The sequence below is a fragment of the Schistocerca gregaria genome, chromosome 6, assembly GCF_023897955.1.
Source record: "Schistocerca gregaria isolate iqSchGreg1 chromosome 6, iqSchGreg1.2, whole genome shotgun sequence".
NCBI classification, from domain to species: domain Eukaryota; kingdom Metazoa; phylum Arthropoda; class Insecta; order Orthoptera; family Acrididae; genus Schistocerca; species Schistocerca gregaria.
Window position 1 is genome coordinate 275,890,202 of NC_064925.1, and position 268,527 is coordinate 276,158,728.

At 41.7% G+C, this 268,527-nt stretch overlaps 2 protein-coding genes across 3 annotated transcripts; both read right to left on the reverse strand.

The window, feature by feature from the left end:
- Positions 1–2,177: 2,177 nt before the first annotated feature.
- Positions 2,178–134,867, reverse strand: LOC126278123 (partitioning defective protein 6). Its single transcript, XM_049978008.1, has 6 exons — positions 134,392–134,867; positions 120,325–120,550; positions 15,886–16,013; positions 14,335–14,601; positions 11,259–11,564; positions 2,178–5,547 (listed from the first exon to the last, which is right to left on the reverse strand). The coding sequence occupies exons 1-5, from the start codon at positions 134,452–134,454 to the stop codon at positions 11,274–11,276; spliced, it is 975 nt and encodes a 324-aa protein (XP_049833965.1). The 5' UTR covers positions 134,455–134,867; the 3' UTR covers positions 2,178–5,547; positions 11,259–11,273.
- A 28,757-nt stretch (positions 134,868–163,624) lies between these two features.
- LOC126278036 (vacuolar protein sorting-associated protein 35) lies at positions 163,625–268,151 on the reverse strand. Of its 2 annotated transcripts, XM_049977778.1 has the most exons (16): positions 267,609–267,954; positions 267,465–267,501; positions 263,769–263,970; positions 261,192–261,315; positions 241,064–241,262; positions 240,661–240,855; positions 236,374–236,457; positions 227,304–227,516; positions 219,708–219,856; positions 200,773–200,980; positions 190,038–190,147; positions 188,546–188,714; positions 181,888–182,067; positions 181,117–181,356; positions 172,666–172,809; positions 163,625–166,552 (listed from the first exon to the last, which is right to left on the reverse strand). In XM_049977778.1, exons 2-16 carry the CDS (start codon positions 267,471–267,473, stop codon positions 166,373–166,375), a joined length of 2,406 nt encoding a protein of 801 aa, XP_049833735.1. In that variant the 5' UTR covers positions 267,474–267,501; positions 267,609–267,954; the 3' UTR covers positions 163,625–166,372. The 2 variants fall into 2 exon arrangements, with proteins under 2 accessions (XP_049833735.1, XP_049833734.1); XM_049977777.1 differs by lacking the exon at positions 267,465–267,501 and having other exon boundaries at positions 267,946–268,151.
- Between the last annotated feature and the right edge of the window lie 376 nt (positions 268,152–268,527).

A 268,527-nucleotide genomic window follows, 5' to 3' on the forward strand; every position in this document is an offset into this window, starting at 1 on the left:
TTTTAAATAATTTTCTTGAAAGGAAAACACCCAACTGCACTTTATTTTCCCTTTGCCTCCTTGTATCAGATATTGGCTTTCTTCTTGTTCCATTCACCTATGGAGCTCAGGAAGAATTACTGTTTAAATGCATCTGTGATTCTGTAATTAGTCTCATCTTGTCTCCACAATTTCTATGAGAACAATACATAGAGGGTTGTAGTATATTCATCATGCCATCATTTAAAGCCTGTTCTTGAACCTTAGCACGTAGGCTTTCTCGAGACAGTTTACATCTACGTACCAGAGTCTGCCTGAGCAGTATTCTAGAATGGGTTGCAGTAGTTATTTGTAAGGAATCTCATTTGCAGACTGATTGCATTTTCTCTGTATTCTACTGATAAACTAAATTCTAGCACTTTCTTTACCCCTACTGAACCTATGTGATCATTCCTTTCACATTCTTACAAAGTGTTACATTGAGGTATTTGTATGAGTTGGCCAATTCAGACAGTGCCTTGTGAAATGCTTATGTGATTTGACCAAATAAAAATAAAATAAAAGCAACCAAATTACATTCTGCACCATTGATTCTCACAGGATCTCCTGGAGTCTGGGGTAGACTTTTTACTAATTTCAGACTTCTCACTTATTTCTAGTTGTTGTGATGGCAGTTTTGGCTTTGGTTTGTAAGCTTGGTGGATGTTAACTTTTATAGAGCACTGCTTAAATAAGACTACCCCATGTTTATTTTGTCACTAAGTTATAGCCCTTAATGTGCTACAGAAAGTTCTGTAGTTCAGCTACGCAATATTGTGTGAAACCAGGAAGTTGAGGACCATTTTTGATTCAGTCCTTAGCTTTTACAACTTGGCTGAACTGAGCCATATTACTAACATGAAGAGATTTCCTTTGGATATAGTAATGAAATATGCTTACCTTCAAGACACGACTAACCTACCATCAAGAAATATTGACTGGATAACTATTTTTTGGGGCCAGCATGTTTGCACATTGAACTAATCAGCTATATAAAAAAAATGGCAAATATGGAATCTTGCCTCTTCTTCAATAAATTTCTGCCGATTCCTCCCATGTCGATGCTGCTGGAATTCTTATTGATTTCACCAGGCGAGTTGTAAATCACCCAAATTTCGTGTCAAAACTTCTGAATTAAGTTACATTCCAATGCAGTCAAATAAACTGGAGATTATTGAGACATTAATGCAACTTTAAGTCTTGACTGCTTGGTTTCAAGCTGTAATTACATAGTAACTTATTGTTTGAAACTAGTGCATTTTTTCAGTTATTTGACCTATTGGTTCCCAATAATTCATTGTTTCTGCCTGGTGGAATTCTCTCTGAAACCGTTCATTTAAAAATACTTTAAGTGTATGATTATTAGTATCACTGAATTTCAAGTCATACCACATGAAGTAAGGACTCTTTGCTCCTCTACCTACAACATGCTGCTTTGTCTCTTCCTATGAAGTGAAACAAATAACACTCTGATAATTAAATCCAAATTTTCTTTTCTTTTTTTCCCCTTTAGTAAGATTTAATCATTTATCTCTGCACATCATTAGATTATACAGTTTATCATCTTAGCTTAGCCATATTATGCAAATGCCAGACTTCATGTGAATATTACAAAGAGTGAGAAGGCAGATATTATTTCCATAGTTACCCAAAGAATGTATGGATTAAAGCACAATGTTTAACTATCTGATACCACAATTTCTTCTCTGTGGACTAAGCAAAGGCAGTAGTAGGGAAGACAAGGAATGAGGGTTGTCTATACGAACTACTAGAAATGTGATTACAGAAAACTGTTCCTTTTACCAGTTATCAACAGTGTTGTTGCAAAATAGGTAGAACTGTCTTACAAACATCCAACATGTAATTCTCATTTAGTGCCAGTTATTTCATCCTGTGAAAATTGAGTCTACACAGAGCTATTCACAATGAAGCTGGTTTTTCTGGTTCAAAAAGTGTGTAACAAATTGTGCTCAATGTCCATAACTAGTATGACCTCATATTTATTTTCCACTCGTCATTTACATAAAAGTATGCCCATCCCAATTCATAAATGCATTTTGAACTTCAAAACTGCAATTACAACTCCAAAATTAATCTCTCTCAATATGGAAAGTAAAATAGCATCTATATTTGATTCATTAAATAAATAAACATGTCCATAGAGTACAGAAATTCATGTAAATTTTATTGACAAGTAAAAATGTACATTTCTGTATCTTCATTTTGATTTGGAATAGCAAAGGCATATACATTGTAAATAGACACATTCAACAGTTCATAGATGAACTTATAAATTTTACACTTTTTAATGTTGGTTGGTTGCTTCTTTACACACACATGCACACACGCGCACACACACATATACAAGAACATCAGTACACAAATGCCAGCTGCCTTTTAAATGTTATATTCCAAAATAATAAAAACATTACATTCACCACAGTTATTGACTACTTTTGGAATGTCATAAAAAATACTTAAGTACATCTGTATTGTTTGTTGTGAAGGAACAACTCTGCAAAACAAACAATTAATCTGAAGCTCTCAGATAAATGTTGCTGAATCACTGAGGTGACAGCATTTTCAATGAACAACACATGCAAACATAAGTAAGAATTATTGTACCATCAAATTTGGAGTGCTTCAGATTGACAATGCTAAAAAATCGCCTTTTATTTTTTGTTTGGATTTTCCTTTCTGCACTAAAAAGAAAGAAATAGCTCCCCAAACTGCATGTTTCTCCATTAACAGCCACTGTTATCACACTGGTCACACTTTCATTCTGCAAGCTGGCAGAGTAGGTCTTCGACATGCTAACAAACGCTACTCAGTATTCTGCCACCAATTTATTTTGAATGGTGCATCAGTTCATCGTAACTGTACTTAAATATAGTCTATAACTTTCATAGGAGACAACAGTTTGATGAGACTGATTATTTCAAACAAATTAGTAATAAAACAAATGTTTCAGATGAAGCTTCTCTACTGATCGTCATAGTTTATTGATACATTAAGAAAATTTTGCTAGAAGATTTAAGGCAATGGGTAACAGTGACATTCAGTACAATTACTGACAACAGAGAAGCTACCACCTGCTTTTGTTTTATGTAATGGATGTGCACCTTTCTCATATAAATGTGTAATATTATTAAATGTATTGAACTGCCACAGTGTCAGATGGTTAGACAAACACCAGGCCGCTTTTCATCTCTCATAGTTTCCTTAATACTGCAATAAAAATGCCTACAACAAAAGATAATACCTGCAATTCTTTCAAGCCTGAATCTGTATACATAATAACTTAACACATTATGTAATTATTTTTGAGATAGCAACAAATTCTTCTGAAATTATGGATGCAAAGCCTGCCATTTTCTGTAACCACAGTAAATATTGTTGCTGTAAAACAAGATGTGATAATGTCTTCAAAAACACACAGAATATCTATAAGAACCAGTGATATAAACCATTGCTGTTTTAGCTGTTGTACAAATGAAAATGTGTGACTTACCAGGGATAACATTGGAATGGCACATGTACAATCTTCGTGCCCTTAGTGAACCTTATATGTGCAGCCAAATACAACCACAGAACAGTGTCAAGTACCTCCAAAACTACATCAACTCACATTACAGATGAGGCAGTTTCTTTAAGACTGATGGAACATACAGTATTGCAGCTCCTAGCAGGACTAGATGTGATGTAAAAACACCATGTAAAAGGAAAGATCAAAATGTCTGTACAAACAATCAGAATTGAGGAAGACAACATCACACTTCTAAAAATTCTGCCGCAGCATCCTCCAGGCTTATTTCAAAGGTACAGTGTTTCACAACAAAGAAGAAAGGCAGGGAAACTTACTACACAGCATTTGCTTTTCCATTTATTCTGTATTGTTCCAGTAAATTTAATCTTTAAATGCACACTAGAGTTCCATTGTTGTTTGAGCTTAGGGAACAGCAGTTGTTCAGATGTATATTCACTATTATCACACAATACACATTTATCTAAAGCATCAGAATATTTCATGATGATAGTACAGTAAAGCCAAATATAAGTAGTGCCACCTTTAAGTCTGCATGTAGTACATACACTATTTAAAATCGATGGGACGGATGACTATTGGTAATTCTGGATGGATACAGATCAGTCAGTGTGCATTTTGCACTGTAGGCCTCTAGTAAGGCAGTAACCCGCAGTGGGTTGATGTATTAACTTGTGATTCAATTTGCAAGTACAAGAACAACAAATTTCTTAATGGTTAGTTCAGATTCGCTTTGCCAGTTTAATAATTTATATCATTGTAGCAAATAATACTAACTGTTTGCTTATGATGAAGTGGTTTTGATAACATTACATTCTAAAGCCAATATTAACCTCTATATTTGTATATTTCAGTAATTTGGTTAGAATAAAACCTCTTTAGATTAAAAAATAACAGTTCTTACTGAACTTTGCACAAGAACTCAACAATTAATGCACACACACTGAAACAAACTGCTGTACTTACAATGAGTGAACTGTTAAGTTCATAAATAACATCATCTGTTTAAATTTATCATATTTAAAGACACTACATATTGCAACAATAATACTCTGAAATATTAACATACTGCTTGCAATAGACTACTACATACAAAAATATTATAGATATACTTTAGAAATGTTTCATTTTTTAACAAGTAAATGATCTTCTATGAGAAAATAACATCTTACACACACAAGTTCATTAAAAGTCTTTTTATAAAATCTATTTTAATTTCATAGGATGGAATTATTCAATAGACACACCAGTCAGGTGCCTGGAAGGATAATATTGACACTAAATACCTTTTCAAAAAGACTATTATGTCAGATAATCTCAGCAATTATGGAATTAGAAATGCCAGCATCAAAAATGAATCCATGTCTCTCATTTGCCCTAATCAATCAATCAGAGGCTGCCAGCAATATTTCAAACTTCTTATGTTTCTTTCTTAAGCAACAGGAAATTGCCAAAGAAATATTTTATGAACCATTTATATCTTCCTAGGTATGATGAAGGTCAGAGATTTTAAAAAAAGAAAAAAATCGCTAGCTTAACGACAACCAGGAAGATGCTGAGTGTTGTGGTGGTGTTATTGTTGCTGAGATGTTCCAACTTCACAGAAGGGAACAGGACACAAATGAAGTATTTAGAAACAATACCTGCAGGATATTTGATAGTGACTGCCAGTCATGTACATAACCATCATGAGTACTTACTTTTGTTTTACTTAATAAGATACACAAAAATAAAATACGCAATAGATATCTAAAAATACTAGATAAAACGGAATGCAAGGCGATAAATAAAGGACAGCAGTAAAAAAGTTGTGCCCAAAGCCATATTTGGCTGTGGGTCAGCTATGTACACGCTGAGAGCAAACCTTGTTTCTGGTATGCTTGTAAAGGCTGGTGACATGTTCATTTCAATTCACATCGAGCACTTATACATTGCACAGCCATCAGAAGCAGTCAGTCACCTGCAGTCACCTTTCTGGCAATCACCTACAAAGATAAAAATACAACTGCTATACACTAACAAATATTATATAGATTATTATTATTATTTCTTTCTTATTTCAGATGTTATGTCTGGTCTAAAGTAGAAAGTGACTTCCTTTTAACTGTACAGTATATGTTATATCGCATTTAAGAACTTCCAGGTAATTGAACATGTATCAATAATTATGGATTTCTGTAGTTGTATATATAAGTTTGGATGTAGCTGTATTGCATTGATGTACTGGTGGATATTGTGTGGTATAATGTCAACTTTATCCTGATGCCACATATCCTTGACTTCCTCAGCCAGTTGGATGTATTTTTCAATTTTTTCTCCTGTTTTCTTTTGTATATTTGTTGTATTGGGTATGGATATTTCAATTAGTTGTGTTAATTTCTTCTTTTTATTGGTGAGTATGATGTCAGGTTTGTTATGTGGTGTTGTTTTATCTGTTATAATGGTTCTGTTCCAGTATAATTTCTATTCATCATTCTCCAGTACATTTTGTGGTGCATACTTGTTTGTGGGAACATGTTGTTTTATAAGTTTATGTTGTAAGGCAAGCTGTTGATGTATTATTTTTGCTACATTGTCATGTCTTCTGGGGTATTCTGTATTTGCTAGTATTGTACATCCACTTGTGATGTGATCTACTGTTTCTATTTGTTGTTGGCAAAGTCTGCATTTATCTGTTGTGGTATTGGGATCTTTAATAATATGCTTGTTGTAATATTTGGTGTTTATTGTTTGATCCTGTATTGCAATCATGAATCCTTCCGTCTCACTGTATATATTGCCTTTTCTTAGCCATGTGTTAGATGCGTCTTGATCGATGTGTGGCTGTGTTAGATGATACGGGTGCTTGCCATGTAGTGTTTTTGTTTTCCAATTTACTTTCTTCGTATCTGTTGATGTTGTGTGATCTAAAGGGTTGTAGAAGTGGTTATGAAATTGCAGTGGTGTAGCCAATGTATTTATATGAGTGATTGCTTTGTGTATTTTGCTAGTTTCTGCTCGTTCTAGAAAGAATTTTCTTAAATTGTCTACCTGTCCATAATGTAGGTTTTTTATGTCGATAAACCCCCTTCCACCTTCCTTTCTGCTTAATGTGAATCTTTCTGTTGCTGAATGTATGTAATGTATTCTATATTTGTGGCATTCTGATCGTGTAAGTGTATTGAGTGCTTCTAGGTCTGTGTTACTCCATTTCACTACTCCAAATGAGTAGGTCAATATTGGTATAGCATAAGTATTTATAGCTTTTGTTTTGTTTCTTGCTGTCAATTCTGTTTTCAGTATTTTTGTTAGTCTTTGTCTATATTTTTCTTTTAGTTCTTCTTTAATATTTGTATTATCTATTCCTATTTTTGTCTGTATCCTAGATATTTATAGGCATCAGTTCTTTCCATCGCTTCTATGCAGTCGCTGTGGTTATCCAATATGTAATCTTCTTGTTTAGTGTGTTTTCCCTTGACTATGCTATTTTTCTTACATTTGTCTGTTCCAAAAGCCATATTTATATCATTGCTGAATACTTCTGTTATCTTTAGTAATTGGTTGAGTTGTTGATTTGTTGCTGCCAGTAGTTTTAGATCATCCATGTATAGCAAATGTGTGATTTTGTGTGGGTATGTTCCAGTAATATTGTATCCATAATTTGTATTATTTAGCATGTTGGATAGTGGGTTCAGAGCAAGGCAAAACCAGAAAGGACTTAATGAGTCTCCTTGGTATATTGCACGCTTAATCTGTATTGGCTGTGATGTGATATTATTTGAATTTGTTTGGATATTAAGTGTGGTTTTCCAATTTTTCATTACTATGTTTAAGAACTGTATCAATTTAGGATCTACTTTGTATATTTCCAATATTTGTAGTAACCATGAGTGGGTACACTATCAAAAGCTTTTCGGTAATCAATGTATGCGTAGTGTAGCGACCTTTGTTTAGTTTTAGCTTGATATGTTACCTCTGCATCTATTATCAGTTGCTCTTTACATCCTCGTGCTCCTTTGCAACAGCCTTTTTGTTCTTCATTTATAATTTTGTTCTGTGTTGTATGTGTCATTAATTTCTGTGTAATGACTGAAGTTAATATTTTGTATATTGTTGGTAGGCATGTTATGGGAGGGTATTTAGCTAGGTTTGCTGTGTGTGCGCTTGATCTTTAGGTTTCATAAAAGTTATTCCATGTGTAAGTGTATCAGGGAATGTGTATGAGTCTGCAATGTAACTGTTAAATCATTTAGTTAGATGTGAATGTGTTGAGGTGAACTTCTTTAGCCAATATTATTATTATTATTATTATAACAACAACAACAACAACTGTGTGTGCGCCCGTGCATGCGTGCACAAGCGTGCACGTATGAGTGGGCGCACGCATGGACGACATTATGTCTTTATTTTAACTAACACGGTAGTAAGGTAACAGCAATCTGTTCTTTATGTCCAATTAGTAAAAAAAAAAAAAAAAAAAAAAAAAAAAAAAAAAAAAAAAAGATCGCAAAATCATTTATTAAAATGTCATGCTTCAGGACATTTAAACAGCCATATTCAGATTATGAGTATAATTTGGCTGGAGAGGGCAGCTTTGTAAACAGCTGTGTGGGGTTACAACATTAATGGTAACAGCTATGACCACACATAATTGTTCACCATGCAGCCAGCTCCAGTCAAGTAGTGCTCATAATCTAAAGATGGCCCTTTAAACATGCCAAAATCAGTCATTTTAATAAATGATTCTGTGATCCTTTATGTTTTTTCTAATTGAAAATTATGTTAATAATATACTGTCTCAGTGATCACTGGAAAAATAGCAATCAAAATGAAAGAAGACATAACTGTTGGTGGGGTTACAATGAGTGCACTGCAGACTTTCAAACAACACACCATTAGGTACAATAATGATGCAAGTGCCTACAATATTTGGTGATAGCTGATGCTTGTTAATGACAAGTCAAAGCAAGTATTCCTTGTGACTGTGGCAGGTCTTAAATGAGCCTTACACGCCACTGTGTTTCTCAGTATTGGAATGACACAAATGCAACACTGACTTTGGTATAGGGAAAATATGCACTCCTGGAATGTAACTAAATGAGGAACTATATCTTTGAGAAAACAGACTTTGCCTATTGTGCTGGTGGTTGTTGATAGTCTATAATCAAGTACAAAATATATTATTGTAAAAAGTACCCTAAAAACTTGGTATTCACATTTGGTTTAGAAGAAGCCAGTAGAAATGTTGAAAAATTACACTAGAAGTCCAATTTTTAAACCCATATTGACTTTGGCTCTATGGAACACAGCAATGATCAGCACCAATTTTCAAAAAGCAGCAAATATTTTTCTATAATTCTAAATTTTCTTGCCCGAAAAGATGACATCATGCCACTCCTGTGTACAGTGTTGCCACTGGGTGCAGCTCTGTCTATGCACATCAAGGGAAACCCCAACGTGGCCACTGCACTGACAGTCTATGGTGCTCCATACATCACACTGTCTATGTCAATACAATCCTGGCTCAAGGTATGTGATGTGGCTGTATATTGTGCACAGCTGAAAGTCCAAATAATCGCCTGGGCAAACAGCACAGACCCACTGTGATCTGTGTGACACTGAGTATGGCCCCTCTGCACCCACCAATATCATATCTGCATTTAGGTATGGGTCACGAAACAAGCAGCAATATTATTAAACAATAAACTACAGTTCTGATAGTCTGAGATCCTGCCACTGACATTGTCCGTCCTCTTTTGGAGTACTGCAGCACAGTGTGGGATCCTTACCAGATAGGGTTGATGGAGTACACCGAGAAAGCACGAGGAAGAGCAGCACATTTTGTATCATCAAGATGTAGATGAATTCAGACACATGCTGGTAGTACGTAGGCTTTCACATCTAGCCCCTGATTCAGGTAAAACTTACTGTCTGAGAAGCCCTGGTCAATGCAGTCATGATTAAAAGTAATTGATGTCATTCTATCAGCACAAAGTCAACAACAATATTTTACCTAACTTCAGACATTCTTCACTACTAAAATTATTATGGTGTTTATGAATTTCTATTGCTTCTCTATAGACGCATGCACGATAATGCGATATCCTTGCTAAAACATTCGTCTCAGTGAATTTTATTTTGTGGTTACCATCTCAAAAATATGTGTTCTTCTATAGGTTATTTTTCAGTATGTCCTACACAATAGTTCCTTTTGTGTTCAACTATGAACGTGTTGATGCTTCTTTTTATGGTTCCAATATATATACTTGTCTGCAACTGCACAGGGTTTTATACATCCCATGTGTTGCAAGGGGGGGAGAGGTGCTGTGCAACTTTTTCAGTTCTTAAATATTCATTAGTCTTCTTGGTGGGTTCAAAATCATTGTCTCCAGATTTGACCAAAAACATTCCTGATGCCATCCATAATTTTATTAATGGAAGGGAGAAAAATTGTTTCCAGATGACAACCACTGTCGCTCAGTTCTTCCAACTTCTTTTCTTTGATGGAGTGCTCAATCAATCTCATTACTAGCATATCCATTTCTCTTGAAAGCTGATGCTAAGTAATTTAATTCATCCTGCAAATCCATTGGCTCACAAAATTTTGTTGCCTGTTTTAATGACACTTTTCTTTGTCTAGGACGATGGTTTGATTCCTTGTGGAGATATTGTGTGTGCGCGCGTGTGTGTGTGTGTGTCGTATCTGTATACCTTGTGGCCCAGAATCCCACCACACATTTAATTACACATACATTCAGAAAAATTAAGTAGATGATTGCTCTCTTTCTCAATCAGAAACTGTATCTTTGGGTTAATACCACTGGGATGTACCAAGAAGATGTTCAGCCCTTCTTCACTGTTAAGTCCATACTACAAAGATATGATCCACATAGCAGTGCCACTTACCTGGTCTTTTACTGGTCACCTTTAGCGCCCAATGTTCAAAGAACTCCATAAATAAATTGGCAGCAGCTGGATGGAACTGCACTCAAGCATTATTCTCTTCAGTATCAGGTTTCTGCTATCTGATTAAAACTGAGCACACTGTCTTTGTTTCCAAATGAATCCTGTCAGGTTTCTTACTTATTACAATATGCTCAGGTTGTACCACAAAATTTCATGGGTAACACTGACACTGGGTGAAGAGTTGTCACATGAACACTATATCTACATTTGTAGGATTTGTTCAATGCATCATTTATTTTGATGATAAAATAATCATTTTAATTTCCTCAATTGCAACTTGTAAAGGGAAATTGTATCTTTCTCTGACTTCAGGGTGATTGGTGATAACGCCGTCACATCACTGAATTGACAGGCTGTCACAGATGCATAATAATTTCAGTGCTACAATAATGCAGTAGGATGCTCCTTGGATTCAGAAAACCCTGTCATAATCAAGATCGATATTTCTATACTGTACTGTAAATCACCAATATCAGCATTTGTGTGTCTGAACAAGGTCTACTGCACAACTTCAACTGCTCCTAACATCTGTTATTTGTTTTTTGAAGTAGAAGAATTCCATTTACAACCAGACCCAAAAAAATTGCTCAAATAAGGGCAAAGACTTATATCCCTAAATTTATTCTGGTAACACAATAATACCTTTTTGTGATTTTGCTCAGCAGTGTCACAGATGCAAAACTATTACACACATTCCTATCAAAAGGATAAAGTGAGTAATTGCTTAGTCTAAAATTGAACATATTCTTACCTTACAGGCAGAAAGTCAAAGGTGAAGAACACCATCATCTGGACGTAATCCCTGAGAATGTGTTTGGTGATGGGTTCCATCTATATCATCGCCTTCTAGTGACATGCCACCCGTCATATCCACAATCTCATCCTGGTCATATCGATCATCATCTGACCCAGTTGTAGCTGTTGACTGTTGGCTGCCTGATGATAACTGAGAATTTCTCGAAAAAGAACCACGCCGAGGAGCTGCCACTGTACGCTGATTTGCAGGTTTTACTGTGATTATCAGATTTGAGCTGTTCGCTACCATCATATCTGTGACCTGAAAGACAAGCATTACAGTTCTGTTACACAAACCTTTAACAGCACTAATGAGACTAAGTTACATGCAGTAAGACATAACACCTTCATGGGGACAAGAAAGGGGGAGAATAAAAAATATATACAGCACAAATAAAACAGCAGGCTAGGGAAGAACACTGAGATGATTTGACATAGGAGTTGTATACTATCTGTTTACTAGGGTTGTCCAAGAACTGAAGGCCATTTGTTATTTGCGCCAGTATGGATGAAATTTTTCACTAGTTGGCAACACTAGCTTGTAGTGCGGGCTTCCCTATCCACAACAGGTGATCATGTGGCTTGGTAGTTTATTCAGTCTGGCTGTGGCCGCTGTTAGAGATGGGCAGTCTGCTGCCATCTCGCACAAAATGTCAGATGCATGTAGTTATTTGCTTTCTTAATGCGGAGAAGCTCCATCTAGTAGAAACTCATCATTCTCTGGCTGCCATTTGTGGTACTATGATTAAACTGTGTAATGTTAGCAAGCAGTGTACTGAGTTCTCGAGCAGTAGAACCAGTGTGCGCGATACAGATGAAAGGGGAAGAAGGTCTTCAATTGATGATATGTTGTTTGAGAAAAATGAGGCTAAACTTCATTAACACTACCGTCTGATAGTCCAGTACCTCACAATTTTGATTCCAGAAGTCAGAAAATCAATGATCCAAACCTTTTAAATAAAAAAACTGGGATACATGGAGGTGTGCACTTGTTGGTTGCTGAAAATGGTTCATAAGGAAAATCATATGGAGACTGCTCAGAAATTTTTGGACAGTTTTGAAAGGGAAGGAGACAAATTTTTGAACTCAATCATTACACGTGATGAAACAGTCCAGAAAACTCTTCTCAGCCAATGAGGAGGCCCAGGTAGAGCTGTCAAGTTGATTGCAGACCAAGGTAGGAGATCTTTTGACAAAGGGGTCAAGAACCTCATTTCTGAGCTCAAGAAGTGCATTGAACTTGCTAGGGATTACACAGAAAAAGAGAGTAGCCATGTATGAATAATGTGAGGTACAAATCTTGCACAAGTAAAATTATCTTGATTTTTAAAAAGAAAACAGTTTTTAATTTGTTGACAACCCTTATAGTTGAAGAATGTATGCTGGAGGAAATAATTCAGATTACTTCCCCACTTTCATATACCATTTTAACAATGGTTCCAGGATACTTTCCTTAGAGATAAGGTATCAAAGCAAAATTCAATTGAGAATATTAATAAAGTATGAGGCACAGCTGCTGACCAGTACTTACCTGTATATGGCAAAATGTTTAGTACTGCCGATAGACATATATAAAAGTAACGACGACACTATCCTAGCTTTTCAGAACGTCAGTTCCTTCCTCGAGCAGGAGAAATGGATAGGTTGGATAATGTGAAAAAGGAGGACTGATCATGCAGTCTCCAGAATATTAATAAAGTATGAGGCACAGCTGCTGACCAGTACTTACCTGTATATGGCAAAATGTTTAGTACTGCCGATAGACATATATAAAAGTAAAGACGACACTATCCTAGCTTTTCAGAACGTCAGTTCCTTCCTCGAGCAGGAGAAATGGATAGGTTGGATAATGTGAAAAAGGAGGACTGATCATGCAGTCTCCAGAATGAGAGGGACCTACTGAACAATCTGAAAGCTAGGATGGTGTCATCACTTATTTTTATACTAGCTGTTACCCGCAGCTGCGCTCACATTGGTAGTTTTGTTGTGATGACTGATAGTCATTAAGTAAGCTACTGTATGTGCAATAACATCAGCTGTTCTCACCTGTCTGCCCGTTTGGGTAAGTGTAGCTTAAGATATGTGCCCCACTCTCCCCCCTCAGTGCACAATGCATCAGTGTGTGCAGAGTTACTGCCAAGCAGTATGTACAGAAGAGCAAGGGCAGAAGTGCTCATCCAACATCATGCTACTGAAGTAGTTAAATGTTATACAACATGTTCAGTATGCGAAAAACAGTGTCCAGGGATGGATTAAACACACTGAAGATTGTATAAGCATTGTATTCATTACTTTGAATCCTATCACGTAGCATGTGTCAACCAATAAAAGCATTTTCACAAATATGATAAACATAAAACGTTAAAGAGTAAATAGTTTCCTGAAAGAGTAATTCATATAAGAACCTTCAATCAATAAGGATATTGAACTACACTTTCTTGTAGTGCTCTTCCCCAGGGTTGAAGCTACGTCCTTACCAAATACAATCAAAATCTGTTCCGCAGATTAATCATGAAAACATGACAGAGCTATTTTACCATTTATGACATTAGTATGGACAAAACTTGCAAATTTTTTTTTTCCTTGGTTCAATTTTTGATGAAATAAAATGCATACGGTGCCACAAACTATGCTCTAGTTACCTATGAAAACCCAATGAAAATTATCTAGTAGTTTTGGACACATGAGTGTAGACAAGCAGACATGACAGTTTTACAGATTTATTGTCAGCACAGATGTGGCTATCAACAGAACAAAACACTAATGCCTGCATGAATGTACTAGCCAAACGTTTTATGTCACATTTTTGCACAGGTAAAATAGCTTTTTCTCAAATAATAAATAATCACATGGACAAAATAAGGTACTGGACACAAACTGTGCTGTAATGAAACTAGTCTTTGCCATGACTCAACAGAGAGTAGCACATGAAAACAAAGCACAGACGAAGAGGCAAAACTGTTATAATTCATGGCTTTAGAAAGGATTAACACTGAAGAAACTTAATGATCAGAAAATTTAAGTACACACACCTGGTCTAAAGTCTTCCCATTGACTTCAATACCATTGACCTCAAGCACCTCATCATTGACAGCAAGAAGTCCTGTACTCTCAGCAAGGCCACCTGGTACAAGGCGTGAAATGAATATTCCAGGTACTTTCTCAAGCCCTTGGGGAGTTACTCGCACAGATGTGCCGTCACGAATGTAAAAACCAAGTGGCTTATCAGAGCCATGCTTCAGCAGCCGGACTCTGCGATATGTTGCTGGGACTACATCCACATCAATGATTGCAGACACCTGTAACATATTTCGTCACCATTTTCAAAAAAACATTAAAACATAGACATGAGACTCTGACATATATTGTCTAAATCTTGTGTTACTGTAATGCTGTGTTATTTTGGCAAGACATTACGTATTTTCATGATTCAGTTCTTCAGTGCCTAATTGCACTAAATACAAAGGTTATAGATTCGCTGAAATTTTTTTTATTTCCAGTACCCTTAACCATAAACTTATCTATACACAAAATAAATTCGTCATCTCAGATAACTATTATCTGTAATTAAAAGCTGAACATATACATAAATCTTGGAATTTTACAGAAGGTGTGTATAGCACAAATTATACACGCAGGTTATATAACAAAAATGTATGATCAGTAGCAAAAAAACTGAAACTGAACTTAGAGTTATAGCATTTTATATAGCTTTCAAATTCAGTATTGAGAGAGACATGCATCACTAATAGTCAAATATTATATACCTAGCAAAAGGTAAAAAGTAAAGTCTTTGATAAATGCCCATGACTGGACTATTGTCCTGTCTGCAGGTAGAGTCCATCCTTCCTATTTTCCATGGCACTAGGATGGGGAGGGGTGGCATGTCCCTCGCCCCAGCCATCTTTTACCCCAGGAAAAACACCCATGTACTCATTTGGTAGGGGGCTGAGTGAACCAGCAACTGTTCTGGACAGATGGAGCAAGAAAAATTCTAAATTCTCACCCCTGCCTAGGTTAAAATCTAGGACCTCCACGAGTGGAGTCTAGAGCTCTACCCATTACACAGTCACTTTTGTATCGAGTATTAAAATATAATACATGTTGAATATGTAGTACAAGTGTTATAATGTGACTATGACTCTAAATTTTGTTTTTGACACAAGTAAATGCTTAGTAGTTATATCATGAATGGTAACTGACAATCAAGATTTATTCATTACATTATACTGCATGTTATCATTTAACAAGCTGGAAAACCATAATAAATAGACTAGTGCTGGAAGATTCAAAACATAAAGAAAAAAAGCTTGATCTTCAGTGCCTGGAAAACTATTAAGACTTCTTGATCAAAAGTTAGGGGGAAAAAAACAGGAAAAAGGGTATGTACAAACAGTGAAGGGAAGGGATAGTTACTTCAAAGATTCTGAGATACATTACAAGCAGAAAAGGAATATGAAGTGAATCTCCAAAAGTAGCTTTTAATAAGTACACATTCTAAAATCTCCCAAATATTGTTAACTTTGATTTCTAATAATTTATTTATCTATTTTTAATTAGAAATCTCTGCAACTGTTACACACCTGCCTGAAATCATGTGGATTAGAGATGGCAAGATGAGTCTTGGGTTTGCTGGGAGTACCAAGAATGGTGGAAATCAGGTTTCTTGGTTTGTATGTCCCATAACCATTTAATTCTTCCAGACTTTCTCCTGTAACAGTTCAAAGATTGTACAAGAAATGTTAAACATGTAACAGTCCTCCCCAATTTTTCTTTTTCTGTTTCTACTACTATGCTTATTACTGACATCATCTGCATCAGAGAGCGTAAATTTAACCGAAAACAATTACAACATTTTATGGCTGTACAATTGATGAATTTCTATATTCAATTTCTATAGAAATGGACTACTGGGTATTTGACACAGAACACATGATAACATGTACAAATTTATTCAAAGAAAACAAAATGCAGCAATAACACACAAAACTTTGAAAGTCGAAGCATTTATTCACCTCCAAACTATGAAAACAAACCTGCATGTCTAGCAAAGCTGGAAGGGCACCAAAAAAACTGAAACCCTTTTTCAGTGGGGAAAATGATAACCATTTTGGACTCTTAGTCAACAGTGATAACATGGGAAAGGTAAAAGTGTTCTTGAAACATGTGGATAGAGACTTTATCTACAAAAGACCACAATTAATATGCAGTTAAATGTTAGTGATCCAGGGCAATGCGTCTGATCATATACATGGGTTAAGCAGCAAGTTTACAAGAATTTTTATTCAATATTGTTGTCTAACCCACACTACTTCGCATGGGCCTTTTTTTATTGCTTCCTAACCCATAAAAAACAGTTTATTTGATAGTGGAGGGAAGTGCCAGTGGGGGCAGGTAGTGGTGGTGGTGGTGGTGGTGGTGGTGAGGGGGGGGGACAGGGTTTAACACTTTCAGGACAACATATAGCAAGTTCATATCGTCTTAGGCTGTAATAGCTACGCAGATATTAAGAGATGTTGCACAGGTTACCAAGTGCGGAGAACTGCATCAACCCAATCTTAGGACCAGTGCAAAATTTTACCAGTGTGCTACAGTGTGGTGGCCTATAGCCTTTCACTTGCAAGGGTAGTAAGCTTAACTAACATGAATATATTAATTTTACATGTATACACTGAACTGTTTAAACAATTTAAATTTTATAATTACTGTTTAACATTGCAAAGAAAAGGGTGAGTGGGCAGAAAAAAATAAACAACAAATAGTAATACTGTGATTTGAACCCGAGTCGACAAATTGTCAGTCCAGCACGTAACCAGTAAGCTGTGCGACTTAAGTGTAGCACTGCTTGAAAATCCCTCGTACTCTATGCTTAGAGAACTTAAAAAGCTGTTGGCACATTTATGCGTCCTGCGTCCTGTTCAACCGACCCTCTCACTGCCGCAGACAAATTATTTCCATACCTTGGCGAATAAAAGAAATTCGAGTATTTATCATAAAATACACTTGCCTCTTTGTGTGCTATCATTTGCAAAATACCTTGCTTCGATACCCAGAATCATTTATAAAATATGACAATTTCTGCGGCCACAGGATTCCCAATGCAGGGACAGATATGTGCACATCATGCGCGACCATTTGATGGCTATAACAACCAGTATCTTGATAACGAAATGAGATATTGTTCTGCTCTTTTAAATAAATTTTCAATGTTTTATCTACATTTCACACTCATAAATATTTGGGCTAAAATCAACCAGCCGCAAAGTTTACACTAAGCATTTTTACCTCTGCAAACTTTTTAATTTCTGTGCAATGCTTTATTTCATTTGATGTACCATAGTACAGTGTCATTTATCGAGCAAAGATGTCCGACAGTAAGATATACAAAAATCCAATCTCTCCACTTAATAGTATTCTTAAAATCAAATGATAAGTACTTCATAGAGCAACGTCATCTCTCAGCACAGGTAGTGGATTTAGGCGAGCAGTACAGGCACAACAAAGCAGCTCTCAGCACAGAATGTAGAGGGTACGTCTGTAGCAGTAAAAGGGTTAAGATTTGGAATTAATATTCTATCAATGAGAGGAATTAAAATGTTGGTACCGTATACACTAAACCACTCAGGCACAGGACTGGTATGACAATGGTTATTCTAAAATCCCTCTTACTTTACACCTTCACAATACTTTACTTGCAGTGATCAAAGAAAAACACATGCTTGGTACTGTTTTGTTTTAGGGCACAAAAAACAATTAAGGCCATATGCGCCCATGTCAGAATCATAGAACACAAAGACGAATAAAGAGTTCAAAACGACTACACGTTACGCCCTATCAACAGACGGAAAGTCAGCTAAAAACAGGGACATTGAGAAACCTCCATAAAATACACGATAGACACAACGGAGGTCCTGAACTAAAGATTAAATGTTCTATGCCACACTGCTAACATGGACAAAAAGTGAAACACGGTCGACAGCCCCAGCCCGTGCATCGTTTGCTAAAACAGCTGATAACTCACACGGCAAACATAAATGAGAACATAATTGTTTAAAAGAAGGGCATTCCGTCAAGAAATGGCAAACCATCAAATGTTGGGGGCAATGAGCACAAAGTGGTGAGGGATCACCACTTAACAAATGGCGATGGCAAAAAAGACAGTGCGCAATACACAACGTAGCTACAATGATCTCCTCGCAGCGAGAGTGCCGAGAGGAGGTCGTCCAAGGTGCTGGGAGAGGTTTAACTCCTCCAAGCCTTTTCCCATAAAGGGACGACCAGTGGGGACACAAAAGTGATACCACTTGCTGACAGCTGGCAACACAGAGATCATCGGAGGGAATGGAAGAACAAGCGGGCCAAAATACAAGGACTGCAGCCTGGCATTATCGTCAGTGTCCTCGTTTCATGTCAGACCGACATAACCAGGGACCCACAGACCCATCACAGTGGCTCCATCAAGAGTGAGCAGGTGAAAGCTTTCCTGAACACATTGCACTCAAGGATGGAAGGTGTACAGGACACAGAGGCTTTGAAGGGCATTGAGAGAGTCGGAGCAGATGACGCAATTGAAAAACCTGTGTCGCCGAATATACTATGTGGCCTGATACAGGGCAAAGGGCTCTGCTGTAAATAGCGAGCAGTGTTCTGGAAGCCGATACTGAAAGTCGTCGGTGCCAATAATGAAGGCACATCCGACACCACGGTCAATCCAGGAGCCATCAGTGTACACAGGTACTATCACGAAGTTCTGTGCAACGGTCGAGAAACTTACGGTGATAGAGTGAGGCTGGAGTAATGTTCTTAGGAAACAAAAAAAATCCAAGGTGTACATGGGATGCCGCACGAAGCAAAGATGGTGAAGGATTCACATCTGTTGGGAAAGTGGCAGGTAGCGTGGAGTTAAGCTGCCGAAGCAATAGCCAAAAGCGAAACTCCAGGTGGTAACAAAGCAAAGGGATGCGCACCATACTGGTAATCAAAGGAGTCATTGAGGGAGGAAGCATAGGATGGGTGGCCATGCTTGGCAGACAAATAACATGTGTATCTGATGAGGAGAAAATCGCGGCTGTATGACAGCGGCAGTTCAGCAACTTCTGAATACAGAAGCTCATCTGGGTTAGAGTAAATGGTGTATGTGGCCAAACGGAGGTCACGATGGTGGACAGACATAGGACCGCTACAAGCGGAGGAGGGCAGGCCGATCCCCAACCCAGGAAGTACCTCTGAAGAGACACAGGACAATGAGGGACCGTGTACAGCGGGCGGCCAGGTAAGACACGTGGAAGGACCAAGAAAGTTTCCTACCGAACATGAGCCACACGAATTTCGTAGTTTCAATGAACGGAAGAGTAACAGGTCCGAGATGTAAAGAATGTGGAAGAAACCAATTGCGCCGCCATAAATTCGTACAATCGGTTTTGTCGATGGAAAATCGAAAGCCATTGTCAATGCTCCAATAGTGAAGACGATAGAGACAATGCTGAAGACGCTGCTCAAGGAGACAAGTCTGTGGAGAACTGCAATAGATGGTAAAATCGTCAACGAAAAGGCAGCTGGAGATGCCCAGCAGGAGACAGACCATAACAGGGTTAGCGGGGACAACAAAGAGGACAACGCTCAGGACGAAACCCTGGGGCACACCAGTTTTCTGGATAAACATGCCCGACAAGGCAAAGCCCACACATACTTTGAAAATTCTTTTTAAGAATTCCTGAAGCAAACAGGGCATGTGGCCTTGGAAACCCCACATGTAGAAAATATGGAGGATACAAGTCCTCCAGCAGGTGTCTTACGCTTTTTCCAAATCGAAAAAAAAAGAGGCCACAGTTTGGTATTTCTGCAGATAACCAGCCGTGACATGGGTTGACAAAGTGACAATGTGCCCAAAATCATTGGTTAGTAAATTGCGAAACTCGAGCCACCATACCATCTGGGCATGAATCATACGTTCCATCACATTGCAAACACAGCTGGTGAGAGAAATGGGGCGGTAGCTACAAGGAAGGTGGTTGTCCTTACCAGGCTTAGGCACGTGTATGACAGTGGCTTCACACCAGCATCTAGCAAACGTACCCTCTGCCCAGATGCGATTGTACGTATTAAGGAGAAAGTGCTTGCACACAAGAGAAAGGTGCTGCAACTTCTGAATGTGATCATCATCTGGCCCTGGGGTGGAGGAGCATCGGGATGAAGTGAGAGGATGATCTAGCTCCCTCATAGTAAAGGTAGCATTGCAGCACTCAAGATTCTGAGAAGAGTATGGTATCGCTCAAGCCTTCTCCATTCGTTTCCAATGGAGGAAGTCAGGATGATATTGGGTGGAGCTCGAAATCTCCGAAAAATAGCGGGCGAAGGTTTTTGATATAGCAATAGGGTCCACTATGACATCATCTGCTACAGTCAGGCCGGAAATTGGGGAATGGACCTTGGTCCAAGAGACCCGTCGGAAGTTAGGCCATACGACAGAAGAGGGAGTGGAACTGTTAAGAGACCTAATGAATGAAATACAGCTAGCTTTTATGGTACCCTGAAGAACGCTACGCCACTGTGCACGCAACTGTTTATGCAGTTTCCCATCGTAGTTTGATGGTTAAAAACGCGGTGAGCACACCTTCGGGCGCGAATTGCATCGCGGCACGTCTCAGTCCACCAAGGGACTGGGTCACGTCGCGGTAAATAGAGAGTGCCGGGAATGGAACATTCTGCGGCGGTAAGGACAACGTTTGTAAGGTATTCTACCTGGTCATCAGAAGTGCGGAAATGTTTGTCGAAGGTCGCCAGGGAGGAGTAAAGCCTCCAATTGGCCTTACAAAGCTGTCATTTGGATGTGAAATAGTCAGTAAACGGATAGCACATGGGAAATGGTCGCTTGAGTACCTGTGGGAGAGACGGACCAATCGAGATGACACACAGGCTGGGCAGTGCAGAAGGACAGGTTCAAATGCGAATAGGAGTGCTTGGAGTTTGAAAGTAACGTGGGTGCTCCCGTGTTAAGACAAATGAGGTTAAGTTGACAGAGTGTCAGCCAGGAGTGCACCTCTCTGACAGGTTCTGGGAGAGCTCCAAAGGGGATTGTCAACGAGCAGCAGAAAAGGGGTGAGCAAGTTGCCCAATCAGCTGGAGGAAGTCTAAAAGAGGGGGGTGGGGGTGAGAAGGGACCAAACTGCTAGGTCATCAGTCCCTTGTTCCAAATAAAACAATGCCACAAGGGTGAGATTAAACAAGTGAAACTGACAATACAAAACTGAGAGAAAGGAAAAACCCCAAGCACTTCGGAAGGGTAACAAACACTTAAATGGACAAAAGGGGAGAAGAAAACCACAGAAACGCAAGAAACACGTAGAAGAGATTAAAACGACAAAACAGATTACTATGGTTGGCTGACCACGAGAATAAAAAGGAGAAGCTAGCCACTCTGCAACACATTAAAACCTCCATCCTAAAAGCACTAGGGTGGAGGACACAGAGGGACAAAGGTCATGCGCTGAAACTTAGATCAAATGATAAAACCCACACTCATAAATAAAACGTAAAAACTAAATTAGCCTATGAGGCGTTGTCAGATAAAATTTGCGGCGACGACTCCGATAACCGAAGATTTCGTCACAGGGCAGTCAAAGTGGGACAGAGCACCAGTATATAGTTTTAAGATTTCACAACAAATGCCTCCGAGTGCACTTAATGTTAGCCAACATCCAACACATGTTCTGACTTCCTTGAAAGAGATACTGAATTTGTGTGTGTGTGTGTGGTGGGGGGGGCAAGCTGCGAGTTTGGTCAGCAAAGGTTATTTTGTTTCCTCTGCCCTCCTATGTTCCTCGTAGGCACGCACTTGCTGGCACAAACTGTTATGGCACACCTTGTGCCACCGTATGTCACAGCTGCAATTTACGGATTTGCGGATAATCTCAAGCAATCGTCAAGAAATTGAAGCCTAAACAACGCCCATGTCACAATAGATTTTCATACCCGATGACACAAGCGCATATGAAGGCCGAATCCCTAAATGTGTTTACATTTATTTCTTTTAAAGTTATTCCGAACTTGGGACACTTTTCAGATTATGCAGGCAGTAAATTTTTACTTACGACGCCGAAATTCTAATATGTTTGACGTTTACAGTTATTAAATAAGAAAACAATAATGAAAATAAAAATGTGTGGAACGACCAAATATGAAGCGCCGTACAATGCGACTGCCAGTGATATAAGTTTCCATGACTGAAAACTGCAACGCATAATAACGAATGCGACAGTTTCAGTATTAAGCTAGTTCTAGAAGAGGGAACACTTGTGCCGACATCAGGATAAACTTGTTGCGATGTCATTTGATATTGGCATCAATTAGCGTAGCGCAAATCAAGAGTAAATTAAAAACAACTCTTGTCGCGGTACGGTCGAGCACCTTCGAGGTCGGTTCAGTAAACATCACAGCTGCGCGCCAAGTCCGCCTATCATCTTTCGGACGCACTGGCTCAGCTTTCCCCTGCGTGCCTTCAGACAAATCGACAAATGTACCCAGAAGACAGTATGGCGCCGATCATGTATGGCATCCACTGGAAACCACAAAGACGAGGAAAGGAAGTGTCACTGTGCTGCGTTCCGCATCACTTGAGTCCGCTCGCTCTATCACAATTTCATTCCTGAATAACACATGCAAAGAAACTACGCGTCAGAATTTCTCTAATTTTGGTTTCATGGTCATTAGGCGAGATACATGATAAACGGCACAGTATGTTTGTTGATACGTTCAGGAACTTTACCCCTTGGAGTTTTGTGAGTAAGGCTACCTGCAACGCCCAACACCTTTTCCTTTAACATCTCTCTCTCTCTCTCTCTCTCTCTCTCTCTCTCACACACACACACCACCACCACCACCACCACCACCACCACCACTGCCGCCGCCGCCGCTAACATGATTTTCGCAATCAACTGTTAAGCAAGGTGGCCCAACATATTCTGTATTTACACCGATATAACTTCTAGATAATCGTTCTACACAATTTACTATTACTGAAAGGCCAAACACAATTCGATCTCTTAAACAGTAAATTAAACATACGGCTTCCATCACTGACGATGCATTGGCGAAGTCGTCCGCAGAAGCTCCTGATCACTTTTTCAATCTTTTCTTGAGAAAGGGTCCATATCTCTCCCCCGATCGCGGCTTTCAGCTCATCCGTTTTGTGCTGTCGTAGTTAAAGAACTTCGTTCGTGAGACGACCACACAGAATGGAGGCTGAAAGATTGGTGATCTTCCCGGCCATGGAGTATCACCACATCCTGAGAGTAATCTATCTGGAAAGTGGCGCTTCAGTTTGGTCACCGAACTAGGACTGTGTGTTTTTTCTTGCTTTTGCTTTGCTTCTCGCTGATGGCATATCGCCTTTAGATGGCGATGTCCCTGCAGCTGTGGAATGAAGAAGTTGCTAACCATGGCCACATAGCGCTTGGAGTTAACACTCACTAGCCGTCTGTAGGGCCGTTGTCTGTTTCAAAAAAAAACTGCTGCCCAAGTTTCCAACAGCAAAGCAGACACGACCTTTGGGCTGCCCTAGTTCTTTTCCATAAACGAGCTGTTTACCGACAACCCCATTCCGATGGAAGCTTGTCTCGTCGACCGTAACAAGATATGCCAGAAATGCGTTATCCTGGCCAATTATTTTCAGGAATGTTATGTAGAAACTAGGCCGTCTCGCCTTATCTCCCGGCCGTAACTGTTCGGTCACTTACAGTTCGTAAGGATGACATTTTAAATCCTGTTTGGCACTCCTTTGCAAAGACGTGCAAGGGGGCTTGCAATGTTTTGGAATGACGGACAGGCAGATCGTTATGGGTTTTACTGCAGAGCTGCACGAACACAGACATTTCCCGACGTTTGAACAATCATTTCTGGTACCTTATGCTTCGCATTACTGGGTGGCCAAATGGAAATGTCCAGTGAGCCATGCTGTATTTCAGTTACGTCGAATTAGTGTGGCAAGCAATACGGCTCTCTTTCTGTAATGAGGCAGCCCGTTCCCAATCGACGCTGGTAACAACTATTTCGTTCAGCGCATATTGGCGGCAAAGAAAACTGCACTGGTTGTCATAAAAGTACACTAAAGGAGTTTGTCTTGTGAAGATGTTCAGGTCTTTGCGTTCTACGCATTAAGATGCAACTGAAGCATCAGCGGTAGCGTCGGTTGTGTATCATCCGTGGAAATGAACAAGAGTTCTTCACGGAGGATTTGTGTAGTCTTACAAGGGGGAAGCTTACTCGACATCACAGATGTCGTCCAAATTTATTGTACAGGCAGGGCTACTCAATCACTCTCGATAAATGTGTTCTCCGATAAACATGCAGCACATAGTTACTAATATTAAAGTAAAAAAAAGACTCTCCATGCTCTCTTTCTTGGACATGTCGAAAACTTTCAACAGTATTACTGAAGAAGAAACTAATTCGGTCGAGACCAATAATTACAGTATCTCTTGTTTACGGTTCCACGCAAACCAAGAGACGGCAGTTCTTCCTCCGGCATGGAAATGAAAGAATCTCGTCACGAAGCGTCCAGCAGTGGTAAAGTGAAGAGGCACGCACTCTGCGCCAACAACCTTTCGTCCTCTTCGGCGAAATATCACTGCGTGGGTGAAAGTAAGGAGGATGCTACCTACCAGTGGCCGCCGCGGGTGCTTCTGCCGGCTGTCGCCTTGCCACTTGGCTGCAGACTTTCCCGTGACGCTCGCTTCGCAGGGCGTGTAGCCACCAAGCCACATTCCCCGAGTCTAACAGGTGTCCACTGACGAGAAAGGGTACCACTGAGCGAGCTGCCTACAGACTGGAGCAGGACCTTCAAATTCAGAAAAGTTTACTGTTCTCCGTTATCGTCACTCTGTAGTGCCGAGTATTGCACGCACTAATTGAAGTGAAAGCGAACGGTACTCGCCTAGCAGAGAGAGAGAGAGAGAGAGAGAGAGAGAGAGAGAGAGAGAGAGAGAGAGAGAGATTCACTACGACGAGTAGAAGTAAACGTTTCATAATATTCTGCCAAAAATCGGGTATGATGGAACGTCGTACAAGAGGTGTCTGTAAACTTTTGGATATCTTCGAGCTACTATTGAATCAAAAATTCGGGGCAAGACGAACCACTATTCATTTTTGACCATCTTCAAGAGCACCATCAGTATATACAGTTTAAAGTTGGCAGACAGCATTGAAGATTGCGTTTAAAGTTGGCTGACAGCTCTAAAAATTAAAACTGGCTTCACAGTAGTACATAAAATACGTTTAAACTATAGTAGTAAAGGTATCATTTACTATTGTACTTTAAACGTAAATTTAAGTATTTTAGTACAGCCAGTTTAATCTTTAGAGTTGTCAATCAATGTTCAATGTAGTCAGTCAACGTTAAACTGTACATTCTGACGATGCTCTTTTCTTATCAATGTTCAATGTAGTCAGTCAACGTTAAACTGTACATTCTGACGATGCTCTTTTCTTTTGTATGGCGAAACAGGCAAATAAAAAAAAATACGAAGTGAGACTTGTAGCTGTTTCAAAAATTTATACTGAAAATTTTTCTCTGGTAAATAAAAGAAAAAAATGCCATTTGTGTGCTCGTAGACACAAAGGTAAATCAAGCAGTTCACGGAAATTTCCACGTCAGAAACACACTTTGTTGGTTTTAGTTTTCAATTGCAGGATATTTTTCGCAAATCAGTGAACTTGATGACCTCTGACTACCTGCACAATATAACTGTAGACACTAGATTATGCAGCGAAAAATTTTAAATTGCGTTACTTGCAATATTAAAGGCGAAAAATTTAAAATTGCGTTACTTGCAATATTAAAGGCGTGCAGATCATGAGTGACGTTCGGTGGAGCAACCTGGCAGTGCCATGGAACTCAGTTTTCCGTAAGACTGGGTTTCCTCATACAACGAAAGCGACGCCGCAGCTGAAACTGCAGTGGCTGTGTATTCTGCCGCTTCCACAAGCGCCGTTAAAATTTCTTCAGTATGCAGTCAACGTGCATGTTATGGTAGTAAAGCTGCGCCAATAACTGAACAATAGAAACAGAAAAAAAAACTAATGTTGGTCCCAAAACTGGATTACATGCAAAAATAATGCATGGGTCTCAAATAAATTGATGAAACGACGATTTTTTTAGCACCAAATTATCAGCTATAATGGTTTATGGAAGATAATTAAATATCCAATAATACGTAATTTTGGCTTTAAAATGTTTGCATCCCAATAATAGGAGCTCAAATCAAACCGAATTTATTGAGTAACAACAATTTTCGGAGCTTTAAGAGGATTTATAACCAAATTAATGTCATTAGCATAATCTGAAAAAACTAGCTGTAGCGAACAAAGGTTCTCATTAACAGAAATTAAGTAATTTTTTTCCATTTTAGGAACGATGTGAACTGCTGGGTAGCTCAGCCTCTGTTCCTGACTAATCAGCAACTTTTTTAAAATCTTGAAAGTAGCTTATATACAAGACAGACTTACACTCGGATAAAATGATGGGAAGCTCTTACACATTCAGTGCATACATTAGTTACTGGTTCTAGTCTGTAAATATTAGGTTGGTGCATAAATTCGTAGCTTTTTTGTTTTGCATGTTTGTCTTCCGGTTAGGAGGGCCGAGCGGTTCTAGGCGCTACAGTCTGGAACCGCGCGACCGCTACGGTCGCAGGTTCGAATCCTGCCTGGGGCATGAATGTGTGTGCCGTCCTTAGGTTAGTTAAGTTTAAGTAATTCTAAGTTCTAGGGGACTGATGACCTCAGAAGTTACGTCCCTTAGTGCTCAGAGCCATTTGAACCATTTTTTGTATTCCGGTTGCTGTGGCTTTCTTTATCAGTTTTGTCATTTTGTTCCTATTTGAGTTTACGTATTGTCATTTTGTAATCTGGGGGTAGTGAGTGAAACTGGGGACGCAAGAAAATGCACTGCCAATTGGAGAAATCAGAATATTTCCGACGTATACTTCTGCCCGAGTTCAACACATGGTGACAGCAGCGGATGCAGCCAGAAACATTTGCGCCGTGTATGGGGTTAATGCCAGTGGACAGAGAATATCAAGAAAGTGGTTTTCTCGTTTTATCCCATTATTTACAACTAATCCTTTTTTGGGACGCAATTATTTTATTTCTTCTAAAGCAGCGAAATTTGTAGCTTTGATTATCGTATCTTAATGTTGAGATGACTGCTATAATGCCTGCAACTCGAAAAGAAATAATTTTTCGCTAATTAGCTTAATTTAGGAAAGGAATTATTTTGCGTGTTTTCTCTCTTCGCACTTGGCGGCGGCACTGTATGCCTGCTGGTGGTTTCTGTACAACAATGAATAATGACTTAGTTGTATGCGTGTGTTTGTTATAAACATACGGATGTCCGTGTAAGATTCAATATATCTTAAGATTTCATGAAGTAAGAGCAATGTCAATTTATTTTATGCGTCCCAATAAAGGGAAAATGGCATGTTACATTATCACTACCGTGTTGAAGGGCCGTATTAGTGCGTACATGTCTCATATACAAAAACTACTATTTACGTTGTTGAGATCTACTTTTTTATATATTGTATGAGATTTTGTCAAGGGTTAGGTAGTAGAGTGAAATTATCCACTTCGCATTTTACGATTCCGGTAGGATAATACATGCCACATTGAATTACAGTTCAAGAAGATCTAGCAGAACTGGAGAGCTATGGAGCGAGTGGAAGCTGATGACTTGGAATTGGAGATTATTTCACCCAATGATGATGAAATAACAGAAGGTGAAGACACTGCAGAAATGCACTGAACGATGACGATATTGTGCAAGTTTCAGCAGATAAATTAGAGCTTATAACCAGCAAGGGTGAGGTTTATGTGACTACGCGTTTGACGAAGAGAATGAAGTTCTCACAATGAAATGGAGGAACAACAACACAGTATGTGTAGCCACAAATTACAGTAGTATTACTGGAGCTGTGCCCGTATGGGTCCCGTTGAATCTACTGGATCAGCACAATCACTTTATAGGACGGGGATAAGACCAAGGAAGTTGGTGGTCATCATTCACCCCCTATGACTGATATCTGCACGGTAAACACATGGCGCACATACCAAATTGCTAACACAAATGAGAAGCTCTCATTGATGGACGTCTGAAAGAGAATAGTGGTGATGTATTTTTCAAAGAAAACGGGATCAACAGCGAAACGCGGAGGACCACAAGGAAGCAAACTAATGGCAGTTTTGCCGAGCACAGATGTGCGACTAGATCCTGAAACCGCTTTATTGTGCCGAGTAAAACACAGAAGAGATGTGAATACCGCAAGGGGAAAAAAAAGAGTGATAGGTGAAATACTGCTGTACGTTACAACTGTTTTGTTTCATTTCATACTGAATACACACACAATGTTACAAATGGGGTTTTTATTTTGTTCGCGATATTTCTTTTAGTTTTCTCCATTGACAATAACATTGTGCATTTCGATAGCAAAGTTTTGCAAGTAATTGGCTTAGGGGATCGTTTTGACCTCAGTGACTCTTCATATTCGGGAAGACCTTCAGGGTTTGATGGAGATCGTTTAAATGCATTAATTCACAATGATCTAAGTCACTGTATTCGACGATTGCCAAATGTGATCATTCCAGCATCGTGTGACATTTGCATGCCACGCCGAAGGTTCAAAAGTCGGGTGTATGGGGACAGTGTACCCAAAGTCAAAATGACAAAAATCATCGTGTGGCCATATGTCCATCTCTGCTTGATGGTCATCAATTGACTCGTGAACAACAACTATTCCTATCCTGTATTATTACTGGTGACGAGAAATGCTGTCTTTATGCTAACATAAGGAAAATGAAGGAGTGGTTGAGCCCAAACAAATCAGAAACACCCCGCACAAAGACCTGCGCGGAAACCACAAAGGATAATGTTATGCATCTGGAACAATCTTCGAGGAACTTCCTTTCCGGACGAAAATGGCTCTGAACGTGGTTCGACGAGTGCTTCACTTCAAAACCACGAAGTTTCAACTTTCGCGGAATGTGTAAAGTTACCTCAGCGTTGGCAGGCAGAGAATATGTTCTTAATGACTGATGTCTCTGTTATGTGTATCTGTTTGTTTGTTAAACTTCTGGTAAAACACTAGGAACTTATCCAATAGGAAGCAGACAGTGAATATCATGCTTCTGTTGCTTGTTTTCGCGAGTACTGGGACATTATGGTTCAAAACGACTGCTCGCATCGTTATGTAATAGTTCCTAGTACAGTGACTGTAGGCCTCTGAAAGACGAGATTTCTTCATGGACGCCATTTATGGAAGGAAAATTACGCTTTGAAGTCCTAGTCATTGGAGAGCAAAGTGAATGAAATGGGTCGTGTCCTTTCCGAGTGAACCATTCTAGCATTAACCATAAGTGGTTTAGAAATATACAGAAAACTTAAAACCGGGTGGTAAGTCAGGAATCTAAACCACCGTCCTCCCGTTCATGAGACTAGTGTCTTAGTAGCTTCGGCACATGCTCAATGGGACGGTATTAATCTAGGGTGCACGTTTCTCGTACGCCTGAAAAGCATTGACGGCGTGTGGGCGGCTGTGTAACATACCATGTTCGAGTTAATTAAAATAGAAAACAATTTCGCGTGGTTTCATTCGGAGAATTTTGCATTATCGACCTTCCCTTGTGAAATAAACCTTTGTTTCAACAAACGACGCAGTTTTGCAGCTAGGGTGCAACAGGAAGCAGACATTCTTCAAATTCAGACTCCTGAACAGATGTAACGTAATGTTCTGGGCTAGTATTGGTATCGTCTAATTTCACAACCACAGGAACGAAAGGCACCAAATATATTTGTAAGAACAGACATTTCCTCGTTTAAGTATGTTCCACTTACAATGAGTAGCTTTAGAGAATAATAAGCTCTTTTTTATAACAAAGTTAAGTAAGAATGTAGCCATATTCGTAAATAAAGTTTATTCAAACTGTTAATCTTACCAAATTATTTATCTACAAACTGTGCCAATGTTTACACAACACGGTATTGAAAAATCACTATCACATCCCAACCTAAGTAGAATCTTTCAGCGATTCTCAAGGTGAGTCGCTTGAAAATGTTTGCATCACTTCACAACTGGAATCAACGCGCAAGCGTCAGAGATAACACGGTTGGTAACAAGAGCGCGTGTAACACACATTTCACAATACTTTTTGCAAACGTGACGTCACGTCCAATATTGACGACCGCAGGTATTCCTATCTAGTTCGTGACAAGGAAGAATAAGAAAGTTATTGTTCCTCATTTCACTCGAAGAAATTTAAGCTATCCTTTCAGATTCCTGCAGAACCACACACTTAAGGCATCTCCACATATTCGGAAATAAAGGGCCGAACTTTCGTGCAAAAGGAAGAATATGAATTTTAGTGGTACTCGTTTCAGTCGCAGCAATTAAAGCTGCCCTCTTAGCTTCCTGCCGAAACACAAACTCGAAAATGGGCTAATATTTATTTCACCCTTCGTTCTTTGATCAGACGGAAATGTTAATAACCTCGAATATTGCAGAACATAATTGTATTACATTCACAAGAAAGTCCCAGAATATGTTAACAACACTACGATAAAAAATATACATTTGCATGTGGCGGATGCGAATCTATGTTTTTTGACTCCATTAACCCACTACATTCGTCACGTGAAATCTGACTCCTATCTTGTTTATCATATCTCTTGAAAGGTTATATCGATGACGCGATATTAACTAACATTTACTGATAATGGTGATGCGTTTGCGGTAAATTGTCAATGCGTCGTTACCTTGAAACGGCAAAGCGTTATAATGCAAGCGTGTTTTACGCTTAATTTTTAAATTATTGACGGTAACAGCTCAATTCAGAGAGAACACTCATATGTAAACATTAACCATCGATAAACCATTTTGTGACGTTTAATTATAACAATAATTGTAATAAATCCTACAAAAAAGACGTGTTCTTATAAATATCTGATAAGCGTGCAGCTCCAGTAGTCGTCGATACTGCGCGTCACATCACGTTTGCAGTAAGTCTTTTGAAACGAGTGTTAATCTGCGTAAAGTGATATAGAGGCTTTGGAAGCCTTTGAGAAATGCTGAAGGGCAGGGAGCCGAAGTATCGGAACATGAATTAAAAATATGCCGGATGCACCCCCCAAAAAAAAGGATCGAATATTCGAGAATAATTTCAAGAGAAACTTAGTTATTGTTTGTCCTCCCGTCTCATTACTGAAATTTGAACTCATATATACCTACTGAAAAATGGAAGTACACATTGACACGTAGTTTACATGAACTTATACAGTACATAAGGTACACATAGAAGCACGTTGTACAACAAGAAGCCACTGCTTAACATTCGGTGGCAGCATCCTGACTCAATGGACAGATTCGACCTTCGCTGCTGCTGGACATACAAGTAAACTTACGGCTTTAGTGTCCTTGGAATAAGGCGTCAACAACGTGCGACTAGAATTTTGATATCTCGGGCTGATCACGAGAGCACTGCGATAAGTTACAAAGATAACGCCTATTCAGTATCACTATGACTGATTGAGGATTACAGTTTACTGAAGAGGAACGAGAAAATGACAACAACGGACAAAAAAATTATTCATCCCCTCTCCCTCTCCTCTCAAGACGTCACGATGGTACCGCGTGACACCGCCTCTATCCTTGATAATGGCCTCAATCCACAAGTTTTTTCACGTACCCCACAACCAGCTCAAACACACACTGACTCCGCAGATATACCAGATTTCGGGAATGTCGGTAGCTACGTTTCACTCGCTGTTCCAGATAGTTCAGACATATTCTATGGCATTAAAATCGCGTGATTTAAGGGACCAGTCGGGATTCGATAGGATTCCTGACTGTTCGTGAAACAAGGACCATATGCGTGTAACGCTGTTAATACAGCTGCTGTCATCTTGGTAGACGGGAGTTCCACAACATTCTCACCTCGAAGGTGAAGAAGAAACACTAAGTCATCGAAAATATTGAAATAAACATCCCTGTTCAGCGAATGGACCGACATCATGGTACGAGTAACACCCCCTTCCCCTCCCCCCTCCCCAAAAGTCACGGAACCACACCGGACTGAGATAGGCCCTCAACACACTGCGGGTTAAACGACTCATTGGGTCACAGGTGTACTAAATGCCATGCGTCATTCGAAAAAAAGAGGCAAAATCGCCACTCGTCGAACCACGCTGACTCCAGCAAGATACTGTCCCCGACATCTAAAGACGATAGCATGCAGTGTCATGCGCACTGTCCTCTTGGAAGAACTTGCAAGGAACACGCATTCGCTGACAGCAACTATTCCTGCTGGGTCTGAAACGACTGTCATTAACAAGGCGTGACATTCGTCTCCGGTCCCTGTTACGGTCTTTTTACCATCAGTTTTGACGCCGTGTTACACGGCTGCAAGTGCAAGGGGTACACCTATCATTGTAGACACGTTGAACATCCAGTGATGAACGATTCGGGCAACTTCGTTCACGAAGCAAAGCTACATCAACACAAGGAACTAGTTTTTCGCTATAGGTTCGCCTTTTCCGTAAAAAAAAAAAAAAAAAAAAAAAAAAAAAAAAAAAAAAAAAAAAAAAAAAAAAACCTTCATTCAGATTTGCGCATTTTCCTCACTAGTCAGGGTGGTCAGAAACAGTCTGAAAAGCTTGTAAAGGTATTGCAAGGGAGGTTGTGGTGAGAAATAATTGTTAAGGGAAAAATTCGATACATTGCGCCCGTTTCCGATTTAATTAGCCCTCAACTTAGCCAACTAGGTAGCTGCGTGTCAGAAACTGTGTCGTCAAATGTTTTCTTCGTTTAGTTTCCTCAAACGGAACAACAGTAGCGTTTGTTCATCTAGCTTGAATGTTACTTCCAAAAAGGCACATTTTGTCTGGGAATGATCATTTCAACAAGTGGTAACTCCCAAAGTCGCATACGTCTGCGTTTTACAGCATTTTGGCGATAGTGCTTAAATTTACGCGCGCAAAGGCCTCCAACTCTAATTAAATCCGAATAGGTGCAACAAGTTTAATTTTTTGCTTAACTATTATTTCTCATCACAACACACTCTGTAGAAACCTTACAAGCTCTTCAGATTGTTTCTGGCCACTCTGTATGTATAGATTCTTACTGTATTATTCTCGTACTTACTTTTTTTCCGAAGATAGTGACTGCCACGATGACTGTTCAACGGTTCAACATCATGTTAAACCTCGTCAAGTAATTGGCACACAAAGTTTATTTTTTCACATTTTATAGTTTCACGTCACAGATTGATGGCGAAGTCGCTATTTTGTCGATATTGTTCTTAGTTATTATGATACCTGGATATTTAGTAACGCATCCCATCACGTTCAGGATTGCAGTGAAAAGAAAGTGGTAACTCTAGTGTTCCGTTACTGCGTAAGAAATGTGGCTAACACACAGAAATTGCTTTTAAGGCTGGAACGTAAGCTATTTATCACTAGAGTATGGAGGAAATTTAGTTGAAGTTATTTTCTTTTCTTTTCGAGGGCGCTGGCGTCGAGCGCGCGGACTGTTCGTGCCTCGCGATTACCCGCAGCGGAAATTCTTAGCTTCTTCAATCGTGACCAGTTCGCAGAAGTAAATGCACGTTTCTGAAAATGGGTGCCTGCTATTTACCATTGTACTTACGGCAAGAATAATATGATGAAAAGGGAATTCTATCCCAACAGTTACATAATTCAAAAGCTGAAACACGTCTCATCCTTGGATAAACTTTAAGATTTCCTTCTCAGTAGTCATTATTAAACGACGACACAAGTTCAGTTTAAATACTCACTAGTTTAACTGTGCTCTAGACCCGATCAATGAGGATCTCACTAAGTTTTCATCAAATAGTCGAGTAACACCTGACGAAACATCAGCGATAACTCTAACAAATCTAAGTACTTTATAGACAACTGTGGCTTATGTGTTGTCCATGCTGACTGACAACTCTGAATAACTTACGATTTTCCGGGTCTAAAATATCTGCAATGATGTCATCTTTACTTCTTTGACCAACTCTGGCCTCAGTTTCTTATTGTAAATTGCTACACTTTTTAAAAATAAATCGTCACCGTCATTACGCATCTGCGTTACGTTCTTGAAAATAAACTTGGACACCATTTACACAACTTTTTCGTCTTCTACAACAGTAAATGGTATTTTTGTAACAGGAGTTGTCAGTCACTGATCTGATACCAGCACTGTACTATGTTGTGATTCGCCTATGACGACCATTAGCACTTTAATTTTACTCTCCTTGTAAATGATAATGATAGGAGGATACTGAGCGGCGGGGCGAAATCGTATTATGGGGTTTATCTTGTACAACTCTGTTAAAGAAATATTATAGAAAGGGATTTCGTAACGACGCTATGTAGTGTCTGGAAGAGCTGGGAAAGATACAATGAGCCCAAGAATTGATCATCTAGCTATACATTTTTGTCTAAAAAAGGAAGTCTGTGGCATGTGAAAAGAAGCGAACACAAAACACCTCAGTATATGATTTTTATTGAAAAACAAGGAGCAAATTACACTCATACCGGTAAAAACATTAACAAAATAGAAAATTTCATAGAAAAGCTACTTCATAAAGCATTCGTCCACAATCTGAATATGCCTAAAATTCGCACCCATCGACGAAACGTTAATGCTGGCTTGCTAGAGTCAACCGTCCGCAGCATTTTGTTTTGAGAGGTGGTGGGACAGTGCATTTTGCAACATCGACACTAACTGAATGAAAACTTTTTTCCAGACTTGCATAATCAGTTTAAATCCTCATACGATACTGCTAAAGTTGTCGGTACACCTAGATCGATGGTTCACTTGATAATAGCTTTTTGCATAGCCAAAACATTGAAAAACCAGCCATGGACAGGAGACCGTCGCTCACTGACCGATGCAAACGAGTTTATCGCCAGGGAAATCGGGAAAAATCATAAAATCTGCGCTCCTACGTAGGCTGGGGAATTACAGAGTCGAAGGGGAAGACGGTACGTGCCAACAGTCAGAAGTATCTGCAAAAAGTAGGGATATAACAGCCGGGTTAGCTCGCAAGAAAATTTTGGGTCAGGGAACAGAATCGGAAGAAACATTCCGTGTTTGCCTGGGAACATAGATTCAAAAAAGGAAACTTATAAAATAGAGTTAAATTTTTTGATGAAAATTTATATGGGGGGATGGTAGACAGACGAATTGTGTGGCGTAAGAAAAACACGGAAATGATGCAGCAGAATCTTGTGCCCACGATGAAACAAAGTGAGGGTTCCCTTAATGGGTTATGGGTGTACGAGTGCTGAAATTATTGGAAAACTACATTTTATACAGGGCACGACGTATCGCAAAATGTACAACGTGTTAAAGGAAAATGTAAATGCTGCTACCGAAAAATTAGGTCTCCAAGGAAATTATATCCATCAGCAGGACAACGACCCGATGCAAACGGCTAGAAATACGAAAACGTGGCTCCTGTGCAATACTACGAAATGTTCTGCTCAGTTCTAGTAATTATTCTTCATATAAAATAAAAGTTGCACTGTAATTCATTCTTCAAATCAGTTTTCACAGTCCCTAATTTCAGACAAATAGCATCCGTCTATCAATAAAAACGAAGATAACTGCTGCAACACAAATTCAATTACATTATGAAACTTTCTAAGCCCAGATATTAATCCCACTGACCACCTTTACTAAGTGCTAGAACAGAACATCATAAATAGACAAATTTCTAACAAGACAAACTTAAAATTAGCTCTTCAAGAAGAATGGGGCAAAATTTTAACCTCTGTGACAGCAAACTTAAGTCAGTTCTATGCCCAGACGACCTCTGGCAGTATTAATTGGAAAGTGATTTGCATCTACAAACAACATACCTCAAAAATATTGATTTTCGCGCTTTAAACGATGTTTTCAGGCTCTAAACGTTAAAAAACGTAAGTTGGCGAATGCTTTATAAAAATGTTATGTTATCGTATGAAATTTTCTATTTTCCTTAACCTTGTTATTGTTATGATTTTGTTCCTTAGACAGTATAAAATTAAACGCTCTATACTCAGTCGTTGCGATGATAGCTGATTCACTGAAGTAATAATTTATGTTGGGTCAGGTCAATGCTTTTATTACAGTTAATGTTTGAATTATTTGAATACCTGATAGGGTAGATATGTAAAACACGGCGTATTACGTGTATTAAGAAAAGTTTCAGAATATAATTGAATTTTTGCTACAGCAGTTATCTTCCTTATTACTGATAGATGGATATTATTTGCGTGATCCGAAGAATAAATTTCAGCGTAACTTTTATTTTATTTGAAGGATAATTACGAGAACTGAGCAGAACATTTCCGCTCTAAGATATATAGTACGTCCGTGAGAACCTGAACTTTAGATTAAAACCGCAGGGCCCAAGTATTAACACTTCAATACAATAAATCGCTCTGCGTGTACTGGGGATTTATTATTAAGGGTCCTAAAGCGATGATCTCACCTGAGCCAGAATTTAACATTCTTTGAGTATCCATGATCGGGAGAGTGAGTAAATAGACTTAAAAACGCACTGAGAATCACTTCCCGACAGGAGGAACGCCATAACTGTTAACTGCACGGTTGGGTTGATGCGGCCCACCTGTCGCCAATCACCATACTTCCCAGCGGGGCACTCGGCTTCGTTGAAGTTCTAGACCCTCATACAGCGCCCCAAAGAGGCCAGTATGCTATTTTAAGAGGGTGACTAATATTCTGTCCGGTGAACTCAAACGCAGTATATATCTGTTCAATCATATTAATGTGGCCACCCGTCAAAAGCCTGAATAAGCTCCTTTTGGTACTCGGACCTCCGCGGGGCGTGCAGGAAGAGGGAATTATAAGCGACGTGGAGCCATACCTGCTCCAGTGCCGGGGCCAGCTGCGCTAGGTTTGTCGGTCGAGGATCCACAGAGCAAACAGACCGATCGAGGAGGTTCCAAAGATTCTCGACTGGGCTTGAATCAGAGGTGTCTTGTGGTCAGGGGACTCCGGTAAGCTCATCTTCGAACCAAGCACGTGCACTGCGAGCTGCGTGACATGTTGCATTGTCCTGCTAGTAGATGCCATCGTGGCGATGACTAACAAACTACATATAAGGGTGGATATCCCCCTCCCCCAATGATAGATGCCTACTTGTGTTGATCCATCGTGCCTTCCAGAATGATACGATCACCCAGGCAATGTCACGAAAAGCCGGCCGTAGTGGTCGAGGCGCTACAGTCCGGAACCGCACGACCGCTACGGTCGCAGGTTCGAATCCTTCTTCGGCCATGGCTGTGTGTGATGTCCTTAGGTTAGTTAGGTTTAAGTAGTTCTACGTTCTAGGGGACTGATGACCTCAGAAGTTAAGTCCTATAGTGCTGAGAGCCATTTGAACTAGGTGCTTTCCCAGCTCAATATTATGTGAAAATCAACGCCTATTTCTTTCAGGCACTGTTTATAATGTGTATTTTTCACAGATTTTTTTGTTGATATCAGGTAGTGCAGCACTCTTTCTAAACAAATTAGAAGTATTTTGAATATTTTTGAACCAGCTTAGGGTTATTAAAAAATTACAAAGAAATTGATGCAATTTTTTTCCCAAAATGCTTGCTTACACTGAAGTACCATTTAATCCAATGTTGTACATTTGAAGGAGACCAAATTTTTACCAGATATGCATGACATGATGGCTGAGGTATGAGACCTAATTAATTCCACCTGTTATATATATTACATGAATAAAAATATATCACATCTTGCATTTTAATTTTTATAATTTTTTGCCTAATAAAATGTTTTTTTTTCTAATTTAGTTGATTCTGCAATAAAGCTTAGGTCTACTACATACGTATGAGCTTCTGCAAGTTAAAGAAAAAAATCAGAGCAATTCTTTATAAATTTTAGGAAATATTTGTAGCTGAATTCTGAAAAATACAACGTGCAGAATGAAGATATGACTATTTCAGTTTCTGTCGATCTGCCTCGGCCAGACAGAGATTTTCCATCAGACAGAAACTTTCATTTCTCTTCTTAGCTTCCTCAACCTAGCACCCATCCTCTTTTGCACATGTCTATAAGACTCCAGTTTTGTTACCATGGTATCATCATAAACATTGAACTCATTAATTTTGGTGACAGCTTTAGAGTCCCCAACGCCTAGGTACTTCGTATATCTAACGTTATAAACGGGCAACGGCCTCTGAAATATTTTTAGACCACCACACTCCATACCTCCGCTGTAACCACGATAATTTTTAGAGCTCTGATGTTCAACACATCCTCCTACGGCAGGTGTGGCCGTATTTAGATAAGCACTCAACATCAACAACTTTTCCATTCTCCAGAGCAGTAGCATTTACAACACCATTCAGGGAACGATGTGCTCGACGTTGCCATGTCCCATCAAGTGCAACAGCAATGTCCATGGTTCCATTAATATTAACAGTTTCTTCTACTGCACGTTTCATAAACGCTTTAGACACAATGGTCAAGGCACCTAAAAGTATTTTTATGTACTTGCTGACCCTACTGGGAGGAGGAAGGTCCATCAAACCACAAAACGTTTGAGCAGCCTTTCTCTTCCTTTTTCTATTGCACGCATTGCATACACTAACTCCAAATTCACATCATATGAATTATGCACAATGTTCGAAGTCATTTTCGAGGTAGATTTATTGCAGGATCTACACAGAACAACTAATTTTGACGCTAAAACCTTCGTGCTATTTTGTTGTTATTTCCAGACAGCCTACACCATCATGTTGTTTACATTTCACCACTTCCTTTATCAGAGAAGATAAGATCTCCACATCAACAACAGCAACAACAACAAATCCACTATAAACAGCGTCATTGTTAACACAAAAAAGAATTACCAGGAGGCGTGCCATGTGGGAGTTTCTTCCGTGAAGAACTGATACATAGGTTACTTTCAACAGTGTGGCTTGCTTTGTTTGTGAACTGGTTACCACGGAAATTCCTTTTATTGAATTTCTTGATGCTTATTTATTAAACACTAAAGGATATGTACTTCCACAAATATATGTAGCACTTGGGCAACACACACTCAGCATCACGTGCACAAGCTGCTTCAGCGAAACAAAAGTAAATACTAGCAAAGATAATCATTTACACTAGAAACCTGCATTGTTACCAACATACTCAATGTATCATACATACAATCGCTGGAAACAAAGTTTACTGTTCTCTTCGAAATAATACTGGTTTCCGTAATAGAAATGAAGGTGGCGTGGCGGCAAACATGACCGTAACTTTGAAATTTTGTATATATAGGTCATTTTTCATTTGAGACCATATAATGTATATATCAATAATCAGGAAAGACTAGAATTTAATAAAGTCATAAAAAACTTCGATTTTTCCACCATTTATAAGTACCCTGCATCCTTAAGAAGCCGACAAAGTTTTGCCTACGATTCCAACTAATTACATACGGATCACTACGTAAATTCTTCAGGAGCTGTGCTACATTCACCTATATTAAACACACATGCTTTGCGTCGGTCTCCCTACTTGTGTAGAAACAGTGAACGCCTACAGAGATACACGTTTCGCATTTTGGAGGAGAGCCATTAGTACTATTTTCTGGCTGTAATGACTTATGTTTTCTATAACTCTTTAAAATTACTGTAGTTTGCCACTTCCAATTTGTTACGTTGCAACTGAAATACAAATTTCATGCCTATAAGAAATAACAACTATGACAACAGTGGAATTAGGCTGCGTAGTTCCTGTTAGTAAATTCATTAAGCTGCTGCGATACCCTGTTTGAATGCCTCGGGTATCAAGGAGTTCGGGATATATTGTTTTTCGGCGGTTTACAATGTTCATGTAGGCCAGTTCTGAAACGGAGTTCAAATGTAATATCACTCTTATCAACAGGTATATATTTTCCCTTTTTATTGGGTCTTAACTATAGATGGAGACCGCAGTGTGGAAATAGAAATAGCGTACTGGAGAGAGGTCTGCAAAATCATACCCGATGACTCTTCAGCGGAAAGTTGATAAGACACCATGATGGGTATCGTAAAAGCCGAGAGGCAATGCAAAAACTTGCTTTCCTCGAAAATTACTTTCACATCAATCCATAGCAAACCCTCATTTGTGCCCTCGGGTGTACACTTTCAAACAACTTAGCGCTCACTCTGGGAAAAGCATTCCTAGAAAGTTGTGATGCAATGCGGAACGCTGCGGAACCAAGCACAGCCGTTACCGAAAACTCTTAAGTAATTGCCAATTACGATTTGTTTCTCATTTGGGAAAAATAAAGATATGTGCTGCAACATGGATGAAACCGGGACTGAGCGGGAAATGATAAGTTCTAGGGGACTGATGACCTCAGAAGTTAAGTCCCATGGTGCTCAGAACCATTTGAACCATTTTGAATGTCATCAGCAGTATTGTTGCTGTCGAACATGATCCTCTTAGATCCACGTGTGAACGCTCCTTTCTTCTAACAAAGAGGAAGCAGAAGAAGAAGAAAAGAGGAAGAAGAGCATATTTCATTAAGCATCAGCAGTGACTGTCCTACTTTCTCCAAGTGTGATTTTGGAGTTGTGGCCTTGTAGCGGAGAAAGACTAGACAACACATTTTTCTCGCACATTTCTTGCTCTCTGCCGGATGAATACACCTACGGGTATATAAAAAAAATTACTCATACCGGCCACGATTTAAGAATTATGGTATTACAAAGTTAAATTTTTCCTGCATCTATTGATAAACGCTAATCCTTTGGGGTTCGTAAATAATCCAGTGAAATGAAGAATCTCGTGAAATATCGTAGAAATGCCAATTGATAAAAACGTAAGAGAACACGGGTTGTGCTAACAGGTGCCCCTTTGAAACATTAACGAAACATTGAGTTTCTTTCGATAGGGGTTGTTGTTTAGCACCCAGACTTTAATTAGCGAGAGGATTTCTTTCATCGCCAAAATCTGCTACGGGAAAATAATTTCTAGAGCCTAAATGTACACGGTTCGTTGCACCGACACATCAACTCTGAAATAATAGACATTCGCATGAAAATAGGGCCGTTTTAATTTCGTGGTGATTAGGAACTGAATCGGTGCGTATCATCAATGGATCTGCAGCTTATAACATTAACAATAACCTCGAACTCTTCGCAGTTGATGCCGTTATCGATATAGAAATAATGTCTGAAAAAAGCTGCTCAAATAGTCAGATCTTAATGAGATTTCAAAGTGTTGCAAAGAATGGTGACCAGCTTCAAATGTTCATAAGTTTAAAATTGTGCACTTCGCAACACGAACAAAATCTAGTATCTTTTGTCTACGATATCAACGAGTCACAACTGGAATCGGTCAACCCATACGATAATCCAGATTTAACAATTTGTAGGGATATGAAATGGAAACATCATGTAGGCTCAGACGTAGGCAAAGCACTGTAGAAGGCGGACTTCGGTTCATTGGTAGAATACTTCGGAAATGCAGTCTATAGAGGAGATTGCTTCCAAATCCCTCGTGCAAAAAGTCACTGAATATTACTGAAGTGTTTTGAACAAGTATCAAAAAGGAGTGACAGGGAATACTGAACATTTACCGAGGAGGTCAGCACGAGTGGTCGCAGCTTTGACTCATGGGAAAGCGTCACGAAGATGCTGAAGAAACTGAACTGACAGACGCATGGTTGAAATAAGCAATCCCGAGAAGGGACCTGCGAAGTCCGATTTCAGTAATTTTCCGATAATTTTGCGAATTTTCTTCTCCACTTAGGCACGGGATTTGTTTTGCACACAAAACTATTTGTTTCAGAACTGTTATTCAATTATGTAGGGTGATGATCTCAGATAGCGATTTTTTCTTGTAGATGGTTCTTGTTTGACAGCGTCTTAAGTTTCTGTATTCGTTCAAAAAACCATTTTTTCCTTGATGGTCTAACGCAGACAGTTAATTTTTTCTACTTTGGTAATTTGTCTGCATTTTCCCTGGAGTTTTAGTGGAGCATAACTGATGTTGGCAATTACCTCCTCCATTTCCTCGAATGTATGTAAGGAATCAAGTAGCTTCAATGTCATTAAAACAATGGCGATGTCGGGGAAAGCTAGTCTACTGCGATCCCTTTAAAATAGGAGTTGGGCGAATATAGGAATAAAGATGAGCAATCGTTAGTTTAGTTGTCATAAACATTGCGTTGTATGCGTCACAAGTGTATTAGGAAGGCTAGGGGAAGAAGGAGGAAACAACCCCCGGCTACTCCTGTACATCCCCTGATAAGATAATTATGATCGTCGCAAAATCTTCCAACGCGCCTCCTGGCCCGTCACACAGAAAGGTATATCAGTTCAGTACATATGTGCATTTTTCGCTAAGTTATAGCGGACAATATGGTGAATTCCAGATGTAAGCAAGCAATTTCTGACGTCAATGACGCCGATTTCGTTTCCTCTTAATTAAATGGAACAATATGCGATGTCTATGGCACTGAAATGAGCCTTTGAAGAGGATTTCAACGATATAAGATCTGACACACTTCATCAAACAGTAAAAAGGTAACAGCGCCGTATGCCACTGTCCCACCGTCAAGTTTACAGGTAGCACAAAAGACTGCTGTTCTGTATCAAATGTAAGCAAACAGCACTTGATATGACAATCATAACAATAACAAATACACGAACTCTACCTGAGTTATTACTTGACCACAGTATAACTGCATCTGGGAGTGACGACGCTTCGATCGATTTATCGCGATATTTCACGAGGACGCGCTGATCCACTTGGTAGTATATGCGCAACTGTCGTGAACTCATATACAGTGTGATGCGCTTTCCTTAGTCACCACAGTACTTGTTTGCTTACACTTTGTATATAGTAGGGAATACGATAATGGGAGCTATGTTCGAGAAGTGCAGCACTGTTACCCTGTTACTATTTCATCATGTTCCACACACGTTATGGCGTTGAAATCCTCTTCGAGTACTCTTTGAAACGTCACAGGAAAAAGTAGGTGTCATAATTTAGCAGCTATAAACATATCTGTAACTTCTTCGCATCGTCTGCTATACCGCACCTCGATGCATTTGGGCTGTCTGCCTTAGCTGCCCCATCCCGTAAATTATTAAAGCTGGTATCAAAAAGCATCCTGAGGTATAGGAACAAATTATCCAACTCCTCGTGAAGTTGAGATGTCGCTTGAAAGAGTTCCTCCAATAGCGGCGCCAGCAGTACCGACTTCCGCCACTAGAGTGCAGGCAGGTCCATACGCGCCAGGGATACTTGAGGCAGACACGCATCCCTGCAGTTACGAGTGGATGGCATGCAGTGACATCATGATATTCTTAAGCAGCTATTACATCCATCAAATCGAATTATTTTCCACGAAAGTATTATTAGTGTTTACACGTTCCCTAGCGAATAATTCCAAAAGAGACTCGATACGGGGATTATGTTTCTACTGAATGGATAGCAGGAATTTACAGAACGCCAGATCAAGAAAATCGGGCACGTGTTTAATCGCGTATTATTTTAGTGGTTTCTCCCAACGAACACTGTTACAACAACAATCCTCCTCCTCCTTCTTCCTATGCTTCTGCATTATTTTTACTATTACATAAAAAATTATTATTAGTGATTAAACGCATATTATATTTTCGCGAGAGGCGGATGGCGTCCAACACTTCGACAGCTTATACACGCAAGAGCCAGTGCTCCCTTCGCACAGCTGATAGTGGGGGCCAGACGGAATCAGTTACAGGTGTTAAAATCATTTTGCGAAATGTTTCTTCCCCTGCGCATGCGAATTTCATATACGTATATCACTACAAATATTGCTATATTCGTTATCGTTGCCATTTTTGGAAAGCGAGTCAGTCCAAGTACACCGGTGTGAGCTATGTCGCGCAACTGAGTCACATGGATTGCTTTAGCCCGTCATTTTGCAAGCTAATACGAGATTAATTAGCCTAAAATAGAACTGGCAATTATTGCATTATAGACTGAAAAAATCTTAGATATCGCTAGGTGGCTGGACAAATATGTGCCCTGGTATTTGAAGAATCCACGGCAAGTCAAAATCTTCCCGAACTAGTGGAAGACAGTGGCCATTGCACCACCTGCCATGGTATATCGCCACTGAGTTCTCGTAAATAAGAAAACTTGACACCGACGTACAGAACGGTCGTAGAGAGACTATAACATAAGCTCTGTTCAGTCTGGAGCTATTTTTGTTAAGAAACAGTAACGGCATTCACACCACACTGCACTGTATGCTTAGCCCAACCAAGGCAAGCACTACGTTGTTGCTGTAATCATTCGGTAACATCAGACTACATGTTTTCAGCTCTGGTAATGCGACCAGACTAGAGTCGGTATTACGACATAACAGGGAGCGGCACTAACGCCCAACCCTTGCAATGAAGTAACAGTGAATTCTTTTCCGCATGAGCAGGTGCTTCTGGTCATCACCCGTGATCCAAGTAAACGTACATTACTTCGTCAGGTGCATCTCTATAGGCTGGTTCACACTAGCCCAGTAATTTAGACGAGCAGCAAGTGATTTAATAGCTCTAATTGACAGCTAAATGGGAAGTAACCAAGAGTGTGTTCACACATGATTTAGTTGGCAATTAAGAGTGGGTTGTTGTCGAGTGTGCAGTGCAGCATGATTCGGACAGCGATGGCTAATCAGGCTAAACATCCTGCGCCAACTGTTTTACTGGAAGAGGTGGAAGAAGAGATTAAAACTGTAATGAAGACAAAAAGAAAGTTGGTACGAAAATGGTGTGATCGAAGAGATTTGCATGGAGCTTCTAACGTGTTCCTGAAAGAACCCTTAACTGAAGACCAAAAAGAATACTTTTCAACACTGAGAATGTCGTTGCGTCAGTTTTCCATTAGAAAAGTGTGTCGTAAAATCCAGTGTACTGACACTCATCTAAGAGAAGTCGTACCTGCAGAAAGCAAACTGCAGGCAGCGTTATACCATCTTGCTGTTGGATGTAGTTTAAGGACCCTGACATTTCTTTCGACTAGGGAAGTCAAATATTTTTTTTCGTTCGAGAAATCTGTGAATACTCTTTACGAAGTGCTGAAAGAATTCATCGAGGTATTCCCATCGTCTTTTCCAGCTCTGTGATTGTGGCTACCTAACATGCTTTATTTTCGTACAACGGACTTTTCGCGTTCGACAAGCACTCCAATTATGTAGGGACAAACAAACTTAACTGTTGTATCGTCACTCACGGAGCCACGTTGCTGACCCACAAGAAACAGATGACTGGAGAGAGAGAGAGAGAGAGAGAGAGAGAGAGAGAGAGAAACGAAGACAGACAATATGCGCGCTGCTGAACAGACGGTGTTCACACGTGTCCAGTAGTGGGGCACTGGTAAGCGATCTGAGGTTGGGCAAGTTACTTGGCCTCCTACTGTTCAACTCACTGAATCGGGTCGACTACACCGCTTTACTCCAATTTTACTAGACAACATCGTTCAGACACGTATAGTTACAAAATCACTTGCCACTTGACTAAATTACTGGCCTAGTATGAACTGCTCGTTAAGGAAACAAACTTAAGTTAGATCGAGGCCCAGCGGAACCCAAAAGTAGGTGTAATGAAGACGTTTATTAAATTACGTATCCGACTGGTAAAGAACTGGTAGTAAGACTTGTTTGATAGTGATTCAGCAGCTGGACAGCACCAATGTTTACTACCTACGTTGGTTACATTGTTGTAATGGTTTGGTAGACCTACGCGCAGGCACAGGTCTTCTTCACCCTGAGTTCTAGACGGTGCTTCGGAGTATCTACATCTACATCTATACTCTGCAAACCATGTGAAGCGCATGGCATATGGCACTTCCTGTTGCAACAGCTTTTTCACGTTCCATTCACGTATGGAGACCGGAACGAATCACTGTTTACACGATACTGTTCGTGCTGTAATTACTCTAATATTCTTTGTGATCCCTTTGGGAGGGGGCTGCAGTACATTCCTACACTCGCCACTTAGATTCTAGAAACATATCCAAGGGATAGTTTCCATCTATCTTCAGTTCTTGCAGCATCTTCATGACACATTCCCGAATGTCAAACAAACCCGTGACCATTCATACCGCCCTTTTCTGTTAACGTTCAACATTACTTGTTATTCCTATTTGGTATGGTCTCATACACTTGAGTAATATTCTAGGATGGGTCGCCCAAGTGTTTTGTATGCAATCTACTTTGTAAACTGATTGCATTTCTCTAGTATCCTACCAATGAACGGAAGTCTGCTACCTGCTTTCTCAGCCTATGCGATTGTTCTGTTTCATTTCCCTACAAAGTGTTACATCAGAGCATTTGTATGAGTTGACCGATTTCAACTGTGACTCACATAGCCATAGGATAAACGTTTTTTGTTTTTGCAGCGTATTTCTGAACATTTAACGCAAGTTGCTAATACTCTTTTCTAGACCTGACTGAATATTTGTACAGCTTTCATTCAGATTTCAGACAGTACCTCATTAGCACAGCAAGGGTTCCAACACACTTCATCGGAGTACACCTGAAGTTACTTCTACATCTGTCTATGACTCTCCATCCAACACAACATGCTGCATACTCGCACCAGGAAATTATCAATTCAGTCACCAATTTTGCATGATATCCCATACGATCACACATTCAATAATAATCGAGAAGTGGTACCAAGACAAATACCTTTCGCAAGTCAAGAAATGCTGCATCTTTCTGAGTGCCTTGAGAATGGCTTTCAATACCGCACGAGGAACGTGAGAGGTGGGCTTCATATGATGGATGTTCTCAGATACATACTTGCTGGATTGGAGGGTGTCATTCTGTTGTGCTCAAAATATGTTCTTAGAATAAATAAATGTCTAGCATTTTTGACGGTAGTTTGGTAGATCAGTTCTGCTGCCCTTCTTTGCTTCTGCATCTTTCCCCAACCCGAGCTTGTGCTCCGTCTCAACTAACAAAGTCATCGACAGGATGTTCACTTAATCCACCTTCCACCTTTCTTCCCCACACAAAGAAGATGTGTTACAGGCAACGAAGTCTTTTTATGGGTGTGACTGTGCTTTCTTCAAACCATTCATTGGTCATAAGTTTCTGTTGGAAGGCTCTATAGCTAGAAGAGGGGCTAAATCGTCGGAAATTCGGAATAGAAAGCGACAAGTATTCGATCAGGCTCTGGTGCTTTGTTTAATTTTCTCATCGACAATAATAATGATATATATATATTTCACTCGACATACAATGGTGCGAGAGTGGTGAACGGGAACTACTGGAGAAGGTTTGAGAGGCAGGACATCTTCACGTTGCAACGTGGCTCTATTTTGGTTCCTCCATTCCACATACTCAGTAAATGGCATTGCTCTTAACGCAAAATCCCTGTTAAAGATGTCGTGCAGGTCCTCGTACTATCAATAAATTTTTGAGAGTAGTGGAAAAAAAAACAGTTGTTCCACATCCAGAGAACAACCGTTCTACTCACCGACATGTATCTACAAATACATTTCAAAGGCGTCTGCATGCATGGAGACATGTGACATGCGCACCACTTCCATAATATTACAAAATTCGAGTACGTATAGTTGTCTGAAGCACGCGTGAATCTGCATCGGTAACAAAGGACTCTCTCATTAGGCAGTGATCCCTGACGCAAATATAGCAATATACCCTAGTTTGAATGCACTTTTGAGTATCTTCTTCCTAATTGGATCATCGTGGTATCCTGTGTGATACACGTGGCGTTTGGTCAACTGTACATTGAGATAAGGAATAAACTATTACCTAATTTAACAGAGCACACGCTGTAATCTACGTATTTCAGAAGAGAATAACAGAAGTTACACGCATAGCAAAGCATTAGATTTTCTGACCATCTACTGATACTAGAAGACAGTGAACAGTCTCAAATCAATAGGAGGAGGAGGAGGAGGAGATGAGTGTTTAACGTCCCGTCGACAACGAGGTCATTAGAGACTGAGCGCAAGCTCGGGTGAGGGAAGGGTGGGGAAGGAAACCGGCCGTGCCCTTTCGAAGGAACCATCCCGGCATTTGCCTGAAGCGATTTAGGGAAATCAAATCTCTAGGAATTAAATGTATGTTCATCAGCGACGGCAGTGCGGAAGGAACTGGAACTTAGTTGAGTAAAATAAAAATAAACAGTTGCTACGCATACGAAGAAACAGTTGTATGCAAGAGACTGGAAGACATAACGTTCCCCACGAGGAAGCAGCGTTTTGTTCATAACGTAAAACGACTTCGTTGCCCGTAACACATCATCTTTGTATGGGGAAGAAAGATGGAAGGTGGATTAAGGTTGAGCATCCTGTCGATGACTCTGTTAGTTGAGACGGAGCGCAAGCTCGGGTTGAGGAAAAATGTAGGAGGAAATCAACTGTGGACTTTCAAAAGAACCATCGCAGCATTCGCCTTAAGTGATTTAGGGAAACATAAATCCGGATGGCCGAATGAGAATTTGAACCGTAGCTCTCCGGAACACCGAGCCACCCCGTTCGGCGTAGGGTCACTACACTGTCAAATGCTCATATCTTCATCAACCTACTTGCGAGTGGAAGAAGAAAGGCAAAGAAAACAAGTAGTTTTGAGGGTACAGTACTTGTATGGTAGAGATACATTTAAAAACAGCTAGTGGTCACAAAATTAACGGTGTATTTTTAAAAATATATTATTGTTTCTTTGCATTAACAGTTTCGAACATTTTGTTGATATCCTGAGGCTTACACTACATTTACGGTATGAACTGTTAATCAGCTGCTGTAGGTTTTAGGTTTGGAATTCCGTGGCACCTTAAAGGACACGAACAACTTTACAGTGAGGAACGTTAGAAACGGAAATAAAAATGGAAAGACGTAGTTAAGATAGAAACCTTTACTTTACACATCGAGACGTTTGGTCCACAGATCTCTTACTGTCAGGAAACAACCGCTGTCGGGGTAAGAACCACCTGCCTATCACAGTTGAGAAGTGACGTCATGAAGAGATACGTGAAAAACTGCCGCACCATGCATGATGTTTAATTTGCTACTAAGTCTATTCGCAACATATTTCGCAAACTATCCACAAATGCGGCTGAATGTAACAACGCAAATTCATCACGGTACGACACATGGTGTAAGATATATAACGTTATAAACGCTGAGATACGTGGAAAACTGCAGCACCATCTATGAAGTTTTAATACATTTATTCTTTACTACTAGGAAATTCGTACAGTTGATTTAGCTCAAGCAAACATCTGACACCTGCCAGCGCTTTCGGTAGCTTTTAACTACTAAACTCAATCTGCTGTGGGGGAAGTAATAACTGTCTATAGAGCTATGTAAAGGCGTTTACATTGAGACGTTTACAAAATCACGCTGCAGACACGCGAAGAAGCTGTAGATTTCTACATTATGCATATTTATCTGTACGACTGTCTCACAATTTCAAAGGTGTTTTCACGAATACATGCAAAACATTTTCTTTTTCGACAAAGCACTGTTCTTTTTTGCTTCCGTTTCTAATAGAAAATTGGCAACTGGAAACGGCGGGTTTGCCAGCTATTACAAATTATAAAAGACAAAGTAACCAGTTAATGAAGTAAACATTTGTAAACGTAGCGTGAAGTACAAATGCAGAGCTCTCGACAGAAGTACAGAAATGAAACCGCACAGGACTCCAGATATTTCGACACGGTTGAGAACACTCTGGAACTGATTGTGATGATAGAGCAAAGCCCCCGAAATGCATCGTAAACGAAAAGCCTAAAACTTAGTGACTAATAATGGGCTTCGTTATTTATATTAAAAAATTGTAACTTAGTGTCAGTAGTCCTCCCTTGTTATGGCCGTTTCTTGTGGCAGTGCGGTCTTCCAAGTCGGTGGTGGGAAAGGGGGTGAAGCTTAGACACCGAACTGGTTTAGGTCCACGCTGTTGGAAGGATGAATTGGCGGGGTTCGCTAGCTGGGGCGTAGTTATGGCACCGGATGCGCTGTGGAGCCGTTCGCGCCGCCAAAGGAAGGCGGGGTTGTCGGCGGCCGGAAGTGAGCTGGTCAGGTAGTTGATGCGCTGGCGGCCACTGTGGCGGGAAAAGGAGAGGGGGGGGGGGGGGGGGGGGCAGGCCACGGTGGCTGAGGCACGCAGAGGAGCGCCACGGCTGACGGCAAGGCGCTTCTCCGCGGCTCCCACACGCAACCGCTGAGTTGCCACTGCTCCACACACCAAGCTGTTAATAATCCTCCAGCTTTGGAGACAAAAATCTTATAATCCCAGTCTGCAACTACCACCTTGTCGATCTTCCGTAGGCAGCTCTGGCGTCTGACAGTTTTTGACAAATTGCCGTTAGTCGGTCTTAGCGCATTGCAAAGTTAAGCTCCTTGCCACTTTCTTACAGGATACATACAAGGCTGAAATTACTCCATGATGAATGAAAGGGTTAACTGCCGATTAGAACCGAGGTGACGATACGCTTGCCTTATATATTGGCCGGTGAGCACGCAAATGAAATTAACACTTTACGTTACTGGGAACGCTTGTCCAACATAACGATCTCACATTAAGTTTAACTTATTCGCTTTTACACTTGTTTTGCTTTTATTTTATTTACCTTATAACCTGTGTTAATTAATCTATACCGTCTCATTGAGAGAATTACAGTGTCACTGGTAAATATGCTTAACATTCTGGTTATATACAGAGTGGTTGTTATTAACGTTTAAAAATCCACGAAGCGACATAGATAACGCTGAAACAAGTAATTTAATGTAACACACTGGGTCGGAGAATATCCGGAAAGCCGCGCGGGATTAGCCGAGCGGTCTAGGGCGCTGCAGTCGTGGACTGTGCGGCTGGTCCCGGCGGAGGTTCGAGTCCTCCCTCGGGCATGGGTGTGTGTTTGTCCTTAGGATAATTTAGATTAAGTAGTATGTAAGCTTAGGGACTGATGACCTTAGCAGTTAAGTCCCATAAGTAAAAAAAATTGAATGACAACTGTTGAACATGTGACTTCACAGGATGACGTACGTCGCTGCACGCGGAGTGGTTGAGCTTATTGCTCTGTCGCACCTGATCATCGCAACCCAAATCAAGTATTCACTTGTGTGTGTCTCCGGGCGAACGTATACGACTATAGCGCGTCAGGCTCAGAGTTCGAATACTGCGTGTGGCAGTAAGTATTTTTCTCATTGGGTCGGACAATTGTATGTTTACATTCAGGTAATATTTATTATTTTATTTGCCGGCCTCATGGTCCCCGCTGCGTTATTGCAAAATACAGTAGAACCAAAAACTACCGTTTTGCGTCAAAAGTAAAAGAGTGTAAGGTTCCGAATTCCGTCACTGCTAGAAAATGACCTACGTGTTCTTTACTAAATAAAGTCTGTAAACAAAAAAAGAGACAAAAGGAAAGAAACAGAAAACAACAGTTTGTGGTTGGTTACAGCGAGGAAAATAATTTTGTAACTTCTATGTTTACAGCAGACCCCATTTACAAAAGTTTTTAAAAAATACAGCAGCCAGGCGGTGCGTTGTGCAGCACTGGCCCTTACCGGCGAGGGTAGGATTGACTAGGTCAACCGCTTCACTTGCGGCGAGGTACGTCATCTGGTAACGTCACATGTTCAACATTTGTCATCAATTTTTCGGGTTTAAAAAAATGACTCTGAGCCCAATGGGACTTAACATCTGAGGTCATCAGTCCCCTAGAACTTAGAACTACTTAAACCTAACTAACCTAAGAACATCACACACATCCATGACCGAGGCAGGATTCGAACCTGCGACCGTAGCGGTCGCGCAGTTCCAGACTGAAGCGCCTAGAAGCGCTCGGCCACACCAGCCGGCTTTTCGGGTATTTCCCGACGCTAGGGGCCCCATGTGCCATATGTTAAATTAGTCGTCTCAGCGCCATCTACTTCATTTTGGGTTTTTTTAAACACTAATAAGGATTACCGCCTATAGCGGAGCGAAATAGGTGCAACCATCAACTTTGGCGAAACTCATGAATGTAAAGTACACTACTGGCCATTAAAATTGCTACACCACGAAGATGACGTGCTACAGACGCGAAATTTAACCGACAGGAGGAAGATGCTGTGATATGCAAATGAATAGCTTTTCAGAGCATTCACACAAGGTTGGCGCCGGTGGTGACACCTGCAACGTGCTGATACGAGGAAACTTTCCAACCGATTTCTCATACACAAATAGCAGTTGACTGCCCTTGCCTGGTGAAACGTTGTTTTGATGCCTCGTGTAAGGAGGAGAAATGCGTGCCATCACGTTTCCGACTTTGATAAAGGTCGCATTGTAGCCTATCACGATTGCGGTTTATCGTATCGCGACACTGCTATTCGCGCTGGATGAGATCCAATGACAGTTTGCAGAATATGGAATCGGTGGGTTCAGGAAGGTAATACGTAACGCCGTGCTGGATCCCGACGGCCTCGTATCACTAGAAGTTGAGATGACAGGCATCTTATCCGCATGGCTGTAACGGATCGTGCAGCCACGTCTCGATCCCCGAGTCAACAGATAGGGACGTTAGCAAGACAACAACCATCTGTTCGAACAGTTCGACGACGTTTGTAGCAGCATGGACTATCAGCTCGAGGACCATGGCTGCGGTTACCCTTGACACTGCATCACGGACAGGAGCGCCTGCGATGGTGTTCTCAACGACGAAACTGGGTGCACGAATGGCAAAACGTCAGTTTTTCGGATGAATCCAGGTTCTGTTTACAGCATCATGATGATCGCATCCGTGTTTGGCGACTTCGCGGTGAACGCACATTGGAAGCGTTTATTGGTCATCGCCATACTGGCGTATTACCCGGCGTGATGGTATGGGGTGCCATTGGTTACACGTCTCGGTCACCTCTTGTTCGCACTGACGGCACTTTGAACAGTGGACGTTACATTTCAGATGTGTTACGACCCGTATTTCTACCCTTCATTCGATCCCTGCAAAACCCTACATTTCAACAGGATAATTCAAGACCGCATGTTGCAGGTTCTGTACGGGCCTTTCTGGATACAGGAAATGTTCGACTGCTGCCCTGGCCAGCACATTCTCCAGATCTCTCAACAATTGCAAACGTTTGGTCAATGGTGGCCGGGCAACTAGCTCGTCACAATACGCCACTTCTGTTGATGAACTGTGGTATCATGTTGAAGCTGCATGGGCGTTTGTACCTGTACACGCCATCCAAACTCCGGTTGACTCAATGCCCAGGCGTATCAAGGCCGTTATTACGGCCAGAGGTGTTTGTTCTGGGTACTGACTTCTCAGGATCCATGCACCCAAATTGTGTGAAAACGTAATCACATGTCAGTTCTAGTATATTTGTCCATCGAATACTCGTTTATCATCTGCATTTCTTATTGGTCTAGCAATTTTATTGGCCAGTAGTGTATTTCTCTTCATTTTCATCGTTGATGCTTTTAGCCCAGCATTTCCACAAAAAACACATATGACATACCAATGTCGTGACAATTAACTGCCGCTCTGCAGGGTGCTGGAATAGCACTGCATTCTCGCCACCTCTCGAGATTCAGGCGGACTACACTGCACATTACTCCCGAATACGCGGGTGATACGAAATGGGAAAACAAACGAGAAGAGCACCGCGCTGCGCTGCGCTGCACGAGGCCTGGGATGCCAGCCGGCCGTGGCGGACGGCGGCCGACGTCCGCAGTGGTGAGGCGTGCCCGTCTGCTTGTTCCGGTCCGCTCCGTATGGAGGCCGGCCGCTCTGGCCGCTGCTTGAGACTGCTAAAGCGGACCGCGTCCGGTTCACTAGCCCAGCCGGCGTGCCGCTCGTTTCCTTACACTGGCAGCTACCACCTGTGGAGAGCCCTGGTCAGCATTCGCAGCCCTTGCAGTTAAGGTACTTCAGAAACCTACATGGACGGGTCTCTAACCACCTTCACCTGAGTTCTGTACTCTTAATACCGTGTGTTACAGTTTACGAGCACCAACTCACAGAGGTCCGGTGTGGGCTGTAACTATCGTATTTCAGCGAAACTTGGTAGATATTCTAATGCGTTAATGCGGAACCATATTTACGCTAAAAAAAAAAAAAAAAAAATAGTTTCACTTCTGGCCGCCAGGTGCAAATCTGGCGTTCTTAATGCAAAAAAGACATCTACAGGGTGTTCGAAAATTCCCGTTGCAAACTTCTAGGAAATGTAGACTGAGTACATAATATTTTGAATAGGAAGAAATGTTCGGTACCGTGACGTTTCTATTCTACAATGGTTTCAATTCAAATGTGTTACGCGGAAACGTCGGCTAAGGAAAAGAGAAAAGTCTCAGAGCCGCTTGTCCTGACGGTCATCTGTTGGAGGGTCGCAAGCAAAGTTTTAATTTAAGAGATTCCTGCGGAGGCAGGCAGATCTGCTGGCAGAGGTTTGGCCGCTGCAGTAGAAAGTGAAGAGAGACGTCGTGGGATGGAGAGAGTGTGCCAGAACATGCTTCATAGGTACAATGTAACAGCGTTGGTGGCCTGCAGATCGATCCGCTCTTATGAAAATATTCATCTGGAATGTAGTCTTAAACGAAATTGAAATGTGGATTACGAGCAATTCAGACAAGAAGGGAATAGAAGGTTTTGAGATGTTGTGCTCCAGAAGAATGCTGAAGATCAGGTGGGTAGATCACATAACAAATGAAGTGGGAATCGAATTGCAGAGGGGGAAAAAAATTATGAAAACTTGACTCAAAGAAGGGATTGGTTGATAGGATACTTTCCGAGACATTGAGCAGTCGTCAGTTTGGTTATATGTGGAAGTGGAGGGAGGTGGGGGCCCGGGAATAGTACGTGGAAAGCAATACTTTAATATAGAAAGCAAATTATAATGGGTGGAGAGAGTGCAGTAGTTACGCAAATTTGAGAAAATTGATGAGCGGTGAGACTTTCATCAAACCGATCTTTGTACTGATAACAACAACAACAGTCTTTTATATCCTGAAAACCTCCAAGTTGTTTTAATCTTCTGCTTAAATTTCTAGCCAACAGACACGTTTGCTTACAACAATTTCAGTTCATTTAATTTTTTCTTCACTTTTAGTTGTGTATCGACGCGCTGACGGCACCAATACTTAAAATGGTCCTAGTATACATTATCTCTTTCTTAAGAAATACCACGCTATCCAGAGAGCATAGAAGTGGATCTCTGATACTTTTAAACCATCTTATTAGAGTTACTTATTACGTGCATCTGCCTGAAAAGAGTGCGAGTACTACCCTGTTCTGTCGAAACTAAATACTGCAACAAAGGGAAGAAACGCTAACGCGAATGCAATGATAATTAATGTTGCGGGGAGTTGTTATTTAAGCTGGACGCGCCAAGTCAGAACGTTCGTGGTCTCTGCTAGTATGCCGATGGCCTGAAGGTGACCGTGTTACTCGCAGAAGAAACCAGTGTGTGGTCCTCCCGGAGCATAGTGACCGTTACCTACGCTTCTAAACTGGACATATGTTCAGTCGCTCTGCATTACCGCTTCGTAACGCGCGGCAGCAGTGCAGATGGAGAAACTCTGACAGCGGCACAGCTGGCTGCTGAAGTATGCGAGGTCTTAAACTGCAAAGTGGGGGTACATTCCTCCGCGTTAAGGTTTCTGCACACACCTGTTCACATGAGTGCACGGCGGTTTGTAATGTTAGGGGCCTGTCAACAATAAAAAAGTTTGGAACATTGCTTACAGTCTTAAACAACGAATGATCTCGATCTTACCAACTTTTTTTTCTCCCTAGAGTTCAACAACTCATAAAAATATATGTCCGTCTTACAGAAGCTTTAATGTAACTCTAATTTTCAGAGCCGAGCTGCTGACTCACCGAAGCTGGAGGGTGATTACAATGAAGATAGCGGATGCACAAATGAGTCTCGACTTTGTGTTCGCTCACACGGGAGACGTACAGTTGCTACAGAAGCTGCTAGGCGCAAATCGACGGCATAAAGAAACGAAGCACTAACTGTCCGTTTTCGTATTAAATTGGTCCAACCGTCAACATAACGGAAGGACACTCTTACGTCTTTTTGCAACAATCTCTCTTCTCAGTGCTCGTATATGGGCCACTACAGGGTGAAATTCCTCTACGTGAGAAGCTCCCGACTGAACAAAGGATTGCCACAAGGTTCGGCCCCGGACATCTTTGATCTTAAGTATGCACACTAGTAGCCCATTTTACTTACGTTAATGGCACGGCCTTGGCACCGCTCTCTCTTTTCGGACATCCAAAGTTATTTTCGCAAGGGACAGCCACAGACTAGAATACATCAACACCTCGTGACTGAAACCACATAAAAACAAATGTGAGATCAACCGTTTTCACCTGAACAACAGATAAGAATCATCTCTCCCAGGTATGTCCGAAACTCAACAGCTGAAATGCAATACATCACGTGCACCTGATATAAAATCCATTTTCCAAAAACCGTGTTATCGCTCTCGACTGTTCAGTAACACGCTGGTTCATCTTCACACAACGCTAGCCATCGTTAGATATCCCAGCATGAATACACTGGATTTGGCCGGGAACCAGCCGCACTGGTTCTCAGATCAGCCGCTACTATCTCACTTTAACAGTCACCCTATGGTCTAAGTTGGTTCAACGGTATCCAGAAAATTATGACAGAACTGTGACAATATCACGTTCGATCAGAAACACACGTGGTAAATGGTCACAAGTATTTATTAGTGTTCTACATCTGCAAAGGCACCCAAGACTGTCCAGCGAATGGGGCACATGTCAAAAACACTATCGTGAACGTGGTCATGTAAACTCCATTCTGGAACTTCAGATCAAAGTAAAAGAATACCGGTACCTTGTCGGAAGCTAGATAAGAAAATAACGCGGAAACATTTCGTTACAAGTGTCGGCCAGTGATGCGTTTGGGCCACCTTGAACCAAGACTGTGTGGACGTGACCTTGACTCTTGGAAGATATGTAACTTTCATCTCGTCAAGAGAACCTGAGATATCGCCGATGTCTGCGCAGTCTGATCATGACAGACGTGGATCACAGATGCACACTCGGAAGGCTGCAATGACTGAAGCAAATGTGGAAGACAATATTACTGCAGCCCAATTGACGGCATAAAGGACAACCATAGGACATAGAACTTTTCCTACATGTCTGCAATTCGGTAATGGTGATCCTATCGCTGCACAGCCGTTTCTATCTTCGTGTGTGTTTCGAAGATTCTGTTTGGACTTTTCAATTTTGGCTCTACTACAGTACTTATTTTTGGTTTTTAAAGATTTTCTTATTACTTCATATTTTCTGTATAGGTACATGGTCTATTTGGCGCGATCTTATTTCACAGCATAACAGCAAACGTAAGTTTTCTTTCAAATGGTTCGTAGACGCTTATTTCGAACTATGCATGACAGAACGAAACCTCGGGCTATTTACATTTTCCTCTATTCCTTTTTTTTTTTTTTTTTGTAGAAAATCTGATCATGCCCCAAAATGGTGAGACGCGTCATTAAACAATAATTTCCGCAACGAATACTTTTTTCCTTCAAAATAAACCATAGAACAACCGATAAAACTATGGAATGATAAGGACAATTGAGTTAACCTGTCTTCACCAATACACTTGTTTCGTGTCAACTCCGTTGTTGTGTGTTATATTTCGTAGTATGATAATGATGAAGTCTCTGCAAGTAGTGTATCGCAACGTTCGTTTGTGGATCTGGTCGATAATTAAGAGAAGTCCGAATCTCAGAATCTGATCGAGGTGCAGCCTACTAGTTTGGGTAACACGGGGACCGCCATGTTTGGCCCTGTCTCCGACTGGGAGACTCAGCTTCTTCCATCTCTCGAAGACATTGTGGGGAATTCTAGCATTCGAATTTTAACCTATCACTTCTTTTCCGCTGCGTTAATACTTTGAAAATGCTACACGTCCTTCATCACAAAGAGTCTAATGTGGCAGTACCTAACGCAAAACCGTAACCAGCTAGCCAGCATTTGTGAGAGAGAGTACAGACAAACCATACACTGAGAGTGGTGAAACCTTGGTGTAGCCTCCGTTATTTATATGTTTTCCTTGAATTAGTAGCCATAAACGACAATTCATTTGTTAGTTCTTAACGACATGAAGTACGGACCCACCTCCACTAAGTTCGACGCAGGAAAAATTATAATGTTTAGCAAAAAAAAAAAAAATGAAATGAAAACGTAAACTTAATATATCTTTAGTTCACATTATGGGTGTTTTTGATAAGTGGTACTGCAGCATAAGAATTATTCCACCCTATATCAGAATTTATGGGCTTCTAAACTAACCAACTCTCCGAGTATGCTGCCTTCGGATGATTCGACCAAGCGTTCACGCTAAGTGGTGGTTCCCAAGCCCAACTCACCGCCTCTGCTTCGATGTTACCGCCGGCTGTCTGAACCGCAACCGACATCAACCGCTTCGTTGGCTCCGATTTGCCACCCGTACACATTAAGTAAATGACGACCAACGTGGCCGTTGGTAGTTGTTCGTTGGCCTTCGTTTGTGTAAGTGCGTGTCCGCCTTAACGGGGCAACGGCTCCTTGACGTTTATTTCAGTGCGGATGCACTAATATCGCCCGAACTCCTAAGGGAATTAATAATCTGCGAGTAGGGAGTTAATGGACGAGGGACGCTGCATTGCAACGTGCAATAAGTTAGGAATTTGAGTCGGTGCGGGACCGTGTTCGCATGGCCGAGCGATTACGGCAAGCGCTCATGAGAGGCGGCAAATCCATGTTCGAGCTCCGGCCCGGCAAAAATTTTCAACATTCGCCACTGCGTTATCACATTGTCCTGAATGGCTGAAAGTCACGAATTCCCACCCTCCCTTCCCTTTCTTTCCACATTCTCTGTTACATATAAATATATCGATATATATTTCCATTTTTGGCCCATATCCTCACTAGATGTTTCCCCATTTCTCTCTGCTTCTCTTACATACTTACTTGTCATGTGCCCGCAATGTTACCTGGCGGCATTCAATCTCGCAGTGTTGTAATAATGTTTTGGATGATAAGTTCAAATATGAATGCCTGTCAATGGTCGCAAACCACTTAAAGAGTCGTATATACATTACACATACTTTTCATAAAATGCAATATGCAAAGATCTTTGTATTAAGAGCTAAGGAGAGCACAGAACTTACAATATAATGATGCTGTTCCACCCCCGCTCCCTCCCCCTCCCCCCCCCCCCCCCCCCTCTCTCTCTCTCTCTCTCTCTCTCTCTCTCTCTCTCTCTCTCTCTCTCTCTCTCTCTCTCTCTCTCACACACACACACACACACACACACACACACACACACACACACACACACACACAAATGTTCACGGTTTGAGAGGTATAATGATGTTATTTTACTGATTACAAAATCATTTACAATGAACGTAGCAGTAGGAGACTAAGTATCAGCATGAAGTTGCATGCACTGATTCGGCTGGAAAGGGAGTCATAAAGTCGATGTATCCTTTCCTGGCGCAAGTTGGACCTCAGCTGCTGTGACTGGTCCTCTATGTCCTGGGCACTAGATGAGACGGACAGATGCCCGAACAGGTCCCACATATTCTACTGAGGACAGATCTGGGGATCTTGCTGGCCACGGGCGTACCTCAGCATCACGCAATCAGTTCATCCAGACATGTATAATTTGTGGTCAAGCATTATCGTGTTGAAAAATGGTATAACGATACTGGCTGTAGTTATTTCGTTATTTAATTGGTTCAAATGGCTCTGAGCACTATGGGACTTGACTACTGTGGTCATCAGTCCCCTAGAACTTAGAACTACTTAAACCTTAGCCTAAGGACGTCACACACATCCACGCCCGAGGCAGGATTCGAACCTGGGACCGTAGCGGTCGCGCGGTTTCAGACTGTAGCGCCTAGAACCGCTCGGCCACTCCGGCCGGCATTTAATTGGTATTCTTAACTGTTACTATTAGGACTAATCGATTGCGTTCTCATTTAAAGATACTGTTTCTGTAACGCGTACAGAGCTGTTTATAGAGCACTGCCAGAGTGGGAGGGATCCGTATCATGTTGGGATTTGGAGAGGTCAAAGGACAGATCCAGTGGTCACAGTTACAAGAACGACAAAGGAATCATGGCTGACAATCGAAGGAAGACTCGTATTATCTCGGGAAAATGTGTTTACTACATTTCACGTACCTACCATCTAACGTGAACATAAAATTAATTATCTATCGCACTTGAGACACAACTCAGTCTTTCTGGACGAGCACGTGACGGTTGAGCGGTGCCGGCGGTTGGAGACCGCGGAGAGAGGGGTGCGGGACGGCTTTGGAAGCCGCTGCGGCCCGTACGCACGCCCACGCACTGAGCCCCGTAACGGCGAACGGCCGGCGACGCACGACAGACAATGTCCCAGCCGGCATCTGAGTGACTCACTCTCCCTGCTTGTGCTGCCGGTTCCCGGGCACGAGTCTGTCTGCCCGTGCGACTGATTTTTTAAGGCTGCGCTGCGTCAGTATTCTCTGTTTCTCGTACTTCACCTACTACATATAAATTAAAATCTGTTTCTTCGTCTTGCCTGCGTAGGATGATATTCCCGAACTATCCCTATGGGTGAGGATGGGGCTGAGAACACGTGACATGTAAAAACATTGGACAATGATACAAACTGATCCTTGCACAGAAGAAATCAGCAACCATCTACTTTAATGACGCTCTTTGTTCATATAAATAGCACAGAAGCCGATTTTTAACCGACAGCTGCATCATAAGACGGCTGTTCACGTTAAGATTCAGATTTAAACATTGGTTTTCAGTTTTTATTCCACCTTGTTGTGAAAACTCATTGAGCTGATGTGAGAAATAGCCTGCTTATCTGCAACTGTGCTTAATAACAATTGGAAACAACGTACATAAACCATTAAAATTAAAGTGAAACGGTTTTAGTTTTAGGTTACTTACGTCGAAAATCCTGCATCATTATTTTGCAATGCTGACTGCTTGTGTTCATGCAATAGTGGAAGGCTACATAAAGCACTTCCGTACGCACATTGTGTAAAAAACGCCGTACCCCCCCCTTCCCAGTACACCACCACACACACACACACACACACACACACACACACACACACACACACACACACACACACACACCACATCGAAGTATGTTTACAAAGACGGAGATATCACAACTAAACAGTGCCAAAGAATTTCTCTCTGAGATGTTTCAGGGGCAGTCGAATGAAAACGAGGCATATGGGAAAATGACAAGTAAACTGTTTATTACTTCAAAAGTAATTGCCATATCTCTTAATAAATGTATCCCACAGTGAGACAAGACGGTCAGTGCCCTCATGGACGAACGTTTGCGATTGCGAACGGAACCCTACTTGTACACAGACGTGCACTTCTTCGTCCGAAGCAAATCGACAGCCACGAATGTCTTTCCTCAGGGCACCAAAAATATGGAAAACAGGTGGGGAGTGATCGGGACTGTATGGGGTATATGTAAGTGGCTTCCAAGCGAAACTTCTACAGCGTCGTCTAAACAACCTTGGCAACATGTGAGCGCACCCACGAGTATATTGGTATTTTCTTGAAAACTACTTATTTTGCTGTGACTTTCGTATATTCCGGCCAGTTGAAGTGTTTGTCTGAAAGAACAGCAGTCCAAATATGACCATAACGCCTTTTTTCCTTATTACTTCGAGTTCCTTCTCATAAATGATGAATAATACGGACTACACGCTCAGCCCAATGACATCCAGAATAGCCCTGAAACACGATTCAGTTGTGCTCACAGAACTCGGATGGATTAGATACTTCCTACGATGCAGCTACCGTACTGGTCAGTGTTTCTGAAATGCGTCCGTTATAGGTAGTCCACTTACTACTATGTTTTTGCTTTAACAGAAAGTCGATTAGCAAATTTTCTCTCATGTGTGTTGTTCCATTTCGTGGACGTGGGTGTGGTGGGCGGGGATATATATGAGAGAGAGAGAGAGAGAGAGAGAGAGAGAGAGAGAGAGAGAGAGAGAGAGAGAGAGAGAGAGTCTTCTGGGAGGGGATGGGGCGAGGAAGCTAAATCTACATTTTTTCAGGCGTATTCGTTCAATTGGGAGCGTCATGCTCCCATCATGTGGGTTCTGGTGACTATTTATCATTTCACTTTTCCTTATTTGCACTGAGTCCACTGACTAATCACGCCGTAAACTCTTTCTAGCTTTGTAATATTTCCCCGGATTTTTACGAATCAGCAATGAGCTATGTTTTGTTGTCCACTGTCTAGTCATGACCCGTTTCATAGACTTCTGCCGCTTAACTATCCACTTCGTGGATGTCTCTTATAGTAACAGCGAAATTTAAGTCAAGTATTGCCATATCTTGGTTTCTGTCTTGGCCATTATGTCTTCTTTGCGGAGACCTAGCGCGGAGTGGATTGTTGGTATCTTGTCCGCGACGAAACTCACAATTTACTTCCTTTCTTCACTATCCTGTATAATTACTGTTAACGGCTTTAGTTGCCGCCTATAGCTGGACTCGGGCTTGTGAAAGCCAACAACCGTCAGCGGAGAACCTCCACGGCGGTGTCGGAATGCGGCTGCAGTCGGTTGCGCAGAAAGTGACTCAGCCCCTGTCAACCAGCGTGACTGAGGTACCAGTCTCTGCTACCGGGAGTGCATGTCGAGAGCTCGGCCTGCGTGCTATGATGGCCACTCAGTGCGCCCTTCTGTCCAGTGCAACCCACTATTTCCACAGACAAGGTGGTCAAGCGACATCCGTTCTGAAGTAGATTGGTTTCTGCGCTGATCGATTATCTGGCAGTAACGTCACCTTATTCTGCGTCAAACTAAGATTGACACTGGTTCTGCACATCATGTAACCTCCACCATATACCGTACGGTTGCCTTCGGAGTGCATACGAGGTCTATTTAAAAAATTTCTGAACTTTGTCCGCGAAATTTTTCTACGCTTACCTTTTAGTTATCATGCACGGACTCCTTCGAAATACTCTCCTCCACATTTGATACACCGCTCCGAAGGCAGTTTCCATTTCCGGAAGCAGCCTTGGTAGGGCCCCTGCCGTCTGCGAATTTTCTTTTATCTCGTCTATCATTGCAAATCTTCGCCCTTTCCATGGGGTTTTCAACCTTGTCAAAGAAAAAAAAGAAGAAAGAAAGAAAGAAAGAAAACCGCATCGGCCAGGTCTGGAGAGTACGGAGGATGAGGCAGCGCAGTGATTTGCTTTTTGTGTAATAGTCACGCGCCAAAAGGGATGAATGTGCGGGTTCGTTATCGTGATGGAAGAGCCATGAATTGTCTCGCCACATTCCAGGCCATTTCCTTCTCACATTTTCTCGTAGGCGCCGCAACACGTCCCAATAGTACTATCGATTAACAATCTGTCCCTGTGGCACGAATTCAGTACGAACTAATCCTTCAAAGAAAACTATCAGCACGGCTTCGACATTTGACCTGACTTGACGAGATGTTTATGGTCTTGGAGAACATTTCCCGATCCATTGTGAAGATTGACCCTTGGTTTAAACATCATAACAGTAGACCCACGTCTCATCATCATCTCTTAAGAAACTTGTCGTTCTCATTTGCGTGATCCAAACGCTCTTCACAGACTGCGAGGCCAAAGTCTTTCTGTTCTTGACTCACGAGCCGTGGGACGAACTTCGTGACAGTACGATGCAACTTCAGGCAGTTACACACTAAACGCAGGCGTTCCCAGGTATGTCAACAGCATTTCGTTTCAACACCATTGGCACGAAATTACGAAAGTTCCGGAATTTTTTGAACAGGCCTCGTATTTAGATGTAGAGATGAACTGTGCGGTAGTGAACAAAGGTATTTTTCAACTGAGGCACCATTTAATCTTCGCAAAGAGTTCAATTCTATATTAGGATTTGCTGCCATCATGTTTTCTACCCAGACGGAAGCGATATTGCACTAATACCATTGACTTCTGCTTCGAACTGAGGTCCGATGACCACCAAAAATGTGTCTGGAGACGCTCCGGACAGCGGTCGAATACCAACCTGACTCTCGCCCGCCAAACAGCCCGACAACAGCCAGAAGTGACGGTCTAGGGTGCCTTTTTTTCACTTCAGGACCCCTTTGGTTGTCATCAGCGGTAACCTTGTAACACAGCGGTAGGCCAACGATATTCTACGCCTCGTTTCGTTGCCCTTCATGGCAAGCCATCCTGGCCTTACATTTCAGCAAAGTAATGTCCGCTGTTCTCGTCGCCAGTTTCTATTGCTTATCTTCGTGCTTGCCAAACCCCACCTTGGCCAGTAAGATCGCCGGATCTCTTCCCAATTGATAATGTTTGATGCATTATGAGTTGAGCCCTCCAACCAGCTCAGAATTTTGACGATGTAACGCGACAACTGGACAAAATTTGGCACTATATCCCACAGGGAGAGATGCAACAGCTCTGGCAATCAGTACCAAGCTGAGTAATCGCTGGCATAAGAATCAGACGGGGACCAATGCGTAACCGCATTGCTCAATTTGTGAGGGTCCTTCTCTTGAATAAATCATCCAGTTTTTCTGAAGCTGTAATTATTTGGCTGTACATGTACATCACATCTGCCGATTTCCGTACCATTCGGACAATTTCTTCGTGGTACGTCGTTTCCTTTTGTCCTAGAGTATATTTATAAAATACTTTTATTCTTCAGTCGGTTTTTACTAATATTTATTAATATGGCGTGTTTCGGCAGCAAGTTACCTTCATCGGGTACTTTACAGTTACATGTACATAACATCAATCTGAGGTATGACGAAGTCTATTTGCTGAGGTACCAGTGAGGTACACTCAGCAAATAGACATCATACTTCAGATTAATATAAGAATGACTGTAAAGCACTTGAATGCAGAATGCTGCCGAAACGCGCTGTACTAATAAATATTAACAAAAAAGACTGAACCAGAAAAAAATATTTTGTAAACAAACGTTATGTCCTCAGACTAACTGTAATTCTTGGTACAATACATATTTTACGCATATTATTTTGGATGTATGGCGTCATGGATCAAAGGAATTGCTTGTTATTGGCCGGCTAAACATTTTCTTATCAACTCAAGCCAGTTATTAAACCCACTCCATTTAAGCATCAGATGGACTCCTTGTAAACGACGTTAGCAACGCATCCTTGTCTTCACCGTCAGCCTAGTCAACGCTTATAATCCACATAATAGTGGGAGAGCTATGGTTTAACATGAAGTCCGAATCACCCAAAACCCATATTCATACGAAACATTTACTGTCTATCGTAACCGGTATTAGCGTAATGGTAAAACGTTTTCTCATCGACAAACGAAAGCCATTCACTTAAATGTAATGGAGGAATTCCGAAACCTAAATAAAATTCTGATTTCAAATGGTTCAAATGGCTCTGAGCACTATGGGACTTATCAGTGGTCATCAGTCCCCTAGAACTTTGAACTACTTAAACCGAACTAACCTAAGGATATCACACAACATCCATGCCCGAGGCAGGATTCGAACCTGCGAACGAAGCGGTAACGCGGTTCCCGACTGATGCGCCTAGAACCGCACGGCCACAACGGCCGGCCAAATTCTGATTTCCTGCAATCAAACGCTATGGCACTGTTAACATACTAACCAGAGATCTGAAAGTGTCATCATCTGCAGAAGGCTGAATTTCCCCAACTCCGCTACAAGTTCTAATACATCTTTTTAAAAGGCATCTGAAACACATAGGGTTAATACATGGCGACGATAAATCGTGCTGAAAAACCGCCTTATAGTTTTATTAAATAACGTAGTTGACATACTTATACTTCAGGGTCAGGTAGACGATCGTTGGACTTACCTGAGATTAAGTTAATTTTGAAAATGGTTAACGATATACCTTGAGTCTTAAATGTTAAGTCAAAAAAAATGCGGTTATTTTAAAGTTATTCTTTCTACCGATTCGTATTTATTTTTCGTCCAACGGCTATAATACACAGGGCTAATTTAAAAGTGACCAGTTAACACAAATTTGACTGAAGCATGGTTTATTGCTGTCGCTATTGTTGTCATTCGGGAAATGATGTTCTGGTAAGTAAAAACGCAAAATGATTACCCTGCATAACGTTATATACTTGCAGTCTGTAGTCGCCATTAAACGTACGGTAAGCACTTGCCACAGGATCTCGTAAAACTTTAATGTCCCCCTGATAGCAAGGCCATTACAGATGAGATGAAACGCCATGAAAAACCGCAGAGGACATCGGCCCTTGTCTGGTTGTTGAAGAAATCGCGTCAGGTTTCATCTAAAGGTGATTTTGCGAACCCACGAGAACCTCAAACAAAAATGAATTCCACCGAATACGTGAGCAGAATGCTAAGACTGTAGCTGCTTGAGGAGTCGTCCCTATAGCAGAAAACTCACCCTAGTCCCTGTGTCAGGACGAAGATTCACAGCACTATTCGTCTACAACACCGCTGTCACACTTCCAACGACTTTCTCACCGCATGGAGAGTCTTCATCAAAATGACGAGCTCGACACACGTTCTACTCTATCTCACCTCTAGATCTCCCCTCCCTACACAAAGGAACTCGTGGGACGGTTCTCGGTGTATTAATATGTTACGAAAGTTAAAATGTTTCTCAGGCAAGGTTTCTTTTCCCCTTTCGTGTCAGTAGGATCAATATAAGGAAATAAAAAGAAACACAAATAACTACACAATAAATAAACATTTAACTTAAATGTGCCTGGGTATAAGTGCATGGAGGATCACAGCACGATGACCAAAACCGAGCAATCTCAAAAGCATTTAGAGGTTACTGACGTAGATCTCCCTCGGCGACGATTTGGGGCATGGCCAGCAGCAGAACAAGTGTTACACAGTTTGCGCTTCTCTGCATTCGAAGTCAGTATTAACGACTAGATATCCACAGTTTTGGAGATTACATTTGCGTATTCGGATGTGAGGGCGTATTCAGGTGAGCGCACCCGTCTATTCCACTTCTCTTGTTGACCGGGCTAGAGATTTTCAGGCGTCTGAGGCCAATGAGGGTAGTTGGCGAATTGTGCTTTCCACATTTCCATTCTCGCTTTGAATGGAGTTGTTTGCAAGATGCTACTGCTTTTTACGAACCTCTTCTTGAGTTTCAGTCACTGGACGGTCGGTACTTAATCATGTAATGAATAGCTTGGCTTTTTCCCCATGTTTGTTCTTTCCACAGTGGCAGCAACCATATGACGAATGTCTGTGGCAAAAATACCCGGCAGGCAAGTGATGTAGGCAACACACATTTAGTAATAAGACAGCAGGTCTCATCCAGTGCACTGTCGACATCTGTGCCGTGGGTAGACCTGTACCAGGCAGAACATGTGTATTACGCCATGGAATGGAAGACCGATACTGTCTTTGTTCTTAAAGTTCGTGACTCAGAGCTCCATATACTATTGACTATATTTGGATATTATTTCTGGCTTCCACTTAGAGCAATCGGTTGTGGTCATGCTAGAAATAAATCAGGATGCGATCAAGTATGGCATTTTGGACATGGTGTATCATATAAGACGACTGTTGTTGTGGTCTTCAGTCCAGAGACTGGTTTGATGCAGCACTCCATGCTAATCTATCCTGTGCAAGCTCCTTCATCTCCCAGTAGCTACTGCAACCTACATCCTTCTGAATCTGCTTAGTGTATTCATCTCTTGGTCTCCCTCTACGATTTTTACCCTCCACGCTGCCCTCCAATGCTAAATTTGTGATCCCTTGATGCCTCAGGACATGTCCTACCATCCGATCCCTTCTTCTAGTCAAGTTGTGCCACAAACTTCTCTTCTCCCCAATCCTATTCAATACCTCCTCATTAGTTACGTGATCTACCCACCTAATCTTCAACATATGATATGACGACGTTAATACGTGCGCTTAAATAATGTTTCCATTCAAGCTAAATAGTATCAAAAAGTAAACCCGAAAATAAGATTCAAATTATGCTTTTAACGATCATAAACAAATTTGATTACTTAATGGATAAGTGCCTGAACAGAAGTGTTTCATTTGGACAACGTATGTAAAGAAGGAGATGTGCTGATTCTATCTTAAGTTTTTGAACGTGTTCTGTCAAAATACAGAACAGAACCGCACGAGATATTTTCAAATAAATCACTTTGCAGACATTCCATTGGTGGCACAGCTTCATCAGTCGGCTAATTAACATTTGAGTAGGCCGCAAGCTGTTATCTTCCCAAGGCATAAAAAATGGGATAGAAAAACTTTAGAAATGACATCCTGTAACATCGTAAGCTGCTATCAAAAATATTCATTTTTTATAAGTGGTCAGTTTTTTTCAACTTTTTCGACGTACTCCCTCAATTCTATCTGGGGAGGATCCCACACCACCGGAAGAGGGCGGACAGGCTTAGTGTAGACACTCTTTCTAGGAGATTTGTTGCATCTTTAATGTACTTTAGCAACAATATGTAGTCTTTTATAGGCCTTTCCCCACATTTTCTATGTGATGGTTCCAATTTAAGTCGTTTGTAACTGTAATACGTAAGTACTTGGCTGAATCGACATATTTTAAAATGGTGTGATTTATCGTGGAAGCGTAACGTAACGGAATTTTTTTAGTACTCAGGTAGAGGACCTCACACTCTTTGTTGTTCTGGGTCACTTTTCGCACCATGCAGATATCTTGTCTAACGCGTTTGTAATTCGTTTTGACCTTCTCATGACTTTGCTAGACGATAGGCAACAGCAACATCTGCAAACAATCTAAGAAGTCTACTCAGATTGTCTACTAAATTGTTCATGCGTATCAAGAACAGCAGAGGGTGTATACCACTTTCCTGGGGAAACCGAGATATAGCCTCCGTTTCAGTAAATGACTTCTCGGCAGTTACTAGGACGTGTGAGTGTACTTAACCACGATGGCATGTGAACACTTTACAAACTTAGCCGTTTCGGAAATTCTTCCACACACTGCTCGTTTTGGACGACAGATAACACCATTCAGCTTCCGCATGACAACGACTGCACTGCGTCCCCAAGACAAAACATATATCGGTCACTGCTAGTGTTGCCATCTGCCGTCGTGAGTAGTTATTGCACCCTGACGTCGAACTTCCGCGGTGGCCACATTAATAAGACTGGAATGTGAATTTTACCGTTTCTTGGTCACGCAAAACTTAGTGATACAAAAAGTGTTTTCTTTTCGGTTTTGGTTTTTTGCATGAAAATTTACTTTCAAGGGTAGGGGGTATATTTTCTTGTTCATTCTAATTACAGCAGAACACCGATTATCCGGACCGGTTAACCGAAAGTATTCCAGTCAGCAAATTTAAATTTATATCCAGAATCCTGGCTCTGGTCTTTTATTTCATCAGACATGATACCACCCCCCCCCCCCCCCCCCCCCCACACACACACACCGTGCCAAAGAAATACACACGTTTGTTTCACAGCACTAACCAAAGACTACTGGATCCTCCCGCACATGACGCGATTCAGCGTCATTTACACAGTTATTAAAATCACAGAGATTAGCTTACATTAGATAGGCTTTGCACGACATTGCGTGGAACCGAATTTTAGAAGGCTGCCAACCGTTGCCATTGCACTCAAAATGTAACACCTATTTGCAATGTAACGCCATAGTGCAGTGGACAGCGTAACATTCTAACATGTCAATTTTTTTGTCAAAATCTAATCAATAGACTGATAACCATTTTTATTCAGTTGATTATTTTTATTTCTAGTACTTTGTCGCATCATTTTCATCTTTGTACTGACTTTTTTCTCTTACTTTTCTTCGTACCATACTTTTTTCATTTGGAAAATACTTGTGTCGCCTATAATCTGCAACAAAGTGCCAACCAGTACTGCTCGTCGGTTGGCACGCGCCATCCCTTGTTACCACTGTGACGACAGTTTCAGGTAATCAATGACAGCTGGAAATTACAATTTGCATTCACCACTAAAACTGAAATTTTACTGCGGAAGATGGCTACGCAAACGAACATACTACACAATTTTTGTCGTGAGTTTGCTCGTAGAGTTTAGCCTTAAACGCCGTGAAAAAGCGATCGTGATTTTAGTTCCGTCGTGTTGTAGACGTTTCCTCGGCTACACTACACATCACGAAGTTGTGTTTACGTTAGGACACGACTTTAAATTCAGGACTACAAAACACAACTACCGCATTCAGTCAGTGGTCACTTAATCATCTGTCGACAGAGCAGGTTCCGTTTCCGTCATATTTCGCGGCGGCTGCTTCCAACATCGCTCCATGTCACACATCAACAACAACTGTGAAGTGACCCGTCGTGTTTGTGAGTCGCCTATAATCGATCTGTAGCCGGCAACGGATGTGACAACACTGTAGCCGCAAGCGAGAGAGACGTCAACCATCAATTTTATAGTCAGTGGCATGCGGATTTCCGCTTGTAACATAGTGCTGTAGTTGTATAGTTTGCAATGATAAATAACTGTAAACGCATTGGTCTCGATGGTTCAGATAAACTTGAAACAATGGACCAACTGAAGGCTTTGCCAGTAGATTAAATTCGGCCAGGGAATAGAAGAAGCCATAAAATGAGATGTTATAAAGAAGGGGCTGGTTTATGCGTTTCGATCTAGGCATGGAATTAGGGAATTGGACACTAACGTGAAAAACTGTCGGCTGATACTGACGCAGCGGAACATTTTAAAGAGTCTTAATACACTGATTGATGAATAGAGCTGCAACCTAACCAATTTCTATAATGCAAACGAAAGTGTTTGTACTGGAAGGAAATGCCAACAGAATACCTAGTTTTCAAGAAAGGAATGTCAGCAGCTAGTTAGACGGGAAGCAAATCTCGCACCACTGCTATGGTATGTGGAAATGTTACTGGATTGTACAGGCTACCCTTGCTAATCATAGCAAGGTTGTAGAATCCGCGGGGCTTTACGGGACTAAGAAAAATTGTCAGTCATCTCCAAGAATCAAATTCCTGGATTGGCACAAGTATATTCACTGAATGGCATGACACTACTTATCCCTTAAGTCAAAAAGCATCAACATACAACTAGTAATCTTGGAAATGTCTTTTTCGTTATCTGTTGATAACGCCCCAAGTCAACCATCAAACCTTTCAATATAGAGAGAAAATGGCAAGATTAAATTATTCTTTGTTTCCAAACATGGGTTTTGTCCTCCAACCGAAGGATGAGCGAGTCACTGAAATCTTGAAACGGTGTTACAGAAATGGATTGCTGTATATGGCTTGATTGGGGATCTTGAGGGGAAAAAAATTACGAAATTTACACCGGAATTAATTTGAAGCACGCTGTGTACATGGGAGCGCGGGCTGATTAACGAATCTTTAGGACTTGAAGAGCTGGAATGTGATGCCGATGATCCTGGTTATCGATTACTGACGGATGAGGAAATCATTGCTATTAAGCGGTTTGAAAAACTAGAAGAGAGTGTCCAGTTGCTGTGTTTAAGACGTCTTCGAGATTTAGTAGAGAAAGAAAAGGTCAGCTCTGAAACAAAATGACTTATTTTCATAAATAGTAGGTCTACTTTAACAGCAAATTACTACTTTATGTATGGTACGTACAGTACTTTTAATACATATACAATATATGCAGTTTTGTGTTGTATATACGAGGGCAAGTCAATTATTATCCTCAAAGTAGTTATAACATTTTATTGTAATCAAGTAGGAAACTTAAAATAATATTATTTTTCGATATAGTCTTCTTGCGTTTCAACGCATTTGGTCTATCGTTGTACAAGCTTCCTGATGCCCTCATAAAAGATGGTTCTCGGTTGAGCTGCGAGCCAGGAATGCACGCTTTTATCACTCCTTCATCCGACGCAAATCGACGGCCCCTTAATGCCTGAGCGGGCCAAACAAGTGATAGTCAGAAGAGGCAAGATCGGGACTATATGGCGGATGTCCAGTACTTCAAATTTGAGATTCTGGAGCATTTCTGCAGTTTGGGCAACAGTAGGCGGACGGGCATTGTCGTGCAACAACACAGCACATTTTGATAGCAATCTTCGGCGTGTGCTTCGAATTACACGCTTTAGCCTGGTAGTAAGCAGCTCACTGTAACGTACGCTGTTTATTGTTGTGCCCCTTTCCCCATAATGTTACAGTACTGGTCCTTGTGCGTCCCAAAAAACGGTAAGCATCAGTTTTCCTGCGGACGGTTGGGTCTTTAACTTTTTCTTGCACGGTGAATTTGGATGGTTCCGTTCCATTCCATACCTTATCGTTTACTCTCCGGCCCGTAATGATGGCTCCATGTTTCGTCACCAGTAATGATCCTGTCTAAGAAGTTCTCCGCTTCATTAACCATAGCGATCCAAATGGTTTTCGCAGATGTCCAAGAGCGTTTGTTTATGCAACTATGTGCGTTGTTTTGGGACCCATCTTGTACAAACTTTATGAAACCCAAGTCTGTTGTGGATGATTTCGTAGGGAGAACCGTGACTAATTTGCAGACGATGTGCCACTTCGTCAATAGTTAATCGTCTATCTACGAGAATCATTTCACGTGAACACTCAATTGTTTCATCCTTTGTGGCGGTAAACGGTCGTCCGGCACCATCGTGTGTAACACTTGTACGACCATTTAGGAATTTTTCAATCCATTTGTAGACACACTGTTGTTTTAAAATACTGTTCCGTACTGCACCGAAAGTCTTCGACGTATTTCGGTCCCTGATACGGCTTCCTACCACAAAAAACGGATCACTGAAAGTTGCTCTTCTTTGGTGAAAATAGACAACTGAGCAGCCATGATTAACAACACGGCAGCGAAATGAAACTAACCTTGCAGCTTGAAAATTGCAAAGATATAACAACAAATGAAGCATGCGTCATCAACGTAAAACGACAGTACTACCAAAAGTAACAAAAATATAACTAAATTGCGGATAATAATTTACTTACGCTCGTATGTTTTATTGTTTCGTATTGCTCCCATGACAGTTGTACATTTGTTTCGTAACAATCGTTTATCAGAAAAATCAGTGTCTAAACACCCCCAGTCCCGAATCGGTACGGATTATCGATGCTCTAATGTATTTTCATGCCGTCTTATCTAAAGGTTCGCTTGTTATTGAGTTCTCTGATATGCTCTGCAAATATGGAGTTATTTGTTTCTTAAGTCGTGACCCTCACACCTTCTTTGCATCGGACATCGACCGTTCTACTTGTTTGCTCCACATATGTTTCCTATACATGCGTCACATTGCGATGATATATATACCTGTTTTGTGCTGTAAATTTATGTCTATTATCAATATTGGGATGTATTTTTGGGTAGAATTTTCTCTTGTGAAGGCTATTTTTATGCCTTGTCTTTGAAAATGTCTGAATTTATGTGTGAGTTTATATATCATCTCGTGTGTTAACTATATTTTCCTGATTAGTGTTGTGGTTAACTATAGTATATAAAAACAAAACTGTATTTTTTGAGTTGCGATGGTAGTGGGTGATAGGAATGCCGCTGTGTGATGATTTGAAATTATAAAGTAGTCTCTGGCTGCCAAAATGAATTTTCAATTATTTATAGCATAATCAATAACATAGTATTCCAATAACGCAGTTACTGGGTATATGTACTTCTATAATGTAATTTATGGGAAATTTTGCTGTGTGAACGATGGTGCTTCTGAATATGGGACTGGTAGTCCCAAAATCGATTATTCAATAAAGAAAAACTATTATTGCATGCAGAGTTAATTTATTTACATCTGCGTAACTGTAGTATCCTGGCTTAAATGCAATTAAGCTGCAAAAGGAACACAAATATAGACTGCAGCAGGAAAAATGCGTTTCAGTTATAAAAAATTGGCCTAGTGCGATTAGGAGTCGCGCTGTGAGGGTACCGTATAAAGTTAATTATCTGCATGTACACATGTGTACTCTGCAAGTCACTGTACGGTGCGTGGCGGAGGGCACCCCGTTCCACTGCTAGTCATTTCCTTTCGCGTTCCACTCGCAAATAGAGCGAGGGAAAAAAGCCTATCTACATGCCTCTCGTGAGGCCTAATTTATCTTCGTGGTCTTTACGCGAAATTTACGTTGGCGACAGCATAATCGTTCTGCAGCCAGCTTCAAATGTTGGTTCTCTCTATTTTCTCAATGTGTTCCTCGAAAACAGCGTTGCCTTCCCTCAAGGGCAATGCTTTTGACGGATGATGAATGTCACGTTGAAGTTCTTTTGGGAAAAAGATTTTATTGCGATACAATTAGAATTAAACAATTTTCAGTTTTCTTCCTTTATTTGTATTGTAAAAACTTGCTTTTTGACAAATTCCTTGCGTTTAGGTCAACGGGAAGTATCTTATAGGTTTTGATGAGTGAGTTTGCGAGTATCAAAATAAGTGACATAGATGGCCTTTTCATTTGATTGCATTAATTTAGAAGCTTAGAATTCTTTTACTCCGCCAAGGGACCGTTGACCTTTGTATGCGACATAAATTTCTATTTCACGCGTTTACTGGCTCCTGAGAAAAACGGTCTCAATAGTTGGACGGATAGACAAGACAGACAGACAGACAGACAGATAGACACTCCTGAGAAAAACGGTCTCAATAGTTCGACGGATAGATAGATAGATAGATAGATAGATAGATGGATAGATAGATACAGACGGACAACGAAGTGATCTTATATGGGTTCCATTTCTATCGACTGAGTTAATGAGTCATAAAGCGGCAGTTTATATATTTGCTACGGATAGGACAGCACCAAAAAGCCTGTTAAACAAAATATTAACTATGCAACCCTTGCAAAGTGATGGTAGCAACTTTATGACTACCGCTTGTATGCTGGTTGCTTCCCACAGTCTCCGAGCTGTAGACTGAAAACGTCGAAGCAGTAGTTTTGCGGGCAGTCCGTTTCCCGTGGGAAGAGACGTGCAGTTTCTCCGCGAACGCTGGTCGCGGGTGCGGCTCCACGGCTGCAGTGGAAGAAATCGCGGCCAGCACTGCCACGAGCCATCACCGGAGCCTCGGCTCAGCCCGGCTCTCGCTGCCGTCGCGTCACGTCACGGCGACGCGCGCTTTTCCACGCTAATTCCTCCCCAGCTTCCTCTGCGCTGACGCACAAAGCCACGCTTCCCCGATTCCAAAAACCTTTCGCCGTCAGAACCTTCCGGCGGCTGTTAGACACCGGGCCACACTTTTTTTCTGAGCGCTAGCCGTGGGATTCCTTGCACCAGTTAGTCGTACTTCACGAGTTCCGAAGAATCCTTTCGCACTGTGTGTCCGAGTGTAGTCCCAGATGCAGGCAACCGACTGAAAACTTGGAATCTCTAGCTGGCACAGATACTGCTGGTGTGATCTTTCGGCCACCACTGCGACGGCACTAAAAGATGAATATTGGCTTCTTGCAGGAAAATTATTGCAACCTTCTTTGTGAAAACATCAATAGCCCAAGGTATGAGAGACAGGCAGACGGGAAAAAGTAAGTAATGTGCTTATTATTTCAAAATTAATCACCATGCCAGTTAATACATTTATCCCAATATGAGACAAGACGGTCAGAGCCTTCATGGTAAAATGTTTGTGGTTTGATCTCTCAAGTGTTCTCGAAGTGACTAAAAATAGTTAGCTTCCAGGTGTATAGCCAAGTTATTGTTTCCATTTTTTGAGCAATATTTCGACGACCGACGCAGCCGTCATCTTCAGGTGTTGCGAGTTTTGCTGTAATTGTGTACTCGCTGTCTGGACTTCAATCAAACTGTGGGCTACGGTTGGTCTGACGCAGCTACACTGGCGTCCAAAATTGAAGCAACGAACGGAAATTTTCTAAGGTTGCGTTTATTTTGCCACAAAACAGTACAAACAGGTGGTAGTAAAGTAGAAGAAATGTTCAGAATACAAAAAGTAACAACTGCAACATGCATAACGGCACACAAAAATGTTCTTCGTTTCTTTCCAACTTAACGGATTTGCGCGCGCACACACACACACACACACACACACACACACACACACACACACACACACTCCAACAATTAATTAATGTGCGTAGTATGGGGTGTGACCACCTCTGGCTGTAACACAGGCCTGATAACGACGGGACATGCAGTGAATGATGTCATCACTGTCATGTTGAGGCAACAATGCCCATTCTTCTTGCAGAGTTGCTCGCAAGTCTTGGAGAGTGGTTGGTGAATACTGAAATGATGTGACCCGTCTCCGCAGTACATCCCAGACATACTCTATGGGATTCAAATCGGAAGAGCGAGCAGGTCATGCCATGCGTGCAATATCTTCCGTTTCCGACAAATCGTCAACCATCCATGAGGTCGAGAATTACTGCCCATCAGTACGGTGTCTGACCGCACAGCACTTCGCGACAACCGCACATGAGGTCACTTGGCAGCAGTTAAACCTTGTCGATTCACCTGTGCAATTTCGAGCGGTTGAATGGTCAGAATAATCCCTGCCCATCCCTTTAGCGATCCTCTTCGATATATGTTTCTTCTCACAATGTTTGGGTCCCGAAATCGTGTTCCACGTTCCCTCCAGAGGCGAATCCGTCGAGGATCATTCTCCAGACCAAATTGGGACTCACCTGTGAAAAGAACATTGGCTCACTGTTCGACAGTCTAGGTGGCATGTTGACAACTCCACTGTAGACGTTCCCTTCTATGGAGACGCGTCAGAGGTTTCTGGCAGTAAAAGCCACTCTGTCGAAGCCTTCTGTACACAGTTTTTCTCGATACAACACGTCCAGTGCATGCTGCGAGGTCAGATACTAGCTGCCGTGCAGTATTAAGGCGGTACCGTCGTGCCCTTACAGCCAAATAACGTTTTTCTCTTTCTGTTGTCACACGTGATCAGCCTTGTCCTGCTCTTTGGGATACAGTTTCTGTTTGTATAAACTGTCGTCACATCCGAGAAACATCAGAATGATTCACTTTTGAGCCATCGCGCCACATCAGTTTGCGACTGTGCTGCTTCCATTCTTCCTACGCATCTCCACTGCACAGAGTCGTACAGGCGTCTTCTCTGTGCCATACTGCACCGTCTGTGACTGTACACAGCGATTGTGGATGTGGGACTAAGGGACAAATACTACCCTCTTTGATGGATGCCCTGACGTCATCGTTGGCGTGGTTGTCCGTTGACCGGAAAGCCATCTTCCGTGCAGAACACGATCGTATGGACATCTATTGACAGTTTGTATGATTATATCGCGAATTAAGACACAGAAATGGGAAATAGCGGTTTGCTGCTTTAATTTTGGACATCAGTGTATTTATAGCAGAGTTCGATTCTCAATGGCTCGTTGGTTGGTTGGTTTAGAAGAGGGAGGGAGGGACCAAACTGATAGGTCATCGGTCCCTCGTCCCGATTAAAATAATTCCACAAGCATGGGAGTAAAATAGTCGAGACATACAAAACACAGCTGGAAGAAAGGAGAAAACCACAAGAATGACAGAAGGGCGGCAAACACTAAAATGGACGGAATCGGACAAGAAAACCACAGAGAAATGCAAGAAACATGTAGAAGAGATCAAAACAAGAGAGCAGATTACCATGGCTGGCTGACCATGAGAATAAAAAGGAGACGTCAGCCACTCTCCAACACATTAAAATCTCCACCGTAAAATCGATAGGGTGGAGGACACAGAGGTAAAAAGGACATGTTCTATCAAATGATAAAACCCACCCTCACGAATAAAACGAGAAACTAAAGCTGCTGTTGAGGCATTGTCGCCTAACACTAAAGGCAGGATGTTGGGGAAGTTAAAACGTGCACCGCAGAGCGGCCAAAAGTGGAGAGTCCAGCAACAGGTGGACGACCGTCATTGGTGAGCGACAGCAAAACCGAGGTGAGTCCTCGCGACGGAGGAGCTAACCATGCGTTAGCCACGTATTGCCAATGCGGAGATGGCAGAGGACAACTGATTCCCTGCGAGAGGACCGCTTGGAAGACTTCCACACACTCGCAGTCTCCTTAATGACACGCAGTTTGTTGTGCGCACTGCAATGCCATTCCATCTCCCAAAGCCGAAAAACCTTGCGGCGTAAGACGGAACTCAGGTCAGTTTCGGAGATACCCATCTCCAGAAGCAGTTTCCGGGTAGCCTGTTTGGACAGCCTGTCGGCTAGTTCGTTGCCTGGGATTTTGACGTGTCCTGGGGTCCTCAGAAACATCACTGAACGAGGGGGCCGTTCCAGGACATAGATGGACTCCTGAATCGACGCTACCAAAGGATGACGAAGGTAGCACTGGTCGACAGCTTGTAGGCTGCTCAAGGAGTCAGTACACAGGAGAAATGACTCGCCAGGCCATGAGTGGATGTGCTCAAGAGCACGAGATATGGCCGCCAGCTCTGCAGTGAAAACACTGCATCCATCTGGCAAGGAATGATATTCAATATGTTCCTCATGAACAAAGGCAAAGCCTACGTGGCATCAGCCATCGAGCCGTCGGTGTAAACCACTTCAATGCCCCGGTACGTGTCAAGTAATCGAGAGGAAGTGATAACGCAGAGCCGCTGTGCTAACGCGGGCATTCACGTACACCATGGAGGTGTACGTGAACGGAACTCGAGGAGAGGTAACGGGAGGGACACCAGACAGAAGCGACTGGACGCGAACCGCAGTCGTAAACCCTGACATGGGCCCTCGATGCGGGAGATCAACCGCCGTTGAGTAGGAAAAGGAGACGGTAATTTGGATGCGCAGGAGAAATACGAACGTGTGCAACGTAACTGGCGAGCAGTTGTGCACGCCGAACCTTCAATGGAGGGACTCCGTCCTCCACCAGGACACTGTTCACCGGGTTCGTTCTAAAAGCTCCCGTCGCTAGGCGAACGCCACGTTGGTGCCCTTGGTTGAGTAAACGCAACGCTGAGGGCGCCGCCGAACCGTAAACCAGACTCCCATAGTCAAGGCGGGATTGAACAAGGGCTCTGTACGCAGAGCAATCTGCACTCCAGTTGGTGTTGCTCAGGCAGTGGACAGCATTTAGGTGCTGCCAGCACTTCCGCTTAAGTTGACGAATGTGAGGTAGCCAAGTCAATCCGGCGTCGAAATCCAGTACTAAGAATAGATATGACTCCACTACAGTGAGTGGATCGTCATTAAAGTAAAGTTCTGGATGAACGGTGTGACGCCGACAGAAATGCATGACACACGACTTCGCGGCTGAAAACTGGAAGCCGTGGGTTAGAGTGCATGAATGCTTCTTGTGAGTGGCTTCCAGTAGGCGCCGCGCAGCAACACCAGTACTGGAGCAGCAGTACGAAATGCAGAAGTCATCCGCTTACAGAGAAGGTGAGACCGACGGCCCTACAGCTGCTGCTAGACCGTTAATAGCCACTAAAAATAGACACTCAATACGGAGCCCTGCGGAACGCCATTCTCGTGCCCTGTTTAAAGTCCATCTGGGTAGGCGTCTATGGCCATGTTTCCGGGGGAGTGACAGGTAGATGGGGGAGTGACAGGTAGATGGGGAAGTGGTCACTACCATACAGGCCGTCATGTGCTCTACCGTGGGACAAGGCCAGGACTGCAAATTGAGAGATCAATGGCCGAATATGTACCATGTGCCACACTGAAATGTGTGGGGGCACCTGTATTTAACAGGCAGAGGTCGAGTTGTGACAGCAAATTTTCGACCTCCCTACCTCGGCCAGTAAGCATGGCGCCACCCCTTAAGGGGTTATACGCATTAAAACCTCCCAAAAGTAGGGAAGGTTTAGGAAGTTCATCAATCAGTGCAGCTAATACGTTCATGGGTACCGCACCATCTGGAGGAAGATATACATTGCAGTTATTTCCTCCATCATCATTATCCTGACATACACAGCTTTAACAGGGGTTTGAAGGGGCCGGGTTCATTACATACTAAGTTCAGGATAGCTGCGGAGGGCAATGCAGAAAGCAGCTGTAAAGCTTAACAGTTGCCATAGCTCAGCCAGGTGGTGGAAAAAACCGCCGCAATTCCACTGGAGGATTACGTGATGGCGGGACTGGGAAGGCAAGAAACACCCCATGAGACAGTCTATAGAATCTCCACCTCATCCTCAGACAGAGCTTGTAGGTACTGGTGGTGTGAGTGCCACCACATCAGCTTGGTTCTTAAGGGTCTTTTTCTTTTTAGGTTTTTACCACTACTCCTTAAGTTTGTTATCCGCTGGTAGGGCTTCACTGATTGAGTCTCGGGGACTGAGGAGGACCGTGAAGCCCTACAACCAGCAACCTGTGGTTGCTTCAGCCACTGTTGGGTGTCAGCCACTGGCGGATGTCTCCGGCTGACAAGTTGGGTGGCGAGGGGGGTGTTGCTTCTGAAGTAGGTTGTGCAGGAGCAACAAGGAGGGAAGTGCCCCCCCCCCCCCCCCTCTCTCCATCAAGTGGGCAGGTGAAGTCTGACGGCTATGAGAGACAACTGTACGCTGCGGAACGGCGGCGTAAATTGACGTCATATGCACCGGATGTAGCCTCTCATATTGTCTCTTAGCCTCAGTGTAGGTTAGTCGGTCCAGGGTCTTGTATTCCATTATTTTTCTTTCTTTCTAGAGAATCCTGCACACTGCCGAGCAAGGCGAATGGTGTTCTCTACAGTAGAGACAGACGGGAGGCGGGGCACAGGGAGTATTGTGATGTGAAGGACGTCCACAATCCCGACAGGTGGTGACGCTGGAAATACAGCGGGAAGACAAATGGCCGAACTTTCAGCATTTAAAGCATCGCGTCAGAGGACGGATATATGGCTTACGTCACAGTGGTAGACCATCACCTTGACCTTCTTGGGTAATGTGTCACCCTTGAAGGCAAAAATGAAGGCACCAGTGGCAACGTGATTATCCGCAACGTGATAATCCCTTGGACGAAATGGACACCTCGCCGCTCTAAACTGGCGCGCAGCTCATAGTCACACTGCAAAAGAATGTCTCTCTGAAATACGATACCCTGGGCCATATTTAAGCTCTTATGGGTCGTGATGGAAACAGAAACATCCCCCAGCTTGTCACAGGCGCGTAGTGCCCGTAACTGGGCAGAGGATGCTGTTTTGATCAAGACCGACCCTGATCGCATTTTGGACAAGCCCTCCACCTCCCCAAACTTGTCCTCTAAATGCTCCACAAAAACTGAGGTTTCATTGACAAGAAAGACTGTCCATCAACTCTCGTACATACGAGGTACTGGGGTGAATAAGTTTCGCTGCCATCCTTAGCATGACTATCCCTCCGATGGTGTGACCATGAGGGGCGGGGGGTGGGGGGGGGGGGCAGGGAACGATTTGGGGTCGCATTTCTTAACAATGAAGTTAGACCTTGACAGCTTAGAGACTGCTGGTGTTTGATCACCAGCAAGAGATGACGTACTGTGTTTCATGGTGTGTCATCCACCCTGATGCCATTCACTCTGACCAGGGGCCCACCGTAAGGGCGCCACCTAGCAGCAGCAAACGCCACCTGGCAGGATGGCCAGTGTTGCGAGTCCCAATGCCCCAGGGTGATGGGCATCTACTACTTGGCATATGTGGTGAGTTAACGACGCAGGCATCAGCAGAGCGACCCCTGTGTGGTCAGGGGGCTACAACCAACAGGGTACATGGCGGCCCCACCACAATGGATTGGCTACCATGGCGGATATCAGGTGCAAACGAGCTAAGATGTCCATTATCGTCGACAGCGCAGAAAGCGATACTACGCGGAGGATGGAGGAAAACGCACCCAGGAGGGTGACCTCGCCCAACAGCTGGAGAATGAGCTGAAGTGCAGACCCACGTCGACGTCGGATGCGAGAGGTCTTAGCGCATGATGGACACTATGCACTGTGTAAGGCGCCCTTCCCCAATTGGCTCGCCCTGAGGGAAAATTTTGAAAAATGGAGGTCAAAACCTACAGAGGACCATCACATAAAGGTCGAAACGTGTGAGACTCCTTTTAGTGCCCTCTTACTACAGGCAGGAATACCTCGAGCCTGTTCTAACCTCCGGACCTGCAGGGGGGAATTCCCAATGTCCAGTGCGGGTTAATGCTCTTTTGTTTCGCAGAGCAGGCACTGGTACTCTGCGTATCGCATTCCAAGCGACTGTGGCAGACGATCAGAACCCAAGGAGAGATGCAAAGCACATCACAACTCACCCGACTAAAACAACCAAGGAAATCAACTGTCGCTGAGCATTGCCTCTAAAACAATCATCAAATGAAGCACGATGAGACAAGTACCGTCCTGCAAACGCAGTGTTTCTGTGACAGCCTAAATAAAGATGTCAGAAAACTGGAACGGGGGTTTCAATTTAAATAACGCTTGGGGGCCGGCAATCAATTTATTAAAATCGCGCCGAGGATCACATCCACCCGAGTTGAATTGAGTTTCACGGTGTTTCAGTGTGTGCTCTGTAAAGCAAAAGAGCATCAAAGGTCGCACTGAACGCCGGGAACCGAACTCTGCTATAAATAGCGGCGTTAGAGCAACAACAGCTCCCAGTCTGGTTGGAGTGCAAGCAGTGAGTATACATAACAGCAATGAACTCGCAGCACCTGAAGAAGACCCATTGGTCGGTCGTCGAAACATTGTGCACAAAATGGAAACAATAACAAGATAGATCACCTGGAAGCTCACTATCAATGTTTGCGATTGCCCACGGAATAATGATCATACCCAGTAGTGCACCTGTTCGTCCAAAGCAAGTGGACAGCCTTGAATGTCTTTCTTTAGGGTTCCGAAATATCGAAATCCTGTGGGGGGAGAGATCGGGACCGTATCGAGGATATGTAAGGGGTTCCTACAACGTAGTCAAAACAATCTTGGCAACTTGTGGTCCCGTCATGATAATTTTTCGAACAATCTGCAGAAGTTTTTGCTAAGAAGCTCTTTCACATCCTCCTTACAGTCCCGACATCTTCCAATGCCATAGTTATCTTTTTGGAGCAATATAGAAAGGCATTCGTGGCCGCCGTGCTCTTCTGGATACAATTGTGGTTCTGTAGGCAACGGCATACATTTTTCCATAAAGACGCTGACCGTCTTATCTCACAGATGGATAATTGTACTAACATTGTGAAGGTTACTTTTGAAATAATCTGAATTAATCTGCCCCTTATATAATTCAATTTTTAAAGTCAACTTTTAGTTGTCGACTTAGTTGTCAACAGCGGGACAAGACCATGGTATTTGCGCAAATTTATAGCTATAACATACACATAAAAAATTCAAAGTAAAGGTTTACGCAGCAGATGACTTCACTTGAACAAGAAGACTGTTGGAAATGTGGATGATTTTGCAATATTCGCAGTATAACAGGTAAAGTAGGAAGATGCTAGAAAAGGACAGTAGCAATGACTGCAAAAGTGGCTTTGTATAAAAAGAAATAGTAACTATCACCCAAATAGCTACAGATTAAATTAAGATGCCTAATAAAGAACATGAAAGTTAAAGCTGTCAACAAACAGGAGTATGATTTCGACACCACAGTGGTTTACTAGCCATAGTCCTATTGGAGATCGTACGCTCTTGCCTTGCCTTCCTGTGACCTTATAACTGGATTAACCTGGCTGTTATAAAGGGAACAACATTTGAACGTGGACCTCGAGTCACACTGCGACGTATTAAAAGCTTCTGAAATAACGAAAGCCAGGTGTCGTGGTTGCTAGATCTTGGAAATGCACGATTGATGAGCGTTACGCACGACAGAAACATCCGTGATTTCCATTCCGCATTGCGTTGCACAAATTCTCGCTCACTGGGCGAGGAAATTCTCAGTACAGAAACACAGTTGCATTCGGAATCTCAGTCCACACTTGCACAAAAGCGTACGTTGCTGGGGACACGACACCACTATTGCCTGGCTGACTGCATTTTGCACGCTTAGAAGAAGGAACGCAGGCTAAAGCATGGTAAAGGAAATGCTCACACACACACACACACACAACACACACACACACACACACACACACACACACACACACACACTATACTATGGTATTGCGTAAGCGTCGTTATGGAATGTTTTACACACACATACAACTGAATATCAGTTATAAAAGGAAGGAACTTAACATGTGTGATTGTTTCCATTGAAACATAATCTGAAAATATCACGACGAAGGTCTTCAGGAAGAAAACAATCCCTTTAAACATTTTTTCTCTCTCTTTCTTTATTCCCGCTGGACATGCTGCAGAGGAAGGGAGAAAGAATAGCAATCGCAGTTTAATGAAGTATTATATCTTTCGCTGTTTGTGTTTAAGAGATTCTAAAAAATATCTGAATCAGAATAGCTACAACAGAATACGAGCCGAGGACGACAACGGTATCAGTTGATCATCATCATTTTCTTTGGGCCTTTGTCCCACTTCAACGTTGGGTCGGCCTTGTTACTATGGATTTGGCAGTGTTAGTGTCAGAGGGTGGCCAGGCCCTTCCTGTCGCCACGCCGTACACTCCGGGACGGAATTAATGTTCCCCAGCTGTCTGTGTCTAGTGTAAGCCATGAAATGGGGCGAACGTTTTCATATGTCTGCGAGTCTTTTAACTGAGGCGGGACATAGGAACCAGCCCGTTATTCACCTACTGGGATGTGGAAAACCGGATAAAAATCACATCCAGGCTGGCTGTCATTATTCCGTCGGCCGGATTCGATACAGGGCCGGCGCGTCTACCCGACCCCAGGAAGCAGCGCGAATGGTAATTCGCTGTAATTCACTGTATTATCAGTCCCGTATGTTGCTGACACGAAAGGCAGTTAAGTACTAATGATGATGCTAATAATAATAATAATGAAGCTCAACAGGCAATGAAATTTAAAGAGACTGAGTTCTGGGTACAGCATGAGGTATAGGAACCTTAATAACTAGTGGTTTGTTTTCTTTCTTGTTTTAATTCTAAGACTAACAACATGTAAATTTGCTCATTAATTTTGCTTAGTCCTCGTCACGAACGTTCAGTTTCCTGCGAACGAGTACTATTCCAACAATTTACTTAAACATACTACGAGGGTCATCCCATAAACAAAGCAATACAATATTTTTCTTTACCTACATTTCCATTATACATTACCTCTCCACAGTCTTTCAGCAGCGCGTTTATCATTCTCAGTTATCGGGTTCCAACTCTACTACCCCATCCAAGACACTAATTTCACTTTTCATTGACAAATGGGTGGGATAGCGGCGGTAGAATGATCCTCCGGAGAAGCTAAAATCGCAATGTGCGGATAAACGTTATCATGGCGATCGAAAGGCGTGCCCTTGATCAGCTCAGGTAATATTTTTGCAGCTCTCTGCAGTTTTCACGGCTGTATGATAAACTACGGCAAGTATCGTTTGATACAGAACTCTGTCTGCCGTGTTAATTTCTCCGTCACATCTAAGAAAATCACTTTTTTCGCTGAACGAGTTAAAGTTTTAGGTCTGAAGGGATTATTGTTTAACGTCCCGTCGCTAACGAGTCAGCTGACGGTGTGGCCGAGAGGTTCTAGGCGCTTCAGTCTGGAACCGCGCGACCGCTACGGTCGCAGATTCGAATCCTGACTCGGACATGGATGTGTGTGTTGTCCTTAGGTTAGCTAGGTTTCAGTAGTTCTAAGTTCAAGGGGACTGTTGACCTCAATTGTTAAGTCCCATAGTGCTCAGAGCCATTTGATTAACGAGTCATTAGAGACGGAGCACAAACTCGGATTAGGAAAGAATTGGGAAGGAAATCGGCCGTGCCCTTTCCAAGCAACCATCCCTCCATTTGCCTAAAGCGATTTTGGGAAGCCACGGAAAACCTAAACCAGAATGGCCGGACGCGGGTTTGAACCGTCGTCTTCCCGAATGCGAGTCCAGCTCGCTCGGTATTTCTAGTAAGACGTCGTTGTTGGGGTCTTCAGTCCAATGACTGTTTTGATGCAGTTCTCAATGCTACTCTGTTCTGTACAAGCCACATCATCTCCGAGTTACTACTGCAACTTACACCCTTCTGAATCTTCTTAGTGTATTCATCTCTTGGTCTCCCTCTACAATTTTTACCTCCACGCTTCCCTACAGTACTAAACTGGTGACTCCAATATGCCTCAGAACGTGTTCTACCAACCTATCTCTTCTTCTAGTCAAGTTGTGCTACAAATGCCTCTACTCCCCACTTCTGTTCGGTACCACCTCATTAGTAGCAATCTCCAGCATTCCTATGTAGCACCATATTTCAAAAGCTTTTATTCTCTTCTTGTCTAAATTGTTAATCGTTCATATTTCACATTCATACAAATATTTCAGAAAAGATTTCCTGACAGTTAAATCTATACTCGATGTTAACAAATTTCTCTTCTTCAGAAACGCTTTCCTTGCAATAGTACGACGTGTCGGTCCACTGTACGGGGACAGTACTCTGCCTGCGAGGTCAACAGACCCACGCACACCTAAGGTAATTGCAGAGCTGGCCAGCTCTCATAAAGACGGTATCTCCAGTGTGTCTCGGAGCAAAGAATGAAAACAAAAGGATCAGCGCTGGAGACGGAGAAGTAAGTACGGTTTTATACCCTAGCACGACTGGCGCCGCGTGAAGAGCGGGTGGGCGGTGCTCTCGAGCCTGTTTACGAGCTGCCAAGCAGTGTGATTTACGTGCTGTGACTGGCGCTGTGTGCTAACAGTGCGACAACCCGTGCCGGCGCAGCTGACAGCAGGGAATGCTGTATCGTCGTGACGATAACGAGTCAGCCCACAGCATGGAGCTCGCGCAACGCCACAGGCGACCACGGGCACCGGGCCGTTACTCTGTCGCCACTGGTGTGCACCTTGCTGTGGCCACCGCAATTGCCCGGTGCATATTTAAAATGTTTTATAAGTTACACCTGTCTGTAAGAACAGCGAAAGACAGGATGCGCAAGAAACAACGTAGATACATGTCGACCGCGCACGCCCCTATAATCTGGAGCGTCACGGTTTGAAATCAAAGTCACGTGACAGAGAGTAAAAAGCTGAGTTTCTGTCATCACGTGATATACGAAGTGGACCCGACACTTTTCCTTAGTTATAGCTGAAATCAAACACTGATTTTAACACCTGAAAGATTTGTTGTATTACTATTATACAAGTAGCAGTACAGTTACCCAATTTCTCACAATTCTTCCCACGCGCCATTCGCGAGTGCAACAGGGAAGGGAGAATCAGTGGTACCAGAAGTATCCTCGCCACACACCGTTTGGCGGCTTGCAGAGGATGATGATAACGTAGAAATGCCCGACGTACAGGGTGTTTCATAATTCATGTTACACACTTCTAGAAGTTGTAGAGGGGTTTCAGTAGATCAAGTTTTACACAGGAACCAATGTCCGGAAACGGTTCGTTTCCGTGTTATAAGGAAAACAAGAGCTACTTAATCGCGCGCTAGATGTTTCTTACGCCAATTCGCCAATTATGGTAGGCTGCCCAAATTCATCAATGTTACGATGAGCCGATTGCACGTGTTTCCATGCTTCCTGGTGATGTGTCAGACATAACGTTGACTAGTACTGCAGCAACAGGATGCATGAGTACACGTTCTCAAAATACACCGATATGTTCTTAGTTTACGGTGAAGCTCGCTGTAATTAAAGAGGGGCTCAACGTCTGTACCACCAGTACTTTCCAATCGTGTGATTCCATCTCATATCACCCCATCCCATGTCTGCGAGAGTAGAATAACGGTTGCGGGAAACCGAGAAATTCAAAAGCGACAGATCAAACTGTGGTCTCCAAAAACGCGGTGCGCCGACCGCGGTAACTGAGTGGTTCTAGGCGCTTCAGTCCGGAACCACGCGGCTGCTACGGTCGCAGGTTCGAATCCTGCCTCGGGCATGGATGTGTGTGATGTCCTTAGGTTAGTTAGGTTTAAGTAGTACTAAGTCTAGGGGACTGATGACCTCAGACGTTAAGTCCCATAGTGCTCAGGGCCATTTGAACCATTTGAAGGGGGTGCACTGTTGCCCTGGAAGAGGAAGTGCATCATCAAGTTGAAGAGAACCAATCGACGAGTACTCGAGCCATTGCATGTGACTTTCATCTGTTTCACTCGTCTATATGGCGTGTTCTGCACGAACAGCAACTCCACCCATATCATTCTCAGAAGGTACATGCCACGCTCCCGACGGATTTTGTGCCACTTGTTAATTTCTGGACTTGGTTCTTGCACCGTTGTGTGGATTGTCCTCAGTGTCGAAGGCGAACTTTGTTCACCGACGAAGCGCATTTCAACAGGTAAAGTGTTTGAACATTCGAAATAACCACATGTAGGTGAATATAATCCCGAAGCCATGTGTACTCGAAGATTCCAGGTCAACTTTGGCATCAATATCTGCGCAGGTATCTGCGATGGACGTGTGACTGGGCCGTACTCGACATTCCTGTCGAGCAGTCTAAGGCGTACCGGCCGTTGTGGCCGAGCGGTTCTGGGCGCTTCTGTCCGGAACCGCGCTGTTGCTACTACGGTCGCAGGTTCGAATCCCGCCAAGGGCATTGATGTGTGTGGTGTCCTTAGGTTGGTTAGGTTTAAGTAGTTCTTAGTCTAGGGGACTTATGACCTCAGATGGTAAGTCCCATAGTGCTCAGAGCCATCTGAACCATTTTTGTCTAAGGCGTCTTCCTACGGTCCGCGCGGCTCCCTCCGTCGAAGGTTCGAGTCCTCACTCGATCATGGATGTGTGTGTGTATTATTATTAGCGTAAGTTAGTTCAAGTTAGATTAAGTAGTGCGTAAATTTAGGGACCAATGACCTCCGAAGTTTGGTCCCGAAAGACTTTAGCACAAATTTCCAAATGACATTACTGCAACAAGTGCTGGCAAAGTTTCTGGAAGATGTGCCACTGTACATTCGGTATAAATTGTGGTTCCGGCACGATGACGCGGCAGTACATTTTGTAGTTCGCTTTAACAAGGCGAGAGTTGCATATCGCCGCAAAAGACGAGACCAATCAATTCGACAGGTCATCCTCCCCCACGGCAATGCGCCACCAAATACTGCAGCTCTGTCTAAGCTACAGGAAATGCACTGGACTACACTTGATCATCCTCCTTACAGCCGGGATTTATCGTCTTGCGATTCCCATTTATTCGGACCGCTTGAAGAAGCTTTAGGAGGGCGACGGTTTGAAGATGACGAGAGTGTGGAAGACTTCGTGTGCAGTTGGCTAGTGACACCACCCAGCTCTTTTTATGATGAGGGCATCAAAAAGCTGCCCATGCGCTGGGACAAATGCATTTCAAAGCAGGAGACTATGCGGAAAAAAATTATAATTGCCTTGAGTTTTTCAATAAATGAATTTAAATAAAAAAATAAAATCCCGCTTATACTTGATCCGCCCCCGTAGAAGTAAAAACGTATCGGTAACCATATGTTTCGAGCTGTGAGCACTTCTTTAGCTTCGCTATTATTCTACTGCAAGTTCTCTGTTTGCAATATTTTATAGGTGCTAATATGGGCCAACACAAGAAAATGTCCAATAAACATGGCTCTAATGTGCATATCTTAAGAGCTATGAGCACTTCTTCAGAAGAAGTGATGTCCTCCAAAGTAGCTGATAAGCTATAAATGTTTGAGTCCATGTTTAATAGGCAGTTTGTTCTTGTTTTGGTCCATATTATCCTCTAAAAAAAAGTATGGAAAGCAAAGAGCTTGCAGTAGAACAGATTTGTTTCACAGTATCTGAGATGATGAAATGCAAATAGCTCTTAAGGTATGCGTTTGAAAGCCCGTGTTTACTGAGACTTCTTTTGCTTCCAGTATCGTGTACTTTTAACTGTTCGCGTTTACGATTTAATTATGATACATCTGTGTTATAAATATTGATTATACAAAAAACATTTATAGTGAGATATTAACATTCTGTTATATCAAAATCTTCGTCGTTTATCGAGTTCTACCCCATATCACTTAATTCATATTGTTTGGACAGAAATAAAGTTTCCAGTTAAAGGTCATTTGCATTTTCTTAGCAAAAAATTGCTGACTTAATCTAAAAATGTGCACGCAAATGTGTGTTTTTAAAAGAAATTTACCCGTGGAACGAAATAGAACTCTCTTTCAAATGTGTGTAGGTGCAACCAAACAATGAGCAACATTTCACTATTGAAATAAAGAAAACTTTATTAAAATCCTACGATTACGATATGATGAAGAGTACTCCAGGAGCCGCTTGCAAATGGATGACGCCCACCGCTGGTTAGCTGATCAAGATAGTGGTTTCATGCGTGGTCTGTACCACATACCTTACGCGCAAAACATATATCTGCTATAGGATCTTTGAGAATGTTCTAGACTCTTTCCTCGAGGAGAAAAAAAAAATCAGGCTGGATTTAGAAAGGATCACTAGTGCGAAGAATAGCTCGCCCTTTTCACACACGATATCCAGCGAATCAAGGACGTAGGCTATCAGTAAGCTTCCATATACATACATTTCCAATAAGCATTCGACATTGTACAGTGTTAACTAAAAGACCAATCATACAGAAAATATTTTCAATTATATGGCTAGCTCGAAGATATTTTGAGTAATAGACCCTTAATAACAAAGGTTACGTCAGGAGTATTACAGGCAAGTGCGATAGGACAGCTCCTGCACTCCCTCTGCGTGAACAATCTGTCGGATTGTGTAGGCGAGGAATTTGAAGCTATTTCCTAATTATGCTTTTGTACAAGCAAGATGTCTTTGTTGAGTGACTTCAGGGGGAACCAGGATAACATGTACACAATTTCTATTTGTTTTGATGAATGGTAGAATGCTTTAAATTTGAATAAATACAGGTTAAAGGGGATGGTTCAAAAATGGCCGGTACGCCTTAGACCGCGCGACAGGAATGTCGAGTACGGCCCAGTCACACGACCATCGCAGATACCTGCGCAGATTGATGCCGAAGGTGACCTGGAATCTTCGAGTACACATGGCTTCGGGATTATCTTCACCTAAATGTGGTTATTTCGAACGTTCAAACACCTCACCTGTTGAAATGCGCTTCGTCGATGAACAAATGATCGCCTTCGAAACTGAGGACAATCCACACAACGGTGCAAAAACCAAGTTGAGAAATTAACAAGTGGCACAAAATCCGTCGGGAGGGTGGCATGTACCTTCTGAGAATGATATGGGTGGAGTTGCTGTTCGTGCAGAACATGCCATATAGACGAGTGAAACAGATGAAAGTCACATGCAATGGCTCGAGTACTCGTCGACGGGTTCTCTTCAACTTGACGATGCACTTCCTCTTCCAGGGCAACAGTGCACCCCCTTCAAATGGTTCAAATGGCCCTGAGCACCATGGGACTTAACATCTGAGGTCATCAGTCCCCTAGAACTTAGAACTACTTAAACCTAACTAACCTAAGGACATCACACACATCCATGCCGGAGGTAGGATTCGAACCTGCTACCGTAGCGGTCGTGCGGTTCCAGAGTGAAGCGCCTAGAACCTCTCGGCCACTCCGGCGGGCAGGGATGGGTAAGAGAAAGATTCTTATAATGATCAAGCACATTAATAACACCACATATGACGAAACGTCTTGCGTGCCATAATGAATTTCTCAGTAATGGCGTATCGTTGTTGAGTGTTTGCAGCAGAGATTTCGAATGCTTCTGTCAACATTTTGATCAAGTGCATGTAAAGCGGCCCAATTACATTAACTTGACCACTGTCCAAGTTTGATGCTCCATAGCAAATATGGCCGTTGGTATGAAACGTATGAAAGCAAACACGCTGCTACAATGTCGGAAGGGTTCAGGCCGGAAGTAGGAGCGTTATGGTCTGAGGAATGTCTGTGTAGCATTGCCCAGATGATCTAGTCGATCTGGAAGGCATAATCGATAAACACAAGTATGCATACATCGTTGGGGGACCATTTACACCCCTAAATGCAGTTTGCTTTTCTTTGGGAGGATGGCATCTACCAGCAGGACGATGCAACTTTTACCACAGATCGCAGTGTACGTGCGAGGTTAGAAGAGCACCAGAGTGAGTTTACCGTACTCCCTTGGACACCAAATTCCCCAGATTTAAACCGAATCGAGAATCTGTTGGACCATCTCGATCGAACTGTTCGCGCTGTCGATCCCCAACCGGAGACACCTAGCGCAACTGGCTGCGGCACTAGAGCCGCCTACATTGCTCCACATCCCTGTCGGCACCTTCTAGTGCGTCAACGACGACTCTCTTCCTGCAAGTCTTGCCGTGGTCTGCGCTGTGAAAGGTGGTTGTTCAGGTCTCTGACAAATGTTCGAAAGTGTATGAAATCTTATGGGACTTAACTGCTAAGGTCATCAGTCCCTATGCTTACACACTACTTAAACTAAATTGTCCTAAGGACACACACACACACACACACACACACACACACACACACACACACACACACACACACACACACACACACATATGCCCGAGGGAGGACTCGAACCACCGCCGGGATCAGCCGCACAGTCCATGACTGCATCGCCTCAGATCGCTCGGCTAATCCCGCGCGGCAGGCCTCTGACAGATGGTCACAATGTGACTGTTCAGCGCGTGGCTAGAAGACAATTTCGAATCGGCACGAGATTGCAATGATGAAACTGGTACAGAACGACAACACATTTTATCCTTCGAAGTTTACTTCACTGGTGAAGACTCGATATTGGGGCTTCCCTGACTGGATTTCATTATTTTGTTTTAGCTTCTACCGGCAGGTCGAGGTCCAAGATAAGATGGAGGCACTTTAATACGTTTACTTGTGATTTTCTGGGTAGTCTTGAAATACTGGGAAAAAAATCTTCCCGCAGAATGATATACATACCTGCTTAAGACTGCTCAGTAATTACCGGGATTTGTCGAGGCGGCTGCAATTTGTAAAGGAACATTAGATTAATGAAAGTCTGATTAAGTAATAAATGTACTTGACGTACAAAAGTTTCCATTTTGTACACACTGTGTCTCGATAAATTTCCGACAACCTAATGAAGACCTTTCAAATACCATTCTGGGCAATTTTGTCCCTGAGCTAATCCTGTAACACATCAACACACCTGTAGTGCTCGAAGAAATTATTTTTTGCTCTTACTATTAAATGCATATCGGGTATGAAAGAATTTTAAACATGTTCGCATTAATCACAAACTGAGAAACGGTTTTATATAATCCACCCTCCAATCACATATCGTCCGCTGCTCTGATTCCTCTTAAGCTGTATCTTGTTTCCTGTTCTGTAAGTTTGGAAGTAGCTCTTGGGTACATAAAGTTAACTGAAATTTATAGAACATATTAGGCAGTTTCATCAGCGGTTTATTCATATCTGCTATTGTTTCGTCACAGTGAGCCACAGGGACACGTACGCTACGAGAGATCTGTTCTCTGTTTAGGAACGTCCCAGAGCCACAGTTCACCGCATAAGGAATAGACTCGTTACCGACGAATCCAGTTGAGGAGTAATGCTGTGTCAAGGTGCGTGCCGTAGAGTTGGTTCTGTTCTATCGATGTCATGATAAAGTCTTGCGAAGCACTGCGTGATGTATCCAGATGATTATTTCCCGTTTATTACGAAGGAGTTGCGATCGAGCTAAAGAGACGTGAAAACTACATGAATATAAAGAAAAACCACTAGGCGACAGTTAGTTTGGATTAATAAAACGTTTAACTACTAAACAGCCAATTCTGATCTTGTAAATGGAGATACCCTGAGATATATCTCAGGGTATCTCCATAGCATTTGCGGGAACCTATAGAGCCCTCAACAATGACAGCGAAAGATTCATCATGGAATCTCGTGGTCGTGAGGTAGCGTTCTCGCTTCCCACGCCCGGGTTCCCGGGTTCGATTACCGGCGGGATCAGGGATTTTCTCTGCCTCGTGATGGCTGGGTGTTGTGTGCTGTCCTTAGGTTAGTTAGGTTTAAGTAGTTCTAAGTTCTAGGGGACTGATGACCGTAGATGTTAAGTCCCATAGTGCTCAGAGCCATTTGAGCCATTTTTTTTTTCACCATGGAAACAGTGGGTTATTCGAAACTTGGACAGAATGGTGATGAAGACAAGCGATCGGTTCACAACATCAACACAATCAAAGTGGAAGCAACGAAATTGGAAAATAAAGGGTGGCATTAGTGTTGAGAAAGAAGTGATTAACTGTTTCTGTTTATCGTCGCTGTTTAGACCGCCCAAACAGCAATGAAGGCTGTCAGAGGAAATGTCAGGATTGAAATAAAAGGACAAAGGAAACAGAAACGAAAGCTCAGAATTGTAGATGACACAGCCCTTCTAGCCGGATGTAAGGAAGACGTGGGAGAACAGCGTTCGTGCCACAGAACAGCTGCTTACTCACCACACAAGGCGAGCATAGATCATAGATTTGCTATACGTCAAAATTAGTGAAGACTCAGACTAAAAATTCTGCTAGCTATGACACAAGAATATCAACCTGGAGTGCGGAAAGGAGTTTCTCAAACTACACGTTTAGTGCACTGAATTATACGGATGCATTAAACCTGCGCACTTCAGAAATTAATTGACCAAATAAAATATGAAATGGAATCGCCAAAGAAAAAATACCGAAAGAATGCTATACGATGCCCTTATAGCCAAAAGGATAGTTAGCGAGATTTGTGCCGTGGTATCCAAGAAAAGCTAACTCGGCACAAGAAAGTGACACTGCCCTCGGATTTGGGTACTGAATGACGCAGCACTGAAAATTACATCAACCACAAATGAAGGCTTGAAGGAGGAGCGATTACCAAGAAAAGATTGCTTCTAAACAACGCGAGCTTAAAATGGACACATCACGGAATTGGGAATTGTGTACGTCTATGATCAAAAGTTCTACAATAAAATTGCAACTTCTAATGACAAGATTTAGATGGAAATCACATAGCTGTAAATGGCATTTGCGATGAGTCTGCTGTGCGGTTTCTCATTGGGCAGCGGCTGCCGAATGAAATATGAAACTCGTTCTTGAAAATGCTCGACGCGTGACATCTAAAAAACTGCCAAGACGACAGAAGTTTTCTACAGCGTCAGTATTACAGACTCTGAAAAATGACTTAACAAAATACAACTTTCTGCGCGAGAAGAAGAGATACTCAGGAAGAGATACTGGGGCATTGAGGCTTTGCTGAAATTGATTCATCATTGGAATATATCGGCCGGATGGGACACGCAACCGATCGCAGACAATAAATGAGACATACGTAACTCCTCCTGGCTAGATTCAGGTGCCACTAAATGAGGCAAGCGAGGTGTCTGTCGCCATGAGCCACAGGGTGGGGGCTGGAGCCTGCGATCTGCAAACGGACAATGGCAGCCACATGGACAAAGACTCACAGCTACCAAGGCACATGTGGGCTTCTGTGTGTCATTACAACAATATGAAAGTAATATATTCGGTTCAATGGCCACTTTCAACATAACCTGTTATATTTTGATTATTATTTTTTGTCTGCCTTAATCGTACCGCAGTTTGTGGACGTTTTAAGTAAGTTGGAATGTAATCTTCCGAAATTCTAGTATAGACCATTTGGCAATGCGTGACAAGGCGTCCATAACATGTTTTTTTGGATGGCCATCTTACACAACAGCTGTTGCAAGTACGCGTAAGACTCAAGTATGAAGTAGTTTTTGAATACATGTAAGAAAGACGTGGGACAACCATCTACGTACGACAGAGTAAACGAGTACGCACCACAGGAGATTAGCGTGGATCATAAGAATTTGCTACACATCGAAGTTGGAGAAGACGCATAAGAATTAACGAAAATTCTGCTAGCTATGCAACAAGGAGAGACATCTTACAAAACTGTCACGCAGAGGAGAAGGAAGTTCCTGAACCTCCTAGTAGAAAAAACTGTGTGTCCGACAGGGACTCGAACCTATGCCCTTTTGATTTCACGATCAAATGCTCTACCGACCGAGCTACCCAAGCACGGCTCGCTACCCTCCGTAACAGCTTTCCTTCCGCCCGTACTTCTCTAGTACTTTCCAAACTAGACAGTTCTCCTGCATGTCTTGCGGGATTAGCATTCCTGGAAGAAAGGATATTGCCTCGGGAACTGCCCCCTTTTTTTCAGAAGAATTCAGTAGGAATTATGTAGTGGAACCCATCTTGCATTTTACAATTACGTAGGCCTACATAATATACATCAAAATACTTGTCGGTATCTTGAGTATTATCTCATACAGGCATTCTGAATTTACCTTGCAGTTTTAGTTTTTTACGATGCAGAGTGTGAAAAAGTCTAGGTTAGGGCCAGTGGCGTACTTGTTTCGCGCAGCAATGTTGGCAACATTCGCCGTTTAGTATGACTGCAACTAAAGGTGGCTGTCAGCTGCTGGTTCTGCGCAGCCAGCGAAAGAGCAGTGGGGGACGACATCTTTCGAGGCAAGAGACAAAGGAATATTGTCACATTCTCGCGTCAATAACAATATGAAATCCACCACGTATTTGGGGTGGCCACTTTCAACATAACCTGTGCTCAGTTCCCACCCTTATCACCACTTCGGAATTGAAAATATTCGGAATAAAGAGCCGAGTACTTGGACAATCACGATTTTAAATTTGTGTTCGTAGACAGACATAGCCTCTTTTCTCGCTTCTCATTGGTTACGTGAAACTACCATCCCAGTGGCCACGCGCAGAGACTTATTGCCAACATATGAGCAGTAAAGAAACACTGCCGTGACTGGTGATGGCCCCGATCCAGAGTTTAGCCCTGCAACGCTTACTTGGCATTCACATTCGTGGGCTGCGTCAGTTCATAACCAAATTGACACATTTCAACCTATCCAACCTATCAGTCTGCCGCCATAACAGTGGCAGATTTCAGCGGTGGAGAGGAGAGGGGTGGGGGGATTGGGTGGCGGGCTGATGGTGGGGAGGTGTCCAATATCACACTCTAGCCAACGTTTCAAATCAGTGCACACTCCGCTGCACAGTGAAAGTTCATTCTACAGGCCGTTAAATAACCAGACTGGCGAGGCGAGAGAAGAAGATGAGTTGGCCAATCAGATGCATGGACACGCTCATAGGAAATCTTGCGGAACGTTTTGGTGGAGATCGTCGTAGTGCGAGACTTGACTGCTAGATTTTAAGATTATGGACTTCCATGCTAGCCTTGATAAGACACTCTTGACTGCAACTCAGAGGTCAGCCTAAGAGTTTTCTTGTTAGCGCAGTGACAGCTAGTGGGAGTCACTGCCGCTATCTCCGGATGTCGGTCCTCTGCAGCCCGAACCACATAACAAGTAGTCAGCTGGGCGTCGTCGCCTCCACTGCCTGTGAAGCGTTCCCGCATGTCGCAACTCCAACGTGCTCTCGACCCTTGCGCACTTCATTATGAGTCCTCATCACCTGCAGGTCGTACGCACTGCACTGCTTTGTACTCACACGCACCAGTGCACTCTCGTCATGGTCCGCCTACCAATGGCTCGTCTGAGGGCAAATAATTGTTTTGTAAAGAATAGGTGCACTTAATGGCTGCGGTCAAAACTCGACATTTCGTGCCGCCAAATTATTCTTGCTGTGTCTTTCTCTCCAGCAGAAATCCTATGAAGTTTCCCTACCTTCTGGCCTAGAAACGTAATGTCAAAAGCACAGCACTGTGCGTTATTCCACATGTAACTTCCGAAAATACGTGACACTTTATACGTCGCACAAGTTGCGAGATGACCCAGCGCGTTGGAAATATTACGTTACATGTACTCAGACAGTTATGAACTGTAGACAGCCGCAAGTGGAGCGGAAAAGGATGCCGTACTTTTCCTACGGATCTTAAGTTGTCAGATTTCCGGGGCGGGGTTGGGGACCGTTTCTTGTTTCACCACGTTTCGTAGAATACACTTTACAACGTAACGCGCTCTGGAATGCAGAAGAATTTTACGTAAATTTACTCCGGTTCCGCAATCACATGACCTTACAGCTAACATGCTGTTTGAAAGGACTTACCAGGGACAGGTACGAGAGGGCAGCTGCATCTTACCCCCCCCCCCCCTCCCCCCTCCATAGAGGACAAAAATCTTCGAAATTTTTCACTGCCAAACAGATAGATGTATTTATTCAGCGTCGATCTGAAGAAAGGCAGATTCCGTAATGTATATTGAATAGTAACAAGTTTAACTGGAGTTAAATATGAAACCTGAAAATCATTTCGTCATTCAAAGCGAAATTAACATCAGTAGCGACTCTGCCCCCTTCCCGACAGCTCAGGTACTGGGAACGCATTTGCCTTTTTCAGCACGAACAGTCAATACCATCGCCTTAAAAGATGAGCAGATGCTCCGCCGAAATGTTTATTTACAGCGACAGTATCTAACACAGCGACCGAGAGACTGAACAACAGTGTTTTAAGTGTGCTGCTAGCGAGTAAAATAACAAGTTGGATAGTTTCATGCTCCATCAGTTATCCCTGATAGCTTTGCTTTGTTTGCAGGCATATGAGCCTTTAAAGTAGGAATGTGGTCCGTATCCCAGATCAGCACATACGGAAACAAATATTCGCTTGCCGTTACTCAGCATCGGCCGGTACGGTTTATTAAACGTCGGCTGTCAGTCTCTTTATCTCTTGAGAAATATTTACTTCAGTCAAGTCAGGCTTCAGTTCTTTAAAAGGGATATGGTTGCGACATCCACACCACTGAACATATATTCAAAAAATTAAATTTAACGTTGATATATAAAAGCCAATTTAAATTTTTAAAAGTATTTCTGGCCTATTGTATCTAAGAGCGACAAATCATCTTATTGCATAACGCCGTTCAACAGTCGCAAGTCTCAGTTACACAATGTACCGCAAGTACAAGAACTTACAAAATGTGTATGATTCATCGTAACTAGGCGAGTATTAACGTTATCTACAAAGGTCATAATTTCAAGTTACATCAACGTCCTTGTTTTTCTGCTGATGCCAGTACTTGTTCATGAACACACATCACGGCGTGCGCGTGCACTTTCGTAACATCTAAACCTTGTAAAACAAAGGGAGAGACGAAGGTTAGGGTTTAAATTCAAGTTGACAAGAGCATGGATATGGAGCATAAACTTCTAGTCCTTTATGAAAAAACTGCCTCGTTATGTGCATTAGTTAGTCAAGTAAACTATAAAATCCTAAACGTTGATAAGCAGACAAGGGTTTTGACCAACACCGACTCAAAGGAAGGTCTCGGCGCTTGTTCGTGACGTCACGTCAGCTAGGCACGGCGAACGCCAGGTCTGTTGCAGGCATACTCATAATGATGGTGTCTTCCGCCCTGACACAGGAAAAGGTTAAAATATTGGCGGTAGTTGACCAACACACATTGTTCTGAGAGATTTCGGCAATCAATTAATTGTGCAATTCATTATCCTTCTTAACAAATAGTGTAATGCTGAACTTTAATTTCCACCTGTTTTAAGGATTGACATACAAAAACAACTTCATGGTCCAGCAGCAACAGAATTCGTGCTTCTTTACCTTATTTGTAAATCTGAGGAAGTTACGTTTGTACTGGGTTGCTTTTACAAGAAACTGTGAACATGTTGGTGCTCTTCTTTAGGTATCTTGGTTGACTATGGGGTGAGGAACGCTGAATTTTAATGAAATATCTTGCGATTGTACACGTTGGGGGTGGGGGTGGGGGATAGAAGAAAAGGCAAAAGAGAAATACTTATTTTATCAAATAAACTTTTTTATCTTATAAAGTTACTTCTTTCAGTTGCAAGAGGGAAACATTTATGTTTTCTACGGTGCATGTTTGAAAAAGTTAAAGCTCAGCAGTATTTTCGATGTATGAAGCTATTTTGTTTCCCGTCTAGAACTCGTTTCGTTGAAAACGACTGTAATGTAATGACTGGCAACAGTTGGACATTTACACATGTAAATTAGTTCACAATTCCAGTGACGATGTCAAATGTAAATAAATATATAAATAAATAAAAGAAACGAGTTCATTGTAAGGGGGTTGGGGTAAGTTTCGATGATAAAATGGATGAAGTAAATGTAGTTTCTTGAATGTAAAATTTCCGAAGCTTGCAATAGGGCAAAGCATCTTCTCATATTGATCTACCTTTGTTTCGACAGGATTCAGTAATACAGAACTATGATCTTCATTTGTAGCTTTACGATAGTAAGAAAATCTTTCATCTAAATAAAACTGCATAATCCAAAACAATACCAAACATTTTGTCCAAAAATAAGAGATTTATAGTGATAAGCACGCCCAGGCGTTTCTGCCTGCAACAGACCTGGCGTTCGCCGTGCCTAGCTGACGTGACGTCACCAACAAGCGCTGAGGCCTTCCTTTGAGTCGGTGTTGGTTTGACCCGCTGTCGTCCTGAATGACAGGCAATTTCTTAACACTCCTGCACATCGCTCGGTTTCTAACCTTGAATATTTGACGCTCAGATACCAGGCATTAATTTAATTCAGCTCACGTCTGTGAGCTAGAAGGCGATGAGCCGGTTAATTCGCGATAAACTGCGAAACAACTTGCAAGCTACTTTTGTTGTTGGGCAGTTCTTGTGCTTGCATTTACTGATTTGGTCTCCCAGTTCAGCCTCATGCAGATTATTCACAGATGTACCTGATTTAAGACAAAAGGGAAAACCAAGAAAGGCCAATCATTTTTAAATTTTAATTTTTTAAATTTAAAATTTAATTTATTTTGCAGAATCTTCATTCATTATTACACATTCAACGTTAAAAATATTTACAACAAATCAACTTTCCACGCTTTGGTACCCGCAATATCCTTGAAAATGGCACTTATATGAATCTAACTTGAAGGAGGTCCAATGGAACATGTGTCAAGTGAAATGACACAATTTCAGAGACTTTACTTGTGTCACACACTTATGATTTTATGTATATAAACTGAAGTGGTGGGTGAAAATTTGTATCAAGGTCGGGAATCTAACCCAGGTCTCCAGGTGCGTGTTGGCACAGCAGTTCACAAACTGCACGGGTTACCCTGGAACGCCTCGCTTATCGGTTCAAATTCCCCATTACAAACACAGAATTGGGTGGTTCTCCATGCTCCGAAACAGCACGTCAATATCGAACGTAAATGGGGAATCCAACCTGAAACCCAGGTGCTGTTACTTATACAAACGAAATAACACAATTTCAGAGACTTTACTGTCTCATACAGATATGATTTTATGCATACAGGCTGCAGTGGAGGGCGAAAATTTGTGTCAAGCCCGGGAACGGGAATGGAACGTTAAATTTAAAGTAGACTGGGGTGGCAGCGAGAATTTGGATCGAGGAGAGGGATGTGCCAGGGTAAACCGTGCAATTGTGTGAATCGCTGTGACACGGTTGCTTAGTGGCTAACGCTCCTGCCTAGTGAGTAGGAGGCCTGTGTTCGATTACCGAGATTGGTGTAAATTTTCACTCGCCACCTCAGTTTATATACATTAAATTTGTGTCAAGTGGTAAGAATGCTGTCACTCATATAACACTGATGAGTTGCGCATATTTGTATGCAAAACTAGGGAGCCACCGCAGCTTTGGAAGGGCAGCACTAAGTATTTACGATCGGCTGGCTTGATTATAACATGTAGTGATGAACACAAACCGTCCTCGTGAATCAGTTTTACTATCAGTGAAAACCGCATCTAAATTTCTGCAGTAGTTCCTGAGAGTCGCCACAACATACAGTCAGATAAACGCGGCGAGGGGCTCTAGTAATATAGTAGTTCTGAGTACATGATAGTACTTAGTAGTACATATTGCGTTCAGATTTTGACACCAGTATGCGGTGCAACCGTTGCACCATAGGGTACGGCTGCCTCTAGAACCCGAAGTACCTTCCGTCAATCACCGTAGTGTGGCCCACTGACAGGGCCGATTTTTCAGATGATGCTCCGTAGGTCAGATACCTTCCAACCCCGCCCCCCCCCCCCCCAAAACCTCGTTTGTTTTCGACTTCCGACGTTTTCAGTTTTCGTACATTGCTTTGTTGTCCTATTAAAGCAACAAACTACACTACAAAGAAAATTAATAATGGAACTGCTTGAAAGGAACATACGATGGACTGTGTACTTAAACTTTTTTGCTTAATGTTATCTTTATGCTGCGAAAACTAAAACTATATCGGAGGGAGAGGGGGAATGAGCTAGACCTAACGTGGCGTCACTTTTGGAGTGGGAAACGCAACAGCCACTGTCGCCTTAGTAACAACGTATAAAATCAGACCGATACTGTTTATTACATAAAGAAAAAAATATATTTTAATGTGAAACCAAGAACATGTACATTAACCTAGAAAGTTAACATTTCGCCGACTCTGTTACACAGGCAGCTTTTCGTCAAGACCTTTTCGACAAAGTCATCAACTATCAGAACAAATTTGTTCACAATTTCAGTTTCAAATATAGATGATGTGCTCAGAGTGTCCTGTATAGGAGTCCGAAGTTAATTTTTAATTCCTTTCCGCTTAGCAGACAGCCCAATGAACCACTTAGCTTCCTCATGACATTCATCGCGTGAGCCATTATACGGAAACAAAAAGCGCCGATCGAGGTCTTTCGACGACACCTTTCCTCTCGGCCGCTAGGTCCGGGCCTATCTGGCCTCTGCGTAAATCCTGCCACGCGTTCGGGGTACAGGTGTAGATCTGGCGACGGCTTCTAAACGCTGTAAGTCAGGATGTTCAGTATCTGCTCGTCCTTTGAGAAGGCGGCCGGCTATCTCGGTCGTCTCCTTTTAGATACTGTGTGTTTGGTCTAGCGGACGCCCACGAACAGATGGGCGTAACGCCTGGACGCAGCTGCGGCGCGCTGTTTAAAATGGGCGGTGGGGCCGGAATGGCGTTGGCGTCCGTCAACTAGGAAGGCGGCCTTGGGAGTGGGCGCCGCGTCGCATCAGCCAGCCCCGATAGTGGACAGCCGTGCCGCGCCGCGCCGCACCGCACCGCACCGCACCGCACCGCACCGCGACCCGCGGCCGGAACGCCAAACTCCCGGCCTTGAGCAAAAGCGCTCGCCTCCACTTCGCGCTGTGTGCCATCGCGACTGCAAGCCAAGTTATGACTCACGTAAACGCCCGAAGTGAAATGCGCACGACTGAAATGGTGCAATTGTCCCATATGCCCTGTTAGTTAGCGAATATCAGATTATCCGCTGGAATGAACCACGCCCTAAGGCAGTGTTTCCCAATCTTTTTGAGGCCATTACCCCGGAGTCCAATCAGATATTACCTAACTCCCCACCCCCACCCACCACTGTCATCAACGACTATAGGTGTTTTAGTATATCATGAACTAATGATGCTGCTTGTTTCTAAAAATATTTTTTATAGAATGCTGAAACACTTTTTCAGGAAAGAAAGCTAACTATCGACATTCAGGATGGGAACGTGTTATGAAATATGCTTCCTCTGCACCACTCCTCTCCCTGGCGATTCTTTCTTCGCCCACACTCTACACCCCCATTTGAAAGCAACCAAACTCAAATACGTGCGCTATACTTACTGTTCGTAAATCACTTCATCGCTGGACTCATTACTTCCAAACAGGTAGGAACTGGAATAATTTTTACACTGGGAAGGTCTTGCAGCAACGTAGTTACTTTCGTGTCGTGCGGTCAATTAGACGTTTTTTTTTGTAACCAAATGAATAATGAATCATTTGTGGCTCATTGCGGGAACACCCTACAACTCAGAGAAGGCACTGTGATGAGATATTAAAGCTTGTGTTATGTGCACGTCTCAACATTACTGCCGTAGATGTGTGGCACAAATTTTGTGTGTGAGAAGTGGATTATGTGAGTAGATTCATTTCATTTGCTTTCACATTAACTAAATTGTGTCGCGGGTTAATGCTCGAGCTTGAAAAAAAGATAAGGACTTGTAACCAGTCTTACGAAATAGTGATAATAATAATGATCTTTAAAAATAATTTAGTTTCGTAACCATAACACAATTGAATTCTTTTGTTTTTACTCCTTTCATTGTCAAATTTCAAAAACGTCTGTGGTTACCACCTTTAGAAATTTCTAACAATTGTCATGAAATACTACTGCATTGTTCAAACTGTCGTGTAATAGACAGCGTCGTGAACTGAGAAAAGAAGAGTGGCAGGTTTGCCTCAGCCTACCAGCAAGATTCTTTTTTTATTCACCTTATGTTTTCTAAAATATTCTGGACTTCCTTATTAATTTAATAGAAATATGTTCCGCAATATTGATGTTATTAAAATAAATGATGCATTTGTTGCTATTCTAGTTGCACAGGCAAACGATTGGTGTGTTTCCCCAGTGGCCAGTCTACGCCTGAAAGTAACCACAAGTTTCACAGTGTAAGCTTTTACTATTATGAAACTTTGCGCACTAAATATGTTCATATCTCTTGGTTTTATAGACTGCCTCACGTTTGTGTCTTGTCGGTAAATGTCGTACTCCATTCGAACGAAATTACAAAACGGATCCTTATCTTGAAATCACTGTGATTAAGTACGTTACTTCACAGAGATGGCAGTCAGTACGACGTCGAGAATATGGGTATAACGCACGCAAAAATTGACATTTGACACTATATTTTAACTAAATTCAATGTAAATCGAAAATGTGATGACATCATCCGAGTTAACGAATAAACTTTACTAGTACTTATTGTCAGATCATTATGCAGCGTATGTAGTGTTCCTCTGCCAGTAAATCGTCGTTCAAGCCAGCGACGAGTCCAGAGTCTTCTTCGCGATCGTCTGGCGTGCTTCTCGCTGAGGAACACGTCCCGTGCCGGCCGAAGTGGGCGAACGGTTCTAGGCGCTACAGTCTGGAACCGCGTGACCACTACGGTCGCAGGTTCGAATCCTGCCTCGGGCATGGATGTGTGTGATGTTCTTAAGTTAGTTAGGTTTAAGTAGTTCTAGGGGACTGATGATCTCAGGAGTTAAGTCATAGTGCTCAGAGTCATTTGAACCGATTTTTTGAACACGTCCCGTGTGAGGATGGCTTTAAGCCGTGAGCGCGAAACACACCACGAAGTAGTTTCCAACGCGCTTCTGGACGCTCTTAAACGAGCTGGTACATCACACAGAACGTACTCCTCATTGTCGCTCGTGACCGCGGCACTCTGCAGCGGCAGCTGTCAACTAACACTAGCACACACTTCATTTATGGAAGAGGTAGCTCATAAAACAGCTACAGTTCGGCTCTGTTTGTGATAGTCTAAGATATCCGGAAGGAACGTCGATGAACGTTCTGGACAAGTCGATGGATTGGAGAGCAAATTGCTGGTACACGAAAGCTGCTTTATGCTACTTTTAACAATATACCAACACTGTTCCTTTTTTCTACACCTAATAAAACGCACATTTCCTCCCTTGCTCGTATACTAGCCATTTGGAGTAGGTATTAAAATTCATGGAGAAGAAATAAAAACTTTGAGGTTCGCCGATGACATTGTAATTCTGTCAGAGACAGCAAAGGACTTGGAAGGGCAGTTGAATGGAATGGATAGTGTCTTGAAAGGAGGATATAAGATGAACATCAACGAAAGCAAAACGAGGATAATGGAATGTAGTCGAATTAAGTCGAGTGCTGCTGAGGGAATTAGATTAGGAAATGAGACACTTAAAGTAGTAAAGGAGTTTTGCTATTTGGGGAGCAAAATAACTGATGATGGTCGAAGTAGAGAGGATATAAAATGTAGACTGGCAATGGCAAGGAAAGAGTTTCTGAAGAAGAGAAATTTGTTAACATCGAGTATAGATTTAAGTGTCAGGAAGTCATTTCTGAAAGTATTTGTATGGAGTGGAGCCATGTACGGAAGTGAAACATGGACGATAAATAGTTTGGACACGAAGAGAATAGAACCTTTCGAAATGTGGTGCTACAGAAGAATGCTGAAGATTAGATGGGTAGATCACATAACTAATGAGGAAGTATTGAATAGGATTGGGGAGAAGAGAAGTTTGTGGCACAACTTGACCAGAAGAAGGGAGCGGTTGGTAGGACATGTTCTGAGGCATCAAGGGATCTCCAATTGAGTATTGGAGGGCAGTGTGGAGGGTAAAAATCGTAGAGGGAGACCAAGAAATGAATACACTAAGCAGATTCAGAAGGATGTAGGTTGCACTAGGTACTGGGAGATGATGAAGCTTGCACAGGATAGAGTAGCATGGAGAGCTGCATCAAACCAGTCTCAGGACTGAAGACCCCAACAACAACAGTAGTGTTGTTGGCCGCCCTCGTAGCTGAGCATTCTGCGTGTCTGACTGCCATGCAGAGGACCTAGGTTCGACTCCCCATAGTTACGGAGATTTATTCTTGTCCGCCTCCGTAGCGTAGCGGTACCGTTACCGCCTATCACAAAGGGGGCCGGATTCGATTCCCAGCAGGGGACTGGGTTTTGTGTATCCATCATCATTTTCATCGTCACTGACTCGCAGGTCGCTGACGTGGCGTCACCAAAAAAGGACTTGCAATACGGCAGCCGAACTCTCCCGAATGGGGCCTCCCGGCCAACAATGCCATACGATCATTTCATTTTCATTTTTCATCGCTGAAAGGAGTGGATCGGCGTGCACTCAACAACGTGAAGGTAACTGAGGAGCTACTTGAATGAGAAGTAAACTCGTAACGGCTGGGATGGTTTTAAGTTGACTACTAGCCCTCCATACAGCACCGATTAGGCAAAGCTGACGCGGCAGCCGGACAGCATCGCGCGTGTTTCAGGATCTGACGGGTGAGTTTTTATTTTATTTTTCTTTTCGCCGCTGAAGATGATCTGTCCCGACCTCGATCTGGCTTCTTCTCGCCGTGGTCTTTCGTCGGAGACTGATTTGATGCAGCCCTCCACGCTTGTCGATCCTATGCAAACATTTCTGAATATAATAATTACTGCAAACTAAATCCTCTTGAACCTGCTTACTGTGTACAACTTTTACGGCCCCCAACCATACTTTCCACCATTATCAAACTGACTATTCCTCCATGCCTTAGGATGTGTCCTACTAATCGAGCCCTTCTTTTAGTCCATTTATGCCATTAATTTATTTTTCCCCGAGTCGATTCAGTATCTGTTAATCTATAACTCTACCTATCCGTCTTATCTCCAATGTTCTTCTATAGTACGGCATTTCAAAAGCTCATGTTCTCTTCTTCGAAGTGGCTTTTTTGTGAATACAAACTCTCAAGACGCATTTATGTGACCACCCGTCGAAAGCCTGAATAACCACTTTTTACAATAAGGGCAGATACGATGAGCGTCAATGAGGTCCTGGAAGGACCGTCAGGGATGTGGAGCCAAGCCGGCTCTAGTGGGTTGGCTAGTTTTTTAGTTTGAGGATCCCTGACGGGAAGTGCCCGATCGAGGTTGTGTTTAAATCCAGGGAGTTTTGTGGCCAGTGAAGTACGGTAAACTTTTGTTTTGCTGGTAGATGCTGTCGTGCTGAGCTAAAGCAAACTGTATGTAGGGGTGGATAGATGCATACTTGTGTTGAACCACTGTGGCTTCCAGAATGACGAGATCACCCAGGGATTGCGACGAAAACATTTCCCAGACCATAACGCTGCCTACTGGTTGCAGGGTGTTTGTTTACAGACGTTTCACGCAGTGTACGCGAACGAGCATCATCTGCCCGATGAAGCATAAAACGTGGACAGTCTGAAAATGCCACCTGTCGCTAATCAGTAGACGTCCATTTGCGGTACTGGCGTGCAAATTCCTGTCTTCCGCACCACCGAACAGTCGTTAGCATGGGTGCATGAACCACGCACATGCTGTGGAGGCCCATACGCAGCAACGTTTGTTGAAAGGTCGTTGAGGAGACATTGTTGGTAGCCCCTTGCTTCATCTCGGCGAGCAGTTACTCAAGAATTGCACGTCTGTTCGCCCATATACATCTCCACAGCCGTCACCACACCTGTCTTGGCGCCGGTTTTGAATAACGCCATTTTGCCGTGCACTGGATACTTTAATCACGGGGAGACGCGAACAATTTACAACTTAGCTATTTCAGGAATGCTTCCATCCTTGAGCCGAAAGCCAAAGATCACGCCCTTTTGGACGTCAGATAAATCGCATCGATTCCGTTTACAACTGCAGTGTTGTCCGCTTTATTCACCCTCCACTGCTAATGCTGTCACCTGCCTTTTGTAAGTGGTCATTGCAAGTTGACGTCGAACATACACGATGGTCACATAAATGTGACTGGACCGTGTATAACTGTTAGTGAAGCTTTTATCGATTTCTAAATCACGAATGCGTTCTAGGATTATCGTGTAAGTCCTAGTTGCAAAACACTTAAACGAATTACTTACACAAATGAAGAAACCGATAGAAGTCGGCATCGGGGAAGACAGTTTGGGTCCTGTAGGAAGAAGGAAAGAAGATTAAAATTTAACGTCCCTTTGACGGCGAGATCGTTATAGACGGAGCAGAAACTCGGGTTACAAAAGGAGAGGGAAGAAAATCTGTCGTGCCCTTTCTCATAGGAAACGTCCCGATATTTGCCTAGAGCGATTGTGGGATATCACGGAAAACCAACATCTGGATAACCGGACGTGGATGTGAACCGACATCCTCGCGAATGCGAGCCCATTGTGCTAGCCACTTTGCCACCTCGCTCGGTTTGGGTTCCGGTGAAAGATAGGAAGATGTGAGGCAAGGCTGGCCCTACGACTTATCTTAGAAGTAGGCTGAAGAAAGGCACACCTATGTCTACAGCCTTTGTAGATTTAGAAAAGGCTTTTAATAATGTTGGCTGGAGACAAACGCTTTGAAATTCCAATGTAGCAGGGGTAAAATAAACGAAATGAAAGCTTAAATACAACACGCACAGAAACCAGTTATAAGTGAGCGATCATGAAATTTCCGTGCGAAGGCTGTACAATCCTGAATCGGTGTGCCAATGACGTAAAATCACCATGGGCATTGAGGAAATCTTCGCACAGATACACAAGGTTGAAAATACCCACTTAGTAAGACACCGTGTCCTGCTGCGTGAAGAAGTCTGTAACACGTAGTGGGTGTTGATCCTTACGTATGATTCGAGAAATTCTAATACTTCATAAAAGACGTAATTTCCAGTTTACAAATATAACACAGGCAGCAGTCAATGTGCCAGTGAAGACAGAGTACTAACAGATTGGCAGCGGAACACCACTGTACCAATCTTCAAACAGGAAGGAAGGCCTGCTGAGTGTTGTAACTGCCGCTCGATCAGTTTACTGAGAAAAGCGATGGACACCTTTGAACGCGAGATAGGTGAAATCACCAGGAACCAAACCATATTTGTGAAAAATTGTGGCACAACTGACGCAATTTATGCTCCATGGCTGCTAGTTGAAAAATACTGCGAAAGGGGCAAGACACTGCACCTTACATTCCCAAACCGCGAAAAGGCTTTCGACCGGGTACCGTACGACCTAACCTGGTCAGCGCTTCGAGAATTTGGCAGTCCAGAGTACCATGTTAACTGGATACGGCTTCTGTATGTTGAACAAGACAAGCCATGTCCAAGGGGCTGCAGGAGCATCCAAAGGCTTTCACGTCAAAGTAGGAATCCACCAAAGCTCGGCCTCGTCACCACTGCTGTTCCGTCTTTGGATGGACGCTGTCACACCAGAGCTGCACATGCCGCTACCACGGACACTTCTCGATGCTGGTGATGTTGACTGCGGAGAATAAGTTTGATCTCCAGCGTCAAACACAAGAGTGGAAAGACTGAAATGCGCGATATGGCCAGCGACTCGACGAAAAGAAACTGAGTACATGACATCAGATCCACGAGACGCTGGGGTCATCAACATTGACGGAGAAAATCTACCGAGAGCATCAAAATTCAAGTATATCGCTTCTACAATCTCTAGCGATGGCCAGCTTACAGACGAAGTCAAAGCAAGGGCACAGGCACCTTGGATGAAGTGGCGAATGACAACAGGAGTCACCTACGATAGTTGGTTTTATGAATTATCTGAACCCAGAAACTACCACACTGATTGTTGGCCAGCCACAAACGAGTCAACTAGGGGCCACGGATGCTAAGATGCTTAGATGGACAGGTGACATCATTCGACTGATACACGTTTGAGTGACACTATCAGTAAACGAAGAAAATGCCAGATAGCCGCCGGTGATGGTTAGGATATGTGCTGCTCGCAGAGGGCGATACTACTTCAAGGTTATCATACACAGTGGCTGTCATGGGAGAGACATGTGACGAACAGGACAGTGACGGGCTGACACGCTGCTAAATGACCTTCATCCACACAAGGCCCACGAGCGAACAAAATGGGACAGTGAATCCACTGGCCAGAATCTGCTACCAGGCACGCTAAAGAGAAAGAAGCAGTCAATGTGTAAAGCTGGACATGCTTCCTCCACTCCCAGCAGCCCTATCTAAAACCAATCAAGAAAATGTGCATGGAATGTCCCTCACAGCAACTAGGCCTAAATGAACATGAATTACCACATAGCAAACTGCAGGTTACCGGTGAATACCTATTAGTAAACGACAGTCTAAGTCATGGACGTGAAATAGATTGTCATCTCTGTATTTGCTGTCTACATATTGTCCCGTATTTTGTCGACTAATACGCGAACGTTGATAGCACACACAAGGGCGTTCAAATAGGCGTGTGGTTGGTTTAGCAGTTAAAAGGGAGTTATCAGCTTTCGGTGACAACCTGTGTACCGTTCGCGTAATTATTCAAGAATATCCACTGCCTGACACAAAAAGTGACGCGCCCAGAAGGGGAGGAGGAAACGTAATGGAACCTTACGGGTTGAGGGTGTGTGATGTTATATGACAGATTATAATATCGAGCCAAATTTATAAAGAACTTGGCAGTATGAGCCCACTTATCAGTATGACGTTGCATCCACTGTGGCCTGGATGCACGCACTGCTTCGGTTGGGAAGGGTGCCAAAGCCGTTTATCCTCTCCCTTGGAAGCTCTCACAACTGGTGCAACTGGGCCCTGATATGCTGGATACTGGCAATGGGGGGGATTTAATGACCGAGCTGCTCCCGCCCATGTTCTATTGCGGACCGGCCTGGGTAGCTTGCTTACCACCAGAGTGTCCCAAAATCAAGCAGACAACTTGTTGTGGTTGGCAGGAGAGCCAACACCGTATTACAAAAGGAGGCCGAAATGCACGCGTCTCAGCTCACGCACGCTGGCGTGAGGTCTGGAACATGACAAGGAAATGAAAATTGAGAAAAACGGACGTAGCTAGTGGAATACTTAACTTTAATCCATTAATGACGAACGTCGCTCTTGACATTACATGATTCACAGTATCAATCGTAACTGATAATGGCGCCTTGCTAGGTCGTAGCAAATAACGTAGCTGAAGGCTATGCTAACTATCGTCTCGGCAAATGAGAGCGCAGAAGTCAGTGAACCCTCGCTAGCAAAGTCGTCTATAAAACTCGGGCGAGTGCTTGGAAGTCTCTCTAGACCTGCCGTGTGGCGACGCTCGGTCTGCAATCACTGATAGTGGCGACACGCGGGTCCGACGTATACTACGGAGCGCGGCCGATTTAAAGGCTACCACCTAGCAAGTGTGGTGTCTGGCGGTGACACCACACAATTTATTGAGACACTTACCATGTGTGAACGAGCTGAAAAATGGCACCACGATATTGTCATATGGGAAGTAACACATTAGGCAGTATGTCCTTGACAGACTGTTGTCAAGAGATCTCTCAATCACTGCCAGTCGGCAGCCGTGAACTATAGTCACGCCCGCTGGTCACACCATGACACGAGTAACGCCCCTGTGGCTCTCTGAAACATTGGAAGACTAAGACCAGTACCAAGGTCACTGCCATACCAGCCAGCGATGGTCATTCGGAGTAGTGCAGAAATGCGATTCATCACTGAACACAACGCGACGACATTCATCAGCACTCTACTATAGTTCAATTCTTTTATCTTGGCGGTTCGCGCATGCCCTCCCAGACGTGGGAGATTGCTTCATTGCCAATTGTAGGCACCAAAGAAGCAGCGCCATAGTATAGTTCGCAAGCTTACGTTTAGGGGGGGAGCGCGCAGTTTATGAAGTAAAGCCAGCACGGCCGCATTAACCATTTCGCTGCTACAGTGACGTGCTCCTCACATCCCGCGCTGTGCGCGATTTAGTCATCATTGCACTGCTCGCCTGTGCAGACACATGGTGTTTCGAGTGCTTTGACACACTTTATCATTCGATTTCACAAAAACTATTTGGCCCAATAAATTGATTTTTACACGTAATCTTGACTGATACCTTCCCTCCATAAATGACTTAATTTTGTTTCATATTCAACACAGTTATTGTGCGGCATTAGATGTAGTAAACCATTGCACGAAATTTTGAAGAGTTTGCACAGGTAAAAGTCGATAGCGTATACTTTCCGTATGGTCGATTTTAGTTGCCACTAGAAATGTCAAAAAATTACATTCAAACGAATAAAATTCATGAAGTAAAACACTTCAATATTGTTTTAAAATAAAGAAAATATGAAGCACCGAAGAAGTTTTGAACTCAGAACCTTTCATTTAGCAACCAAACAGTTCAACCATTACACTAACGCAACTTGTCATTCAATGGACCTTCCGAAGGACTATAAACTAGCACGCAAAATACAGCTTATTGCTTGTTTGGTTTAATTAATTAATAGAATATGAAGGAATTGGTATAAAGAATGCTCTTTCCAAACTTTCTATAAAAGAAAGTTTGCTATCAAGACATTACTTTTTTCAATTACTTTATTTATGACCGAACGCTTCTAAAACTGAAGAAACTCGTCGGTGCTCTGCACTGCAGTAGAGCTCTGGCAACGTCGTTCTCTTTTCATTGGTTAACTGTGTTTTGTGACGTCAGATGCGCACAATGAACCTAAACTCAGCCGTCGTCGTAAATGACGCGCACTTTAGTCTCCGAATAATGGTGCAGGCGGTCCATTGCTTGTTCTCGGATGGCAGGAGTGTATCTGAAGGGGTTACGATGTGCCTGGTGCACTCTAGGGAGATTCTAGATGACAAGTATGCCTGCTCTTACGTTCCCATGCAGATCAATACTGGGCCACTATCACGTCTGAATGCCCCACAAAATCTGGATACTGCAACGATTCGATCAGCCTGTCATATGGTAACCCAAAATGAGGCCACTTTCAAACCCTGTCAAGTACTGATACCACTGTCTCACAGGAGTACATGGCATCTCCGTGTTACTCACAGTGATACTAAACATCTTATGCTGTTCGCGACCCTCATATACGCTGCCAGCCCTGGTACCAAATTAACCACTAGCAACACTACTGTAATCTGGCTGCAGCTATATCTGTTACGGGGAAATGAGCTCTAATCATTTACATACTCGCCGATGGTGTGTACATCTCCGAAGGTACACTGAGGTGGCAGAAGTCAAGTGACACCGATATGCACATATACAGGTGGAGATGGGCGTACACAAAGTGTAAAATGGCAGTACATTGGCGGAGCTGTCATTCATACTCAGGCGATTGATATGAAAAAGTTTTCGGCGTGATTATGGGCGCACGACATGAATTGACAGACTCTGAACGTGGAATGGTAGTAGGAGCTACGCGCATGGGGCATTCAGTTTTAGAAATCATTAGGGAATTCAATTTTCCGAGATGCACAGTGTCAACACTGTGCCGAGAACACCAAATTTTAGGCAGTACTTCTCACCATCAACACACTGTCGACGACCTTCACTTCATGACCGAGAGCAGTGGCGTTTACGTATAGTTGTCAGTGTTAACAGACAAAGAAAACTTAGTGAAATAACTACAGAAATCAATGTGGGACGTGTGAAGAACGTATCCGTTAGGACAGTGGGGCGAAATTTGGCATAAATGGGTTATGGCGGGCGACGACCGACGCGAGTACCTATGCTAACAGCAGACGTCGCCTGCGGCGCCTCTGCTGGGTTCGTGACCACATCGGTTGGGCCCTAGACGTCTGGAAACCGTGGCCAGGTCAGATGAGTCTCGATTTCAGCTGGTAAGAGCTGATGGTAGGATTCGAATGTGGCGCAGGCCGCATGAAGCCACGGACTCAAGTCGTCAATAAGGCACTGCACAAACTGGTGGTGGCTCCATAATGGTGTAGGCCGTGTTTACGGGGAATGGACTGGGTCCTCTGGATGTTTGAGCGAATGATAGAATTTCATGGATGATAATACACCATGTCATCGGTCCACAACTGTTCGTAACTGGTTAAAAAAAAAAACATTATTCACAATTCCAGCAAATGCTTTGTCCATCCATATCGCCCGACATGAATCCCATCGAACATATTGATGGTACATAATCGAGAGGTGAGTACGTGCACAAAATCCTGCATCTGCTACACTTTCACAATTATAGACAGCTAAAGAGGCGCCATGGCTCGATATTTCTGCAGGGGATTTCCAACGACTTGTCGAGCCCATTACACGTCGAGTTGCTGCGCTAAGACGGGCAAAAGGCTGTCCGACACCATATTAGGAGGCATCCCATGACTTGTCACCTCAGTGTACAGTGACATCCAAGAGTGTCTTCCGAGTGATTCACTCTAAGGTATTGTATCAAAAATAAGGCAGGGATTCTTGACGAACTATCAAGTAACGTACTAACGTGGATCACTTTGCACTATGAACCAATTGCGTAAGGGGAAAATTTAAGGTCTTAGCCGAGACGTTTCACACTATCAAAACAGTATAGCCACTTGTTAAAAAATACAAATGTATGTGGGCATTAAGTTCATAGTTCGGGTCAAAATCAGTATCGCGAATATTAATAATATAAATATTAGCAACTTTTGAAGAAAAAGTTTGGAGGGAACACAAAATAGTAGTTGTCTTCCAGTTTCTAAAAATTTCACTAGAATATTATTCACAGACATGTTATAATTACAAACAGCCTCATAATTATGATTCTTAAGATAAATTTTAATGCCGAAGAATTTGTTAACTGTTCACTATCTACACGATGGCGAATTCGTACGTCGAATCAGTGTGGATCTCCAGCAGTTAACTACCGGTACTGTACAGCTTTCACTGGAACTTTTAATACAAATTTCGACTGTGGGTAATACATATCTTTATAAATGGCCTGCTGTGTGTATCTTGCTTAACAATTAGTTTGTTGCTTTATTCTTAATTGTTGCTGTTGCATAGGGCGCTAAACAATGATGCGTCACAAGTGATGTCGTTGCAATTGGTCACTCGCCTCGACGCCGACACAGACGAGTGATTTTCCAAGCAATTTAGACAAATACAATATTACGAACGCCACCGTGTGGGGAAGCCTGCTATGGAAAGTGAACTGATTTGTTTAGCAGCAATGGCAGTTGGGTTTGCATCCACACGAATACTTCCAACAAGTAAGTTAAAAAAAGGAAACGGGAATTTTAATTTGTTAAACTTGTTTTAAAAATGCTTTTCTTGGGAACTATAGGTTACTTTACGGAATATATCACTTTTCACTGGCGCTAAGTGGGTTGTGTACATCTTTCCAGTGTCCTAATAAAATTAGTTTTTCATTTATTAGTCCTCAATTCCTTCTTCATTCACTAATCTTGTAGCGTAACAGCAAGCATTTACACAATATGTTTGTGGTCTCGATGTGTCTATAAAACTGTTGTCAATAACAGCACTACTGATACCATAACCCTTGTTATAAAATGTATTTAGGGGGAGATTATATGAAATTAAAGGGGATTTGAGTATAGCGGTATAATTGATTTGTACTAAACATTTAGACCAAAAGTCCTCATAAGAATACGGTTCGTCACTCTGTTTAGACGTTAAAAACTGTAATCACTGCAGTTGTTTCGTGAATACCTCAAAATCACCATAGGTGCCCAGTGTATAGTAACTATTGCCATGAACTTTCGATGAATTTGTACTTCTACAATACACATATAAACAATATTCTATCAGTGCACAAATGGTGCGAGTCAATTTATTGTATTATTTCCTAATATAATGGCAATTCCAGTGAATTCACTTCTCAGTGTGATTCGTGTGGCCCCTGAATATTTATGAATTCTGACGTAAACTACTTAATGTGGGCTAGGCGAAACGACACTACAAAGAAAACAATCACGCTTGGTAATTAGGCAAACTTGCAAACACATTGCCACGCATCGCACACATGTGCAATATCCGGACAGATTGCACGACATGGCGACAGATAATTCAGATCCGTCGCTCTTTGGTGGGCCCGTTAGTAGTCGAGGAAAAGGGACAGAGTTTTGTAATAGATGCCTGTACAGTTCCATTTTCAGTATTCACTTTAACAGTCCAAGCGAAGTGAGGTGGAGGCAGAGACTGGCTATAATTAACACGGCTTGTAAGGTGAAAACAATAATTTGCGGACATAAGAACGAGTTTTAGTACTTTCCGGAAGGTAAGTTCGACTTTTCAATATAATCGTCCTGTACTATTCTGAGAAACTTTACCTGAATGATTTCTGAGCGCTTTATTGGCTTGTTTGATGAACGCTATTGTGTGCTGCTGCTCAATGATTTTTCTGACGTTTGTTAAAGGTGAATCCATTCCAATGGCGGGGGCATCTTTGACACTCCCAGCCACTTGTGCTGGTGAAATGCCAGAAAACTCATTAAACAAACGTTGTACGAGAAAGCCAGGAGGCAATATACCAACAAGTGACCACAAAAACATTTTATATGAAGTCTCCACTCCACTAACGACCCCTCTTTTACTTTAACCTGTGCACCTGATAAGCTCACAGAATTGGTGCACAAATGAAGCACAACTCTGCTTTGTTTATGCTACTCTAATAACTCCCAATTCAAAAGCAGGTCATAACAAAAAAAATCAGTGTTTCCGTCCACTGTCCAATGAATTCCAGTTCTTTCTTCCCATTCAGTTTACAGAGTTCTAAAACCTGATGGAACAATATTATACATAGCAACTCGCCTTGAATCCTACAGTGACATTTTTTTGTGTGAAATTTATCTGGTTATCAAATTACTGCTGCACTAGAAGTATAAACTTTTCAAAACTTCATTTGGCTTCACCTTTTTATCTTTTACAAAAGACATGTCTTCCTGAGTCATCACTTCCACTGACTGACTACTGTTTTACTTTCACTGACTGAGCATTGTTTCATCTACAACTAACACTTTCTTAGATGAAAAGTCCAGACCTTCTCTTAAAGGTAGCCTAGTATGTTATGGTGAAGCTTGACCGCAGTCATGATTTCACTGTCGATTGATTTCGCAATAACCAACATCAAGCACAGTTGTGTACATATAAAGTTTCCCATAGTCCTCTGGTCTCTCTACAATGTGAGCAACAGTTTTTTTCATCCCTTAAAGAAATGGATTTTTTAAATGTAACCATTAACTTTTGGCACCTAACTTATCAACTGCTAACATCACTATGACTGATTTTGCTTGTTATAACATTATATTGCTTTGATATCTGTATCCATTTGCATTTAACAATGGCACTATGCAATACAGTAAAACCTTGGTGGCAGGTGACCAAATAGAACACAGTTATATTGCTGAAAACATTTCACTGGTACACATCATTCTGTTTGCCAAATGTCATCTAAATGTACAAACATACTCCGCAAACCACTATACGGGGCATAGTGGAGGGTACCTGGTACCACTACTAGTCATTTCCTTTCCTATTCCACTTGCAAACAGAGTAGAGAGAAATCGAGTCTCTGTGTGCCTCTATATGAGTCTTAATTTCTCTTATTTTAATGGTCCTAGTGTGAAAGGTTTATTGGCACGAAGAATCGTTCTGCAGTTAGCTTCAAACACCAGTTCTCTAAATTTTTTCAATAGTGCTCCACAAAAAGAACATTGCCTTCCGTCCTATGATTGCCATTTGAATTCAGGCAGCATGTATCTTAATACTAGTTTGTGATCGATCCTACCAGTAACAAATTTAACTGCTCCCATCTGAATTGCTTTATGTTATCGTTTAAAAGCGAACTGGTGGGAATCCCAAACACTTTTAGCAGTACTCAAAAATGGGACGCACGAGCTAGTGTTCTGTAAGCGGTCTTGGTTTTTAGGTCACCTACACTTTCGTAAACTTCTCCCAAGAAACTAAAGTCAACCATTTGCTTTTCCTACTACCACCCTTACGTGTTCATTCTACTTCATCTCTCTTTCTCACTTTATGCCTAGATATTTAATCGACATGACTTTGTCAAGCAGTACAGTCCCAGACCAGTCACTTCATTCAGCCAACAGCCTTGTCAAAGAGAGCATAGGAGTCGACAGAGGTTCACACTCGGGCCCTTGGAGTGGGAAACAGCTCTTAATGGAAAGAATCAACAATGATCAATGGCATGAGGAAGCAGAAGGCAATGTAAACCACTGCATTCAATAAATGTAATGTGTATCCACAGGTCATTTGGTCTTTAATTGAAAAAGTGTCATGATGATCTCTCCATTATACACATAGCAAGTAATAGAGGATGCAAGTTGCAAGTGCTACTCTGAGATGAAGAGGTTGGCACAGGAGAGGAATTTGTGGCGAGCCACATCAAATCATTCAGAAGAATGATGACCCAGACCAGTGAGTTGGAACAAAGATGATTAAAGAAAAGAGGCGGCCAATGAATGCTAAGTATACTGAACAGAAACACTTCTCATGAAAACAAAGTTATGAAGACACTCACTCCACTCACTCACTCACAAATAGCAAAACGATGAATAACGCGCTTCTGCCGACGACACTGAGAAAAGATTACATATAATCCTGAGAACAATGGAAGGTAAAGGAAGTTCAATGACATGGCAAGGCCAGTGGGAAATCCAAGCCCCCCCCCCAGACAAGTTCTCACTATTCACAGCAGATTTCACACAAGATGCCCAACTTTCCTTCTCTCGCGTATGTGAAGTGCAAATGAATATTATAGCCAGAACAGGCCATAGTTGCAGAAATTTAGAAAATTAACACTGTGATGTGTCTACTAATCACAACTGTAGAACAAGCTCAGAGTCATTGTGAATTAAATTATAGGTATTTGTGTATGAAAAGACTACTTACTTACTTACTTATTTACATTACTTTGAATTACATATATGTACTAGCAACTTTTATTTTATTTATTTTTATTTTTTTATATTAAAAAAGAAGACAATTTTACTACTGTACTTTTCATTTCCCCAGCACAGTACAGAAACTTGGGCACCTTTCTACACAAAATTTTAGTGCCACGGATTTTCAGTTGCCCAAATATTAAACAAAATTTTTGTTTTTATGCCAATGCCTGTTATATTCACACATTTCACAGCATTGGTGGGGGAAAAAAAAAATTTGAAAAATATCCATTTGAAAAATACGAGGATTCATATGATAAGCAGATTAAATTTACTGTCAGTAGATTAGCAAACGTGACACCTCGTTCCATCACACTAACACATCACTGAAAGTATAACTGGCTGTTAGGTCTCATGAACTACTTGCAATAGAATTGCTGAAGGTTTTAGATGATCAATCATCTTACAGTAACATTGACTCAGCTATAATGCCTGTTTAAAAAAATATATAAATAATCAATGTGCAGGAAACCTCCATCCATTTCTATATTAACCTTCTGCTTAATAAGTAAAGCAGAGAAGTCTTCTCTGGCAAACACTTTGCAATTTTTTTCACCTTTTAAAAGCATTGGCAAATCTGAAAATCACACTATATGCTATAAAAAAACATCAACCCTGAAACCTAAATGCTTATTTTTTATAGTCTAGCATAGATTGGTCGAACCCACCTATACCAAATGACAGCTTTGGATGGCAATAAGAGATGGTTGTGGCTGTAAGATCCTCATTTTGCAGCTAGCCCATCCACAGGGGCTTGGGACCAGTGGTAGTACAGGGATGGGCTTGGACAGAGTGGTGGGTGAGCAAACCACTGCTTTCACAACGAGGACAAGAATTCTGGGTAAGGATACAGGTGATAGGTGAAGTGGTGGCAAAGAACCATGTAGTACTTTAGTTTCATTATTATTATTATTGAATAAAGAGGCAATAACTTGTGTAAACTAGCATGTATCTGTCAGAGTAACCTGGTGAAATCTAATTTGCCTAAAAAACCCAATGATGTTATCCTTTGCATTTAGGAGAAATCTGTGATTAATTTATAGTTATCAAGCAGGTTATTTTACTTACCTTTTCGTTGCACTATTAGCCGCAGAAGAGGCCGTGCATTCAGTAAAGCACGTCCCAGATTATCATCATTGTTGATGGGAAGTAGGTCTCCATCACGTGGATCAGTGTATGAAAGCAGAAATGGGACGTCTGACAAATGATGTAGTCGTTCCACTAGCTGCCGAAAGTCGTCATACCGACGCATCTCATCCCGGTTAACTGAGAAACGGCGGAACTCAGCATCAAACTGTCAATCAAAAATATTTTCTATGATGGAAACGATCACCACCTCTAATTTGACAACATTGGCAAATTAAATAGGAAGCAAAACTAGGAGGGACTTATATTTCCTTAATAATCAGTAAGTGTGAAATAACCATATTTCACAAAAGTTTTCGTACATCCTGTAACTTGCTGATGTAGAACCTGAGTAGGCTGGTGGTGAAAAAATAATATCTGATTAATCTTGGGGTCTCTGAAACTAACTCCAAAGGAGCAAAAGTTGGGTGACTGATCAACACAGACATAGTGTTGAACACTAATTTCATTTTATTATGATCATAGCAAAGAAGGTGTGCATCAGAATCTATCCTGTTTCAAATCTTTTCACATAGTAAATACAAATGTTTATTATGATACTTGCCAATAGGTAACTGGGTGGAAGTTTATACTGTCTTGCACAGAAGAGCAACTTCCATACGAAGTCAATAGGCCAGGAATATAAAATAGGATGGGAAGCTGTGCAAGTTAGTGAGTTGTGAAAGAATTCAGTCTTTTCTTGAAACTTAGTAGGACTAACTACCAAACAAGCTTTTTGTACCACAAAAAGCTACAAATTAGCATTGAACAACAGAAAGTCCAGGTTGGAATGCCAACAATTATGGAAAGGATAGATTGCTACTCCCTGTAAAGACGCTTCGAGCTGCAGTTGACACAGTGAAAAGACTATTACACATTCCCCCCCCCCCCCCCCCCCCCCCACACACACACACACACAACTGTTATCCTCAACAAGGTCAGAACAAATTGATGTCCCCTCTCCCTCACTTTACACTGCTGTGTATGGTTCTATTTGGATGAGGTATTCCCTTGTTCTGAGAACAGCCTCACCTACTCGGGATGTAAGGGTACAAAAAGTTTAAATGAGAATTTGAACCAAGCAGCAACTTTGTATTTTTTTCACACAGAGAGCTTTGCAAGAGTGCCATAGCAAGTGATGGAAAACATCCTAAATTGTATTACGATTTTTGGCTATATTACAATTGCAGCTTAAGATATGATACTGTGAGAAGAAACTGACAGATTGTTAGGCCAAGCTGAAACAAGACTTCTGGAACAAATGGCATTCCTTCAGAATTATTGAGGTTCTTGGAAAAGCCATCATGACAAAACTATTCTATCTCATATGCAAGACCCATAAAAGACAAATGAAATACTCTCAGACATCTAGAAGAACATAATTACAATCCCATAGAATATTACTGACCCATTAGTTTTATAAGGCATGGTTGCACAATATTGACAAATTATTTTGAAAAAACTGGTAATAACCGACCCACGGGAAGGCCAGTTTGGGTTCCGAAGGAAAGTAGAAACACACAAGGCAATACTGACACGTCTTATCTTAAGAGAGAGGTTGAAGAAAGGCTAATCTACATTTATAGGATTTGCTTATTTAGAGATATGGTTTTGACAGTGTGGACGGGACTTCACTCTTTGAAAGTTTGAAGGTAGTAGGGATAAATACAGAATCAAAAGGTTATTTACAACTTATACAAAAACCAGCCTGCATTAAGAAGAGTTGAAGGGCATGAAAGAGAAGCAGTTCCAGTAGCTGAGAAGAGAGTTTGACAGGGTATATAGCCTATTCCTGATGTTATTCAATCTTTACATTGAGCAAGCTGTGAGGAAAACCAAGGAGGAATTTGGAAAGGGAATCAAAGCACAGGGAGAAGAAATTAAAACATTGCAGTTTGCCTATGACATTGTAATTCTGTCAGAGATAGTGAAGGACTTGGGAGATCAGTTGAATGGATTGTATATAATCTTGAAAATATGCTATACAATGAACATCAACAAATGTAAATAACATGAGGTTGAGAGAATTAGATTATTAAATCCAGACTGCTAATAAGAAGATAGGAATTTATGAAAAATAGATATTTGTTAACATGAAATACTTCAGTATATCTTTTCTATTGGTATTTGTCTAAAGTGCACCACTAAACAGTTAAGACAAGAAGCTAATAAGAATCTTTTGAAATATAGTTCTACAGGATGATGATGCTGGAGGTTACATAATAGTGAGGACCCATTGAATAAAATTGGGGGAAAGTATGGTACAACTTTAACTAAAAGAAAGGACTAATTGACAGGATATGTTCTGCAGCATCAAGGAATCATGAATTTGGTATTAAGAGTGAAGTATAAGAGGTGGGAGAGGGGGAGGAGAGGAGAACTGACAAGCTGCATGTTGGTTTCTGTCTCGGGTTCTTTTGCCGATGTCTGTCTGATGATTTTTATGGCATTTCACCAGCATGAGTGGGTGGCATTGTCAAAGATTCACACTCCATTACTGGTAGTGGACTGGAGTTGAGCTTGTGGCCGCAGATTACGTGTACCTGGCGCACCAACATCCAAGAGCTTTTCCATGGTCATCTCCAGTGCGGTTCTCCTCTTGCTACCTGCAATGGGGATGCAATACGGGAATCCAGGATTGGTTCACCTTGGCGCTTTCTTCTTTCCAGTTGAAGCCATTGTCATGTCTTTGTATTTTTATAGTTTCTCTGAACGAACGGTTGTGTCAGCTTGTCTACAGTGAGAACTTCCGTGTTCGCAAATTTTATTATGTGATCAGCCTCACTCAGTGCTTGTGCACTGCCATGATGGATTTCTCCACCTGCCACAAGCTACAATGCCACTTATGTTCTGTGATCCTGGTGTTAATTGATCATCCTGTCATTCCAACATAAACTTCTCTGCACACGCATAGTATGCAGTTTATTCCTGACATTGCAAGTGGACCCCTTTCCTCTGTTTCCGATCTGAGGGACTTTATGATCTTCTTTGTTAGTTTATAAATAGTCCATACACCATGTTTCCACAATATACGGCTGATCACTCCAAGTGTCGCATCTCTCATCTGAAGTGCCGCGGCTCACATATTCGTCTCACTCGCATTACAAGCAAGACGAGTATGTGAGCTGCGGCACCTCAGATATGAGACGCAACACCTGGAAAGTGTTCTAAGGAACAATGGGTACTCCATCAGTTATACAAAGAAGTGTAACAGAGTCAAACACTTGGCAAAGCAACACATCAAAAAAGGCCTTTCTGCCATACACTCCCAGAGTGATGGAAAGAATCGTCCGTATATCGTGCAAACACAGTATACAGACTATTTATAAACTAACAAAGGAGATCAATGAGTGTCTCAGATCAGCAAAGGAGTAAAGGGGGTCCATTTACAATGTTGGGAATATACTACAAACCATGCACATGCAGAAAAATTTATACTGGAATTACTGAATGATCACTCAACACCAGGACTAAAGAACATAAGCGGCATTGCAGTTTGGGGCAGGTGTAGAAATTGGCCGTGTCAGAGAATGCGTTGTGTGAAGCTGGGCACATAGTAAAATTCACTAGTATGGAAATTCTGGCTGTAGAGAAGAGCTGTCAGCTGCTTGTTCAGAGAAGCTGTAGAAATATACAAACATGTGAACAGCTTCACCAAGAAAGAAAAAAGCTACAACGTGAACATATCATTGATTCACATGCTGCAGCGAAGGACTGTTGCACATAGCAAGAGGAGAACCGCACCAGAAATGACCATGGAGAAGCCCTTAGACGTTAGCATGCAAATACATCCTGCGGCCATGAGCTCGACTCCATTCCACCACCAGCAATAGAGGGTATATCTTTGAGTATTTCAGCCAGTTGTACTGGCAAAACATCAGAAAAATCATCAAACCAGGGTCGGCTGAAGAACCCGAGACAGAGATCAATAGGAATTCAAAGGAAGGTCAGCTTTGGCCGTCATATTGATGTTTTATTGATAGCAGAATCGATTTTTGATCACATAGTGATCATCTTCAGTGCTGGAAGCTGTGGTGTACAAATTAAACTCATACACTGGTACCAAGTTATCAATAACCAAAACTTTTGGTTATTGATAACTTGATACCAGTGTCTGAGTTTAATTTGTACACCACAGCTTCCAGCACTATAGATGAACACTATGTGATCGAAAATCGATTCTGCTTCAATAAAATGTCAATATTACAGCCAATGGTGACCTTCCTTTTAATTTAACATATGTGGTCGTTGTGCACACAGCACTCCATGGAGTCGCCAATAATCAATAGGAAGTTTTCAACAAATGGCCATGAAAGCCTGCTATGAGAGGAGAATTGTTGAGGGAGATCTAAACGTTACTACAATAAGTTCGCACAAGATAGGTTAAGTGTCAGACTAGTCTTTGGGCTGAAGACAATGACAACAACACTACACGTAACCTAAATCTACATTACTAAGCTATAAAATTAATACTGGGTAACAAAAATTTTATCATGCAGTGTTGTTAATCAATGTTAATGAGATTAAATATTTGATATATTTAATAACATATATCATGACAACTGTCTTCATATGAATAATTTTATATTATTATTTGTGAGCATTACATCTTTTGCACACACACAAGAGACATCCAACAATATGCAGATGCAACTCTGTGTGCAGTAACAGGACATTCTCTCTCTCTCTCTCTCTCTCTCTCTCTCTCTCTCTCTCTCTCTCTCTCTCTCTCTCTTGCTAAGTGTTGTGTTAAAGGCATACCTAATGAATCAATATTTTCCTTCAGCACTGCATTCAAGTCAGTTATTTTCAATTATATCTATTTTTGCAATAATTTGTTCACCACTGACCACACAGTAATCATCTTTATAAAATAATTTATTTTTGTGACCGAAACATAATTGAATCCTTTCCTTTCTGTCCCTCAAAAATTACATTTGACACCAGGAAGAGGGGGGGGGGGGGGGTGTAATTACTCCCAGATAGGGAACCACTGATCTGCAACATGACTTTCATGGTCTCACTGTTTGTTTCAACACACGTGCCATCTGGATTCTCCTCCCTAACACCAGTTTATCAAAACTATGCGGGTGACAACTGGCATTGTGTGTGCTTGGTTGTCGCCACCCACCTTGCCTAAATTTATGTTAATTTCTTTGGTCTCAGCATTTCTTTTCAGTAACTATATTTTTCTTTGCTCTCTTTTAGTTTTTTATACATTTTATTTTCTGACCCATCTATCTCCGCCAACCCCAACCCACCACCTGTCTACCATGTATAATGCACTTAGCTTTTCACTCCTATTAACTTTTGCACAATGTTTTGTCAGTCATCTCCGTCTTGTTTATTATCCTACCTTTTAACTTCAGGCTCTCATGTTTTAAATTTTGTCTGCTGCAGTGCCCAACAATCAGTCTTTCCTTCTTACCCCCTCCAGAAAGTCTCCCCTGATGAAGGGTTCTGGGCAACTTTCCCCAATTCCTAATTTTCACAGGTCCTTTTCCTTCTTCCCTTTACCGTTTCCTTCTACCCTTTTGCTGGAAGAGGGAGCTACTTTAGTGTGTGCGTGTTTCTTCCCCTCTTGCTACCACTTGGTGAATAGATTTTTACCCATCCAGTCGTATTCCCTACTATTGTGTTATTCAGCTCACAGTATGCAGAGTCTGCTTCCTTAATTCTATTAGCACCTCTTGTTTTATTCTCTCATTCACTACCTAATTTGGTGCCAAGACTTTCAAAATTATCTACTTTTTTTTCCAATGGGCTTTCCATTACAGAGTATACTGAGGTGTTCTTCCTGTCTCTTCTGTTTCTAAACCCACATTAGTTTGCTTTTATCTGCCATTTCCTCCCTCTTCAGTTCTTCATGCCATTCCATTACGGCCTGCTGAAGTCCTTCTGGTGTGTCAGTCGCCACTACTGTGTGTACTGCACAGAATGATTTTTGCAGATGGACTGTCGTCGTCTCCTCATTCCAATCTTTGGTCTATGGGTTTGCAACTTGCATGTTTTTGTTACATCATCTAGAAAGAGGTAAAACCATAATGGGCTGAGGTTTATCACCTCGCTTGATTTCTTTCTCCATGAAGATTTGTCCTGATTCTTCACCAAGAATGTGAACCAATCCCACTTATTGTTCATATGCACTCTTCATGGCACTCATCAACTTCACTGGTACCCTTTTGCTACCAGTGTTGCCTACGCATACTTCCTTGGCACAGAGTCAGATGCAGCTTTAAGATGGAGAAATGCGAAGTAAAGATCAGAGTTCCTGGCTACGCTCTTCTCCACATTTGTTTCTTATTGTGTAGGTGTGATCCTGTCTGCCACCCTGACCTGAAAGTGGCCTGCTCCTTCACCATATCCTCTTCCTCTACCCTTCTCAGCAGCCTCACCAACATACAAGTACAAACTTCAAAGTCTATGCTGACAGAAATTCAACATGGAAGATAACCTTACATCTGCAGAAAGACTTAATATTCCCAAAAAGCTGATCCTGAGCCTATAATCCAGCCTGCCGACAAAGGCTTCACGACAGTGTTTTTCAACTGCAGGGATTACCTGACAGAAGCACTCTGCCAGCTATCAGGTTCGTCCACCTACATACCCTGCCACTACCTCATTCCAGGTATCCAGCAGGATCGTCAGTCTCTCCTCATATCTTAGGTGAATCCCATAACACCCACCATGAGTCCATCTTTCTCCTCATCCCACCACTCTCTGCATTCCAGCTTCTATATGCTTCCTACAGTCCATAAATCCAACCACTCAGAATGCCTCTTAGTGGTTGGATAATGTGCTCCCACTGGGAGAAGCTAAACACCCTCAACGTGTTACCCATAACCTACCCTCCTATATGAATCCAATCATTTCCCCCCCACTGTCTCTCCATAGTTCCTGTCCTTTTACCACACAGTACTCTCCTTATGACAATTAACGCCACTTAATTCTATACATCGTCCCTAGCACCTATGGCCTTGTTGCTGTTGAATGCGACTTTTCCCAAGGCCTTACTGACTACAAATCTACACCTACCTCCCTCATCACCACGACCACTATACTCTCACTTATAATTCCTCCACCTTTAAAGGCATCACATACAAACAAATGTGTGGTACAGCAACAGGCACTCACATAGCACCATCTCATTCCAAGCTATTCATAGGCCACCTACAGAGAATCCTTCCTAAATACCCAGAATCCCAAAACCTTCACCTGTTTCTGAGTCTTTGATGACATTTTCATGATCCGAACAGAGGGTGAAGACACCCTATCCATATTCCTCCTGAATCTCAACAAATTCTACCTCATTTATTTCACTGGGGCCTCCCCGTGATTAGCAGCCCCTCTCCAAATACACCATGGATCTCACTGAGCCCTACATGGACTGAAGTTACTTTCCCAACCTCGTACAGAAAATAGTCTCCCACACCTTGTTCTTCAGTCATCTACCACTTCCCAAAGTCCCACCATCTGGTCACAAAGGAGTACTCCTCTTGTGGCTCAGTACCACCCAGGGCTGGAGCAGCTGAATCACTTTCTCTGCCAGGATTTTGACTATCACTTGTTGTACCCTGAATCCAATATCATTTCCATTCCTCCCACAGTGGTATTCCACTGTCAACCGAACCTACACAATATCCTCATCCATCCCTACTCAACCCCTGCTCCCAACCCCTTGCCTCATGGCTCATATCCCTCCAGGATGCAAGACATGTCCAATATATCCAACCACCACCACCACCACACCTGCTCAAACTCAGTCACAGGCACCACCTATCACATCAAACTCAGGACTACCTGTAAAAGTAGTCACATGATCCACAAATGAAGCTGCAACCACTGTGCTGCTTTCTACATGGCCATGCCAACCAACTAGCTGTCTGTCCTTGTGAATGTCCATCAACAAACTGTGGCCAAAAGATGGCTGGACCACCCAGTTGCCGACCCTGCAGCCCGACACAGTGTGGTTCACTTCAGTGACTGCTTTAAAGCCTGTGCCACCAGGATTCTGCCTACCAATACAACCCTTTCTGAATTGTGCCGATGGGAACTCTCTCTGCAATATATCCTACTTTCCCATAACAGCCCCTGGCCTCAACCTTCACTAGTTCCTGTCCTGCACTCGCCTATCCCCCTCTGTGCTCTCATTCCAGCCTACACAGCCTTCTAATTCACTGATACACCCCACTAGTCTTTTACCCTCCTCTTCATTTTCTCCCCCCCCCCCCCCCCCCTGCTCACCACCCACTCAAACCTCCCAACTGCACTTAGCAACCCTACTTTGTCCTCATCACATCCCTTGCGTGCTCCCACAAGCACATCACAATCTCCCCCAGCCATATCCTGCTACCACTCGCCCTCCCTGCCCCAGCCTCCTCCTTAGCCCCACCAGCTGTGGATTCTCTCTCCCATCAGGCACAGTTGCTGGCAGTCTGGCCTCAGTAGCCAGAGACAGTGCTCATGAGTGTGAGTTGTGTGAGTAAATGCGTGCATGGGTTTCCTATTTTAGAAGGCTTTTTGACTGAAAGCTCAGGTGCACTGCAGTCTTACAGTTGTTTGATTTAGTCTTATAGTTTTGCTTGTCTGCAACTCAACACCACCTCTTTGTGCCTGAGTAAATGTGTGCATGTGATTCCTATTTTAGAAGACTATTTGACTGAAAGCTCAGGTGCACTGCAGTCTTACAGTTGTTTGATTTAGTCTTATAGTTTTGCTTGTCTGCAACTCAACACCACCTCTTTGTGCCTGAGTAAATGTGTGCATGTGATTCCTATTTTAGAAGACTATTTGACTGAAAGCTCAGGTGCATTGCAGTCTTACAGTTGTTTGATTTAGTCTTATATTTGTGCTTGTATTTGTGCTTGTCTGCAGCTCACCACCACCGCTATATAGTGAATAGCAATCCATCTTTTTCATAATATTGTAATTATTCCATCCTGGATTTTCTACTGCTGGATACTTCCACTTCCATATACAAATTAACAACCATTATCCTTGAACTGATATGTTCCCATTCACTCACTTTCATTTCAACATGCTCAGTAGTAATTATGCCCATTCCCTCCCTCATCTGCTTCACTACCCATTCCAGCTGCAGAATGCCTTAAAGTGTACCACTCTTGCAGTCTTCACATTACACAGACTTTCCCCCTCACCTCACTTAGTCCAAGAACATCTAGTTTACAATCGTCCTTCATTTCCTGTGTCAGATCTTTCTCTACTGACAATCATCTTAATTTTTCACTTTCCAAATTTCAGCTACTGTTTCCAAGCCTGTCATCATCACAACAGATCTGTCCAGTCCGAGGTTGTGATTACTTCTCTGAATCATATTGCCTCCAGAAGGGTGACTAGTCAAATGTTGAGTAGTTTGTTGTGTCACCTCCCCTGTAACCCAGGTAGTCGGGCTTTGGGCAAGGCATTTTCCCCTTACCTGTTTAGGGATGGTTCTCTTGCCAATTCTAATTGCAGCAGTTTCCCCACATTCTGATTTTTTTGTTTTGTTTTGAATTTTCAGAATTTAACTGATGCAATAAGTATACTTCCATATCAATATATCATAAAAAGTGTGTGACAGGCACTCATTAGTAACTCCAACTCCATCTGTTTCCACATGAGATGGCACATATTTGCTATTCTCTTGCAGACATGCTATGTTTCTCCCAGTTCATTTTCAGTCAGAGTGAAAGCCTAAAGTACAAAGATGAAGAGAAATGGTAGCAAGGCCTGAATCCTGCAGCACTCTAGTTCAAATTTCTTTCAACAAAGAGCACTCGTTTTTAACTGAGGCAAACTGTCTCCTGTTGCTTAAACAGAACTCCATTACAGCTAAAGATGGGTTGAGTATGCCATTGGATTCCAGTTTGGCAACACGGGTGTTAAAGGGTATACACTCAAAGGCTTTGCCGAGATCACAAAGTGCAGCGTGTATTAGATCCTTATTTCCAAATGCAGTTAACACATAGTCAACAACTTCAGTGACAGCATTAGTAGTATTTTTACCACGTTGGATTCCAAACAGTTTGTTGAAGCAGAGAGCATGCTTTTTGAAATAGTAATTTAGCTGGTTGTACATTAGAAACTCTTAATACTTTAGAGAAAACAGGGACAGCAGAAACAGGTCGGTAGTTCTAGGACAGATTCTTATCTAGTTGTTATAATTTTAGCAGCTTTGAGTGCATTTGGGAAAACTCTGCAGAGTACAAACATGTATTAAAAATGAAAGAGAGGTTGATAGGTAGTTTTTTTAAAAATTTAATAACATAATTTGTGAACCAACAGTGTCCATATTTCTGAACTTAACCCTGACACAGCTTTTTTATACACATTGCTGTCACATGAATGTAGACCACCACCAATGTTCGACATCAGCATGCAGTAACTACTCACAAGACAGCAGATGGCAGTACTAACAGTGGAGGGTATATAAAGCATGCCACGTAGTTACAGAAAACAGTGCAGTCTTTGTTGTAATGCAGAAACAAGACTGATTTATCTGATGTCCATTCATTAGTGTTTGCCATTTCTGTTGTTTTAGTTTGTAGTGTATTCTTCATACATAGCTCAAATATTTCAGAAAATTTATTTACATCTCCAGCTGGAGATCTATATATGCTAACAGTTTTGGTATTCTCAGCATTCAGCCTTAAACAGCTAAATTCTCCATCTATTCCAATAAAAACAACATCTCTCTTAGAAAACTTTACAATATTTCTTGCCTACCATTTACTTTATTATGAAAATGATAGACTGCTGCTCACCGTAAAGATGGAACTTTTAGTTGCAGACAGTAACATCTTTTTCACTGTGCCTGGCTGCAACTCAATGTGTCATCTTTACTGTATGTAGTAATCTATCGTTTGTTGACATTTCAACCAAGATCTTCCACTGTTTACTTTTTACTAGTTGGGACCCAGTACACTGCAGTTTTGGGCCATTTTGTTTCTCTGTTCACACTAGATGTCGACTTAAGTCTTCTTTCTATGCAATGTTTTGTTTTTGAGTACTCCAGGTGTGAGATCAACATAATACCAGTGACATTATTAATGATTTATACAGACTCAGTTTTAGTTGCTGAGACAGGCAACTTGATTGTAACAGGGTGTGGGTGGTTTTCAGGCTCTCTTAATTGCTTTCAAGACACTGCACTACAGCACTTGGACTGAGTTTCCTCTCACAATTAATGGTATCTTATACTTCATTTACTACTCCTCTAGAACACAATAGTGGGAAGTTCCAATATTTAGAACAATATGTCCCGACCTGTTACTACGTTACCCCCCCCCTCCCCCATTCTCCTATGCAGCATACATTATGACCAAGCAGAAAGTGTACCTATTGAATATACAGTCAGTCATCATTGGCAAGCTATACACAAAACATCATGAGGAAATAATGTTGGAAGTTATCACAGAATAGCTGATTTGCTATTTAGAGGTGTGCCAATTCTGGTTTTCCAAAGCTGCCTGCGAAGGCTAAACAGTTGTTGCAACCTGTAAACATACTATGTTCTACAACACGGTTTAGTGTGAAGCTGGTAGAGATTGTCAATAAATACTGCCGAATGGATTAATCGGATTGCAAGAACACAATTTCTTGGTTGCTATTGGGCATTAGATTTAGACAGTTTAGGGCTACCCGAACCAGGAAGTAAGTCAGACAAATAGCAACTCAATTTTCCATAATAAGTTACAAAGGAAGTGTCAGATTAATTGTGACCTGTAACCAATTTCATGGAAACAAGAAGTAAACAGGAAACTCGATGGTCATCTCTTTTGTCTTATAATACCAGTGATTTATAGCTAGGATCAAGACTATCCTTGAAGAATGTACACCATTACTTTGTAAGGCAACATGGTAGGCTGCACAATGGACAGATCACTAATGTGTGTGTGTGTGTGTGTGTGTGTGTGTGTGTGTGTGGGAGCAAGTGGGTTGCAGGTACACAACCATGAATTAAAAACCGGTAGATAGTATTTCTGGAAGGATGAAGGAGAGGGGATGGAGGATAAGTGCAAGAAGCTTTAGAAAAATGGGTTAGCTGCTTTTGTGCACCATATTTTTCTTTTCTTTTTTCTTATGGATAGAGTATTTCTGGAAAACTCAAATAAAACTTGATTCTCCTAGTTCTGCTTATTGTATGTATATGGAGTTTCACAGGTGCAGGTCTTCAGTGTGATCAAGCTGACTCATTTAGGACGTTTTAATAAGCAAATGATAGGATTTTGAAAAATTGCTTAGTCTGTCAGAAATACTGGAAAATTATAGAATTCTCCTCACAGCTGAACCTATATTATATTAATCATTTAACCATCATATTGTGAACTGCTTCACTGAAGGTAAGCTACCAAAATAACACAATAAAGAGACAGTGTGTTTTTTTCCTGTTAATTATCTTCCTTGAAATGTCAGTATGGATAGTAAATGAAAGCAGATATTCTGCTTTTCCCCCCGTGATATTGCTTTAAGGTATTGCTTTAAGGATATGCTTGACAACTTATCATTATGAACAGTCTCAATATAAATGTATCAGTCTAAACTTCATTAACACCACAAACTGCCTCTGATATGCAGATACGTCAACTACTCAATTCATTTAATGTTTTCAGTAAATCCCATAACTATAGGAGAACATTCAAGGATGTGGAAGAAGTCAATGCATACACAGCAGTGAGATTTAACTGTCACAAGCTGCTAAAGTTTAAAAACCATTTATGAGGTATGCATCAAAGAAACAAAGACAGTAAGGAACAACTGATACTGCAATAACTACAGCATTCAACAATCTGTACACCCACCTTGTGTGACAGAATGCAGAGTACAGTATTGAGAATGAATACAATATGGGCCACAAAACATTTCTGTGAATTCAGTGCTCTTCTGTGCCAATTTTTTTATGTTTGTTACTCTAAATCGACATTACAATAAATCTAAAAACAGAATTTGTAATTTGGATGAATACAGACTCTTATCTCCAAGACAAAAATGGAAATGCAATAGCTATTGACATCAAATATTCTATAAGACAGCACTTTTGAATTTGATCCAACTGGTAGGATAAATTCCATTTGGGAGACCTCTGTCACCACAGAAATAATCAAAGAAGACTGGCGACATTATAAACAGTAAAATAACTACAAGTACCTGTATGTGGCTTTGGTGGAATATTTATAAACAGTTGCAATCATGAAGCTAACAATAGTTTGATAAAAATCATTGCTGGTAGTGTTTCATATCATGTTACTTTGGCCAGGTATTTTTATCTTCTGAAATGAGGAATATATTCAACACAAACTAATGAAAAATTTCTTTGTGTAGACTGAAGGGAAATGTACTAAATCTGATTTGATGGATAGAGAGAAGGCTGTTAGGCTGGAGCCTACAGATGTAATTCATAACTAGGTCTGTAAAAGGCAAAAGATATCATCCAGGGACACGTAAAAGACAGCACTACTTCACTAAGAAATGTTTAATTAAACGAGACATAACGTGTTTATAAAATACAATTGGCTGTGATAATCATCAGTCATTTGCAATAACATGAAAGAAAAACCTTGCCTCCCACTTGGAAATTATTTGTGGTACTACAGTTTTATTTTGTAAACTTCAGTGGTCTTGTGCTGAGTACAGTTTTACTCTAGAATTTAAATACTACTCGAAGCTCACCATATTTTAAACAAAAAATCTTAACGAAACGACCGATTTTGCTAACAGTGCGTTTAATGAGCACTTAAATAGACGTCTGTATCACTTTTAAATTCAAACAAGCTTTACCTGACGTCTCTAACGCAAATAGCTGTCATCGACTATCCAACGTAATGATAACATTATAAAATGACAGGTTATGTTATACTAAATGCGTGACAAATTCGATTCCTGTCTTGAACATTAGAGAGCTGCCTTCGAGAAAAGTACCATAAAATAATTATGAACCAATAGATATAACTCAAAGCTGATGGTGACACAAAGTGAGAAAGTTTATGAATTACATCCCTAAAGGCTACTCACCTTACTTTTCACCTCGACAGTACCGCTGTCAACTTTATGTTGTGTCTTGGAACTCCTTGACATTTCGATAACATTTAAGCTTCACTTCACAAACACACAGTACGAAAAGCGCATTCTCACTATCTTGTATTTAAAGTAAAATAAAATTACAAACACACGAAATTTACTTCACATTACTGATTCAATCACCGTCGGCAACTAACGCAATGAGTGTACACATGACGTCACAAGAGGCACCTGCTGTAGTCTCAGACACACACAGTCAGAGACGCGGTTGTTGGAACTGATGAAGTTGTCACTGTCCGATACCATCGTCAGCTGCTCACATGTACAATAACCTACGTGTCAGAATAAAGTCTGATAGATTTAGCTAGCATCTTTCAAACTTTTGGTAACATAGCGACTATCTCTAGTTATCGGAAACTGTGTATCTAACCTAACTTTGACTATGGCCGTAGTCTACAGAGACATCTGTACGGAAAAATGTGATTCTGCTCTGGCGTTGGATTTAAAACATGCACACATCAGAACAATATAGGGTTTGTTGTACGTCTCAGCAACGGATAATGAAAATATTTCGTCTCCAGGCCTTTTGTGTTATTTATCCTAAGTTGATCAGCAGAGAAGGGCAATGTTTATATACCGTCCATCATAATGGACTCGCATGAAATACTATGTATGACGTCTTATTACCAGACACAGAAAATTTGGTGTTTGTACACAAATTGTCTATGAGAAATGATTATACGCTTTGCATTACAGAATATGCGAGCATCTTTTCGGAAGAAATGGCAGACTGTTTAGAATAACACCAAGGAATTATTTAGAACAAACGCTTATAGATATTCATATACCGCACATCAGTAATAATAGAAATCCGTATCTATGCAGAAAAAAAAGAGACTCGCGGCTGAGATGGTTTTTCACTTGCGCAAAATATGATGCTACTCACTTGTGGCAAGAATGTGACACTAGATGTATTAATTGTCAGTTGACGTGAGTAAACAATGGTATGTGGCTTGCTGATTTCTTTCCCGCGCCCGTAGCCTTTCCTAATTTAAGTTTTTTTTGTGACTTTTCCCTCCCTCCAGGCCGGTACAGACTCACCCTACCTATTTACTTACCGTGTTTTACCATTTAATGTGACAAAGCGTCCGGCCCCGGTAGCTGAGTGGTCAGCGTGACGGAATGTCAATCCTAAGGTCCCGGGTTCGATTCCCGGCTGGGTTGTCCTAATCTTCATCATTTCATCCTCATCGACGCGCAGGTCGCCGAAGTGGCGTCAAATCGAAAGACCTGCTCCAGGAGAACGGTCTACCCGACCGGAGGCCTTAGCTACCCGACATTTCATTTCATGTGACAAAACAAATGTTTAATATTCCAGTAAGCTAAATATTGAATGTCTGTTCTCTTTAGTAATTCTGACAACAGACTAAAGGCCATATCGGATGTAGTAAAATGAGAGACAGGACAAACAGCCACAGAATAAAATAACATTATTACTGAACTGAATGAAAAGACTATAAATGATGAGTCACCAGTAGCAAATATATTTAATAATTTTTCTTAAATACAGTAGAAAGCATAGGGACAAAGAGTTCAAGAGAAAAATGACAGCAGTATGTTGAAAATGTAACTCTCATAACATTCAGTCATATGAATGTATCACCAATTTGTCTTTCTGAAATTAATAAAATTATACCGTCTCTCAAAAATGAAAGCTCATCTGATTTTGACGATGTTTCCAGTAGGGTACTAAAGATTTATTCCCATATAATAAGCCCAGTCTTACCCAAAATATGTAATGCATCAATAGCTCAAAACTTTTTCCCTGAGTAACTGAAATATGCCATTGTTAAATCCCTCTTTAAGAAAGGCGATGAGAGACATGTCAGTAACTATCAACCTGTTTCACTACTGATATCATTTCCAAAACTTTTGAAAAAATGATGTATTCTAGAATAGTGGTTCGACTGTAATATATGGAGCAACAGTAAAAATGTGGAGAAAGGAGGATTTCCCACATTTGTCAGAAACTGTTTTGACTTCAAGAATATTGATATTGATAAATTTTGCTCAGAGCAGCAGTTGAAGGTTGCACAACAGAAGTAGTATTTCATAATAAGTCCTTTATAATAGCAGGTATGTTACGGAGCGCCTTCAGGAAACTTTCATCATCATCATCATCATCATCATCATCATAAGTAATTGTGCTCATTGCTGAGCGTTGTGACCCCATGAACCAAGCGTCTCCATCCCTGATGGTTGCCAGCTTCTCTTAGTGCCTGCTGAAGAGGTAGACTGGAGATCTTCTTGATTTGATCCATCCATCTGCTCGCTGCTCTTCCTCTTGGCCTCATGCCCTCGATCTTCCCTTGCAAGATTATTTTCTCTAGATGTTCTCCATCTGTTCTCACAATATGGCCAAAGAACTGGAGAATTTTTTTGGTGAGTGCCTGGAGACATTGATTTGTTCAATAGTGAACACATTTTTTCTTGTTTTGGTCCATTTTATGCATAGCATCGTATGCCAGCACCAAAGCTTAATCACATCAATACGCTGTTTGTCTGTGGCCTTAAGTGTGCGTGTTTCACAACCATAGAAGAAGACAGAAAACACAAGTGTTTCAACTAGCTGGATATTTGTGCTATGTGTTATTGCTCTGCTCTGCCAGATCATGGTGAGCTGCTTCATAGCCACTCGCCCTAGTGTGATTCATCTTCTTATCTCATCTTCACAACTTCCTGTGCTGCAGATGGTTGACCCAAGATAGATGAAGGAATGCATGACCAGAAAACGTTAACCTCATCACAAAAAAATCTGGAAGCTCTGTTATCCCATCTCACAGGATAAAATAAAAAATCATGGTAGCTGCTGATTTTAATTTAGATTTATTGAAAAGTTCTGTCAGTGAACAATTATTGGTGTTAGTAACACCATCATTCAATTTAATTCCTACTGCCAACTTTGCAACTAGTGTATGTAAATGCTTTGAGACTGCCATTGTAATATCTTTGTAGACATGTCAAGAAAAAAAAGTCATATTCCAAAATCAATAATAAATGGGCTAACTGTTCATGACACACAGCATCTTGTGTTAAATGTTGAAACTTGTCAGGATAAAAAATCTGAGTACAGGAAAGTAATAAATCAGTCAACAGAATTTTAGGCTATTGCTCAAAAACATGAACTGCACAGTTTACAGTTCTGACTCAAATGGAAAATACAAAGCATTCATTAATAAAAATTTTTCATCTTTTGAAAACTGTTTTCCCCTAAAGGTAACTCAAATGAAACAGAAGTCTAAAAATAAGCCATGGATTACACAAGGAATAAAGATACAGTGTGGAACAATGAAGTAAGTAATCCAGAAATTTAAGCAGCTTTATTATGAGAAAAAGATAATTACATCAGGCAAAAAATAAAAACTATGTGGGATATAGGGAAGACAAAGACAGGTTGGGCCAAAAACGAAGAGGAACAGGTAGCTCTAAAAATAAATGAGACATTGGTAACAAGTATATATATATATATGTGTATGAATATATTAAAAACAAAGATTCCAAGACTTACCAAGCGGGAAAGTGTTCATTGTGCCTGTCTGCCGGCGCTTTCCCGCTTGGTAAGTCTTGGAATCTTTGTTTTTAATATATTTTTCCCATGTGGAAGTTTCTTTCAATTTCATTTATATATGTGTATGTGCGGATGGATATATGTGTATGTATGTGTGTGTGTGTGTGTGTGTGTGTGTGTGTGCGCGCGAGTGTACACCTGTCATTTTTTTCCCCCTAAGGGAAGTCTTTCCGCTTCCGGGATTGGAATGACTCCTTACCCTCTCCCTTAAAACCCACATCCTTTCGTCTTTCCCTCTCCTTCCTGAAGAAGCAACCATCGGTTGCGAAAGCTAGTAATTCTGTGTGTGTGTTTGTGTGTTTTGTTCATTGTGCCTGTCTGCCGGCGCTTTCCCGCTTTGTAAGTCTTGGAATCTTTGTTTTTAAAAACAAAGATTCCAAGACTTACCAAACGGGAAAACGCCGGCAGACAGGCACAAGAACAAAACACACAAACACACACACAGAATTATATATATATATGTCCTATTTTTCCCCTAAGGGAAGTCTTTCCGCTCCCGGGATTGGAATAACTCCTTACCCTCTCCCTTAAAACCCACATCCTTTTGTCTTTCCATCTCCTTCCTGAAGAAGCAACCATCGGTTGCGAAAGCTAGTAATTCTGTGTGTGTGTTTGTGTGTTTTGTTCATGTGCCTGTCTGCCGGCGCTTTCCCGCTTGGTAAGTCTTGGAATCTTTGTTTTTAATATATTTTTCCCATGTGGAAGTTTCTTTCTATTTTATTTACATCATAGTTGCTACTTCATATCATTGAGTAGAAGGAGTTGTCATTAAGAAATTCTTTTAATTTGCCTTTAAATGTTGGTTGGCTATTTTCAGACTTTTAATGCTATTTGGCTTTGGCAAATGGCCAACATTTTTGTGGCAGCATAATTCACCCCTTTATGTGCCAAAGTGAGATTTAATTCAGGATAGACAAGATAATATTTTCTTCTAGTGTTGTAGCTATGCACTTTGCTGTTATTTTTGAATTGGGATGGGTTATTAATAACAAATTTTGTAAGTGAATATATGTATTGTGAAGGTACTGTGAATATCCTGAATTCCTTAAATAAATGTCTGCGAGGTGATCTTGGGTTGGCTTCAGTTATTATTCTGATTACACGTTTTTGTACAATGAATACTTTCTCTCTTAATGACAAATTGCCCGAAAATATGATGCCATATCAAAGCAGTGAATGAAAATATGTACAGTAGGCTAATTTACTGATATGTTTATTACCAATATTTGCAATAACCCTAATCGTTTCAGCAGATCATCGATGTGTTTCTTCCAATTCAATTTATCATCAATGCACACACCAGAAATTTTGAATATTCTGCCTTAGCAACAGACTTCTGTTCATAGTCTATATTTATCAATGGTGCCATGCCATTTATTGTACAGAATTTTATAAACTTTCTCAAAATTTAGTGAGAGTCCATTTGCAGAGAACCACTTAATAATTTTCTGAAAGATATTTTTTACAATTTCCTCAGTTGATTCTTGTTTGTTGGGTGTGATTACTATGCTTGTATCATCAGCAAAAAGAACTACCTTTGCATCTTCATGAATATAGAGTGGCAAGTTATTAATAAACAGGATGATTATAATTAAAGTTAATATTTCAAACTGCTGTAGAAATAACATCACTGGTCCGAATGACATCAAATTGCAACAGAATATTATCGGAGAAGGGAGAAAACATATGTCAGAAGAAAAATAGATAGTTACAAAATTTAGCAATGGATGGCACTGTAAGAATCGTAATGTAATAGTGGTCAACTGCAAATGAATCATACAACAATGCCTAAGGTGTATGTTTGACATTGAATAAACTGCACTACTCTGTGTGCTTGGGTGTACAGGTGTGATACTGTTTAGTTACGTAAGCCCATCCACCACGGCAAGTTTGTATCACATCAGATGGGAAATATCGGCTTTTACTTGTTCCGAAGCCAAAAACCACATAAAAAGCATCACACACATTGGTTTTTAATTGTCCTGAGGCCAAAAGCCACATGAAAAGGATCAATCACATCAGTTTTTTATTGTCCTGAGATAAAAACCACATTAAAAGCATCAATCAAAATAAAATAGGATTATTAATTTTCGCGTGACAGGCGCAAAACATGTTCGATATGCTGCCCACCATTTTCTGCAACCAGTTGAAATAGAGAAACAGTATATTCCACAACTGATCGAAGTGTTTCCGGGGTCACATTCAGAATGTGTTGTGCAATGCATGCCTCCAATGCAGCTAAGTTTGCAGTCAGAACACTGAACACAACATCTTTCTGATAGCCCCACAGCCAGAAGTCACACGGATTAAGATCAGGTGACTGGGACAGCCAGGTTGTAGGGAAACGGCACCTGATAAATCCAGCATTTTCGAAATGGCACTTCAGCAGCTGCTTAACTGGATTTGCAATGTGCAGACGTGTGCCATCTTGCATAAAAATGATCCTATCCACACTGTTGGAAAGCTGGAATGACATGGTTGCACAAAAGACACTCATAGCACTTACCAGTGACAGTACAGGTAGCAGGACCAAAAGCACCTGTCTCTTCAAAAAAATATGGCCCTATGATAAATGATGCCATAAGCCAGCACCACACAGTGACCTTTTCAAAATGAAGTAGTACTGGTTGATTTGTGTGTGGATTTTCCATTGCCCATATTTGACTATTCTGTGTACTGACAAATCCTTTCAGATGGAAGTGGGCTACGTTTGTCCACGAAATCATCCACGGTCAATCATTGTCCACTTCCATGTGAGCAAGAAATTCTGAAGTAAAGGTCTCTCTTACTGGCATGTCGACAGGAAGCAATGCGTGTACGTAAGTAATTTTGAATGGATAGCAAAGAAGAATGTTTCATAGTATTTTACGCACCATGCTCATGGGTGTGTCCAGTGTTTGGGCAATTCTCCGTGCACTACACGTTTGCACACCACCACTTGCCTCCTCCTGCAATGCTGGGGCCACTGCTTCCACTGACGTCGAATCAATTTGTTTCCTCCCTCTACCACGTTGCATACCAAAAGAACCTGTCTTTTCGAATTTCCAAATAATTTTCTCCAGACTCACAGCAGTCATCGGACGAAAGCCTTTTATCAAACCCTTCAGTGTCTGGAACTTCTACAGAGTGACATGTGCACAGTCATCATTCTTATAATATAGCTTTACAAGCAGAGTGCAATCCTGCATTGAGACAGTCATGGCAAATATCACAGACACGAAAGGAGGAAGAGCTGTGTAACCAGTGTGTTTATACCAACTTCAATGGGTCACGCGCATGACAGGTGTTCTCACTTACTTACTCTGACATATACAGTGCCATCTATTGATCAATTTTCACACTATTTTTTTCTTCTGCCATGCGTTTTCCTCCTCTGGTAATATTCTGTTGCAATTTGATGTCATTCTGACAAGTGGTGTTATTTCTACAGTGTTTTGAAAGTTTAACTTCAATTGTAATCATCCTGTATATTAAGAACAGTAAGGAACCCAAGACTGAACCCAGTGGGACACCATTCTTGATAGCTCCCCCGTTAGAGGAATCTGCTGATTTTTGCAGACTATCTGTACTGTTTTTACAAACATGTGATGCTATTCTTGAATACATCACTTTTTCAAGAATTTTGGATAAAGCTGTCAGAAGTGAGATTGGGTAGTAGTTGTTGGCATTAGACCTATTCCCTTTTTTATGCAATGGTTTAACAGTAGTGTATTTCAGTAAATCTGGAAAATATGTTGGAAATTCCATCAATTCCATGTGAGCTTTTACTTTTGAGTGAATTTATTATTTTCCTAATTTCAGTAGGAGAGGTGGGTTGAATTAAGTTTTATCCAATTGCATAGGTATTGTCTCTTCTATAGACTGCCTTGTATTTCCCAATGAATAGCTGGATACTATTTTCTCTACAGCGCTTATAAAATGATTACTAAAAATGTTTTCTACTTCTGACTTCTTGTTAACAAACTTCTCATTGAAAATTAACAATACAAGAGAAGGAAGGTTGCTACTCACCATATAGCTCAACTAGTTGCTACTATACGGTGAGCTATATGGTGAGCTATATGGTGAGTAGCAACTTTCCTTCTCTCGTATTGTTACATTCCATCCTGGATTTTCCAGTTTGATTCTCATTGAATTTGATAGAAATACAGTCTTCCTGTTCTCTCAGTTGGCCTGTTTCCCTTTTAACAATATTCTAAATTGTTTTAATTTTATTATCAGATGTGCTAATCTCAGACGTACTGCACATACTTCTGGACTTTTTAATAATTTTTCTTAATACAGTGCAGTAGTTTCTATAATGTTTCACTGTTTTGGGATCATTACTCCTCCTAGCTATAAGATAAATTTCCCTTTTCTGTAAACAAAATAATTTTATCCCTTTAGTAAGCAATGGCTTTCTACATGGTTTCTTACAATTGTATTTCACTGTTTCCTTAGGGAAACTGTTTTCAAATATACTCACAAAGGTATCATGAAATAGATTAAGTTTTAAACTAGCATCAGATTCCTGTACACCTCATCCCCATCTAACTGTTGCAAGCTTCACCTAAAATTTTCGATTGTTACAGCATTAATGGAACACACTATTTTGGAGGACTGTTTGCATTACTGTAGCTGTGCATCATTATTAGACAGACTATTCTTAACAGGAAAAGTTTTCATTTGATTAAATTTATCTCAGTCTATAAAAAATTATCTATCAGTGTGCTGCCTAAGTGGGAAAAACAATAACCGATGTCAAATTGGAAGAACCAAGTAATACTTCGAGGTCAAGCTTCCTATTATATTCTTTCTACATTGAAACCCCAACAAACAATAAACGAGAAAGAATCTAAGTTTTTCGAAAATTGTTGAAAATTTCCCAGTGGGGTCCTGTACATGGCTACAATTATAAAAGTGCCATTATTTAGTTTAAGCTCACATGCACATGCTTCTAAATGTTGCTCTATACAAAAATTTTTAGTTTCCAAAATTTTCACACTATGACAGATTTTAAAATATATGGCAACTCCTCCTCTCTCCATAGAGTCTCTACTTTCCTCTGCTGAAAGCCTGTGACTATATGATGTTCAGACAGGCATAGTACATCTATTCCACCCTCAGTTTCTAAATCTTATAAACAAACAAGAAGCTCATCTACTTTGTATTTTAATCCCCTGATATTCTGATGAAATATACTAACATTATTTTTTACTGTACTGTTATGAGAATCTTGTGATAACATCTCTTGTACCTGCCTCTCTGAGCGTCTCATTAAGCTTAATTTCAATCAATGTTGGATGATTGGACAACTGATCTTAGCCCAAAAAAGAAATATTCCCATGAGTTTCAGTATTTGGGGAGCAAAATAACTGATGATAGTCGAAGTAGAGAGGATATAAAATGTAGAATGGCAATGGCAAGGAAAGTGTTTCTGAAGAAGAGAAATTTGTTAACATCGAGTATAGATCTAAGTGCCAGGAAGTCATTTCTGAAAGTATTTGTATGGAGTGGCTATGTATGGAAGTGAAACATGGACGATAAATAGTTTCGATAAGAAGAGAACAGAAGCTTTTGAAATGTGGTGCTACAGAAGAATGCTGAAGATTAGATGGGTAGATCACATAACTAATGAGGAAGTATTGAATAGGATTGGGGAGAAGAGAAGTTTGTGACACGACTTGACTAGAAGAAGGGATCGGTTGGTAGGACAAGTGTTGAGGCATCAAGGGATCACCAATTTAGTATTGGAGGGCAGTGTGGAGGGTAAAAATCGTAGAGGGAGACAAATAGATGAATACAGTGGGCAGATTCAGAAGAAGGTGGGTTGCACTAGGTATTGGGAGATGAAGAAGCTTGCACAGGATAGAGTATCATGGAGAGCTGCATCAAACCAGTCTCAGAACTGAAGACCACAACAACATCAACAACTGTCTGACTTGTTCCACACCCACGGGAGTCATCTCAGCAAATCACAGTTTGGGTTTGAGAAGTTTAGCTCTACTGAGAATGCTATTTGCATGTTCACTATCAATATTGTAAAAGCATTAAATAACAAAATGGCACCGGTTGGTATTTTCTGCAAGCCACCTCAGGCATTTGACTGTGAATCACAGTATTCTCCCAGATAAATTGACGTTTAATGGAATTTATGGCATAGGCAACCAGTGGATAATCTCATCTAACAAAAAGAATTCAGAAAGTTGTACTTAGTAATTCAATCAGTATAGTCTGGAAAGAAATTACGAATGGGGTTCCCCAAGGCTCATTCATAGGTCTACTATGTTGGGCATATACACACACCAAAAAAAGTTTTGCATCACCCCGATTCCCAGAACTCCTGAAGATAGACATTGATTATTGATATTGTATCACAGACACCGTCCGTTTAACTGTTCAGATATGTCACTAAACTTGCCTAAAGATGTAAACAACCTTGCATGAGCAGCACCTTTTTGATGGAGGGAGTCCAACAGTTCCTGTCATTCCACCAGGAAGGTACATGGCTCATTTTGTCTGTAGTTCAACCGTACCTAGATGGTCAATACCATGGTTCGATTGTGTCTGCATTGTTACTTTGTGCCAGGAAGGGCTCTCAACAAGGGAAGTGTCCAGGTGCCTTGCAGTGAACCAAGGTGATGTTGTTTGGACATGGAGGAGATACAGAGAGACAGGAACTGTTGAAACATGCCTCGCTCAGGCCACCCTAGGGCTACTACTGCACTGGATGACCGCTACCTTCGAATTATGGCTCGGAGGAAACCTGACAGCAGCGCCTCCATGTTGAATAACACTTTTTGTGCAGCCACAGGATGTCTGTCATGTTACAACTCAAAACTGTGCACAATAGGGTACATGGTGTGCAACTTCATTCCCAATGTCCATGGCGAGGTCCATCTTTGCAATGACAACACCATGCAGCGTGGTACAGATGGATCCAACAACATGCCGAATGGACCGCTCAGGATTGGCATCACATTCTTTTCACCGATGAGTGTCGCATATGCCTTCAACCAGATAATCATCGGAGACATGTTCGGAGGCAGCCCAGTCAGGCTGAATGCCTTAGACACACTGTCCAGCGAGTGCAGCAAGGTGGAGGTTCCTTGCTGTTTTGGGGTGACCTTATATGGAGCCAACATAAGCCGCTGGTTGTCATGGAAGGCGCTGTAATAGCTGTATGATACGTGAATGCCATCCTCCAACCGTTATATCACCAGCATATTGGCGAGGCATTTGTCTTCATGGTTGACAATTCATGCCCCCCCCCCTCCCCCGTCGTGTACATCTTGTGAATGACTTCGTTCAGGATAATGACATCGGTCGGCTATAGTGGCCAATGTGTTCTCCAGACATGGAACCTATAGAACATGGCTGGGATGGATTGAAGATGGCTGTTTATGGACAACATAACCCCCAACCACTCTGAGGGATCTATGCTGAATCGCTGTTGAGGAGTAGTGCCTTGATGAACTTTTGGATAGTATGCCATGACGAATACAATGCATCAATGCAAGAGGATTTGCTACTGGGTATTGAAGGTACCGTTGTGTTCATCAATCTGGACCACCACTGTGAACGTCTCACTGTATGGTAGTATGACATGCAGTGTGTGGTTTTCATGAGCAAAAAAAACGGCAGAAATGATCTTCATGTTGATTATTCCAATTTTCTGTACAGGTTTTGGAACTCTCGGAACCAAGGTGATGGAAAACTTTTTTTTGATTTGTGTATGTGAATGATTTTCTGTCTAATACACAATAAACAGAGTTACTTGTTTTTGAAGATGTCACTAGTATTGTAATCAATTCAAGCATACATACAGAAACAGAAGAAATGGTAAACAGAGTTCGGCAAATAGTCTCACCCTCAGTTTTTAAAAGACAATCAGTTCTGCTCATCCGCAGGTACTACACCAGTGATACGTGTTTCAATTCACTTAGCCAGAGCCATGTTCTTACACTATCAAATGAAAATCAAACGAATCTTTGTAGGAAAGACTAACAATTATATGTGTCCCAAAACTTCAGACAGCAAGTCAGTAAGTACTGAGCACAGAAGGGAAAGCTGAAATGTTGAGGGAATACATTGAAAGTGTATACAAGGAAAGAACTTGAAGGCAGTGTTATAGAAAGGGAAGAGGAACTTGAAGGCAGTATTATAGAAAGGGAAGAGGAAGTAAACAAAGAAGAGATGGGAGAGCATTGAAAGAACTAAGTCGAAATAATGCCCCTGGAGTAGATCACATCCTCTTTGAGTTATTGAAATCTTTGTGATAGCTAGCAAAATTATTCTACCAGATGCACAAGATGTGTGAGACAGGTTAAATACCCTCAAATTTCAAGAAGAATGCAATAACTCCAACATCAAATAAGTCGTATGAGTACTACTGATTCATTAGTGTAATAAGTCATAATTGAAAAATACTGGCACAAATTACGTACAGAAGAATGAAAAAAATTGGTAGAATTCGCCATCGGGAAAGAAATGCAGGAACACGCGAAACCTTACTGAACCTATGATTTATCTTAGAATGTAAGTTAAAAGAAATCTACTTATTGCACTTGTATATGTAGTGAAAGCTTTTGGCAGTGCTGACTGGAATACACACTCTGAAGATTCCAGAGATAAAATAGAGAGTGAAAAGTTTTTCACAACTTGTGTGGCAACCAGACTGCACTTATAAGATTTGAAAGATGTGAAACAGGTGCAGTGGTTGAGAAGTGAATGAGACAGGGTTGTAACATGTTCTCAATGTTATTTAATCTGTACATTGTGCAAGCAGTTAAAGAAACAAAGGAAGGGAATTAAAGTACAGGAATAAGAAATAAAAACTTCGCAGTTTGCTCATGGCTTTGTTATGCTGTCAGGAACAGCAAAGGATTTTGAATATGAGATGATCAACAACAAAAGTAAAACAAGGGTAGTGGAATATATTTGAATTAAATGAGGTGACACTGAGGGAATTACATTATAAGATGAGACACTAAAACTAATGGATCAGTTGTGCAGCAAAATAACTGATTATAACTGAAGTAGAGGATATAAAATTCAGACTGGCTATAGCAATAAAAGCATTTCTGAAAATGAGAAATTTGTTGACATCTAATGTAAGGGTAAGTATTATATGGTCTTTTGTGAAGGTATTTGTCTGGAGTGTCACCTTGTATAGAAGTGAAAAGTGTATGATGTGCATTTCGTAGAGAATGGGAGCTTTTGAAATGTGTTCAGAAAATAGCTGAAGATTACGTGAGTACATTGAGTAACTAATGAGGAGATACTGAATATAAGTGATGAAAAAATAAATTTATGACGCAACTTGACTAAAAGAAGGGAACAGTTGAGAGGACAAATCCTGAGGCATCAAGGAACCATCAGTTTGGTAATGGAAGTAAGTGTGGGAGGTAAAAATTGCAGAGGGAGATCAAGGGAAGGATACAGTAAGAAGATTCAAATGTTGTAGATAGCAACAGAAATGAAGAGGCTTGCACAGGATATACTAGGTGGAGAACTGCATTAAACCAGTCTTTGGACTAAAGAAGATAAAAACAAGAACAACAGTAACAATGAACACGAATTATTTGTGGTGTTAATTTAACTATAGGTGACCACAATACTGCATCTGCGAGTGAGGACACTTAGGTTGGCTATTGTGACATGTTACTGTGATATTTCATGAGGACACAATGAACCATGTGACAGTATATGCAAAACTGTCTTGAAATCATTCACAATAAGATGCATTATTTTTAGTCATCACTATACTTGTTTATTTTAAAGTCACTGCATGGCCAGGGGATGCCAAGTGCAGTAATATTGTGGTTGGGTAATGCATACTGCAAAGGCCTGTACAAAGAAATGGGACTCCTAGCTGCTGCTTTTCAGTGTATTTATTCCTTAATTAAATTTGCAACAGATAATAGAACTCCTTTAAAGTTTAATACAAATAAGAATAGTCTTGTTTTTAAACTGATTAACTTTGATCTACAAAGGTACCCATTACCCAGGAACACAAATTTTCTATAACTTGCCTGCAGCTATTATAAGTTTAGCTTTTACATGATCCAGTCACATTAATGTGACCACCTATCACAAGCCTGTATAACCATGTTTTGCAGCGTGTATGTGCAGGAAGAGAATCAGTGAGGTTTTGGAAGGTACTGACAGGCATTTGTTTTGTTTTAGGGCGCAAAAATAACTAGGGTCATACGCGCCCACATCAGAACTGTGCAATATGAAGACAAAGAGAAGAGTTGAAAATGACTACATGTTAATACCAATGGACGGAAGAGAAGAGATATAAAAATGGGGACACGAAGAAAGATGTATAAAATATGCCATAGAGAAATGGAAATCTGGAACTAAAGATTAAATGTCCTTCGCTATATTGCTAAGATGGACGAAAAGTAGAACACGGTCGACAGCCCGCGTGTCGTTTGCTAAAAAGGTCGATAAGTCAGACGGCAAACACAAATGAGAACGTAAGTGGTTCATAAAATAGCATTCCATCAGGAAATGGCGGACCATCAAAGGTTGAAGGCAATGAGCACAAAGAGGTGGGGGAGCACCACTTAACAAAGGGTGATAGCTAAAAAGACAGAGCCTGATATGCAACCTAACTAAAGTGATCTTCTCACGGCGAGTGGGCTGAGAGTAGGTCGTCAAAGCTGCTGGGAGAGGGTTAATAACCCAGAGCTTATTCATATGAAGGGAGCACCAGTAGTGATACCATGGTGACACCACCTGCTGATGGGTGGCAATGCGGAGATCATTGGAAGGAATGTAAGAACTAGCAGCCTCAGGCACAAGGACTGCAGCCTTGGCAGCAGCATCAGCGGCCTCGTTTCCTGTAAGACTGACCAAAAACCCACATAAACATAACGGTGACTCCATCAAGAGTGAGCAAGTGACAGATTTCCTGGTCCCGTTGGACAAGGGGATGGACAGTGTACAGCACACATAGGCTTTCAAGGACACAGAGAGAGTCGGGGACATGAGGCAACTCTAAAGCCTGTGTGATCAGATGTACTGTGTGGCCTGATGCAGGGCGAAGAGCCATGCTGTAAACACTGAGCAGTGTTCTTGAAGCCGATACCAAAAAATGTCGCTGCCAATGATGAAGGCACACCTGACACCACGGTCAGTCTGAGAGCCATCAGTTTACACAAAGGTACTATCACTAAGTTCTGTGTGAAGGTCGTGAAACTGAAGACATTAGAGTGAGGCAAGCGAATGAAGGACAAGGTGAACATGGGCCGTCGCATGAAGCCAAGTTGGTGAAGGGTTCACACCCATTGGGAAAGTGGCAGGTAGTATAAATTTAAGCTTCTGGAACAAGATCTGAAAGCGAACTCCAGAAGGTAGCAGAGAAGAGGGACACGCAACGTAGTGGCTATCAAAGGAGACATCAAAGAAGTAGGCATAGGATGGATGGCCACACAAGGCACACAAATGGCATGCATATCTGCTGAGGAGAAAGTCATTGACAGCACTAGTTCGCCAGCTTCTGCGTACAGACTCTCAACTGGGCTAATGTAAAAGGTGCCAGTGGCCAAACAGATGCCAAGATGGTGTGTAGTATTGAGAAGGTGTAAAAGGCATGGTCGAGTAGATGCACAAACGAAATACCCATAGTCGTGTTTTGAACAGACAAGGGACTGGTACATATGGAGGAGGGTGGTTTGATCTGCTCTCCATGAACTGATGACACATAGGACATTGATTGACCACAGACAGTGGGTCACCAGCTATGACACGTGGGAGGACCAAGAAAGTTTGACGATGGTTCAATCCCACGTCCGGCCATCCTGATTTAGGTTTTCCATGATTTCCCTAAATCGCTCCAGGCAAATGCCGGGGTAGTTCCTTTGAAAGAGCATGACCGACTTCCTTCCCCATCCTTCCCTAATCCTATGAGACCGATAACCTCGCTGTTTGGTCTCTTCTCCCAAACAATCAACCAACGAAGAAAGTTTCCTATTGAGCATGAGCCTCAGGAATTTCGTGGTTTTAACTAACAGAAAAGCAACAGGCCCAAAATGTAAAGACTTTGGAAGAAAGAAATTGCACTGCCACAAATGTATATAAACAATTTTGGCAGTGGAAAAATGAAAGCCATTGTCGGTGCTTCATGAGTAAAGATGATAGAGACATCACTGAAGATGCCGCTCAATGAGAGAGGTTCGTGGGGGACTACAATAGATGACAAAATCATCAACGAAAAGGGAGCTGGAGATGCCAGGTGGGAGACAGACCATTATAGGGTTAATGGTAGTAGCAAAGAGGATGACGCTCAGGATGGAACCCTGAGGCACAACAGTTTCCTGAATAAACGTGTTTGACACGGCAGAACCCAAACTTACCTTGAAAATTCTGTCTTTTAAAAATTCCTGAAAGAAACAGGGCATGCGGCCATGGAAATCCCATGTGTATACAGTACAGATGATACCACGCCTCCGGCAAGTGTCGTACGGTTTCTCGAAATTGAAAAACATGGCCACAATCTGAGATTTACACAGAAATCCATTCATGACATGGTTATACAAAGTGACAAGACGGTTAAATGCAGAATGGAATGCTCAAAATCCACACTGTGTAGTTGTTAGTAAATTGTGAGACTTGAGCCACCACACCAGCTGGGCATGAATCATACGTTCCACCACCTTGCAAACACAGCTAGTGAGAGAAACTGGTCGGTAGGTAGAGGGAAGGTGTTTGTCCTTACCAGGCTTAGGTATGGTTATGACGGGTCAGTGTCTCGTTCTACGTATGAAGGAGAAAGTGCTCACCCACAGAGAAAGGTGCTGCAAACATCTAAATGTGAACATCGTCTGGCCCTGGGGCAGAGGATTGGGATGAAGTGAGAGGATGATGTAGCTCTCTCATAGTAAAGTCAGCATTGTAGCACTCACTATTTTGGGAAGAGAAGGGAATTGCCGAATCTTCCTCCACTCGTTTCTGATGGAGGAAGGCAGGGTGATAATGGGAGGAGCTTGAAATCCCCGAAAAGTGGCGGCCCAATGTGTTGCAGATAGCAATAGGGTTCACTATGACATCATCTGCTGCTGTCAGGCCGGAAATTGAGGAATGGCCCTCGGTCCTAGAGAGCCATCAGAGGGCAGCTCACACGACGGAAGAGGGAGCAGAACTGTTAAAAAAACTAATAAATGGACTCCAGCTAACTTTTTTGCTATCCTGAAGAATGTGACAACACTGTACATGCAGTTGTTTATAATGAATGCAGTTTGCCATCATATGATGATGGTTAAAAATGTGGAGAGCATGTCTCCACTCGGGAATGTCATCGCAGCATGCCTCAGTCCACCAAGGGACTGGGACATGGCACGGTAAAGAAGAAATGCGAGGAATGGAAAGTTCTGTGGCTGTAAGGATATTCCATGTGGTCATCATAACTAGGGAAAAGTTGTTCATTAAAGGTCGCCAGGGAGGAGTAAAGCCTCCAGTCGGCTTTAGAAAGCTGGTATTTGGGTGTGCATGTAGGTGGTGTAGGAGTCAGCAATCGGATGGCACGTGGGAAATGGTTGTATGAGTAAGTATCAGAGAGAATGGACCACTCGATGTAATGGGCATCCTGGGTAGTGCAGAAGGAGAGGTCAAAATGGGAATAGATGGAAGTGGAGTCTGAAAGGAATGTGGGTGCTTCCATGTACGGCAGATGAGCTTAAGTTGACTGAGAAGGTCATCCAAGAGGGCACCCCTCTGACAGGTTCTGGGTGAACACCAAAGGGGATGGTGTGCATTGAAGTCACCAAGCAGCAGAAAGGGGTGAGGGAGTTGCCCAATAAGCTGGAAGAATTCTGCCCTTGTGATCCCGAATGATAGAGGGATGTAAATGGTACAAAGGGAAAAAGTCAAGTGAGTAACAAAAATCTGGACTGCAAGAGCTTGGAGCCAGGTAGTCAGGGAGATGGGTTGACTGTTAACATTATCCTGGATGAGCAGCAGGACTCCCTCATGGGATGGAGTTCCATCCTTGGGGGCAAGGTCAAAGCAGACTGGGAAGAAATGTGAGAGCTCAAAGTTGTTGTGAGGATGCAATTTTGTTTCTTGGAGGCAGAGTACAAATGGACACTGTGATTCTAAGAGCAGCACTTTGTTGAATCAAGGCACAAACTTTCCATTGGAGGAGGAAAAATGAAGGGGTGTCACCTAGGCGGCTGCCGAGTGGCAGCCTTTGAAGACTTGCTGCTACAGAGTCAGGAGGATGCTGCTCCATGAAGTCTGCAGAAGCATTGGCATTCTCCTTCTGTGAGTCTGCAGAGTCAAGGGCAGAAAAACAATTGGTGGTGCTCACTGGCGACACGGGGGTCAGCCAGGCAAGGGTATAATGTGGCAATACCATTGGAGAGGAGCTCTGAGTTGGCGAAGGAGAAGGCCACTACCCTTGACTTGACTTCTTGGAGCCTTTCCGGTTGTCAGAAGACTCAGATGTTTGTTGGCTGGAGGGATGTAGGAAGTCTTTGTGGGAGTATTGCTTCTGTCCTCTATGGTCTGCCGGTTCTGTAGTAGGTGACTTTGCCCTGCAAGGCGAAAGTTTGGTGGCTTGTTGCACAGCTGCATGCGGAGGCGGGGATGCTGCCATTACACTGGTCGATTGTACAACTGAGGTGCTAAATTTGAGGTCACATGTCTGTGTGGCCACGTCTTTTGTGGAGCAAGATGTAGCAAGAACAGTACTGTAGGTGCCAGGTGGAAGAACGCAGGTTTCCAACTAGCCAGTAACTTGTGAGCGACCGGGTAAGGAGCTTTTTTCTGCACCCAGATCAAGGTACGTGGAACAATCTCGGGAGGAGGTGGCATGGTCACTATTGCAGTTGATACAGGGAGGAGGAGGAGGAGGAGGAGGAGGAGGACAATTGCTCTCATAAGCATCCCTATCACTTGTTACATATTTGGCCGGATGTCGACATGACTCCGAGTGTTGCTGTAATGAGAACACTGGTAGCAGCATATTGGGTCCAGAATGTACAGTCGTAACTTCATAGCCTGCTTTGATCTTTGACAGAATAACCACTCTATCAAAAGTGAGAAAAAGAGTGGGTGTGGGCACTAAGGATGCATCTACTTTTTTGTTCACCTGATGGACTGCAGTGACACCCTGATCAGAGAGGTACTTTTGGATTTATGCCTCAGTCAGACCATCGAGCAGCCTAGTGTAACTAACACCATGGGAAGAATTCAGCATGCAATAGGACTTTGCATCAACAGGTTAGCCATGGAGGAGCGAATGTTCAAGCAATTGTTGTGCTTGAGAATCAGTAGTAGTCTCCGAAAGCAAAGTGCCATTTCATAAACGAGAGCAGGGTTTCACAGGGACAGCAATTGCATCAACTTCTTTATGAATAATAAACGGATTTACTGCAGGAAAGGACTGACCATCTTCAGTATGTGAAATCATGGCGTAGCTGGGAGGCTCTTTGAATCATTAGCCTCATTCCATTTACATTTGGCAGACGTTGACGGTGAAAAAGATGATTGGCTCATTGTGAAAAAATCCCTCATGATTGCCAACGTCTCCAATGTCACTCTCCTTCCAAGTGGAGACCCCCTCAGAAGGGACACTCCCCCATAGGTGATTGTTCACACCTTCCGAATACCCAACAGAGGGACCAATCGGCAATGTGGGAAGGTAGTAGCTCAGGCAATCACCCCTCCCTGGGCCTGGCTTTTGCCAGGGGGTACGTGCAAACCCAATGTGTCAACCTGGTCTTGGAATTACGCATTACCCGGTCACCTGTTACTTGCCAGACATGTGGGCTGGCTTTCAGGAGCACACAGGGAGTAAGAAGAAAAAGAGGAACTTCAAATGTAGAAGCAGAGGAAAAAAAGAAAGAAGGAATGAAAGACAATGGAGAGACTGTTCTGATATTGGTGACTGAATATGCAGAACACATTTCCTACAGCATCCCAGACATGTTCCCCAAGGGAGGAGAAAAAGAATACCAAGGGGATAGACATGCAGCATGGAAGGGGAAAGATACTGCAAGGCAGGACCCCTGTGGTAGCCAAGCTTGAACCCACCAAAGAGTGGTGAGCCCCCTGGGAGCACTGACAGGCATGTAGAGCCATGGCCAACTCCAGTGCTGTGGCCAACTGTGGTAGGTTTCTCTGTTGCAGATTCATGGTGCAGACTGCCCATTGAGGTGGTACTATAGATTTTTGATTGAGTTTACATCTGGGAAGTTGAGTGCCCAGGGGAGCATGGTACACTCATCCTGGTGCTCGTTGGACCATGCACATACACTGCTAGTTGGGTGACGTGTTGTATTGTTTTTCTGATGGACGCCATTGTACTGAGAGAAAAACAAACTGCATATAGAGTGGTCATGGTCCCCAAGGATAGACACATACTTACCATTGTGCCTTCCAGAATCACAAATTTACCCAGGAAATGCCATAAAAACATTTCCCAGACCATAATGTTCCCTTGCCTATTCTGGACCCTTATGATGATTATTGCAGGGCCATACACTCTAATGACCATCTGGCCGAAGGAGCATAAAAATTGATTCATCGTCATCTGTCTCCATACAGCAGACGTCCTGTTGCAGTATTAGCATGCTAATTCCAGCCTTTGTCACTAGGCAACAGCAGTCAGTATGTTAGCTTGAAAAAGGTGCCTGCTGTGAAGGACCATATACGCAGCATTAACTGAATGCTTGTTGAGGACACACTGATGGTATCCCCTGGTTCATGTGGGTGGTCATTTGCTCAACATATCTATTCACATATCTCCACAATCATCATTCACCCCTGTCATCTACGGCTTATGGTTCTGCAGCTGCCTTGGTGCTGGTTTCAGATACCACCATTTTGCCATACTTGCTGCAGTTTAACCCTGGTGGCACACAAACAGTTCACAAAGTCAGCTATTTTGGATGTGCTTCCACCCTTGGCCTGAAAGCCAGTGATCATGCCCTTTTGGATGTCAGGTAAATCACTCCATTTCTGCATTACAACAATGGCTGTACTGTTTTCCAAGTATCCACACCCTCCACTACCAGTACTGCCATCTTGAGTGGTTACTGCACAAAGACAGTGGTCACATTAATGTGACTGGACCATGGAACAAAGTACAGTATCATTTAAGAGGGGCATAAAGTATTTGTTGGTGGACAGTTACTCCTACTCCAAACTCCACTGACAAATATCTCAGTTGAAACTATTAATGTATATTAATAAAATATCATATAACATGTATATTACATAAAATCTGACTTCCAGTGCAGTAATGCAATCTATGAAATTAAGTATTAAATTGTAAGCTGAATAGATACTATTCACCGTAAAGATGAGATGTTGTGTTTCAGACACAATGAAAAGCCTGTTAAAAGTTTAACTTTTGGCCTAAGTCTTCATCAGAAAAGGAAAACCCACACGAATTCACACAAAGTAGTACATATCATGCACACACTACTATCTTTGGCTGCTCAGACCACTCTGCAATTGAAACATTTCGAATGGGAGCAACAATCTGTTGGGGAGCAGGGAAGGAGGGAGGCACAGCAAGAATGGGGTAAGGAAGAGGAAACACTGTTGCCTGGCAGTGTGTGCAGACAAGGCTATCGGGTGCAGTGTTGGGAGGCTGCAGAGAAGGGAAGGAAGGGTTAAAAAGGGAACAGAAATGTGAGAAGCAGAGGAGGGGTAAACATCAGCAGGTGCATTGGCAGAGAGCAGTGGATATTGAGGGTGAGGGGATGTGAGTTGAGAAGGGGTGACACATTTCAGTTTCAGTTTGGCCTGAGCAGCAAGAGAAAGCAGTCGTGTTTATGAGATATGGTTGCTTCTGTGTTTTTTTTTCCGATGAAGGCTTCAGTTGAAAGCTTAATGTATAGTAGTGTATGAAACTCAATACGTCATCTTTATCACCAGTAGCAATCTGTCCTTTCCATAACTGTTGATATTCCAACTTGAACATTCCATTGTTTGAATTGTAAACTGTTTATTTCTTGATGATATTTGGCTACAATAACGTAAGAATCATCTCTTGCACTTCAGTTAATATGCATACACATACCTGTAACAAATTAGATATCTATTTTTTAATTAAAATATGTTTCAGATTTCTGACTTAAGTCCCACATTCTTGGGAACCATTTCATGTAATATTTGGGGGAAGGATACTACCATATCAAATTTTTTGTCAATATCTATTGTGTGCTATTGTTCCTGTAACAATGCTCTACACTTCAGGTGGGTATCCGTGGGTTCAGTGGAGCCCGTGCAAGGCATCATGATGGCCAAGGAGTATCGTATGCTGGTTGCAGACCAAGTACACCACATCATGTCGATCATGTTTCCCAACAACAGTGGCGTTTTTCAGTAAGGTAATTCACCGTGTCACAAGGCCAGGAGTGTGATGGAGTGGATCAATGAACACAGTGCTGAGTTCCAATTGATCTGCAGGCCCTCCAGCTTGCCAGATCTGAACCCGATCGAACACGTGTGGGGTATGATCAAATGTGGCTTCAGAGCTTGACGCCCCCTCCATGGAATTTATGGGAATTAGTATGTGCAGATATGGTGCCAACTCCCTCCAGCAATCTACCAAGGCCTCATTGCTTCCATGCCACGACACTTTGCTGCTGTATCCATACGAAAGGTGGCTGTTAGGTAGGTGGTCATAGTGTTATGGCTGATAAGTGTAGTGCGATATTATCGGTTTTCTTCCTGTTGTATTTCGTGTTAAGTGAACCTTATTTTCAGTGTGTCCAATGTTGACATTGAGTGCATATATGTTTAACTTCTTTGTAGTACGTGGATTCAAAATTAACTTGGAACAGTTTTACATAATACATTTTTAAAAAGCCGTTACTTTTCTTCTGTTGGATAAAATATGCCCTTGTTTCTGAAAAAACAGTTGTTTGGGTCTAAGCTTTCTTTGACTGCTATCTAACTTATGTCACTCTTTTGTGGGGTTTTCTTTGGCGGGAGGCGGCCATGAGATGTGTCTGGAATTTCCAAAATTAAACTATCTTGTCAGTCTTATTTTAAACATTCAGATGTATACAACAGTCCCATCTCACTTTGGCAACTGCTTTGCCACAGTGGATACACTGATTCCCACCAGATCACCGAAGTTAAACGCTGTCGGGCATGGCCGGCACTTGGATGGGTGAACATCCGGGCCACCATGTACTGTTGCCATTTTTCGGGGTGCACTCAGCCTTGTGATGCCAATTGAGGAGCTACTCAGCTGAACAGTAACAGCTCTGGTCAAAGAAAACCATCATAATGACTGGGAGAGCAGTGTGCTGACTACACGCCCCTCCTATCTGCATCCTTGGCTGAGGATGTGGCCTGAAGATGGAGCGTGTTTTTGGAGTGCATCTTACTTTACATACTATTGCCTTCTGCATGCCAAAGAAAAATATAATAGTCGAAGTGTCAAGCATTAAAGATACCTTCAGCTCAACTTAAAACACAGTGTAGTTACGAATTCTGAAATATTTTAAATCTGTTCAAAAGATAATCTAAATTAGCAAATAACCGATAAATTTAATTATACCTTCAGTCAGTACATTATTTGTGTGTTCTTGTATCTCTCTCTCTCTCTCTCTCTCTCTCTCTCTCTCTCTCTCTCTCTCTCTCTATTCATTTAATCGGTTCTGACTCTTCGTGGCCCCATGAACCAAATCACGCCACTTCTTCCTGTCTCGCACTTTCTCCCGTAGACCTTCCATGTTGGAACACATTGCTTTTGTGATGCCATCGATCCATCTCATCTTCTTCTAGTTCCTTCAATCTTCCCCAGCTTTAATGTTTCTTCCAGCGAGGCATTGTGTGTCCAAAGGAGGTCAGCTTTTGTTTTAACATTAGACCTTCCAGGGAGAACTCTGATTTTATTTGCTCCAATATTGATCTGTAGGTTCTCTTTGCAGTCCATGGAACTCGAAGAAGTTTCCTCCAACACCACAATTCAAAGGAGTCAATTCTTCGCTATTCAGCCTTTCTAATGGTCCAGGTCTCACATCCACACATCACAACTGGAAAGACCATAGCCCTCACAATACAGATCTTTGTTGCTAGTGTTATATCTCTGGGCCTTATAACCTTGTCAAGGTTTGACATCGCCTGTCTATCGAGTAACAGGCGTCTCCGGATTTCATGGCTGCAGTCGCCATCAGCAGATATCCGGGAACCGAGATAACTGAATGTGGTCACTACCTCCATGGTTTCTCCTGCTATATCCCACGAATTGGTAGGTGTAGTTGCCATAATTTTCGGTTTCTTCACATTCAGCCTAAGACCGGTCTTTTCACTTTTGTCTTTCACCTTCAGCAAGTGTGTTCTCAATTCTTCTTCACTTTCTGCCAACAGGATCGTATCATCCGCGTACCTGAGGTTGTTTACATTTATTCCAGCTATTTTAATTCCTGTTTCTCTTTCATCTAGACTTGCATTCCTCATAACGTGTTCTGCATACAGATTGAATAAGTATGGTGACAGTATGCAGCCTTGCTGGAACCCTTTCTGATCCTTTATCCATTTCGTTGTTCCATACATAATTCTCACAGTGGCTCGTGGTCAAGGTATAAACTCCGTATCAGATGAATGAGGTGATCTGGTACACCCACGTTTTTCAGTACGTTCCATAATTTGTTGTGGTCGACGGAGTCAAAGGCTATGGCATAGTCAATAAAGCAGAGGTACACATCTCTCTGGAATTCTCTTGCTTTTTCCATAATCCACCGAATGTTAGCAATTTGACCTCTAGTTCCTCTTCCTTTCCTAAATCCAGCTTGTTCTTCTGGTAAGCTCTCAATCTAGATATTGGCGAAGTCTATTTTGTAAGATCTTCAACATGTCTTTGCTAGCAAGTGAGATACGTGCGATTGTTCGGTAACCTGAACATTCTTTAGAACTGAAACGGGGATGAATACTGATCTTTTCCAGTCTTCTGGCCACTGCTGCGTGATCAATATTTTTTGACATATTGAGTGCATCACTGCATCCTTTCCAGTGACTTTATACACTTCTGCTGGTATTTCATCATTTCCACTAGTTTTGCTAGCAGCCATATTTTCAAGGGCCCACTGGATTCCACTCTCCAAAATATCTGGCTCTAGTTCTAAATTAACATTAACATCAGCAGTAGGAGCCCTGTCATTATGCAGTTCTTTCTTGTATAGGTTTTCTACATAATCTGCCCACCTTTCCTTAACATCCTCTGCTTCACTCAGATCTTTCCCGTTTCTATCTTTTATCATTCCAATTTTTGCCTGGAATTTTCCTTTAATTTCTCTAATTTTCTTATAAAGATCTCTAGTCTTCCCCATTCCATTCTTTTATAGGGTTCTTCATTTAAGTATTTGTTATCCAATGGTGTATGAATTTGAATTTCAACATTCTGGCTGCTGTAAAATACAGTATATTTCTTTTTTCTATTTTCCCAAATAGAAACAACAAATTTAATTTGTAAACACTGAAAAAGATCAACAGGAACTTTTAGCACAAGTAAGATTAGGAAAATGTACTTTTAGTAAATAGTATGTATTATTACTATACAATGTGTAACCACATTTTTTCTAACATGTCACTCATCACTGTAAAAATTATTTTTAATTACCCATGACAACATAAAAAGCCTGAAGATGGATTATTAAATAGATAAATTAGATTTTTGAATCTTTCTTGATGTGTCATGTACAAGTGATCGATACTTTGCCGCTTAAGCCTGTCTCAGCACAGTGATGGTGACCCTCTCTTGAACTCATCCAATGTGTGATGACGACTCCTGTGAAAGTTCACTGCAAGTCTCAACCAATTCTAGGCAAGATCAATGGGATCATTGTCAGCAAGTATCACATGGCTTTCCATTCAGCTGATTTCTGGAGTAAGGTGTCTATGAGCTAGGCAGAGAGTTACACTGGGCAGTGAATTGGCCTCACGTTTCAGTTGAAAGCTGCAATCATTTGCATGTGTGCTCACTGTTTTGTGAAAATTTCACAGTGGCATTACAGTTTGGACTCTAAATTTATTTATTAGTTTTGTGAGCTGTACCAATTCCTCAAGTGAATTTCTGATAAATTTTAATATTTCCAGCTGAATGTTAACTGTTTGTCACGAGTTAGTCACAGTTGGGATTTGGGTTTATTTGCAGCTGCTAGTTCACTCAGGATCTGAGTTAATAATATTTGTCACAAATGAGACATGTACATTTTTTTGAGATGCAACGAACAGTTGGGACTCGTATTTATTCTTCATTTGTTGAACACAGATTTATGAGGGATGATCAGTAAGCAATGCAACACATTCCATTTCCTGAAAGCAGGTTGATTTTAGCCAGCATTCCAATACACCACATTATTCCCTACTCTTCTGGCTACAAAACCCCATTTTTTTCAAAATAATCTCCGTTTAAGGCGATGGCCTTATGCTACCATACTGCGATGACCTGTATGCCTGTGTGGGACCACTGTACTGGTCAACATCAAAGCCAACGTGTTGTTGCATCAATAACGTTCCATCATCCATGTACTGCTTCTCCCAGAGCACATTCTTCATTCGGCCAAACAATGGAATGCACGAGATCAGGAGCACAGGGTGGAAGAGGAAGAACAATCAAAAGAAGTTTTGTGAGCCCTCCTTGCATGCACAGACTTACATGAGGCCTTGCCTTATCATGGAAGAAGAGTACTAGTTCAAATGCACTTTTGTAGCAGTGAACATGCAGGAGTCACAACTATGCATGGCTGGACGGCATGCGAGAGACTGGACAGGTTTGCCTGCAGATTTTAGCACTTTGTTTAAGCACACTTGTGGAAGACTTTACTGTTAGTACTAGACTTTCAGTTTTATTTCAAACCATTTGCCTTGACTTCAATAATTTATAGTAGCCTGCAACTACACTATACTTTATTTGTGCACTTCTAGGACTCTTGGTGCAGTTAATTTATTAATAGAACTGAAAGCAGAGGATGCAACATATTCCTACTAAACAATAAGCCATAGACAGTACTTTGGTTGCATTATTCTGCATTGTTGTATAATTTATTACTAATGGAATGGTATTAACAAAGCTGAAGGATTTTATGGTATTGATAATAATACTGTTTCATTTCTTGATAGCAACCTGTCAACTGGATTAGCTAGAACAAAACACACTTGTCTTGGCATACAGTATTTTAGATGGTAACTATACTTTGACACTGCTTCTGATAATCTTACCCTCAGCTGAATATTTTTGAAGAAAGAGAGAATTTCTGTCTACAGTATCTCTCTTCCAAGTTAGTTCTGAACAATGAATGCCAGTGGTTGTGATTCTGTTATACCATTTTTTTTATGACAAACCTAATTTGTCCCCATGTTTCATCACAGTTCACATTTTGTCACCATGGTCATATAAATCATTTAATATTTGCGTCACTCTCAAGATATAAGGAAGTGGTTGGAACTAGTTGTTGTCGTCTATTGTTGCACTACAATTCACAACTATCAGGAATTTTAGTGTGGAAAATCCAGAGATGGACTAAACAACAACTGCTACAGCTGTGTTGTAATGGTGTTGGTCTTCAGTCCAAAGACTGCTTTGATGCAGCTCTTCTGACTAATCTATCCTGTGCAAGCCTCTTCATAGCTACTACACCCTACAACCATTTGAATCTGCTTACTGTATTCTTTCCTTGGTCTCCCTCCATAATACCTCCACCACCTGCCTTCCACACTTGCCCCCATTACCAAACTGGCTACTCTGTACTGCCTCAGGATGTGTCTCTTAGTCAGGGCAAAAAAGACATCTATGGTATAACACGACTCCATTCACTACCTTCTCATTGGTTAACCAATCTACCCCTCTTATCCTCAATCATTTTCTGTAGCACTAAATTTGAAAAAGCTTTTCTTCTAGACTGAACTGCCTATCATACATGTTTCACTTCTGTCCAAGGCTACACTACAGACAGATACCTTCAGAAGAGACTTATTAAGCCTTTAGTTTATGTTAGGTGTTCTGTTTCTCTTTCAGAAACGCTTTACTTGCTACAGTCAGTCTGCATTTTATATGCACTCTATTTTTCTACCCAAATAGCAAGCCTCATAACTAACAGTGTCTCATTTTCAAATCTAATCAGTGTAACCTGGATTTATTCGATTACATTCCACTGCCCTTGTTTTAATTTTTGTTGATGTTCATCTTACAATCTCTTATCAAGCCACGATCCATTCCGTTCAATCACTTTTCCAAGTGCTTTGTTGTCTCTGACAAAATTGGCACACAAACTATGTTTTGTTCTTTCAACTTTAATCCACTCTCCAAATTTCTTCTTTGTTTTCTTTACTGCTTGTTCAGTGTGTAGTTTCAATAACATCAGGGATAGGCTGAAACCATGTCTCACTGGCCTCTCAATCATTGCTTTCTTCTCATGTCCTTTGACTTGTACGACTGCAGTCTAGTTTCTGTACAGGCTGTAAATAAACTTTTGCTCCCTGCATTTTATCCATGCTATGTTCAGAATTTCAAAGAGTGTATTCCAGTCAATATTAGCAAAATTCAGAACCAATACACAATAGTTCTGAACACAGTGTCTTTTACTAATCGTACAGTACTGCAGTGGTGTGGAATGTGCTACTGCTGTGAGAGCATTTTACAAGCAGGGTGATAGTGTGAGTGCTGCACAAAGGGACAGCATTACAAGCTAGAGATAATGGAGATGCCCCACCTGCTCATGGATTTAGAATGGGGATGAGCAATTTTGAAGAAACTGATCCAGCCTTGAAAAATATGCCTCCTGATGGTGTTCAAGTGGTACGCCTCCTGATGGTGCTTGTACGTACTCGGGAGATCATTGCAGCTGTTCGCGTTTCCATCGTGAAGACGCCTTACAGATCTATTTGACTATACATATCTGGGCTAGAGTTTTAGTGACAAATTGTGCAAAAATACTGTAAGAATTAAAAGTTCCACTCATATGAGTTGCAGGTTGTGCAGCAATTAAATCCACGACATGCTGTGTAGGGAGTTTAGCGAATAGGTGAGGCTAAAACCAACGAGGATGCCAATTTCCTCATCATCGTATGGATGTCAGAAAAGTTCACTTCCACCTTAATGAATACTGTAACAAAGAGAATTTCCATTACTGGGCACTGCAAAATCCTTTAGAGTTTCACAAGCATCCATTACATAGCGCCAAGGGGACAGTATGCTGTGCTGAATTGTGTCATGGTGTCATTGGTCCTTAATTTTTTGAATGTGAGGATGGCACTGCAACATCTGCTCAGAGATCAGGACTCTATAAACAGGGTGTAAGCCTACAGAAATACTGTATACATTAACATCGGGCCGTAAAGAATGTTTTCCCTGTCCCTATTCATGAAAATAATGCTGCTTCAACATTTCCTGTTTCCCTGCAGCAACTTGTAAAAAAGATTATCAACTTTGGAAATCTTCAGTAACGATATATATAAAACAGAAGAATCCACCACATGGAATTTTCAAGCTAATTGTAATCTCAAGTCTTTAGCAAATGTTAGCCTTTCAGTTATTCAGGTCTAATTTTAACTTTCATTAAACTAAACAAGTGAAGCATTCAAAAAAATAACAGGTAGGCATACAAATTATTGTGTGTGTGTGTTGAGGAATGGATTCAGAGCACAGCATACTACAGAAACAACTTTATTAAAAAATAGTACAATTAGAATCTCTCCATTACAAATTTTATTTTACTCATTTTGTAAAAAAATTACATATTTAATGCCTAAACTAGTTAACTGGAAATAAGGTAAATCTACGACTCACCCTGAAGTCTATTTACAGTTCAGACAAAATTCAATTGAATGGAACTATGTAATATATTCACATGAAATCTGCAACAACAGATGTAATAAATATGTACACAACATGATTTATATTTGTACAATATATCACACACAATGGGAAACAAAGACTAGTAAAAACAAAATGATGGTTTGCACAATAGGAATTTCCAAAACAGGCACTATAATATATATTAAATAATGAATATAACAATACAATTTTTTTCAACCATGATCTGTATGAATCATTTCCATTTTTCTGAAAATTAAAACAGTAACAAATATTTTCATGGTAAATAGTTTACCACTGACCCACTTTCATATATAGGTAGAAAATACAATTGAGCTCTTTCATATAATTGTGTGTCTGTTTTAATATCTGCAGTGCCCTAAATGAAAATGTTCTTAGAATATTAGCACCTGATACTGTGAGTCAAATCCTATTCATTGTAAGTTGACGATTTTCATAAGCTCCAAGACTACTGATATATAGCCTTTTGGTTTCTTTTAACATTTTTTTGAAGGTTGCATACTGCAATAATTTATAGGCATGAGCGCAAGCATGTGGAATGTGCGGATAGTTTCAAGAAATGTTTGTGTGTATTCAGAATACAATGCAATTGAGATAAAAAAAGAAAAGGCAAGACTGAAAAGGCACTAATGAGAATTGCACCATAATTTTGAGCTGATTATTTCACACAGAAATAAGACTAAGTGAAACTTATTTAAAATATGGGTGGAATTAGGGGGAAAAAAGCTGCACATTTCGTAGGAAATTTATGTCCCAATTAGATCCTTGGGATTAGCAAATGCAAACGATGTAACTTCATAGCGGGGGAGGGGGGGGGGGGGGGGGGAGAGAGAGAGAGAGAGAGAGAGAGAGAGAGAGAGAGAGAGAGAGAGAGAGAGAGAGTGTATACAATTGTCTAAGGCATAAACTGCCATTGGAAGCAGCTGATACTGTTTTGATTAACAAATATGCATTTACTGCTGACATCCACTTTACATTAGATTTAATGTTTGGCAAGAATCATTCACATGCACACAATTAAGTTTCCAATGGCAAGATGATGTGCTTTTTGACATATGAACATAATCAAAAGGGAAACAATATGATCAATAGAGCATTTTGCAGGACACATCACGAAACTTTACATTTACAGTGACTTAATAGATAAGAATTAATTGTGTGTCACGTGTGTGTGTGTGTGTGTGTGTGTGTGTGTGTGTGTGTGTGTGTGTGTGTGTGTGTGTGACAAAATTTAAAAAAGCTACAATCTGCTCTAAAACTCAAATCCCATTTAAATTCTTTCATAATAAGTCACCTAAATGAAGAAATCATTAGTTCTGCACCATATATAGACTTTTTTAATTGATAATTTTTCATATATTGTGCCACAAATGTAGGCAGTGACTTCACTATCACCTGATTCTACAGGTAATTTCTGCTCATGTGAAGAAGAGGCTTTGACAAACCCAGTAAAATTTGGTAAGAAGTTTTAATGTATTTTAACAGGGCAAAAATTAAATTGTTAATATCCCACTCAGTCACATGAATTATCAGCTAAGGTCAAGTGATAAGGATTGTTGTCAATACACTTTGGAGAACATATAATGTGAAAATGTTGATATAATTAGTATGACATTACACAAAATAAAATGACTGTCCAAACTGTATTAATTGAATCACAATAATAATACTAATGCCACTGCTAAGAAATAAATGAGTATGATAACAGTGTTAAAACCCATGCATAAAGCTGCCAGACCCACACATGTGCAGCCCCCCCTCCCCTACTACACACACCCGTGCATGTTGTTGGTTTTTATTTATAAATGTTTTGAGATTCCTTGGCTTCACAACAGATTTCTTTCTTATCCACACAGACTTTGTCCATGTATATTTTTTGAGGACTGCAGTGTGGAAAACTTCTGCACCAATTGTAATTACAGCTTTTGCTTGTTAAACAGGAAATAGAGTGTTCTCTAGACCCCTGACTAGATTTCTGACATACATTAACGAGATAAAGGATCACAATGTTAAAGATATTTTGCGTGAATTTTAGCAGAAATTTGGAATCACATCACATTATCACTCAGAGCATTGCTAATCACTGTGATTAAGCTCAGTTACTCTTATCACCAATTGTGCAATCATAAAGAGACTTATGAGCTTTCTATGCAGGTTTTGCTGTTGTTTAATCCTTCACAATGAGGAAGTTCAACTTTAACATTAATTATCGACAACTGTAAAAATACCTTCCCACAACAACAATAGTTAAGCATCATTCCATAAACGCAACACCATCAGATTCAAAGTTTCACAGACATATTCTAATATTACCAAAACAATACACAGTTGAGTGTCACTGATCAGGCCATGGAATTTTGTACTTGACAGTTGCTAGGAAGTTTATTATGAGACAGCAGAAACAAATCTCTGTTGGAGACTGTATCACACCAACATTTCACCATCAATGATAACATCTCCACAGCTAATATTTGTGTACACGTTATCCACCAAGTCAAATCAATTACCAATGGAGACCTATAACAGCATGTTCAGACAATCAATATTCCATCCAAGATGAACTAGATAGCTAGTCCCTCGTAAGAGGGACCATCAGATTCAGGAGATTCTAGTCGCATGCGAAGGTGATCTAATGTATTGCTGAGGTGTTTTGTTATCTGGTCAGTTTCTTCACTAGCTTCTAGATTTGGCAGTTCCTCACTGATCTTTGCAATTAGTTGATTCAGCATAGTTACAGTAACCTGAAACAAAGAGCCACTTTGATAAATTATGCTTTCACCAATCCTCACCCTCACAGTTAACAAAAAGCAAACCAAATCTCTCATACAAGATCTATCCAGAAAATAATGGAACTATTTTCCTGATGATGTTATTAATTTTACAGATTATTGGTCTTTCTCCTCTTCAAAGTCCTCCCATCACCTGTTCACACTTAACCTAGTGATGTTGCCATTTGATGAAGCAGTCCTTGACAGCTTTATTGGAGATGGCCTGAGAGATCTCCGATGAATTTGCTTTGACATTCTCAATACGCTGAAAGCAGTGGCCTTTCAACACTGATTTTAATTCCAGAAATCGGAAGAAATGCCAAGGACCTAGGTACGCGAAGTGAGGCCAAGGACCTAGGTACGCGAAGTGAGGCCAAGGACCTAGGTACGCGAAGTGAGGCCAAGGACCTAGGTACGCGAAGTGAGGCCAAGGACCTAGGTACGCGAAGTGAGGCCAAGGACCTAGGTACGCGAAGTGAGGCCAAGGACCTAGGTACGCGAAGTGAGGCCAAGGACCTAGGTACGCGAAGTGAGGCCAAGGACCTAGGTACGCGAAGTGAGGCCAAGGACCTAGGTACGCGAAGTGAGGCCAAGGACCTAGGTACGCGAAGTGAGGCCAGGAGGACAGCCATCTGATTTTGACGCAATACTGAGAAACTGAATAAGCTGAGGGTAAAGCTGCATTGCCATGGTGCAAGAACCAGGAATTCTCTTTTTGCAGGTTTTTCCATGTAATCACAGCAAAATGGCTTGACATTACACACGGTTCACTATTTCACCTTTTCTGAATGTCAAAGTCATCAGTTGTAGTGGATGTGGCCTTTCTGCTTGAGGATCATCTTTAATTGGCTGATAACTACTTTTAGATTTTGAAACTCATTTGCACAAATGCATGCAACATAGATCATCTCCACAAGCTTATTTCAGAAGATGAAATATTTCTGTAGTAGTTTTCCCCCGTTCGATGCAAAATTTTACGTTGCACCATTGCTTCAGAAAATCACACATTTGAAACAACTCCACGAACACATAAAATAATGCACTCAAATAATGATATTACGAAAACTAAATGAGATATTAACACCGCAATAACACATTGTTATATAAGAGGTAATGTGCAAGGTAGTGTTGCCAACTGCATATCACTAAGTATCTTTATTGGAGTGCAGTTCAAAATGTTCCGTTATTTTGTGCGTAGACCTCATAAGCATTGTGCATGCTTCTTATTTCAAATGTTAGTAAAATAATTTATTAATGATTTGGTTCAGCTGTATTGTAATAGAGAGGTCCCGATAAACTCTCATTCCTTCACCAGCTGGCCAATGGAAGTATTAAAAGTATTTTAGACCTACAAAAAAATTTCAGACTTTTTTCCTTTTTTTGGGTGGGGGTTTACTTATGATGATACAGTGGAATCTTGTTAGCACATCCCTTCCTCATAGTATTTTCATTTTTGGAAGTCCCAGACCCAATTGAATTAAACACACATCAAAATATCTTTGTTATACATTCTCTCTCCCCTTTTAGCACATTAAAATTTGGTGGTATTGGTCCTGTTTGGCTGTTGCAACTTTTTCCACAGAGAGTTTTGGAAGTGGTGGGAGTGGACATTTGCGGCTGAGGGGTGAAGAAATGTGTGGGGAGAGACAGTGTATTCAGTGCCGGCAACTTTGTGTCCCATACAAATCATTTACTGTGGTGGTGGTGGTGGTGGTGGTGGTGGTGGTGGTGGTGGTAGTGGTAGTAGTAGTAGTGGTGACGTAAGGAAGTAGTTTGTATAGGATGACAATAGAATGACTTCCACTACTACCATCAAGTACCGGCTGGAGACAGGGGCAAGTTGTAGAGGCCAAACAAGAAATGGAGTATTTATTAACATGTAACTCAGTCACTGGTGTTCTTTGTTCATATTTAGCATTTGACTATTAGCCTGTGATTCCTTTCTGTACCGACATCATGGACAGAAAGACAGTGAGATAGGTAACTGAAGGAAAGTGAAACGTTATTTAGGAAGTGACAAAAAATTCTATTCATATGAAGCATGTTGATATTGCACGAGACTCAACATTCCTCCATCAACATTAAATACAATACTGAGCAAACAAAAAATGATTGACGGAATATGTTTGGAAGGAGGAAATGGCTAACAAACACGAGTGTACGATGGCAGTTTCCAGAACTGGAAAATGTGCTACTGAAGTGGATAAAACAAGCTCATGCCTTCTGAGTATTTCAACTGATGGTACTGAGGTTCATGCTAAAAAAGGCAATATACAAGGGCTATCCACAAAGTACATTACGTTTTGGAAATAAATGAAGTATTGGAATTTTTTTATTATATACAGATGAAAGCCAGACTTAAATACCACTTTTCTACATAGTTGCCATTTAAATTAAGGCACTTATCATAGCGATGGACGAGCTTGGAAATTCCTTCGTCGTAAAATTCGGCCGCCTTCGTCTTCAACCACGTGGTTACCTCTTCTTGAAGTTGTGTGTCGCCATCAAAACACTGCATAGCCAACCACTTCTTCATTGCTGGGAATAAGTGGAAATTGCTCGGTGGCAGGTTATGACTGTACGGCGGATGAGGAAACAACTCTCACTTAAAACATGCGAGAACTTCACGAGTGGCATTTGTCGCGTGGACCCGGGCGTTGTCGTGTATGAATAAGATCCTTGAGCCCAACTTTCCCCTACACTTGTTTTGTATTGCTCCTTTGAGGTTGTGCAGAGTTTGGCAATACCTTTGAGAGAGTATTGTAGTGCCTCTTTCCAGGAAATCCACAAAAATCACACCTTTTCTGTCCCAAAAGAAGAGGGTAACCACGTGGTTGAAGGCACAGGTGGCCGAATTTTACCGCGAAGGAATTTCCAAGCTCGTCCATCACTATGATAAGTGCCTTAATTTAAATGGCAACTATGTAGAAAAGTAGTATTTAAGTGTGGCTTTCATCTGTATATAATAAAAAAATTCCAATACTTTATTTTTAATTCCAAAACGTAATGTACTTTATGGATAGCTCTCGTATCTGGCACCAAATCTGGGACTCACAGATTTCAAAGCATCCAATGGTTGGATCGAGAGTTTGAAGAACTGACAACATTTACCTTTTAAATGTGTTTTGTGCGAGGCTTGAAGTGTAAATACACTGTTAGGTCATGGAAAACTAACCTTCCATCAATCGTTGAAAGTTACAGTCCCAGTGATGTTTTTAATTCAGGTAAAATGGGCTTTTTTGTCACTTTCTGCCTGACAAAAATAAATAAAGAGAGTTCAGAGGCGAGAAATGTCACAAGGGAAAATTTAGTAAAGAGAAACAGTCTTGTTATGTTGTACTGAAAGTGGAACATAAAAGCTGGTGCCACTAATTAGAAAGGTGAAGAGTGCACAATGCGTAAAACTGTGTAGACATTTCCATGTAACTATACATTTACCCATGCTTTCATATTAAAGACAACTGCATTCTAACTATTCACGCATGCAAGGCTGGGCGTTGGAAATAAGAAAATCATTCTTTTTACTGATTAGTGTGCAGTGCATCCCCAAGATATGTTGTACCTGCGTAATGTAAATGTAGAGTTTTTTCCTCCTAACTGTACGAGTCACCTTCAGACACTCCACCAAGGCAGTATAAAATGACAAACAAAAATACAAGATGATTTATGTACACAGGAATTGGACCTGTCTTCATACTACAGTGAGAAAGGTAATGATCTTGGACACTATGCATTTTGTAAGACATGGGATTCTGTACAAGAGAGCACAATCTCAAGTCGTTTCAAAAAGGCTGGCTTTCATTTGGTACTTACAGAAGACATCACACCAAAAAATGAAGGAATTGCAGCTGAACAGGGACAGCAAATACTGGGGGAACAACAAAACAAACACTGATTACCTTAGTTTTGATGCATATGTTGATTGTGACAAAGGTGTGGCCACCTGTCAGTCCATGATAACTGATGAAGTCTTGCAGAAACAGATGGCAGAGAAACAACAAGAAAGTGAATATGTGGAAGAACCAGAAACATTGCCAGTTTCTACACTATTGAAAGCTACTGAACCAATGGAATCAATAATGCATTACATGCCGAGTTCTGAAGTCAACAGAAGTGATAACTATATTAACTAAGAGTGACAATACAATATTAAAATTAGGACAAAAGATACAGTCAACTATTGGTATGTTCTTCAAACCTCTGTGATGACAGGACTATGTACTGTAAGATGTACAATATACTGATAGTTTGTTAAATGGTAACCCCTATTCAAATACCAGTAGAGATTTACTAATGTAGAGATGTTGCTAAATGAACACATTAGAATAAAGAAGCATAAATTTAGAAAATATGGTGACTTTTGCTGAATCCAATATGTCAGATTTGTATATTTCTGCCATTAGCCAACTGGAATGCACTAGAGTCATATGCCATAAGAAAGTCGCCTCTAGCCTACAGAGTACAAACCTGCCTGGTAACATGATATTTAACTTCATTAATGAAGTTGGAACATGTTTAAATTGTTGTTTCAAAATATGTATAATAAGGGTATGGCAGTTATGTGTCTATGCTTAAAAGTTTTTTCTGCGACTGGTGCAGTGACTGATAGTACCTTTAAAATTTTAATAAAACCATTCTCAAAAAGATCCTTACCCAAGTGCTGATGCAAATGAATACTGTATTTTAAAACGGTAACATTTCTTAGCCAACTGGCACTAGTCCCTTGTTCTGGGAAAATATTGCATTAACCTCTTCCCAGAATTAGGAATGAGTGTTAGCTGCTTGAAGAATGCGCTCTTTTGAAGCTGTTCATTTGTATTGTTCATGGTAGAGCCTAGGTAGGGTCCTTTATTAGATTTGTTATACTAATGTTTAAATTATATTCAGTCACTTCACTTGTCGAAGGAAAAAACTGTGTGTGGATATGTTACTCACCATAAATTAGTTTTACGTATCTAGTAACATTGGCGTCAACTCGTCCCTGCTTCATGAATAAATATAAACATCACATTCCAGGTTTGTATTCTGGACTCTAGAGGCTACGCTCGCATGTCACACGACTTCCCTGCATTTCAGTTGGTTGATGGCAGACATTTGTGTGTCCAACATGGATTTAGCCAGTGCTTTCAGATTTTTGTCCCTTGCATACTAATGTGCAATTATGAGAATTTCTGGGTGTGATATTCTGAACATATCTCAGAAAGGTATATTCTAAATTATAATTTATTGAGCTAGCTCATATCCTCAATTATGGCACCTTCAATTCTGCATTCTCACAGTCGAAAAAAATCAAATCATTACAAATTAGATATTTTTCAGAAGTATGTTCTGCCACTTACGACATTCAACATCTGGCATCCCTTCAAAAATGTGCATTAAGATTCCACTGTACTATAAAATTACATTTGCAACACACATTCTTTCCGAGACAACTGTAAAATAAAACTCAACTGACAAAATAAATGAGCAAATTGCTATGGCTAATGGGGTCCTTAAGTTTGCCTGTAATCTTTTCTAGTTCATACACAATGCTTCCTATGGCTGAACATAACAGCATTTGAACTGATACTCCTGTTGGTGGAAGAGAGAGTAACACAAATGTTCCAATGCTCAGCTCAAATCTGTTTTTTAACTTGGTTACAGCAACTTGAGAAACAATGCACCAAGTTCAATGGTAGTCTCACTGAACCTGTTACTTTCCCCAACACTCTTTGTAGATTGTACCGATAGCTTTCAAGACATTTTCATAAGTGTCTTATTGAAAGAAAACTGGTTGAGATTTGTGACATAACTGCTGCAACCCTGTACTTGGTACAGTTTGCTGTCTTTGACATATGTGTGTGATATTCATTCGTGACAAGTCAGTGTATGATAGAAAACTTGCTTGGTACCGGTATTACTTCTCTGTATGCCCTAACCCCCTCCTCCCCCCATGGTTTCACTGTTTTTCTTTGCTGAATGTATGCACAAGGAGGGCCACAAAGCTATAATACTTACAAGTAAAAATATTTACAAAAATAAAAATTCTAATCTGGCAGTACAAGATTATACTTCAAAATATTATTTGAGAATTTTTATTTTGGTACCTGTTCACATCCCTTCTCATAGAAGTATATGTAATGATTGAGCAGTTCAACAAAGAGCTGCATCTGGACCAATGGATCCATGCACTGACTGCTGATCCGAACACCTTTCTTCAGGCATTCCAAAACACGCCTTTCATCATGAATCTGAAAGTAAAGAGTTATTTGAGCTGAATTACAGCAAAATTATGAGAAAATATCTAGATTTTTTCTGTGCCAAGCACAATCCAAATTCCTTTCCCAGTTCTTTTCAAAAGTGAGCTAGTGCTCCAGCTTTGTTTTTAGGGTAACATTTTTTATGAAATGTATGAAATTACATTGCCATCATGAACAAAGTGTTACACACACACACACACACACACACACACACACACACACACACACACACACACACACACAGTGAGAGAGAGAGAGAGAGAGAGAGAGAGAGAGAGAGAGAGAGATTCACTTGAGAAAATTACAAAATTATGGGATAGAATTGTTTGGCAAGTTTGTGTATCTTAATACAAAGATCTTTGCCTTCCTTCGTCCTCACCTCGTTCTAGGGTCTGAGTGACCTGCCTTTATTTTTTTCCCTCCATAAGGAAGGCACTAATCATTCCAAATAGATTATATAGGGTGCCTGCATTAAACATACAATAATATAAAATGTAATAACTTCAAATGTAATTGAGATTCATTGGCAGTTTATTTGTTTTCTGTGTTTACTTCCGGCAGTTGATACCGGCTGCACATGTGTGTAACTACTTTGCTTCACATAAGCGCATGTCAGTAGTCATGTAAACTCCACAGCAGCAGATGTTCTGTGTACTTTATCTTACAGAGGTAACATCTATTACACGGACACAATCCTTGGCACAAGTATTGGTTGCAACCGACTGGCAATGTTCACATTTACATGGCAATCAAGAAATAGGACTATCAGCTTCAGGAAACTGGAGGTTTGCTCTCGATGGGGAGAGGCAGTCCATCAATTACATGGCCCCCTTAAAGTTCAGACATTATCCCTGTGTGTGTGTGTGTGTGTGTGTGTGTGTGTGTGTGTGTGTGTGTGTGTGCAGCTAGCATTCTAGCATACCTCTGTAACATTCGGAACAGTTTCAACTGAAGTTGGTAAACATGCGAATTAATACCAGGAGACAGTTACCATGTAGGTAATACACACCTATTTGTGAAGATGGAGGGGGGAGGGGGGGGGGGGGGGGAGTGGGAATGTAGTAATATGTAGGCAAAATTCTGGGGGAGTGTAAAATTACTAAAAACTAAAATTAAACTTTGACTTATGAAATGGAAAATAAATTGTTATGGTAAGATGTCTCAGTGCTCTTAGGGGTGAGATGCAGTGGTGCACGTGAAACGCAAAAACGTTCAGAAACGAATTATGTATTAGTTATCACACCCTTAGTTTTCAGGTTTGACTGATCAAAGTCCTGATGACACTGTCCACAGGGAGGGTAGGACTGATATGAGATGTGGGTAGGGAAGGATATTGGATGAAATTTGAAAATAACTGATATTAATAATAAATCCACAACTTCAAGTAACTGGGCTGTTTAGCAATTACTCTCATGACATTTGTGATGGTGTGAATAGAGTATGACATAAAAACAAACAAACTGTAAGTGAAACTTGCCGCGAAAGGCAAAGGTCCCGAGTTCGAGTCTCAGTCCGGCACACAGTTGTAATCTGCCAGGAAGTATCATATCAGCGCACACACTGCTGCAGAGTGAAAATATCATTCGAGAAACTGTATTAGTGTTGCATCCATAAAATTTGCATAATGATCCTGATGACAAATTGCCTATACAGTTAGGTAGGGGTATAGGATGAGAGTGGGAGGGGGCAGCTGACATTTAAAGCATAAATTGCAACGTGCATGGGGCACTTTCAACTGAATTTTATACACATGTGGTGACATGGAAAAATAACTGAAAGTGAGTGATATTAATGTCACGTCTGTAACCTTCAAGGTCATTGGTTGCATTTTGATATTTCCAATGACATTTCATTCCTACTGACAGGGCAGGTATGGTGGGGGTGACATGTCAAAATAATCTAAATTATAGGACTCTGAAGTTTTTGAGGCTGCTAGCTCGTTTGACGAAAGCAGGGACATTGTGATAAGTAACCGAACCATCAGTTAGTTACAGAAGACAAGTGAAATTCTCAAACCAGGAACTCTTAATTAGTGAAATGTTGGCAAAATAACAGCTTGAAGTAAGGGAGTCTTTTGTGAACACGCAGGGAAAAAAATGTGTGTATAGAAGCAGGTGGTGGTTTGTAATGAGAATTTCTCAAAAAAAAAAAAAAATTGGAAACAGTCCAACCTGTGAATTTTGTTGTCTTTATACCACACAGTCGTAAAACAATATACAAGGATGGCACTGATTAAGAAAATGGAGATAGAAACGTGAGAAATGACAAGAAGGGGAAAAAAAGAAAATACTGGCAACAATTACAAACATGTGCATTAAATCGATCAGTTTAATGAGAGAGTCCTTGCAAAGACATGGAATGCAGAAGAATAACTATAGAAAACCGATCATTAGAAATATTTAAATTGCAGGGGCCATAAAATACAGAAATTGTTGAGTGCAGCTTATATAGGCACGAATAGTGATTTCTACAAATTCAATTACTCTGTTTTGAGATTTGAGACAGACTCATGGTTTGATATACATCAATGGATAAATAGAAATATTAAGGAGGAGGGTAGTTGAACCTAGTCCATGCACTAATTCATAGGTGGGAATTGCTAGAACTTTAAACATGCAATGAAGTCAATTAGGTATGTTTTGTTGGTCACATTTGTTGGTGTTAGTAAGTGATTTTGATACATGCATGCCAATCAAGTAATGTATGCACTTAAATTCTACATCATTAAACTAGATTTAACAGTTCATGTGTGTACTGCCAGTTAACAGTATCCAGCAGATACACTTATTTCAGTGATCAGACATGTGGCCATGTCAGGTGTTCTGACAAAATGACCTCGTGGGGGCAGAAGACTGACTATTGTACCATCCCCTTGTGGATTGCACTGTTTGCCCAGGAGCACACACTGACAGGGCACTGTGGATGCGGCAGCATGCAAGTGGGCTTCCCACCTGCCGTGGCTGCCAGCTCATGTCGGCACCCCATCCACTGTGGGTGCCAGTTCCTTATGTCTGCTGAGTGTTTTCTTAATCAGACCAAGTGCTGGTTGCCAAGCCTTGCTGAGACTTTACCTGCATTCTCAGTTGACTAAGATTGTCTGTGGTGCATAATGCAGTGGTCTCTATAATCATGCTGCCTAGTATTTCAAAGTTTGTGTTCAAATCCTGGTGTGTGTGTGTGTGTGTGTGTGTGTGTGTGTGTGTGTGTGTTTAATACTGCACGAATCTTTGACAAACAGTGCTCTGTGACTGCCAACTTGTTGGGATACATCAGCTGAGTGTGCTGCTGGTGTTTCTGGCATTGATCTTCTACATCCACATCCATACTCTACAAACCACAACAACTTGCACGGCCCATTCCATTCACACCCGGAGCATGGGAAGAATTATTGTTTTAATGTCTCTGCACATGCTGTAATTATTCTAATCTTGTCCTCATGATCTCTATGTGAGTGAATGTAGAGTAATCATTTACAGTCAGTTCTTGAAACTTTGTTAGTAGACTTTCTCGGGATATTACCTTCAAGAGTCTGATTACTGTGACTCTCTCCCATAGGTCACATCAACCTGTGATCATTTGTGCCGCCTTTCTCAGTATACGTTCAATATCCCCATTTGTCCTTTTTGCTACAGGTCTACACATATGAGCAATATTGTAGAATGGGTCACACAAGTGATTTGTAAGCAATATCCACTGCAGACTGACTGCACTTACACTCTATTCTAACAGTAAATCGAAGTCTACCACCTGCCTTGCTCACAACTGAGCTTACATGTTTATTCCATTACATATCCCTATGAAGTATTACACCCAGGTATTTGAACGGTTGGCCAATTCCAACTGTAACTCACTAATATTGTAGTCATAGGATACTACAGTTTGTTTTGATTTGTGAACAATTTTCCATTTCTCAACATTTAAAGCAAGTTGCCAATCATTGCACCACTTATCTTATTAAGATCTGACTGAAAATTTATGCAGCTTCTGTCAGACAGTACTTCATTACAGATAACTCATCTCCAAAAAGTGTGAGTTACTATTAATTATTGCCTGCAAGGTCATTCATATACAACATGAAAAGCAAGGGTCCCAACACACTTCCCTGGGGCACACACTAACTTACTTCTATATCAGACAATGACTCTATATCCAAAATTGTAGTTCCTGTCTCATTCGTTAGGGACTGAACACTTAACTTTGGTGCCACTGACAGCCTTTACATACAACCAGAATTTCTTTGGGTTTTGGGAAGGATCACTTGACAATATTCTGCTACGGCAGTCGTTGAAGGCATTTTGTATTGCTCTCTTGACAGCCAAACATGTTTCATTCAGCATATATCTATCTATAGCCCTAACGTTTTGTTTTAAATTTATTATGCAGTAATCTCTGTTTCTTTTAAAGCTTCTTTACAGTAACTGTATAGCATGAAGGTTCCCTTCCATTATGAACTGTTCTACTGGGTCTGCATCTATCGAATGCACGGTCAACTATTCTTTTAAACTTGAGCCAGAGTTCCTCTATAGCCTCCTGACCTGTGCTGAAAGTTTCTTATTGAGATACGACACTACCGATTTTTTATGTAGTTTACTGTTTGTTTGGGTTGTCCTTTGTACTCCGGTAATCATTGTTGCCATAACCGTGTCATGGTCACTGGTACCAGTTTCAATATGGACATACTCAAAGACATCAGTTGTATTTGTTGCCATTAGACCCATGATGAGAAATGAAAAAGCAAGTATATGGGGGTAAGTCAGATGAAAATAGATAGATGGGTAAAAAGTAAGTAAATTGCTTATAGTTATCACATTAAATATTAGTACATGTATCCCATTATCAGAGACAACTGTCACTACAATGTTTGTGGTTTTGTAGAGAATCCTGGTTGTACCCAGAAATCAGTGCCTACGAATGCCTTTCTTCAGGGCTCTAAAAATGTGGAAATCACATGTGGAAATATCTTGACTGTATGGAGGATGTGTTGTGGAGGAGGATGTGTTAAGGTTTCTGAGCAAAACTTCTGCACTGCAAGCTTGGCAACTTTTAGGTGGGTATTATCCTGCAACAGAATGGTGCCATCCCTCAACATTCGTGGGCCTTTTGTACTTTATGGCATGCATAATTTTTTTTTTTTTTTTTTGTAAAGTGTCCATATACCTCTGCGCGTTAATTGTGGCATTTTGTTCTACACTGACAACGTACAAAGCACACACTTGCATTTACAGGAAAAGGTCATCATAACTTTCATGGACCTGGTGTGCCTGTTGTTTGAATTACACTGCACAAAACCCAATACACGCAGTCCTGATCTCTCCCCATCCAATTTCCATATTTTTTGGAGCGCTGAGTTATGACATTCATCAATTTTCTTTGGACAAAGAGGTGCATGGCTGGGTACAATCACAGTTCTGTAGGCAGCCGCAAACTTTTTCAACTGGCCATTTCATCTCACAGAGGAATAAATGTGTTAACAGTTATGGCAATCACTTTTGAAATAACAAACTGTTTATTAACTTAATTTTTTTCAAACTGTTGCGCATTTCACTTGACTGTCCCATTATAGGTTTCTATGAGCAACAAATTCCTTTTCTGAAAGCAGTTTGGTTTTACTCGGTATTCCAATATACCTTGTTATTCCCCATTCTTTTGGATACGAAACCTATTTTACAGCATAATCTTTGCTCAATGTGACGGCCTCGTGCCACCTTACTGGGAGGGCCTGTATGTTCACATGATACCATTCTACTTGATGTCAGAGCTAATGTCTTGCTGCATCAATAAGCTCCCCACCATTCACAGGAGATTTTTACAGGTTTGCACAGCCTTGTTGCGATGATGAGAGGAGCCTCACCCAATGGCTCACAGTGCTTTTGTCCTCTGCCAGGTCTCCGAAGACATTTTGCAAGCACCTACGAATATATGCAATGGTCCAGTTTTCTATCAAAATGAACTCAATGACAGCTCTCCGATTACAGGTGCCATTTTGAAGGCTACGTATAGCATTGCCCCTTATTGTGAACTTCGTGAAACTCTAGGGGCTGTGGACTGTTCCACAATGTCCCACAGCAAATTCTATGTTTTTAAACTGGAACTTGCTGGGGGGGGGGGGGGGGGGTTGCACAACTTATTGAGTGGCTCTTGTACAGTTAAACTGTGCTCAAATTGGCAAGTGTAGCTTAATTGTTAGTTATGATCTGCAAGGTGTGTTCAGTGCCAATAAAGGGGACTGTATTATAATGGGCCACCTTCAAAATCGCTAGCAGTTTGAGGTAAAATTGCACCTGCGGAAAAATATCCAAGAAAAGACTCACTGTACTCCAGTGTGGAAACATGTTACATGAAATGGAGAAGCCACTGGTGACTGTAAAGATGGCAAAACAGCATTGTTTCAAAAACGACTATGTCGGTAAGCTTCCAGTCACATGCGAAGCAATAAAAAGGGGTGGATGATGAGTGGTCTTGTGGAAGAATGGCTGGGCTCTTTCAGTGGGGGGAAGTTGCGAATTCGTTTGGTTCCTTTCAGGTTCAACCAGTTCCTCACACAACCCATGACCAGGGGGTTATTTACATGTGTCATTGTAGGTGATTACTGTTGTGTTCTCTTATTCTTAGTGTTGAAGAAGGTGAAAGTGCATTTGCTCTTGCACAGTCAGTTTCTGTCCTGGATGCAGTAAATTGGATTGACTTGGCAGTAAACGAAATAAAACCCGAAACTGTCGCCAAGTGCTTCAACAAAGCGGGGTTTGGGGGTCATGTCATGAACAAGACACTTCTGTGGCCATCAAAATTCAAGAAAATGCAGCAGCAATTGCCGAATTAATGAAAATGCGAAACATTTCATGTAGTGCAGATGATTACATGTGAAGTGATGACTTTGTCAACTCACTTCACATTAGCTTCAGTAACAGATTTAATAGAAATTTGCAACACAGAGGAGGATTATGAAACAAAGGAAGAAGAAGAGGAGCACCTGAAGAAGTCATTGCATGCATAAACAATGTTATGCAATTTGCTGTGTTATTTGTTAATTAGTGCCATGTTATTTATTAATTAGTGCAGTGTAATTGTCCAATATACAGTAAATGCTGTGCTGGAGTGAAGGTACATAAATACAATAAATGCTATAGTCTCAGCAAGGCTTGGGAACCAACACTGGGCCTTATTATGAAGACACTCAGCAAACACAAAATGGCAGCCAGAGCGCCTACATCCAAGTGGCCACAGTCATCACACCCCATCAACTTATACCCTCATATGGAGTGGGAAGAGTTTTCTAAGTTAGCTGTGCATCCCCATGAGGTCAGTTCAACAATGCACCTGACAACAGTGGACTGTTTGATCAACTAACACAGAGTGAAACTGAAGAATCACAGAAAACTTAGGTCATGGCTGTAAAGTAAACATGTATTACAGTGGCACATACAGACTGCTTCACTTTGATGAACCATGTTACACTGTGTGACAGTCTGATGAATATATACAGACTTCATAAATCCTTGTGTACTAGGTCAAAGTGAAATTTTGTGGGAGAGTCATATCTTTTGGTACTTTGGTCTTGGTTCATTGTGGTCTTTTGATCCTTATCCAAGCAATACTTTCACACTATTGGCAAATGTTCACCTTAACGTGCAGTGATATTCTGTCTTTCAAGCTACTGCACTTTTTATGGCTTCTGGGTTATTTTCTGCCCATCACCCCAAATAGGAAAAAAAACACCCTCACACACATTCACAACTCACAGACATATGGCCATTGCCTCCAGGCACTGGAGATAGTTGCCCGGAAATGGCGGCTTGATATTTTAGCAGTCTTTTTCATTTTGCCTGCCTGTGACTTGACACGATGTCTATGTGGAGAGAAAAAAATATAAACAATAGATGAATCAATAATACCATTACCAGTGATTTACCACGATCTGCTTTATCAAGAACACAAAAGAACTGTAATTTGGCATCTGACATTAAATGTAGGCAGTATGCCAATCACTTAGATTTTTAATGACTTCTTGTCCATAATAGTATGCAGCTTCTCACACAACTTGAGCACAGAATCTTAACTATTCTGGAATCATGTGATTCTTTTTGTTGTGTAGTGTATTGTGACAGCAAAACTAGTTATACACAGTTCTGAATTTTATGTCCCCCAGTAGAAACAATTTTTCTAATACAGAAATTCCTTGTGAATCTTAATAGGAGAATTATAATGCCTGTACCATTTTCAGTGACAACAATTCTGTTTCATAGTGGTTTACACTTAGTGTTTAAGGAACAAAGTCATCAAAGCAAGGCATGTACTTACCTCCTTGCCACCAGTTGCGAGGCTCTTTCCAGACCAAAAGAGGTGCGCACACGTGGCAACACCACGACACTGGTCTGGCTTCTTCAGCAGTTTAGAAGCTGCAAGCGCACACTGTGTCCGTAACGGTTCATGGCTCTCTTCACTAAAACAGGAAGTCTGCTCCACAGTTGCTACAATCAGTGTTATAGCTGCCAACTGGGCTTTGCTGTCAGAGATTTCATCTTCATACAGTGAGAATGCCTATCAAGTGAAAGTCAGAGAGAGTAAGTGAGTCGGTGTGTGTGTGTGCACGTGCGAGTGCAAAGCATTTAAACAGTGGAGGTGCACCATATGAAAACATGTTAATATATCTACAGCTGAAGGCTGTATGGGATTAACCAATGGACAACCCCAAACAGGAGCTCAGATCGAAATTACAAATATTTCTTTGATATATTTCTTGACAAGTTATGAATGAAGTATCTTATCATTTTGAATACATGTACAGTACATTTGTGTCTGTTGTTGGCTTAATATTCTCATTTCACATAACATCACTACAATTAAAAGACAAAGAGCTTTAATTCACAATGTGGTGGCATATTATGAACTGAGATTCGATTTCACGTTGTCTTTTAAGTAATTTCTGAAGAAATGAAGAACAATGTTGTGAAAAAAGATTATAAATTCTTTATGCTCATGCTGAAGTTAACAACTGGATTCACACTGAGTAATTGAGGTTACACACACAATAAAATGTATATATCACTGTATTACTATGCAGCTTGTTACCTGAGACATAAATTCATATGCAACTGTTTCATGATTATCAAAACCCACACGACCAACGGCCAAAGCTCCCTGCAGGAAAAGTCTTAGTGGCAACTCAGCCAAATCAGCTTTCATAAGAGCACTGATAGTCTGATGGCAGAACTGGAAGATTTTTTGACATTTCTTCTCCCACATGTCATCCTGCAAATGAAATGTGTTGTACTTAATGGACTAAGTAGAAATACTTATCTAATCACATCATCAGTAATACAATAAGAGGAAAACAGTACATATTATACATGTGTTATGTATTCTGTTTAATTTCTCTTTTAAGTCAGTGAGCATAATTTTTGTATTAAATGATAGAAATACTATAGGACTATGATATCAGAAATGCATTTTAGTGTTAGAAAAATACCCCCGTTCAGGTTACAAAACAGTGAGGGGAGCAGAATATGTGATACACAATGAATACGAACATACTTCATTTGGCTAGTCTGGAAGTAAAGTGATGAAAACCTGTTTGAGATACCTTACATCTTAATAATAAAAAACTTAAATCAATCTGATGTGGTGACCTGGGTAAGATTCCACACCCATGATCAAGAAGCACAGCTGTACGGCATGCCATAGTAATCGCAAGACGCAAGTACTGGCAGAGGCCCTCACTCTTGGATGCGCATGCAGCTGCTCTGTAGTGCACTCCACTGGCTGACGGAACTGCTTACAGAGCCAGACCCAGCCAGACTCACCATCTGATGTGTACTTTAGCCAATGTGACCTGGACTAGTAGGGCTGCAACTCCGTGGCAAATGTTTTTACTGTACTAACACATCTGAAGTAATAAAGTCCTGTGTTCTTTATTATCTGTGTATTCTTGTAGCCAGAACACATTGACGATGGGTACGATCATTTTGCACGAGTAACATTGTGCCTTTGCTTTTTTCATTTGGTTGTGAGATTTTTCTTGTGGTGACAATGAAAGCTCTGCATCGAACACTGCTGCAAAAACAGATAGAACTTCTTATGGTCCTGTGACAGGTTGTGGTGGCATTGCTCTCTTCCCCTTCATCAGCAGCTACCTTTCCTCCTGTGTTCACGCCATTAAGTGAGGTGGCAGAAGATTGGGAAGCATATGAACACCGCCTACGGCAATATTTACAAACCTTTCACATTGACAAATGTGGATGTATTTCGTGCACTGTTCTTGTCCTGGACTTTTGCTGTCTTGCATCAGGTTTTGCGGCTGTTACAGGAAGTTTCATCGTCGTCGTTTGAAAATTTATGCTTGTTGTTTTCTTCATATTATTGCCACTGCACACACATTGTGGCTACTAGGTTAAATTTTACCAATGCAAAAAATGGCCCCGTCAGTCTTACCGTGCCTGGGCTGCGACTCTCCATGGCCTTAGTTGCAAGTGCCATTTTTTCATGTCCAAGTCAAATACCTGTATGCAGCCAACGGAATTTGAGATGATATGAAACACTTCGCTCTGGATAAGTAAGTCCGGCAATAGGCCCTCCAATTAGAAAACCTTTCCCTTGACAGGGTGTTGCCCATTATCAAGTTGTACGAGGTCCTCTAAAGCTGCTGGTCGGAAGTTGAAACACGGTGCGGCAGCGCATGATGGCCTGGTTGCATCCAATGTGTCCGGGGAGATTATGTAGTGGTGGTGCAAGCCAGCCGATCCAGGCTTCCGCACAGCATGTAAACAGCATTCCAGCCACTACTCCCTGTTGTCGCCATGTGCATCATTTTACTCCCAACATGATAGATCAAAGTCACCAGTGTTGGGCTGTCTGTCATGCAGGAAAAAAGGCCACATTGCAGTAGTCTGCCAATCAGCAGCACAGAATGCAGTATCAGACAACATGGATATCCAGAAAATGTCATTGTCAGGACCGGTTCTCAATCAGGCATCAACAAGCTTTTTATATTGAGGTTTTGATTCTCTCACAACTATATCTGCAGGTGAACACCAGCACAGCAGTTCCCCTGCTTAATGCCCAAGCATATTCAGACCTTGGCTCTCCTGCACTGTCGCCGGTAAATGGCTGCCTACTTGGATATGGTAAGCAGCAGATCCTGTACTTGGCCAGTTCACAGCTCATGTTACCTATAGATTGGTAACTTGGCCTTTACCTTTATTGTTGTTTATAATACCTTTCAGGCCTTTGACTTTTCAGTCATGGACTCCGTACAGTTGGTATCTGCTGACGTTCCCTATCAATCATTGGAATTTCTGTGCTTTGAATTTCAGGATATTTTGTGGAAGGCCTAGGGTGCACCACAGACTTTAAAAAAAGCAGTTCGCTTGTCCTAGATTTTTCCATGCTTGGCAGATTCCGATAGCTGTTCACGTCCAAGTCAAGGCAGAGTTGGACTGGGACTGGCTGACATCTCTCAGGGTTGTGGTTCCTATTTCCTCTAGTGAATGGGCCACACCCCCTTGTTATCATGATGAAACCCTTGGGTAAACTGCAACTTCACAGTGATTGTAAGGTCACTGGGCCATGACTCTGGGTTACTATCTACAGAAGTCTTTATGGACCTGACAAATCCAGTGTCGTTTCTTGGAATTGCCTATTAGCACTGGTTTATTTCTGGGGCATCTATCATTGTGTGCCCTCTCTACCTTCTTCTCCACAAGCATGCTTCCTCTGTATGGTCTCTTGCGTGCAACCAGACCTTTTTTTCTCCACAAGCATGCTTCCTCTGTATGACCTCCGGCGTGCAACCAGGCCTTTTCTATGCTGACGGACCTCAGGTTGGCACTAAATCTAGCTACTTTTGATCCTATCAAACCATTGTTTTGGTGAAGGATGCCTTGCAGTACCAACTGGGGGTTGTCCTTGCCCATTGGAATGCAGATGGCTCTGAGCAGCCACTGGTGTTCACATCCAAAACTCTCAGTCAACAACAGGTACATTACTCTCAGGGCGAAATGGAAGCTCTGGCCATTTTGTATGCAGTCACAGATTTTCACATATTATTCTGTGGCACCAAATTCCAAGCCATTATAGGCCACAAGATGTTAGTTTTGTTAATCAATCAGTCTGCTTGAGTTCCTGATAAGGTGGCCCACAGGTTGGAGCAGTGGGCACTGTTCTTCTCCAAATACCACTATGACATCCATTTTCGCCCCAAATGGGCACCATTGCCAATGCGGGCAGCTTATCCAGGCTGCGTGATGGCTGGGAATTGCTCTCCCCTTTCGCCTCCATCCACACATTGCGGCTGTCCAATCCTGACCTGGGTTATCAGCGACGTTCCGCCCCCAAAGGGGCATAGGTGTTGTGACCTACGTGTGATTCCACAACCGTGATCTCCAGGCGCGCAGCTGTATGGCATGTCACAGATGTGGCAAGACACTAGCATCGAGCTGGTGACTTATAGAGTTGGGCCTAAGAATTCTGTGCACAGTCTTATGTGTACTTCAGTCGATGTGGCTAGGACTAATAGGGCAGCCACTCCATGGCAATTTTTTTCTTTTTCTGTACCAATATACTTGAAGTAATAAAGTGTTTGTTATTATCCGTGTGTTCTTGTAGCCAGAACAGTGCACAGGACAATTTCTCAGCAAATGCCTGAATTTAAAAATATGAAGTGTCAAAAACAAGATTCCTCAAGACAGTTAAAAACAGACATAGCTGCTGGCTATTACTTACCTTCAGCATGAAAATGTTTAGTACTACTGACAGATATCTTTAAAAATAAAAGTTATAGCACTATTCTAGATTTTTAAGCTATGACATTCTTCCTCAGAGAGGAGAGAGGAAGACAAAAGCTAGAATAGTGTGTGTACTTTGGTGTGTGTCTATCAGCAATAACCAATATTTAATAATACTAGTTTAGAATTGATACATACTTCAAATTTTATATAGTTATTAGGTGCATTTTCCCTTAATGACACTTTTAAAGCAGACCACTTTTTCTTACCATATGAAGTATATAACAAATAGTGTTGCTTATTGTTTCTACAAAGACAACTCTTGTAACATACACTTTGTTTCTAGTATTCTGTCCCACAAGAAAAGGTGAAACTGTAAAGATGATTTCTTTCTGCTAGTTTCATGGGGATCCATTAAACGAACTTGTAGGAGCTTCTTCAAACAAGTTATCTGTACCGAAATGTAAAGTGTACTGCTGAAGATACCACAATTTAACAGCAGAGGCTCAATTCACAGGACAAACCGCTACTTAAAAATCATTTTCCTCAGCTGCTCCTATTGTGCAACATCCATTGTAGTTGTTAAACATGAAACGCTGCAAACATTGACAATATAAGCACAACTACTATGAAAATGCAATGGCCAGAAGAGATTAAAAATATTCACTACCATGTCGAATATAACTGACTAACCATATGTGGTGTAGCTCCTTTATTCCCTGATCTCCAAGTACATGTCAAACTTCCTACATCAGAAATACATAGTGTTTATGACAATAGCACAAGCTTTGGAGTTCAGCAACTCACTAGGATTGACAGAGATCTTACCACACGACTCATTAAGCATACTATTAACTCTCAACACTGCAGCAAAACAGAGATGTTCATTCATCTTACGATCTTAACCCATTAAGTACCAGTGTCCTATTCTGAAGACAGAGCACATATTTATTTATAAATACACAATAAATTATTAATTTGCATCTGTTACTGTTCTACGTCATTTGTTGATGCTTTTTATAACAAATGTGTGCTTAAAGGAAATTAAAAGTAATAAATCCTACCATTAATTGATTATTGAATACTAAGGTACAATTTTCGTTATTACAGGTATTTACTTTACCGACAATTAGTAATATTTGAAATATGTGGCAAAGATCTTTTTGCGATTATTTATAGTCAACAATGTGTCTTTTAAAGTACTTTCATTGTTAGCTCAATTGGAATCATATTCATTGTTATAAAATTTGGTGTACTCGAAATAGGACACTGGGACTTGGTGTTATCATTTCAGTTATTTGTATTGCTGCACGTTCCAATATGAAACACTGCTACTGCTGATTTTTTTTAATTTTAACAGATTTTGTTGCTGAGGTAACTAACAACCCCTGTTTTATATATAAATTACAGGATCTGAAGTTACTTTGAAATTTACAGTGTATTATGTAAGTATATTTATGAATATGTTACCCATTAGTAAATAATACAGTTCCAGATGGACAGTTTATCCGAGGCAAGCCTATTAGATTTGGCTATAAGTTGTGGTCTCTTTGTGCAGCAAGTGGCTACTGTTTCAAATTTGATTTATACTGTGGAAGGATCTAGAAGATACTGCAAGGGATGACCTACTATTGGGATCAAGAGTAGTCCTAAACATGTTGGACTGTGTATTGAAAAGCCCGAGAATCATTGTGTGTACTTTGACAATTTCTTCACTAGTAGAGATTGTCTAATTCATCTGAGAAATTTGGGTTTTCGAGCAACTGGGACTGTCACAGAGAATCGAGTCGATGACTGTCCACTACTGAGCAGCAACAAACTGAAAAAGACAGTTCGAGGAAACTATGACTACCAGTTCAACAGGAATGGTGAAGACTTATTTGTTCGATGGCACAACAACAGATGCGTTACAATTGATACAAATTTTGACCAAGTTGAACCTTTGGGAGCAGCTACGCGGTACAGTAGACAAGCAAGTAAGAAGGTAAGTGCAACAACCTGCCATTTTGAAGTCGTATAACGCGTTCATGGGAGGTGTTGACCACCACGAATGGTTAGTTGGACAATATGTGACGGTAATTAGACGGAAAAAATGGTACTGCATTCCTATTACACGTTTGCCGGAAATAGCCCTCATCAATGCCTGACTCTTCTACAGACTAGTACATGGGAAAAATGCACAGGATTTACTGGATTTCAGATGTGCTGTTACAATTACCTGAAATTGGACACTGGAAGACCGAATATTGGATGTCCAATGGAAGACCCATCAAGTCATCAGGTTTGATGGAACTGGTCATACGATTGGCAAAAGAAGCAACACAAACAATATGGGCAAGAGCTAAATGCAATGGGAAACCAAAAATACATTGTGTTAAATGCCGTATGATACTGTGTGTGAAGTGGGTTGTACCATTTCACAAGAAATAAATAGTTGAGACTAGAATACAGTTTAGAATGCTATACAATACTGTTAGGCCCCCATGTCCTATTTTGAGGACGGCCATTATATCAGCATGTATAAATATTCTTTGGCTATTTTTGTACTTATTGTGGTTCATGCACTATGTACATTATAATTAAGGAATAAAAAATTCAATTTTAAAAAATAATTAATTTGGGACTTAATGGGTTAAGATCAAAGCAAAGGAACTCAAACATTTGGTTTCAGACCAAAAGGTGTCCTATTGTATGTGAAAAGCCTTGAATTGGCTAAGAACAGGAGTGTCATGAACCTGATAATGGTTGCAAATGTTGCAAAGAACACTTGAAGGTTCATCTCCTTGCCTGCTTCAAGTGAATGACGGGTGCCGAATTGGAGATTTAGCCCTGGAAAACGACGGTGCAAAGCTAAGTTAAGAAGCACTGGGGTGGTGCTATTTAGTTTGTTATTTATGGACTTGGAAGATAAGTAATAGTTTAATTATATTTGGAGACTATCAGTTTAGCCTGTTGAGAACCACATTCACATTTCTCTTTAAAATGAGAGTTTTGCTGTCAGAACCCACCTGGTCCTTGATGGCCCTGTACTTAAAAGCAAGCTGGTAAGCCTGAAATACTATTGGTGGCAGAGTGTACTTGATCCTTCTGTTTCCACCTGCTCCAAAGTGTTTCCGTGCAGTGCTTAGGATGAGGTACTGCTGATCAGGAATGTCAGAACGCAGGTGGTGTATAAATCTGCCAAACACAACACATACATTGAAACATTTTTAAATCAGCTCACAATTAATATATAAACTCTCTCTCTAAATATACCTATTAGATCACAACTTCATGCTTTGTTAGTAATAAACAAATGCCGTAATTAACCTTCAAATAAAATGACTGCAATCTTTGCAGAGGTTTCCTTACACGTTACTCTTTGTGGAAATTTCAGTAGTGGGATTTTCAACACAGAATTGGAAGGTAACTGCAGGGCATTAGTATTTATATATGATTACACCGATTGTAACAGCTCATGTGAATCCTCATATGAATCAGGAGCTATAACATCAGAGATCAGAATGAAAGTGATGGACATGGAACATGGTATTATAGCTGGAGTGAAATCATGGGTTTACTTCAATATCACCCAATCATCTGCGATTAGCCGAAGAGTATAATGTCACAACACTAAAGTGTGTGTCACGTCAGAAGTTAGCCCAGTTTTGATACATTCTGCTCTTCCCCCTCTACAAATCCCCAGCAGCCAAGCCAGATGGCTTATGGGAAACAGCACTAAATGGTGATAAATGCCCTCCTTCACACTGACATAGCCATACTTAGTGGCGAGGCGCGCGCGCGCGCACACACACACACACACACACACACACACACACACACACACACACACACACACACACACACACACACAGTCTCTCTCCTGTAAGTCACCAGGTGTATTTTCTATGGTGTTTTGGCAGATATTTGCAATTTAGTTTTTGCATTGTGTAGCGGGAGTCAGCCCAAACAATTAGTGCTCATCACATCATTTATATGACAGCTGGTGACAACAAAGCTTCGGTTCGATTACCTATTACAAACAAAATTATTTTTAAATTGAAATTTTATGTGACCATTCGATAGAGTGCTCCCAAATTAGTCTAGTTCGACATTTGTTTTATCAATATGTATTAACTGTGACAGTAAAATATGAGGAATAAACAGCAATCCAGCAGTGACTCAATGATGTGGACCACCCTATCGAATGGGTACATAAAATTCTGCTTAAAAAATCATTTTGTTTGTAATGGTAAACAAATCAATGCTTTCCACTGAAATGCCTTTTGATGTGACATAGTATAACCATCATTTTACAGATAAGAACTGCTTGGTTGAAAACTATTTCTGAGCTTGGCTGCTTGGCACATCCTTGCTCTGTAATATGTGGAAAAAATTAAGTCTCAAAATTCATCATCATTGAATAACATTAATCCAAAATTTGTGTTCTCTGTAATTAAGGAATCTTGATGAACACAAATTTTGGTTTTAAATTATATGTGACAGGGATATTCTACAAACCGTCCAAGAAGTCCTTGTTCTTCTGCAAAGTCCTCTGGGTCATCTTCAGCTGCAGGCTGGTCTGGCTGATCTTGGACCAGTGGCGAAATCATTGCTAATACAGCATCCACCTGGAAATCAACCAAGTATTAAAAATGTTCCTCATGAAGTTTATTAAAAGTGGAAAAATCACCTTCATTATCCTCATCTTTTCCCCAACTCCAGTTGCCTCAGTGTGGTGGTGCGCAAGCAGCAGCTATTTCATGTTCTGACTACATAACTTTTGGTCCACAACACATTCCCGCTTTTTCATTCCGATGTGTCTACCCAACATTTCCTTGCCCTTCCTGTTGGTCTTTTACCCCGTGCTTCTGCATTAAAGTTGCATCACTGCATTCTTCATTTTTACCAGTGACCATACCATAGCACTTTTCTATAATATCTAAACTAAACCCCTCCTGCACTGGCCATGAAAGCCGAAAGGTACCGACTGGCTGCCGTGTCACCCTCAATCAAGTAGCTCCTCAGTTTGTATCACAAGGGCTGTGTGCACCCTGCTTGCCAACAGCGCTCGGCAGGGCAGACCAGGTGGTCACCCATTCAAGTGCTAGCCCAGCCCGACAGCGCTTAACTTCGGTGATCTGAGGGATCGGAGTTACCACTGCGGCAAGGCTGTTGGCTTTCTATAATATCAGTAATTGGCATTTTGATGTCAGATTCATTTCTGTTTATTTCATTTTGCAACCTGTATATCTTAGTCTTCTTGCAAATTTACCAACAGGAGGGTACAAGTTTCCAAATCTGCAGGTGAAATTGGTACAAAGTAATTGTGAATATGGTTAATTTAGCTAGCATTTTGCTATCCCACAGTAGCTTTCTCACTTGGCTGTGGAACTGCAACACCTTCAGTGTCCTGTTGTGTATTTCCTGTCCTGCTATATTGTTCATGGATAAAACACTCTCCAGATATCTGGAGATGGGAACCAATTCCAACTAGTTCCATCTAAAATGTATTTGAAGTTGTTCCTTCTCTTCTGACTACCATTTCCAATCTCTTAGTTTTTATTACTTTAAGCCCAAACTCTCAGAACAGGTTATTTTCAAGAAATCAGTCACTCTTGTAATCATACTTCAGATATTCTCCTTACGAGATCATTTGCATGTACCAGGATATTACGTTTGCCATAACTTTCGTTATTGAATTTAATGATTTGGTCCATAACTAGCATAAACAGTGATAAGGCACTTTCTTGTTGAGCTCCTATGTTTCAAACCAATCAGATATTCACTCTGCTATCTGAACACAGCTGTACCATTTTTAGCTCATCTTATTAATCATGAAGATTGGCACATTTACATTTAATCGGAATTTTCACATTGACGTACCTTCACTCACAATGTGCGCAATAAAGAGGTTGCGCTTCTGTATAGTTCACAGGCTCACTTATAGAGGCCACCTGGCCTCCTGGTATACTCTAGTGAGCTGCCAAAAAAACAGAATTATTTAAGCATATCGGAAACGAGTAATCTGCCTACTCTGTAACCTACATTACTGCTGTCCAGTCAATGTATTCGTTGCTACGCACACCCTGTCCTTTATTGTATCTTACATGTTTCTCTATAAAGCACTATGCCTTGTTCTTGCTATAGCAAACTTGGCCACAAGTGAGGTATACGTTTTCTCCGCCAGTTAGTGTCAGCGCTAAGTCACCTGACAAACATCTCGATGGAAGAAATACTCCAATATATCGTTGCCCAACAGCAAGCTTTCGGGGAACAACTACAGGCTCTAGCCACTGCTCTCACTCAAGTAGCATCTGTGTATTAATGGCAGATTACTTTCCTGTTAGAGCAATTACATATGATGAATCAGAAGACTGGGACGCCTACAAGACACTGTTACATCAACATTTCCTGGTTTTTAGCGTGCACAATGCAAATCTATGTAGGACATTCTTTCTTAGTGGCTTTCACTGTGCATTATCAGTTGTTGGGGCACCTTGTACCCTAGCAAGAACTGGCCAGCTTATTATTTGATGAAATGTGCAAGCTTCCCTCAACCTATTACTGTGACAGAATGCATATCACTCAATGCAAGTAGAATTTTACCATTCTCAGAAACACCCAAACCAATCTTTCAAACCCTGCACTGCAGAATTTCACAGGTTGAGCCATTTTGTCACTAATATCCATGACAAATCCTACTCTGATCACAAGGTGCAGGATGATCATATTTGTCTGGCCTCAGATAGGGAAGTCCACGAAAAAGCACTTCAATGTGAGAATATAATGATTTCATATATGCTCAATGTAGCACAGTCCTTTTTAAGTGTCACGGTCTGCAAGTGATCAGATCGCTGTGTGGGGGGAGATATTGGAAGTTGCTCAGTCAACCCCTATTAGGCACGCTGTAAGGGTTCAGGATGACAGGAAAACCACTGCTGCAATAAAACTTTGACTCAGTATCGCATGGGGCAGAGTCGGTTATGGCAACAGCAGCAAGAGCCGTCGCAACAGCAGCCGCATGGCCCCCCTTCCATCTTGCCCATACTGCTTCGTCCAACACAAGCATGCTGCATACCGTAAGTGTTGAAAGAGAGGCCCCATTCTGTCGACAGAGGCCCCATTCTGTCGACAGAGGCCCCATTCTGTCGACAGAGGCCCCATTCTGTCGACAGAGGCCACATTGTGTCGACAGAGGCCACATTGTGTCGACAGAGGCCACATTGTGTCGACAGAGGCCACATTGTGTCGACAGAGGCCACATTGTGTCAGTGTGTAACTCCTTTTCAAAGCTGCCAGACACAGTAGTGCCAATGGACATAAACTGTATGTAAACAACTGTTTCGCAAAACAAATTGTTTATTCACTTCTGTGTGTTTAACAAACCTCTAAAAATGCAACAGGACACAAGAGCTTTAGTAAACACACACCACAGTGACTTTAGCAAACGCACAAACATATGTGGACTTTGGCTCCCCTCACCTCACACATGTTCCATGGAAATTGATTAGCTATAATAAACAGCAATTCTGAACCTAGGTCAGTTCTCCACTCCTGTCTCTTAAAAATCTGTTTTTCGCCCTCTCACCTTCCTTGTTGTGGATTCTACCCATACTAAAGACCTGTTCATGTTAGATGCATTTAACACTTTCAGTTCTCCATTGTTGAAGAGGTAAATTTAGTGTCAGATCAAGTTCCATATCAGCAACTGAAGTCCCTACGCTATGAGTTTTCTCCTTTATTTTCCCCTGGATGCAGTTGTGCTATCGTTTTTCAAGCCCACATTACCATGTATTTATTTATTTATTTATGTGTGTGTGTGTGGGGGGGGGGGGGGGGGGGGCAGGCAGCTGTCACGTCATGCGACTCTGTCATAGCTGAATTACGCTGTTTGATGTCACTCAATGTCATTTGGCCTGTTTCTTCCAGTAAACTAGCTACACCACTGTTCATCGTTAAGCAGGCGACAGGTAACCTCCACCTCTGTGGTGATTTCACTTTCACGATTAATGCACAGTCTGTGCAATACCCCTTGGCCCTTCCTGACGAATTGCTCACAAAATTATCAGCTGGCCACTACTTTTCAAGATTGATTTGTCAGAAGAATACCTCCAGTTCCCCTTGTATGAGGCCACTAGGTACCTTCTCATTGTCAATAAACCTTTCAGCCTATACCAATATCAATGCTTGCCTTTTGGCATCATCAGTGCGTTCACAATTTTTCAGCATTTTTTTAGAACAGCTTGCAGCCTCTGTGCCTGGCTGCATCAATTACTTCGATGATATTGTTTCGTATTCTTCCGCCAAAGACCACCTTAGAAATCTCCAATAGTTTTTTTTATGGTTTGCAGTCTGCGGATCTCTAGTGGATTCTTGCCAAATCTCAATTTTTTCAGCTGTCAGTGGAGTACCTAGGTTTTCGAGGTTTGTTGCACAATGATCAAGCTGTTGCATCACCTAGTTGATGAAATTGAGGCTGTGCTGTGGCCGACCTCGGTTAAGTAACTGCAGGCATTTCTACTTTCAGTTACGTACTACCAAGAGGTTTACTGGACACATCCACTGTTGCTTGGCCCCGCTGCACATGCTTTTGTATAAATTGCTTTTTTCTGGTCCTCAGCTTGTGGTCAAGCGTTCACTTTGATTAAATCTAATCTTCAACCTGTTCTGGGTCTGGTCACTTTTCACCCGGCTCAGCATCTTGTGCTAGCTACAGATGTCTCTCAGCATGGTCTCGGCGCGTGGGGTTGCTGCACACTAATTGCAGGTGGGTCTGAATGACCCGTTGCTTACACTTCTAAGAGCTTTAAATCCTGGTCAACAATGGAATTCTCAGATTGGAAAGGACGCTTTATCGACCCTCAAGAAAGTTCACATCATCTTGTATGATTATACGATCCATTTAAACACACATCACAAACCGTTGGTTGCTCTCTCTAACCCTTCTACTTCCTTGCTGGACAAGGGAGCACATTGTCTACAGCAGTGGGCTCTCTTCCTCTCGCGTTATCATCATCAGATCCATTACTGGCTGATGCCTTATCTCACCTTCCAGTTTTGATCAGGATGAGTTGCTTTGTTTCTATTTAGGTACTGAGAACCACAACATGGTTGATGGTTTTCCTGTCACTGGTGTGATGCTAGGATCTCGTCATGGATTCTGTACTTAGTCGGGTCTCTCTTTTGTGCAGCATGGTTGGCCAGAAAAAACCCCCGTGCCGTGCCTTGTATGACACGCATAATTATTTCTCCCTCCAGCACTGCCTTTCTGAGTTTGGTGTGTGTGTGTGTGTGTGTGTGTGTGTGTTTTTATTTTAATTTTTTTAATTTTTGTTTGCTATAGAGAGGGCTGCTCCCCAGGTTGCGATTCCCACTTCCTTATGCCATAACATATTGCAGCTTCTGCATTTTGGTCATTGGGGGACCTCTTGCACTAAACTTTTGGCCTGTTGGCATATGTATTGGCCTGGCATAAATGGGGACATAATGTGGCTTATCGCCACTTGCAGTCACTGTGTTCAGCAACAGATGGCTCCGCTGGTGTCTTTTTTTCCACGTCTGATGCCGCAGTGCCTGTGGGAGCATCTAAATGTCTGGGCCCTTCCTAAATCAGTATTGGCTCATTGTAGTGGATGCCTACTTCAAGTCATCTTCTGACAGTCTCTTTTTTGTGCCTATCTGCAACTATGGTGAGTAGCAACTATCCTTTTCAGAATATTGATACACTATGTTCATGGACCACATTTCCGAGAAAAAAGAAAAGTGAAAAGAAGCTGATGTCTGTATCCTATGCCCTCATTATTCTCATTGTCCCCTATCACCCATATCTTCTAAGTTACATGCTGACATTGTCTTCATTCACACGAAGTTTGGATGTAAAAACTAGTGATTTTACTTGCTAGTCTGTGATTAAGTGATATTTATCACAAAGCTGAACAGTTGAAGCAGTCGTCAACTGTCTACCACATTGATGAGCATGCCCCAAATACAAGGTTCTTTCAATTTGTAATAGACAATATTGTTTCACTGTGTCCGCTGACATTGGCTAGCAATTTTTCACAACATGAGGGTATCAAATGCAGCAATCTAGCTTCTGCAGCAACTTAGCCTCAGTTCTCCCATCATCTACAGAGTTTCACAAGCTTAAATTGGCTAAATCTGCAACAGCAGTAGGTCAACAATATACAGCAATATATCCCAGCCTGAAATTTCCATAATAGTAAGTCACCTAGGTGTTATAGAATGTCAGATGTTTAAACATCTGACATCTAATGCACAACAGCAGATTACTGTTCAAGCTTTATTGTGGATTCGGCTGCTCTGTCTTCAGTTTACAGACCCACAAAGGAGATAAGAGCATGACCACAATCAGATGACCTGCCTCACTTCACACTTCCAGCCTCCAACCACACTCCCTCCCCTCCATCCTCGTACATCCTCAGTATACAATTATCCCTCAAAATGGATCTCCTACAACTAGATGTGGCACACACATTTAAAGAAATAGTATCGACAGAAACTGAGAGGTTTACACCAAATAAATTAAACGTCGGAGCTGATCGCCCTTGGTACCCAAAATGAGTCGGAACACTGTTGCAGAAACAAAAAAAAGCATGCCAAATTTAAATGAATGCAAAATCTTCAACACTGGTGATCTTTTACAGAAGCTTTAAATTTAGTGCGGGCGTCATTACGATATGCTTATAACAGTTTCCACAATGAAACGGTCTCAAATACTGGCAGAAAATCCAAAGAGACTCTGGTCCTATGTACAGTACGCTTGTGGCAACACACAATCAATGCCTTCTCTGTGCAATAGCAATGGAAATACTACTGACAACTGTGCAGCCAAAGCAGAGTTACTAAACACAGCCTTTTGAAATGAATTAAATATTCCAGAATTCAAATCAAGAACAGCTGCCAACATCAGTAACTTAGAAGTAGATACCCTCAGTAGTGAAGTAATTTAAATCACTTAATAACCAGTTATGTTCCTTTCAGAATATGCTGATGCAATTACTTAATAATCGTATACAACCACTGACTCGACGAAAGATTCATACCCAAAGGCTGGAAAGTTGCACAGGTCACCCCAGTATTCAAGAAAGGTACGAATAATCCACTAAATTACAGGCCCACACCATTAACATTGATGTGCAGCAGGATTTTGGAACATATATTGTGTTCAAGCATTATGAATTACCTTGAAGAGAACGGTCTACTGACAGACACACACAGTCAACGTGGATTTAGAGACATCGTTCTTGTGAAACAAAAGTAGCTCTTTACACACATGAAGCGTTGAGAGCCATTGGCTAGGTATTTCAAACTGATTCCATATTTATTTATTTCCAGAAGGCTTTTGGTACTGTACCACACAAGTGGCTTGTAGCAACGTGGATTTAGAGACATTGTTCTTGTGAAACGAAAGTAGCTCTTTACACCCATGAAGCATTGAGAGCCACTGGCTAGGTATTTCAAACTGATTCATATTTCTTTATTTCCAGAAGGCTTTTGATACTGTACCACACAAGTGGCTTGTAGTGAAACTGCTTTCTTATGGAATATCATCTCAGTTATGTGACTAGATTTGTGATTTTCTGTCAGTGAGGTCACAGTTTGTAATAATTGATAAAGTCATCAAGTGGAACAGAAGTGATTCCTGGCATTCCCCAAGGTAGTGTTATATGCCCTCTTGTTTATTGCGCAATAAAGTCATCAGATCAAAACAAATCGCAAAACAATTAAGAAAAGATATCTGCATGGTGCGGAAATTGGCAATTGACACTAAATAATGAAAATTGTGAGATCATCCACGAGTGCTAAAAGGAATCCTTTTAAGTTTGGTTACACAATAAATCACTCAAATCTAAAGGCTGTAAATTGAACTCAATGCCTAGGAATTAGAATTACAAGCAACTTAAATTGGAAAGAAGACATAGAAAATGTTGTGGAGAAAACAAACAAAAGACTGTGTTTTATTGGCAGAACACTTAGAGGATGCAGATCTACTACAGAGACCACCCACACTACACTTGGGCCTCTTGTTTTGAGTACTGTTGTGCAGTCTGGGTCACTTGCCCGAGAGGATTAATGGAGTATATAGAGAAAGTTCAATGAAGAGCAGTACATTTTATATTATCGTGAAACGGGTCATGATACAGGACTTGCTATAGACAGTTGTAAAACAAAGGTATTTTGTTGCGCCAGAAGTTTCTCATGAAATTTCTATCACCAACTTTCTCCTCTGAATTGAAAAATATTTTGTCGGCACCAGCATACATAGGGAGAAACAACCATCATAATAAAATGAGGGAAATCAGAGCTCGCACAGAAGGACACAGGTGTCTGTTTTGTTCAGGATTGGAATAATAGAGAATTATTGTGAAGGTGTTTTGATGAACACTCTGCCAGACACTTAAGAGCGATTTGCAGAGTATCCATGTAGATGTGGATGTAACCCACTTCATTTACCAAAATCACATTAGTATCATACTGTTAAGTGCCATTTTTAATACTCTGCATTTTTTAATCCCTTGCACAAACCATTAGTCCAAGAGAAAAAAAGAATAAGATTTTTTTTTTAGGAAATTTAGTGTAGTTTAACTTTGTTCTGGTATATGTTTTCACTAGATGCTGTGGCTGTTGATTTATTAATGAAAAACATAAAAAAGTTATTCAAACACCCGCCCCTGCATCAGTAAGCACTTTCAGTATGTTGTTCATTGCACTCCCCCCCCCCCCCCCCCCCGCCCCCCCTCCTGCCACAATACAGAATTTTACAACTACATAATTTATTTCTCCTATTCGACTTTTTTTGGTCTTCAATGACTCGAATCCATAGGCTGTTAGCATTTTTCCCTCTAAGCTTTACAAAGTTTTCCAAAAACTGGTGAATCACACAAAAAGCAGCAATTTATTCTTCTAGCCAGTTGTCTACTGCGCTATACCCAACATTTTACTTCGCTTAACTGCAATCCATTGTTTTTTCTATCAAGATGGTAACTTTAGTGAATATCTTGAAAATAATGGGGAAGAGGCTGATATGTCTTGTACAGCAGAGCAAATACAGCATTGCCCTAGGATTGGAGAGTTATCTTCTTCTCAGACATTCTGTAAACAATTTTGCTTGTTCCTTTTTTGTTATTGTCCTTCTGTTCTACAGAAATGCAGTCATCTGTAGGTATCTTTTCTACCTTGTATATTAGATGCATCATATGTCATTACATATGGAATTTCAGTATTAACTATCAATGTTTCCTGTTCATCTCTTAAACTATACAAACATTTAAAGATATATTTGAATTCATGTACAGTTTTCTCTCTGTTGTTGGTGACTTATCCATCAGCTTAAATGATGAAATGTGATGTAAAGCCTACATAGTTTCCTATTTTCTTTCCTCCACACTACTATTGTTCTCAATTGTTTCTCTTCCCAAATTTTCATTTCTCTTCTCACATTCTCAAATACTTTCTGTATTATTATACTGAATTATTTATTACCGGCAAGAGGTAACTACAGTAAAACACTACATAACTACTACTTACTGAAAAATACAAACCCTTAATACACCCATCAAAAAAAATTTTGCATCACCTTGGTTCCCAGAACTCCTGAAGTTAGACATTGACTGTGGATATTGTATCACAGACACAGTGCCTTTGACTGTTCAGAGATGTCACCCACCCAAAGATGTAAACAACCGTGCATGAGCAGCGCTTATTAGATGGAGGGGGTCCGACAGCTAATCAGTTGCAGTCATTCCACAAGGAAGGAGGTACACGGCTTAAGTTATCTGTAGTTCAACCATGCCTAGATGGTCAATACTGAGGTTCAATCATGTCCGCATTGTTACTTTGTGCCAGGAAGGGCTCTCAACAAGGGAAGTTTCCAGGTGTCTCTGAGTGAACCAAAGCATTGTTTGGACAGGGAGGAGATACAGAGAGAGATGCAAATGTCGATGACATGCCTCGCTCAGGCCGCCCAAGGGCTACTACTGCAGTCAGTGATCGCTACCTACAGATTATGGCTCGGAGGAACCCTGACAGCGATGCCACCATGTTGAATAATGCTTTCTGTGCAGCCACAGGATGACGTGTTGATTCAAAGTGTGTGCAATAGGCTGCATGAGGCGCAAACTTCACTCCCGGTGTCCATGGCGAGGTCCATCTTTTCAACCCCGACACCATGCAGGGTACAGATGGGCCCATCAACATGGCGCATGGACTGTTCAGGATTGGCATCACGTTCTCTTCAGCGATGAGTGTCGCATATGCCTTCAACCAGACAATCGTCGGAGAAGTGTTTGCAGGCAACCTGATCGGACTGAACGCCTGAGGCTCAATGTCAAGCAGTAGGATCGAGGTTCCCTGCTGTTTTGGGGTGCCATTATGTAGGCCCGACATACGTCGCTGGTGGTCATAGAAGGTGTCATAATGGCTGTACGATGCGTGCATGCCATCCTCCGACCGATAGTGCAACCATATCTGGAGCATATTGCCGAGATATTCGTCTTCATGGACAACAATTTGCACTCCCCATCGTGCATATCTCGTGCATGACTTCCTTCAGGATAATGACATCGCTTGACTAGAGTGGCCAGCACGTTTTCCAGACATGAACCCTATCGAACATGCCTGGGTTAGATTGAAGAGGGTTGTTTATGGGCGACGTGACTCACCAACCACTCTGAGGGATCTATGCCGAATGTGTCGAATCGCCATTGAGGAGTGGGACAATCTGGACCAACAGTGCCTTGATGAGCTTGTGGTTAGTATGTCACAACAAACATCCATCAATGCTAGAGGACATGCTACTGGGTATTAGAGGTAAGGGTGTGTGCAGCGATCTGGACCACCACCTCTGAAGGTCTTGCTGTATGGTGGTACAACATGCAATATGTGGTTTTCATGAGCAATAAAAAGGGCAGAAATGATGTTTATGTTGATCTCTATTCCAATTTTCTGTACAGGTTCCAGAATTCTCGGAACCGAGGTGATGCAAAACTTCTTTTTGATGTGTGTACAATCATTGAAGCTCATTATGAATTATGGCCTCATACTCTAACAAAAACAAATGGAATTTTTTTAGCTTAATTACTGTTTTGCTTACCAGGTACCTTTCTTACATATGACTATCAGTTTTAGTATGGATAATTACTTGTACACTGCTGACAAAAATTAATAAAACGATTTACAGTATTACTTCTATGAACTACTTAATGTGTTGTTAAGACTTGTAATACTTGCAGACCTGTTCCTGATTGGAGACATATGTCTCATTTTCCAGAGCATTGCTGACAATATAGGCTGCAAGCGATTTACGGCCATGATAGTCAAAGTGTTCCAGTACAGATGGGTAGTTCTCCAGTTGCAATACTGTTAGCAAGTTACTGTAATGGTCCACTGGAATCTTCATCAGTCTTGTCAGTTCACGAGCAAGAGGTGTGTTGTATTCAATCCTGGCAAAATGATAAATGAATAAATATTGAACTATTATACAACTACTATGCACAGTATTCCAGCATTAATTCTTAATTCCAAATCTAATCCTATTTTAAATACAAGTACCTGAACTGGCATCTTTGCCAAAAATTAAATGGTTTATGTTTATTAAGCAATTCAGTGTCACTCAAATGCCAAATAACATGAGGGCTGAAATAATACGAGGGCTGTTCAATAAAAAATGATCATAATTTTTTATGGTCGTAATTTCTCGCACTAAAATTTAAATGTAATTTAATTGTATGATATTATGTGCGACAAACATGCCATAGTAGTTTCGTTGTTGGGAGTCCTGGTCCCACCTGTGAGAGGCAGGCAGGGTCAGTCATGTTCAGTATTACCTGTCGCTATAATGTAGGTAACATGCTAGGAACAATAGGTGGCTTTGAAATTCTGCTTTCATGTCAACATATCTTCAGATTATGCCTATACAATGTTACAAGAGGCCTATGGAGCGTGTTCTTCCCCACAGCAAAGCTGAAGGTGGTTTAAAATGTTTCAAGACTGGAGACAATCAATTTCAAAGTAAGGTGGGTGCTCCAGTTACTACTCTTACAGAAGAAAACAACAACAACACTGCTGCTGTCATTGCGAGAGAGGATCGATGAATTACCTTAAGATACATTTCATTGGGCGCCACCCACATGTTGCTGACAGAAAAATTACACAACACATGTTTGTGTGCAATGGGTTCTAAGACAGTTGATTTCCGAACAAAAAGACATTCGCGTGCAGGTCTGCATACAGTTAAAGTTGATGTTAGAGGAAGATCCGGAGTTTCTTTCAAAGATACTCACTGCTTACATAATTTTGATCCTGAGAGCAAACAGCAAAGCCCAGTGTGGAAATCTCCATCACCAACCCCCCAAAAAACAAAAGTAGTTGTTTCTGTTGAGAAAGTTATGGTCATCTCATTCTTTGACATTCATGGAATGGTTTATCAGCATTTATACCTGCACACACACACACACACACACACACACACACACACCAGTAACTGGACAATACTACAGTGATGTTCTGAAAACATTGCAAGTCCACATCAGGCGCAAAAGACCACATTTATGTGACACAGGCTGGATGCTGTATTGTGATAATGTGTGGAAGCGCATATTGCCAATGTTGTTGCTGAATATCTTGCAAAAATAAATGTGAAGTGCAGCCCTTCCCTCCCTATAGTCCAGATTTAGCCCCATATTCCATAACACGAAGAAATGCCTTCGTGGGAGGGATTATCAATCATCAGAAGCAGTGGTCAAGACTGCGGAGCTGATTTTGAAGGACCTCTCAAAAGATGGCTTCGAGCATGTATTCGAAGACTGGCAGAAACAGTGGGACAAGTGCATTGCATTCATGGGAGACTACTTTGAGAAGGACTATCAAAGTTATGAGGATGAGCAAAGCTACATTGTCAAAAATAATTATGATCATTCTTTATTGAAGAACCCTCGAATATAAATTGTTGAAGACCTGTATTGAAATTTCCTTATAGAGCAGCAGCAGCACTTTCTTTGACCACACACCATGCATATATATGTCAGCCTGAAGACAAAAAGTAGTGAAGAGAACAGAAAATCTATTCATGCTTTCAACTTGTCTTAGAAAATCTGTCCTTTTGTAGTTTATAGATAACATTCCTTACTCTCTTTTGAAAGTATAACTTCTCTGGAACTGAAATCCTTAAGGTCATCAGAGGTCCCACACCAAAGAAATAGTGAAATATTACTTTCAAAATGCCTACCTTATAAATTTAGATCAATACTGACTCATAGTTAACTTTCCTCTGTCCAGAATAACAACAGAGCACAACTGTCTACAGTCACATATTTGGCAACTTTGAGAAATTTCTTACATGTATTCAGAACATAATTGATAAGAGGGGGAAATAAAGGTTCAAAGAATGCTATCAGTTAAGTACATCTACACAAAAATATTATGAGTTATGTGTTCCTATATGCCACACACACAAATCAGCCACATATGAGCTGTTGCTGTGTTCTCCCTCCCTCCCCCCGCCACACACACACACACACACACACACACACACACACACACAGTGGGCATTGTGCGAGTTCCATTTGCCTGTTTGGTCAAAAGCTTCATTTGACAGTCTTTTTGTTGCGCCTGTCTGCGACTCAGAATCTCTGCTATATGGAAATAATTTTATTATATATTTTCAGCCTCTTGTATAACAGGGCTGGCCAATGCTATCTGTCTTGGCGTTGCTAGGTATAGCATGACAGGCCGGCAGATTCACGATGTCAGTAAAGTTTTCCCTTTGCTATTTGTTTGTGGTATGAAGTATGCTTGTAGGGCCAGTGGATGTTTGCACAAAAAGAGGCAGTCTAGCAATCTATTACCTGGCAGTCTAGCAATTAGTTGTCAGAAGCCTTTAAAAATGAATGGGAACAACAGACAAGAGGGATGAGAATTCTCAATTTCAACAATCACGTAAGGCAGGTACTGCAGATTTGCTATGGAATGGTATTGATGAGAATTCTCAATATACATTATACAATCAGGTAAGCGTCAGGTACTGCAGATTCGCTATGGAATGATATGACAATACCATACAGAAAAAAATTTAAAAGATTTGGTTGACAGTTAAAAAGCAAAAATTTATGAAGTGCAACTGACAGGATTCACTGTTTAGTATATTAAGAAGCATTCTGTACTAAATTTGCAGATATGCCGCATGTTAAGGTATTGGTTGTATGAACAAATTCCTGAAGTCGTTTTCATTATTCCACTGCGAGTTTCGACATTTTTTGATGGAACTGAACAAAGTGTATGAAGACTATATATTACAACAAAGTATGTTGGTTAAGTCAATGGGCATGTCTGGAGAAAAGGAGTGAAAGAATGACAATTAGAACATCTGGAGTGGCTTGCAGATGGTGCATTTCGACGGATTTGACTGCACATTCCCCACAGTAGACAAAAGTTATAGAAGGAACATGTTTCAATAAACACAGTCCAGTTCCATAAGCTCACTTCTGTTAAATAAAATTCGAGGTTGGAAGAATTTATTGTGGCACTGAAAGAATTATACGGATAGTTTCCTAATCATCGCCCTAACCGCGCCATCTGTTTCACGTCTGCTGTGCTGTGCAGCGAGCTACCTTAATTTAAGTATTAACTGTATTTTTCTTACTTGTCACTTCTTCTTCCGTGTATTTTTGCTTTTAGGGATCTTTAATTGTCGAGTGCTATTAATAGTGTTCCATTGATTTCTTGTTTGTTTTGAATACAGTTGGAGAGAGTCCCTTTAGTCAACCATACTGCTAGTGCCAGTAGTGCTAGTGTTTCTTTTGAATACAGTCCAGTGACAGGTAGTGCTATTTTCATAGTTTTCTACAAGAAGTGGTTAGCAATCACAGTTTAGTCATTAATCAGCTGCCTTTAGTGAATTAGCAGTGTAGTTAAAAGTTGATTAAGTCTCTTCAGTAAATTGATTCATTAGGATGGATAGGATGTGTGACTGCTGTGTACGGACGCAAGAGGAGCTGGCCACTCTTCGCAAACAGCTGAGCGTGCTGATGGCTGCGGTCAGCCGTCTCCAGGCTGCTGCCTCGGAGTGTAGCAGCAGTGGGGAGTCTGGTGCGTCGCAAGGTACACCCCAGGTGTTACGTGCTTCACCCACTGTCCCTGCTGTCGAGACAGCTTCGCGGGTACCAGGCGCGGTTGGGCCACCCTCTCCCCAAGGGGAGTCGCGGGTTCAGCGCCGTTTGCGGCGCAAGAGGCGGAGGGTAAATGTGGAGGCTGGCCGTGTGGCATCGCCCCCTCTGCCTGTGAGTGGACATGTGGCTGAACCTTCAGCAAGGTCCGAGCAGGCACACGGGGGGAGGGGTTTATTAGTTATTGGGAACTCCAACGTTAGGCGGGTGATGGAGCCCCTTAGGGAAATAGCGGAAAGCTCGGGGAAGAAAGTCAGTGTTCACTCTGTCTGCTTGCCGGGGGGTCTCATCCGAGATGTGGAGGCGGCCCTACGAGCGGTGATAGAAGGCACTGGGTGCACCCGACTGCAAATTGATGCTCATGTCGGCACCAGTGACTTCTGCCGTCTGGGTTCAGAGGTCATCCTCAGTTCGTACAGGCAGTTGGCGGAATTGGTGAAGGCGGAAAGCCTCGCTCGCGGTGTGGAATCAGAGCTAACTATTTGTAGTATCGTTCCCAGAACCGATCGTGGTCCTCTGGTTTGGAACCGGGTGGAAGGCTTAAACCAGAGGCTCAGACGATTCTGCGGAGAGCTGGGGTGCAAATTTCTCGACCTCCGCTATCGGGTGGAGAAATGTAGGGTCTCCCTCAATATGTCAGGCGTGCACTACACGCCGGAAGTGGCTACAAGGGTAGCGGAATATGTGTGGAGTGCACATGGGGGTTTTTTAGGTTAGAGAATTCCCTCCCTAGGCCCCACAAGACGCCTCCTGAGACCCGGCAAGGTAGGAGTAGGCAAAATGCAACAGGGAATAACAATATTAATGTGCTAATAGTAAACTGCAGGAGCATCTATATAAAGGTCCCAGAACTGCTCTCATTAATAAACGGTCACAACACCCATGTAGTACTAGGGACAGAAAGTTGGCTGAAACAAGACGTAAACAGTAATGAAATCCTAAACTCAAATTGGAATGTATACCGCAGAGACAGGCTGGACAGTGTACGGGGAGGCGTGTTTATAGTGATAAGAAGTGCAATAGTATCGAAGGAAATTGACAGAGATCCGAATTGTGAAATGATTTGGGTGAAGGTCACGGTTAAAGCAGGCTCAGACATGGTAATGGGATGTCTCTATAGGCCCCCGGGCTCAGCAGCTGTTGTGGCTGAGCACCTGAAGAATAATTTGGAAAATATTTCAAGTAGATTTCCCCACCATGTTATAGTTCTGGGTGGAGATTTTAATTTGCCGAATATAGACTGGGAGACTCAAACGTTCATAATGGGTGGCAGGGACAAAGATTCCAGTGAAATATTTTTAAGTGCTTTATCTGAAAACTACCTTGAGCAGTTGAACAGAGAACCGACTCGTGGCGATAACATATTAGACCTTCTGGTGACAAACAGACCCGAACTATTTGAATCAGTTAATGCAGAACAGGGAATCAGCAATCATAAAGTGGTTGCTGCATCGATGATTTCAGCCGTAAATAGAAATATTAAAAAAGGTAGGAAGATGTTTCTGTTTAGCAAAAGTGACAAAAAGCAGATTTCAGAGTACTTGATGGCTCAACACAAAAGTTTTGTCTCAAGTACAGATAGAGTTGAGGATCAGTGGACAAAGTTCAAAACCATCGTACAATATGCGTTAGATGAGTATGTGCCAAGCAAGATCGTAAGAGATGGAAAAGAGCCACCGTGGTACAACATCCGAGTTAGAAAACTGCTGCGGAAGCAAAGGGAACTTCACAGCAAATATAAACATAGCCAAAGCCTTGCAGACAAACAAAAATTACGCGAAGTGAAATGTAGTGTGAGGAGGGCTATGCAAGAGGCTTTCAATGAATTCGAAAGTAAAGTTGTATGTACTGACTTTGCAGAAAATCCTAAGAAATTTTGGTCCTATGTCAAAGCGTGGCCAAAATGGTACTGAAACAGAGGATGACAGACTAAAGGCCGAAATACTAAATGTCTTTTTCCAAAGCTGTTTCACAGAGGAAGACTACACTGTAGTTCCTTCTTTAGATTGTTGCACAGATGACAAAATGGTAGATATCGAAATAGACGACAGAGGGATAGAGAAACAATTAAAATCAATCAAAAGAGGAAAGGCCGCTGGACCTGATGGGATACCAGTTTGATTTTACACAGAGTACGTGAAGGAACTTGTCCTTCTTGCAGCGGGGTACCGTAGATCTCTAGAAGAGCGAAGCGTTCGAAAGGATTGGAAAAGGGCACAGGTCATCCCCGTTTTCAAGAAGGGACGTCGAACAGATGTGCAGAATTTTGGAACATGTATTATGTTCGAGTATAATGACTTTTCTGGAGACTAGAAATCTACTCTGTAGGAATCAGCATGGGTTTCGAAAAAGACGGGCGTCTGAAACCCAGCGCGCTATTCGTCCATGAGACTCGGAGGGCCATAGACACGGGTTCACAGGTAGATGCCGTGTTTCTTGACTTCCGCAAGGCGTTTGACACAGTTCCCCACAGTCGTTTAATGAACAAAGCAAGAGCATACGGAGTATCAGACCAATTGTGTGATTGGATTTAGAAGTTCCTAGATAACGGAACGCAGCATGTCATTCTCAATGGGGAGAAGTCTTCCGAAGTAAGAATTATTTCAGGTGTGCCGCAGGGGAGTGTCATATGACTGTTGCTATTCACAATATACATAAATGACCTGGTGGATGACATTGGAAGTTCACTGAGGCTTTTTGCAGATGATGCTGTGGTGTATCAAGAGGTTGCAACAATAAAAAATTGTACTGAAATGCAGGAGGATCTGCAGCGAATTGACGCATGGTGCAGGGAATGGCAATTGAATCTCAATGTAGACAAGTGTAATGTGCTGCGAATACATAGAAAGATAGATCCCTTATCATTTAGCTACAAAATAGCAGGTCAGCAACTGGAAGCAGTTAATTCCATAAATTGTCTGGGAGTACGCATTAGGAGTGATTTAGAATGGAATGATCATATAAAGTTGATCGTTGGTAAAGCAGATGCCAGACTGAGATTCATTGGAAGAATCCTAAGGAAATGCAATCCGAAAACAAAGGAAGTAGGTTACAGTACGCTTGTTCGCCCACTGCTTGAATACTGGTCAACAGTGTGGGATCTGTACCAGATAGGGTTGATAGAAGAGATAGAGAAGATCCAATGGAGAGCAGTGTGCTTCGTTACTAGATCATTTAGTAATCGCGAAAGCGTTACGGAGATGATAGATAAACTCCAGTGGAAGACTCTGCAGGAGAGACGCTCAGTAGCTCGGTACGGGCTTTTGTTAAAGTTTCGAGAACATACCTTCACCGAAGAGTCAAGCAGTATATTGCTCCCTCCTACGTATCTCTCGCGAAGAGACCATGAGGATAAAATCAGAGAGATTAGAGCCCACACAGAAGCATACCGACAATCCTTCTTTCCACGATCAATACGAGACTGGAGTAGAAGGGAGAACCGATAGAGGTACTCAGAGTACCCTGCGTCACACACCGTCAAGGTGGCTTGCAGAGTATGGATGTAGATGTAAATGTAGATTTTGAGGACACTGTCTGTCTTACATTTATTTTTGATTTGTTTTCAAGAGAGCTTTTGATTTCACGTGGAAACACTCCTGTGGATGAGCACATGTAACTGACTGACATGCAAGGTAGGGTTAATTTCTGTTTTAATGACAAATCCTCTTACGCTAAAACTGTCTAGGATGTCCACATTGCTTTCCTCAGGTAGAGTTTCTAAAGTCTCCATACTAACATTCCAAAAAGTACTACGATATTTAGATTGACATATCTGTGTGTAATAGCATTTTCCGATTACGAAAGTATGTCACGATTACAGGGCAACTTGAGTGCAAAAATCTGAAACTGTCTAAATCAATCCGTATGCCGACATTTTGTACCAGATAAAAATTATATTGTCTCCAGTGTGCCAAAAATAATTAAATAATACTTAAAATTTGTTTTGTTTGTAATCTGTGTTGTTGAGATATGTGAAATATAAAACCAATTCATAAGCTGTGCGACTGCAATGCCATTTAAATGTGGTAAGTTCACAGTTTACCAATCTCCTGCTCAGACAGCGCAGTGTTGCAATGGGGGAAACATGCAGCACAGCTCTGCGCTATGGCACTCGTTCCAGGGCACGGCTTGCGAGCTGACACCTTGAGCAACCCTGTTGTACAATGTGCGATGTAATGACTTTCTTTTTCAGAAAAATCTATCGCTATAAGCTACAATTAAGGAGAACACTATTCCTATATATTGTCGCATAAGCAGCTGAATAGCACTGTGGTGTAGTGGTTATGATACTAAACTGTTGCATGGAGGGTTGTGAGTTCAATACTCACCTGGACTGTACAATTTTAATTGTCATTAATTGCAGAACAGCTGAGCATCATAGAAACCTCCCATGCCGAGTCTGTGGGTGAAATTAGCGCTACCACTACGAGACAATATCTTATAGCTCGACTATCACCAGATCTCCCTAAGGAACAACAGAAGCAGCTACTTGCATTCTTCAAGAGTTCTCTGAATGCTTCAATCCACAGGTGAAAAGCAAATTAGACAAATCGACTGAAGCACCGGATTAATATTGGAGACCATCAAACGATAAGTCAGAGGGCATACAGTGTGTCAACAATGGAATGTTGAATAATTCGCGACGAGGTAGAGAAAATGGTGAAGAATGACATCATTCAGCCTTCGCAGAACCCATGGTCATGACCAGTGGTTCTCGTGAGGAAGGAGGATGGCCGTTGGCACTTTTGTGTTGATTACAGGAAGCTTAATAAGATAATTAAAAAGGACATTTACCCTCTTCCACGAATTGATGATACACTAGATTGTCTGAAGAGGGCTAAGTTTTTCTCAACCATGGACATGTACTCGGATACTCGCAGATTGAAGTAGATGAGGCTGATTGAGGTAACTGCATTCATCACTCCTCAGGGCCTGTATGAGTTTAAGGTAATGCTGTTTGGTTTGTGTAATGCACTAGCAACTTTTGAACGGATGATGGATAATCTTCTAAGTCACCTGAAATGGACAATGTGTTTTCGTTATTTAGATGACATTATAGTGCTCTCAGAGACATTTGATAAACACACAAAAAGACTGAGGGTCGTTCTTAAGTGTCTCCAACAAGGCGGACTGAAACTTAATCCAAGAAGTGTCTATTTGGAGTAAAAGAAATCAAAATACGTGGAAACCTTGTGTCAAATGAAGGTGTGCGGCCAGACCCAGAAAAGGTGAGATTTTTTATGGAATTTCCTATTCCTACAAGTATTAGAGATGTGAGAAGCTTCCTCGGATTATGTTCTTATAACCATTGTTTTATCAAAGCCAGACCACTCTAAGAGTTGTTAAAAGCTGATGCTAAATTTATCTGAGGTGGTGCTCAACAAGATTCTTTCGATTGTACTGCGAAAAGCTCTGACGATTGACCCTGTACTTGGTCTGTATAATGAGAGAGCACCTACAGAACTACACACAGATGCCAGTGGGTATGGGATCAGTACTGTTCTGGTGCAAATTTCAGATGGAAAAGAGAAGTTTATAGCCTGTGCTTCTAGGGCACTTACAAAAGCCGAGAGAAATTACTCAACTACAGAAAGAGAATGTCTTGCTTTGATCCGGGCCATGTGCAAATTTTGACAGTATCTCAATGGAAGGCCTTTCACTGTTGTTACAGACCATCATTCACTTTGTTGGTTGACAAGTCTTAAGAATCCAACAGGACAGCTTGGCAAGGGGGTCACTACATCTTCAAGAGTATGACATTACCATAGCGTACAAAAGTGGAAGAAAACACCAAGATGCCGACTGTATCTCGAGAAACCCTGTGCAAGACTTTGATGATGATTGTGACTGTCTCGCTGCACTCCAGGATCTGTCTGCTGAGCAAGAGGACGACACCAAGATATCTCAAATTATGCTTCTTAGATCGGTCAGAGAATGTGAAAGGACAATTTAAGGTAGTCAATGTATTACTTTGCAAGAAAAACTGATCCATTTGGAAAGAAGTGGCTACCAGTGACTCCTGTGCTTAGACGTTTTACAGAAATTCCATGACACAATTGAGGCCGGACATTTAGGATTTATTACGACATATAATTTTTCTGGCCAGGTTTATTTAGGAGTGTCCGTCGCTTTGTGTCGCACTGTTGAGCGTGCCAGAGGAGAAAGGTAGTTCCTCAGAAACCACCCGAGCCGATCATACCAATTCCACCAGCCAAAACGCCTTTCCAGCATGTTGGGATTGACCACCTCGGACGATTTCCAACGTCTGCTAGTGGCAATAGCTGGATTATTGTTTGCACTGATTATCTGACATGCTACGCCATTACAAAAGCCGTAAAACCATCCTTGTGTGAAGTCCTGCATGGCAGAGCGCAGAAATGAAATGGCAGATACTGCTGCATGGGTATTTTATTCACAGGTAACTATTCCGTTGGAGGCAGAAGTATCTTCGCAGTATGGAAGCTCAATGGATCCTGGTAAGTGCACATGTAAATTTGCTTAATTATTGTAATGCATGTACACCAACCAGATTGTAGGATGCAGGCCCTCAATATTGTATTATAATTCTACCAGATTATTTTGATCTTTCTTTGATGGTGTACCGTTCTCTCCTGGAGTGGTGTTGTATTAAAGTGGAATCAGAGTTTAATATAGCAGCACAGTGCATGAACAAATGCATAATAGGTAGGTAAGGGTAGGTCTGTGTTGTCACTCAGTCATGCACACCTTTTAGTCCTCTGCTTAATATGTCTCGCAGTTTGAACTTCTTACATTGCATGTTACGGTTTCACGATGCTCATCCAAAAATGGCACACTGACTATGAACTGTCTGCATGATAATGAGGTACTCCAGTGGTCAGCAAGATCCCGACCTCTGTCCATGATACAATGTGTGTTGGTCCAGCTTGGATACAGTATTGAGTGCCAGTATCCAGAATACCAACAATATCCAGAATACCAACAATATCCAGAATACCAACAATATCCAGAATACCAACAATCAGTTGCAACACTTGTGGGCCAACTTGTCTCAGAAGAGGTTACAACAGCTTTACAACACCCTACTGAACTGAATCATTGCATGCATCCAGGCAAGAGTGGGTGCAACATCATTCAAGTGGATTCAAGTAGCCAAGTACTTCATAAATTTGACTCGATTTGGTAATCTCTGAAATGCCTCACATATCCTCTCAACCAATGTAATTATCAAATTCAAATAAAATGGTGGAAATTATGATCCTACTGAGAACTGAACGAGTGACTTCATGATTATGAGACTAATTTGGCACACAATAAGCTACTAGTAGGTCTGTTAAAAATGTTGTAGACTTCAAAGCACTCAAAATTCTTCAGATATTCAAAGGCAGTTTTTTGAAGTCTGAGAAGTTCATCCTGCTGCTGCTTTAGGATATTTATCACCAAATGTTGATATTCAGACTTTATAAGTATGAAGAAAATCAAAGAGGGCCAGTCTGCATGGCCCCTTTGTCAGCAGGGCACTCTGTAGGCACTAAGGTGGGCAGGAAAGGGATCGGTTGAGATGGCAGTCACAGGGAGGTCGTAATGCCATTTCCGAGGATGGTACCAATCCGTCTGTACTGTATGACGTCACATCTGTCAGGATCTGCTGTGCATTGCTTAATCGCATTCCTATGACATGGAAATTTGATCCATCCTTGGATGATTCTGGCCCTAAATGTTTTGCAAATATAAGGGCACACTGCAAATAGCGGCAGCAAGAAGTTTCATCTTCCAAAGCCAGTGGCAGTGATACTGTTAAAAGCTTGAAAATTATAGATCAACTAAAAACAAAAAACAAAATTATTTAATCTTGTTCTTTATTTAGTTACAATGACTGACCCACTTACATTTATGACAGAAACTAACACTTGGTTGCTCAAAGAAAAGTTTACTCTATCCACAAGAGACAGAGGCAGAAGGTGAACAGCAATGGTGTTCAGAAGCATTAGTTCATACTAAGTCATCCACAACAGCAATGAGATTACAGAGAAATGACAAGTGAGTATGGAGAAGGTAAGTCAAACATAAAATTAATTCTGGTTGACTTGTCTCTTATTGTCAAGTCTGTTAGCTACATTTTAAAGAGGAATCTCAAGAAACTTGGTGCTAGAATCTTGTGGAAAAGGATGAAACTCTTATACTGAACAGAAGATAGGATGACTGCAGACTGATGTATGATTTCATAGCACTGTGTTGTGCACTACACTGAACATACATACTTTGTCAAATACCATCTCATTACATTTTCATACAAGTAACTGCTCACCTGACAGCAAACATTTACATTATTGTCATTGTTGAACTTTATGATATTACTAACTGATCACAGTTCATGTGGGCTGATTAAATACAAAGAGAAAGTGCATAGGAAAATTATATGCAACCATTTATTGGGGACTACACATTGCAATTCGTGCACAAGCACACAACTAATGATCTGATAAAGAAGGAAACATTATTTGAGAATTTTATGGGCCATTTTTTAATACAGTGCAGTTTGCCATAACAAATTATTATTAGTTATGCAGAGCCATTTTACATCTACATATGGGGAGGTAACATACTCAATGCTCAAATATATGTCGCTGAGAAATCCTGCACTGTCAGGTAAAGGTTTCTGCCGTTTCTGATTGCGGAGCATGATTCATTTTTGCTGAGAGAACTATGACAATAAAAAGAAATGTTGGCTTCATAGCATGACACATGACAGAGGAGAAGGGTTGATTGGTTTGGGGAGTAAAGGGACCAAACTACGGAGTCATCAGTCGGTTTTTCCTCATTAAAATAGGTCTCAAGTTAAAAACAGTCCCAAAAGAAGTCATGGAAAGTTAAAGGCATAAAAATAACTTCAAATCTCACTGAAAGACAAAATGACAGCAGCTAACAGAAAGGGAAAAACATACACTAAAAGGAAAAAGTGCTGAAAGATACCGAAAAAATATAGCAGATGGCCTGCATTGGCTGATCAGAAAAATGAAAAAGGATGAGCCAGCCACCATACAACACACTATAATCTCAAGCCTTAAAGACAACACTGGAGGAACACAGATCCCACATCACTAAAACTTTATGGTGGAAGATCGATCGGAAATCAGTATCCAGCAGGCCAATTCCCAGAGTTGGTTTACCAGTAGCCTGTTTGGCCAGGCTACAAGCAAGTTCATTACTCGGAATCCTGACATGTCCTGGGGTGTAAATGAAGGTCAGCAAACATCCACTATTGCTGAGGGCATAAAGTGTCTGCTGGATACTCATTACCAAATGACTGTGAGGGACGCATGATGAAGGACCATGCACGAGCAGATATGCTCAAGAGCGCACAACTCTGAATTGAAGACACTACAGCCAATCAGAAAGGAGCACTGTTCAGTAAGCAGTAGTTGCCACCAGAATCGCAATGGAGTAACGCCAGCTTACAGGAGGGGGCTGTTCACTGGGCTTGTTCGGAAAGCTCCTGTCGCAAGGAAAACTCCATAGTAGTGAATAGGGTGTGGCAGGCCACAGCATGGAGGGCAATGCTGAAGCATACACCAGGCTCCCGTAGTCCAGATGGGACTGCTCAAGGGCTTTGTACAGCTGCAGCAGTGTAGAGCGATCAGCACCCTAGTTGGTGTTGGTTGATTGTTTCGGGGAAGGAGTAACCTAACCTAACCTAACCTAACCTAACCAGACAGTGAAGTCATTGGTCTCATTGGATTAGGGAAGGACGGGGAAGGAAGTCGGCCGTGCCCTTTGAAAGGAACCATCCCGGTATTTGCCTGGAGTGATTTAGGGAAATCACGGAAAACCTAAATCAGGATGGCCCGGACGCGGGATTGAACCGTCGTCCTCCCGAATGCGAGTCCAGTGTCTAACCACTGCACCACCTCGCTCGGTCCTAGCTGGTGTAGATCAGGCGTTGAATAGTATTAAGATGCTACTAGCAGTTTACTTTAAGCCGACAAAGATGGGGACGTTGCTGTCAAAGACCAGTTCCAAAAAGCAGCAAGTCTCCACTATAAAAATATTTGGTCATCGAGGTAAAGTTCTGGATGGGGTGGACAGTACGATGACGACAGAAGTCTTGGCGGCCGAAAACCTAAAGCTGTGAGTGAGGGCCAACAACTGTGCCTTTCGTATGGGTCCTTGCAGCCGGCATTCAGCCACCCCAATAGAAGAGGACCAGAAGGAAATACAAATATCGTCAGAATACAGGTGGTGAGATACTGAGGACCCACTGCTAGTGCAAAACCATTAACGGCAGTTAAAAAGAGTGGGGACACTAAGGACAGAATGCTGCAGGACCTCATTCTCTTGGATATGGGGTGCACTGTGGGAAGCATGGAAACATTGACACAAACTCTGAAAGTGCAGAGTGACAAGAAGGAGCAGGCCCTGGAGACCCCTCTCATGCAGAGTAATGAGGATGTGGTGTTGCCAAGTGGTATCGTAGACCTTCATCAGGTCAAAAAAGATTGAAATAAGGTGTTGTTGCTGGGAAAGGCTGATCGAATGGCAGACTCCAGGAGGACCAAGTTGTCGGTGGTGGAGAACCCTTTTCGGAAACTGCACTGGGATGGAGCCAGGAGGCTCTGAGGCTCAAGGAGCCAACACTACTGCTGGCTCGCCATTCGTTCATGCAGCTTGCACAAAATGTTGATGAGGCTGATAGGACGATAGCTAACCACATTTATTGGGTCCTTACCAGGCTTTAGCACTGCAATACTTTCCCACCATTGCAATGGGAATTGACCATCACTCCAGATGTGCTGAAGGTGCAAGGAGGTGGTGTTGGTAATCTGCTGACAGATGTTTAATCATTTGGTAATGGTTGTGGTCTGGGCCAGGGCACGAGTCTAGACAATCGACAAGGGCATTGAGAAATTACCACTCACTGTAGGGAGCATTATATGACCCAGAGTGGTGTGTAGCATAAGAGAGGTGTTTTAGTTCCACCCTGTTTGAGGAGACAAAAGGTGGAGCAGCAATTCTCAGACACAGAGATGGAAGCTTTATGTTCAGCAAGACGCTTTGCGATTACACCTGGACAAGACGCTTTGCGATTACATCTGGATTGGCTGATACAGCTCCAGGTATGAAAATCCCAGGTACAACTGCAGGTGTCTGATGGCCGTAAAGGCATTGGAGCTTGGTCCAAACCTGGGAAGGAGAGGTTCATGTTCCAATGGTGGAGATGTATCGTTCCCAACACTCCTGCTTCTGCTGTTTGATGAGTAGGCCAACCTAGGTGCAGACTTGTTTGTAGGCAATGAGGTTCTCCACCGATGGGTGGCCCTTATGACATTGCAGGGCCTGCCTACAGTCTCTAATGGCCGCAGTGATTTCCGGCAGCCACCAAGGCACCGACTCCCGCAGGTGGAGGGGGGCAACCTGAGAAACAAGGTATTGCCAATTCAGCTGTGGCAACAATTGTGGTAGTGATGGTGTGGATCACTTCATCGATGTTGCCATGCAAAGGAGATTCAATGGTGGATGGTGGTAGGGGACGTGAAAGTGCCGCACTCAGCCTTGGAAAAAGCCCATCTGGGCAAGCATCCAGGTGAGTGACACTGGGGCACGGACAGGAAGAGTGGAAAGTGGTCACCACCACACAAATCGTCGTGAGCTCTCCAGTGGATAGATGGGAGAATACCAGGTCAGCAAACCAATAGATCAATGGCCGAGTATGTGCCATGTGCAACACTGAAATGTGAGAGTGCACCTATACTTAGGAGGCAAAGGTCGAGCTGAGTTAGTAGGTTGGTTGGTTGGGGGAAGAGGCCAAACAGTGAGGTTATCAGTCTCATAGAGTTAGGGAAGGATGAGGAAGGAAGTCAGCCGTGCCCTTTTAAAGGAACCATCCCGGCATTTGCCTGCAGCGATTTAGGGAAATCGCGGAAAACCTAAATCAGGATGGCCAGACGCGGGGTTGAACCGTCGTCCTTCCGAATGCGAGTCCAGTGTGCTAACCACTGCGCCACCTCGCTCGGTGAGTTAGTAGGTGCTCAACATCTTTATCATGGCCAGTAACCTTGTTTCCCGACCCCCACAAAGGGCTATGGAAGTTAAAATCACAAGGACATAGCGAAGGTGGGGGGAGTTGGGAAATTACTGTAGCTAATACATGGGATGGCACTTCACCATCTGGAGGGTGGTAGATGTTACAGATGGTTGTTTCCTGCGTCATCCTCACCCTGACAACCACATCTTCTAAAGGTGTTTGAAGGGGCAGCACAGGTTTTCTACAGGCGGACTACTCCCAATATCAACGAAGGGTGGGGTCCACATTGCGGGAAACCAGGTTTTCTGAAGAACAATGCAGAAAGCAGGTGAAACGCTTAAGAGTTTTAGTTAATTCAGCCAGGTGGGAGAAAAAACTGCTGCAGTTCCACTGGAGGATGACACTTTCTGTAGCTGGGGAGAGCATCAAGTGACAAAGGAAACAGTTTATGCCTTAGCATCACCTGCTGCTATCGGCTGAGTATTTGTATCCATTTTCATTGTGGATGAGGCATCAGCGAGATCCAGGTTCTCAGGTGATCGTAAAATCTCCACCTCATCCTCAGACACAGAACTGGTATGCACTGGTGGTGTTGGGGCCACCGGAGGGTCCTGTTTCTTAGCAGACTACTATTTTCTCACTTCTTGTTAGAGGCTTGCTGGGAGGGTTTCTCCAAAGTAGCTTCATATACAGAGGAAGACGCCTTTCGTCCAGCAGCTCATGGCTCCTTCAGCTACTGGCGAGTGTGCTCTTTGGCATTGGTGGAGACCTTGGAAGGGAGAGTCCCAAGGGACCTCTTCCATGGGAGAGGAGCTGGTGGAGGCTGTGGCCTCTCTGGCACTTAGGGGGTTATTGCTCCCGAAGCAGGTGCTTTGGGGACAATGGAAGAAGAGGTGCCTCCAACAACCAAGGGGACGGTTGTATTTGGGCAGACCAGAGGGCCCACTGTGCAAGACAGATATGTCAGAACTACCACCGCAAGTGAGGGTGAAGTCAGCGTAGTTGCAGCATACGTAGATGTCAAGCGAATGGTGTTCAACCATTCAAATTTACGTTTAGTATCTTGGTAAGTCAGCCGGTCCAGGGAAATTTTCTCCATAATTTTCCGCTCCTTATGGAGTACTGTGTAGTCTGGTGAGCAGGGGGGTGGTGCTCCACAGTTGACACCAGTGGTAGGAGGTGCACATGGAGTATTTAGATGTAGTGGACGTCTGCAGTCTCTACATGTGGTGCTGGAATTGCAGTAGGAAGACGTGCCTGAATTTCCAGCCCTTAAAGCACCACACAGGAAGAGGAGCGTATGCTTTTACTTCACATTGGTATAGCATCACCTTGTCCTTTTCAGTGTGAAAGGCCAAGATGAAGGCACATGTAGCAACCCTATTGTCTTCAGGTCTCTATAGATGTGCCAGATGAAGTAAGCACCCTGCCATTCTAAATTGGCACAGAGCTTGTTGTCAAGACTGCAAGAGAAGGTTGCAATGGAAAATAATCCCCTGGATCATGTTAAAAGCTTTTATGGGGGCGACGGACACAGGAATACCATCCAGCTGGTCAAAGGCGAGCAATGCCCAGTACTGGGCTGGAAATGCTATCTGAATGAGGACTGCCTCATTTCTCTTTTTCAACAGTGCAGCCACTTCCCCAAAAAAATCTTTCCGTTTGTTTGACAAAAAAGAGTGGCTTTGTAGCTGGAAAGGAGTCCTCATCCTTTCTGCTGCAGACTGAATACCTTGGCAAATAAGGCGTGCTCTTTTCCATAGTTCTACGTTCCTCCCATGGTGTGGCTAGGAAGGGGAACTGTTTGAGGTCATAATTATCAGTATTAAATTCGACTTTCCCTTTTTTAGACACATTTGGCCCTCAGTAAAAGATGACTTAATCTCCTTCATTGTGGGTCATCTGTCCTGATGCCACCCATTCCAATCAGGGGCTCTCCCCTCAGGATGCACTCAGCCACAGCAAAGGCCATCTTGCTTGATAGTCATTGCTGGGAGTTCTGGTGCCCCAAGAAGATTAGTATCTACTCCTAGGCATATGTGGGGAGTATGCAGCTCAGGCATCAGCAATGTAATCACTGTGTTGTCAGGGGGCCCACCTAATGGGTACCTGATGGCCCCACAACGGCGGACTGGCTGCAGCTGGATATTAGGTGCCGAGACATACAATATTGTCATGGGGGTGAAAGATCAGCAGACAATGAAAGTAGATTATGTATGCTGTAAGGCACCCTTGTTCGAATAACTGGATTGCACATAGAGTTACAAATCCAGGACAATATCAGGTGCAGAAGGTCTAATTGCAAACTGGATATATGGTGCCCCAAGTAAGGCATCCTTCCACAAATGACTCGCACTTCGGATAACTTTGAAAGGTGTGTAGGTCAAACCTTAAAAGGGAGGCCATAACTGATTAGGACAAAAAATGGGAGACTCCTTTTAGTCACCTCTTGTGACAAGCAAGAATACCTCGAACCTATCATAAGCCCCCACCCGCAGGGGGCCAGGGGAGAAGGGACAGCAGCAGTTCAGTTCATTCTCCGAAAAGATAATGCTTCACTAAATCCCAATGATAGAATGCTCATACTTTAATTGCAAAGCATCACCACAATGCCTTTCCATTTGTGAGATCTCTCAGTGTGTGGTAACTTTATGTGGGATTTTTATGAAGACAGAATTTGCATCCCTCAACAGCCATTAACTTTGTCAGGGCTGAGGAAACAAATCAGAATAGCTACCACATCCCTGGTACAAACAGAATCACTGGCTGCACATCAGTTGCATTACAATTGAGACTGTCTTTTGGTGCAAATCAGTCTAATAATTTCAAACTTTGAATCTTTGTTGTGTATTAAGCTGATATTTTACTATTAGTCTTGACGGAGATATGATATGAAAGTATTAAATAATTTGTTATCACTCTTTACTTCACAATTAAGCATCTTATTAAACAATGGAATATCAAACCTACATGACACCATGTGCTGCATTTTGCACCATTACTCACCTATCAATACCAAGCCTCTGGAATATTTGTACAGTAGTGAGCAGCACCTTGTCTACATAGTCCACCCTGTCAGGGTAGCACTTGTGAGCCAGGTTCACAAGTGATACTTGCAAGGATATTATGTCAGCTGCTGGCATGTCCTGGCGGCACTGTAAATACAATATATGCTTCAGGACTATCTGAACACTTAGGACACATATATAAAACTTACAAACAACAAGAATCAAACAAACGTCTTATGTCAATCACAAACTGCTCTGAACAAGAAGCTTTTTTTGTCAAAACCTCCATTTTTTAGGAAATAACTTTTCAATGACAATTATTTGAGGCGATGCAAATAAGAAAATCATGTGCGAAGAACTATAGTGCATGATAGAATGTCTTGTAAATCTTCCCAAGTTAAACATCTAATTTTTTGCATGGGGATGCTGACTTAAGTTCTCAGGCTGACAGAGGGAAGGACATGGAGACATGCAAGGGGTCACAGTTGCATGTTTGTGGACTTGGAGTTAATTTTACAAGCACACTCGAGTTATTTCTAGGTGCAGAGCAGCATGTTCATGGCTCAGGAGGCATCATCGTGTGGTGTTATTATGTGCAGCGATAAATAGCAAAAATAAGTTTAATATTACAGTTATTTGGAACAAACTGTGTGTAAATCAAACAACATTGGGCAACAGGGATCAACCAAATGAGGCAGCACAGTTGTCATGTCATGAGCTCATGTTTGGGAGGATGGAGTTTGCTCTGCCTGGCAATCCAGATTAAGATTTTCCTAAATCACTTCTAGTTATTTATTTTCATAGTAATTAATGACAAATCCTAAGTAGGTAGTAGTTAGTTTCGTGTTCCACTTGTAGTTATGCAAAGTGCAAAGTTGCCACAACTATGTTGTTCTGTAAGTCCCAAAAGGTGCTGTTTCCAGTTTTGATCCTAATTAATATGGACAGCTAAAAATATGGAAGATTCCACCCTAGTTATTATTTCCCCACCATGAGTCATGAGTGCAGAGAGAACATGTGCGTTTTTTTAGAGACCATTTGCAGAAACCAGTCAGATACTTTTAAGAACATTGTTTACCATTTCTTCTGTTGCTTTATGTATGTTTGGATTGATTAACTAATTCTGCATTTGTGTATTGGACGAAAGGTCACTTACATACATGGGAAACAATACGGGACCTAAGACTTAGCCTTCTGGAGCTCAGTAAGTGATTTCTCTCCTGTCAGAAGAATCTCCCCAGCTATACATTACATTGTTGAATTATTAAGTTCAATTTATTGCATTCTTTTAGTTATGTCTGGCATTGTCCTTTGGTTGCCTATACCATAAATGGCCTAACCCATTAGTTTATCTACAAGAATATTGTGATTCAGGGAGTGAGATGTCTTACGTAGGTCACAGAAAATACCAACCATTCCTATTTTGTTATTTAGTGCTCATAAAACTTGAGGAATCAATGCGCAAATGGCATTTTCAGTTGAGCAACGCTTCTGAAATCCAGATTTTGATTTACTGAGGAAATCATTGTTGCCCAGGTAGGATTCTATTCTAGAATACATAGCCATCTCAAAAATTTTGGAAAATATTGTCAGTAGTGAAATAGGTTGGTAGTTGTTGACATCTCCCCTATCACCTTTCTTGTAGAGGGCTTTAACAGTGGCATATTTTCATCTCTCTGGCATGGCATTAGATATTACATTTAAGACAGGACTTGTTATATGGGAACAAATCTTTAGTATTGTGTTTGTAATATTATCAAAACAAGATGAGCTTTTATTTTTGAGAGTGTGTGTAAATTATTTTCAGGAGGAAGAATTTGTGACACATTCATATGACTGAATTTTATGAGGTATGCTGTTCAACATATTGCTTTGATTTTTCTCTTTAACAGTTTGTCCCCCACATTTTCTACTATGTTTAATAAATGCTTATTAAATATATCTGCTACCTGTGTGTAATTATTTTTAGTCCATCCATCTAAATAAATAGTGACAAAATTCTGTACTGTGATCTTCCATTCTGCCTCTCATTTTACTGCATTCCATCTAGACAAAGTCTATTCTTGGAGTCAGGGATTTCTGATATAATGTGCACGTTCCTTCTTTATTAAATAACTTTTTATTGCTTTTTAGTAGTTTACGTAGTGTGAAGCTACTGCACGCTCTCTACTCATTCTTGTCAGACAGACTGATTTCCCTTTTCCTTTCACAAGATACTTCAAACCCTCAAGTGATCTATGGTTTTGTACATGGCTTTTTAATGCCCCTTGTGATTAGCTTATGCAGAAAGCCAATTTTAAACAATGATACGAATTTATCATTGAACAGATCAAATTTTATGTCAGCCTTTGGTTCATTATAAATTTCATCCCAGGTCATGTCTTGTAAACTACTCTTAAAATCATTTATTATAGTAGATTTCCACTGAGGAGTGTCAATACTCTTAAGGCAGTAACTTATTTAACCTAACTAACTTTGCATCATGATCAGAGAGGGTATTGTTAAACAGTATAAAGTTATTTTCCTACTCTGGGCTTCATCCCTGGAAACATTATCAATTAGGATCCTATTACCTTCATCCACCTGCATTGCAAACCTAATTAATGAGATTAAATGTTATACAAATAAGGTTTGTAGATAGTTTCTCCTGTCTGAATACCATAAAACATAAAAAACTTGTATTGAAATCACCACAGACCATTAATTGCATGCTGCAGTTTGACTGATAGGTTAGTAAGAAATTGTTATGCATCTTCAACAGCTGAAAAAATACTTAGTAACAAAAGTGAAATATTTTACAGTAATTAATACAAAAGCATACACTTGTCTGTGCTGAAACTACAAGATCTACTTGTTTCAATGTTTTTGAGATTGTGTTCTGTCTTTGTGTATGTAAAAACTCCTTCCTTCCCATATTAATTCTACGTAAGATCCTAAAATGTAAACAATATATTTAACTTCTCAACTCTGTGCTTATGTGGTAGTCAATAGACATAGGAGGTCATTGTTTCATAACACACTAAATTTCCTCAAACAGATAGAAACTCTTATACCTTATTACTCAATCCTCTTTTATTGTGATGAAATAAGCTAAGCTAACCTTACTTTTCCGTGCATTCTTCATTATTTTCCCTGCTCCACCTACTATTATAAGCTGATCCTCTTTGTCAAAACATTTAAGCAGTTTCCCTATGTCCTCTGTTACCTGGCTAAGATAGCACATAGCTTCACAATACTTGTGACCTGGTACCCTGTTCCATCTGGCCTACATCCTTGTCATGGCTACTACCTAAGAACAACACACTCTTCTTCCTGCTCTCTTTGGTACCAATCTACACACAGTATTTTTACTAGAAGCCTGCTGCATGCTTCCATGATCTACAGCCGAATGAGACTTTTCCCCTCCTGCTTCATGTAAGAATTCACTGTTATTAGATACTAAGCAAACATACTTTGACCATTTCTCCTTTCAACCTAACTAGTGAAAAATTCAGACACAGGGTTTGCCCAGAATGCAATGTGTGTGATTTTTTTGGGACACTATTATATGCCATAGAGTGCTTGGGCTGGTTCAGGAGGGTAAGGAGGACCCTTAGCTTTCCAGCAGTAAGCCACTAAATTGCCTCTGTGCTCTTGGAGGGTTAGGATGGCTTCTTCAGAGAACTTCTACATGTCAAACTTAAGATCACGAAAGCTTTACAGAAACACTATGAGACAAGTTTTGCAGGAGGATCAAAAATAGCTACAGGTTGCCCAGATGTTTAGAGGCGGCCAGCATGAGGTCGTTGACAATTTCCGTCCAGGGCACCCGTCAACATCATTTGACTCGCATGCAACGGTTACTGACTGCAGGGTGAATAAGTGTTCGTTGATGTTGAAATTATTTTGACTTGCCGAAAATGGCTGTTCATGAGATTGTGTCAGATGAGTTGGCCATGTGGAAGTTTTGCGCAAAACTTGAGCCCAGAGTTTTGACTGATGCATTAAAGCAGTACCAAGTGGAGGTGTGTGAAGAACTCGTGCTGCTCTGTGAAGATGATCCCATTTTCCTGGACAATGCAATCATTGGGGATGAGTCAGAGGTCTTTCAGTAAATACTGGAGGAAGTGATACATGTTTATACACAACATAGTTAAAAATAGTTTTCATCATTTCAAGCCAGTGTAGCTGAACAACTGTCATAAAACAAAGGTAGTATGGCATTAAAACTTGGTAACTAACACAACCAATATTTCTGTGTGTCAGTTACGAAGTTTTAATGGTACAATGCCATTGTTTTATGACCACCATACAATTGTACTGGCTACAAATCATGAAAAGCTATTTTTAACTGTCATGTACCATTGTTAACATTGTAAGAAACATTTTAACATGGTGTGAATCTGTAATGGGCATGAACACTAATCATGACTGTTTAATGGTCTGAAGATGACTAAATAAACATGATTTCATATACAATCTTGTCTTTATTGGTTTTCAGTCCCTAATGTAAAACATGAGTATATCAATTTCAGATTAAAACACTTACATAAAAAGGTTAAGGCTATGTAAAACGATAAGGTTTCAAAATGTTTGAGTGTTGCACACTTCAATGACAAGATTACAGACTAGTAACGTTTTACCAAAAAATGCCTTACTGGAATACTTACCAACTGCTAACAGTAATAAATGCAGTCATAGGCCGAAATGTTTCGGGAAAAGGTAGCAGAGGAAAGATTGACAAGTTGCACAGAGAAGGCCTGTGTCTGTTGTGGTGTAAGTTTTTAAGTAGCTCTTCCTTACTAGTAGTGAGGAAAGCATCATGTAAATGTTCGTCCAATTTAAATGGCAGACATTACAAGAGAGACATTGTCTAACACACTGTGTATCACTGCTTAAATCTGAAGAATGTACATTCCTGGAAGAGGCAACCAATATATTGCTTCATACTACATATAAGAGTGATGGATCAAGAAGAAATGCCTTCTCTGTCATAAAAAGTTAAATGATGAACCTATAAAAGCAGAATTAGTACAAATCAGTGTACACATTGCGCTGTCATTGAACCCAGTCATGAAAACCAGTTTGGAAAAATCTACCGTTTTGCTTTTTGACCCATGATTTTAAAAACCCATGTTTTGCTGTTGATTATGAACTATAACACTTCTAAAGGTTAGACTCATTACAATGTCGACACACACATTCAAACAATCTTTCTTTCTACGCTTCATACGTGTATGGAATGGGAAGCTGCTTTAATAACTGGTACAACAGGAAGTGCTCTCTGCCAGAGAATGGATGTAGATGTGCACTGTACTGGCTGTGTGTGTAATAATGTGGACATACACTCCTGAAAGTGCAACTGTGGTGAAATACCTAACGACAAGAAACTTATTTCAGCTCATTAGCTTCATTATATTTGAAAGGTCAATAGACAATACATGAAAAATATTTTGTGAAATGTATGTACCACTAACACTAAATAAGAAAGATATGTACAAGGGTTCTACAAAAACACTGCAGTTCGACAAACACACTACTACCTGAAAGTCAAAACAAAAAATTAGAATAAAAATGACTGTGATCTCTCAGTTGTTTGTGGATAATTTTTGATGCAGAATGAAGTCAGACCTGCTCCCCTCCTCCATTTTATGAATATATTTCAGCTACCACCATATATCACGTATCTCCACAGATATACGTCAAAATGGTTGAACTTTTGTGAAGACCAGGCTTTCAGAGGACAACAAAGACATAAGAGAGGAACATATGACAGTCTGCCATACCTGAATGTGCATAATGTAGCTCTCTTTAAGGTTTAGGTATTCGTCCATTTTCGTGTTAGTACATTCTATTCCTGGAGTGATTCTGAAAAGTCTGCAAAATATGCATCTTTGACTGCTATAGTCTCTTCACTGAATTCAATATTTGTCCATCTATAAATTTCTTTACATGTAGAAAAAGGTAGAAAGTAGAAGGCGCAAAATCTGATGAATAATGTTGATGTTCCAATTTCAAACAGTCAGTATATCCATTGTTGAAGTGCATCTTGATAAAATATGAATTTTTCCTCTTTCTTTTGTAACTTAGTCCCCTTTAAATGTGTTTATTCATATCATTTGTCTAGACGATTTGTGTAGTATCTGCCACTAACTGTTTAATTCTTTACAAAGGTAATCAATGCAACAAACTTTTTGCACCCCAGGAAATGATGGCCATAAACTTTTTGGTGTATTTAACAATTTTGGGACTCATTTTGTATGAGGTTACCACACAACTAATTAAACATGTAAAATGCACAGTGCTCCTTCTGATATCCTAGAGCGTCACCTATTTCAAACACCTCTTATCACCAGCTGTCCATATTGTGCATTTCTCAATGTTTTTATTTATTGTGACAGTTTAGGGACATCCTTCACACAGATCATTTTTAAGCAAATAAAAAAAAAATCCATGTTGAATTCAAATGTACATTTTGGAAGTGATTAAATACAAGGAGTGGGCTGTTTACACAGCTTGTGGATGAATTTACATTGGCAATCAAGTGCCCAAAACAAAGAATTCTACGATGATGCATTACAGTATTTTAGTTCATCCTTTTAAACGAAACACACAGAATACAACTATTTTACGAGGTGCATTCAAGTTCTAAGGCCTCCGATTACTAAGTTTTAATGGCATAATGCCATGGTTTTTTGACCACTGTTCAATTGTACTGGCTACAAATCATGAAAAGCTATTTTTAACTGTCATGTACCATTGTTAACATTGTAAGAAACATTTTAACATGGTGTGAATCTGTAATGGGCATGAACACTAATCATGACTGTTTAATGGTCTAAAGATGACTAAATTGACTAAATAAACACGATTTCATATGCACGATGTTCTGCCTTCATTAAACTGTCGCACCCACGAATGCACTTTTGACACATCCATAACTCCATCACCACATGCCTCCTTCAACTGTCCATGATTTTCAATTGGTTTCACACCACACAAATTCAGAAAACGAATGATTGCACGCTGTTCAAGTAAGCAAAATGTCGCCATTTTAAGTATTTAAAACAGTTCTCATTCTCTGGCGCTAAAATTCCATCTGCCATACGGTGCTGCCATCTCTGGGACGTATTGACAATGAACGCGGCCTCATTTTAAAACAATGCCCATGTTTCTGTCTCTTTCCAGTCCGGAGAAAAAAAATCGGAGGCCTTAGAACTGGAATGCACCCTTACTAAGTTGTATGAATGGAACAATTCTGCTGGTCAAGTTGAGACTTGACTTACGTTATTGCAAAACAGGTACCAACACAATGGAAATAAAATTCCATTCAGGTCAACACCTTCTCTGTGCTAGACCGAGAAATTTCTAGCTCACCCATGCAGCTTAACACTAGCACCTACTACATAGCAAGATAAGGGAAACACATTGACCTAAAGGGAATATACTGTAATTAACAACTAATTCTATTTTCTTTTTGACAAGTTATCATTTACACAAAATACCTCTAAAATTTTCAGTTGTAGGCTACTTCTTATTGCAGATATGATTTAAAACAGCAAACTAAAATAATCTGTTTGTGAATTTTGAGTATGTTTCAATACACAATACTGACCTGTATGATAGTTGCAACCTGATCAGAGAACACATCAAATAGCTGCACATCATTGGGCAATGCAGCCTCTCCTTCACTCGCACGTTGTGAGAACGTTGATAATCTGTCAATCAGTGATATTATAATATTCTTTACATTAACACCTGGCTGGAGTTCTGCACAAGATTTGAGGAATGGGTGCAGAGTTTGAAGGTGAAACTCATCTGGAAACACCTAATAAATACAAAGTGATGAATTAGTTGCTTGCACACGGATGCTGACTCAGATTTTGATACCAAGTGATGGGGTAACATAGAAACATGTTAAAAAGGTAAAAGTGTTATGGTACTGACGTCAGTCAAAAGTACGTACGTACGTACGTACTTGTGTGTGTGTGTGTGTGTGTGTGTGTGTGTGTGTGTGTGTACGTGCGCATTTATAAATTGGTTAATGTGCTTATAAATGTGTATACACAAAAAAATATATAAATAAATGTGCACAACATTTAAATACTTTGTCAGCTAAACTTATTTGTAGTAATATGGCTGTACCTAGAAGACAAGTTACAAAAAGGCAAACCTATGTTTATAGTATAAATGTAGAGAAAGTTTTGAGAATTTTGATTGGAGTACACACTTCGAAATTTTAAAGGCATCAGGGGTAATATATAGGGAACAAAAGGTTACTTACAGTTCATACAGAAACCAGACGGCAGTTATGAGAGCTGAACAGGAAATGAAAGCAGTGGCTGAGAAGGGGACCAATGTTATTCAACCCATATGTTGAGCAAGCAGTAAAGGAAACCATAAAAAAATTTGATTAAGGTTAAGGGAGAAGAAATAAAAGCTTTCTCTCAATGACATTGTCATTCTGTCAGAGAGAGCAAAGGACTGAATAGCAGCTGAATGGAATGGAGACTGTATTACAAGGAAGATATAATGTTCATTAAATACAACATCATAATTTAAAAATAGCCTGTTTTGAGTTATAAATACCAGTGTAATAGGCCTTCTATGCACTTTTAACTAGCAGAATGTCATAATCCGTAATTCAAGAATGTAGCCACAGAGGACAGCTGTGTGGTTTTTACCCTTCCTTTCTTTGCATACCACTTGAGTTTTTGGCCTCGGCACTGTGTGGAATATGTATTACTGTGGTTAATAAAGAGTGACCTATTTCAAGCCATGACACCATTGTTATGAGGTAGGTAAGTATGTTATGTCATAGAATTTTGCATGCATAACACATTACTTAGACACAGTGCAATATGGACTGTAAGTCTGCCCATATTATACAAAATATGACATTCTTGCCCCCAGGAAACATATTTTCTTTGTACTATTTCAACTTTTGACATTATTCCTACAAATTACAGAAATAATTTTAGGTATAAATTTAATACTTAATACTATTATGGCTGCTTTTGTGACAAAGAAGTCTTGTTTTTAGGAAATGTCATTGGATTATTTTTAGTTATGACATTGTTGCTACAATTGGTTGCATCCAGTGCTGGGATAGGTCAAGATTATTTTTCGATCTCTGTAGATCATCATCTCATGATAGAGTGCTGATTCAGCTAGCCCTTACTGATATTAAATTAAGAGAAACAACAGAACTTCATCTTCTAGTTTTTGATATTCTGAAGATTGCAACAACTTGCTTTGTGACAAAATGTTTGCAACAACTTGCTTTGTGACAAAATGTATTCTTCCAAAGATGAGTGTGGAAATAATAGTGATGATGGTTCTGACATTACTACTGATGTGGCTGGAAATCTTTGTAAGGGAAGCCTTTTTTTAAAAAAAAGGAAGAAATGTTGGACAGGCATACAAAACACTCGCACAAAGTAAAGGTCTGATCCCAGAGGGACATTAAAGCAGGATGTAAAGAAAATTGCAAGATTCAGTACTCATAAAAGCGCAGTAATGAGTGCAAACTGAAACTGTCTTTGGCATACTGGTCATTAGGTGATAAAGAACTCCAGAGGCAATTCATTGCCAGTTCAATGGAGCATATTGTTCCTAGATTTTGCTATACTAATTTTGTAGGCAACGGAACTCCACAAGAACTTAGTATGGCATTTTATTTTTCCCTGAATAGTAAACATGTTTGTGTTTGTAAAATGTGTGTGTGTGTCTGTGTGTGTGTGTGTTTTTTTTTTATACACTTAAGATATCAATGGTTAGCCAGTCCCAAACAGTTAAGCTGGATCAGAGGAAAACATGGCAAACAGAAAACACTGTATCCAGGTATGTACACAAGTAAACAGTAGCATTTCGAAGCTATTCCTAAAATTGAAAGCCAATACACCTGAGTTAATACTTCAAGGCATTTTATAGATGGAAGTAGGTCACTTGCTGATATTCACTGAGATTATATTGCAATCTGAGAAGCAAAAATGGAGCCATATTGATGTTATGCAGTGTTTCATCACATATTTTTATGTAAGAGTATAATTTGTCTCTTTTTTGTGTACATAGGCTCTATGTGTAACATGCACATTCCCTACGAGAAGTCTGATTATCAAGGAAAGAAACTGCTGAAAGTGAACTATGATGGATGTTTGAATGAGAATAGTTTGGCCACAGCAAAATAGAAAAATGATAAAGAAAACTTCGGTGGTACAGTGGCAGTATATGACGTCCAGACTGCTACATAGTTGCCAAAGGGAGACGTTTCTGCATTTTATTTGTGAGCTCAAGACAATGCATATGACTGTTGTGTTCGGTATGAGCCCAATAGTCATTGTGGAGTGAATGATAGAAAGCTGTATTCTTATGCAGTTCTTTTTCTTGGAATAAAATCCATAGCCCACAAAGATCTTATAAAAGTTGATACGCAGAATGAAGGAGGCTCATCTTGCTCTTTAACTGAGACAAGTGAAGCGCCAATTGAGAGGTGGACCATTTATACCACACCACTGAATGGTTTATAGCTGCTATTTGAGCTGCTAAGAAACAGAGCAAACCTTTTATGTGTACAAATTATGGAACAAGAATTTTTTATGATGTGAAACACGTTGCTTCTGTGGTCAGTTCTCTTAAGCTGAAATATTTGAAAGTGACAGATGTGAAAGTTATCAGAGTTACCACCAATTGTTCACTTTCTGTGTTTTTTTAAGAATTCCCACAGCAAATATTTACAAGCAGTAACTGTGTTGTGAAAAGAAAGAAAGTTTCTATGAAGAAAGAATGCCTTCAGGATTTATTAGCACAGAAATTTATCTCAAAGACTTACACACACTTTTAGATGTCTTCATAAAAAAGTGATATGTTAACAAGCAATGAAATCATCTTCAAATTACTGATGATGGTCGTTTCTGAAAGTATTTGTATGGACAAAATTGTTAAGACTTTCGTGGCCACTTGTTGACAAACTGCTTATTTGCTTCTGTCTCGGGTTCTTCGGCCGACGTTCATGTGATGATTTTGCTGACGTTTCGCCAGCACGAGTGGCTGGCATTGTCAAAGCTTCACCCTCCATTGCCGGAGGTGAACTGGAGCCGGGCTCGCGGCCGCAGACTATATGTACCTTGCGCGCCAACGTCCGAGGGCTTCTCCGCAGTCATTTCCGCGGTCATTTCCGGTGCGTTTCTCCTCTTGCTACCTGCTACGGTCGTTCTCTGCAGTACGGGAAGCCAGGAGCCGTTTACCTTAAGGCTTTCTTCTTTCTTGTTGAAGCTGTTCCCGTGTTTGTGTATTTCTACAGCTTCTCTGTACAAGCGGGTGTGATAGTGCTTCTCTACAGCCAGAACTTCCGTGTCGGTGAATTTTATTACATGTACCTGGTCGGTCTCACTCAGTGCGTGTTCTGCCACGGCCGATTTTTCCACCTGTCCCAACCTGCAATGTCGCTTATGTTCTTTGATCCTGGTGTTGATTGATCTTCCAGTCATTCCGACATAAACTTTCCCGCATGTGCATGGTAAGCGGTATATTCCTGACGTTGCAAGTGGGTCCCTTTTATCCTTTGCCGATCTAAGACATTCTTTGATCTTCCTTGTCGGTTTGAAAATTGTCTTTACGCCGTGCTTGTGTAATATACGGCCGATTCTGTCCGTCACTCTGGGAATGTATGGCAGAAAGGCCGTACCCGACATTTCTTTTTCTGGTTTCTTACTTCGCCGGTGGTTTGGCTCTGTTACACTTCTAATATCATTTGTGGAGTACCCATTGCTCCTCAGAACGCTTTCCAGGTGTTGCACTTCGCGTTTAAGGTGCTGCGGCTCACATATTCGTGCTGCTCGCGTTACGAGCGTCTGAATCATGCCTCTTTTCTGGCTCGGGTGGTGGTTTGACAGTTTGTGCAGATATCGGTCCGTGTGCGTCGGTTTTCGGTACACGCTATGTCCCAGGTTTTGGCCATCCCTTGTGACCAGCACATCTAGAAATGGTAGTTTTTTGTCCTTTTCCACTTCCATGGTAAATTTTATGTTGGCGTGGAGGTTGTTCAAGTGTCTTAGGAAGTCACCGAGCTGTTCTTCACCATGGCTCCACACGACGAAAGTATCATCGACGTACCTGTACCACACCTTAGGTTTACAAGTCGCCGAGTCCAGTGCCTGTGCTTCGAAATGTTCCATGAAGAAGTTGGCCACCACTGGACTAAGAGGACTACCCATGGCAACGCCTTCCAGCTGTTCGTAGAAATTGCCATTCCACGTGAAATAGCTCGTGGTGAGACAGGCATGGAAGAGCTTCATGATGTCTTGCGGGAAAATGGAAACTACCATTTCTAGATGTGCTGGTCACAAGGGATGGCCAAAACCTGGGACATAGCGTGTACCGAAAACCGACGCACACGGACCGATATCTGCACAAACTGTCAAACCACCACCCGAGCCAGAAAAGAGGCATGATTCAGACGCTCGTAACGCGAGCAGCACGAATATGTGAGCCGCAGCACCTTAAACGCGAAGTGCAACACCTGGAAAGCGTTCTGAGGAGCAATGGGTACTCCACAAATGATATTAGAAGTGTAACAGAGCCAAACCACCGGCGAAGTAAGAAACCAGAAAAAGAAATGTCGGGTACGGCCTTTCTGCCATACATTCCCAGAGTGACGGACAGAATCGGCCGTATATTACACAAGCACGGTGTAAAGACAATTTTCAAACCGACAAGGAAGATCAAAGAATGTCTTAGATCGGCAAAGGATAAAAGGGACCCACTTGCAACGTCAGGAATATACCGCTTACCATGCACATGCGGGAAAGTTTATGTCGGAATGACTGGAAGATCAATCAACACCAGGATCAAAGAACATAAGCGACATTGCAGGTTGGGACAGGTGGAAAAATCGGCCGTGGCAGAACACGCACTGAGTGAGACCGACCAGGTACATGTAATAAAATTCACCGACACGGAAGTTCTGGCTGTAGAGAAGCACTATCACACCCGCTTGTACAGAGAAGCTGTAGAAATACACAAACACGGGAACAGCTTCAACAAGAAAGAAGAAAGCCTTAAGGTAAACGGCTCCTGGCTTCCCGTACTGCAGAGAACGACCGTAGCAGGTAGCAAGAGGAGAAACGCACCGGAAATGACCGCGGAAATGACCGCGGAAATGACCGCGGAGAAGCCCTCGGACGTTGGCGCGCAAGGTACATATAGTCTGCAGCCGCGAGCCCGGCTCCAGTTCACCTCCGGCAATGGAGGGTGAAGCTTTGACAATGCCAGCCACTCGTGCTGGCGAAACGTCAGCAAAATCATCACACGAACGTCGGCCGAAGAACCCGAGACAGAAGCAAATATTTGTATGGAGTATAGCCATGTACGGAAGTGAAACATGGACGTTAAATAGTTTGGACAAGAAGACAACAGAAGCTTTTGAAATGTGGTGCTACAGAAGAATGCTGAAGATAAGATGGGTAGATCACATAACTAATGAGGAGGTATTGAATAGAACAGAAGAGAAGAGAAATATGTGGCACAACTTTGACTAGAAGAAGGGATCAGTTGGTAGGGCACATTCTGAGGCATCAAGGAATCACCAATTTAGTATTGGAAGGCAGCGTGGAGGGTAAAAATTGTAGAGGGAGACCAAGAGATGAATACACTAAACAGGTTCAGAAAGATGTAGGTTGCAGTAGGTACTGGGAGATGAAGATGCTTGCACGGGATATAGTAGCATGGAGAGCTGCATCAAACCAGTCTCTGGACTGAAGACCACAACAACAACAACAACAACAACAACAATGGTCCACAGCTGATGCTTATGTTTTGTTGCACTTGATAGTACTATTTCACTGTGTAACATTTCATCGTGGCCTTTCCCGTATTTTATTTTGTTTGCGTAAGGAGACATGGACATTGGTGACAACTATCACCAACATTAATTTGTGACAAGAATGCCACATTTCGATTTGAGTTGTACATAAAGCAAAATTTTTGTAACAACAGTGATAAAAGTGTGCATGTGGGCTACTTCATAAATTCAGTACTCATTATTACTGCAACAGTTTATATTGTCAAATAGTCAAACTTGGTACCTGCATATATATGTCTTGAAATGGCAGCCCTTGATAAACTTTCAAGTGATCTTTCTTAAAAATGACTGTTTTTGAGTTATGACAATGAATTAAATGAGTAATAAGAGACCAAAACATGCAAAACAAGGGCAGTGGAATATAGCTGAATTAAATCGGATGAAGCTGAGAGACATTAGGAAATGAGAGACTAAAACTAGTAGATGAGCTTTGATATTTGGTCAGTGAAAAACTGATGGTGGCTGAAGTAGAAACAATATACAGTGCAATGAAGGTTGGCAATGGCAAGAAAAGTGTTTCTAAAGAAGAGGAACACATCTTGAGGGATCAAGAAATAGCCAATCTGGTAATGGAGGAAAGTGTCCAGATTAAATATTGTAGAGGGAGACCAAGGCCTGAATACACCAAGAAGGTTCAAAAAGAGGTACGCTACAGCAGTTGTGCAAAGGTGAAGAGGTTTGCACAGGATAGATAGCATGTAGAGAGTTGCATCAAACTAGACTTTGGACTGAAGACCACAGCATGTTCGAATTAACTTTTTAAGTCTCCCTCCCTTTGTATTAAGATTAACATATGTAAATGATATGTGGCTGAAACAACTAACTATTCTCAGTCTTAAATATAGTATTTTATGCAAAACTATTTGTTAGCACCATGAGAAAGATAATACTGGCAAAGGGCGAGCACCACAGTGGGGAAAGACATCCACTAATAAATGAGGCCAACAATTATTGATAAAGCATTCCAATATTCGGTGTCTGCATACATCTACATCTACATGACTACTCTGCAATTCACATTTAAGTGCTTGGCAGAGGGTTCATCGAACCACAATCATACTATCTCTCTACTATTCCACTCCCGAACAGCGAGCGGGAAAAACGAACACCTAAACCTTTCTGTTCGAGCTCTGATTTCTCTTATTTTATTTTGATGATCATTCCTACCTATGTAGGTTGGGCTCAACAAAATATTTTCGCATTTGGAAGAGAAAGTTGGTGACTGAAATTTCGTAAAAAGGTCTCGCCGCGACGAAAAACGTCTATGCTGTAATGACTTCCATCCCAACTCGTGTATCATATCTGCCACACTCTCTCCCCTATAACGCGATAATACAAAACGAGCTGCCCTTTTTTTGCACCCTTTCGATGTCCTCCGTCAATCCCACCTGGTAAGGATCCCACACCGCGCAGCAATATTCTATATATATACAAGTGTTCATAATATATACAAGTGTTCATAATATATACAAGTGTTCATAATATATACAAGTGTTCATAATATATACAAGTGTTCATAATATATACAAGTGTTCATAATATATACAAGTGTTCATAATATATACAAGTGTTCATAATATATACAAGTGTTCATAATATATACAAGTGTTCATAATATATACAAGTGTTCATAATATATACAAGTGTTCATAATATATACAAGTGTTCATAATATATACAAGTGTTCATAATATATACAAGTGTTCATAATATATACAAGTGTTCATAATATATACAAGTGTTCATAATAAATCATGAATCACTAACAACAAAAACCTTACTCTACACTCCAGTTCTCCTCTGGCTATCTAATCTCAAAGGTCAAGGTAATATGGAGATTTAATGTTCCAAAAGCAGAGCGGACAACTGCATTATCTCTTCCGTACACAGTTAATTCTCTCTATACAAGGCATTATTTACAACTAAAGATTTTAATGTCACAGGATGTGGAAGCGCTATATGGCAGAGATTTTAAAGCTTAGTTACAGCTATTGGATTTGCCACAGCAATGGTAACTTACACAGAAGTGCTATGTTCCATAGTAAAGCTTTAAAAAAACTATTATTGTTACCCAAAGCATAATAAATTGGTGACTGTAATGACATACACTTTAACATGTCAAAATGTATCTAAAAACAAAGATGATGTGACTTACCAAACAAAAGTGCTGGCAGGTTGATAGACACACAAACACAAACATACACACAAAATTCAAGCTTTCGCAACCAACGGCTGCTTCATCAGGAATGAGGGAAGTAGAGGGAAAGACGAAAGGATGTGGGTTTTAAGGGAGAGGGTAAGGAGTCATTCCAATCCCAGGAGCGGAAAGACTTACCTTAGGGGGAAAAAAAAGGACAGGTATACACTCGCACTCGCAGCGCGCGACACACACACACACACACACACACACACACACACACACACACACACACACACACTGTACTTGTCCTTTTCTCCCCCCTTAGGTAAATCTGCCGCTCCTGGGATTGGAATGACTCTTTACCCTCTCCCTTAAAACCCACATTCTTTTGTCTTTCCCTCTTTCCTGATGCAGCAGCTGTTGGTTGCGAAAGCTTGAATTTTGTGTGGATGTTTGTGTGTCTATCAACCTGCCAGCGCTTTCGTTTGGTAAGTCACATCATCTTTGTTTTTAGATATATTTTTCCGAATGTTTCCCCCTATTATATTAACATGTCAAAAGTTACAATTGGTTATTAAATTTTTATCAGAAGCATTAATATACTATTACGAAAATTAGAGATCTTTACAATTACCAAAATTAACTTTCTCATGTGGTCCTGTAGATTTAAGTGTTCGTCCTTACCTGTATGATGCATTCCATCAGGTATTCCTGAGCAATAGCATCCCTACAACTAACAACTTGCTCTAGAATTCCTGGTAGCACAAGCTGAAACAGGAAAACACAAATATCAAGCATTTCTATATGGAAGTGTCATTTATATACAGTGATCTAAGTTTAAAAAGGTATGAGTAATAAACATAACAATGATACCTTCATTTAAAAAGGAAGAGTGAAGTCAAGAATTTATACAAATGTAGTATTTTACTGCAGAGTGATAGGTACAGGGTATTTTGCACAAAGAAGGAGAAAAATTATGTTTACTGCTAATGCTATTACCACTTGTTTCCTGGAATAAATCTGGATTTGAATAATGTTCCCTAATAATGTTAAAATCTGCTGCATTCTTACTGTTTCAATTCTTGGAGGCTCTTCTCCAATGTACTCTTGCAACTTGCTAAACAAACTGTTAATGTTCCACATAGAGGTATCGCCATGTATTCTCTTGCGAATGGACCTTTTCACATTTGCATTTCCACTCCTTTCCAAACTTTCCCCATCCAACTGTATCACCTTCCTTTATGCCTGAAAGGCACAGTCTTTATTCTTGCTTCTAAACCAGTGATTACTATTAAATACGTTTCAACTATTGGAGATGTTTCCACAAGGCGCTCTTTAGCCAACCTGTTAAGTCATTCTGATGAAACCACTAGCTACAAGTTTGTGCTGTACCCTACAATGCACGAGAACCTAATTTTCCCGTTACTCACTTGAGGTAATATTTTATAGTAGTTTTGTACAAAATAAGTAAGAGAAAATAAGTAAGAGAAACTAAGCTGTGTAAACATTTCATACCAACAGTTTCACTGCAACTACTCACAGCAATCCTTTATAGGAATAAACAAGCTGTACAGATAATCACAGGGGAAAAAACAGTAATTTTCAGCAAAGAAATGCTGGCACACGTGGTAGAATTCACAGGTTCTCCAAGTAACAAAACGTGTGCTGAAATCTACGAACATAAACCAATAACTGCACTCTGAAGCAGCTCAGGCAAAGGCAATATTCATTTTTTGTTAGTTAACAGGTATATCTCTGTAGCCTTGGTACACATTAAAATCACAGGTGTCATTAGAGAGGCAAAAACAAAATGATACAGCACATCAATATATAATTCAATAATTCATTTTTTGCATATGAAAGAGTAAGTCCATGCTGAGTTGGCTGATGTGCACAGAAATCATGCTTCACCATATGACACAGTGGTTGTGTGGTGCAGATGCTTCCATTATGGCCAATTAAATCTGAATGATGATGAACCTGTAATCACAATGAAGGTCCTGGTCCTGGTACTTCAAGATTGGCTTATTGCATTACAGCGATAGTGGAAAAAGTGAAAATCAGTCACAGACCAGTATTTTGCACAATATTTTGAACACAACAAAGATTGTTACCCCCCTTGGTTCTAAACCTGTCCGGACCTGCTCAAAACGCCTGCCAAACTTTGGCAGCAGTTACCTAATTACCAAAGCAATACGACTCTGCAGAAAGCCAACTGCAGAAGCATGTGATGCAAAGACCCAACCGTAATTGGATAAGGTGTTGCTGAACGTTTCCTGGGACTGGCATGGCGTGGTGCTAACAGGTTGCTCTCGTAAGTGGCAAAATAGGTTTCGTAGGATGTTAAGACGATGTGTCACAGGAAGCTGTCCAAGGGGTGTTTTTGCTCCAAGATAAAAAAAACCTCATTCTGCGCAGGGCAGTCACATATGCTGCATATTTTGGCTCTAAAATTTTGCCTCAACCCTTTATTATCTTGACATGGCACCTACACCTGGTCTGCTGAAATATATCATTTGACAGCTCGCATGTAGTTGATTATACTGCGATTGCGAAATTGCAATAGCAGCCACTGCATATGCCCACGGCTGACAGCTCAAGCATGTTTTATAAATGCAGGTTACAATCAACATATATATAGCCATCACATAATAATGTATGTATACATAATGACAACAAAGAATATTTTTCCAACAGTGGAGAGATTGACTACAGAGAAAGCATTTGACAGTACACGAAACTAGGAAATAAAGAACACCCAGAGTTAATAATAATGTCTGAGACATTGTCCCAAATTGTAACCATAATAGCTGCACATGAAATGTCATATAATAATGTAAACCTAAGCATACAAAAGACTACTCTATTCACAATTGCAGAATGAAATAAAGAAAAAAAAGTACATCATTCTTGGTTGCAGAGAGAGACAGGCTTAATTCTGTATACATTTACACTCACCAGTTTACGAAGTCAATGGCTCATCCTGTTCTCCTCCACTACCAACTGAATTTTTCACTGCCAGTATTTGGCTGGCAAGGAGAGGAGAGGCAGTGGCCAGAAGTTCCTGATCAAAAGACTTTCTGCCAATTTCTTGGTTTAAATGCCAAACCTCTCCACAGTGTGCCTCAAAGTGAGAGCATCTGACACTGCTGATAGTGATTTGTCAGTCGGATGGAGATGTGCAGCATGGTGGACCTCCTTGTGCTATTTGCGAGGGGTAGGAGGCAATGTACAGGCACCGGGTTCCGCCCTCTCCCTTTTCACACATCATCATCCAATACAAAACAGTAGTACACCCCCCTCCCCCCCTCCACACACACCCCTAGTTTTACAAATACTGGAATGGAGCACGTTGTAAATAAATAAACAAAAGTTATCATTGGAAACAGCACCAACACTACCATAGTGGTTCTTCATCAAGAGAAATCATTAACTGTTCATTCTAATTCATAATTCTACCTATGGTCTGTGCTTTTCTAATAAGTTTATTAACAAAGTCTACATTTTTGCCCACGAGGTGGTGCCTACGGAAGCAAAATCTGATGTAATAGCATTTCTACTTCCATTATTATTTCTAATTTAAGTCTTAACATCACTCCAAACCAATTCAGTTGGGTTGAAATGGGAGTGATAAGGTGGTAGACTAATTACAATATGACCTCCTTTCCTTGCAATTTCATCTACAGCATATATACATATTGCAGGCTTATTTTGTTTTACAAGTGAAAATAACAGCAGCTTTGTCATGTTCATGTCGGCAGCAATGTCTCTCGACTGCAACCATCGCAGCATAGTTTCCTTGTCGTCACACGTTGTTGGAGTTTTGTCTAACATCACAGAATGGTAAAGTGCATTATCCTTTACAACCATTACTGTAACATTAAAAACCACTGGAGAAATAGTGGATGGTCCATATCTTCCTGGTAGCCACAGGTTTTTCTCAATCGAAAGTCTAAAAGGGCTTCACGCATAAAACCATTTGAAGAACCTGGATGTGCCACAACTTATCTGGCTCCTCTTCCTGTTAGCTGATGATCACTATTCAGAGAATCACCTATCCAGCATTTATCAACTGCTAACCACCTAACTGAATGTCTACCCTTCCCAACAATTTTATGTACGGAAATACTACAAGCCGCAATAACACAAGCTTTTTCGAGCAAATGTTTTTGTCCAGCAAATTTTTTAAGCAACTACTCACACTTTTTAGTTCTTTGATGGAGTCAAGAATTTTCTAGATATGCTCTAAACCTTTATTAGCACGAACTGATACATGGCCCTGAAAATAAATATTCTTTTTCTTGCTCGTAAAACTCCTGCATCCTTCATAGCAATTCCCAAGCATGACTATTTAATGCCACAAATAGTAATAAACAAACAGTAGTTGAAGTGGTAACATAACACGACTATACTGAAGCAGGCAGTTGCACACTAACACACTATGTTTACATAGAAGCTGGCAATGTGGTAGTGTTGATGCCTGAACCAAATTTTGTAGCTGGGCTGTAATTGGTTCAGAAGACGTAGTGCCTCACGTTTCTCATCTGTTTGTCAACCATACTGCCAATCTATGGTGCATATGTAGTGGTTATGAAGTGACATGTTTCAGTGATTCAGGTTTTTAATATTTTACATCTTTCTCTTGTCAGATAAAGAAACCACTGAGTGGCAGGCATTTTCAAAATCATGACAGGTGGTTTTTGAGGTGTAACATTTCCTGAACAAGCCAAATCAAAACTTCTATAAACAAGGTCTCCACCAAGCCATCCACCATTCGGAAAAATGTATTGAAATTAAGGGTAAATGTGTAGGGAAGGATTAAAGCATTACCACATTTCATATTGACTGATTTCAGATGATTAAAACTTTATGGCAGCCCTCATAATTTATAAATATTTTCTGGGACTTTATGCATTATAAACTAGTTCTTATAAATTTTGTCAATAAGATGTTCTCACAGTGATGCCTTACCTTGCGGTACTTATCAAGGTTGACTGTCTCCAGTTGTGAAAGGCGCACAAGGTTTGTCCCAACCAAAATTCTTAACTCCTCACGTTCCTTTTCTCGCCTCTCTCTATCCCTTGAATGTCCTTGATGTTGCATACGCACCCACAGTTTATTCATCTCAGCAAAGTTCATTAATACAAAATCAATTGAATCGCGCACCTATAAATGCATCACAATTTCATGTTACTAAATATTACACAGTTCATATAAATAGGAAGTGGAAATTTACTTGTCTTCAGAATGAGCTAATTAGCAACAGAGTCACAGAAAACATACATTTATTTACAAAACTCTTTAACTGTCAGGGGAAAGGCTGTGTGTGTGTGTGTGTGTGTGTGTGTGTGTGTGTGTGTGTGTGTGTTCTTACCGTTCCCTCAGCTTCATCATCTACGTCTGCAACATCAGGCAGCACATTACGTGTACACTGCAAAAGATAGTTGCGAAGGAAGAGACCACGTAGGGGATGCTGCACCCCGCGGCACATCTCCACCAGATCACGCAATAAATCACGCTTGCGGCATGTGCCAGTCTTTATGTAAACAAGACCTACAGTAATCAGCAGATACCTGAAACAATATTTCCATTTCAGGGTTTCATCACTGGCAATAATATTATACCTGCAAGCCAGTTACAACTTTTATACACTACAGTAAATGAATAATACAATCACTATAACTATTCTTTCTTTGACAGATAAATATCTACACTGATGTCAATGCTATTGCTGCTAAAAACCTATGTTGTATAATCTATGACACAGACAAATGAAAATGAGACAGACAAAAAAAAGTAAGTAAACTATTTATTGTTTCAAGAGTAATTGCCGAAACTGTTAATACGTTTATCCAATTGTGAGACAAGATGATCAGTGTCTGCAAGGAAAAAAGTTTGTAGTTGCCCACAGAATCCTGACTGTACGCAGGTGTTCACCTTTTCAGGGCTCCAAAAATGTGGAAATCGCATGGGGAGAGATTGAGACTGTACGGAGGATGTGCAAGAGCTTTTCAGCTTTTGCAGTGCACTCTAAACAATATTAGGGCAAACCACATGTCGTCAAGGTTGTTTTGACTACACTGCTGAAGTTTCAGTGGGAGGTCCTTACACGTCTACCATACACTCCCAATCGGCCCCTGTGTGATTTCCATATTTTTGGAGCCCTCCAGAAAGACATCTGTGGCCTTATTTTATTCAAGAGGCATCCTGTGGCATTTAATAACCACCATGATTGCCTGTGTCCATCACAGCACTGGCCTCATGGGCCTCTTGAGGAAAATGGTACATAAAAAGTTGAAACACTAGGGCTGTATACCTTGAGGTCAATGGCTGAAAATTATCTAAGTTCTGAACTGAAATAAGTGGGGAAGAAATTACTCAGTATTTAAATGTCAAGTTTAGAGTTGCACCATAAATTGTTAGTGGCATTACAGTCACCCAGTAAAAGGGAGTGGAGATGTAGCAGGGAGATCAACTCTATGATCTCACAGTATGAAACCTTTTCTTTAAGAGGGAGACAGAGTTCTTTTTTTTTTGTTACGGTTTTAGGGCGCAAAACTGCTACGGTCATTAGCGCCCAGTCTGTGACTTAGGAAGAGGTTTAAAAAAAAAAAAAAAAAAAAAAACTGGAAACCAGCAGCAACGGGAGTGAAACTCAAAAAAGTGGGGAAACTAAAAACAGAAGGAAAGCTTAAAAAACCACTGTAGAAGGGGGGTTGTTTGAACCCAAAAAGAGCTTCAAATGACTGACATCATCTCACTGGCACTAAAACTCGAGAACGTGATCGGCTGAGCGTGTGTCATCTACTAAAATGGTAGATATATCAGGTGACAGCTGTTGATGGGCGCATAACGGAGTAAAATAGGGGCACTCAAGTAAAAGGTGTCTCACCGTCCACAGTTGAGAGCAATGGGACAAAGTGGGGGAGGATCGCCACTTAATAGATGTCGATGGCTAAAAAGACAGTGCCCTATCTGGAGTCTAGTTAAAATTACCTCCTCCTGACAACGAGTTTGGGAGGAAGAGGTCTAAGCACAGGGAAGAGCTTTCATGTCGCGCAATTTATTATTGGGAAGTGTCAACCCACGTGCATGCCATAGAAAAGCAATACGACAACATAAAACACTCCGTAGATCAGCAAAGGGAATCATGCGAATAGCAGGCTGAAGAAGAGAGACTGCAGCCTTGGCCGCTATATCGGCTGCCTCATTTTCACAGATACCAACATGTCCTGGGATCCGGAGGAACACCACAGAGATGCCCCCCAAGTGGAGCAAGTGGAGGCAGTCTTGAATCCGGTGGACCAGAGGGTGGACAGGGTAGAGGGCTTGGAGACTGAGGGGAGAGCTGAGTGAATCTGAGCAGATAACATACCGTATCTGCTGATGGCGATGGATGTATTGGACAGCCTGGAGAACAGCATAAAGCTCCACAGTAAAAACTGAAAACTGGTCGTGAGACAGAGATTGTAAAGGCCGAATTCTATATTTGTTCACATGCATACCAGCTCTGCTTTGGTATTTGGCAACAGGAAGTGTTAAGGACTAGCATACACACCTCATCAGAGTCTTTTTCAGGAAAGATTCAGTTCTTATAATAGGATCAATATTATGTAAAATAGATAAATATTTTTTGAGGGATCAGGCTTTCTAAAGAGCTACGCACAAGCCAATGAGAAGTAAGGTCAACTGTTTCAGATCAGGGAAGTGTCAATAAAAGCCATTATGCTTCTAGTGCATTACGTTTACATGTGCGGCCAGTGGCAATGCAAATGGAATGGAAATGTTGATTATGATTTGGTTTGGGTTAGTACCATCTGTTGGTTGTCATCTACTTGGAACATTTCAACAACGGTAAAGAGGGGATTCCAGGCAGTCAGGCTGCCTTCACCTTTGGTTTCTTCTTCTTCTCCTCCTCCCATACCTTCCCTTTTCTTCTTATTTTTTGGGATCTGGGTTCAATACAAAGGATGTTCAGATACCAGCCTGGTTCAGATGGGAATTGGCTGTTTTGCAGGCTGATGTCCATGCCACTTTCTGCCGCTTGTAAGAGCAGTATTGTGTTGGTTAAGGATGCAGCAATAACTTCACTAAGGGGAGTTAGCTGGCTAGAGGTCTTTATCATACAGGCAGAGGGGCTGAGGCCCCAGCACAGGTCAGGAATGAAGAATGGGTAAGCACTTAGGAGCCGCCTCCCACATAGGAGTGGATGAATTAAGGTGGCTGCTAGTGTTTGATGATAAGACGGGACAGGGAATATTCATCCTTGTACATAATAGGAGGGCTGCTGCCATCTGGGCAGGGAAGAGGATATTGTACATACCCATGACTTCCTGATATGTTAAAGATTTTTGAATTCTTGAACAAATATTTCTTCAGTCTTAAGAGTGTGCTGAATAGTACAGCATCTAAATGTATGTGAAAACAGCTTTTAAAATACAACAAACTTTACTAGCATTCTACATCTTTATTCTTTTGCCTATGAATTTATTTCACAACATAGTCACCCTGGCGACAAAAACATTTCTCCCAACAAGAAACCAGTGTGTCGATACTATCAGTGTATAATGTATGACTTTGTTGATGCAGCCACAGACTCACCTCTGCATGAACTGCTTCATCACTATAAAAGTGATCCTTGAAGATTTTCTATACATTTAGGAAACAAATGAAAATTGGATGGGGCCAAATTGAGACTTTATGGAGGATAAGAGTTCTTCAAATTTGTGTCAGAAACTCTATTACAGCATACTTTTTCTCATGCACTGACATAGTTACATTACACACTGCCATGTTACATGATAAAGTTTGGAGGCCTCTAGTGGTAGAGGATTACAACTTGCACCACTCAAGTGAGAAAGTCTACCAAGTACCATGTTATTGGCAACAAATAAAAAATTTGGAGGCATTACTTTTCAGTCATGCCCTCATACGTTTCCTTCCTGCTATTTGTGATAAGTGGGGAGGGGATGCTGCTTCCTGTGATTACTGCAGCGTCAAACATAATCTCAAATTTTTTTTCAGTAATAAGTCACCTGTAAAACACAAAATAATTGCACCAGTTTGTACACTGCTATCTTCAGGTCCTATTTAGACCAGAAACACAAAATTGACAACCTGTTTTTCCACATTTGCATATAACTGCTCGTCCATTTGAAATTTTTGTGCGGGGTAACTGTGATTATTGTTACAAAGTTTGTTGCAGCATAACAAAACCTGTGACCAGGTGGTGGAGGCTGTTTTAATCAGTATGGATCATTCAGCATTTTATTTATTGAAAGGACCTTGCCTTCCATTTTGTCCACAGAAAATAATGCCTTGGGGTTCAAGAAGGTTTCACTGCCAGTAGTGGTACAGATTGGAAATTGAGGCTCATCTCTCTCTCTCTCTCTCTCTCTCTCTCTCTCTCTCTCTCTCTCTCTCTCTCCCCCCCCCCCCCCCTTAGCTGACAGTTGTTTCTGTCTCTATTTGTAGCTAATTAAATATCCTTCCATGTTAAAGTAAGTTGACTGAGCTGATGATTTTGCTGGGCCCATATGATCACTAACGGGGTTTAGCTCAATACTTTCTACTGGGATTAATTTGCCATGGTGCCACCCAATATGATCATGTACCTTCCCCCTAGATTGCCACCCGACCGAGGCAATGGTCACCTGACAAGGAGGTCATTGTCCCAGGTCCCAAACAACATACAACACACACTCCTGCAAATTCACAGTGACATATCAGCTCAGGCACCGATGGTGTGTTTCCTGGTAATCATGATACTACCACAGTGTGGATCTCACCAAAAATGCAGACCACTAGTTACAGTCCTGGACATGGGTGACCTTCCACATGTGGCCCACACTACTAAGAGGTCAAAACTTGTAATGGAGGAGCCATTTGTAAATGGACTGAAAGGGGTGCAGGATTCAACAAAATGGCAAAGCTAACTGAAAGCAAGCACTGGAGGTAGGGCCAAGTCAACATTGAATAGAGCATCCTGTGGAGGTTAAGTTGAAGGGGAAAAAATAATCAGAGAATAATACTGTCACAAAGGAAGAGGTAAAATACTGTAATGACTCAGGGCCCCACACTTGCCCCACATGTATTCACAAAAAGAGATGTGAAACCATATTCACAGTGTGTCCAGAAAGCAATGTTTTTCTTTTTTTTCTTTTTTGTGATTCCACTATATGCTGCAGAGCAGTCAGACTGGTTGGTGAGTGTGAGATGGAGGTTGAGGCGACCCTTAGCTTTCCAGCAGTAGGTCACTTAATTGCCTCCATGTTTCTTCTGTGAGCCTCTATGGAGTGGTCATGTCAACTCACATTGTAGAAAACTTCAGAGCTCTTCTAGGCGATAAAAATCTTGAATTCTTGGTGCTCCACAGCTTTCAAATATTTATTACAATATATCTTCTATACACCACATGAACTGCACTAGAAAAGTTTTATATTATGCACTTCTATAGCAGTGACATGCTTGTCAGTTAATACAACAGGATCTGAAATATGCCCTATAAAATTGTACACAGTTTGCGTAGACTGCTAGACAAGTGCATAATATGCAACTGATGATGGGTTATAAATCCAAAAACTGGTTTTGGCAAATAAAACATTTTTAGTGCAGCTCGTGATGATAGAAGATGACTTAATAACCATGTGCAATACAGCTTAGCGTGAAGCTCAACAAGACACTGGTGGAAAGTTTGGAATGCTTAAAGAAGACTCAAGCAAAGCCTACTTGACCAGGATTAATGTGACAATGATGCTGCAGCAGCCCTACAGACCCAACCTGGCCGCAACAGACTTTTTTGTTGGCTGAAAAGGGATATCAAAAGAAAGCTACTTTGAGAGCTCCCCTGAAGAGCACACCCCAGTTGAGGAGTTCCAGAAAGCTTACAACACAATGGAAATCATGCTGGCAAAAATATTTTGCTACAGAATAATCACGCCACACTTCAAAGAATTTGAAGTTGTTTAACATATCTGGGGGAAGGGGAGGGGGAGTGATACATTACTTTAAGACAAACCCTGTGTAAATGAAAAATGTGAATAAAGAATAGAAATTTACAGGGCTGAAATCAATATAAGCTTACTGCCTGTTACACTATAATGAAGCAGACCTTTCTGCTCCATTCTGATTACATACGACTGAAACCAGCTGCAAGATTTTTCACTAGTTCCTTAATGGTGTAATTATTGTAGGACACAATAAGAAAATCAAAGATTCCAAATGATAGCAGCTTTTATTAATACTCTCTACTGCAAAAAATAAATCAGAATAGTCACAATTGTTGATGCATTCCTAAAGCTGGGCTGTAAATGTGACCTCTTTTCTTTTCAAATGTCAATTAACACAATACTATCTCTTATTAAGACATTTGAGAATGCAAGTAACTCAGATTCTTCCACTTAGCCATCTCTATCTCACTTATTTCCTGTCACAAAATCTCATAACTTCCTATTTAAGACTGTCTCTAAAACAGAGCTATCAGAATACATTACATGAATGTCCAAATTACAACTGGGGGTGTATAAGAGAAGTTCTTGAATGATTAATAGATTTCTATACTGACTGCAAAACTAGCTACTTGGTTGGTTGGTTGGTTGGTTGGTTGGTTGGGTGTGGGATTGAAGGGACCAGACTGCTAAGGTCATCGGTCCCTTGTTCCACGATAAAATCACACGAAATAAAAACTGTCAGTCGTTAAAAACGGAGAACTGAGACAAGGGACGACACAATACAAGAAAGGCAGACAAAGACCAGACAAACGGAACTAAAATCGCACCGAGTGTGAAGGTGGTTGGCCGACCATGAAAATAAGGAAAAGCCAACCACCAAATGACATTAAAACCCACAGTTTAAAACCACAGGCCAAAGGCCCAAGTCAATACAGGAAATAAAAGGACAAACACTCAAATCATACGATAAAAACCCCCTGCCCGAATAAAACTCAACACGAGGTCCGCCATAGCAACGTCATCACATAAAAGGGCAGGGATGGTATCAGGCAGCGCAAACGTCTGCCTGAGTCCTGTTAAAAGCGGGCAGTCCACCAAAATGTGGACCACCGTCAGAGCTGCCCCGCAGCGACATAGCGGTGGGTCCTCCTGGCGCAACAAATGGCCGTGCGTCAGCCCGTGTGGCCAACGCGCAGCCGGCAGAGGACGACAGAGTCCTTCCGAGAGGCCCGCATGGAGGAGCGCCACACACGGGTCGTCTCCTTCACCGCCCGAAGTTTGTTGGGCGTGGGCAGGGTGCGCCACTCGTCACCCCAGGCACCAAGCACTTTCTGGCGCAAAAGCGACAGGAGATCACACTCCATAAGGCCGAGTTCCAGAGCCAGTGAACTCACTGCCTGTTTAGCCAGCGTGTCAACCCGCTCATTGCCCGCGATGCCGACATGACCTGGGGTCCAAACAAAGACCACGGAGCGGCCGCAACGGGCAAGAGCATGGAGCGACTCGTGGATGGCCATCACCAGACGGGAACGAGGAAAGCACTGGTCAAGAGCTCGTAAACCACTCAGGGAGTCACTACAGATGACAAAGGACTCACCTGAGCGGGAGCGGATATACTCTAGGGCGCGATAGATGGCAACCAACTCGGCAGTGTATACACTGTTCCCGGGTGCCAGCGACTGTTGCTCACAATGATCCTCTAGAGTAAGAGCGTAACCAGTGCGACCAGAGACCATCGAACCGTCGGTATAGGTCACGGCAGATCCGGGAAACTCGGCAAGGAGAGCAACAAAGCGGCGGCGGAGGGCCGGAGGAGGGACCGAGTCTTTCGGACCCTGTGCCAAATCCAGCCGAATGCATGGTCGGCGCACACACCAAGGGGGCAGACGGAGATTGGCCTAGGGGCCGCCTGTCTGGAAGATGGACGATCGAGTGTGGGAACAGGAGACGGTAGTTGGGATGCCCTGGCAAGCTACAAACGTGGGCAGCATAAGCGGCCAGAAGTCGGTCGCGCCGGATCTGCAATGGAGGAACACCAGCCTCCACAAGTAAGCTGTCAACAGGGCTTGTCCGAAATGCTCCTGTGGCGAGTCGGATCCCGCAGTGATGGATGGGATCCAGCAATTGCAACGCTGATGGCGACGCCGAACCATAAGCCACACACCCATAATCAAGGCGGGACTGGATCAGCGCTTGATACAGCCGGAGAAGGGTGGACCGATCGGCACCCCATCCGGTGTGGCTAAGGCAACGGAGAGCGTTTAAATGCCGCCAGCATGTTTGTTTAAGCTGCCTAATATGAGGCAGCCAAGTCAACCGGGCATCAAATACCAGTCCCAAGAACCGATGCGTCTCTACCACAGCAAGAGGTTCACCGTCAAGGTAAAGGCGTGGCTCAGGGTGAACCGTGCGACGCCGGCAGAAATGCATAACACAGGTCTTAGCGGCCGAAAACTGGAAGCCGTGCGCTACAGCCCACGACTGCGCCTTGCGGATAGCGCCCTGCAGCTGGCGCTCAGCAACTGCAATGCCAGCGGAGCTGTAGTAGAGGCAGAAGTCGTCTGCATACAACGAAGCTGCGACGGACGATCCCACCGCCTCAGCGAGCCCATTGATCGCAATTAAAAAACAGGGAGACACTGAGGACAGACCCCTGTGGGACCCCGTTCTCCTGGACCCGGGAGGAACTATGGGACGCAGCAACTTGCACGCGGAAGGAACGAGACGACAGAAAATTCTGAATAAAAATCGGGAGCGGGCCCCTAAGACCCCATCCATGAAGTGTGGCCAGGGTGTGATATCGCCAAGTCGTATCGCACGCCTTCCGCATGTCGAAGGAGACGGCAACCAGATGTTGGCGGCGTACAAAGGCTGTACGGACGGCAGACTCTAGGGAGACCAGATTATCGACGGCAGAGCGGCCTTTACGGAACCCACCCTGAGACGGAGCCAGAAGGCCTCGAGACTCGAGGAGCCAACTCAACCTCCAGCTCACCATACGTTCTAGCAACTTGCAAAGAACGTTGGTGAGGCTTATGGGGCGGTAGCTGTCCACCTCCAGCGGGTTCTTGCCAGGTTTCAACACGGGGAGGACGATGCTTTCTCGCCATTGAGACGGGAACACACCCTCAACCCAGATGCGGTTGAAAACATCTAGGAGGCGTCGCTGGCAATTCACATAGAGGTGTTTCAGCATCTGGCTGTGGATGCGGTCTGACCCAGGAGCCGTATCAGGGCAAGCAGATAGTGCACTCTGGAATTCCCAGTCGCTGAAAGGAGCATTGTACGACTCCGCGTGGCGCGTGTGAAAGGAAAGCCTCCAACTCTCCAACCGCTCTTTCCGGGAGCGGAAGGCCAGTGGGTAATACGTAGATGCAGAACACTGAGCAAAATGCGCTGCTAACCGGTCCGCAATCGTGTCGGAGTCAGTACACACCACTCCATTCAGCGAAAGCCCAGGGACAGAGACAGGCAGCCGATAGCCATGGAGTCGCCTAATCTTAGCCCAAACCTGCGATGCAGAGGTACGGACGCCAATGGTGGAAACATACCGTTCCCAGCACTCCTGCTTCCGTTGGCCAATAAGGCATCGGGCACAGGCACGGAGCTGTTTAAAAATGATGAGGTTCTCCAAGGACGGGTGCCGCTTATGGCGTTGAAGAGCCCGCCGGCTATCTCTAATCGCCTCTGCGATCTCGGGCGCCCACCAAGGCACAGTCCTCCGCCGAGGGGACCCGGATGAACAGGGAATCGCAGATGCCGCCGCAGAAACGATGCCGGTGGTGACCGACTGAACCACCGCATCAATGGTGTCAGGGGAAGGAGGTGCGATAGTGGCGAGAGAGGAGAACAAGCCCCAATCAGCCTTATTCAGAGCCCATCTGGAGGGGCGTTCAGAAGAGTGATGCTGTGGTAGTGACAGAAAGATGGGGAAATGGTCACTACCACATAAGTCGTCATGGACACTCCAGTGGATGGATGGTGAAAGTCCGGGGCTGCAGATAGAAAGGTCGATGGCCGAAAATGTGCCATGGACTACGCTGAAATGTGTCGGCTCTCCCGTGTTTAAGAGGCAGATGTCAAGCTGCGAGAGAAGAGTCTCGACATCTCTACCCCGGCCAGTAATCGCGGCGCTACCCCACAGGGGGTTATGGGCGTTAAAGTCGCCCAGTAACACAAAAGGAGGAGGCAGTTGTGCTATCAATGCAGCCAACACATGACGCGAGACATCACCATCTGGCGGAAGATACAAACTGCAGACAGCAATAGGCTGAGGCGTCCACATCCTTACAGCGACAGCCTCTAAAGGTGTGTGAAGAGGTACACATTCGCTGTAGACAGAGTTAAGGATGTAGACGCAGACTCCACCAGATACCCTCTCATAAGCTGCCCGGTTCTTGTAATAACCCCGATACCCACGTAGGGCAGGGGTCCGCATTGCCGGAAACCAAGTTTCCTGTAGGGCAATGCAGAGGAAAGGGTGACTGCTGATGAGTTGGCGAAGCTCAGCAAGGTGGTGGAAAAAAGCGCTGCAGTTCCACTGGAGTATTGCTTTGTCCATGTCCGAAAAAGGCGTGAAGGGGCCGAGGAGGCAGATCACGCCACTGGGTCACCTGCTGCCACCGATGGAGGACCAGTACAATCTGCTTCCATGGCGTCTGAGGGTCCGGCGAGATCCAGGTCCTCAGCGGACGCCCGGATCTCCACCTTATCCCCGGACGCAGAGCCTGTAGGGAGCAGGGGGGTGGATGCCACCGCGTGGTCCTTGGCCTTAGAGGTCTTCTTCTTCGTCTTGTCTCTCTGGTCCTTGGGTTTCATTGGCTGGGAGGGCTCCAGCGAGTCAGTCTCCGGGACGGAGGAGGAGCGGGAAGCCCTGCGATCAGCCGCTGGTCTGCTTTTCTTCCATTGGCTGACGTCACCCTTCCCAGAGGCGGAAACCTGGGAAGGAAGGGACCCAAGGGACCCTTTCTGTGTTATTCGAGCAGGGGAAGTTTGAGGCTTCCCCAGCTTAGAAGTGGGGACTGATGTCCCCGATGGTTGGGGGGTTGCTGCTCCTGAGGCAGGTAGTGCAGGAGCAGCAGGGAGTGAAGTGCCCCCCACCATCAAGGGGGCAGGTGTAGCATTCCGGCTCTGAGAGGTGGCAGTCTGAGGGAGAGCCAATGGGGCCATAACAGTAGTAGCCGCGGCGTAAGAGGCAGTCATTCGAACAGGGTGGAGGCGTTCGAACTTCTGCCTGGCCTCAGTGTATGTCAGGCGGTCCAGGGTCTTATACTCCATGATTTTGCGCTCTTTCTGGTAGATCCTGCAGTCCGGCGAGCAAGGTGAGTGGTGCTCTCCGCAGTTTACACAGATGGGAGGCGGAGCACATGGAGTATTGGGATGTGATGGGCGTCCACAATCTCGACATGTGAGGCTGGAAGTACAGCAGGAAGACATATGCCCGAACTTCCAGCACTTAAAGCACCGCATCGGGGGAGGGATATAGGGCTTGACGTCACAACGATAGACCATCACCTTGACCTTCTCAGGTAAAGTATCACCCTCGAAGGCCAAGATGAAGGCACCGGTGGCAACCTGCTTATCCCTTGGACCACGATGTACGCGCCGGACGAAGTGAACACCTCGCCGCTCTAAATTGGCGCGAAGCTCGTCATCGGACTGCAATAGAAGGTCCCGATGGCATATTATGCCCTGGACCATATTAAGACTCTTATGGGGCGTGATTGTAACCGGAACATCCCCCAGCTTGTTACAATCGAGTAACCGGCGGGACTGGGCGGAGGACGCCGATTTGATCAAAACCGAGCCCGAGCGCATTTTGGACAAGCCCTCCACCTCCCCGAACTTGTCCTCTAAGTGCTCGACGAAGAACTGAGGCTTCATGGATGTAAAGGATTCACCATCAGCTCTCGTACACACCAGGTAGCGGGGCGAGTACGGTTCACTGGCATCCTTAGTCTTTCGTTCCTCCCATGGTGTAGCCAGGGAGGGGAACGATTTGGGGTCATATGTAGTTGCGTTGTATTGAGCCCTGGAACGCTTGGAGACTGCTGGCGGCTGGCCACCAGCAAGAGATGATGTACCACGCTTCATTGCGGGTCATCCGCCCTGATGCCACCTACTCCGACCAAGGGCCCTCCCCACGGGCGCCACCCAGCCTCAGCAACGACCACCTGGCAGGATGGCCATTGACGGGAGTCCCAATGCCCCAAGGAGATAGGCATCTACTCCTTGGCATACGTGGGGAGTTAACGGCGCTGGCATCAGCAGAGCGATCCCTGTGTAGTCAGGGGGCTACAACCAACAGGGTACATGGCGGCCCCACCACAACGGACTGGCTACCGTGCTGGATTTCAGGTGATGTAGTCCAATATCATCATTGGCGCATAAAGCGACACAGCATAGCAGACTGCAAGAAACCGCACCCAAGAACAAATCCACGCCCAAGAGATGGTAGGTGAGCGGGACTGCTAAGCGATGACGACAAACCTGGCTAGAGATGGTAATGCTTGATGGACACATCGCTCCTTGTAAGGCGCCCTTTCCCAATCGGCTCGCTCTTCGGAAAATTTAGAAGGATGGAGGTCAAACCCGTTAGGGGACCATCTCACAAGGCCAAAACGTTTGAGACTCCTTTTAGTCGCCTCTTACGACAGGCAGGAATACCGTGGGCCTATTCTTACCCCCGAACCCACAGGGGGGAAAACTAGCTACTAGGAAGAGGCCTTTACAGAAGAACTGTCACCCATAAGCATACCATTAGCTTTAAGTTCCTGACGAAGCACTGTCCGTGCGGGTGGAGAGGCTTGTGTATCCACGGGACGCTGAGGGCTATGCCGTAGGTAGAGGACCTACTGCCGGGAAGGCCTCAGCCGATGGAGATCAGACTGAGAGTGTCCCACAAGTCCCTTCTTCCCTATCCACTCCTGGTCCTACCCTATTCCCTGACCCAACCCAAGATGCGATGCGATCCGTGCCGAGGGGTGCGTAGCACATGGGAAGATGTGTGACAAATGGAGCCTCAGGGATACTGGGCAACCTCCCTGAGTAATTAGCCTTACACCACACGGGGTATTCGTGGTGTGGGCCTTCTAGATCCCCAAATCTCATGGGACCGACATGGACATGATTACAGAAAAAGAAACTGAGGGGCAAACTGAGACCTCAGATACCCAAACAATGGGGACTGAACCGATGGAAGGCACTTCCACTACTGAATCAGGGTCTAGACCTGAGCCAGAAGTGGGAACTGTAACCAAGAAGCTAGACCAGATCAAGATCAAAGGCTTGTCTGGGGCCCAAAGGAGGAAGCTACTCAGGGAACAGAGGGAATAGGAAGGAAAAGAATGGTTTCCTAAACACAAATGGAGGGATGTAAAGGGAGTACAACCCAAGACCCCCAGCAAAAAACTGTCTCAGGTTGAAGGGGACACGCAGACCCCCCCACAACATCAAAGACAGGTAGTAAACAGATATGGAGGATGGCAGTTATCCAGGAAGGTTATCCACTGGTGGCCATTACCTTGCAGCAGGAGGAACTAGTACAGATGGCCCTCTTTGAAAAGATTGGGGTGGGTGGGCAGAGGACGCTGGCCCAGGTACCAACTTCAGGAGGGTCTGTCTAGACCATGGAGCACTCATTTTTATCTGTGAGGGGGTGCACACAGTAGAATGGCTTAAGGACAAGGTGCCCTTGATATCCCCATGGGAAGATGCGAAGCTGCTGGTCAAGACGGCAGCAGAGGTTCTTAAGACCGCAAAGATATCATTATGGGTACCCAAGATCCTTAAGAAAGTCTCTCCAAAGACTCTGTTTGGGAAAATATGGGCCCAGCACCCAGAAGGTTGCTCCGGAAGGACAAACCCTGGTGGTGGAGGTTGGTGAGAAGTCCCTGAAGGCGATGTGGGAGCAGGACCCGAAACTGTTTTTAGAGTTCTCGCAGGTCACCATCAGGGTTCTCGAAGACCTCAAAGATGGCAGTAAGACGGAGCCTGGAGATGCTGCAGATTAATCTGCAGCATAGTAAAGGGGGCCTCTGCTGCCCTGAGCCGCTGCCTGGGGAGAGAGTAAGTGGACGTGACCCTGATACAAGAAACCTATTTATACATCTACATCTACATCTACATGACTACTCTGCAATTCACATTTAAGTGCTTGGCAGAGGGTTCATCGAACCACAATCATACTTTCTCTCTACTATTCCACTCCCGAACAGCGAGCGGGAAAAACGAACACCTAAACCTTTCTGTTTGAGCTCTGATTTCTCTTATTTTATTTTGATGATCATTCCTACCTATGTAGGTTGGGCTCAACAAAATATTTTCGCATTCGGAAGAGAAAGTTGGTGACTGAAATTTCGTAAGAAGGTCTCGCCGCGACGAAAAACGTCTATGCTGTAATGACTTCCATCCCAACTCGTGTATCATATCTGCCACACTCTCTCCCCTATAACGCGATAATACAAAACGAGCTGCCCTTTTTTGCACCCTTTCGATGTCCTCCGTCAATCCCACCTGGTAAGGATCCCACACCGCGCAGCAATATTCTAACAGAGGACGAAAGAGTGTAGTGTAAGCTGTCTCTTTAGTGGACTTGTTGCATCTCCTAAGTGTCCTGCCAATGAAACGCAACCTTTGGCTCGCCTTCCCGACAATATTATCTATGTGGTCCTTCCAACTAAAGTTGTTCGTAATTTTAACACCCAGGTACTTAGTTGAATTGACAGCCTTGAGAATTGTACTATTTATCGAGTAATCGAATTCCAACGGATTTCTTTTGGAACTCATGTGGATCATCTCACACTTTTCGTTATTTAGCGTCAACTGCCACCTGACACACCATACAGCAATCTTTTCTAAATCGCTTTGCAGCTGATACTGGTCTTCGGATGACCTTACTAGACGGTAAATTACAGCATCATCTGCGAACAGTCTAAGAGAACTGCTCAGATTGTCACCCAGGTCATTTATATAGATCAGGAACAGTAGAGGTCCCAGGACGCTTCCCTGGGGAACACCTGATATCACTTCAGTTTTACTCGATGATTTGCCGTCTATTACTACGAACTGTGACCTTCCTGACAGGAAATCACGAATCCAGTCGCACAACTGAGACGATACCCCATAGCTCAGCAGCTTGATTAGAAGTCGCTTGTGAGGAACGGTGTCAAAAGCTTTCCAGAAATCTAGAAATACGGAATCAACTTGAGATCCCCTGTCGATAGCGGCCATTACTTCGTGCGAATAAAGAGCTAGCTGCGTTGCACAAGAGCGATGTTTTCTGAAGCCATGCTGATTACGTGTCAATAGATCGTTCCCTTCGAGGTGGTTCATAATGTTTGAATACAGTATATGCTCCAAAACCCTACTGCAAACCGACGTCAATGATATAGGTCTGTAGTTAAATGGGGTGTATTGGGCCTCGAAGGCACTGGAGGTAAGCTGATCTATGCTAGAAATCTAAGAAACTCCAGAACATGCATCTATGTTAGAAACGGCTTTTCTTTCATGCCAATGATGGATTTCTGCTCTAGGGACTTAGTGACCATCAAAATGCAGCAATGTGAGGAAGGTATCACGAGGGAAATTGTCTTCGCCTCAGCATACCTTCCTTATGAAGACAGTTCTCCCCCTCCCTTGGAGGTGAGGAGACTGGTAGACTTGCCATCGGCAAAGTGACAAACTGCTGGTGGGGTGCGACACCAACAGTAGCTAACAACTTAGAGGTCCTGAATGGGGGCAATGAACCTACATTTAGGAATAGCAGAAGGGAAGAAGTAAGTGACATAACATTTGGTTCCATGATGATGTGTAGCTATGTCAAACAATGGCATGTGGTATTGGAGCCATCCTCATCGGACCACATGTACATTAAATTCAAGGTTGAAATGGGAATCAGACAGACCATGACTTATAGAAATCCAAGGAAAACAGACTGGGAGACATATAGGTGGGACCTTGACTTAGGCTTATAGGAAATTAAAACCACGATAAGGAAGCCAGTAGAATTTTTGGAAGTAGCGGAGACTGTTACCTCTGCCATAGTGACCTCATATCAGGATAACTGCACAATCCCCAAGAAGTGCACAAATAGGAGTGTTCCTTGGTGGAATAACAAATTGGAAATGCAAAGAAAACAGGTATGGAGACTGTTTAATATTGCGAGACGCAAAGGACAATGGGCTAAATATCGTGAAGCCATTGTCAGTTACAACCTTGCAATAAGACAAGCAAAGGAGGGACCCTGGAAGGCATTCTGTGGGAAAGTGGAAGGCACGGCTGCACAAGCCAGACTTCACAAGATTCTCACTAGAGTACCAACGAACCCAGGAAGTATGTTGAGGAAGGAGGATGGGGAATATACAAAGACAGCACATGAGACGCTGGAGTTGCTCCTCAAAACTCATTTTCCTCAATAAGCTCTGCCGGCTAACACAGACCAGTATGTGACCCCAGAGAGACAACGGTTCTCACACACTTGAAGAGAGGGCTGGGAATCGGCCAAGGAGTGCGTTTTGGTTCTCACACACTTGAAGAGAGGGCTGGGAATCGGCCAAGGAGTGCGTGAACTTCAACAAAATCCAGTGGGCAGTGGGAACATTCCAGCCGTTCAAGTCACCTGGCCCAGATGGAATTTTTCCAGCTCTCCTGCAACAGGCAGGAGGAAAGCTTATAAGAATCCTATGCAGGCTATTTAGGGTTAGCTTAGCAGTAGGAATCATCTCCAATGTTTGGAGAGCAGTGAAGGTTGTCTTCATTCCAAAGCCAGGGAGAATTGATCATACCAAGGCCAAGGATATGAGACCAATCAGTCTGTCCTCCTCCATTCTCAAAACACTGGAAAAACTGGTTAATGTATACATTGGGGAGATGAGGCTATGTAGGGCCCCTCTACACCTGAACCAACACGCATACCAACCAGGTAAATAATGTGAAACAGCTCTCCACCAACTTGTCGGGAAGGTGGAACAAGCACTTCACTCCCAAGAAATAGTTCTCTGCATCTTCCTGGATATCGAGGGTGGCCTTTAGCAACACGACCTTCGATTTCATGGTAAGAGCAGCAGATGTGCATGATCTGGGGACCACTATATGTAGGTGGACCAGAGCCATGCTTAGTGGAAGGAAGGTAGAGGCTACCATGTTGAATGAAAATATGGTAATTAAGACCACTAGAGGCTGATCCCCAAGGAGCAGTCTTGTCCCCTCTATTGTTGAATCCAGTGGTGAACAAACTCATTGAGGAACTAAATTCCAGACAGTGCTTCTGGCAAGGATACGCAGATGACCTTGTCATGGTAATACTTGGCAAATTCATTGACACAGTTAAGAATATGGCACAAGGAGGGTTGGACATTGTGCAAAAATGGTGCACTAAACAGGATCTGAGAGTTAATCCAAAGACGACTTGTGGTGCCATTTACAAAGAGACATATTCAGCATGCAAGTTGGAATCTAAAGCTCTTCCCCTGTGAAGGGGACTGTGAAATATCTAAGGGTAACCTTGGATGAGAAGCTAACTTGGACCCCTCATATTAAGAGTATCTGTTCCAAGGCAAAAAGCACTTTAGTGAGTACTAGGAGGGCTTGTGGCAAAAACTGGGTCTTAAACCCCAGGGGAATGCACTGGATATACATCACAGTGGTTAGACCTAGGATTTCCTATGGAGCTGTAGTGTGGTGGAAGAAGGAAGAACAGCAGGTTGCTGCTAAAGAGATTGCTAAGGTGCAGAGATTGGCCTGCTTAGCCACAACGAGTGGAAATAGCAGCACACCAACCACTGGAATGGAAGCCATGCTGGACATGCCTCCACTTCACCTTTGGGTTAAGACGGAGGCAGCAGCTGGGGCATACAGACTTAAAACTGGCCAAAACTGGGTCTCATTTGGATATCCAGAATCACACACTAACATAGTGAGTGAAGTAAATATAGGTACGTCTGGGAAAATACCCGATGGCTATATAATAGCTCCTAACTGCTTCGACAAGCCTTATAAATATAATAATTGGAAGTAGGGAGCAGTGGGAGAAATCAGTTTGACACCGTACGGGGGGGACATCGTTTGGTTCACCGATGTGTCGAAAACAGATCAAGGTGTTGGGGCAAGGTTGTACGGGGTTCAGCCGAGACTGGAGCCCAGCATCTCTCTAGGGAAACTGGAAAGAGATCAAACTGGACTGATGACTTGCCATGGGTACTTCAGAAAACACCTACACACTACGGGTATAATGGAAGAGGACCCTAAATGTAGGATCTGTGATGAGTGTGAAGAAACTGCAGCATCACACCTAATCTTTGAATGCATGGCATTGGAGAGAAAGATACAGAATCTTCGGGACAACTAGACCTGAAGAAATTGTGTCTAACAAAAAACTGGTAGAGGGTCTCCTTGCACTATTTAAGGGCACTGGTTGGCTTTACTAGATATACAGGGAGCGACACCGCACAATAAACCTAGTTTCGATGTGGGCAGTGGTGGTTTAGACCTAAGCTGTTTTAGCTCTCCTGATAAAATCAAATCAAATCAGCTTTAAGTTACAGGCACATCAGGAGGAAAGTCACAAATTGTTAACATATTTAAGTCCATTGCAAGATTTAGTCAATAATAGAGGGGCTGGAAGCATAATGAAAATTCAGTATTACTGATGGTGGAATAAGAAATTTTACTAAGTTAGTGCAACAAAGTAAGTGGTAACTTGGTAGACAACTTCTCAGATTCATTGTCACAGCGCGTATATACTAAGTGTCTTTATGAGCAGCAAACAGTGACACAGGTTCATTTAATCAGTAAATATAAAGTATAATGATTATAGAATGAGATTTTCACTTTGCAGCGGAGTGTGCCTTGAAAGAAACTTCCACATGGGAAAAATATATTAAAACAAAGATTCCAAGACTTACCAAGCGGGAAAACGCCGGCAGACAGGCACAAGAACAAAACACACAAACACACACACACACACACACACACACACACACACACACACACACACAGAATTACTAGCTTTCGCAACCGATGGTTGCTTCTTCAGGAAGGAGAGGGAAAGACGAAAGGATGTGGGTTTTAAGGGAGAGGGTAAGGAGTCATTCCAATCCCGGGAGCGGAAAGACTTCCCTTAGGGGGGAAAAAAGGAAAGGTGTACACTCGCGCGCGCTCGCGCACACACACACACACACACATATATCCATCCGCACATACACCACATATGTGCGGATGGGTGTGTGTGTGTGTGTGTGTGTGTGTGTGTGTGTGTGTGTGTGTGTGTGTGTGTGCGCGCGCACGCGCGAGTGTACAACTTTCCTTTTTTTCCCCCTAAGGGAAGTCTTTCCGCTCCCAGGATTGGAATGACTCCTTACCCTCTCCCTTAAAACCCACATCCTTTCGTCTTTCCCTCTCCTTCCTGAAGAAGCAACCATCGGTTGTGAAAGCTAGTAATTCTGTGTGTGTGTTTGTGTGTTTTGTTCTTGTGCCTGTCTGCCGGCGTTTTCCCGCTTGGTAAGTCTTTAATATATATATTAAAAACAAAGATTCCAAGACTTACCAAGCGGGAAAGCGCCGGCAGACAGGCACATGAACAAAACACACAAACACACACACAGAATTACGAGCTTTCGCAACTGGCAGTTGCTTCGTCAGGAAAGAGGGAAGGAGAGGGAAAAATGAAAGGATGTGGGTTTTAAGGGAGAGGGTAAGGAGTCATTCCAATCCCGGGAGTGGAAAGACTTCCCTTAGGGGAAAAAAAGGACAGGTGTACACTCGCGCGCGCGCGCACACGCACACATATCCATCCGCACATACACCACGTGTGTGTGTGTGTGTGTGTGTGTGTGTGTGTGTGTGTGTGGGCGCGCGCGCGCGAGTGTACACCTGTCCTTTTTTTCCCCTAAGGGAAGTCTTTCCGCTCCCGGGATTGGAATGACTCCTTACCCTCTCCCTTAAAACCCACATCCTTTCATTTTTCCCTCTCCTTCCCTCTTTCCTGACGAAGCAACTGCCAGTTGCGAAAGCTCGTAATTCTGTGTGTGTGTGTGTGTTTTGTTCATGTGCCTGTATATATATATATAATGTCTGGCATTAAACATATTGCTTTGGTATTAGTCCACGCTATTTATAAATGTGAATTCACTATGTATCTAAATATTCTTGAAGAATTATAGGAACACTTGTTTCCCATATACAGCAAACAAAAATGGGACAAAAGAATGCCATGTCCATAACAAAAATCCTCATTCAGACAACAAATTGGAAATTTATGAAATGTTGCAATAGGAAACTGTTTAATGATTAGATTATCTAAATTTAAACTGCAAAACCTAATTTTCAACCTGTTCCTCTCCTCCCTCCTCTCCAGTGCAAACATTTCACTACTGCTACAGAAAAACAAACTTAATCTTAATCACATGAAACATGTCTGTGGTTGTTATGTCCAACTTTTAAAACTACTACGCATTTAAGGAAAACAATTTTCACCATTACAAGCTCTTTTTTTCATCCACCATTAAAAACAATTGTTAGAGGTAGTTGACAAAAGTATTACAAATAGATACTTACAACCTAGGAACAATATTGCCTGCATACTGCACCAGTTCATAGAGATCTGCAACTTTTCGACCCTTTTGAAACTCATCCAGGAGGTAGAGCTCTAGGTGACGTAATTCATCTGTGATTGACATATCTACACATTCGTTGTCAAGGTGTCTACAAATGAACTACTTGCATAAACAGCTGTAACAAGTCAAAATCACTTGCTAGGGCAGGGCTCAACACCTAACAGACCCACATGAACCTGAAATGGAATTCTGTCAGAGCGTGCTGCCAGTTTCCCCTCCCTGGTAACAGACTAATCTGTAGCATGGCCCAAAATCTACATTAGCTTGGAGCATGTCCCGTTGGTTTGAACATGTGTGAAGGCATGTAATGTGACTATGAACTACAGGCTGTGGTAACAGATTGATCTACGGTGTAACCAGGATACGTTAGCTCCATTAGTTAATGGAATTTTTGTTATAAAAAAAAAGTAAATTCAGAAAAGTTTTAACTAGACAAATTAGTGCATTTTATGAGCTATATACTGCAGATCAACTGTGAAAATGAGTTTATATGACAAGACCACTAGATATGGAGCAAAAGTTGGATTGGTGTAGGAGGAGAAGGAAATTGGTCGAGTCCTTTCAGTGCCACCATTACAGCATTAGTCATTTTAAGAGACAAAGAAAAACATAAATCTAATTGTTCAGACAGAGATTTGAACCTCTCCCAGATTGGAGTCCACAGTCTTAGCACTGTGGCGTCTCACTTGGTGGTTATGAGTTGGCAAAGTCAACATGTGCAAATAGAAGTTAAAAGTTTCTGTAACAGACTTATTTGCAGCATAGCCCAAGATGCTTATTTAATGTTCTTTCCTTTATAAATAACTAAAACACGATAAAATCAGGAAAACCGAACTATTTAAACGGAGAAATATCCAACATCAGCACATTATGTGGGGGTACCCAGAAGAAACTGAACTAATTTTATGGTGGGAAGAGCTTCTGTAATACCGCATTTTGCAGCTAGGAGTGCACAGAGTTAACATTCCAGTGTCTGTACTCCAGGTGCCATCACTCAAGTAGGTCAGGACTAGTTTTGGCAGAGTTTATAGAGGCAAGTTTTTTGTGCAATTGTCATTTTTGCAATGGCTGATTTTAGTAAACAGCATCAGGTGGTAAAATTCTGTTTTCTGCTTTGGAAAAAAATGAAACAAGCTCTTGAAACGTTAAAAGTGGCATACAATGACGATGCTATGGGGAAAACTCAAGTGTGAGTGGTTTTCCCATTTAAAAAATAGTGAAATGTTAACTGATGTAAATCTCATTATGGTCGTCCTTGCCCTGCCCAAACACATGAAAATGTTGAAAACATTCATGCAATCATCAACAGAGGTTGACAATGGACCAATGAAGAAATTGTGGAGCTGTTGGGAATGACGTAGTGCAGCGAATTGTGAAAGAATATTCGGAAACAAAAAGGACGGCTGTTTAATTCAAGCCATGACTGCTGAACAAAAACAGAGTTGCATGAAAGCATGCTATGCTTTGAAAGAAGAGGGCTGAAACAATCTAAACTTTTTTTCAAAAATTATAACAGGTCATGAAACTTGCTGCTATACTTACAATCCTGAATCAAAGCAACAATAAAGTTGGTGGAAGTAGTTCACCTCACCCCCAAGAAAGTGTGTCCGGTGAAACCTAACATTAAGCAATACAGATTTATTTTTTCAATCTGAGTTTCAATCAGAGTGTTTCACAGGGTCATACAGTAAACCAGGCTCTCTCTACATGGAAGTTTTGAAAAGACTGCAACAGTGTGCAGCAGAAGGACCTTTATTTGTGGCAGTTGGGTGACTGGTTTTTCCGTCACGACAATGCCCCTGCTCACACAGCCATATCTACATGACATTCTTGACCAAAAATGGTATGACCCCTGTTCCTCCCCTCACCCATACTCACCAGACCTTGCAACTTTTTCTTTGTGTCCTTGAACAAAGAGACACATAAAAGTAAAGTTATTTGATGATGCTGCTGAGGTGAAGAAAGGAATGATGGAGACCCTGTCAAGCATAACAAAAGATGAATGTAAACAATATTTTAAAACAGGGAATAAAAGATTAGACACATGTATTAGTGGAAGTGGAGAGTACTTTGAAGGGTTTAATGGTTTGTGCTCCAAATGTGAATAAATAAGTTAATAACAAAAAAATAAGTTCAATTTCTTTTGGGCAACCTTTGTATACATTCAAGGCTTAAAAGACGGGTGAGGGCTGTATGTAACTTAATGATCATCTAGATGAGAATCTACTGGAAAATGAGTATACAACATCAGCAAACAGGCGAGGCATGCTTGGGAGTGTAGAGCTAAAGTTGGTAATGTGTGGAGAAATTAATATTGGCCCAAGGAAGGCACACAGGTTATTTGCCAGACAGCCCAAGGAAAAACTCTTGCAACATCCACACACAATAAACTTAGTTTCTCTGATTTTTCTACATAATAAGAGAAGGCTAGAGTGAAGTTAACATATTAACTGATATTCTGGCATTACAATACTGAACACACACTACAGTATAAATAGATAATATAAGTAAAGGATACAAAGTTCATAATAGCTCTTCGGTGACAGCAACGATGTTCTCAGTTCTCCGAGCATAGTGGATGCATGCTTTAGCCCATCCATGAGCTTGTTCTTATCTAGGCAGCGCTTCATCTGGAAGGCCTGCACCTTGACCACACCAAGGGCCTCATCCAGCAGCTTCTCCTGCTCCTCCACAGGAGAAAGCTGCACTGGGCTGGTTGGCTGCAACAAGGAGATAACAGATGGGGGCAATGCATCACAACACGTGGAACATTGACATATAAACAACATATTTCAATGAGGTGACTTCAAAAAGTAAATTTTACTAAATTCTGCACTACACTCCAAAGCCATACACCGTTTTTTAAGGCACCAAGTTTCTTTAAACATCAGTTGGAATGTTCTACCAATCACTCAATTTCTCGACACTAGAAATCCGCTCCTCAGTCACGAAGACATTCGAGAGCTGCTGTGTGAATGTCCTCGTCACTGCAGAATCATTCATCCCAGATGTTCCTTCAGCTTGCTGAAAATATGGAAATTATGGGGCAATATCCTCATTCCCTCTCAGTTAGCATTAGCCTTATCTGTGTATCCTTGGTCACACTGTTGGCATAATTACACTACAACTGGACATGACATTGTATCTAGACCATATGCTGCCAGGATTTCATGCTGAATCTGTATGCAGTTTAGATATTTTATCCACAAAAAGCTGGGTACACCACAAAGCTGAACGCAGAGGCACATTTGAAGGTCGTCAGGAAGGATGTTGGGAGGGAGGGGGTGGGGGGGGGGGTGGGAGAGGGGGGGGAGGGAGGGCAGGGGCAGCAGTAGTTCCAATGAGGGAGCAAGGGTGGACCAGAAAGATAAGTAAAAGTTTACTGTATGGTATTCACAATTTGTGTATCTTTATCTACAATCCACAAGCTACATTGCAGTGTGTGGCAGAGGGTACTTTGTGTACCACTGCACTTCCTCCATTTTCTGTTGCAGTCTTTAACAGTTTGCGGAAGAATGATTGCCTGGAAGCCTGTGTGTGAAGTCGAATCCCTCTAACTTTACTTTCATAGCCTTTTAACAAGATACGCATAGGAGGAAGGAATATAGCTTATGACTCTTCTACGAACAAACATGCTTAGTACTTTTAACAATAAACCACACTATGATGCAGAATGCCTCTCTTGCAACTTCTGCGACTGGTGTTAGTTGATCAGCTCTATGATGCTTTTCTATTTACTAAAAGAACATGCAAGAAAATGTGCTGTTCTTCTTTGAATTTCCTTCTATCAGTTCTATCGGATAAAATACTGACAAGCAATATCCAAGTATTTGTAAAGCGAATGTTTTGTAAGCTACTTCCCCTGTTGACGGGCTATACTCCATGAGGATTCTTACAATTAATTTGTGATTATTTTTATGTAGTCATTCCACACCAAATCTGTATGCATCTAGTCCTACATATTTTATGGAAGTAGCTGCTTCTAGTGATTGTTCTTTAATTTTGTAATCATAAATAAAATTGCATCTTTCTGCCTACATATATGCAATACATTACATTTGCTTTATGTTGAGGGTCAATTGTCACTCTCTGCAGATCTTCCTGCATTTTGAAACAATTTTCTAGCACTGTGTCTTCTCTGTATGTAACAGCCTCATCTGCGGAAAGCTTCATGGAACTTCTGACGTTATCTACTAGATCTCATGCATATTGTGAAAAGGAATGGTCCCCTATGACACCCCTGGAGCATACCCGAAGCTACCTTTACTTCTGGAGACATCTCCATTTAAAATGACATGCTGGGTTATGTTTTCTAGAAACTGTTCAATCCAGTCACACAACTGGGCAGATATTCCCATAAACTTGTATTTTGTCCATTAGGCACCATGTGCAAGTGTACTGAAGGCATTCCGTAAATCAAGGTACACGAGATCTATCTGGGCACCTGTATCTACTGCTTACTGGGTCTTAAGATTGAACAGCAAGCTGCAGTTCATGCAATTGTTGATTTTGGAACCCATTGTGGTTCCTTTGGCCTCCAGAAATGCCATAATACGCAAACACAAAACATGTTCCAAAATTCTAACACTGACCAATGTCAAGTGATACAGACCTACACTTTTGTGCATATGCGAACCTTCTTGAAAACGGAAATGAACTGTGCTTTTTTTCTAATCATCAGGAACACTTCACACCTCTGAAACAAATTATTTTGCTTATCTTATGTAGAATCATATTGGTATCCCATCAGGTCTAGTGGCCTTCCCTGTTGAGCTATTTCAGTTGATTTTCTAAGCAGTGGTCACTTATTTTGATAGCAGCAATTTTGTCATTTGTTTAAAGGAGTCGCTATAGCACGATCTTCCACTGTGAAACAATGTTGGAAAAAATGTTTAGTATTTCAACCTATTTTGGATTGTCTTGCGTTTCAATTCCATCATGGTCACAGAGGCCTGAATAGATGGATTCAATCCATCTAGTCATTTAATAAATAAACAAAACTTCTTAGAGTTTTCTGTCACAAAACTTCTTAGGATTTTCTGTCACAGAGAATTTTACTTTTAAATTTGGTGAACTCTTCACACATAGCCATCCTTATATTAATTCTGGTTTTGTTTAATTTTAGTTTGTCTGTGAGACTCTGGCTATATTTGAATTTTCAGTGAAGTTCTCTTTGCTTTTGTAGCAGTTTCCTAAGACAGCTGTCTAACCACAGCACGTCTTTTCCATCCCTCACAACTCCACTCGGCATATGTCTACGCCTATCTAAAGTGTATGGTACAATGCTCTTCTATTTTGTTCATTGATACTCAACATAATTAGTGCTGGAGATGAAATTTTCCTGCTGACCAGTTGGGTAATCCAAAACCTGTTTCTTTTCACTCTTGGTATCTTCTTGAAGTCTGTATTTGTCCTACAGAACAGCTGTATCATAGTTTGCAGTTGGAGGTAGCCAATGGGAGGATGGTAATTGAGTAGCCAACAAGCTCTTAACCAGACATCACCTATGTGTAAAAAAATCTCTTGCGTCCAGAGAACACCCCTTCATCCACCTGCTCTTGAAATTTTTCTTAATATGAGTATGGAATACTTCTGAATTTACTTGGTTGTGTTGTAAAAGTTATTGATGTCTGGTAGATAATACAAAGTTTGGGTTGTGATAAACTGTTGTATTGCCCAAGGTCTATGTAGGTCTGAAGGTAATAGTTTTATTTACACAAAATAGGGTTTGTCCCCACATGGACTACTAAAACTTATCATTAAAAACTTATCCTTATTTATTCCTGTGACAAAAAGCACTTGATAACATCTCTACATCATTGAATACTGAGAATCAACTGCTGCTTTGAAATCTTAATTATCCATAATTAATCATTGCAGCTATATCAACAGTGAACTGCCAAAATGGTCAATGACATATTTGTTTTGGCACACATTACGAAACGTCAATTCTGCTGATACTACAGTTTTTATTATTCTAAACATTCACATGAGGACGCCTTATATATGACAGTGAGGGAGAGAGAAGTTGTTGACAGTAATATTAAAAAGCCTACTGGAGTGATTTTAAATATTTTCCAGCTACTACAATAATTACTTTGATGACAATTTTGGTCCTCCAAGATATTCAAATGTCATTCAAGTTACTTGTTCTACAACTTAATGTACGGTTCAAAGTATGAATGATATGATTTCCGCTGTCCTTTGTACGCACCTTGAACATATCTGGTTTTAACTTTGTGTTCTGGTTTCTGAAAGGTGACAAAAATCATCAATAACACTACCAAAAATAATGTACTAAATTGTATAACAGCACGTGATAAATGGTATGCATTTGTTTCTTTTTTTCGTTTACAACCTTGAAAGAAGAGACGTCCAGTACCGGTGACACACATAACACTAGAGCGACCGTCTCGGCCTACGAGGCAATGTTAAAACTCTATTTGAATCGGTAAAACGGGAAAACTAGCTGTTCTGTGTGAAGGAATAGTAAAACAATTTTCTCTATGGCCAAACTCCGGAACATAACCTAGATGATATAAATAATACTAAACATCAAATGAAATGCACCACGAACGTTCGATGTGCAGAAACCGTTGTACACTATAAATGTACTGTACGCTAAGATCACAAGCGAACTGTTGTCAAATAGCAACAAACATGCAGACCTGCTGCACTAGCAGAGTTACACCTACCATTTTCCTCCCATCAACACCACGCAATTGACGTAACATGGAAGACGAACTCAAATGTACATTTCTATGTCAAATATCTGTTAACTCAAATGTAGCATCGTATAACGAACATATCATTGTAATTGACCTTTATCATCTTACTTCCTTATGATTGGTAAATCTGATAAGTGTGTACGATAGAAGCTGAAATGACTCCGCCTCGAAATGTACGCGCGTAATTCGAACAACATACGGTTTCTAATCGAAACAAATTGACGTAAATAGCTGTACAAAGGGAAGTATTTTTAACCGTATATTAGTAACACAAATCTCCTTGTTGCATGTTATTATACGTTAAATTGAAAAACACCGATATAGACTTTGCTGGTCATTCTATATAATGTTAAGAATTTAATTCAAGAGCAGATGAGATTTTATTTATACTCATTTTCAAGATCCGTGGATGCTCGACACGAGTTTGTCGCCAGGATGTAGAACATTTCTATGGATGTACCGGCATGCGCTTTCAGAAACTCACGAGGAATTTTCAGCACTGAACAATCAGAACCATAACTAAAACACATGAGACAGAGATGATTTTCA

Coding starts and splice junctions, on each gene's coding strand:
- LOC126278123 (XM_049978008.1), bottom strand. CDS start 134,454: ATGTCAAGGAGTTCCAAGACACAACATAAAGTTGACAGCGGTACTGTC. Junction 120,551..134,391: donor CTGTCGAGGTGAAAAGTAAG/GTGAGTAGCCTT, acceptor TTTGATTGACAG/TTTGATGCTGAGTTCCGCCG. Junction 14,602..15,885: donor ATCCACATGATTTCAGGCAG/GTGTGTAACAGT, acceptor AATATGTTACAG/GTGTCTGCAATCATTGATGT.
- LOC126278036 (XM_049977777.1), bottom strand. CDS start 267,984: ATGTTACGTCAATTGCGTGGTGTTGATGGGAGGAAAATG. Junction 240,856..241,063: donor ATGATGAAGCTGAGGGAACG/GTAAGAACACAC, acceptor ATGCATTTATAG/GTGCGCGATTCAATTGATTT. Junction 236,458..240,660: donor ACCTTGATAAGTACCGCAAG/GTAAGGCATCAC, acceptor TTCCTGTTTCAG/CTTGTGCTACCAGGAATTCT.